Genomic DNA, 227,542 nt, shown 5'->3' with positions numbered 1-227,542 from the left:
TCATTCATAATTCAAAGGAGATCTTCAGAGTGCTAAAAATCTAGGTTTTCTGCTAATTATATAACCATGTAACTTCTTGGGGGTGGGGAGTGAGGCTGTTGGATACATTTATCTGAAAGTATTCTCCCTTTAAAATTATTCTAGGTTCTTAATTTGTGTGTCATCTATACCTGGAAATGATAATTTAATCAAAACCACAGATTGTCTTTAAGTACCTCACTATATGTAAAGCGTCATTAATAATCCCTGTATGTTAAAGGAATTGAGTAGTAAGAAATGGGATGCAGAACCAAGCACAGCACCTACATTTTTGCTATAATTATTGGATTCATCCTTGTTGTTGTGTATATCAGTAGTTTATTCCATTTATTGATGATTAGTGTTTCATTGTATGTTGTTAGGACTTGATCAAATGAACATTTGTTAAGTGGAGCATAGGGTGCTGGGTGATGAGTTGTGGCTCAACTACAGAGCACAGGAAAAATCAAAATAGAGACGTTTATTACTCACAGATCCTGAACAAGTACATAGCACACCTTGAAGGGCCACATTGGGAGGCTGAGGCAAGGTGCAGACAGAGAGAGTCAGGACCAGAGGTACATGACATTATTAGGGTCTGTGGGTGGGTGCTTTGGGGCCAAGGTTATATTGGTTAATTCAAATGAAAAAGAACAGGGTTTTGGTGAGCTCTATGGTGTGTGTGTCATGGGGTGGGGCATGTGGTCTTCTCTCTAAGAGGCACACAAGGAAAAGATCCTAGGAGGCAGGGGAGACTTGATCACAAGGGCTGTTGGGAAAGTCATATCAGGAACCTACATTTGCTTGTGATTCTGCAGGCCGTTTTCTAGGGCATGTGCTTGCATGAGGGAGCTAGGGTCAGTTTAAGTCACCCCTCCCCAAGGCTGCACAAAATGATGCTGAAATAGCAATACCATTGAGTAGTTTAGCTTAACTCTCAGCATGTTTATACTATGATTTGTTTATTCATCTGTTGATAGATATGTGGGTAATTTCAGTTTGGGGCTATTGCAAATGAACATTCATATACAAGTCCTTGTGTAAACCTGTGCTTTCTTTTCCCCTGAGTATGTACTTAGGAGAAGAATGGCTGAGCCATTTGGTAGGTATATGTTTAATTTTTTGAATTCCAAAACCATTTTCTAAAATGGCTATATAATTTTACATTCCAGCCAGCAGTGTATGAGAATTGTAGTTGTTCAACACCCTTGCCAAGACTTAGTATGTCTGGTCGTTTTAATTTTAGTCATTGTTTAAGTATGCAGTGGTATCTCGTGGTTTTAATTTGCACTTCCCTAATGACTGATGATACTTTTTTCTCTTTTTTGTATTTTTATTTATTTTTTCCTGAGGCTTTTATTTTTTTCTACTATAGTTAATTTACATGTTCTGTCAATTTCTGCTATACAGCAAACTGACCCAATCATACACACACACACACATATATATACATTCTTTTTCTCACATTATCCTCAATCATGTTTCATCACAAGTGGCTAGTTAGAGTTTCCTGTGCGGTACAGCAGGATCACATTGCTTATCCACTGCAGATGCAGTAGTTTGCATCTACTAACCCCAAACTCCCAGTCATCCCACTCCCTCCCCCTCCCCCTCAGCAACCAAAAGTCTATTATCCAAGTCCATAAGTTTCTCTTCTGTGGAAAGATTCATTTGTGCCATATATTAGACTCCAGATAATGTGATATCATATGGTATTTGTCTTTCTCTTTCTGATTTACTTCACTTAGTATGAGAGTCTCTAGTTCCCACCATGTTGCTGCAAATGGCATTATTTTGTTCTATTTTATGGCTGAGTAGTATTCCATTGTGTATATATACCACATCTTTTTTTTTTTTTTTTTTTGCACACTTTAATAATGATTTTTATGGGAGTTCCCATTGTGGTGCAGAGGAAACGAATCCAACTAGGAACCATGAGGTTGCAGTTTTGATCCCTGGCCTCCCTCAGTGTGTTATGGATCCAGAGTTGCCATGAGCTGTGGTGAAGGATGCAAATGCAGCTCGGATTCCATGTTGCTGTGGCTGTGGCATAGGCCGGCAGCTACAGCTCTCATTCAACCCCTAGCCTGGGAACCTCCATGTGCCATGGATGTGGCCCTAAAAAAAAGCAAAAAAAAAAAAAAGATTTTATTTTTCCATTATAGCTGGTTTACAGTGTTCTGTCAACTTTCTACTGTACAGCAAGTTAACCCAGTCACACAAAATGTATACATCCTTTTTTCTCACATTATCATGCCCCATCATAAGTTACTAGATATAGTTCCCAGTGCTATACAGCAGGATCTCATTGCTTATCCATTCCAAAGGCAATGGTTTGTATCTATTAACCCCAAACTCCCAATCCATCCCATTCCCTCCCTCTCCCCCTTTGGCAACCACAAGTCTGTTCTCCAAGCCCATGAGTTTCTTTTCTGTGGAAAGTTTCCTTTGTGCCATATGTTAGATTCCAGATATAAGTGATATCATATGGCATTTGTCTTTCTCTTTTTGACTTACCTCACTCAGTATGAGAGTCTCTAGTTCCCACCATGTTGGTGCAAATGGCATTATTTTGTTCTTTTTTAAGACTGAGTAGTATTCCATTGTATATAATATATATACCACGTCTTTTTAATCCATTCATCTGTCAGTGGACATTTAGGTTGTTTCCATGTCTTGGCCATTGTGAATAGTGCCACAGTGAATATATGGATAACTGTGTCTTTTTCAAGGAAAGTTTTGTCTGGATATATGCCCAAGAGTGGGATTGCTGAGTCATTTAGTAGTTCTATATTTAGTTTTCTGAGGTACCTCCATACTGTTTTCTATAGTGGTTATACCAATTTACGTTCCCACCAACAGTGTAAGAGGGTACCCTTTTCTCTACATCCTCTCCAGCATTTGTTACTTGTGGACTTATTAATGATGACCATTCTGACTGGTGTGAGGTGGTACCTCATAGTAATTTTGATTTGCATTTCTCTAATAATCAGTGATGTTGAGCACTTTTTTCATGTGTTTCTTGGCCATCTGTATATCTTCTTTGGAGAAATGTTTATTCAGGTCTTTTGCCCATTTTTCAATTGGATTGTTGGGTTTTTTTGCTGTTAAGTTGTATAAGTTGTTTGTATATTTTATAGATTAAAGCTTTGTCGGTTGAATCATTTGAAACTATTTTCTCCCTTTCTTTAGGCTGTCTTTTTTTTTTTTATGGTTTCCTTTGCTGTGCAAAAGCTTATTAGTTTGATAATGACAGATGATGTTGAATAACTAAGTAAATTTGGAAAAGAATGGAATCCATAAAACTAAAAGCAAAAGAAACTGCACATTAACACTGTACTCAGGTTGATAAAGTCATTCCTCATGAGTGTACAGGTTAGCAATTCTGATGCTACTGCACACGAATAATGGAATTGAACAATTAAGTAAATGGATGGCACAAAGTAAGAGCCAACTTTTTCACTGTTGGAATGGGATTCGGATAAGCAAGGGGTAGGAGTTGGGGAGAGGCTCGAATGATTCATTTGGTAATGGATTAGAATTGGAGACATTAGTAAGAACTCATGTTTAGCATATTATAGGTACATATGATTCCGTAAAGAAATACTTAGAGATACGTGTATATTCGTAAGTGATATGTGTATGTATATTTTTTTTTGCCCTGTCAGCTGAGAGGACTCAAAGAAACAACACCCCACGCATAATAACAAGTACACCTAATGCCCAGATCTGGGTTTCTGTTGCTACTTCCAGTAAAAATAACCAGGGTTCCTTGTGGTAATGGCTGATTTTAGGACTAGTGAAGAAATACACAGGATGAGCCTGGAACATCTTATAGTGTCAGAAAGTAAGGAAGTACAATTAAACAAAACAAAACATAATAAAACATCATATTCATGTGGTTCCATCAAAGGAGCACAAGAACTGACTGAAAGAGTTCCCAATGGCCAAAGCTGGAACAATTTGAGCAACAAAATAAAGTTATATTGGATTACCACAAATATAAAAGAAATATTTGTGAGTCCATATTGATATAAATAAATGATTGTGTAAATTAATAAATGAAGGAAGAGACAAGTCTCCCACGCAGAAGAATTCTAAATAATTTGTAGATACTCAACTCTCAAGGAGAGGGACCATAAGTCTTCATTCCGTAACAACAGGCTGCGCACACTTCCTCCCAGATGTACATTATGGAAATGGAGAGAAAAAGGTAACTTTATAGTGAGTGAACTTGACAAACTACCTTAGCCAGCTAATCAGTCAACATCAATAATGACAAGTTATGTTGATAGTATATATATATATATATATAGTCTAAATGTAGTGTGATGAAAATGATACTTTATCTCTATGATCTTCCTCCAAAAAGTAATGATTCCAGTTGAATCATAAGGAATACTTCAGGAAAATTCCAATAGAGGGATAACCTACAAAAGACCCAGCCAGTGCTTAAAACTGTCAAGGTCATCAAAAACATGAAAACTCTGAGAAACTCTCACAGCCAAGAGGAAACTAAGGAGACATGGCAGCTAAATGCAATGTGGTATCCTGAATGGGCCCCTGGAGATATAAAGGAATTAAGTAAAAACTAAGGAAATCTGAATAAACTGTATTAGTAATGAATGATATATCAGTGTTCATCAAGTGTAACATTGGACGATAGTGAGATAAATATTAACAATAGGGGAAAACTGAGTGTGGGGTATTTGTGAACCATCTGCCTAATTTTTCTGTAAATATAAAATTATTCTAAAAAATAGAGACTACTTTAATAAAATTAAAAAATCCTGATACCCTAAAACAAACACGTTTTTCTCTTGTGCTAAGTCCCCTGGTGCACACCATCCACTGAGCCTGCTCATTTAACAACAGGCAGATTCTGTTTACTCCAGGCATCTCAACTTAATTTCTTCTCCTTCATGTAAACTGTAGCCCTGCCCACTGATCAACTTGGTGTGAGGATGTCAATATTCTACTTCTTCTCACTGACATTCTCAGCCTGGCTTTCTGTGAACTTACACTGAACTCCCTGGGTGCTATTCCCCACTCCTCACTCTGCCCTCCTAATACCCAAGGTGGTGGTTGCATTCGGACTCTACCATAGGCTTAGACCTTAGACTGGTGGCCTGCTGAGCACTCCTTCCGGTGTTCCATTGTTCCCTAGCTCTGCTTTAGTAGTGAGCCAAATTTGGCACAACATTTCCAGCTTCACTGGTGTCCATGTGCCTTCTCCTTCTACTTGTCGTCTTCCTTCCATAATTAATTTCCTCATTATTCCTTTCTGGCAATCAAATAACATGTCCGGAACTAGAATTTTCAGCATATATTTCTGAGATCCTTTGAAGAAAAAAAATCTCACATCCAGTTTCTTCTGTAGCTATTAAACAGAGAGTTTCCTACAACAGTTGAAAAGACTTCCTGAGCAAGTGGTTTGTCAGCCTACCCTATCCTCCTGCAATTCTATTTATTACTGGGGCCACTGGTAGAGCTCCCACTAGTAGGAGTCCTTCACATGCTTTGAAGGGACATGTCACTGTGACACTTCTCCCCTGAGCAGCTAGCTGATTGAATAAAATGTTTTCTCCCTCTAAATAAGAGGGCCTCAGGCCTCTCTCCCTGACATCAGCTATTACACTCTTCCGTATTGTAAGGAGTGGAGACATAGTTGAGCTCCCTCAGTTAATGGGGTTTTATTCTAAAATGAGAGGAGAAAGGGAAATAGGCGGTGTTTTCATCAGCTGTACAACCAGGTTAATGAAGAAATAGCATCCCAAGGCTCCATAGAACAGAAGCTCACTTCTTTTCTGCTTTCTTTTCTCCTACTCCTGTCTCCACCAGCTAACTGACCAATTTTCCCACCAACCATCCAAGTGACAGGATCGAATTCAGTCTGCCAATCACAAGCCAATTTAGACTACTTTTAGTAAAAGTTCGGGTGCCAGGTTATCTTTTATGTTGCTGGCCAGCCTATAGTTGTTGGCTGCTGCCCTTGGGTCAGGTGCCCATGCAAATCTAGTCACCTACAACCAAGAGATGGGGTGGTATAGACTAAAGTACCACAGTTCATTCATTAGGAAGCACCTACAAGAAGGTTGTAAGTCAGGAAGAAACTCAGAATCACATACTCCTTTCTTATAAACCTGTTTTTCCCGTTCCTTCCTTTGGCAACACCAGTTCTTTGTAATGTCCATGTATGTATACTTTGTGAAAAAGGATCCCATGACAAATCTCATTCAACAAACTATTTGTAAGTGATTACCAAGTGTCAGGCACAGTTCCATGCACTTAAGTGTTTGGGAAATGCCGGCTTAAACAAAGCATATGTACTTAGATACTGCAAAACCCTTACTGTTTTTAGTATGACATTATAAACCCAAGAGAAGGGCTATTGTTTGCACTATCTCCCAAATTTATTAAATTGAGTGCTCTTTTTCTGAAAGACATTTTTTAAAATTGAGGTATACTTGATTTACAATGTTGTGTTAGCTTCCGGTGTACAGCAAAGTGATTCAGCATTATATATGTGTGTGTGTGTATTCTTTTTTTTTTTTTTTTTTCTTTTTCAGCTATACCTGTGGCATTTGGAAGTTCCCTGGCCAGGGATCAAACCAGATTGCACCTGCAGCCTATACCACAGCTTCAGCAACACCAGATCTTTAACCCACTGCGCCACAGTGAGAACTTCTATATGTATTCTTTTTCATATTCTTTTCCATTATGGTTTATTACAGGATATTGAATATAGTTCCCCGTGCTATGTAATAGGAACTTGTTGCTTGTGAAAGGCATTTCTTAGCCTCAGACAACACAAAAGATACACCAAGAGAAATATTCAGTTTTTACCCTTGAGGATCCAGGAAATGATGTGGTCAAGGAACACATGGACTGAAGCAGCTAAACTCCGCAAGGTACTCCCTCTTCCCTGATGAACCACTCATCCTAGTATTCATACCCTGTGTGTCCTCTCCCACAGTGAATCTAGGCTGACCCTGTGATTTTACTTTAGCCAACACAATGTGACAGACGTGACTGTGTGTTAGTTCCAGGCTTATACCTGACAACTTGAGGAGTCTGGCTACCTTGCCAGAAGAACTACATAGAGAGGCCACATGGAGAGAGGCTCTGATGCTATCTGGAGAAGACCAACGAGCCCAGCCAACAGGAGGAACCAAAGACTCAACGATCTGACCCCAAGAGAGTCAGTCCAGCCCAAGTGGAAGATGTGAGGGAAGCAGGCATCCTGGACATTCCAGTGAGTCCTAGTAATATGAAATCAAAAAGCCATTGCCAAATCCCAATCCACACATTGTGAGGCATAACAAAATTGTGAGGCACAACAAAATTGTGAGGCATAGCAAAATTGTGTTGTTTTAAGCCAACAAGTCTTGGAGTAATTTTTTAAACAACAGTAGTTAAATGAAAAATAAATTAACTGTTTTGGGAGTTCCCATTGTGGCTCAGTGGTAACAACTCAACTAGCATCCATGAGGACACAGGTTTAATCCCTGGCCTTGCTCAGTGGGTTAAGGATCTGGTGTTGAGCTGTGGTGTAGTTCACAGAAACAGCTTGGATCCTATGTTGCTGTGGCTGTGGTGCAGGCCAGCAGCTACACTCGCTCTGATTCCACCCTAGCCTAGGAACTTCCATGTGCCGCAGGTGCGACCCTAAAAAGAAAAAGCAAGAGAGAGAGAAAAATAGATTAACTGTTTTGAGAAAATACTGAATAAACTTAATATATTAAGTGCCTAAATCACGTTTATAAGCACATGTGTCTTCTCCAGAAATGACTCATTTTAGAGGAAATACATTTGATATTTATTTATAAATATTTAATTTTACTGTTTACCACAATCATTTGCCTCCATTTACTTTTGAGAATAACCACTTTATCAATAAAGATTATATATCAAAGGAAGTTATGAAATATGTAATCACAGAGAAGTCAATTTAATTGTGCATATTTCTTTCAGTAAACACAATTAAAATACTTTCATAAAATAAGGGTCTAAGAAAAAATTGAACTTGAGACATCCATTAGTTTATTATAGGCAAATCTAATTTAAAAACACATCTGCTTGTTTAGGCTGCAACAAATATCAATAGCAATTAGGAAATTATAAATTTATTTATAACATAAAGACAAGGTCCTAATTTCAGTGGGGAGCATTATCCTATTATTTACAAGCTTTGGAATACTCAGTATCTACCCTAAGAAGGTAAAATTTTAAATACAGTTCTCTTTCTTTCCTCCTCCTTCCCCCTTCCCTTCTGCCCAGGGAGAAGGGAACCACCCTCAAGTCTAAGCCTTTTCTCCCTGGATGTCCAAAATACTAGGTAAATCATACTGGTCTGAGTGCTGTGAGGTGGTTGTCTGAGAAACCCACACATTCATTTCACACAAGCCAGTCAGAAGCCTAGATGTGGTGTTATTGTAGTATCAAGAATTAATCTCCATTTTAGGATTTTCCCCTTTCTAGGTTAAGCAATCTAGCAACATAAGATACACAAAATCCTAAATCAAGCTCATCTCTCTTTATATAAAAGCTGTAGTCTTGCTTAACTTTATTGGACATGACTTCTAATCACACAAAATTATTCCATTGGATATTTTAGTATATGATATTCACTAAAGCAAGAATTATAAAACAAGAATTCAAATATTTAAGAGTAAGTTTTTGGAGTTCCCTGGTGGCTCAGCAAGTTTAGGATCCTGCGTTGTCACTCCTGTGGCTCTGGTTACAGTTGTGGCACAAGTTCAATCTCTGGCCTGGGAAGTTTCACATGCCACAGAAGTGGTCAAAAAGAAAAAAAGAGTAAGTTTTAATTTTGGAATTATAGGAACACATTTCCAAATGATATGAAAAGACACACTAATAACATTATGTCCAATAAAACACAAAGTTAATGTTGTTAAAAGAAGAGCTAGAAGAAAGGAGGGTACTTGCCTTTGCAGGGAAAAGGTGAGGGTTGGGAGGGGCTGTGGTAACTATGGAGGCTTCTCATTGGTTGGGCTGCTACAGCCTCAGATTGGGGTGGAGAGAAATTTTCTTCTTTCTGCTGGATAATTAAAAAAAGGCACCTTCCTGTTGGACATAGAGACTAAAGTCTTTTCCTGTTTGAAGTAGTTGATTATGTATGGCAGAGAGTGAGAGCTACCCCTACAGACTTGTCCTGGCTTTAATTTTAGCTGAGGTTATATAATTCCACAGCGTAGAATCCTCATGATTGGGTTTAGTGCCTTGTAAAAGAGATCCCAGAGAGATCCCTAGCTCTTTCAACCATGTGAAGACACAGTGGGAAGATACCAGCTATAAACTAGAAAGAGGGCTGTCACCAGAACTCAACCCTGCCGACACCCTGATTTTAGACTTCCCAGCCTCCAAAACTATGAGAAATAAATATCTGTTATTTATAAGTCTCCCAGTCTGAGGTATTTTGTTACAATCATCTGAACAGACTAAGGCAGTGCTTATGTCCATAATTTTTAAAGGATACTCATTTATGTCTTATTTTGTAATTGATGCAGAAACACAACTCTAGAGCTAGATGCTTGATATATTCAGTTACGGTGCCTTTGATGAACTATTTCTTCCAAGGCAAATTTGAATTTAAATGAGTGATACTCGGATAGAGAACCCAGAAATAAACCCGCACACTTATGATCAACAATCTGTGACAAAGGAGGCAAGAATATAGAATGGAGAAAAGACAGTCTCTTCAATAAGTTGGCCTTGGGAAAACTGGACAGCTGCATGTAAAAAAATGAAATTAAAACATTATTTAGCAGCATATACAAAAATAAACTCAAAATGGATTAAAGACTAAATGTAAAACTGGATAATATGAAACTCTTAGAAGAAAACATAGGCAGAGCAATTCTTTGACATAAATCATAGCAATAATTTCTTTTGGATTCATCTTCTAAAGAAAGTAAAATAAAGGCAAAAATAAACAAATGGAACCTAATTAAAGTTACAAACTTTGGCATAGCCAAGGAAACCATTGACAAAATGAAAAGACAACATCCTGAATGGGATAAAATATTTGCAAATGATATTTTATATCATGATATGCCCAATAAGGGGGTATATCCAACAGCTCATCAAAAGAACAAACAACCCAATTAAAAATGGGCAGAAGACCTGAATAGACATTTTTCTAAGGAAGACATACAGATGGCCAATAGGCATATAAAAAGATGTTTAATATCGCTAATCATCAGGGAAGTGCAAATCAAAACCACGATAAAGTATCACCTCACACCTGTCAGAATGGCTATCATCAAAAAGAACACAAATAACAAACATTGCCAAGGATGAAGAGAAAAGGGAACTCTTGAACCCTGTAGATAGGAATATAAATTGTGTATGGAAAACAGTATGGAATTTTCCCAAAAAGCTAAAAATAGAAATGTATGACTCAGCAATTCCACTTCTGCATATATATCCCCAAAAAACCCCCAAAACACTAATTTAAAAAGATATGTGCACCCCAGTGTTCACAGCAGCATTATTTACAGTAGCCAAGAGGAAGCAACCTGAGTGACCATAAACATATGAATGGATAAAGATATAATATATTCGTGGAATATATACAATGGAATACTACTCAGCCATAAAAAGAAGAAAATATTTCCAATTGAAGCAACATGGATGGATTTGGAAGGCATTATGTGTGCTAAGTGAAATAAATCAGATAAAGACCAATACTCTATGATATGACCTATATGTGGTATCTAACAAATACAGTAAACTAATGAATATAACAAAAAAGAAGCAGACTCAGAACAAACCAGTGGTTACCAGTGGGGGAGGGAGGGTAGTAGAGAGGTAGGGTATTAAGATGTGCAAACTGGAGTTCCTGTCATAGCTCAGCAGTAATGAACCCAACTAGTATCCATGAGGACATGGGTTCAATCCCTGGCTTTGCTCAGTGGGTTAACAATCCAGCATTGCTGTGAGCTGTGGTGTAGGTCGCAGACAAGGCTCATATTCCAAGTTGCTGCAGCTATGGTATAGGCCGGCCGCTATAGCTTCAATTCAGACCCTAAGCCTGGGAACTTCCATATGCCACAAGTGCAGCCCTAAAAAAAAAAAAAAAATGCAAACTATTAGGTATAGGTTATAAGGATATAGAGCATAGCATAATACAGGGAACACAGCCAATATTTTATAATAATTATAAATGAAGTATAACCTTTAAAAACTGTGGATCAATATATTGTATGCCTGTAACTTAGAGTGTATAGCAACCATACTTCGATTTAAAAATTAATTAACAGCTTAAAATAAATAAATATATAAATAAATAAGTGATACTGATCTTTTTCCTTCCTACAACAGATGCTCTTAAGCATAGTGGGATCTGATTTACGATAGAAGACAAAGGACAGTTAAAACTAGGCACTACAATCTAAAAGATGAAACAAAGTAGAGTACCATCGTTAGTTACTACCACTCATAAATTCTTACAGGGGACAGAAAGATTCACGTCTACCTGAACTTATATTACTCCTGTATTAAATGTGTTTACACGCCAGCATTTAACCTGGAATAGTCATATGTAGGAAAGAAACTGAAAGGTCAAATCTGAGGAAAGTGAAGCCACACATGTTAAAAAGAAACAAAATTAATGCAGCTAACCCTATGCTGACCTCCAAACATTAGGATGCAAGAAACATCAAAATAATTCCCTTTTGCACTCAAGAGCAAACCTGGATAAAATAAAAAAATACAGAAAAATATATGAAAGTATGTTTTAATCTCTCATCAAATCCTAAAAAGGTCATCTTTTCTAAAGAGAAGGAAACTAAGATGAATAAAATCTTCTTTTATTTACTCCATTTTTCCTTACTCTGTGTGTGTTTGCACGTGCATGTGTGTGTACATACATACTTGTGTAAAAACAAAGACAAATTTTTTTCATTCGGACATCAAATTAGAGGTAGAGTTAAGTGTTTATTAGAATTATTAAGGGAAAGTTTGTGCTTAGTAATTATTTTGTTTGACCAGTAATATTAGCCAAGAGTCTCTGGTTGCAAATGACTGAAGATATTCAAATGGATTTAAGCAGAAAGTGACTTTATTGTCCTAGGCAGTACACGCTTCAAGCACAGCTGGTTCTAAGCACTCAGTCTCTACTTTTCACTGTGTCAATTTTACCCTCAGCAAAGTTCTTATCAAGGAGTACCAGTTTGGTCAGCAGCAGCTCCAGGCTTATGTGCTAGCCTAGCCACCACAGCAGAAAGAGAGGAGGCAGGAGATGCAAGTCTGTGGTGCGGGAGTGAGTCTCACCAGTCTGTCCTGGACAGTGTTCCTGCCTATGTATAGAATTAATCAAAGGCTGGGAAGAAGGGGTGGTTTGTGTATGTTCTGACTGGCCAAACTGAGCCTAAGTCTTCTGGAACTTAGGCAGGAGTTGCAGAGTAAGGGATGGTCCCCATAGAAGCCATAGGGAAAGGCAAGAGAGAGAGAGATGATTCAGTGAGGAAAGTTGGGGGATTCTTTTACCAGCATAAAGAGTAATGACTTCTTGGCAGGCAACATCTTCATACCAACTTGCTTATTTTCTTTCTTTCTTTCTTTTTTGCTTTTTAGGGCCATACCTGTGGCACATGGGAGTTCCCAGGCTAAGGGTTGAATCCGAGCTACAGCTGCTGGCCTACACCACAGCCACAAAAATGCAGGATCTGAGCCACGTCTGTGACCTACACCACAGCTCACGGCAATACCAGATCATTAACCAGCTGAGCGAGGCCAGGGATTGAAACTGCAACCTCATGGTTCCTAGTCGGATTCGTTTCCGCTGCACCACAACGGGAACTCCTTTCTTTCTTATAAATGAAGACAACAAGGTGGGTGAGAGGTCCAGCTATTCGTGCTTGATACTCATTTGAATTCTAGAAAAGGGAGAGTTTTATCCAATGAGAATTAAAACAGATTCAAGAAAAGTTTAAGTGCTATGGAAATGACAATGAGGTCACAGAGAAATGTACCAGCAGAGCACCTGGTCAAAGAATAATTCTAATAAGGTTTTTCTTTTTTTCTTTTTTTTTTAATTCTTTTTAGGGCCACACCTGCAGCATATAGAAGTTCCCAGGCTAGGGGTAGAATGGAGCTGCAGTTGAGACCTGGGACACAGCCATAGGCAATGCCAAGTCTGAGCCGTATCTATGACATACACCACAGCTTGCAACAAAGCCGGATCCTTAACTCACTAAGAGGGGCCAGGGATGGAACCTGAATCCTCATGGATACTAGTCGGGTTTATTTCCACTGAGCCACAGTGGGAACTCCAAAGGTTTTAAAATTGACTCCCTGGAGTTCCCTGGTAGTTCAGTGGGTTGAGGATCCTGCATTGTCACTGCTGTGGCAAGGGCTCAATCTGTGGCCTGGAAACTTCCACATGCCACAGGCGTAGCCAAAAAAAGTTGATTCCCTTTATGTGCTTTTCCTGGTTTTCCACTACATTTGAGCACCCTTTCCCTGTCTAGACAATTTCCTGCCTTTTGATCCACCTCCACATGGCAGAGCCAGAAAACGCACTCTCCCAACCCACCCACAGCTAGGCTGCAGGCATGGAGCCTCGGCTCCCTCAACACACACTCATGCAGGATGTCAAACCGCAAATGAGCTACATGTAAGGCAGAGCTGCAGGAAACCCATCATGAAGGCAAATGTAGCCACTGAGATGTCACCGTTCACGGTCAGAAGTGGGAAGTCCTGGTGTCTCATGTCCACAGTGAGTGAAGTGCATTGCAGTGTCTGGTTTCATTGAAGACTTTACTGACACAGTCTCACAGTGAGGTTCTGGCACAATTTCTGACTGGATGGCCTTCAAACCTGGCTCTGTAGTTCTTCAGACATTCTCTGAGCTATTTAATACTTCTTAGGCAATGTCTTTTCTCCCTCTCTCTCTCCTCAAACTATCAAGTGTAGTTTGTTTGTTTTGTAAAAACCAAGAGCTTGAACAGTGCATTCATTCTACTTGGTTTGCTAGGGCTGCGATAGCAAAGTACCATGGACTAGGTGACTGAAACAAGAGAAATTTATTTTCTAGCATTTCTGGAAGCTAGACGTCTAAGAGCAAAGTTGTCAGGGATGGTTTCTTCTGAGGCTTCTCTCCTTGACTTGTAGAGAGGTGTCTTTTCCCTTTGTCCTCACATGCGCTTCCCTCTGTAACTCTCCACATCCAAATCGCCTCTTCTTTTAAGAACGCAAGTTGGGAGTTCCCACTTCGGTGCAGCGGAAATGAATCTGACTTGGAACAATGAGGTTGTGGGTTCAATTCCTGGCCTCGCTCAGCGGATTAAGGATCCGTTGTTGTTGTGAGCTGTGGTGTAGGTTGCAGATGCTGCTTGGATCTGGCGTTGCTGTGGCTGTGGTGTAGGCCGGCAGCTGTAGTTCGGATTCAACCCCTCCCCTGGGAACCTCCATATGCCACAGGTGTAGCCCTAAAAAGCAAAAAATAAAAACAAAAAAAAACACAAGTCATATTGGATTAGGGCCCAATCTAGTGAATTTATATTACCTTAATTACCTCTTTGAAGAGCTTCTCTCTAAATATAGTCACATTCTGAGATACTGGAAGTTAGGACTTCAAAATATAAATGAGAAAAGGGGTGGGAGACACAACTCAACCTATAATGGTGACCACCATTGAGCTGATGAGAGCAAAGATTACCAAGAGCTGACAGAAAAAAATGTACCCTTTCTCCCAAAAAAGAAGTTGACATTACACACTGTACAAATGAAAGTAGAGTGCTTGTAGTATTTTTATATGTAAGACATGTGTACTAAAGTTTATCTAGAACCTAGCACAGATGTAAAAGGGAAAACTGAGAAATTTTTAGGTTATTTTATCAGTTATCTAAACACCAGATCCAGATAATAAAAATAACAAAATTTGGCCAGAGTTATTTAGATGGTTGACTAAACTTTCTAATGTTATGCAATGACCCCAGGCCGAATTCTGTACTTATTTTAGAAGGAAGTTAATAGTATGTGGATTAAGAGGATGGAGTTGGAACCAGCCTCTTGCCTTAGACAAATCAGTTTTGCCACTTACTGGCGTTGTAAACTTTCTATACCTCAATTTTCTCATCTTTAAAATGAAGGTATAAGAGTAAATACAGAAGTCAAATATGTATTACATGCCAAACATTTAGAATATCTGGTACTCACTAACTACTCAACAAACAGTTACTTTTTATTATCTGAAGCAAAAATTCTTCAAAATTTGTAAACTATGTTGTATTTTTTAAATTTCCCATCCAATTCATTATTTTTCTACTGCTTCACAATCTGACCCTCAACCTCCTCACATTATTTATTCTCCCTAAAGGATCCTGTGCATTCACCATTTTCTCTTTTCATTGTCTAACCTTATTTATTGCTGTCCTCACATGTATGTACACGTAATTTAGTAACCTTCTCCTTTATTTACTTAATTTAAAAAATTTTCTCGTTACCTCAGGAAACTCTCTTGATCTCTGGCTCCAATTTCAAAGAGTCAAGATCTTAACTACATTTTGAAATTGTCTGTTGAGGTTACATTAATTCTGTGGGACCAGTTCTAAAAGTGAACACTAGATGGCAATGCTCCTAAATTGTGCTGTTTTCCCAAGACCATTTCAGTATTTCTGCAGTAACCGTGGAGATTTCTCCTTTTTCATTTCCTATTTTGTTTAAGTTCTTTCTCTCTTCTTCTTGGTGAGCTGGCCAGAGGTTTGTCAATTTTGTTTACTTTTTCAAAGAACTATCTCTTAGTTTTATTGATTTTTTTTCTATCGTTTTTTGAATGTCTATTCTATTGATTTCCTCTCTGATCTTTATGATTTCCCTCCTTCTGCGGACTTTGGGTTTTGTTTGTTCTTGTTTCTCTAATTTTTTTAGGTGGTAGGTTAAGCTGTTGATTTGAAATTTTTCTTCTTTTCTGAACAAGACTCATATTGCTATGAACTTCCCTCTAAACTCTGCTTTTGCAGCATCCCATATATTTTGAATGGTTGTGTTTTCATTATCATTTGTCTCGAGGTATTTAACTTCCCTTTTGATTTTCTCATTGACCCATTGGTTTTTTTGTAGCATGTTGTTTAGTCTCCATGTGGTCAGTTTTTTCTCATTTTCTTCTCCTGTGGTTGATTTCTAGTTTCATGCCATTGTAGTCAGATAAGATACTTGAAATAATTTCTATACTCCTAAATTTTCTGAGGTTATTAGTTTAGTGCCCCAGTATGTGGTCAATCCTTGGGAATGTTCCATGTACACTTGAAAAAAAATGTATATTCTGATTTTTTTTTATATAATATCCTAAAAATGGCAATTAAGTCTAACTTTTCTATTTTGTCATTTAGGATCTCTGTTGCCTTATTGATTTTCTGTATAGAGGATCTGTCCTTTGATGTGAGTGGGATGTTAAAGTGTCCTACTGTTATCGTATTACCATCAATTTCTCCTTCTATGTCTGTTAGTATTTGTTGTATGTATCTGGGTGCTCCTATATTAGGAGTATGTATATTGACAATTGTAATATCCTCTTCTTGAATGGATCCTGTACCATTAAATAGTGTCCTTCTTTGTCTTTCTTTATGGCCTTCGTTTTAAAATCTATTTTTTCTGATATGAGTATTGCAACTCCTGCTTTCCTGTCTTTTCCATTAGCACTAAATATCTTCTTCCATCCCCTCACTTTCAATTTATATGTGTCCTTGCCCTAAAGTAAGTCTCGTGTAGACAGCATATTGTAAGCTCTTGCTTTTTCATCCAGTCTGCCACTCTGTCTTTTGATTGGAGCATTTAGTCCATTGACATTTAAGGTAATTGATAAATATGTATTTAATGCCATTTTAAACCTTGTTTTCCAGTTGAGTCTATATTTCTCCTTTATTACTTTCTTTTTTTCTTTTCTTCTTCTTTTTTTTTTTTGGTTGGATGATTTCCTTTTATTTTATGCTTGTGTCCTTTTCTTTTAGTTTTTGTGAATGTTATGTTTGGTTTTGATTTCCAGTTGCCCTGTTTTTCAAGTATGTTAACCCCTTTCTATATCTGCTTGCTTTAGGCTGATAGTCACATAGGTTCAAATACATTCTGAAAAAAAAAGACTCTAGGTTTTATGACTTACCTTCCCCACATTTTATGATTTTGAAGTCCTTTTCTAACATCTTCTTGTTGCTGTTCTTTGTGTTTATCGTCATTTTTACAGTAGGCTTTTTTTTTATTCCCTTTCAGATCTGTATGCTGGTTTATTTAAGTGATTGCTTTCAATTGTGATTTCCTCCATCCTATTTCCTCTTACTTCTTTTTCATTTAGAGAAGCACTCTTAGTATTTCTTTTAGAATGTGCTTAGTGTGGCTGTACTCATTTAGTTTTTGTTTATTGGAGAAATTCTTTATTTTTCCTTCTATTTTAAAAGATATTCTTGCTAGGGAGAGTATTCTAGGCTGCAAATTTTTCCCTTTTAGAACTTTAAATATATCTTGCCATTCTCTTCTGGCTTGTAGTGTTTCTGTAGAGATATAAGCTGATAGCCTTATGGGGTTCCTTATAATTAATGCTTTGTGTTTCTCTTGCTGCCTTTGGAACCCTCTCTTTAACTTTTGCCATTGTTATTATAATATGTCTTGGTGTGGGCTCAACTTGTTTGTGGCCCTCTCTGTTTCCTGTATCTTAATATCTGTTTCCTTTAGATTAGGAAAGTTTTCAGACATAATCTCTTCAAATATATTTTCATCCTGCTTTTCTTTTTCTTCTTCTGGAATCCCTATATGCGTAGATTGGTCCACTTTATATTATCCCATAGAGCTCTTATATTGCTTTCATGTTTCTTCTTTTGGTTTCCTGTCCACTGTCCTGATTAGGTGATTTCCATTATTCTATCTTCCAAGTCACTAATTCATTCCTCTGCATTATTCATTCTACTCTTTAGTGCCTTTAACTCAGTTTGCATCTCTGCAAATGAATTTTCTAATTTTTCTTGGCTCCTCATATTTTCTAATTCCTTTCTAAAGTAATCTGCATTACTGTTTATATCCACTCTTAATTCCTTCATATTCACCCTTAATTCCTTCAGTATTTTCACTGTCTCCCTTTTGAACTCAGTGTCTATCAGACTGTAGATGTCTGTTTCATTGTTTGCTTCTTCAGTTGAATTCTCCTGTTCTTTTAACTGGGAATGGTTCCTGAGCTTCTTCATTTTGCTTATATTTTTCTTATTCTGTGAGTTTAGGGGAACCAACTACTGTAGTCTTGGACGGCTATTTCTAAGTAAGAGCTCCTTTTTGTGTTTTGTGGGGGGTTACTACTTATTTTTGGCATGGGAGTTTGGATATTTGCTCTCTCTTTCCTCAATGCAAGCAGCCTCTTATCCCCTTGATAGGATGCTGCATGTACTTCCAGGAAGAAGAAGGAAATGGGCAGGGCTAGTAATCAGTGCCTAGTTGCTGGGCTCTTGACAGTAGTGAGGAACCACTGGAAAGTAGTACAGGCTACTCCTAGTTGCAGAACCCTGGGAAGTGGTAATGAGCTTCAGACAGATTTAGGTGGTGCCCAGAGCATTTGGCAGTGGCAGTGGCAGGGTGTGTAAGTAGCCAGGGGTGTGAGAGCAACAATAGGTGGGGTTCAGTCACAATGCCCTCCTCTGTGGTCCCCTCTGAGGTGACTGGATCCCTGTTCACAGATCCCTAGTGATGGCAGGCCATGCCCACCTCTGGAGTCAGAGATAACTGTGGTGGTTTGCCCCCACTAGCTGTAGACCACAAGATGCACTCTGTCCTGCTTAGCCCACACAGGAGGTGCTGCACAGGCTTCTCCTAGTTGAAAGTTCCTGAGAAGTGACAGGGATCAGGCATATATGGGCACTGCCCAGAGCATTTGGCAGTGGTAGCAGCAGGGTGGATGTGTTCCCAGAGGAATGAGAGCAACAATAGGTGGTGCTCAGTTGCAGTGCCCCCTTTTTTGCTGACCTCTGAGATGACTGGGGCTGCAGGTGGAGCCTATTAACAGACCCCTAGTGGTGGTGGGCCATGCCCCCCTCTGGTTTCTGAGATGACTACTGTGGTTTATCCCTGCCACCTGTAGATTACACAAGAGATGCCATATCGTGCTTAACCCCCCGCTGCCCTTAATGCACACAGGAGGTGACCAGCCACCCACAGCCTGCACAAGAGGCACCCAGTCTCCTGTAGCCCGAGCAAGTGGTTTCTTACCACCTGTAGCCTGTGCCAGAGACACCCTGTCCTCTGAGAGTCCTTGCATGTGCAGGGAAAGAGATTCATATGGCGGTCCACCCCTCCTCCTCTTGCCCTCCCAATGGTGCCTTGCTTCTCCTGGGCCCAGACCTCCTCCCAGATTCCCTTGGCTGTGGTATTCCCCTCCCCAGTCCATGGCACACCACTCCCTAGCCCCTTGGGCTGTCTTCACACACCCAACCCCAGTCCTCTACCAAGAACTGACCTCCGGAGCCTGAGTCTCAGCTCTCAGCCTTCACCCAAGCATCTCAGACTGTGGTGCCTAGGGCAGTGGTGCAGATGATCTGTGCTACTCTCACTCTGCTTTGCCCTCCTCAATCCAGCTGTTGCATTTTTCTTGGTGACTTCAAGGTCACTCCATCTTTGCTGATCTCCCCATCAGTTAGGTGGCTTCCCAGGGTATGGGTTCCTTTCCTCTTTAACAGCTTCCTCTCAGGGGTGCTCTCTCTCTCTCTCTTTCTTTTTCTTTCTTTCTATCCAGTTATGTGGAAGGTTTCTTGTCCTTTTTAGAGGTTTAAGGTCTTCTGCCAGCTTTCAGTAGATGTTCTGTGTGAATCATTCTACATGTAGATTTTTTTTTTTTTGATGTGTTTGGGTGAGAAGGTGAGGATGACATCTTACTCCTCTGCCATCTTTATTCTTCTCCCCACCAAGACTCTTTCTGATGATGGCAAATATTGAGAGCTTCTAAAAGGGACTATATGTTTCTTTAATTTCTGAAACTTTTTTGTTTTGTTTTGTTTTGTTTTAAAAAAATCAAATAAGACTTTGTATCTCTCCATAAAGTATCCCTATTGTGGCTCATTCTTGAAAATGAAGTGTTTCTTTTTATATCTTGCAAAATCACTAATCTTTACCTTTAAAATTTTTTTTGAATTTTGTTTTTTCCTTAAAATAACACAAATGTAAATTGTGTCTCTATACTCATTATATTGTATTATGCTTATGGAATAGTCAGTATATTTAGTTCTTTGATATATCTAATATATTTTTATTTAGTTTTATAGAGATCCATAAATGATATTTTCCATAATATACATAACAGAAGAATATATACTTTTTTTTTTTCAAGTTTGCACCTATGGCATGTGAAAATTCCTAGGCTAGGGGTCGAAATGGGGTTGCACCTGCCAACCTAAGCTGCATCTGCAACCTATGCTGCTCTTTGTGGCAACACCAGAACCTTCACACACTGAGCAAGGCCAGGAATTGAACCAAATCCTCATGGATACTATGTCAGATTCTGAACCTGTTGAGCTACAACGCAATTTTGATCCCTAGCCTGAGAACGTCCTCCATAAAGTTATGCAGTGTGGCTATGTAAGTGCTGTACACTTAACAACTTGATTTCAAATCCCAGCTCAGAAATCTACCTAGCTATGTGATTATGACCACATTTTTTTTACCTCTCTCTATTGCAGTTTCCAGTTAATCAGTAAAATGTGAGTTGAATGAGCTAATGCTAGTAAAGTTCTTAAAAGAGTACCTCATTGAAATGATAACCTCATTAAAAGAGCACCTCATTTTGGATATACTAGGTTAAATAAAATACATTATTAAAGTTTTTAAAGAGAGTACCTAGAAAATATGTGTTTACCTAATGTGTGTAACAATTATGTTAGCATTCTATAAATATGTTAGCATTCTATAAGTGTTTCAGGTCTACTTATAGAATGGAGGATTGGGCATAGAATATTTACATAAATAAATGACGGAATTTTTTAAAAACTGTAATGAAATTAAAGATGAGCAGGTGAAATAAGACTAATAGGAATAACCTGATCTGAAAAAGAAACAAAAGGATTTTTTAAATCAATAAGGAGTTTAGGGAGTTCCTGTTGTGGCTCAGTGGAAACGAATCTGACTAGTAACCATGAGGTTTCAGGTTCAATCCCTGGCCTCACTCAGTGGGTTAAGGATCCGGTGTTGCTGTGAGCTGTGGTATAGGTCACAGATGTGGTTCAGATCTATCGTTGCTGTGCCTGTGGTGTAGGCTAGCAGCCGTAGCGCTGTTTCAACCACTAGCTTGGGAACCCCCAAATTCAGATATATCAATAATTATCATAAACATAAATGAATTAAGCTCACCAGTTAAATAACTGATTTGTAATTTTTTTTTTGGCCACACCCATGGCATGCTGCTATTCCCAGGCCAGGGATCAAACCTGAGCCACAGCAGCGACAATGCTGAGCCCTTAACCACTAGGCCATGAGGGAACTCTTAATTGTATTTTTAAAAATCCAGCTAAAGGAGTTCCCATCGTGGCTCAGTGGTTAACGAATCTAAGTAGGAACCATGAGATTGCGGGTTGGATCCCTGGCCTTGTTCAGTGGGTTAAGGATCCAGCATTGCTGTGAGCTGTGATGTAGGTCGCAGACGCCGCTCAGATCCCAAGTTGCCTTGGCTCTGGCATAGGCCGGGGGCTACAGCTCCGATTAGACCCCTAGCCTGGAAAACTCCATATGCCGTGGGAGTGGCCCTAGAAAAGGCAAAATGACCAAAAAAAAAAAAAAAAAATCCAGCTAAACACTGTTTAGAAGAAAGGAACATAAAACCTAAGGACATTTAAAGATTGAAAGTAAAAGTAAGTACAAAGATACTTGGCAGATACTAACCAAAAGAAAGCTTAGTGGCATGTTATTAATGAAACAGGTTTTTTTGTTTTGTTGGGGGAGGGGTTATTTGTTTTGCTGCAGAAAGCTTTATTGTTTCGTTTTGGTCCAAGGCTCGGGAGAGGATTCCAAAGTGGTTTAAAAGCTGCCTGGTAGCTGCAGAGAGAGGCTTCAGGCAAAAGCTCTAGCACAAGAGAGGCCGCTGGACTCCAGAGATTCTTTGTCCTGCTTGAGGGAGAGCCTTTTGAAGACATACTCTCCCTGCCCAGCCTGGGGACCAGCCAGCCTGTTGTTGCCTATCTTTTTGATGAGTTTCACCTCCTGCTGTACAAAATCACTCTCTAGGAAGTCACAGAGGTGGGGGTCTGCACGGGCCGAACCCAGTGCACGCAGATCCAAAAGGCCCTGGTTCAGGAGTTTCTGCTGTGGTTCAGCAGGTTAGGACCCAACATTGTCTCACTGAGGATGCGGATTGGATCCCTAGCCTTGCTCAGTGGGTTAAGGATCCAGTATTGCCACAAGCTGCAGCATAGGTTGCAGATTCGGCTCGGATCTTGTGTTTCCATGGCTGGGGCACAGCCCGGCAGCTGTAGCAATGATTCAACTCCTAGCCTGGGAACTTTCATATGCCACAGGTGCTGCTGTAAAAAGAAAAAAACAAAACAAAACAAAAAGGCCTGGTTCAGGTTCTTCTGCATGAGCAGGGTGGCCTCCACATTGCCCTGGGTTTTGGCTTCTGCATGTCCTGGAGGAGGGTGGGCCATCACATTGGTTTTGCATTTTCAAGAGAGATTCAGTGCCCTTGTGCTTCTCCTTGGCCAACTGGCAGAAAAAATGGCCCATGCCCTCCAGAGCCACATCATTGTGGTGGAAATAGGAGCCCAGGGAGAGGTAGGTGTGGGAGACCTTCAGATTCATGTTGACGAGGCAGTTGTTGGCAGCCTCTACTTCAGTGGGGTAATTCTGATGAACCTGCAAGCTCATGGTTGATTGAGAGTAAGAACTAAGCTTTAAAAATGGTGTTGGCTCCTCCTAGAGGCTGAGGATAGCTGAGTATCTGGTACCAACAGTTGTCACTGGAAAAAAAGGTTGGATGGTGGTCAGAGGCTGGAAGAAGGGGTGTCCCAGTTTCTCTTCCGTCCAAACACTAAACACTATTTTTTTTTTCTTTTCAGGGCCACATATGTGGCATATGGAAGTTCCCAACCTGGGGGTCAAATGGGAGGTGCACCTGCCAACCTACATACACCACAGCCACAGCAACACCAGGTCTGAGCCATGTCTGTGACCTATACCTCTGCTCACAGCAATGCTGGATCCTTAACCCACTGAGAAAGGCCAGGGTGGAACCCACATTCTCATGGATACAAGTCAGGTTCTTTACCACTGACCCACAATGGGAACTCCTGGTCCAAACACTATTGAAGCAAGACACTGATCCACAGGATGGCTTAGTGCAGTGCCTTGAAATTAGGTTTTTGACCAAATACGAAAACCCAAACCCAAAAAACTAAATTATTAAGGAAGACTGAGTTCATCAAAAGGCCACAACAATTTTAATTTTGTGTGCATCTAATAAAAATAAACCCTAAAAAATTTTTATGGCTGTACCTGTGACATATGAAAGTTCCTAGGCTAGGAGTCAAATCGGAGCTGCAGCTCCTGGCTTAGTCCACAGCCACTGCAACGCCAGATCCAGCGTGCATCTGCAGCCTATGCCGTATTTTGCAGCAATGCCAGATCCTTAACCCACTGAGCAAGGATCAAACCCACATCCTCGTAGATACTATGTTGGGCTCTTAACCCGTTGAACCACAATGGGAACTCCCAAAAGCCTTAAAAATTTAAAGCAGAGTTCCCTTGTGGCACAGCGGGTTAAAGATCCTGCATTGTCACTGCAGTGGCTTGAGGTGCTGCTGTGGCTTGGGTGCAGTCCCTTGCCCAGGATCTTCCACATGCCACAGGTGCTTAAAAAAGAAAACTTAAAGCAATAGTTGGTAGAATTACAGGAAGAAATTAACAAATCTACTGTGTAATGGAATATTTCAATATCCATTTGCTCATTTTATCCAATGAATGTTCTTGGGTGCCTGAATGCTAAGAAAATGTCTATTTATTCATTGGAAATATGGCTGTGAATGAAACATAAAAATCCTCAATCTTTTGTAGTTACTATTTTACTATAATGGAAGGAGAGAGAAAAATGCACAAATAAATACAGTAAAACCCTGTGAAACACACCCAGATGTCATGAATTCTGAGATTATAGAATGAATGATTTGCTCCCATCCACCACCTAACCTCACAGGTAGAACAGAGGAAGGAGAATAAAGTTGTTTTCCTGAGGACAGGGAATGGAATATGATAGGGGTAGGGGAGGAACTTAACATGAAAAAAGCACAAAACCCAAAGGGGAGGTAGAGTTTGAATCCTGCTTGTTCAGTGATCTCCCAATTCAATATTTCCAAACTGAGCCAACAAAACTGTTGCCATCTAGCCAAGAATTTCCTGGAATCACTGATACTTTTGTGATATCCAGTCGCTACAGACCCTGAATACTTCCCATCAATATGTAAACTGGAGTGAACAATCACCACTAGATGGTGCCAAACTGTAGTGGGGACCCAGCATGGATTTTGGATGGTGAAGCCCAGGACTGTGAGCCGTCTCCTACCCATTTTATTAATCTCACACTGAAAGACAAGAATGATAAATCAAAGCCAAAATGGTTGAAAAGGAAGACAAAGGACTGCATTATTTCACAAAAGTTATAAGTTTATGTAAAAAATCTAAAAGGTCTCTTTTGAGAAGTAATAAGAATTTACCATAGGGTCAATATGCAAAATTCAGTTGTATTTCTGTTAAATTTAACAAGTACTCAGAAAACATTTCTGTAACAACACATAAGTAGAAAACGTAATTTAGAAAGAGACTATATTAAAAATAACTCAAAAATAAGTTATCTAAAATTAAATCTAATAAAAGATGTATGTATAAGGCATGTACAGAAAAAAAAAAAACACAAAACATTTTTAAAATACACTCAAAATACCTAAGTAAATGGAGAAATATGCTATGTTCATGGAAAGAAAGGCTCAATTTTTTTAAAAAAAGTTATTGTCCCCAAATTGACCTACAGAGTTAATGTTATCCTAATCAAAATATCAACAGAAGTTTTGTGAAAAATGACAGTTGATTCTGATATTTGCATGGAAAAGGAAAAATATCCCAGGAACTCTTCAGTAAAAAGAGGAAACTTGGCCAATCAGACATTGAAACTAATGATGAAACCATATTACTTAATGCTGTTTTGGAACAGGAAAGGCCAAAGGATCATTGAACAAAAGAGAGCCCAGAAAGACTCACGAACATATGGAAACTTGACAAATGTCAGAGGCAGCAATGCTGATCAGTGAGGAAAGATTACACTGAGATTCAATAAATAGATGTGTTTCTTCTGATAATAAATAAATCGATAGGGAAGAAGGAAAAATTCTCTTGCAGGAGAATCTCGTGTAGAAGGAATTATGGAGATAGAAAATCACCGTTTGGCAACTACTACAATAATTGATTCAGAGAAAGTTGTCAATGGATGCCGAAACTATTGGGTTGAAAGTTAATGAAGAACAAGATAGCTACATAATTTCAAAGTAGCTTATTAATTACAAAAAGGAAAATAGTGCTTTTAGGGAGGATAAACATGGAAGACATCACTTTAACCAAGTAATCAAAGTTGACATTTTCAAAAATGTAAAATGCTGATACTGTATTTGTCCTGAATGTTACATTGACAAGCAAACAACCTCACTTATACAGTATTCCTGCCAGAAAGTCATCACCTAAGTCTAGTTATGAAGAAATATTCCATGAAGAAAACCCACATTGAGGGACATTCTACAAAATATTTGGCCTGAGCTATTAAAATATGTCACAATCAAGAGCAAAACATTTGTCTGAGGAACTGTTCCAGACTAAGTGTGACTGAAGAGACAATTCAGCTGAACTATAATATGAGATCCTGGACTGGATCCTGTGGTAGGGGGATGGGCATGAGGGTGGAGTAGGATGGCTATAAAGGTTATTTATTAGGATAACCAGTGAAATTTGAAAATGAACTATAGATTAGATATAATAATATATCAGTGTTAAATTTTCTGATTTTGATCATGAATATCCTTGTTTTTTAAAAAAACTTTTACCCAGGATTTTAGAGGCAAAGATATATAATATCTGCAACTTATCTTCAAATGATTCAAGAATAACCACAGCCGTATGCATACAGAAAGAGAACGAGAAGACAAATGTGGCAAAATGATAACAATTGTTGAATCTGGTGAAGAGTATATGGGAATTTCTTGTAATTTTTTTTTTTTTTTGTCTTTTGTCTTTTTATGGCCACACCCATGGCATATGGAGGTTCCCAGGCTAGGGGTCTAATGGGAGCTGTAGCCGCCAGCCTACACCACAGCCACAGCAATGCCAGATCTGAGCCACATCTGCAACCTACACCATAGCTAACAACAACACCGGATCTTTAACCCACTGAATAAGGCCAGGGATTGAACCCGCCACCTCATGATTCCTAGTCGGATTCGTTTCTCTGCGCCACCTCAGGAACTCCTCCTTAAACTCTTCCATGTTTTAAATGATTTTGAAATAAATGTTTAAAAATAGTAAAGGAATAATAAATATAAAACTAACTATATATATATGTGTGTGTGTGTGCATATATATTTTTTTTTTATTTTTTTACTTTTTATGCCCACACATATGGCATATGCAAGTTCCCAGGCTAGGGGTCCAAGCCAGCCCACACCACAGCCACAGCAAGACAGGATCTGAGCTGCATCTACGACCTACACTGCAGCTCATGCCAATGCCAAATCCTTAACCCACTGAGCAAGACCAGGGATGGAACCCACATCCTCATGGATATTAGTCAGGTTCATTACCATGAGCCACAACAGGAACTCCAACTTTATATATTTTTGTACATAAAATATCATCCTTTGTAAGATGTAGTTACTGCTGTTGCACAGTGGTTTAAGGATCTGGCATTGTCTCTGAGGGGTCCAGGTTCAATCTCAGCCTGGTGCACTGAGTTAAGGATCTGGCATTGCCACAGCTGTGGTGCAGGGCACAGCAGTGGCTCATATTCAATCCCTGGCCCAGGAACTTCCATAAGCCATGGGTGGGGCCATAAAAAAATTAAAATTAAAAAGTAACAAAGGGAAAAACAAAGAAAAAAGACATGAATCAGCTGTTATCTGATGAGCTGTGTGTATGTATGAGCTGTGTGCCATTGAGTATGTTTCTTCTTCTCTCTGAGGTTGTCCTGGCCTGCAAAAAGGGAATAAAAGATCTACTGTGCAGTTTTGTTGTAAAGCACTTGGCAATAAGTGCTCGTTAAGTGGCAGCTGCTGTTGTTATTTTCTCTGACAGAGCAGAGATAAGCAGAGTACACCTACAGCATCGGGCTGGATAAGTGATAGAAGTCTGGAATAGTCTTTATTGTTGATTGGTGAGGAAGTTATCCAGAGAGTGAAACTGAGCTATGTTGGAAATCATCAAGCAGTGATAGAGCCAATGAGCTTTGTGTATTTTTTCCAAGCTGCACTCCATGGTCAGGAAGTAAGACTTGGGAAAAAAGTCAGATATTTTTGTTGGAAGGTCTAGAGGAAGTTCAACAAAGCAGAAGGTCTACGAGAGTGAGGCAGATGTGACTGGTCAAGACATTCTGCCCAGGCAATGTGCTTTCTCTCATGTAAAACATGGAAAAAGGAGACATGATTTAGAAGTAGAAGATATAAAATAAGTTGATAATTTACTAGATTGACTGGAGACCATGAAAGAATGCCTAACGAAATAATGATTTTTCAGTCCAGACAGAATAAGGGAATCCATTCCTATCTGTTATGTATGAAGTAAAAAATAATTCTACCATGATACATCTATACCTGGACTGGATGAATTCCCTCATAGTTCACCTACACTTTATAAATCAAAGCCCTTAACAAGTTGTGAAAAAAACAAAAAGGCAACCAAATATGTATTGAGTAGTCACTTCATTCAAAGACAGCTCTGCTCCAAAGGTTATAATAGAGGATCTGGTATAAGCCAGTCCATGATGGAAATTTTAATTTTTCAGTCTTTCCGTGTATATATAAACACAGCTAATTTCAGCCCAATGTGCATGAAACAAAACTCAGAAAGTATGAGCAGTAGAGCATATTTGTTGACACTTATAGATTACTAACAATCAATTCAGTGAAGAAAATAAATAATATCAGTTGTCCGGCATCTCAAACCCCCAATGTTTTTCAAGTGGATAGAATATGGAGATAATCTCTCACCCAAAAGTACTAGAAATACTGCCGAAGAACCACTCTACTAGCTGTTGGTATATGGGAAATGCTTTTAGTTTCTTGCTTCAGTGTTTAATTTCTTAAATTTTAATTATTTATATATGCTAATATCATGTCATTTCATATCAATATGACATATATATAAACGCAATGCTATCCATTATTTATTCTTTTCTTGCTTCTTATATAAATGCACAGACAATTCTTATACTAAATGCACTCCAGAGATAAAGGCAGGTATATGCGGTATTAAATTAGGAATTTTAAAAGAACGTCATTATAAGAGTTCCCTGGTGGCTCAGTGGGTTAAGGATCTAGTATTATCACTGCTGTAGCTTGGGTTGCTACTGTGGCTCTGGTTTAATTCCTGGTTCAGAAACTTCTACATGCTGTGGTTCAGCGAAAAAAAAAAAAGTGGAAAAGAAGCATAATCATGGTACACTACTACAAGATTCAACAATAAAATATGTGCAGACAGTCAAAATAATGTCAATACCTAATAAAATTTAGCCAAACCTGTGATTTAATTATATTGGGAGGTTGGAGGGAAAGGAAGAGGGTGATTGTGTAAGAGAGCTAAATCCTCATTAACCAATGTGAAAAGACAATAGATCATGTATAAAATAGATGTAATAAGATATAGCAGCATAAATATGTATTTCTCATATATAAAGACAAATACCAGAAGACACAGGGAAAGGATTAAAAATTAGGGGTTGAGACTGGGCACAGGGAAAGAAGGGCCTTTTTTTATAATTGTAACTGTCTATTATATCCCATTATTTTAATTATATTAATGAAAAGTACCTTGTACAGGAGCTTATATTCTGCGTTTTTCAACAATTTTTAACACATGATTGCATTTGATAAACAAACAAAAACCACATATTGTTTTACTATTATCTGGAGATTGAAATGAAGTAAACTTTGTAACTAAAAACAACTTAAAGCAATGAGACAAAGTGCTATTTTGTTTTCAAACTAAACATTCTCCTTCTTGCCCCTATCCCAGAATTAGATAAGAACATACCTCCCCATTCTGGTAAAAATAGCAACTGTTCACTTTTTCTCATTTCCTGGCTAAGGATCTTAAAGTGTCTCCATATTTCAATCAATCCAATTTAATGCATTCAATCCAAACTCTTTCTGCTTGGCTTTCAAGGCCTGTCCTTTCCCCCAGCCTTCTACCTATATAACCTTACTTTCCCTTACATCACAACAGGCACTTTCTGTTCAAGTTATGTGTATCTCTCAGAACCCTATATATTCTGGGCCATGCCTGCTTTCATCTTTTGGGTCAAGCTATACTTGAACGCCTGGGCCCGTTTCCTCTGTACCTAGCCAAGACATTTTTATTTTTCCAAACCTGCCTCAGGATTGGCAAAGATATTTATTATCACAATTCTGCAATTTTATCATCCTTGTAACTTTGATTTTTATCATTACAATTGAAAATACCACTTATTGAAGAAAAAACATGAAAATCTCTTTTAGGACCTTCTCAAACAAAAGGAGAATTTAAACAAATGGACATTTGTCCAAATTCAGGAGACTCTGCTAATTGGGTTGGTGCCATACCAGTTATTTTCACAACATTATGTGCCAGCGATTTTTTTTTCAGCAATATAGCACTTGCTATTAGAGAAGGACCATCTCTTTAAAGAACCCAGTCACAACAACATCAATACACATGTAATTTTTCATTTTCTATTTGAAGGGACAAATGACAAATCAAGGCTAGATTTAGATACCAGTAAATGTGATAAGAATTAATTTTTATATTGATCTTTCCTGTTAATTATTTAAAGATTATCATGTTATTGTTTTATTGTAAGAACTACAAATAGCGTAATAATAGAAAACAAAAAAGACAGGAACAAAATTATCTCTACTTCTAGCACCCAAAGAACCTGTTTTTACTTTTTCCATGTAACTTTCATTTCTCATCCCTAGACACATATAGTTTTACATATAAAGCATTCTACTTTTAACCCTAGTATTGTATTATAAACATTTTCATGTTGTAAGACCTCCTTCATACTTATTTTAATATTTATAAAATAATCCAACTGTAAATATCTGTATAATAATTCATCTACTTTAGTACCATGTTATTTGTTTCTCTATCATTAGTAATTTATAATTCCTTCCAATTTTTTTTAGTAGGTTGTGGGCAAATAGGGACTCTCAAACATTGAGAATACTTATCAATTTTTTTTTTTTTTTTGTCTTTTTGCCATTTCTGGGGCCGCTCTCACGGCATATGGAGGTTCCCAGGCTAGGGGTCGAATCGGAGCTGTAGCTGCTGGCCTACTCCACAGCCACAGCAAGGCGGGATCCAAGCCGCATCTGCAACCTATACCACAGCTCATGGCAATGCCGGATCCTTAACCCACTGAGCAAGGCCAGGGATCGAACCCACAACCTCCTGGTTCCCAGTCGGATTCATTAACCACTGAGCCACAATGGGAACTCCAAGAATACTTATCAAATTTTAAATGCACACATCTTCTGACCTAGCAAATTCATCTCTTGAATTCTATCCTTGAGTGGAAATTACCTAAGTATGTAAGTATATATATGTTCTTTGCTGCATTATCTAGTAGTAAAAAATAGAAATGATCTAAATTTTCAGCCATAGGGTAATAGTTAAATAAATTTTGTTAGACACATATATTATATGGTCATTAAGAAATAAAAAATATTATATGGTCATTAACAATAAGCTAGGAGTTCCCACTGGGTCTCAATGGTAACGAACCCAATTAGGATCCGTGAGGTTGAGTGTTTAATCTCTGGCCTCGCTAAGTGGGTTAAGGATCTGGCATTTTTGTGGCTACAGCATAGGTCAGCAGCTGCAGCTCCCATTCAACCCCTAGCCTGGGAACTTCCACATGCCGTGGTGTGACCCTAAAAAGGAAAAAAAGAGAGAGAAAGAAAGAAAAATAATAATAAAATAAAACTAAAAATAAAAATAGTGCAGTTCCTGTCATGGTGCAGGGGAAATGAATCTGACTAGAAACCATGAGGTTGCGGTCAATCCCTGGCCTCTCTCAGTGGGTTAAGGATCCAGCGTTGCTGTGAGTTATGGTGTAGGTCACAGACACAGCTCGGGTCTGACATTGCTGTGGCTGTGGTGTAGGCCGGTGTCTATAGCTCCGATTAGACCCCTAGCCTGGGAACCTCCACATACTGCGGGTGTGGCACTAAAAAGACAGAAGACAAAAAAAATAAAATCGATATATCTGAGTTGACTTGGAGGATCTCCATGATAAACTGGTGAGTCGTGGTGGAGTGTGGGTGGGAAAATAATTTTTAGATAAACAGAGCTCATTACAATGGAAAATATGATATACATGTGCATTTATAATAAATATACTCATAGATGTTTACACAGGCATAAGAAATAAATCCAGAAGAATACATAACAAACTCTTGTTATTATCCTTAGAAAGTAAGATTAGTCAGGCAGTAAGAGAAACTTATTTTTAACTTCATATCCTTCAGTATTATTTGAATTACCACATGTATGTATGACTTTCAAAAGCTATAGAAAATATAAATTATCGAAATAAAACTCATTAGAGAATTGTTACTTATCTTCATAGATGTCCACTCTGGCAGCTTTTTTAAATGGCTCCAGAAGGAGCAAGAGACCAGGCCAGACTTCTCAGGCATCTCTACCTAAGGAGAAATGAAAAGAACACAGCTTCTCTGTTGTAGAACTCATTCTGGGTCCCAGAGAGTTCACTGGGCAAAAGAAAGTCAGCTTTGTATTTTGATGTGTTATCACTCCAAGTAAAGACTTAACCAGATCAATGAAAAAAAAAAAAATGATTTCAACTTTGGGCCTTTTCTGTCTTGACCTTCTCAGAATCCTTAAGTTTCTCTGAATCTTCAAATTCATCTGGAGTTGTCAATTTTAGATTTTTTTCTTTTATCTACTCTTTCATCTTAGGAAAAATAGAGTGCAAACGTGCACAATTAGATTTCTGATTGTGTGTATTTTTAGCTTACATTTCTTTTTCAAAAAATATGTAATGAGTTAAATGAAGGTATATCACAGAGCCTTTCAGTTTTAATACCATTGATATTTTGAGCAAGATTATTCTTTGTTATGAAGGGGTGTCCTTCAACTGTACCCAACACCCAGACTCCATTCCAGTTATAACAACCAAAAAATGTCCTTAGACATTGCCAAATGTCCCCAAGTTAGGAACTGATATAATGCAATAGTATTCAAAGAATGGACTAGTTCTATATGTATTGATAGAAGTGATTTACAAGATAAAGTGTTAAGTGAAAAATGAAAAGTATATACCAAAAAAAATGAAAGGTACAAAACAGTTTGTAGACTATGCAGATAATTTAGTGATTAAAAGACTAGGCTTTGGAGTCAAACTACCTGGAATGGAATCTCAGCTCATCCAATCTACTATGTGACATTAGACAAGTTAATTATTTCCAAAAAATACTATCATAAGGTTAAGTACCTCTAGTACAGCTAATGTGAAGATTAAATAAGTTGATTTATGTAAAATGCTTAGAACAGTATCTGGCATAAATGTCATTTTCCATCATCACCACCTATTTCGAAAATATATTCATAGACTTTCTCTGGAAAGATAAATAAGAAAACTGGTGACAGTGGTTTCCTCTGAGCAGAGGTGGAATCAGGGAAAACATACTTTATACTGTATACTATTTAAGGATTTTTGCATTTTTCTATTATTACCTATTCAAGAATTTTTAAAAAGATAGTTTTGTTTTAAAAGGGTTTATGACCAAATCTTATACTCCTACCTCATGTTTTTAAAAGATAAATTGAAACTTATGAATAGCTATTTTACTTCTGCTGCTAAATTAATCTGTTAGTAGATAACCAAATAACATCAAAATTGTGCCGTTTAGGAGTTCCCGTCATGGCTCAGTGGTTAATGAATCCGACTAGGAACCATGAGTTTCGGGTTTGATCCCTGGCTTTGCTCAGTGGGTTAAGGATGTGGCGTTGCCGTGAGCTGTGGTGTAGGTCACAGATGTGGCTTGGATCGCGAGTTGCTGTGGCTCAGACGTAGGCCAGCAGCTACAGCTCCAATTAGACCCCTAGCCTGGGAACCTCCATATGCCGAGGGAGTGGCCTCAGAAAAAAGCAAAAAAAAAGAAAAAAATTGTGCCCTTTAAAACAATTCCTGGAGTTCTCGTCCTGGCTCAGTGATTAACGTACCTGTCTAGGATCCATGAGGAGGCGGGTTCCATCTCTGGCCTCACTCAGCAGGTTAAGGATCTGACATTGCCGTAAGCTGTGGTATAGGTCTCAGATGTGTCTCGGATCTGGCATTGCTGTGGCTCTGGTGTAGGCCAGTAGCTATAGCTCTGATTGGACCCCTAGCCTCGGAACCTCCCTAGGCCGAGAGTGTGGCCCTAAAAAGCAAAATAAATAAATAAATAAATAAATAAATAAATAAATAATTCCTTGGAGGAGAAAATGCAGAGAAAGCTTCATTTGTTTCCAGTCACTTTAGAATAATAATAATTTTTCAGAGTAATAATAATTTTTCAGAATAATAATAATTTTATCTAATGTTACTAGTTAAGCATCTTATTCATAGTGAATTCAGTTTTTAATAGGACTAGGAGGGCAAAATGGCAGATAGTTCAAAATAATGTATAGCCTTACAATTGAATTTAATTTGAATATAAGTATGTTTCACTGGCACAAATATCTATACTAAAAATCACTCTAACAGTGGAGAGGCACTAGACTTGAATTTAATAAGTGGCAGCAATTTATTAGAAAATGTAGTTCCCATAGTGACAAGAATGCATTTATTTGAAAATGTTTACAGCTAAAAGCCCACACCAGTGGAATAAGAGACAGAACCAACTATTAAAAGGTAATAAGGGGAAAGCCTTGTATCAGTTGGTCTAAGCTTGTAAGAAGCTCCAGAAGTAACCACTGTCCTAACAACAAGAAGCTGAACAAACTAAAAAATCCACAACTCCTCTTGAATTCTTCAGAGAAGTGAAATCACAGGGCAAATTGCTGCCCTAAAAATTGAAGAGCTAGACAGGCAGATACAAAAAATCACTGTTTACCAGAGCAGAAACCCATGAGCAGAAAGCTTCATGGGAACAAGTGTTGGGATAATATTTGTCTATGTAAAATATCTGAAAGAAAACTGTTTTGGAACTAAGTGATTATAGCAAGGGTGCAAGATACAAGGTTAATATAGAAAAGTCAATCACTTTTCTTTATACCAGCAATGAACAACTAAAATTTTACATTTAAAACACATTACCATTTACATTAGAGCCCCCAAAATGAAATTCATGGAAATCTAATAAATATGTACAAGACCTATATGAGGAAAACTACAAAGCTCTGATGAAAGATATCAAAGAAGAACAACATAAATGGAGAGATATTCCATATGCCTCGATAAGAAAACAATATTGTTAAGATGTCAGTTCTTCCCAACCTAATCTATAGATCTAATGCATTTCCAATCAAAACCCTAGCAAATTATCATGTGGATGTCAAGAATCTGATTCTAGGAGTTCCCACTGTGGCTCAGCAGGTTAAGAACCCAACTAATATCTGTGAGGATGTGGGTTTGATCCATGGCTTCACTCAGTGGGTTAAGGACCCAGTGTTGAGGCCATGAGCTGTGGTGTAGGTCATAGATGCAGCTCAGATCAGGCATTGCTGTGGCTGTGGTATATGCCAGCAGCTGCAGCTCTGATTCAACCCCTAGCCTGGGAACCTCCATATGTCCCCACTTAGGAACTGATATAATGCAATAGTATTCAAAGAATGGACTAGTTCTATATGTATTGATAGAAGTGATTTACAAGATAAAATGTTAAGTAAAAAATGAAAAGTATATACAAAAAAAAATGAAAGGTACAAAACAGTTTGTAGACTATGCAGATAATTTAGTGATTAAAAGACTAGGCTTTGGAGTCAAATTACCTGGAGAAGAAGAAGAAGGAGGAAGAGGAGGAGGGGGGGAGGGGAGAAGAGGGGTGGGGGGGAAGGAAGGGAGGGGGAAGAGGAGGAGAAGAAGCAGCGGAAAGAGAAGGAGGATGAAAAGGAAGGAGGAGGAGGAAGGAGGAGGAAGGAGGAGGGAAGGAGGAGAAAGGGAGGAGGAAGAAGAAGGAAGAAGAAGAAAGAAGAAGAAGGAAAAAGAATCTGATTCTAAAGTTTGTATGGTTATATGGAGAGACAGAAGACCCAGAATAGCCAAATCGCTACTAAAGAACAAACTCAAAGGACTGACACTACCTGACTTCAAGATTTACTATAAAGCTGCAGTGATCAAGACAGCGTGTTATTGGTGGGAACATGAGGAGCAAGTCAATGGAACAGAATAGAGGCTCCAGAAACATATCCACAAAAATAAAGTCAGCTGATGTTTGACATTGGAGCAAAGATAATCTTTTCAATAAATGGTATGGGAACAACTGGTCATCCATCTATGAAAAAAAAGAGAAGAATCTAGACCCAGAGCTTACATCATTTCCAAAATGTAACTACAAATGGGTCACAGACCTAAATGTAAAATACAAAACTATTAAACTTCTAGGCGATAACATAGGAGAAAAGCTAACTGACCTTGGGTATAGAGATGACTTTTTAGATCTCACACCAAAGGCACAATCCATGAGGGAAATAACTGATAATCTGGACTTCTCTACAATTAAAAACTTGTGCTCTATGAGAGGCAATGTCAAGAGAATGAGAAGGCAAGCTACCAACCAAGAGAAAATATTTACAAAAGACACATCTGATGAAGAACTGTTATCCAAATATACAAAGAACTCTTTTTTTCTCCTTTAGGATTATTTGGCATATTTATATGTGAAAAAAATTACAAACCCCTTAATACATATAGCACACACATACACACACACACACACACGCACGAACGCGTGTGCGCACACACACACTATCTGAAGCATCTATCTTTAGAATCTGAAATATGAGCTTTTGGATAAGGCTGTAGCTGGAGATAGCACATCAGTTCCCAAACTGAAAGATTCCCTTGTTTATCTCACAATTGCCATGGGAAACATGAATTGTGCACATGAACTATCTTCTCCTGAGGGAACGAACACTCTACCACTGCTTAAACATGAAATTTAACTTCACTGCACATATATCCTCTGCCATACCCATTTGAAAAGCCATCAATTTGGAAAGTTTATTTGATCAATCTAGTTTGCAGCCAAAACACCTTCTAGTGCTGCAGTCAAAATTTGGAGCATAGTTTGAAGCAGAACTGGTTCCCATACATTAAATAATACATGTGAAAAAAACCTTAGTAAAATGACTCATATTAACCACCTAATCAAGATGAAAGGTTCACTACTAAGCAGGTCAAACCTATACTCATATAAAAGGTACAAAATATACATATATTTGAAATTTCTTCTGGTCCTAATAAACCAACCAAGCTGTTTAATTGACTCCTTTCTTGTCAGCCAAAGAATTTCTCCAGTGTGTAGTACAATTCATTGGTTAAGACTACAAGTTCTGTAGTCAGACTGCCTGCATTTTACTCACACTTCCCATTACTTACTACCTCTGCATCCCTGGCCAAATTATTTAACTTTCTCAGGTGCTTGCTTTCACTTTCTGCAGAAGAGGGAAAGCAATTCTACTGATTTCAGAGGGTTGCTGTGAGGATAAATTTTAAAATACCATTAACATGGTTAGAAAAGCATCCACAGAAAATGTTTGTTTATTATTATTATTATTTAACACTATTGTAATTTATTATTTTATTTCTTAATTAACCACCCAAGTCTCCCAACAGAATATAAAATTGCCATTAAGAGGAGATTAGGGGTACAACCATTTTGGAAAACTGGCATTTTCTTAAAATATTTGCCTATCTCCTGAAATCATATATCTACAAAAAATTGTATAAGAATGTTAGTTGTGGCTTTATTTCTAACAGGCTGACATTGGAAACAACATGAGTGATCAACAGTAAAAGAGTGGATATGCAAACGGAGGTTTATTCATAGAGTGGGATGTTGCCCAGCAATAAAAACTATTAATAAACTATCAATACAAGCAGCAAGATCCAGCCAAAAAATATACATAACACTGAGAGACTCCATTTATGAGAAGTCCAGGAACAGGCAAAACTGGTCTGTGGGAGTAAAAATCAGAATTACGGTTGCCTGGGGGTGGGGGGGGGCGGTTACCAGAAAGGAATGTAGGGAGATTTTCTGTGTGGTGGCAATTTTCTACATTTTGATTAAGCCATTAGATACACAGTTTGTCAAAACTCATCAAATTGAACACTTGAAGTCTGTGCATTTTACTGGATGTACTTATAATTAAATTTAAAATGAATTTAAGAAAAAGATGAAATTAAAAAAAAAGAGATTGGGTGTCTCATCTCCACATGTCTCCATAGATAAGACAATACTGGGTGCATAGCATGGACTCACTACATACTTTATGGAAGAAGGAAAGGAAGGAAAAAAGAAACAAAGCGGGGAGAGAAGGAAGGAGGGGAAAGGAGGATGGGAGGGGAGGACAGAAGAGAGAAAATGAAGGAATAAAATTGAGAATGTATAATCAGGGGTGGAAAACCAATAATACTATGGCATGATTTCATGTATGGGAACTCTCATTAATTTTATAAGTAACTTGATTATTCTTTTTCTAAATCTACTTATTTAATACTTTTGATGTATATGTACAGTCACAGCAGTTCAAATACATTACAGATGTACTTTCTAGTTAACTTTAAAAAATTGTAAAGCATTATATACACACATTGAAAAATATGAGGGAAAGCACAGAATGAAGTATAAATTCATGTACACAGGCTAATTCAAAGGTTAGCTTTTAGGTTTGTTTACCTCAAAACCCATTTCCATGGGTAAATATTGACCAAACCCTTAGGTAGTTTAATTTGCTAATTTAAAAGTGTTATAATCTTGGGGGTTCCTGTTGTGATCAGCGGTAATGGACCCGACTAGGATCCATGAGGATCTGGGTTTGATCCCTGGCCTTGCTCAGTGAGTTAAGGATCCAGCGTTGCTGTGTGCAGTGGTGTACGCTGGCAGCTGCAGATCCAGTTCAACCCCTAGCCTGGGAACTTCCATATGCCACAGGTATGGCCCTAAAAAGAAAAAAGAAAGAAAAAAAAGAGGAGTTATAATCTTAATAAGAAGTAATAACATTGTTATTCTATTTAAGATTTTAAAAATAAATTTTTAGAGTCAATTTTTACTAGTGAAATTATGATCATACATAGAAAATTAAAAAGAATGACAATAATGTAATAAAATATAAAAATAAATTCATAACTGGTAATTATCCTGCTGATTTAACTAAGTCTGATTATACACACACATTTGAAATGAATGAATTTAGGTAGTCTCAGTTATCTAATTTAGCTGACTAGATTTTTTTTAATAGTTGATTTTTCTCCTCACCTTGTACCTGATAAACTTAGTGTTTGTTTATAATTTGAAGTGACCTGTTTTTCATGATTTTCCAATAGTGTTAATTCCCATAGTACAAACATTTCCTCAAAATATTTCTCAAATATTTTCTCAAAATTTTGTGCTCTACTGATTGTGTATTTTTATCCACTAAATAAACATTTTCTTGCTTGTATTCATGTGTAGGATAGCTCTTTTTAAAAGCATTGTAATTATCCATCTACTTATCTTACAAGTGAAACACAGTTTTTGTGGCTGTTTCATTTACTTTGAAAGAAATACAATGTTTTACTCAAAAGGATGTCAAAAAGCCCTTTAATTCCGTTACTTCTTAGCCTCGAATCATAAAAACAGGCTAGGATTATGGAAGAAAAAAGATTAGAAGGCAGTGTTTATAAAAGTAAGCAAAACTATGCCCTAAACTAGCTACAAAAATAAATCTTTTGAAAACATCACACTCAGAACTATGATTTTAAACCCCTTAATTTAACTTTGCTTTGTCTTTGAAGGGAAAAAACTCCTTGAACTTTAAATAGCTTTTAAATTTTAACTCCACTCTCTCATTGAATTTTTCAAGTCCCCAAGCTACTATTTGTCAGATTACAAATAGTATTTGTGAGAAAGGCCCTTACTAACTATGCTCCTGTACTTGTCAACTACCATTTCTAGAGCTAATTTCCATACCAGTGACCAAAGGGTAAAGTGATAATAAACCCAGTGTGTAGAACAGTAGCCTAGAGAGCAAAACTCTGTAACCTATAAGATCTCTATCCTTTTCACACTGAATTTTTAAATATAATAAATAAAAGTAGGAAGGAGGAGAAGGTAAAGGAACAATTTTTTTCTTGGCTTAAAAAAGATCAGGCAGGAGTTCCCATCATGGCGCAGCAGAAACAAATCCAACTAGGAATCATGAGGTTGTGGGTTCGATTCCTGGCCTCACTCAGTGCCATGAGCTGTGGTGTAGGTCACAGACGTGGCTTGGATCCTGCGTTGCTGTGGCTCTGGCGTAGGCCAGCAGCTGTAGCTCCAATTCGATCCCCAGCCTGAGACACTCCATATGCCACGGGTGAGGCCCTAAAAGAAAAAAAAAAAAAAAAAAGATTAGGCAAATGCCTACATTAAATCTCATAACAAGTCTAAATCATAAAATACAAATGATTACAAAATGAAAAACTGTAATCAGGTAGACATTAAAATAAATTTCCAAAAAATTGCTAAGTCAGCTCTGAAAAGTGGAGTTGCCTGTGGTTTAGTGTCCTGTGTGCTGTTTCAGCTGCCTGCTTGAGGACAACTGTCTCACTTGCTTGGGTTGCTTCTCCTATTTTCCATAAAGATCCGAGACAGGTTCTCAGCTGCTCTGGTGTTGAGTGTAGACTTGAGATGGTGGTTGATCTTTGTTTTAATTGAGTATCTGTGGACCAAGTTGCTTTACCTGCTTTTTCTTATACATACACCCAAAGTGAAAGCTTTAGTTAAGACGAGCATGCTTAACCAGTAGTCAGAGACTAGACTGCAATGTGCAAATCCAGTGTGGTGTCATGAATTGTGACTTTAAATAAAGGTGCGGTTTTTATTTTTCTTCCCCAGAAAAAAAAAAATCTCATGTCTAAATCATTAAATATAAATGATTACAAAATGAAAACCTATAATCAGGTATACATTAAAATAAATTTCCAATTAAGTGATTCTCAACCCATGCATTAATTAGAATCACCTGGAAATCTTTTAAATAATACAAAATAAGGTACTGGTTCATCCTGCCATGGGGCCTGAGCATTAGCATTTAAAAAATCACCAGTATGGGAGTTCCCATCGTGGCTCAGTGGTTAACGAATCCGACTAGGAAACATGAGGTTGCAGGTTTGATCCCTGGCCTTGCTTGGTGGATTAAGGATCCAGCATTACCATGAGCTGTGGTGTAGGTCAGACGCAGCTCAGATCTGGCGTTGCTGTGTCTATGGCGAAGGCCGGCAGCTGTAGCTCCAATTAGACCCGTATCCTGGAAACCTCCATATGCTGCGGGTGCAGGCCTAGAAAAGACAGAAAGACCAAAAAAAAAAAAAAAAAAAAAATCACCGGTATGGTTTAATATGCAGGAGGGCTGATAACATATCCATACATTACCAAATAAATTGAGCAGATTTTTTTAACCAAAGAAACTGATGGCTTTAGCATAAATAAGCGCTCACCGAGGGCCTGTAAGGGCTAGGCACTGTTTTAAGCTCTGAGGATATAAAAGTATTTGAAAATTAAAGCCTTCATAACATACTTGCTGTTCAAATTCTTTTAAAGTTAATATTTTTAAAAATCTTCCATCAATTTTTCCTGTAAAAGGAATATACACCAATATATTTATCTAATGAAGTAAACTTTAAATATGCCAAGGTTGATTTGAAAATAAATTATAATTTGAAAAATAAGAACATAAATGGCAATAACAGTTAAAATATTTACTAATAATAAATGAGGTAATATGGCTCTAGGATTCTGGTCAACACTAGAGTCAGGATTTCAAAGTAAGTAGCCAAAAGACCCTTTTTCCTATTTATGCACAATACTAATGAAAATTCAGAGTATAACAATGTCCACCTCTTAACTATGAATAAGCTAACTTTTCATAATATGAAGGAGGTGGAAATCACAAACTCTGAAAAGCAAGAAAATACAAAGAAACCAGTTCAGTCTAGTGCTTTTTGATTGTTAGAGAAAGGAGGTTGCTTGTAGCCAGCAAAGAAGCAGAGATGCTAAGCTGATTTTGAATAACTAACATTAAGGAAGTTGACTCCCCATGTGCAACATCCCCCCACCACCAGTGTCCTTAGCGAGAAATTTAATTTGGCCTTTTTTCTCTTTATATGTGAATTCTAAGGAATCATAACAGTCTATATTCAACTGCGAAAACAAAAACATACTCCAAAGTCAAGTGAAATTGTCTGTAGATTATTAAAAGACAAATTAAAAACATTTAGAATTAGAGTTCCCAGTTGGATAGCTTTGGAGATTTGATCCATAAAGGGGAACTTACACAAAAACTGAGAGCTTGACCTTAAAAGAGCATAAGCAATATCTTGGACTCTACTTGAATACCCAAGTAATAACTAGGTGCTATAGCATCATGACCAGCCGTAGCATACACTGGTCTGATTTCAAAATTAGAGCTAATAATTATGTTTCACAAGGAAAATCTAGAGAGTGTATATCACCTGTTTTAAGATATTGATTAAAATATATAAAGCTTGAAGTTCCCTGTTGGTTCAGTGGGCTAAGGATCCAGCATTGTCACTTGCTATGGCTCAGGTTTGATCTCTGGCCTGGGAATTTCCTCATGCTGCAGGCAAGGCCAAAATAAAATAAAAATAAAATAAAATAGGAATTCCCGTTGTGGTGCAGTGGAAACAAATCCAACGAAGAACCATGAGGTCGATCCCTGGCCTCACTCAGTGGGTTAAGGATCTAGTGTTGCCGTGGGCTGTGGTGTAGGTCGCAGACGCAGCTCGGATCTGGCCTTGCTGTGGCTGTGGCGTAGGCTGGCAGCTATATCTCCAATTCAATCCCTAGCCTGGGAAACTCCATATGCCGCAGGTGAGGCCCTAAAAAGACAAAAGGCTAAATAAATAAATGAATACATAAATAATAAATGAAATAAATCTCTATTCAAAGGCCACCTTAAAAAAGGGTTGACTAAGAAAAAAAGTACAACCCTAAAGTTGAGAATTGCTTTATTAGGCAGACAAAACTGAGGCCTTAAGCCCAGAAGACAGCCTCTCAGACAGCTCTGAGGGACCACACTGAAGAGGTAAGAGAGAAGCCAGGATATATAGGAGTTTTGCAGTACACCCAGGGAGTCAGAATATCAAAAGATTACTGTTGGAATTCCTGTTGTGGCACGGGGGAAATGAATCCAACTAGGAACCATGAGGTTGCAGGTTTGATCCTGACCTCACTCAGTGAGTTAAGGATCTGGCATTGTGGTGAGCTGTGATATAGGTCGCTAGCACGGTTCAGATCTGGCATTGCTGTGGCTGTGGCATAGGCTGGCAGCTGTAGCTCTGATTAGATTCCTAGCCTGGGAACCTCCATATGCTGCGGGTGTGGCCCTAAAAAGCAAAAAAAAAAAAAAAAAAAAAAAAAAATTACTGTAAATTAAAGAAAACCAGACATCTCGAGTTAATAAATTTTTCTATGTATGGGAAGATGCAAAAGTCTGGGATCATTGAAATCACTCCTTTGATATGCACCTTAACTATCTAGGGCTGGAATCCTGCTTTTCTCTCCCCTGAATTCCCTCAGGGTGCATAGTTATGGGTGACTACAGTGGCTGCTGGCTTGCTGCAACATCCTTTGTTTACAAATATGGCAAGCAATATTTTTCATCCACAAAGCACTGTTTTTGAGAAGTGTGTAGCATTTATTTTCAGTCTCCTCATACTTGATTTCTTAAGAACTGTGATGCTTTTTCAATTATGCACTACCTGAAAAAGTTTTAATTTAATGTCTTTACAGTTCTAAAGACATTAAAGTTGTTACAACCATCTGGTTGTGATGATTGTTGTACACCTACAAATGTAATAAAATTCATTAAGTAATTAAAAAAAACTGCCTTTATTGACCAAAAAAATATAAAGTTGTTATAACCATCAACCATTAAGTTGTTACAACCATCACTCCTCCTATTAATAAAAGTGATTATGATGATGAGACAATTCACAGAGTCCTATTATATACCATATCCTTAATATATACTAAGCATTTGTATATATTAACTCATTAAATGCTCACAATTAACTTATTTATTCATATTTTAAGAATGAGGAGACTGAGGCTAAGCAAGATTTAAAATTTTACCCAAGGTCACAGAATTAGGAAGCAGCAGAACTAAAACCAAAGTTCTTTAGTTGTTTTTTTTTTTCCATTTGGTAATCTAATACATCCCAATAATATGTTCTCTATAGGAAAATTCTAAAATATAGGAAAGTCAAAAAGAGTAAAAAAGCTTAGCCCTGAAAGATAACTGTTGAAGAATTTTCAGTATTTTTCTTTTCACCTTTTTGTTGTAAGGTGAAAGTGAAGTTCATAGGCCAGGAATGTGAACACAGCAGTGACAACTAACCCCCTGCACCAAAAGAAGACTCCTTCTTGTAGTTTTTAAACCAATGCCTGCAATCTTTAGTACCAAGCTTAGCTAATCCCTCTATGCCTTTTTCCATGTATATTCAAAATTTGCCCTTTTAGAGATTCCCTGGTCATCCTCTGTCCCCCATATCTAAACTCTGGTTAGACATGCACACAAATGCACAAGAAGTTACACTTCCCTTCCTACCTCTCCCATGGATATCACTCCCTCTGCTCTGTCTATCCCTTATTAAAAAAACTGACAAAACCCAGATGAGTAGACAAACCAAGCACTTCTTCAAAACAAACCAAAGTAACATTGAATCACTGGAAGTGATGTCTTAGGTCTCAGAGTATAGCAGTAGGTGTCATCAACCCAGGTCTCTGGAGAATGAATAGCATACAAGATGAGATCTTTCAAGTTCAACAGGAAACTGATGAAGTATGCTTTAATCTCTAACACAAACACACACACACATATACAGCTTATAACTGTCTCCCTAATGACTGTAGTGGGGGTTTTTTGTTTGCTTGTTGTATTATTTGTTGTTTCTTTGGCTGAGCATATAGAATTTCCTGGACCAGGGATCAAACCCATGCCACAGCAGTGACCTGAACCATAGAAGTGACAATTCTGGATCCTTAATCACTAGGCCACCAGGGAACTCCAAGAAGATGTTCTAACTTAACTCTTTTACAGATAGCTGTTCAGTTTTCCCAGCACCATTATTGAAGAAACTGTCTTTTCTCCATTGTATATTCTTGCCTCCTTTGCCATAGATTAAAATTGACCATATGTGTATGGGTTTATTTCTGAACTCTATCCTTTTCCATTGATCTGTGTGTCTGTTTTTTTTTTTGTGCCAGTGCCATACTGTTTTGAGGACTCTAGCTTTGTGGTATAATCTGAAGTCAGGGAGCATGATGCATCCTTTGCTCTTTTTTTCTAGTGATATATTCTGGAGTTAATATTTCTGAAACACAAATTTCAGAAAGTATATATTACTGCAACTTCTTTGAAAGGCATTTTGGAAATAGCTATGGTAATGTAAAATATACTTACTCTTTAATCAGCAATTTCATTTCTAGAAATTCATTCTTCAGACCTACTCAAACAAGTACACAAAAATATGTACAAGGATATTAGTAGAGCACTGTTTGTAACTGAGAAAAATTGAAAGCACTTACATGTCCATCAATGCAGGACTATTGTAGGTACTGGGAACGCAGAAGTGCTACCTGACCTCCTGGAGTTTCATTCCAGCGGCTGTTCTGACTTATTCTGAAGTAACTATCTTAGTCTAAAGCACGCTCTGTGAATTTGCATTCTGGAACCTTTCCATTGATACCTCAGATGGTATCACTGGGTGCTCATAAGATTAGCTTTTTTTGTGAGAAGCCCCATACCCATGGCATATGGAAGTTCCCAAGCCAGCAATTGAACCTGCGTCACAACAGCAACCTGAGCTGCTGCAGTGACAATGCCAGATCTTTAACCCCACTGAGCCACAAGGGAAATCCAAAATTAGTTTTTCTTATGATGGCACAGCAGGAAGAACTAAATGGAGTGTCATTTGTTTCATTTAAATTAATCCACCTTTAAGGTTTTTTTCTATTGGAACTCTTAAAATACGCTTTTCTATCCTCCAAATGGCAAGGAATTCACATTCTCTGTTTGGCTTCCAGATCCTCTTGCAATGACAGTGGCAGCTTGGTGTCCAAATGAGTTTTAAAAGCACCAGAGCCATCACTAGCTCCTTCTAGAATATCCATGAAATTCAGAAATTGTGTAAGTATGAGGAAAAGAGTAAAATTCCTTCAGAGTCACTGTCCCCAAGCAGAGATTCAGGGAAAGACTTATAATGTGTGTGATACCCTGAGGTCAAATATTTCAAAATGGGAGCAAAATATATCTTTTGGAATGGGTCTGAGCAACAAATATTGTAAATCTTTAAATGGGATTGCAGCCAACCATTGTGTGTGTTTTCTAGAAACTGTTTACCCTTTTTCACTAATGCAGCTAGTTAGGGGACGACAGGAAAAATCAAGTCAAAATCAGTATCTATGCTATATATCTACTTTAAATAACTTTCATATAGTAACACACATGCAACTACAATAAGAATCATGCCAAACATTTTAACAAAAGATATAGAGTGTCCTTCCTTTAGATTAGGATATTAACTATATGAAAAGTGGACTTCCAGTGTTTGAAAATGATTTGTCTTAAACAGTCTTTAAAATCCATTATAAATTTCTATATCAAGCCATTTTGATAGGGTAGAGGGAAACTTTGGTATAACCAAATCCACTCTGTTATCACAAATTCAGAATAGTGAAATTGTAGAATTATAATGTTGAAAGGGATCTTAGAAGTTATCTGGTTGAACCATTCAGTACTCCCTATCAGTTAGTAAGTATATTTTTGTTGGGCACATACTATGCAACAAGCCCACAGTAGATGGCTTCTAGCCAATTTTGAAGAAAATCTCCAAAAGGAGGCACTCCCCACCTCCCAGAGCAGCTCATTCCTCCTCCGGCATCTCTAACAGTTAACTCTGAGCTGGCAGCAATGTATCCTCTGAAACTGCTCTTCCCCCATTTATCACTGACCACTCTATTACAAGACTCAAGGCTTTTTTTTTCCTTCCTTTCTTTCTTTTTTTGTCACCTGCAGCATATAGAGGTTGTCAGGCTAGAAGTCCAATCGGAGCTGTAGCTGCTGGCCTACACCACAGCTACAGCCACAGCGAGGCTGGATCCAAGCCGTGTCTGTAACCTACACCACAGCTCACAGCTTAACCCACTGAGCGAGGCCAGGAATCAAACCCACATCCTCATGGCTGCTAGTTGGGTTCGTTAACCACTGAGTCACAAAAGGAACCCCTCAAGGCCCTGTTTTTAATTTCACATTGCTTGAACTAGTTGGAGCACTTGACACAAATGACGGTATCATTTTTTGAACTTCTACTCTAATTTTATTTCTTCCCCAAACTAGGTCAAGATCCCCTTGTTAGAAGCTGTTATTGCACCTTATACTTTTCCTATAGAACACTGATGAGAGTTTCTAAGTGAATGCTTCAGAGCATGGCCCTCAGAGCCTGGATTCAAAACCTCCTCTAACACGCACTAGCTGTGCAGCTTTGGTCAAGTTTTCTCTATACATCTATAAAATACTGGTACCTACCTCACAGGCTGTTGTGAGTATTAAATAAGTTAATGTTTATAAAGTGCTTAGAATGATGTAGCTGGAGTTCCCTAACCCTAACCCTGATCCTAACCCTAACCCTAACCCTGATCTGACTTGTCTCTGTGGCGGCACTCTTTCAATCCCCAGCCCAGTGCAGTGAATTAAAAGATCCAGTGTTGCAGTAGCTGCTTCGCAGGTCTCAGCTGCAGCTCAGATTCAATCCCTGGTCAGGGAACTTCCATATGCCATAGGTGCAGCCATAAAAAACAAAACGATGTAGCTGGCAAATAGTAAGCACTATGTGTTTGTAGATTAAATAGATTTGATTAAAATCTAATCTGTGGTTTCTGCCTAAATTATAAAATTCAGGAATTCCTTGGTGGGACAGTATTTTGTTTGTCATTGCATTGGATCTGGGTCACTAATGTGGTACACGTTTGTTCCCTGACCCAGGAACTTCTACCTGCCACAGATGCAGCCAAAAAAAGAAAAAGTAAATTATAAATTTTATAGTCATTCCTGTCATGACTCAGCAAGTTAAGAACCCAACTAGTATTCGTGAGGACACAGATTCAGTCCCTGGCTTCTCTCAGTGGGTTAAGAATCCAGCATTGCTATGAGCTATAGCATAGGTCACAGATGGGGCTTGGATTTGACCCCTAGCCTGGGAACTTCCATATACCAGAGGTGCAGCCCTAAAAAAGTAAAAAATAAAAATTTGAATAAATAAATAAAAAGGATAAGATAAAATCATGTCTGTTGTGCTTACCATTTTATGCCCACTGCCTAGTTCTGTGCCTTTTACATCAAAGTGTTGGTAAAACAAGTAAAAGAAAAAAATGTACACCTGAAAGAAGAATCAAATGACATAAGTAATATACACAGGTTTTATTGTGTCAAATGAAGAGTGAATCCACTCAAGGATCAGGTCACATCTGGCCCATGATGGTTATTGGGAAGTATTTCTTCTACGGTGTTCTGGGAATGCTCCTTCCTCCTTGACAGCACTCAGCTGATGGCACTTGGTCTCTTCTCCTGACTTGCATGTTTCTGGTTCCATAAACCAAGCTTGAGAAATGCTCTGGCCCCTTCAATCCTGGCAACCTGAAAAGATAACACTTTCTAGCATGCCAAAGGCATCCTTAAGTTTTGCTCACTCTCTTGATTTTGGTGTTTCTGCGAAGACTTAAGTCAGGATGTGTTTAAGCTGACATTAAACCCAAGTATCAGCTTAGGATATATGATGTCATTTAAGCTCTAGAAGTCTGCAGTTATTGGATAGAAGATAAATAAATTTGGCAATCTACTACTCTGGACTTTTTATTTTCTTTATTTCTCTAAGGTAAGATCTTTCCACTTTGGCTGGATTGAAAGGTGTGGTTCCTATTCAAATTTTGCCTAGTATACATTTAATAAAATCTGCTTGGTATTTCGAACTTTACTCTGGTTTTTGTTTGTTTGTTTGCTTGTTTGTTTGTTTTTTGCTTTTTTAGGGATGCACCTGCAGCATATGAAGGTTCCCAGTCTAGGGGTCGAATGGGAGCTACAGCTGCCAGCCTACACCACAGCAACTCAGGATCCAAGCCTCATCTGCGACCTACACCACAGCTCACAGCAATACCGGATCCTTAACCCACTGAGCGAGGCCAGGGATCAAACCCGAAACCTCATGGATATTAGTCAGATTCATTTCCCCTGCACCGCGGATGAGAATTCCTGTTTTGTTTTTGTTGTTGGATCCTCTGTTATGCTTTAAAGGGAGTGCTGTGTAGCATTTAGATCTTCTAAAACACTGGGCCCATAGCAGAAATTATTTGAAAAAAGGGAAGATTACGGGGGTAAAAAATCAGCACTGCAGTAAAATGGTGGCAACAATCCTCATAGTTTTCAGGTTAAGAGATAATAATAGGATGTTGGAGGAAAAGGATAACAGCAGGAGTTCCCATCGTGGTACAGTGGAAACGAATCTGACTAGGAACCATGAGTTTGCAGGTTCAATCCCTGGCCTCGCTCAGTGGGTTAAGGATCTGGAATTGCCATAAGCTGTGGTGTAGGTTGTCCTTGCTATGGCTGCCTTGCTGTGGCTGTGGCGTAGGCTGGCACTGTAGTTCCCATTAGACCCCTAGCCTGGGAACCTCCATATGCAGCAAGTGCAGCCCTAAAAAGCAAAAGAGGAAAAAGAAAAAAGAAAAGGATAACAGCAGATATATTTTGTGTAAGAATCTTAGTTTCTTCACATAATATTTAGTCCTTAGGTTGTACATATATGCCTTCTGTAAAATATCTGGGCATAGAAACAAAATTTGAAAGCTATTACATAACAAATTCATGGATATCAAAATGAGTTAATCTGTCTCTGTTCATTTCTTTCAGGCAGAATTATTAGTAGAACATGGTTGAAAAGGTAGACATGTTGATCTTTGAAAGTCAAGAGAATTAATACAATAGGACCATAGGAAAACTAAGGTCAAAGATCACAAAAAGGACTCTTCAAATCATCTGTTTCTCAACATCTCATTTTCCCCTCTGGATAGTTATTAAGAAAATAAATTAGAAATATATAGATAGAGGTAGAGATATGTTCTATTTGCCCAGAAACAAGTCCTTCTAAGACCAGAAAAGTGGTAGTAAACTCCAAAGTTACATGGTTTTAAAAAAATAACTAAAATTGTTCAAACCCTTTCAAACATGCACATACATCACATTTCAAAGTTAATATTTGAGAATTTTGTATAAATGTTAATTTTGTTGTTGTTCCTATTAAAAATTTATCTGGTGATACTATTTTCTATTTACCTGATTTTAGAGGAAAATTTTTAAATTTGTGCATTCCCTGGTGGTACAGTGGGTTAAGGATCCAGCACCATCTTTACTGTGGCTTGGGTTCCATCCCTGGCCTGGGAACTCCCACATGCCAAGGGCATGGCCCCCCTGCCAAAAAATTTAAAAATTGTATCAGAGACTCAACACTTCAGTGGACTAAAAAATAATGAAGTCTCTTTTTCTCTCATTTGCTAGTCCTACAGGGTGCATAAGTGGGCTTCTCTGTTCCACATAGTCATTCAGGAATCCAAGTTCTCTTCATCTCCCTAACTACTTCACTTGCCCTTCAGGACATCACACTTACCTGGTGTGCCTCCTGTCTTTCTTATTGGTCCTTCTCAGTTTTGGGGTTTGTTTGTTTTGTTTTGTTTTTTGTGGGGGGTGGATAGGGAGGTTAATTCCTCCTCATCAGCCATACCTCTAAAGGTACAGGGTTCAGTCTTTGGACTATCTATTTTTTTTCTGTAGCATTCACTTTCTAGGTAATCTCATCCAGTCTCGCAGTATTAAATAACATCTATATTGATGACTTCCAAATGAATACTTATAGTCTGGATCTCTCTTCTGAATTGCAGGCCCATATTTTGCTGGTCATTTAATACCTCCATTGGAGTCTAGTGGATATCACAACTGTGACATCTACAGCTGAGTTATGGATATTTCTCTCCAAATTCTCAGTTGGTTTTCCCAATCTAGATTAACAGCAAAACTGTTTTTCAAGTTCCCCAAGCCAAAAGCTTGGTGTTATCCTTGACTCCTTTGCTTTTTGGGGCCCCACTCGAGGCATATGAAGGTTCCCAGGCCAGGGGTCAAATCAGAGCTGTAGCTGCCGGCCTATGCCACAGCCATAACAACACAGGATCCGAGCCTCATCTTCAAACTACACCACAGCTCTTGGCAATGCCAGATCCTTAACCCACTGAGCAAGGCCAGGGATCGAACCTTCATCTTCATAGAAGCTAGTCAGATTTGTTAACCACTGAGCCACGATGAGAACTCCCTTTTTTTTTTTAAATCTCTCCCACACCCCATTGCCAACACTTCAGAAAATGTCATTTGCTCTACCTTCAGCATGAGTTCAGAATGCAACTGCTTCTGTTATTGCCTTTGTCTATACCACTGTTTGGTCTCATTTAGTTTTCTTTAATGGCCTAATACCTGGTCAAGATTTCAAATCTCCCTTCTCTGCTCTATTTTTCTCCTTAGCATTTATTTCTAACAAACTGTGCATTATACTTACTTTTTTTTATTTGTTTGTTTGTTTGTTTTTGTTTGTTTTGTTCGGTTTTTGTTCATTTGAGCTCAAGGGGAGCAGATGTACTTTGGTCACTTTTGTTCACCGATGTGTCCCCAGAATTTAGGATGCTCCTGCATGGAATAGATTTTCAGTAAAAATTAGATGCAAGAATAAATGACTCTTTTTTCTGCTCCATAGTCTAGGGTGTTTTTTGTTTTTTGCTTTGGTTTTTGTTTTGAGCTACATGGTTGAGACCTCATCCCAGGATGGTCCATGTTTGACTCCTGGAGATGGGAAAGAGAACAGATGAGTTTACATGCAGTGCTTCATGGTCTGAACCAGGAAATAGCACACATCATTTCTATTTCTATTCTATTAGGGAGACCTTAGACTTGTGGCCATAACTAGCCGTAAGGGGTTTGAAATGGCACTTCTAGGCTGTAAATCATGGGCTCCCTTGCAACTCTATAATTTAGGAAGGTGGAACAGAATTCTAGTAGCCAGTTGGCTGTCTCCACCTTACCTGTTATTTGCACAGTTCATTTTATCCAGAACGACAACACAATCAAACAGCTTTGGCGTTCCAGAAGTAAATTACTGGCTGAAGGTAGACCATGTTGTTTAGTGGTATGCAAATAAAGAGTACTTTAAAAACCACTGATTACAAGTTTGTTCATTAAGGTTTGGCTGAGGCAAATTCCATTCGAAAGGCTCTACCAAATCTGAGTCTAATTGTTTTATATGTGAACTGTCTAGAACACATGGACCACATCTTGAGACTTCTATTATTTTATTGCTTAGTGCAATTTACAAAAGTTGTGCAGAAATAATATTGAGGACTAAGAGTAAAAAGAAATGTGGGTGAAAATCCTGAAATAGTGTAAGGAAAGAAACTTGTTACTGAGTTTTTATTCTTAGCGCACCTCAGTTAGTAGAATTCCTCTGAAATAACAAAACAGTGGACTAACTTTCCTCCTTCTAAGAGATTCTGGCAATCTATGAAATGACCTCCAGAGAACTGGACTTTTAAGAAAGAAGCATCAAGTGTGCAAAATCCACAATCCAAAGTCCAAGCATAGATCTTTTAAGGAAATATAATCTCAGGGGTTGGAATTAATCAATAGACTAAAAATTACATTTGTTGTTGTGCTTTATTTACCTAAAGTTTAAAATACTTAAGTCGTTTTGCAAATTAATTGAAGTTAATTCCCACAATTAGCAGATAAGAGTTTATATTCTTAAGCATCAGGATATAAACATAACACCATAAAGCATTTGTCAATAGGGCCTATTTCAGCAAATGTGTTAAGTACCTGAAAATAACCATAGTTCTCATCAAAAAGGTTTGTAATTGCCTCTTTTCAAGAATTTGTGATATTTTAGGCAATGAGTTTGTTCCTCTGCCAGAGAATCCAAAGAAATAATTTCAAATGACCATCCTTTTCTCTATATTTCACAGTGTCCCATTAAGAGTGTTCAGGTAAAGGCAGCCGGTGGGAGCAAGGCAGGGAGATGGGGCTTCTCAATGGTACACTTAAAATTAATATCTCAATTGCTGTAACTCTAAAATAGCTCAGGATCTAGATGTTCTCTCCCCTTTTAGAAATAACTAACAGAATTTTGGATCTCATCTGACTTACAATTTATTAACATATGCAAAGCATGCAGGATATGCAAAGTTAATTTTTGGTTACTATTTTAAAAGTTTCTTTTCTATGATTATAGCTATATCAGAAACTCAGTTTATTGAAGTTATCCAGCTTGTGCTCACGCATTTACTTTTTTTGCGGGGGGGAATTTAAATGATTTTTTTTCCCTTATAGCTGGTTTATAATGTTCTGTCAATTTTCTACTATACAGCAAGGTGACCCAGTCATATATACATTCTTTTTTCTTACATTATCATGCTCCTAGATATAGTTCTCAGAGCTATACAGCAGGATCTCATTGCTTATCCATTCCAAAGGCAGTTGTTTTTATTTTATCTTATTGTGGTACAGTTGCTATACAATATTATGTAAGTTGTGGGTATACACTACAGTGATCCATAATTTTTTAAAGGTTATACTTTATTTATAATTATTGTAAAATATTGGTTATAGTCCATGTATTTTATAATATATTATTATAGCTTATGTTTATTTATTGCAGCTTCGATCAGCTTTATTTATTTTACTTAATAAATAATAGCATACATATAGCAAAATGCATAAAGTGCACTCATTTTATTTATTTTTATTTTTATTTTTTTGTCTTTTTGCTATTTCTTGGGCCGCTCCCGCGGCATATGGAGGTTCCCAGGCTAGGGGTCGAATCAGAGCTGTAGCCACCAGCCTACGCCAGAGCCACAGCAACGCGGGATCCGAGCCGCGTCTGCAACCTACACCACAGCTCACGGCAACGCCGGATCGTTAACCCACTGAGCAAGGCCAGGGACTGTACCCGCAACCCCAGTCGGATTCGTTAACCACTGCGCCACGACGGGAACTCCAAGTGCACTCATTTTAAACATATAGTTCAAATTTTTACATATGTATACATCTGAATAACTACCATTGACACAAAACTATAGAATATTTCCTGTATCCTATGAGATTCTCTTGTGCACTTTTCATTCTTTCCTTTTTTCTTTCTTTTTTTTTTAAATTAATTTTATTGGGGCATAGTTGATTTACAATGTTGTATTCATTTCATGTGTACAGCAAAGTGAAAGTCATTCCTATAAATATATCCATTCTTTTTTATCATATAGGGGAAAACTATTGAGTAGATTTTCTTGTGTTATACAGTTGGTTCTCGTTAATCATCTGTTTTATGCAGTTGTATATATATATGTTTTTTCCACCCTCCCAATTCTTACCTCCCCATAAGGGTTTCACTTATGGTAATCATAAGATTGGTTTTAAAATCTATGAGTTTGTTTTCTTTTTTTTTTCTTTTTGTCTTTTTACCATTTCTAGGGCCACTCCCACGGCATATGGAGATTCCCAGGCTAGGGGTCTAATCGGAGCTGTAGCCACCGGCCCACGCCAGAGCCACAGCAACATGGGATCCGAGCCGCGTCTGCAACCTACACCACAGCTCCTGGCAACGCCGGATCCTTAACCCACTGAGCAAGGTCAGGGATGGAACCCACAACCTTATGGTTCCTAGTTGGATTCGTTAACCACTGAGCCATGATAGGAACTCCAAGTTTTCATTTTAAAAATAGATTATAGTGTATAATTTTTTATTAGATTTCACACATAGGTGATATATTTGTCTTCGACTTACTTCACTCTGTGATAATCTCTGGGTCACTCCATGTTGCTACAAATGTCATTATTTCATTCTTTTTTATGGCTGAGTAATATTCCATTGTATATATGTACCACATTGTCTTTATCCATTCCTCTATCAATGACCATTTATGTTGCTTCCATGTCTTAGCTATTGTAAATAGTGCTGCAATGAACATAGGGGTGCATGTATCTTTTTGAATTAGATTTTTCCATGGATATTTGCCCAGGAGTGGGATTGCTAAATCATATGGCAGTTCTTATAGGTTTTTAAGGAACTTCCATATTGTTCCCCATAGTGGCTGTACCAATTTACATTCCCACCAACAGTTCAGGAGGGTTCTGCTTTCTTCACACCCTCTCCAGCATTCACTGTTTGTAGATTTTTGATGATGGCCATTCTGACTGGTATGTGGAGATACCTCATTGTAGTTTTGATTTGCATTTCTGGGATCTGAGCTGCATCTGCAGCCTACACCACAGCTCACAGCAATGCTGGATCCTTAATTCACTGAGCAAGGTCAGGGATCAAACCTGAGCCCTTGTGGATACTAGTTTGGTTCTTAACCTGCTGAGCTACAATGGGAACTCCTATTCATAGACTTTTTGGTGATGGCCATTCTGATCAGTGTGAGGTGGTAACTCATTGTACCTCATTGTAGTTTTGATTTGCATTTCTCTAATAATTAGTGGAGCTAAGCATCTTTTCATGTGCTTTGGATCCTGCACCTTTACTGAATTCATGAATGAGCTCCAGTTGTTTTCTGGTGGCATCTTTGGAATAGTCTATGTATAGTATCATGTCATCTGCAGACATTGACAGTTCTTTCTTGATTTTAACTGTATAGGAAACTCCCAGTTTATTTAGAAGTTAATCATCTTTTGCTCTCAACATTTATTTGTTTTTATTTTTAAGGACTTCATGACTTGTTTTAAGGAGATTATAAAAATATTTAAGTGTGAGATAATAAAATAGAGAAACTACATAATATTTTCTATTTCAATAATTCTCTAGTGGGTGTAGAATCCAACTACAGACGTGCAGGTTGCTGAGGAGGCATAGGTTTGATCACTGGCCCAGTGTAGTGGGTTAAAGGATCCAGCCTTGTCCTACCTGTGGTGTAGGTTGCAACTGCAGCTCAGATTCAATACCGGGCCTGGGAATTTCCATATGCCAAGGGTGTGGTCATTTAAAAAAAAAAAGAAACTCTAATGTATTTTTGTATTTTAGCTGTAACTCCAACCAAAGCACCAACATGAGTTATAAAATCAGAAAACTTTCTATGCAATTCTAAAAAATATTGGTTAGCATAGTCAAACCCTTTCCTTCTTTATTAACACTTCCCAAATAGTAAAAAAAAAAAAAAATCCTAAATAAATAAATAAACCCTACTTTTAGAGTCAGTTCTTAAATATTAGCATGTTACCTAAACAGGTCCTTAAATTTCCTGAAAACTAAATAATTGCAAAAAATTAATTTCGAAGAGTTCCTGCAGCAGGTTAAGTATACAGCATTTCCACAGCTGTGGCATAGGTCCAGCTGTGGCTTAGATTTGATTCCTGGTCTGGGAACTTCTATATGCTGTGGGTACAGCTAAAAAGAAAAAAAAAATCATTAATTTTGAAACAATTAAAATATATGACCTAGGGAATTCCCGTTGTGGCTCGGTGGTAACAAACCCAACTACTTACTATTCATGAGGACACAAGTTCGATCCCTGGCCTTACTCAGTGGGTTAGGTTCCAGCATTCCCATGAGCTGTGGTATAGTTTACAGACACAGCTCAGATCCCATGTTGCTGTGGCTGTGGCCTAAGCCGGCAGCCGGAGCTCCAATTCAACCCCTAGCCTGTTAACTTCCATGTGCCCTGGGTGTAGCCCTAAAAAAGCAAAAAACAAATTTAAAAACCTACATGCAACCTATGCCACAGATTGCAACAACACTGGATTCTTTAACCCACTGTGCCAGGTTGGGGATCAAACCTGCATCTCCACAGCAACCCGAGCCACTGCAGTTGGATCCTTAACCCACTGCACCACAGCAGGAATTCCTTAAAAAAAAAAAAGCAGATCATTGTTATCTTCCCACTTTTCTTAAGATTAGACAAATGAAACAGAGGAAAGAAAAGCTATTTTTCAATGAGGCACGTAATGGGATAAGTATTCATTCAGATTTACTGCCTTAAGAATGGAGGCTGTTTGTCATCTACTGAGCAAAATTCATATACACTGTGCATTCCTACCATATTTTTGTTCTCATTCTGTCTTTTGAAACAATTAGTCCATTGCTTCTCCAACTCATTCAGATTCAATCTGGAGAGGTCATGGGTTTGATCTGTAATACTTACTTTTTTTTTTTTTTTTTGTCTTTTTAGGACTGCACCCACAGCATATGGAAGTTCCCAGGCTAGAGAGTCAATTGGAGCTTTAAATGCCAGTCTACACCACAGCCATAGCAACTCAGAATACGAGCCGCATCTGCTACCTACACCACAGCTCATGCAATGCCAGATCCTTAACCCACTGAGCAAGGCCAGGGATTGAACTTGTGTCCTCATGAATGCTAGTCAAATTTGTTTCTGCTGAGCCACAACGGGAACTCCTGTAGTATTTGCTTAAAGCCAAGAATTTACTACTTTTTTGACCTAATACGTATGCAGACAACAGATTATATATAATCCATCTGGTAGTCTATGAATAATGTTTTTAGATGACAAATTTTTAAATATTTGACAGTTGAACTCATAAAATCATAACTTGAAATGATAGCCCTTTCCTCTACTAATCCGTAAACTTTTTCCTGGTTCATTTGGGGTTACAGGTTTTAATACAAAACTGCATAGTCTTCCTATTCACCAAATTTAAAAGAAAAAGAAATCACTTCCCATGTGAAATGCAAAACATGTTGAATTACGTACTTACAACAAACATCTTATAAGGTACATGCTCCTGGGAAATATTGTTAGAATCTTAATCAAAAACAAAATCCCAGCCCAGGCTTTGCAAATGTGGGCAGCACCACAGGCATTTACTTGGAATGTCAAAGATTTTGCAGATTGGTATTTTTTAATTACCCTTTTCCAAGAAACATACAAGAAAAAAAATTGTTTTCAAGCTTAAGAGAAAGGTTCCGTGAGTGAGTTATTTAAACTCCCCTCCTATTTCCTAAGCTGACGGGCGAGGGGGAGCAGCTTACAAGGAGAGGTTCTAGGACAGAATGTCGAGTGAACAACTGCCCAGAGAGTCAGCTTTTAGCAAGGACCTTGTGTGCGCTGACCTTGTGTTCACTTTTGGATGTCTACACACGTGCTCGTGGCATTTGAGGTTTGGGGGGGTGGTGATCAAGTCAACATGAAGTATTTTCCTGCATGATTGCCTACCTTTCTCACAGCTTTGATAAACCACTATCGCCATCCTTGATAACCTATAAAATGTGTTATGATATGTGACCTTGCTTCACTGGCATTGCATCCAAGGTCACACTCCAATCCCGGTTCACTTTAGAGAACCACTGCTAAGAAGCATCATCATTCAGGTTAGTAGCTGAACCATCTTCCCACAATAGGTCACCAACAAACACATCCTATCCTTAGGATAAATCGCAAATGTTCCACATGGCTTGCAAAGCCCTGAGTGATGTGGCCCCTGACTACCTCCAGCTCCAACACATACCCATCGCTGCCTCACACACCACATTGACCATCCTGCCTTGCTTTCAGTTTCACCAAAGAACCAAGCTTCCCCCACAGGACCTTTGCTGTTCCTTCAGCCCAGGACAATTCCCACATTCCCAGGACTCATGTCGCACTCCTTACACACAGGCGTTTGTACACACGTGCACACGCTCTGCTAACTCTAACCCCAGCCTGTCATTTACTCAAAGTAGGCCTTCCCCAACCCCCAAATCAAGTAAATTGTCCTAAAACAATGCCTCACAAAGTAATCCTATACTTCTTTATAACATTTAGCACTGTTTGAAAATATGTATTTGGGAGTTCTCATTGTGGCACAGCAGAAACAAACCTGACTAGTATCCCTGGCCTCCATCTGTGGGTTAAGTACCCAGGGTTGCCATGAGCTGTGGTGTAGGTCAAAGAAGTGGCTCAGATCCTGAGTTGCTGTGGCTGTGGTGTAGGCCTGCAGCTGCAGCACCAATTCAACCCCTAGCCTATGAACTTCCATATGCCATGGTTGTGGCTCAGTGGAAATGAACCTGACAAGTATCCATGAGGATGTGGGTTTGATCCCTGGATCCACTCAGTGGGTTAAGGATCCAGTATTGACGTGACCTGTAGTGCAGTTCGCAGACAGAGCTCGGGTCTGGCATTGCTGTGGCTGTGGCGTAGACCGGCAGCTACAGCTCCTATTCGACCCCTAGCCTGGGAATTTCCATATGCTGCACCTGCAGCCCTAAAAAAAAAAAAAGAAAGAAAATACATTTATTTACTTTCGTGACTTAGGTTGAAAGTATTCCCCTTACTAGTCGAAAAGCAAATTCCATGAAGGTTGTCTGGGCTCCTCACCACTATATTCCTGGTAACTGGCCTGTAGCAAACAGTAAATGAATATTAGTTAAAAGAATGTACTTTACTTCTACATTACGTGCCAGAGGAAAAGGTCTCAGAACATTTAGCTAACCATTTTCTAGATTCTAGGTCCCTGCCCTATGATAAACTTTTTTTTTTAAAGGGCCGGAATGTGTCTTAATTGTCACAGAGCCAGCAACTGCCCAGAGATCGCTATCCAGCCCTGGCCACTTATCCATCCTGGAAAAACCACTAATTTATTCTCTTCTTGGTTCTATCAAGAGAAAGCTAAGTACAGGTGCCACAAAGTCCCTGTCCATTATAGGCAGAGGTTATTTGTACACTTCCCTCTGTTCTCCATTCAGATTTCATGCTTTCCCCACCTTCTTCCTCCACTTGCACAGCTAGAAGGCATTAAAGTACTCCTGATTACTGGACTTTAAAATTTGATTGGGGGAGTTCCCGTCGTGGCGCAGTGGTTAACGAATCCGACTAGGAACCATGAGGTTGTGGGTTCGGTCCCTGCACTTGCTCAATGGGTTAATGATCCAGCATTGCTGTGAGCTGTGGTGTAGGTTGCAGACTCGGCTCGGATCTCGCGTTGCTGTGGCTCTGGCATAGGCCGGAGACTACAGCTCCGATTTGACCCCTAGCCTGGGAACCTCCATATGCCGCGGGAGCGGCCCAAGAAATAGCAAAAAGACAAAAAAAAAATTAAAATTTGATTAGGGTATCATTGATTTGCAATGTTGTAGTAGCATCATGTTTACAGCAAAGTGGATCAGTTATACATATATCCATTCTTTTCCCCCATACGTTATTACAGAATATTGGGTAAACCTTCCTGAAATATACAGTAGGTTCTTATTAGTTGTCTATTTTATATATAGTAGCATTGTGCATGTTAATCCCATCCTCTCAATTTATCCCTCCCCTCCCCATTGTTTCCCCTTTGGTAATCCTAAATTTAATTTCAAAATCTTTAAATTTGTTGCTGTTTTATGTATAAGTTCTTTTGTATCATTTTTTATTAGATTCCACACAGAACTGGCATCTATCATATGGTGTTTGTCTTTCTCTCTTTGGCTTATTTCATTTAATATGATCATCTCTGCGCCCATCCATGTTGCTGAAAATGGCATTATTTTGTTCTTTTTTATGGCTCAATAGTATTCCATTGTATATATGTACCTCATCTTCTTTATCCAATCCTCTGTCGATGGACATTTAGATTGTTTCCATGTCTTGGCTACTGTAAATAGTGCTGCAGTGAACACTGGGGTGCATGTATCTTTTTGAATGATGGTTTTCTCTGGATATATGCCCAGAAGTGGGATTGCTGGATCATATGGTAGTTCTGTGTTTAGTTTTTTAAGGAACCTCCAAACTGTTTTCCATAGTGCTTGCACCAATTTGCATTCCCATCCTGACAACTGTTTTTATATCTTCAACTGTTATTAGGTAGAGCTAAGGAATGTTAAATCAAATAGTCACATATTGTTATGTCTAAACTTCAAGGAGACCACAACATAAAAGTGCCAAGTCCTATATCTACAGAATTCTATAGCTAGAATTATTATGCATGCTACTACTTTTTTTGCTGCATAGCTCTTGCCTCGAGATCTCCTTATGCTGCTATGGAACCAGCTATGGCTGAAGCACATACAAATTAGCAGTGCCCCTGACTCTGACATTGACCACGTGCAGCTTTATCTCATGCTTTTCTGAAATTTCTTTGCATACCATAACATGAGAAGAATGCTGCTATTATAAAGGACAGTCTCATGAGAGGAATTCAGGGGCCTTCTGCAGGCAGTCATCTGTGGAGAGGAGCATAGTTCTGGAGCCACTCACAAAAATAACCCCTAGTCATAGGCAGGCACTGGGTCATGTGTGCCCCCTCCACAGCTTGCATCTGACCCATGGCTGTAGCCACACCAGAGACACCCCATAGCATTTTCTGAGGCCAGGAGCATGACTAGTAGCCATTAGAAATAAATTATTGTTAGAAATTCTTACCCTAAGCCAGCTGACTTTACAGTTCTTGGGCCATTTATTTTAAGTGTAGTTGCTGTGCAGCTCCTAATAGGTCTTGGTTGTACATAATTTATGGCTTCTATTTTAAAAGTGCTATCAGAAATCAATAAGAATACAAACACACCCACTATTAAAAATGTCCTCAAAGCAACTGTCACCCGTGCCATGCTATTCTTCTCACAGAGGTTACTAGAACAATTGATCCCCCCCTTTATTTTGTCTTTTTAGGGCCTCACCGCAGCCACAGCAATACCAGATCTGAGCTACAACTGAGACCTACACCACAGCTCACGGCAACACCAGATCCTTAGCTCACTGAGTGGGTCCAGGGATCAAACCCACATCCTCATGGATACTTGTTGGATTTGTTACCATTGAGCCACAACAGGAATTCCTAATGCCCATTTTATGTCACTCATTTCACTCAGGTTGAGCCACAGCTGAATGAAATATTAGTATTAAGGATGAACATTCTACCCTCGGGCTTCTTACTCAGGATGAATCATTTAAAGCATAGTTAGAACTCAGTAGCACTGCAGCACAGTTGAGGTTTCAATATAGTAAAGAATGTATACTGTATAGATTATGTTGGAATATTTTTCCAACAACAAATCTCATTTAAATTACCACTATGTGGAGTTCCTGTTGTGGCTCAGCAGTAACGAACCCAATTAGGATCCATGAGGATGCAAGTTTGATCCCTGACCTTGCTCAGAGGGTTAAGTATCCAGAGTTGCCATGAGCTGTGGTGTAGAGCTCCAATTTGACCCCTAGTCTGGGAACTTCTGTATGCTGCATGTGCGGTCCTAAAAAAATTAATTAATTAATTAATTACCACCATGCAAGTCATTTTTTGGTATATTGAAGTCTTTGACTTTATTATCGGTATTTAATAGTTTAACACTACAATGTGATAATTGCTTTGCTAATGTATACCCAGTACCTTCATTGAGTCATTCAATAAACATTTATTAAATGCCTACCATATGCCAGTAACCATGCCAGGCATTGGTGTTACCATGATGAATAAGTCTCTATCCTGGCCTTTAAGGTGTTTTCAGTCTACTGCCCTTCCGGCTTTAAATTCCTCCCTAAACTCTGAAGGACAAGCAATAGCTTTCAATTACCTCTATATCCTCAGTGTCCTACCTAGTGCCTTGCACAAAGTAGGTACATAGTAAATGTTTACTGAATAAGTTAATGAAATAAACTAATAAATAAATAAAATTGAAACTACTAGATGTTTCCTTGTGGCATGGCAGATTAAGGATCTGGCATTGCCACAGCTGTGGCTTGGGTTCAATCCCTGGCCCATGAACTTCCACATGCCATGAATGTGGCCAAAAAGAGACCACCAGACCAAGAAGTAATATTAATTTTCCTCTTTCTTCTTTGAGTTTATAGAACAGATGAGATTAGTCCTTGCCACCATTGCTACTATTTGGCTTCTACCAAGCCTCCAGTACTTGCTGTTTTCTCATGAACGTTTTATTTTCCTCTGATTTTCCATTTGTTCCGTATGAGAAAATCATCTAAAGCATCACAAGGACCGCAGTATTCAGTTTAGTAAGCAGCTAACACCTAGGGCTTTCTCCCCTTCCATTTCCCAAAGCAGAGCACATTGTCCATTACTGGTAGATTTTGATTTGAGATTCTTCTAATATGTGCATGTCCTGTGAATTTATTAGATCAAGTCTATGGTCCAGGGGTTCCAAAAATCAGGCACCTCATAGGAAGTAGGAAGTAATGCAAAGGTGGGTCAATTCCTTGTGTTCCAAACTCCACTATGTAAATGAACTCCAGGTTTGAATGGGGCAACAGATTAGTCTGCAGTTCTCTACCAACAATGTCCGGGCATCGCCTTTGTCCTACCAGGTCTAGGAAGAGCCTGAGTGACCACTCAACAGGTTCTTAAAGATACCAAAACACCCAGCATTGAGAACCATGACCTGGACACTTTCATACAGAGACCGAGGAAGAACCTGGGCTTCCTCAATTTAAATGGTAGGAAAAGTTATAAATAATGTAAGAGACTAGGAGTTCCCATCGTGGCACAGTGGTTAATGAATCCGACTAGGAACCATGAGGTGGCGGGTTCGATTCCTGGCCTCGCTCGGTGGGTTGTGGATCTGGCGTTGCCCTGAGCTGTGGTGTAGGTTGCAGACGAGGCTCGGATCCCGCGTTGCTGTGGCTGTGGTGTAGGCTGGCGGCTGCAGCTCCGATTCGACCCCTAGCCTGGGAACCTCCATATGCCTCAGGAGCAGCCCAAGAAATGGCAAAAAGATAAATAAATAAATAAATAAGATTAGTCAATATACTGTCACCACTCTGAATTCAGATACAGAGTTAGCCTGGACATCTTTGTTTTGGGGTAGGAAGCAATCACAGTTCATGACTGTAATAACTGTGGATCAGAAAAATCTTCAAAGCGTTCTTTGGTAAAGAGTTATTTGTTGATTTAACTAAATACTTACCTCCTACAAAATGGCAGGCATCAAATTAGGTAATGAAAGTGAGTATGAGCCCATTCCTGTCCTGGAGGGGCTCACAATCAAGAAAAGGAATAATTCCAAATGTATCCAGTGCTTTGGAAGAATTTCTATAAACTGTTCTCAGGACAGGGAAGTAAGAGCAACCTCCTGTGTTTCATACAAAGGAGGCTGTGTAGCTCGGTGCTTAAGAATACACACCTGGAGACAGGACGCTGCCCCACAGCCCACCAGCATGCCCCGCGGTATATGGGGGTTCAACAAGCTCATACCAGTCAGGCACCTGGGAAACACTCAACGATTGTAGCTCCTCTCCCCAAACGGAGAAACCTGGCTTGTTCAACCCATTGCTACTTTGCCCTTCAGGTAACTCCATTTTTTCCCCCTCATTATGGAAGTTTCCATACTTCTTCATTTCCCATAGAGAGAAGGGGATATTTCTAAACTCCAGCCATAGGAGGAAATTTCTAAATTCCAGTCCCTTTTCCTCTGTTTTGGAGGGCCTGGTCTCAGGATGTTATGGGTTGCATTGTGCCCCCCTAAAAAAGTTGCAATCCTAAGCCCTAGTACCTCAGAATGTGACCCTGTCTTTCCAAAGGTAATCAAGGTAAAATGAGATCATAAGCAAATTACAAACTGGTGGCCCCTAGGAAAGATATGAATAACAGACTCTTGTTTGGCTGGCACAGTGCAACTGGTGTGTGTATGTATATATCTACATGTAGGTTTAACTTAATCCATGTACTCTTGGGTCCCACTATCACCCCTGTTTTACTCACCCTGTCTGGTCCCTGAAGGCAACTGAGTTTCTCTCTTCTAGGCTGGTGTAGACATGCCACAGCTAAAAGATGTGGTGTTTTTACTCACCTGTCAACATTTCTATACAACACTGTATCATAGAAAACATCGGGGAGTTAGGTCCTTGGTGGGGAATACTTATGAAATATCCATCTGGAAGTGGTTGGCTGATTCTTCCCAAGTTAGTGACCTCAACCTCCCTCCAAAATGAATTCCCACTCCAGGGCAGTGACATATATCTGTGCACTAGCCCTGCCTATAGCATTTGAATTTAGCAGTTTTTATAAAGGATTGTATTACATTAAATATGGCAGATCTGTCATCTTCTTAAATATGATGGAAAAGCAAACAAATAGGATGCCAAATAATTTAAAATAATCTCTAAAAGTAATTAGATAATGATCTTCAGGTAAGCTAAGTCATTTTCCTTAGGGGATTTTTATGATTGTTTTAAAATCTTGCATAGTTTTGGTTGTTCTTCTGTACTAGTATAGTTGTTTGATTAATGTTCAGAAAATAAACACTGTATGTTTATAATATATTATTACAATTATACACACTTGAATGCAATAAAATTTATCCCTACCTACATTACCCTCAGTGGAGATGTGGCCACAAGAACTATTCTATGTCCCTTTACAGTGATGATCATACTTATAACTCATATAAGTTCATGTAATTATGAACATACTAGCTGAAGAAAGATGCCAACAGAAAAACTTCCCTGAGTCTCTTTTCACCTTTCCTTCTCAATGGGGGCAAAGAGAGGACATCACTCTCTAGACTTCCTCAAATGGAATTTAAGCCTCACAGCTTTAAGCTATGCTACAAATAGTACTGGATTTTTCTTTCCTCTTTGCACAGGCATTTTCCTAATGAGGACATTGGGATTCTGAGAAATCACAGGATTCTGCAGAGCAGTGCCACACAAAAGCCCTAACTGCCTGCTTCCCAGCTTCCCCTCCGGGCTTTCATCTCTCTGCAACAGGCTGGGTGGTGGTAAGACATGGGCAGAGCAGTGTGCCAGTTGGCTTGCTCACAAGCTGGTAAGACACTGCTCTCTGCAGAAATCCTGCCTGTGCCCTCCTCTCGCAGGGCGGGAAACTGCATTCATGCTCCTGAGCTGAGAGAAGCCATACATTTAAAAGTTTATAAGCAAATGGAAAGCGATGTTTTGGAAAGGGGTTGGATGGGTGGCAGGAAACTTTGCTTTTCATTATAAGTTCTGCACTATTTGATTTGTTAACCAAATATTCTTACTTCAGTTTGATTTTTTTATTTATTTTTTATGATTTTTATTTTTTCCATTATAGCTGGTTTACAGTGTCCTGTCAACTTTCTACTGTACAGCAAGGTGGCCCAGCCACACATACATACATACATTCTTTTTCTCATATTATCATGCTCCATCATAAGTAACTAGATGTAGTTCCCAGTGCTGTACAGCAGGATCTCATTGCCTAGTCTTACTTCAGTTTTAAAAATGTTTATTTAGATCCGCCCTTGAATGTTTGAGCTGCTACCCCATCCCTTTCTTCTCTTTTGCCAGCAAAGCTTCCTGAAAGAGCCATCCATACGTCCTATCTTCCCCTTTTCAATTTCCCATACAATGTATTTTATGTATTTTTTTAATTTTTTCATTTTTAAGTGAGAATTGAAACGATTTTTTAAATTATTAATTAATTAATTAATTTTGCTTTTTAGGGCCGCACCCACAGCACATGGAGGTTCCCCAGGCTAGGGGTCCAATCGGAGCTACAGCTGTCAACCCACACCACAGCCACAGCAACACCTGCAAACTACACTACAGCTCATGGCAATGCCAGATCCTTAACCCACTGAGCGAGGCCAGGGATCGAACCTGCAATCTCATGATTCCTAGTCGGATTCGTTTCCGCTGCGCCATGACGGGAACTCCTGTATTTATTTTTTAAATTGTGTATAGTTGATTTACAATATTATGTAAGTTTCAGATGTACAGTACAGTGATTCACAATTGTTGTGTTATATTCTACTGATAGTTAGTATAAAATATTGGCTATATTCTCTGTGCTGTATAATATATCCTTGCAGTGTATTTTATACATTGTAGTTTATACTTCCTAATCCCTTCCCCTACTTTTTTTTTTTTTTTTTTGTCTTTTCTAGGGCCGCACCTGCGGCACATGGAGGTTCCCAGGTTAGGGGTCTAATAGGAGCTGCAGCCCCCAGTCTACACCAGAGCCACAGCAACGCAGGATCCAAGCCGCGTCTGCAACCTACACCACAGCTCACGGCAACGCCGGATCCTTAACCTGCTGAGCAAGGTCAGGGATCGAACCTGAAACCTCATGGTTCCCAGTCAGATTCATCAACCACTGAGCCATGACGGGAACTCCTCCCTTCCCCGACCTTGCCCTTCCCCACTCCCGTCTCCCCATTGATAAACATTAGTTTGTTCTCTATATCTGTGAGTGTGTTTTCTTATTTGTTATATTTGCTAGTTTTATTTTTTAGATTCCACATATAAATACAAATGACATCACTCAGTATTTGTCCCATACAATATATATTTTAGTTTGTTGTTGACGTATAAATACAATGTACTTGAAAATTATAATGTGCATCTGATTTTTTATCCAATATATGCATATAAACTTTAAATATTCAACCAGTGGAGCTCCTCTGTGGCTCAATAAGTTAAGGATCCAATGTTGTCACTGAAGTGGCTTGACTTGACGCTGTAGCATGTGTTCAGTCCCCGGCCCAGGAATTTCCACATACCCTGGGCACCACTAAAAAATGAAAACTAAAAAAAAATTATAAATTATAAATATGCAACATACTAAAAGGCTTTAGTGAAAAGCAATGCTCCTTTGCCCAGTCTACAATCTTGTTCCCCCATCCACTCCCCAGGGGAAACCACTGTCAACTTTTATGCTATTTCTTGTAGTAATTATTGGCATATTTTTATAGAATGATACTTTGCTTCTTGATCTATTTTAAACATTTTCTAAACCCCTCCTATTACAGAAGTTAAAGTATGTCATCTCATGCACACACATACATACAACACATGCCTTTCCTTCTTCGTCCCCTCCGTGTCGCCTTATTATAAATTTTGGCTAAGTCGTGGTCATTTGCATTACTATGACCAGTAAATATTCTCTGTTTCACCCAAATGGCATGTTACAGAATATTTCCTTTTCATACCACATTTTGTTTCTCCTGGAGTTGAAACTGCCTTTGCTTAGCTTCCCATGTGTTTACCATTTATTTTTTTCTAAATGTTTCAGTAAACTTGCTGAATTTTTACCAATAATTTTTGCCAAATGTTTGAACACATCAGTTCTATTTTTCATTTGGTGACCTCCCTCCAAAAGCCCTCTATTTTCTGTTCTGGGCAGGAGAGGGTGGTTGCCCTGTAAAAAAGGCTGGTGCATGGCTCTCCCTTCGCTGTCCTCTGTAGGATCCCCTTGTGTTGATCAAGGTGGGATAACTGTCACTATAGCCAGATCCTAAATGTATAAAAAGGCACACTCTTGATGTTTATTTCTTCTTCACATGTGGACTGAATTGTGTCCCCATGAAATTCATATGTTGGAGCGCTACCCCAAAGTGGCTGTATTTGGAGATAGGGCTTTTAGGAGGTAATTAAGATTAAACGAGGTGAGGAAGATGGGTCCTAATCCAGTAGGATCTGTGGCCTTATAAGAAGAGGAAAAGAGAGAGATCTCCTTCCACACAGCAAGGAAGTTGCTGTTTGCTTTTTTTTAGGGCTGCACCCGCAGCATATGGAGTTTCTCAGGCTAGGGATCAAATCAGAGCTGTAGCTGCAGGCCTATGCTGCAGCCGTAGCAATGCAGGATATGAGCCGAGTCTGCAGGATCCGAGCCGCAGCTCATGGCAATGCTGAATCTGTAACCCTCTGAGCGAGGCCAGGGATCAAATCCATGTCCTCATGGATGCTGATCAAATTTGTTAACCCCTGAGCCATGACGGGAACTCCAAGAAAGCTGCTGTTTGCACATCAGGAAGAGGGTGCTCATCAGACACTGTACCTTCTAGCACCTTGATCTTGGACTTCCAGGCCTTCAGAAGGGTGAGATACATATGTGTCTATTGTTTAAGCCACCCAGTCTATGATATTTTGTTATGGTAACCTAAGTAGGCCAAGACAGTACCTTTTATTGGATGATTCTGAAAATTCCAAAATTTGTCAGTCTTTTCTTTCTTTTCTTTATTTTTCCCCCTTTTATGGCTACACTTGCAGTATATGGAAGTTCCTGGGCTAGGGGTTGAATGAGAGCTGCAGCTGAGGCCTACACCACAGCCACAGTAATGCTGGATCCAAGCTGCCTCTGCAACCTACACGGCAGCTTGCAGCAACGCCGCATCTTTAACCCACTGATTGTGGCCAGGAATTAAACCTGCATCCTCACAGAGACAACATCGAGTCCTTTACCTGCTGTTCCCTAATAGGAACTCCCTGTCCATCTTTTCTCATGGGTCATTTAGATTCTCCAGAGAAGAATCCTCTAGTCTACTATCCAAACTATTGACAGAATTCTGGGAGTATAGCAGGGGAAGGGGATCTAAGAAATATAATTCAGTTTGTAAATTTTCCCTTAATCCCCATATTTATTACTCCATGCCTCATCCTACCCTTATCTGGAACCTGGTGTCTCAAAGTCAAGAACCTCCCTCTAATCCATTTTCTCCAGTAAATAAAATTCTTTGGGGAGTTCCTGCTGTGGTGTGGTGGGTTAAGAATCCGACTGCAGCAGCTCGGGTCACAGCAGAGGCAGGGTTCATTCCTCAGCCCATCACAGTGGGTTAAGGACCCAGCATTGCCACAGCTGCTGCATAGGTTGCAAGTGTGGCTCAGATTTGATCCCTGGCCTGGGAACTTCCATATACCTCAGGTACAGACATTCATAAATAAATAAATTAACAAACAAACTCTGTGCACACTGAAGGTACACGTAATTGTAGTCTTCTGGGTAGGTCACGTAAGGAAGGTGATCAGTGAGCACCACTATTCCATAAAAATTTTCAACCATCATCCCTGTTTTTATCCAGGCACAGTGCTTTTACCTGCGTAGTGCCCACAGGATCCAAGTGCAGAACATCTAAAGAGTTCTACATGGCACCCTGACTTGCTCATCAGCAGAACACCTCAATTATGCCCCCCAGGTAGGTAGTTGTATATTGCTCTGCTCTGCTAAGAAACTCAGCTTCTACTTCTTCATGTGCTTCCTGTCTTCCAAAAATGTACTGACATTGCTGATCTGCTGCTATCTTCTTTTCTGTTAGTTCTGACCCTGTGAGTTATTCTCTCTTATGATTTCTTTGTTCTTATTTGGTAGAGCTATATTAAAGTACAGTCCCTCAGTATATCCTCAAGTCATTTTGGCAAACTCCACCTCCATTTCCATCTTCCCAGAAGCTGTTTTTACCAAGGCTGGCAAAGATCGCCATTGTCGCCAGTACAGTGGAGGCTTTTCTAGCCTCATCTTACCCACCTGTACAGCTGGGGCTGACACTGCTGACCCCTCTCTCCTTCACATAACACTCCTCTCCAGGCATCTCCTGGTTTTTTCCTACATCACTAGTTCTAAGTATATGCCTCCTTTATTTGTTTCTCCATTTTTACCTGATGTTAAAATGTTGGCATGTCTCAGGTCTTAATATTGGAAACTTTCTTTCCTAGTCATGTTTTTACCTTGGGTAATTTCATCCGTTCTCGTAGTTTTAACCACTTTTCACTCATGGATGAGTATTTCCTAGTCTTACCTCTCCTCTGAGATCTAGACTCATCTGTCCAGCCATCTATTTGACATGTCCTAGAGATCCCATAATTCTTTTTACTCATTCAACCAATATTTGTTGAGTACTTCCTACGTTCCCCGAAATATTCTAGGTTCTTGGGATATATTTGTATCAAATTTCCTTAATGATGCTTACATTTCAGTGAGAGGAGACAAAGATTAAAAATTGACCTTATGAAAGAGTCATAGCATAATAGAAGGTGATGAAATAGAAGTGCTATGTAAAAAGCAAAAGTAGAGTGCTAGGGATGGAAGAGCAGTCGTGGTTTTAAATAGGGTGATCAGTGTAGATCTTCCCAAGATGCTGAAATCTGGGCAAAAGTTTGGAGGAGGTAAGGTCAGGGAGATATCCGTGAGTGAGTGTGTGTGTGTGTGTGTGTGTGTGTGTGTATGGCCAAGCCCATGGCATGTGGAAGTTCATGGCCCAGGGATTAAACCAGTGCCACAGCAATGACCTGAGCTGCTGCAATGACAATGCCAGATCTTTAACCCACTGCACCACATGGGAACTCCCAGGAAGATATCTAAGATATCTGTAGGAAGACCATTCCAGGAAAAAAGAGGAAACTCTGCAAAGATCCTGAGGTAGGAATGTACCTGGCGTTTTTAAGGGACAGAAGGAGAATAGTACAGCTGGAAGGGAATGAACAAAGAGGTGTGTAGAAGATGAGGTAATGACTTTGGCTTTTCCTCAGATCTAGATATGGAGTCAGTGAATAACTTACAATTTAAAAGGATCCTCTTGCTGCTATGCAGTGAATAGGTACTGCAATGGTGTATGAGTAAAACAAAGGAGGACCCTTGAGCAGAAATTTCAAAATTAACTTATACAAAATTAAATTTTAGGGGAGCTCTTGTGGCTCATCAGGTTACTGATCCCATGTAGTCACTGCTATGGCTCTGGTTACTGCTGTGGTGCAGGTTTGACTGCTGGCCCAGGAATTTTTGCATGCCATGGGCAGAGTCAAAAAAAATTGAATTTAAAAAGTTTCTCCCCTTAATCTATTCTTTCCCAAGTAGGTAACTGGCTCTACCCAGAAGCTAAAGCTACACACCTATGAGTTATGATGGTTTTCCCCTCTTCTATCACCTCCTTCTCCTTAAACCCATTAACAAATCCTATCCCTAATCTGTGGACTCCTTCCCATCACCAAGCCATCATCCCTGGTCAACCACCATTGCCTCTTGTCTCTAACAAAAGACAGCAGCCAAGTCAAATAAGGTTCTGGCCTTAACTTTGTGACAATTACTGGGGTCTCCTGTGCTGGGGCTTCCAACACCTTCTACTGATGGGGGAGTCCCTCACTCAGAGATCCTCTTTCCTTCATATCCCCAAAGCCATCATTCTCCCTCCATCCTCCAAAAAGTAAAAATTTTTCTGGAGAGCTGGGACACAGGTTCGATCCCTGGCCTGGCACAGTGGGTTAAGGATCTGGTGTTGCCACAGCAGCATTGGTCACAATTGCAGCTTGGATCTGGTCTCTGGCCCAGGAACTCCATAAGCCATAGAATGGCAAAAAAGAAAAAACAAAAAAACAGTAAACAAGTCATTGTTGTAGAAACCACTTAAAAAAATACAGAAATCAGAAGAAACAGCAATAAAATTTTCCATTGGGGGAAGGGAGAAAAACACAATTACAAAAGTATTCCTTTGCTCTTTTCTCTCTGCCACCCAAGTTCTATTTGTACTTAACAAGGCCAAACTAAACTTTTTTTTTTTTTTTTTGCCTTGTTAGGAACTGCAAGAATTTTTCCATTCTATTTTTTTTTTTCCCCCAGACTGCAGCAGTCCTCTTCCAGTAGAGCTGATTGGCTTCAACCCATAATCCCGTTGGATTTCTTTCCCTATTTTTTGCAGAGAATGTCATTTGAGTACATATTACAGTGCTAAAAAGGAAGTTTTAGTTGAATTTTTTTTTTCAATCACTGATTACTACTCAGTGAAGCTGGGGCACTCAAAGGTAAAACATGTATTTTTCTTTCAGACACGTTTTTGTTGGTGGAAACCCTGCATCTGCCCTGTGGGTACTGTGAAGACTTCGTAGGAGGCAGTCAGAAGGACTAACAAATTGCTTTATTAAAGGTGGTCTCGATTTGCTTTGCTTTATTGACTGTTTCATCTGTTCCCTTAACATTGCTGCAATTGGAAGCATTTCTGCTCCTGTAAAGGAACAACAGGGAGATAATTAAACAGCCTAAGAGATGTAATAATTTATGATAGGTGAAGTTTAGGGTGCTCTAAGTGCCCACTAGGATATCTAAACAGAGTCCTAAAAAATACGAAGGAATTAGCCAGCAAAAGGAGAGGAAGAGCAAGCCAGGTAGCTTCACCAGTTTAAACAACCCAGAAGTTTCATGTAGTGAAGTACTTGAAAGTGGGAGTGGCAGGTAGAAATCATGTCATTAACAGAACTTTTCTGCTATACTCAGAGGAGGCTTTATCCTGAGAAATAGAAATGAGAAGCCATGTAATGGGCTCAGATGGGGGTGATAAAACCAGAACCGTATTTTACTTGTTTTATTTTATATTCATTCAATTTGATTTAATCTAATTTAATGTCACACTCATAGCATGTGGAAGTTCCAGGCCAGGGATCGAACCCATACCACAGCAGCGACCCAAGCCACTGCAGTGGCAATGCTGGGTCCTTAACCCGCTCAGCCACGTGGGAACTCCCAGAATGGCATTTTATTTTATTTTATTTTATTTTATATAATTCTGGATTGTCTTTTATTTTTTTTTATTTTTTTTTTATTTTCCCACTGTACAGCAAGGGGGTCAGGTTATCCTTACATGTATACATTACAATTAGTTTTTCCCCCACCATTTCTTCCGTTGCAACATGAGTATCTAGACATAGTTCTCAATGCTATTCAGCGGGATCTCCTTGTAAATCTATTCTAGGTTGTGTCTGATAAGCCCAAGCTCCCGATCCCTCCCACTCCCTCCCCCTCCCATCAGGCAACCACAAGTCTCTTCTCCAAGTCCATGATTTTCTCTTCTGAGGACATGTTCATTTGTGCTGGATATTAGATTCCAGTTATAAGTGATATCATATGGTATTTGTCTTTGTCTTTCTGGCTCATTTCACTCAGGATGAGATTCTCTAGTTCCATCCATGTTGCTGCAAATGGCATGATGTCATCCTTTTTTATGGCTGAGTAGTATTCCATTGTGTATATATACCACATCTTCCGAATCCAATCATCTGTCGATGGACATTTGGGTTGTTTCCATGTCCTGGCTATTGTGAATAGGGCTGCAATGAACATGCGGGTGCATGTGTCTCTTTTAAGGAGAGTTTTGTCCGGATAGATGCCCAAGAGTGGGATTGCAGGGTCATATGGAAGTTCTATGTATAGATTTCTAAGGTATCTCCAAACTGTTCTCCATAGTGGCTGTACCAGTTTACATTCCCACCAGCAGTGCAGGAGGGTTCCCTTTTCTCCACAGCCCCTCCAGCACTTGTTATTTGTGGATTTATTAATGATGGCCACAGAATGGCATTTTAGAAAGAGCCTGATGGCTGCAGAATTCAGAATGGAATGGAGGGGGCCAAGACTGGAGGCAGGATGCTTGCTGGGAAGCTGCTGCAAGTTCTCCATTCTAAGTCTGGGCTGGGAGGTGGTCACAAGGGACAGGGTAGTGACAATGGGATGGAGAGACCTAGTGTCCTTCCTCAGTCCTACTGCTTTGGTGAGCACTCAGGTCTTCAGTTTGAAGTCTTCTACTTTCCTACGTAGATTCCACTGTGACTGTTTCTTCCACTCATCTCCTCTCACCTACTGCAGTGAAGGGTGTTATTTGTCCTCCTGAAACTTCCCAAAAGATCCTGTCACAGGAGCAGGCTCTGGAGGAGGGTTCACCAGCTTTGCTGGTTTGAGTGTTGATTGTCTCCTGCAAAAAGAACAATACTTCATCAAGTGTTGCTTGAGGCTCCGTATCATTTGTTTTACATGCTGCCATCTGGAGCTGCCCCCAGACATGTCCGTGACCACAGGGGCACCAAGATGCTTAGGACTGCAGTTTTCCATCTAGAAAGTTAATGTTTACCCCACCAGGGGGAGAAGTGCAAGTACTTCTTCCTAAAATAACATAATGAGTTACAGACTTCTTTACCACCTGACCATACTATATCCAACTATTTATAAATAATTCCTCGGAAATGACTTGGGTGTTGGGCAGTGGGGAGGGTAAATCAGCTCTCATGGGAGCCCAACCCACTGTAATCACCCAGTCCACCAGCAGAGTTCAATGTGACTGCCATAACATAGAGGTTGTGGGTTTTGATAAGATAAGTGAGCAGTAAATACCTAATAAAATGAAGAAGAAATGCCAATTTAGAGGTCATTGGCCTCGCTGTGTTTCTCCTAAACCATTATGGGATTTGGGTAGGACATTAGTTTTATGGTTTGTTTTTGTTTCTGTTGTCATCTTTGCTCTATAGAAGCCCTGACTGAAATAGCCTCAAGCTATTCACGGTTGGTGAATTTAGACACCATTTCCCACCTTTCACCACTCTGCTTTCCTCCACTTCGATGCCTTCACCTGATACTCTCTGGAAAGCAGGAACATGAATGAATTAATTCATAGTAAGACTTTAGGTGTGTCTTACTGTAAGGTGGACCCAGTCCCAGGGAGGCAAAGGTGACCTCAGACTCAGAGGGCCTGAGAAACTTGCTAAGAAACATGAATTTAGGTTCATGAAGATAACAGGAGGAAGTGCAAGTCAGAAGCAGTTCAGTAGAGATCAATGTCCACTGATCTGCCATGAACAGCAAGACTTCCTCCCCTCCTCCCCTCTGCAACTTTAATTTTTAACTTCTCAAACCCTGCAACACCCTCACTTGAGATCTTTAACTGCTATACCTAGCAAGCTTTACTCCATGGTATTTATTCAAAAAGTCCTTTGGCCAGAAATAGGTTAAAGCATATCACTCGAACTGTACCCACTCAAAACTACATTTCAGGCTCATGGAGATTTCAGTCTTTATCCCTTTTCCCAACCTCAGCCCTTCCTAGTTTTAGAGCCTGTCTAATCAAACCTGAATTTCACTCATTAAACTAAATTTATTGGGTTTCTACTTTATGCTAGACATTGTTCAAGACAAGTTCTCATCCTTGGCTGTAGCCTGGAATCATTCAGAGACATTTAAAAAAAAATACTGTGCCTGGGACCCACCCAGAGATTCTAATTTAATTGGTTCTAGATGCAGGTCAGGCACCAGAACGTCTAAAGTGCTCCAAGTGATTATAATTCACAAATAAGAGCCATCGCTCCAAGTACTGGAGATATGGCAATGAACAAGACAAATAAGGCAGAACTCTTATTCTAACAAGTTCGAATTCTACCCTTCCTGTTATTACCCACTGCCTCAATTCTCTTGCAGCTTATCTTCTCTACTTGCTATTCCAGGTCTTGGTCCTGGATAAGACCATCAAATCACTGTCTTGTCTCAAGCACTCAGGTGTCCTGGCACAGCTGTGTGAAGTGTATAACACTGCTGATTAGCTTCATTACAAATGTATGAGCTCCATCCTCGGTTTGACTCTCAACGTTGGCAAATTTTTCCTTATCTTTTGCCAGCTTCCTTTCTCATTTCTGATAGCAGATATTACAAATCTTTCTCTCTTAAAACCCCATATCAAGATCCTGTCTCTCTCACTCTCAGTGGATAACTCAACCTCTTTTTAACAAAGGAAATAGTGGAGTTCCCGTCGTGGCTCAGTGGTTAACGAATCCAACTAGGAACCAAGTGGTTGCAGGTTCGATCCTTGGCCTTGCTCAGTGGGTTGCAGATCAAGCGTTGCCATGAGCTGTGGTGTAGGTCGCAGACGCAGTTGCGGATCCCGTGTAACTGTGGCTACAGCTCCGATTACACCCCTACCCTGGGAACCTCCATATGCCACGGGAGCAGCCCTCAAAAGGCAAAAAGACAAAGTCAAAAAACAAACAAACAAAAAAACAAAGGAAATAGTAGCCAGAGTACTAAACTCTCTCAGCCCTTCTCTTTCCTGCCTTAACACTGCACACTTTTCCTCCCTTTATCTGTCAGTGCACCACGACCAGACCCTTTACTCTCTACAAACGTCCTCAAGCATCTGCCCATTAAACATGCTTGGAATCTGTCTGTTCACTCTATCTTTCACTATCATGTATCTGGAAAGAATTCTCTATACTCACAGCCTCCACCTCCATTTCTCCACTCAGTCCTCCTGAATTGCAATTTGACTTCCACTGCTATCACTCTGTAGCTGTGCTTTCCAAACTTTTCCACGTCATGGCAACCAGACAGAATTACTGTATTTATTTGGTATCCTGAGGACAACAATCAAGGTCACGTTAGGTGCCAACACCACCACCCCAACCACCATGCCAAGAACTTCAGGGCTTAGTTTTGAACACACCTGCAACCAGTCATAGCTCAACAGCCTACCTTGGCCTAACAGGTAGGAGGCTCTGCTCCACTGAAACTTCTCTGGCAAAGGACACCAGTGACCTCACTGACAAATACAATGACCGCTCCTCTGTCCTCTTCCGTTCTATAGCAGAGTTTTATTGATCATGGAGACTCTATTTAAAATAACCACAGTTTGGTCAAGATAATGTCGAATTGGAGGCCAGGAAATAGGTGGAGATGAGAAGAGTAGGCTTTCCTCTGTCTCCTTTAAAGCCCCGTTGTTTGGGAGAATCAACACGCAATGCCTGGGAATCCATGGTCATATTATGTGGCCAGAGAAGACCATTTGCTATAGGCTTAATCAACTCACCAGAGTCTTAACCTACTCTTAGTAAATTGTGACACACAAGAATCATTTTGAGTATACTGTACCCCCCAATGATTTCACAAATTAATTCTAATTAATTAAGACCTTGAACATGGACTATGTGTTTCTGAGAGGCCATTCAGGGAGCCTCTGCCTTTTTGTTGTGTGTGTGGTTTAATTTGGGATTGTCCAAGACATCTCTGAATAACTGCTTAACTTACCTTCATGTTGGCTTCATTTTCTCCCAGTTGTCCCTTACTAGAAGGGTAAAGTTTGGCCTGACAAAAGAGCGTTTTCCCACCAAAATAACAGAGGATGGAATGTTAACAATTCGGCTACATTTAGCCTGTGTAGTAGTTGGTGTGGTGGGAGGAGGTTTGGGAGACTGACTGGTTAAGTTAAATTCTAAGGTCATTGGCCACTTCAGTTTGCCCCACTATGCCTTTCCCCAATCGGGCTGAGGATGCTGGCGTTCACTGCCGTAGAAACACGTTATCATAAACCCACTGCGTGGACACCTGATACTCTGTAGGGATTTGTGGTGGTTATTTTCTATTTGCCCTTCCAGATCCATTCTCACCCATCTCAGCTCTGTCCTATACCCCTGAACACTGAGCCTTTAGAAATGGCATCATTTGGGCTTCCTCGCCCTTCAGCTTTAGGGTTAGGGTCAGTCATCAGCAGGAAATCTGAGGACAGGAGGAGAGGTCGGCATCATTATTTTCACTCTCCCTGCTCTTGCCACAGCTCTGAGTGGTTACACGCCTCCCCCTAAGGCCACAGCTTCTGTCCTACAGTCCCTTTTCACAGAGCAGGCTCTTATCCAGTGGAAGGATCATCCTTCCCTGTCTTCCTCCTTCAGGCCTAGAGTTGGTAATGATATCTCGGTGTCCCTGGGGGCCTCATCATTTCTTGTCGTATCTTTGTACTGACCCCTCAGACTATACCCTTTATAACTAGTCCCTTCATTAAACTCTTTGCAGTTATATCCTTTGGCTATGTCATCTTTTTCCTGCCAAGACCCTGACTGTATGGGGACCTGTATAGCCATATACTTACAGTTTAGCATTTCAGTAAATACAATTACTAATGTTATTCTATGTTTTCCTCATAACTTTTTCTATTAATTTGGTTATCTACCACCTTACCAATCATGTTCAAAAGGTGTTATCCTAGGAATGGAAGGACAGAAGCTGTTGGCACTAGTAGGCACAATTAATGTGGGTTCTAAGCAGAATGGCATGTCATCCATGAGCTAGGCTGAAAACCTTTGAAAACAAATGTGAAATTAGTAAATACATTTTAAGCTACTTCCAAGTAAAATATGATCACATTTTGATAAATGTAATTCTAATGTATTTATCTTATTTTTCCAATGTTATTGAGTCCACTTTGAAACCAGGGATTTATAGGCTGTACTTTTGTCTCCCTTATAAAACTCAGTATCTTAAGTAGTAAATACTATAGTACTACATGATTGACAGTTGGCTACATCTGCAAATTTGGAGGAACCAAGAATATGGAGGGCCAACAACCATTTAGACTTGGATTTTCAACTGTGTGGAGGGTTGGCCTCCTTAACCCTAGAATTGTTCAAGTGTCAACTATACAACAAAGGAAGCCAGAAAGAAATCAAAGGATGAGAGGGATAAAAGAAGGATATGATTAATTTATGAGACCTACTCAAAAAAGGGCAAGGGCAGCAGAGAATGAAGAACGTCAGGTTGAGTGGGTGGGGTGATATAATGCCAACAAATTAAATAGAAAACAATGTGGGGGTTGTTGTTTTTTTTTTTTTTACTGCACCCATGGCATACAGAAGTTCCTGGGCCAAGGATCAAACCCAAGCCACAACTATGACAATGCCAAATCCTTAACTGCTAGGCTACCAGGGAACTCCAAAAAACAATGAGTTTTAAAAACACAAAAGAAAACAGGAGATAGTTTTTCAATTATTAAAATTATTATTATGGGAGTTCCTGTTGTGGCACAGAGGAAATGAATCTGACTAGGAACCACGAGGTTGCAGGTTCGATCCCTGGCCTTGATCAGTGAGTTAAGGATCCGGCACTGCTGTGAGCTGTGGTGTAGGTCGAAGATGTGGCTCGGATCCCTCATTGCTGTGGCTGTGGCATAGGCCAGTGGCCGTAGCTCTGATTGGACCCCTAGACTAGGAATCTCCATATGCTACAGGTATGACCCTAAAAAGCAAAAAAAAAAAAAAAATTCTTTTAAATTATTATTATGACTTTCTTTTGAATCTTACAGCATTTGATATTAAATACTGAATGCAAACTAAGGAGTCATCAAAGTTTAAGAGAATGTTATAAAGATATAATAAATGAGTTAATGACTTGAAAGTACTCTGGATTCTTTTCAATAATAACATTAATATAAAAGCAAGATGTTATTTCATGTTAAATTTATAGATTGCATATATGATGTATATTCTAATGGCCACCGTCTGAAAACACACATAGGATTAGAAGGGTTGAAGAAACCGGGAAGTCAAAGATTTTCATCTATTATTACTCATCGTCTATGTATCTTTATCTGACAATATTTAACTACTAGAAAGTTGTAAACATGATTAGTATAGTATTTATTGCATGTCTGAGGTCACTGAATGCTTTCATGTGGAAAGCACAGCATGATGCAATTCTTACCTCCCCTTCATTATACAAAAGGCTTCAATAAACAGGCAGACTCTGTACCTTTCTCATTAGATATTTTAGTTTGACCTAATGGATGAAAAGTCAGGTCTGCATACAATTAGCATGTCCTTCAGCAGTATCATCTTCCTTCACTTTCAATCCATGAGCAGGGATGGCAGGGCAGGGCATCTGTTTCAATTTGCACTTCAAGTCCCAACCCTTTCTTTGTCTCTTGTCTTTTTAGGGCTGTGCCCATGGCATATGGAGGTTCCCAGGCTAGGGGTTGAATTGAAGCTGTAGCCACCGGCCTACGCCACAGCCACAGCAACATGGGATCCGAGCCATGTCTGCAACCTACACCACAGCTCATGGCAATGCCAGATCCTTAACCCACTGAGCGAGGCCAGGGATCGAACCCACAACCTCATGGTTCCTAGTCGGATTTGTTTCCACTACGCCACAATGGGAACTCCAAGTCCCAATCCTGTTAAGAAAGGCAAATTGCAGGAAGGTAACATAATCATATGCGATGCCCTAATAAAAGTGTGGAGGAGGATGTGTATATATGCACATTCTAATTGAAATACAACCGGGGGGGGGCGGGGGGGGGATAAAAGGGAGTTCCCGTCATGGCGCAGTGGTTAACGAATCTGACTAGGAACCATGAGGTTGCGCGTTCAATCCCTGCCCTTGCTCAGTGGGTTAAGGATCTGGCATTGCCATGAGCTGTGGTGTAAGTCACAGACACGGCTCGGATCCTGCATTGCTATGACTCTGGCGTAGACTGGCAGCTATAGCTCCGATTGGACCCCTGGCCTGGGAACCTCCATATGCCACGGGAGTGGCCCAAGAAATGGCAAAAAAAAAGAAAAGAAAAGAAATACAACCAGGGGAACAAATGGCGATCCAGCCAGTGAAGAAAGTGAGTGTCAGAGTTCCCACTGTGGTTCAGTGGTAACAAACCCAACTGGTATGCATGAGGACAAGGGTTTGATCCCTGGCCTATATCAGTGGGTTAAGGATCTGGCATTGCCATGACCTGTGGTGTAGGTCACAGACATGGCTTGGATCCTGAGTGTCTGTGGGTGAGGTGTAGGCTTCTACCTCCAGCTCTTAGCCCCTAACCTGGGAGCCTTCATATGCTGTTGGTGTGGCCCTAAAAAGACAGGAAAAAAGAAAGAAAGAAAGAAAGAAAGAAAGTGAATGTGGCCTGAAAGGCTGGCAGGCTCTCCAGAAGTGTTCTATAGAAAGTCTATGAAGTCCAGTCTTTAGTTTTATAGGCTTAAAATTCAACTTTGCTCGAAAAGCAAGGTGATTGGTTTTCTAGAGAGAGACTCACAAGAATTACGTCAAAGAACACTCTACACATCAGATTCCTCTTCCTTCTTACCCAACCCCAGACAGTCTTGTAATTCAGATAGCCCCTTCCAGAATGGCAGGGTCCTTGATTAAAAATTATGGCTAGTATTTCTTTTGGAAGAGTGAAATTTGCTCAACTATATAGAAAAAAAGTAGAGAATCATTGCCTTAGGCTTAAATTTTCCAAATTTTTCTCAGCATGAGAATCATCTCAAGGAGTTCCCAACATGGATCAGTGGTTAGTGAATCCAACTAGGAACCACAAGATTGTAGGTTCGATCCCTGGCCTAGCTCAGTGGATTAAGGATCTGGTGTTGCCATGAGCTGTGGTGTAGGTCGCAGACACAGCTCGGATCCCAAGTTGCTGTGGCTCTGGTGTAGGCCAGCAGCTATAGCTCCGATTAGACCCCTAGCCTGGGAACCTCCACATGCTGCGAGTGTGGCCCTAGAAAAGGCAAAAAGACCAAAAAAAAAAAAAAAAAAAAATCATCTCAGGCACTTGCTAAAAATGGTGTCAGCAACCCCTCCCCTGAAGTTTCATTAAGTTGTGGGTGGACCCCACCTAATAATGATTCTCATGCGAGTTTGGGCAATGCTGCTCCAGGCTAATCTATCTGGGAATTAAATCATTATCATACAGGCCTCCTTTTTGCTGCATGCAGCTGAATTTTCCAAGGCACCTGTTCCCACTACCCTCCAGGAGACTCTAGGAACTGTATCTGTCATTTCTCATGTGCTCCCAGCACTTACCCCTTTATGGTGGATGTGAGAATCAAACAGTAAAAACAAAGCAATCTCAACATTAGCCAGTCAAGTACAAACACAGACGCTGATATTAGACCAGCCCTTACTTCTGGCTCAAGTATTTCAACCAACCAGATTCCCCCGAATGATGGATATTTGGTACTATTCTCTCTAGCCCAGTTAATTTACTGCTCCATCCACGGCTATATACCATCTTGATTGGCTCATGGCTGCTCGGTACTTTTAAACTAATTTTCTCCTGCCTGTTTCCCAAATATAGGCATAATTTGTTGTTCAGTATAAGTATAAGGAAATGCAGGTGGATGGGGTAAGTTAGTGGGGTTTGGATCCTGAGGCAGGAAAAGGGGAGGTAGTAGTAGAGTAGTCTGGCCTCTGCATGGAACAGCCAATATAAAATGTGAATATTTGCACTAAGATTAATCTCCTCTTGACATCTCCTGAGCTTTATTGTGCTAAATAAGTATGTCTCCATTCCAGCCTTGAATTGTATTACACAAGACTACTTTCTGTTTACCCTGACTTTGGCAAAGAGTAAGGCTGTCAGCTCCAAAAGAGGTAGCAGTGGGTTTAGGAAGAAAAGAACTTCCCCATCCTACTCACATGCCTATTCCATCTTTATACACTTATTTTCATAATACTCTGTGATTTATTCCCCCTGATCTCCCTAACTCTACCCATCGCTCCCTAACCCTTCTCTTATACCCTCTGAAATTCCTACTTTGCAATCACAAACTCTGCTATTTGCTCAATTGCATTTCTAAATATTCCCTATATTTTTTTGGACTTAACTGAAATGTGGGGACACACTTTGTCTGCAGCCTATTGAGGATGACTATCTTCTCACACTCTATGTACCTTGGAGTTGAAAGGTAAATCTGTGGCCTTGTGATTTCTAGAAATCCTCTGGATCAAGATTATACCAGGCTTGGAGTTCCCATCATGGCACAGCAGAAATGAATCTGACTAGGAACCATGAAGTTGCAGGTTCAATTCCTGGCCTGGCTCAGTGGGTTAAGGATCTGGTGTTGTCGTGAGCTGTGATGTAGTTTGCAGACGAGGTTCAGATCTGATGTGGCTGTGGCTGTGGCGTAGGCCCGCAGCTGAAGCTTCGATTGGACCCCTAGCCTGGCAACCTCCATATGCTGCAGGTGCAGCCCTAAAAAGAAAAAAAAAATCAGGCTTTTGTGAAATGCCCCGCTCCTTTGAGGCATTCCTGTCTTCTATACCATCCTTTTCCTCTCCTCGTTCCAACTCATTGTTAATGGTTCAGCACCTGATTTAGTCTTCTTCCCTACCTCTAGTCTGGCCATCATTTTAGGTGACTTCAGCATCCATGAGAATTACTCTTCCCATGCTATGAACTCTGAAGTGAACTCTTCATCTTCTCCTCCTTCCCCCCACCTCACTCATCCACTCACAGCCACTTTCTAGGCCCTCCCATTGCCCAAGCTGTTCAGATATATGGTTCATAAATCTCACCACTGATCTCTGTGCTTCCAAAATCTTCCATTTATTAGCCCTAGTTCACAGGTTCTGCAATGTCTCCAAGAGCTCTGGGCCATTTATCCTTTTACTGTTCGCGCATGCATCAGTCACTCCTCTATTTGTTTGTCTCCCCAACCATCGTTTATTCCCTAGCCCATTGTTACTCTGACACTGTCCCAGATGCTCTCCCTCCTTTGCCTGTCTGTTCCATCACTACCCTGATTCTTTGTGCCATGACCAGGTGGCTGAGGGCTTCCAGAGAAAGCCACTCTTGGTATCTCTATGGCCCCAACTTCAATGCAGTCTTCACAGTTATCTGTCAAATTTACAAAGTTTCTCTAGTCAGTTTATGTACTTACTTCCCAAGAAGGCAACTTCAGACTATTTCTTTCGAAAGCCTCCCACCTCTTCCACTTCCTACTGTCAGCTGAGGATGTTACATTGTGGTTAGCAGAATGGGCCCCCCAAAGATGTCCACACCCTAATACCTGGAACTGGTAAATATGTTACATTACATGGCAAAAGGGATTTTGCAGATGTAATTAAGGTTATGGGCCATAAAATTGAAAGAGTATCCTGAAATGTCCAGGTGGGCCCAATTAATCACATGAGTCCTTAAAAACAGAGACTTTCTCCAACAGAGGCAAAGAGATGTGGCCAGTGGAGAAGTAAGAGAGATTCCAATTGGGAGAAGGATTCAACATGCTGCGGCTGGCTCTAGGACAGATGCCTCTGGTGCCAAAGGTGACCCCCAACCCCCAAAGTAACAGCCAGCAGGGAAACAGAAACCTTTGTTCTGCAACTGGAAAGAACTAGATTCTGCTAATGACCTGAAGAAGCTTGGCAGCACACCAGGGCCTACTGATAAGAGCCCAGCTAGCCACACCTTGATTTCAGCCTCATGAATGGATTTGGCCTGGAGAAACCAGCAGACCTGCTGTACTGTGCACTAATACATCTGTGTTATTTCAGGCAAGTTTGTGATCACTTGTTACAGCAACAATAGAAAACAAATACTCACTCTCCTAACTCGCCGAAAAATGGAAGCATCTAAAGGGGTGATTTCAACTTTCGACAAGCAACCTGCAAACAACTGTCACTCCCAGGCTTCTCTTTTTTCTTTTTTCCCTCTTGTGGTATTGGACTAGCTGTTTTTTCTCATCTCTTAGGCCGTTCCTTCCATCTGTGTTCTGGATACCATCTCCTCTTGACTTCTGAACTTTGATTATTGACTATCCTCCCCGGTGTCTCATCCCCTTTACGATTCCCTCCCATCAGCATTCAGTTACTTGTAGAACATTTTCCTCACCGAGAAAGAAACCTTGTACCTATTAGTTAGTCCTCATTTCCCGCTTGTACTTTATAAATGTATTCTGGTAATACTTTAGCACCCCTTTATAAGTCAGCCCTCCAGGAAGCCAACTTGCTGGCCAGCTGCTGAGCGCAGCTCTTCCTCACTCCCACTGAACCAGCATCCCACTCCACCACAGCAAACCCAGATTCTCTCTGGTTAAGGCTAACAAAGACTCTGTTACCAGATCCAATGGACTTTGACATCTTCATTTTATCTGCTCTCAAGAGCATTTCATAGAGATGGCCACTCCACCTTTCTCAAAAAGCCTTTTCCTTATTTTCCTAGATACTACACTCCCCTGGTTTTCTTCCTGTTGCTTGAGTTACATATTTACAGCATCATCTACAGTGTTCTTCTTTACCAAACCTGTAACATTGAGCTCTCTCTTGGATATCTCTTCTTATCACTCTGTACTCACTTTCCAGGCCATCTCATTTTATTTTTTCCCTACAGCTTGCTTTTTGTTATTGAGGAATAATGGATTTACAATATTGTATTAGTTTCAGGTGTACAACATAGTGATTCACTATTTTCATATATTATATTTCATTTATATTTATTATAAAATATTGGCTATATTCCCTGTGCTATATAATATATCACTGTTGCTTATTTATTTTATACATAGTAGTTTGTATCTCCTTTTTCTTTTTTTTTTTTTTTTTCCTGTCTTTTTGCCTTTTCTAGGGCCATTCCTGCCGCATATGGAGGTTCCCAGGCTAGGGGCCTAATTGGAGCTGTAGCTGCTGGCCTACACCAGAGCCACAGCAACGTGGGATCCGAGCCATATCTGTGACATACACCACAGCTCATGGCAACGCCAGATCCTTAACCCACTGAGCAAGGCCAGGAATCAAACCCGCAACCTCATCATTCCTAGTTGAATTCATTAACCACTGAGCCACGATGGGAACTCCAGTATCTCTTTAATCTCCTATTTCTATCTTGCCTTATCCCTTCCCCCTCCCCACTAATAACTACCACTTTGATCTCTATACCATTGAGATAACTGTTTCTGCCTTGTTATGTTCATTTTAATTTTTAGTTTTCACATATGTGATTATAATATAAAGTACTGATCTTTTTCTCTCTGACTTACTTTACTAAGCATAATGCCCTCCAGGTTCATCCGTGTCCTTTCAAATGCCAAAATTTCATTACTTTTTAAGTCTGAGTAGTATTCCACTGTATGTATATGTGTCTATGTATATATACATGTATACAAAGATATACATATATATGTGTGTGTATGTATATATATATCCTCACATCTTCTTTATCCATTCATCTGTTGATGGACATTTAGGTTGCTTCCATATCTAGGCTATTTTTTTAAATTTATTTTGCTTTTTAGGGCTACCTGCAGCATATGGAAGTTCCCAGGCTAGGAGTCAAATCAGAGCTACTGCTGCTGGCCTACACCACAGCCACAGCAGTGTGGGATCTGAGCAATGTTGGTGACCTACACCACAGCTCATGACAACACCAGATCTCCAACCCACTAAGAAAGGCCAGGAATCGAACTTGTATCCTTAAGGATACTAGTTGGATTTGTTTCTGCTGTGCCACAAAGGGAACTCCCAAATCTAGGATTTTTTTTTTTTTTTTTTTTTTTTGTCTACTTAGGGCTGCACTGTAGCATATGGAGGATCCAGGCTAGGGGTTGAATCAGAGCTGTAGCTACTGGCCTACACCACACCCACATCAACACCAGATCTGAGCCTTGTCTACAACCTATGCCATAGCTCACAACAATGCCAAATCCTTAACCCACTGAGCAAAGCCGGGGATCGAACCTGCGTCCTCATGGATACTAGTCAGATTAGTTTCTGCTGAGCCACAACGGAAACTCCTCTAGGCTATTTTAAATAATGCTGCTGTGAATACTGAGGTGCAGGGATCTTTTCAAACTAATGTTTTCATTTTCTTCAGATATATGCCCAGGAGTGGAATTGTTTGATCACATAGTAGTTCTATTTTTTAGTTTTTTGAGGAAACTCCATACTGTTTTCCATAGTGGCTACACCAATTTACATCCCCCACCAACGATGTCCAAGGGTAACCTTTCCTCCACATTCTTGTCAACATTTGCTATTTGTGGTCTTTTTGATAGTAGCCATTCTGACAACTGTGAGGTGATATCTCATAATGGTTTTAATTTGCATTTCTCTGATGATTACTCATTTTGAGAATTATTTGGCATATCTCTTCCTTGGGAAAATGTCTGTTTAGCTCTTCTGCCCATTTTAAATCAGAGGACTATGAGCTGCTTAGATATATTCAATATCAACCTCTTATTGGTCAGATCATTTGCAAATGTTCTCTCCCATTCAGTTTGTTTTCTTTTTATTGTCAATGGTTTCCTTTGCTGTGCAAAAGCTTTTAAGTTTATATGAGTTCCTGTTGTGACTCAGTGGAAACAAACCCAACTAGTATTCATGAAGTTGCAGGTTCAACCTCTGGCCCTGCTTAGTGAGTTAAGGATCTGGTGTTGCCCCAAGCTGTGGCTCAGATCTGGCATGGCTGTGGCTATAGTATAGGCCAGCAGCTGCAGCTCTGATTCTACCTCCAGCCTAGGAACTTGCATATGCTGTGGGTGTGGCCCTGAAAAGCAAAAAAAAAAAAAAAAAAAAAAAAAAAAATTGCTACAATTTATGACAAAGTGTGTTCTGCCTATGTTTTCTTCTAGAAGTGTTATGGTTTCCAGTCTTTTAATCTATTTTGAGTTTATTTTTGTATATAATGTAAGACAAATGTTCTAATATCAACTCTTACACATAGCTGTCCAGTTTTCCCAATGTCACTAAAGAAACTGTCTTTTATCCACTGTATATTCCTGCCTCCTTTGTTGTAGACTAATTGACCATAAGTCTATAGGGGTTTATTTCTCTGGCTCTCTTTTCTGTTCCATTGTTTTTGTGCCAATACCATACTATTTTGATGACTGTAGCTTTGTAGTATAGCCTGAAGTCATGGCACATGATACCTCCAGCTCTGTTCTTCTTTCTCAAGATTGTTTTGGCTATTTGAGGCTATTTGCTTCTATACACATTTTAAAGTTACTTGTTCTACATCTCTGAAAAATGGCATTGGTATTCTGATAGGGGTTGCAATGAATTTATAGATTGCCTTGGGTAGTATGATCATTTTAATAACTGTTAATTTTTATTTTATTTTATCCATGAATAAGTATATATTTCCCTGTATTTGGTTATCTTGAATTTCTTTCGTCAGTGTCCTACAGTTTTCTAAGTACAATTAGATTTATCCCGAGGTATTTCACACTTTTTGATGAGATTGTAAATGGGATTATTTCCTTAATTTCTCTTTCTGATAGTTTGTTGTTAGTTTAGAAATGCAACCAATTTCTGTATATTAATTTTGTACCCTACAACTTTACCAAATTCATTAATGAATAGTTTTTTGGTGGTATCTTGAGGATTTTCTATGTATAGTATCAGTCATTTGTAATGACAGTTTTACTTTTTCCTTCCTATTTTGGGTTCTCTTTAAAAAAAATTATAATTGCCTTTTTTTGCTATTTACTTTGACTATTCTGTCACTTAGCTATGCCTGCATAACAAGTGGCCCTAAATCAAATGGCTTAATATAATGTCTTTCAGAGTTCTCACTGTGGCTCAGCAGGATAAGAACCTGACTAGTATCTATGAGGATGCAGATTTGATCTCTGGCCTCACTCACAGTCAAGGATCCAGTATTGCCACAAGTTGCGGCATAGTATGCAGATGTAGCCTGGATCTGGCATGCCTGTGGCTGTGGTATAGGTGGCAGCTGCAGCTCCCATTTGACCCCTAGCCTGGGAACTTCCATATGCCACAGGTGTGACCCTAAAAAGAAAAAAAAAAGCCTTTATTATTATTATTTTTAAATTTTATTGAAATATAGTTGATTTACAATGTTTGTTTCAGGTGTACAGCAAAGTGATATGTATATATTCTTTTTTAGATTATTTTCCATTATAGGTTATTAAAAGTTATTGAGTATAGTTCCCTATGCTATAAAATAGGTCCTTGTTGGTTATCTATTTTATATATAGTAGTGTGTATATTTTCAATTTGGATTCCATTTATTTCTTTTTCTTGTCCCATTATTGTGGTTAGGATTTCCAGTATTACGTGGAAGAAAGTGATGAGAGTGGGTGAGCATCCCTTTCTTGTTCCCATTTATGGAGTAAAATTTTTCAGCTTTTCACTGTTGAGTGTAATGTTACCTGTTGGCTTATCATACATGGCCTTTATTATGTTAAGGTATGTTCCCTATATACCCACTTCATATAGAGTTTTATGGATGTAAAATTTTTTCAAAAGCTTTGTTTACATCTACTGAGATAACCATATGATTTTTATTCTTTAATTTGTTAACCCGATGTATCACACTGATTTATTTGCAGATATTGAATTATTCTTGAATCCCTGGGATAAATTCCACTTAAACATGGTGTATGATCCTTTTGATGTATTGTTGGATTTGATTTGCTAATATTTTGTTGAGAATTTTTGTGTCTATGTTTATCGGTGATATTGACCTATAATTTTCTTTTTTTGTGATATCTGTCTGATTTTGGTATCAGGATGATGCTGGCCTTATAGAATGGGTTTGGAAGTATTCCTTCCTCTGCATTTGTTTAGAATCATTTGAGGAAGGTAGGGTTAACTCTTCTGTAAATGCTTGGGAGAATTTACTTATGAAGTCATCTGGGCTTGGACTTTTGCTGGGAGTTTTTAAATTACTGATTTGATTTCCTTACTGGTAATTGGTCTTCTCATATTTCATGTTTCATCCTGGTTCATTCTTGGGAGATTGTATCTTTCTAAGAACTTGTCCCTTTCTTCTAGGTTGTCTATTTTATTGGCATATAGTTGTTCATAGTAATCTCTTATGATACTTTGTGTTTCTGTGGTGTTGTAATTTCTACTTTTTCTTTTCTCATTTTATTGATTTGGGCCCTCTTCATGAGTCTGGCTAAAGGTTTATTAATTTTATCTTTTCAAAGAAACAGCTCTTAGTTTTATTGATTTTTTTCTATTTTTTTTAAGAATCTGTATTTCATTTATTTCTGCTCTGATCTTTATGATTGCCATCCTTTTACTTACTCTGGGTTTTGTTTTTGTCTTTTTCGTTCCTTTAAGTGTAGGTTTAGGTTCTTTGAGATTTTTCTCGTTTCCTGAGGTAGGCTTGTATTGCCATAAACTTTCCTCTTAGAACTGCTTTTGCTGTGTGCCATAGACTAGATCTAGCATATGATCTGTCCTGCAGAGTGTTCCATGTGCATTTGAAAAGAATATGTATTCTGCTGCTTTGGGATGGATTGTATTATATGTCCATTTGGACAATGTTTTCTTACTGATTTTCTGTCTAGATGATCTATTGATGTAAGTGGGGTGTTAAATTCTCCTCTGATTACTGTGTTGCTGTCAGTTATTCCCTTTATATCTGTTAATATTTGCTTTGTGTATTTAGGTGCTCCTTTGTTGGGTACATATATATATTTGCTATATATTCTTCTTGGATTTATCCCTTGATTATTAGGTAATGTCTTTGTTTTTTATAATAGTCTTTGTTTAAAAGCCTATTTTGACTGATGTAAGTATTGCTACCCCAGCTTTCTTTTCATTTCCATTTCTATGATGTATCTCTTTTCATCCCCTCACTTTCAGTCTATGTATATGTTTAGATCTGAGGTATCTTGTAGGCAGCATGTAGGTAGCTCTTATTATTTTTAATCCATCAACCACCCTAAATCTTTTGTTTGTGGCATTTAATCTATTTACACTTAAAGTAATTATTGATAGGTTATACTTAATGCCATAGTTGTTTTCTGATTGCTTTTGTAGTTCTTTTTTTCTTCTTCTCTTGCTCTCTTTGTGAAATGATGTCTTTCTTTAGTATTATGTTTTAATTCCTCTCTATTTTTTTATGTTTCTATATTAGGTTTTGGTTCATGGTTACCATGAGGTGTGTGTGTATGTATGTGTATATATACATAATATATATTATATATATATAATCATTTTAGGTTGCTAATCTCTTAATTTCAAGTACATTTTAGCAACCCTGCATCTTTACTTTCCTCCCCCCATTACTACTGTTTTTGACATCATATTTGAGTTCTTTTTGTTTTGTGTATCCCTTAACTACTTACTGTGTATGTAAATAATTTTACTACTTTTGTCTTCTAACTTTCCTGCTAACTTTGTATGAGGTTGATTTACTACCTTTACTGTATATTTGGGCTCTACCAATGGGCTTTTTCTTTTTGTAACTTTCACATTTTTAGTTGAGACCTTTTGTTTTTTTGCTGAGAGACATCTCTTTAACATTCCTTATGAAGCTCGTTTGGTAGTGCTGAACTCTTATCTTTTGCTTATCTGTAAACTTTTGATCTCTCCATCAAATCGAAATCAAAGCCTTGCTTGGTGGATTATTCTTGGTTGTAGGTTTTCCCCTTTCATTACTTTAAACATATCATACCACTCCCTTCTGACCAACAGAGTTTCTGCTGAAAAGTCAGGTGATAGCCTGATGGGAGTTCCCTTGTACATAACTTATTGCTTTTCCCTTGCTGCTTTTAATATTCTCTCTTTATCTTTAATTTTCACCATCTTAATTACAATGTGTCTTTGTATGTTTCTCCTTGGGTTGATCCTGTGCTGTGCTCCTTGCTGGACTCTTTGTGCTTCCTTGACCTGAATATCTGTTTCCTAAGTTAGGGAAATATTCAGCTATTATGTTTTCAAATATGCTCTCAGCCCACTTGTCTGTCTCTCCTCTTTCTGGGACCCTGTAATGCAAATGTTAGTATGCTTGGTGTTCCACAAGTCTCTTAAACTCTACTCATTTCCTTTATTTCTTTTTTCTTTTTTTCTGCTCAGCTTCAGTGATTTCCATAACTCTGTCTTTCAGCTCACTGATCCATTCTCTGTATCATTTAATCTACTTTTAATTCCTTCTAGTATATTTTTCATTTCTAGTATATATTTTCATTTTATTGTATTCTTTATCTCTTGTTCTTGTTTATATTTTCTCTTTGTTAAAACCTCCTAATTTCTTACTCTGTTCATCCATTTTACTCCTGAGTTCTTTGGTCATCTTTACAATCACCACCTTTTACTCTTTCTCAAGTAGATTGCCTATCTCCACTTCACTTAGTTTCTTCTTTTAGGGCTTATCCTGTTCATTTGGAACATTGTCCTCTGTCACCTCATTTGCTCAAGTTGCTATTTTTATTTCTATGTATCTTATAGGTTTGTTACATTTCCAGACCTTGGATAAGTGGCCATTTGTAGGAGGTGTCCTATGGATCCCAGTGTTGCATTCCCCTCTGATTATCAGATCTATATACTTTAGGGGTGCTCCCTGTGTTGGGTTTCTATTATGGTCAGCTGATTACTGTGGGTGGTTTGGTAGCCATGGCTGGCTACCAATCCTGTTGGTGTCAGTCCCTGCCTTGTGTGGAAGTTGGCAGCCACTGGCTGGTGGGCCCAGGTCATGAGGTGGCTGGCTATAGAAACCAGGGAGATCCTAGGACTAGTGCTGGCTCATGGTTGGCAAAGCCAAGTTCTGTGGTGGGTGGCTGTGGGGCTGGGCTTCCCAGATACAGTATTAGCTGTTGGGTGGGGCCAGTTCCTGACATAGCTGGCTGCAGGTGCCCGGATTTCCCAAAGCTGGTGCTGGACCCCTGTAAGTGGGACTGGAGACCAGGGTGCTGACTGAAGAGTCCAAGTATCTCCAAGCCAGTGTTAGCCTGCTGATGGGTTGGGCCATGGGGAATCCCAGGACTAATGCTGTCTCACTGGTATGTAGAGGTGTGTGCTGCAGTCTTCAGCTTCAGGGCCCTGGGGGTTCCAAAGCTGGCTTCAGCCCATTGGTGGGCAGGGCTAGATCCTGGGACTGCTGGCTGAAAGGCCTAAGTTGTCCCACAGCTGTTGGGCATGGCCAGACCCTGGAAGTTCCCAGGGTTGGTACGAGGCTCCTAGTTTGCTGTCTGGGTCCTGACAAGGCAGACTGCAGGACTACATTGGTCCTGGGGCCAGTGTCTGCCTGCTTCTGTGTGAGGTCCAGGTCCAAGATATCCTAGGGCTGGTGGGCTGCCCACCCAGGTATGGGTCTTGACTATAATCTGATTTTACCCCTCCTACACATCCCATTGTCATTGTGGTTTCTTCTTTAGATATTTAGTTATAAAGGATCTTTTCTGGTGGATTCTGATCTTTCTCATCTATAGTTGCTCTCTAAATAGTTGTAATTTTGCTGTGCCCATGAGAGGAGGTGAGCTCAGAGTCTTCCTACTCCACCAACTTGGCCAAGCTTTCCTGTGGCTTTCTTATGTACATGATGATTATTCTTAAATTTATTTCTGCAGTTCATGGCTATTTATTTATTTATGTATTTGCTTTTTAGGGCTGCACTACAGCATATGGAAATTCCCAAGCTAGGGGTTGAATCAGAGCTGCAGCTGTGAGCCACAGCCACAGCCACAGCCACAGCCACAGCAAGGTGGAATCCTAGCCACATCTGCAACCTATGCCACAGCTTGTGGCAATGCTGGATCCTTAACCCACTGAGTGAGGCCAGGGATCAAATCCACATCCCTAGGCAGGTTTGTTACCACTGCGCCACGATGGGAACTCCCTGCAGTTCTTGGTTTTTTTCTGAGTTCCTGACTACTATCCTCAGCTGCCCACTTGACATCTCCAATTATACATCTCATATCTCAAAGTCATCATGTTTAAATAAAATTCATCATCTTCTTTCACAAACTTGTTCTTATCTTGGCATTCCTTGTCTTGGTAAGGGGCACTACAATCCATCCACCCAAGTGCTCAAAGAAGCAAAAAAGTAGGATACATCTTTGGCTCCATCCCCATATCCAATCGATCTGTGATCTGCAAGTTCTGTCCATCATACTTCAAATCTGCTCTACTTTCTACATTCCAATCAGCACTCTAATGCAGACCATTGCCATTTCACACACAAACTGCTGCAAACCTGTGTAATTGCTGTTGCTACATCCTCCCCATTTTCCACCAATTCAGAAATAGCATGGACAGTAATGTTAATAAAATGTGGCAAATAGTACATTTAACTTACTTTTCGGAATACCCCCAAACACTTTTATTTAATATAGAACATTTGTATACATAGCATAGTAGTACTAACTATAAATCAGATAGCCCAAGGCTTTTCATTAATAGCAAAATATTAAACTAAAAAAATTAAACTAAATTTCTCCCCAATTAAGAACCAGACTACTAGATTTCAATGCACACATATACAAGCACAAGCATATATATTTTTGGCACACCTTGCAGCCACTGAAACATTTTTTGTCTTTTTAGGGCCGCACCCACGGCATACGGAAGGCTAGGGGGTCCAATAGGAGCTCTAGCTGGCGGCCTACACCACAGCCAGAGCAACATCAGATCCGAGCCGTGTTTACAGCCTTCACCACAGCTCAGGGCAATGCCAGATCCTTAACTGAGCAAGGCCAGGGATCAAATCATGGATACTAGTCAGATTCATTTCTGCTGAGCCAGGACAGGAAGTCCAGAACTAAATTTTTTTTATTACTCAATGAATTTATTACATTTATAGTTGTACAATGATCATCACAATCCAATTTTACAGGATTTCCACCTCATAACCCCAGAGCATCCCCCCACCCCCCAGAACTAAATTAAAAAAAAAAAATCAGAATAAGACTTATTTGTATGATGTTACCGGAATTATTCTAAACAACAGAAATCTAAGAGAAGGAGACTGGACACCAAAATGTTAACTGTGTTTATATTTTTTCCTGTTACTCCATAATATAAATAAATACCTTGTATTTTTTTAAAATAAACATTTTAAAAACCAAAGTGAGATAGAGTTCCCTGATGATGCGGCAGGTTAAATTCCCAGTGTTGTCACTGTTGTGGCTTGGGTCATAGCTATGGCACAGGTTCAATTCTTAGCCCCAGAATTTCTGTGTGCTGCAGGTGCAGCCAAAAAAAAAAAAAAGTAAGAGTATTGTTACACTGAAAGAGTTGTATCAGTGCAGGGGCAGTTTAAAGATTAGAGGCTAAAAACATTAACTTTGGGGCCAGAAGTCCCTGGATTTATGCCCCAGTTGTGTGAATGTGATCTCTGGGAAATGAAAATCTCTCTTTATCTTTGGATAGCTCATGTAAGAGGAGGACATTTGATGTATCTATCTCAGATTGTTGCTGAAATTATTAAATGAGATACTACAAAGCAATTTGCCCAGTCCCTGGCATATAATAAATACTCAGTAAATGGTAGGTGGTTGCTCTTTGGATTGGCTTGGCAGAGTGAATATGTGAAAACCCAGATTCAGAAGGTAATCAGCCTTAATCTCTAGCTGTTCTGGGTATTACTGTCTCTCCAACCAGACAGTAGGCTCCTTTATGTCATGGACTCATATTTCTGCCTTCTCAATTCTAATATTGCTTGTGTTGTTGTTTTTCATTTAAAAAGTAATATAAGCTCATTGAAATTAGTCCAAAAATACTAGTTTCCCCCTCACATTCTTCCTTTTCTGTACAGTTGTCCTCAGTATCTGCAGGACCCTGGTGGATAACAAAATCCATGGGTGCTTAAATCCCTTATGTTATATGGCAAATAATTTATGTATAACCTATGCACATGCTCCCATATGCTTTAAAGCATCCCTCGATTACTTATACTATCTCATACAATATAAATGCTATCTAAATAATTGCTAATGCAGCAGATTCAGTTTTGCTTTTTGGAATTTTCTGGATTTTTTTCTGAATATGTTCTATCCACAACTGGTTGAATCTAAGGGTGCAGAACCTGCAGATACAGAGGGCTGACTGTATCTCATTGCAAGAGGTAATATACAGTTTGATTCTGGATTTGGGAAGGGGGAAAGTTGTGTTTGATTTATAAAAACTGTTTGTGTGTGTGTGAGAGAGAGAGAGAGGGAGAGAGAAAATGTGCTTCCCATCCGCTTATATGTTTCCCTTAACAAGGACAGTTTACTGAATAAGAGCCTACGGAATGATTTTATTATTATTATTATTGCCTATACGGTACTTCATAATGTAGAATTACTTCACTATTAGTTTGTTCTTTAAGGCTTGTTCATTCATTTATTTCATTCACTAAATAATTATATACCAGGCACTGAATCCTGGGAAAATTATAAATAGTGCCTCTATAAACATCTTTATGCAATTTTTTAAAAAAGCCAACTTTCCCATTGCTAAGACATATGTTTAGAAAATTCACATGGTGATTCTTAGCTAAACAACATGGGCACAAAATGGGAACTCAATAAACATTTGTTGCTTGAGTCAGTGCCTTCGTTTGTGCACAGCAGGAGTTATTATAAGAGGAGATAAGTACTACAGATATATATGTTTTCCTAACTTAATCAGTATGTTTTATCATACCAAAGGAATATCTGTAAAACTTGATTTACAGTATGTACTGGTTTAAAAAAGAAACGGACAGGAACACAACTGTCAGCCCTTTCTCTCTCTTAGAACATTCAGCATTATTATTTTTGGAAAGTGACTAATCGGGGACTTAGTAAACTTTGATATGTTGTAAGAACAAAAAGGTTCAGTTGAAAAAAAAAATCACCTCTCACTGTGAGACGGACAAGTCAGTCAGTGTTTTTCACAACATAGAAATAAGATGAATAATTTGCTTTCTCAGATGTTGATAACGAGTAGAATGGAACTCAATCATAATTAGCCTATTACATTTACTGGAGGATATTTAAATTACATAATAAAATCACCTAGTTATTTATTTCACAATATTTACACTGAGGCGCAATAGTAACCACAAATTCAAAACTAGTCATTAAGCAGCCCCCGTGCCAATGGAGACCTTCCTATGATGGAGTGCAGAATTTACATCTGCAACAAAGCATGTAGGTTGCCAGGCCTTCTTTTGAGCTTTCTGACTTCACCCATGTACATAGGCCCCAGAGCCCACAATATCATTTCTTTAAATCTATAGAAAATCTTATTTAAACACATCTCCATAATGTCTGAACATGTTGGTTGTAAAGTAGGGAGTACATGGAATATTCACTCAAACTTGCCTATGGCTACACATTTGAAATCTGGTCCTTCTGTGTTCATCAGCGGACTGGTGAACAGCAGACCCAAGTCTCTGATTAGATCTGTGATTGTCTATAAAAACTATTGTTTTGAATTTCCATTTACTTTGCATCCTACAAACAAATCCATTTGCTAGTGCCTTCTGGGCAAAATGCCTGGGCTTCGTAAAAAACGAACTCCTATTGAAAAGGAAAAATAAGCCCAAGGTAAGTAAATTTCAATTGTCAGTGTTCTCTTCTGGGTTCTTACCTTTCAGTAGCTTGAAATGACTGCATTTTCCAGGACAAAGATGTTGAACCTTTGGTTAATTTCAGGAGCATTTTCATTTAGGGGAAATTTCTGTGGTGACAACAGTTGTCAGTTTCAGGGTTTTTTCTGTATTTTTTTTTTCTATTACTATCCTGTTTAATTACCATAAACTGATGGTTGTTTACCTCCATGATTTCTGTACTGGGCACCTAGACACGCCTCTGGATTATTTTTGTTGATTATGTGTAATCACCCAAAAGCTAGTTCAAATCCTAAACAATTACCCTGTCCGAAAGTAGAAATTAACATAAAACATATCTCAATGTAATTCAATAAAGATTTGGGCAAATTCTCTCTGATTCATGCTAGTAAGAATCTGAGGCAGCCATCGTTTACTCTGAAAACTGCCTAGCAGGTGTATGAATAGCAACTCCAAGAAATGTAGAGCCTTGACCATTTTAAAGAAGGCAACACCCCTTCTAAAAACATAACTGCTGAGCTCATCAAAGAAACCACACAGGGCCGCCTTGTGGCTCCAAAAGCTGCGGAAAAGCGCAGTGTTGAGTTGAGCAAAGAACTATTTATTCTGGTGTTTATTTTGGTTACTGTTTTTTATCCTTAATGAGAAGCAAATCAATTAACAGGACAAATGGCATGGTTGATAGTCACCTAAGGGAAAGTATTATTAGTCTCATTAACTTGGAGCACCCTTCCAGCTCACACCTAGAATTACCACCGTGCGGACCCATGACTAACCCTGCCGGGCAGCCCTGTGAGGTTTGGAAACCCACCTCTTTGACCTAGGCCCAGGCAATACCCGGTGAGTAACCGCTGGTGCACAAGCCCACTCACACCGATGTCAGGAAGCAGGTCCCAAATAAGGCGAGGTGCGGGGGTGGGGGATCCCTTCCTGACCCCACCCTTGAAAGTTGCAGGGAGTGGCACCCAGAGAACTTTCCCAGATTGATCTCTGTCACTGCTCAAGGAAGGTCCGCTCCAGCCTTTCTGCCCGGAGCCAATCAGCCCTGCCTGCCAAGCCACTCCTTCCCTGCACCTTTAACGGTTGGGAGCCGGGAAACGTCGGCTGGGGTTTTCTTCTTAAGAAGTCGCACCGGTTTTTCGAGCTCCGCTCTGCGTCTGGAGGGCTACAGCAGCGGGAGCGGGTGCCGCCGGGTGAGTCACTGTTTGGAAATGGAGTGGGCGGGCGAGGGTGTGAGAGAATGAATGATGTCAGGAGCGCGCAGGGCGGCGGGCGGGGAGAGCGGGCAGCCGGGCCGCGGGGCCGCGGTAAACACCGAGCGCCGTGCCGCGGGCTGAGCTGGGCGGGGAGACCCCGCCCTCGGCCGCACGGAGCCGTCCGCGGCCGCCCGAGCCTGGCCGGTACTGCAGCGCCGCTGAAAGCGGCCTCGAAGGCGGCAGCCGCGGGAGGGACCCGGAGAGCAGCTTCCCTGGCGGGGCCGAGGCACGAGAGGGCGAGACCCCGAGTAAACTTTCCAGCGGCTTCGGCCGGGGGCATCTGCGGCGGCGGCGGCTGCGGGCTCCGTCCCCTGGCAGATCCCGGCGGGGGAGCGAGTGCCTTGCGCTGGGAAGGTCTGGAGCCCCAGCTGAGAGCGGGTAAGGAGCGCCCGAGAGGCTGGCGGGGGAGGATGGGCTGAAAAGCGGCGCGGCGGGCGTAGCGCGGGTGCGCGAGGGTGGACTGAGAACGCGGACGTGGCTCTAATTCGGCCCCCAAGCGCCCCGCCCCAGGGCATCCTTCCTTGATTTTGCCTGATTAAGGATGGACGGTGTAGCTTCGTCTCCTTCTCTGAGCATTAGCCTCATTCATTTGCAACCATTTCAGGTAACTAGGTCCTGGCGTTGGAAAGACACAGATTGAACCTAGATTGTCCAGAGCCACTCTGGAGGTCAGGGTTGAAGTTCAGGACGTGGAGGAGGGACTGTCTCTGAGCTTTTTTGAGAGGCACTTACTGATGATGTGTGAACCGTGATAGCCCAGCTCTGAGCTGCCACACTGAAATATTTCAGCGTTTGGCATTCTAGAGCTGCTCCCCTTAAGGGAAAGGAGCCTTGGTGTTTCAGCGCAAGTAGGTGGAAATGGATCTGTCTACCTCTCTGAGATATGGATAATGGTTAATAGCCCGTGGCTACGTCTTGAAACAATGCACATGTTATGGTCTGTAATTTTTTTATATCAGTCTGCCATTCTTCTATTTCATCTTGCCTGCTTTAATATGATCTTAACATCATTTTGACATGTATGTTACGTTTTTGAAGAGATTCAACTGTTTAGTGTCTCTAGGTGGGCGTGGATTTTGAACTTAACTTTTGAAATCCTTGGTTTCACTCCTAGTCTCATCTATAAACTGTGGGTTCTCAGTCAGTGACATTAAACCTCTGAACCAATAAAATGGGACTATAACTACTTCAGAGCACAGTAATGAGGATTAAAGGTCAGAGGACCTCTCATAATGTCAGGCACAAAGCAGACCTGAACAAATTTTAACAGTTTGTATATGAATAAACAGTGTGTTCAGCCGGCTTGGGTAATCACCAGTTAATTTTCACAAAATTTCCTACTTATAAACCTGGTGGGCTGAGGTTTAGCATGTGGAATCCTTTGGCAAGTTCCTCAGAGTCTGAAGTGATGTCTTCAGGAAGTTAAAGGCTTCTGTGTGAACACCTGAAAAGATTTTTGGTTTCCACTCCATATCAGGGGAACTGCCATTCACTGTTTAGACAGAGTTAGAGTAGTGGCAGAAATTGACAAAAGGGATTTGGAGGAAGATTGGAACTCTCTAACTTTACCCTTAATTTTTTTTTTTTCCTTTTTAAAAAATAAGCGGTCCTTGGTATGCTGCTGTTTTGGTTGAAGTGTTGTTTTGTTTTGTTTTGTTTTAAATGAGTTAATATTTAATTTGTTTTCGCTAGTTTCATTTTTAAGTAAAGCTGGTTGACTTCTGACCTTAGAGGGAAACACATGGACACCTTTGGGTTGCTGCCTCCTGTCAGTTTCTCTTTTCATGGAATCTTATAAAAGCCCCTAGGAAATATTTGGAGGGATAGGGAGCATTTGCCCAGGTATTATTGAAAACATTTGTTCTTACTGTACTTGCAACAACTTTTAGGGTTAAAGGTCACAGGGAAAAAAATTTTTTTTTTCACAGTGTAATTTAGAGATCTTGGGCATCAGAATCCAGAAGACCTCAGGCTATCTGAGTGGTAACTTGCTGGCTGTGTTACTTTGCGCAATTAAACCCTCTGGAATTCTTGTGGAACTTTAAACAAAATATAGGGAAGAAGCAGAAATAATCATACATCTATTAAAATAGACAGTGAGAACTTTTTAACGAAGCGATACTTTGAAGTGAGATATTGTTCTTTTAAGGAAGGATTACTGAGAATTCTAGACAGTTTCAGACTAGAGTAGCCTGTCCAACTTTATCTAATCTTATGGGGGATTTGAAGCCTCTATCCTGAATTACTGATATCATTTATTCAGTTGGTGAACATTTAGTGAGCACCTACTATATTCCAGCCACAATGCTAGGTACTAGCAATGCTAAGATGAAGGATGCACTGGGAACTGCACTGGCAGAAAAATCCCCTCATCTTTGATTATGGAGAGGAAAAAAAGAGTCAAAAAGAAGGACAGGGGTAGGGAGTTGGGAGGAAACTAGAAGTGGTTAGGCTGTGATTGGCTACCTCCCACTGATAATTTGAGATCTTCTGGCTTTGTAATGGGTATTGAATTGGAGCTTCTAAGTTCTGAGGCTGAACACTCCAAGTATGCCTTGCTTTACCCAATAAAAATATTATAGACAAATTTAGCCCTTAAGTTAAATAACTTTAAATTTAGAGCAAACTAGTTTCAGTGAAATCTAAAGGGTAAAATCAGTTTGGCTAAGATTTATGTACTGTGAGCAAAGAAAGCACTGTTGTAGATTTTTAAAAGAATAATCACTGTTAGTAGCATTTCATTTATTTTTCCCCATATTATAAGTAGTATGTTACTTGTAGAAGTTTAAAAGTACAAGGTAAACAAGTTCACCACCACCCAGAAAATCACTTAGTGTTACATCCACAGAGTCTTTCGCACCTCTAGAGAAGTACTGTATACGTATTGTGTTTACTGTGGTCCAGGCAACGTGCCACTATTTTACATATACACCAAATCTCCTGTTATCCTCACTCCAGCCCTATGAGGTAGATGCGATTATGGAGGAAAAGACTGATTTAGAGAAATTAAATAACTGTCCTGAAGTTACAAGCTAGAAAATTGTTCTCTACAAAACTAGGTTCGTTCTCCACATCCTGTTTTCTAACTTTTTTTCACCCACATATGGGCATCTCTATCACTAAAATACATTTAAACAACATCTTTTATAGTTTTCAATTGTATGGCTGTATCTCGATTTAATCAATCTCTTGTTGTTGGATAGTTTCCAGTTCTCTCTATTTTAAACAACTCTGCACTGAGTATCCTTCTAGCTATAGCGCACATCCATGATTATTGTAGTCTTTTTTTTTTTTTTTTTTTTTTAATGGTTGCACCAACTGCAAATGAAAGTTCCTGGGTCAGGGATCAAACCCAAGCCTCTGCACCTAGGGTCAGGTTCTTAGCCCACTGTGCCACAACGGGGACTCCTATTTTAGTCATTTCTTTGCATTGCATTTTAAAAAGTGAATTATTATGATCTTTAATTTACCTGCCTTTTTAAAAAGGCATATTCAGAATTAGAAAACTTTCTCTTTTCTCTCAAAGATTTGTTCTAATTTCTGTGTTCCTTTAGTGTTCCTCTTAAGATTTCAGCAATAGGATCAACATTCTCTGTGGGGCTGCACAATAGGTCAGTAGCTCGTTACTCAAGGGATTTATCTGATGAAAACCGGAACACGGAGACTTTCTTAAAGAACTATTTGTGTTTGTATTATTGTTATTGGCCATAAAGCTGAACTTCTTTTGTGGGGAAATACAGCAGAATGGAGCAGTGCTAACTTTACCAGGCAGAAGGGAAATTCTACTTCTACAGTTTGCCTCCTTAGTACCCAGTAGGATAGACAAGTTACATTTTGCAGATATTGCATTTAGCAGATTTATCGTTCAGGTTTAGAATAAATGCCATCACTTTTAAATAGGTTACCTTAAAAAAAAAATCTCTTGTTTGCACTCCTGAAAAGTGTATTATAGGTGAGACATTTTCCAGTTGATTTAATGAAAGGGCAAGAAATACCCATTAGCTAGTTTTCATTATAGGTATAAAGCATTTCTTCATTTAAGCATTTCTCAAGTTTTACTAAAATAGACCGTTTTTGCTATCCTGAGTCAAAATTTTACTTTTATTTTAGGTTTGTCTTTCCATTTCCAATACTAATTACTTTATTCTTAGGTTTGGTTTGTTTGTTTGGGGCTGCACCCTGGCTAGGGATCAAATTCACACCATAGCAGTGACCCAAGCCACTGCAGTGACAACGTAGACTCCTTAACCGGCTGTGCCACATGGGAACACCATCATGGTTTTGATGTTGGAATATGAGTGGTGTTCAGGTCAGCATCTTCCTACAGAAACCCAGATCAGGTCAATGTATTGATTCCTAACAATGACTTTTAATTCAAAACAGAATTTGAAGAAACAGGAAATAAAATTAAAGTATAGGGAGTTCCCACTGCAGCTCAGCTGGCTACAAACCCGACTGGTGTCCATGAGGATTTGGGTTTGATCCCTGGCCTCGCTCAGTGGGTTAAGGATCTGGTGTTGCCATGAGCTGTGGTATAGGTCGCAGATGCAGCTCAGATCCCATGTGGCTTTGGCTTGGCTGTGTCTGGCAGCTGCAGCTGCAATTCGATCCCTAGCCTGAGAATGTCCATATGCCACAGGTTTGGCCTAAAAAGAAAAAGAAAAAAAAGTATAAATAGTATGCACTGATTGGTTTTCTCTACTGCCAAACCCTAATTTGATGATTTGCTTACAATTTAAAATTTAGCCTTAGGGAGTTCCTTGATGGCTCAGTGGGGTAAAGATCGGTTATTGTCACTGCTGTAGCTCAGGTTGCTGCTGTGGTGCAGGTTTGATCCATGGCCCAGGAACTTTGGCATGCCAAGGGTATGGCCAAGAAAAAGACTAAAATTAAATTCACCTTTACAGTTTTGTGTCTTTAGTTTGATAGTGTCACTTAAAACTTTCAAACAAAAGTTTTAGATTTTTTTTTTAAAGCAGCAATAACTGGATTGAGTGTTTACCTTATATTTATAGCTTTTCTCGCAATATACCCCTTGTATTATTTAAAAAGAATAAAGCCACATACTGAAATTGCTAAAGAGGAAGGAATAAAAGGAGATGAAAGAGAACAAATTTGAAGCCAAAGTGTCAGAGAAGATAGCTAGCTACTAAAAGTCAAATCCATTGAAGGCACTGGAACGGCCTTTCAGGTAAGTGTCACTTCTCTGCCTCTTAGAACCTGTGCTAAGCTTCATTTCCTGTGGTACATTTGACTGTGGAAAGAGATGGCCAAATGTCAGGGCTGGCCTCAGGCAAAATGGAGAAGGAGCCTGAAATACCCACCTTAGGGCATTCTTAACTGAGTTTACCAGGCAGGACTTGCCTACATGGAAAAAGTGCTTGTTGAGTTATCTGTATAAGGGCAAGTTGCTAGCCAGTGGAAACCATGGACCTGGAGGCATCATATTTTTGGAAAACCAGGGTATGAGTATCTACCTCTGGAATTTAATTACCTCTTTTCAATGAAGATGATTAGCAATACAAAATACAGAGTTTCTCTTGTGGCTCTGCAGGTTAAGAACCTCATAGTGTCCATGAGGATTCGGGTTCAATCCCTGGCCTCGCTCAGTGGGTTAAGGATCCAGCATTGCTGTCAGCTGTGGCGTAGGTCACAGATGCGGCTCATATCTGGCATTGCTGTGTCTGTGGCATAGGGCAGCAGTTTTAGCTTTGATTTGATCCCTAGTCTGGGAACGTCCTTATGCCCCAGGTGTGGCTCTAACAAGGAAAAAGCAAGAAATACAAAATACATGATAAGAATTAAACTTTTGGAGCGATGCTTCGGGGCTCAACAGATTACGTTTCCGGTATTGTCGCTGCTGTGGTGCAGGTTCAGTCCCTGACTTGGGAACGTCCACATGCTGCGGGTATGGCCAAAAATAAATGAGTAAAGTTTAAAAAAAGAGACTTTTGAAAAGCTTTTCCACAGATGAGAGGAACTCAAGGGAGGAGTATCCCTGGAGGTGGAAAACAAGTGTAGAAAGAAAGATGCAGATGTGCCAAAGGCAGATTCTGTGTCCCTTTGAAGGTCATACCTAATTCCAAGGCCTGCTGGGCATTGGCTCCCACTGTTGGAACTGGGTCATGTGGGATCCTGGAGGCTCTGGCCTGGCGAGGGTGAAAATGGTGAAAATGTATGTTAGGGGCCTGCTCTGACCTGCTCTGCTGAGGAGGACCACCCTGGGAAGACCCCTCTTCACCACCACCCCACCCAGTGGGGTAAGCTTTCTTCACCTGCAAGTATTTTAAGTAGGTGGTCTGAGTTAAGAGGAAATGTGAAGGAGTGAGTTTTCATTTAGGGGTAGGAAAAAGGATTAAAGAGGAAGTGGTTTAGGATCAGGGGCCACTTAGCTAATTGAGATGCCAAGGAGGGATACCTTTAGATAGCAGCCCACCTCATGTGAGAAGTGGAGACCCTTCAGGAAGAGACTGGCAGCAGTGGTTGAAAATGAAGGTGAGCCCCCCACCCCCACTCCTCCCCGTGTAACCCCCGAGTGACCCGCCGCAGTGATAGGGAACACTTTTTTTTTTTTTTTTTTTGTCTTTTTGCCTTTTCTAGGGCTGCTCCCGCGGCATATGGAGGTTCCCAGGCTAGGGGTCCACGCGGGATCCAAGCCGTGTCTGCAATCTACACCACAGCTCACGGCAATGCTGGATCCTTAACCCACTGAGCAAGGGCAAGGATTGAACCCGCAACCTCTTGGTTCCTAGTTGGATTCGTTAACCACTGAGCTACAATGGGAACTCCTTTTTTTTTTTTTTTTTTTTTTTTTTTTTTTTTTTTTTTTTGAAGCTGCACCTTTTAACGAGAAAGACGCCAGATGTTGGAATTGGTTCTCCAAGCTTCACCAGACCCTGAAGCTGGAGATACTTTGGTAGCACAGTGATGGTTCAGTAATGGTAGATACTCTGAGATGGGTTCTAGAGGCAACTACATCAAATTCTCTATCCTCACACAGCCCTGCAAAATGGTGTTATTTTCACTGTGGAAATAGGGAAACAGTTTAGAAAAGTGAATGTCCTCGAGGGTGCAGAGCTGCTCGGAAGTGGAGCCGGGATTTGAAGCCCGGGCCAGCTGATCCTCGTGCCCACACCCTGCCCAGCATCCCCCTAGGCTTCCTGTAATCTCCCCACTAGCTTTGGAGGGATGGCAGGAGTGGGGGCTGTATTTTGATATGGGATTGTATGTCTCCCACTGCATCTCCTGAATGTCTCTCTGGTCTGCGTGGCCTTCAGGTCATGAAGTGAGGCCTGAGAAGTGAAGGTCCGCAGGCTTCGGCCAACTTGAACGTTGCAGCACCGCCCCACTCTGCTAGGGGACCACGAGCAACTTCGTCTGATGGACCTCCGTTTCCTGGCTGTGAAATGGGAATAAAATAGTATTTACTTCCTAAGGCGACTATGAATTATATTACTTTATGTGTGTAAAACACCGAGGATAATGCTGGGTTCATATTTGGTGGCTCAACGATCATTTTTTGCATGTAGGCTGTACCTCTAGTTTTTAAAACAAGAGTTCATTCCTATCATCTCACAGATCAAATTGTTATTCATTATTTCTCATGAAGGTAAGGCATTTTTCTTGTAATAGAATAGCTGTTTGTCACATCTTGCCTGTATTATAGGATCCTTTCTGACACCCTCCCCTCCTCCTTTCCTTCAGGGCTAAAATAGAGTTGTTATTATTTTCATTTTTTTGGTCGTGCCTGCAGCATGTGGAAGTTCCTGGGCCAGAGATTGAACCCATACCCCAGCAGTGACCTGAGCTGCTGCAGTGCCAGTGCCAGGTCCTTAACCGACTGTGCCAACAAGGGAACTCCAAAATAAAATTATTGAAATTGGTCGTCCACTGCCATTGAGTTCAAGAACTTTGGTAAGAAGTATATAACATCAGTTGTGAATGCTGAAAAGCTTTCCAAGCTGCCGTCACAATATGCCAGCCCTCTCAGCAGATGCTGGTAGCGTTAGGGAGTACAACCGCCACTGTCCCCACAGGGCTCAGCCTTCTGAGGAGTATTGTACCATGAGCAGCACTGTCCCAGAAAAGACCAGGGCCATTAAGAATCACAGACCCTACTGTCCTTCCCGGACAGTATGCTGCGCGTCTTTCTTTAGGAGGCCCCAAAGACGGTGTCTTTAACACAGCTGCTACTGTTCTCAGAGATTTGCATTTGATCTGCTAGTTATTTAACCATCCAGTTATTACCACCCCAGTAATTGCTACCAAACTTTAGTAGCAACAGTAGGCACTGTTTCTGTTAAATTCATATGTGTGTTATACATGATTTATTCTATATTCTGTGTCATATATCCTATATGATATGTATGTATATATATGCACAATTTATGTATATGGTATATCCTCTATGATGAGTTAGTGCTGAGAAGTACACTCCCTTGGTATATAGTTTGGTTGGCAGCTTATAAGCAGCAAGTGGGAACATTTACAATTTTACTTATCAAATACTTAAAGCGCTCATTGTGTGCCAGGGTTTGTTTTGAGCACTTAGAACTCCTTACTCATCTATTTCTCCTTAAACACTCTGCGGCAGATCGTATTATCCCCATTTTAAGAATCCTCATTTGATGGAAGTCCCCATGTAGTGCAGCTGGTTAAGGATCCAGTGTTGTCACAGCTGTGATGCAGGTTGCATCTGCAGTGCAGGTTCGATCCTTGGTGCAGGGACTTCCACATGCTGCAGGTGCAACCAAAAAATACATATATATATATATATATATATATGTCCTCATTTGAGACATGGAGAGGTTAAGTCACTTGCCTAAGGTCATGAAGCTAGAACGAGGCAGAATTCGGTTTCAAAAGCAGACAGTTTGGCTGCAAAGTCTAACCACCGCACTGTTGATTGTGGAATCTCTCATGCATCTCCGTTTGGGCCTCATTTGTGTCTTTGCACTTGCAGTTTTAGCAAAGGAAACATCACACCTGTTCAAACATGCTATCAACTCCTTATGGTTTACCATGTGGAGGATACAACTAGGTAATACATTTCCATGTTGCTATTGAAAGATGTTGATGCTTAATTTTCAATGTGGTACTGTCAGACATTTCTCTCTAAAATGCTTGTGAGGATTCAGTCAGGCCTGATGTTGAGTCTGGGAAAGGAGCAATGCATTCATCCCTCCAGTTTGCTGATCACTACACTCAGCTGCAATCTATTCCTGCTGCTCTAAGAGTTGTTTAAGTTTTAGGGCTTTCACCTATGGTAAATTAAAATGTTGAGAAGTCCTTATTGGAGAAGAATAGCTTGTACATGTGAGGTTTCTTTGAACGTTTCAAATTACTCCTGGAGACAGTAGTGGGCAGAATAATAGAGCCCCAAAGATGTTCACATCCTAATCCCCAGACGCTTGGAATCAGTTATGTTACTTGGAAGGGGAAATTAAGGTTGCTCATCAGCTGATTTAAGATATGGAGACTATCCTGGATTATCTGGGTGGACCCAGTATAATCACAAGAGTTGTTATATAGGTGGAAGAGTGAGGAAGAGTCAGAATCAGAGTCGGCACCATGAGAAAGATTCAAATATGGCCATGGTTGGTTTTGAAGATAAAAGGGGGCCACGAGCCTAGAAAAGCATGCAGTAATCTCTAAGATGCTATAGAGGCTGGAAAATAGATTTTCCCCTGGGCCTCTAGAAAGGAGAGCATAGCCCTACTGACATTTCAGTGTTAACCCCCTGAGACCTATTTTGGACTTTTGATTTCTAGAACTATAAGAAGAGAAATTTGTGTTGTGTTAAGCCACTACATTTACAGTGACTTATATAGCAGCAACAGGAAATTAATAGAGGGTTACTAGAATAGTCTGTGCTTTGATTTGTTCCTTATGCCAGTCCTGTGAAAGAGCTGCTTAATCTCATGATTTATTGTGTAGACATGTCACGTGTAGCAAGTGTTTACCTTTTGGGGGCTATTTTGCATGTAAACTGAACCACTTTGGGGCAGAGGGGGTTAACTTGATTATTCTATACATTTTTATACCTGGTAAATATTTAAAATGACAGTATCGGGGTTTTGGCAAAAAAGAAAAGAAGTCTTACTGATTCCTGCGCAAGCTGAACCACTCGAGCATCAGAGCTGCTCTGCTTGCCTAGCAATGTTACAACAAATTCTTTGAAAGAGCACTTCTATACAAGGGATTTCCAAATTGTCATGAATTACATAAATAAAAGGTGGTATCATTCATTGGGTCATCTGTACTATGTACCTAGAGGGTTGTAGATCCTTGAGTAGACAATATCTTGGAATCAACAGGTCATTTATGGAAATTAAAAATAGCAAGAATGATCGTAATAGATGCGGCTTTGTTGTTTATTTTTTAAAGGAATCCTCTAACAGCAGCCTTACATTGTGATTTGCAGACAGCTTGCATCCGTTAAGGGTCTCCCTTCTGTGTCATATAGAAATAGCACCGGTGTCAGAAATAAAATCTTGAGAATTTTTCTGCTTAAGAAGGAAATGTTGGTAATTTTAAAGAAATATGGCTGGCATACTAGCTGGTTGGTGTAAATATATAGAGCAGTTTCTAGAGGGAAGAATCTGTTTTGTATAGAAGTAGAAAAAATTGGAAATTCTTAAAACCATGGAGAAAGCATATTTGGAGTCACTTTTTAGGGCTACATGAATCTGAGGTTATCCTTAGAACTGTCCTTTACCAGTTGCCATCCAGTGGCTTTGGTGTGTTGGATTTTATAAACAACTACATCATGAAGTCACCTTAGCGAGCACAGGATAAAACTGGTTCTGATGCCTTTGCTGGAACAAGTGAACAGGCTGAATGGTACAGTGAAACAAATCTCTCTAAGGTTATCTGTAATGTAAATCTGTGAATTTCCATGCCAGGAGGTGTGTCTGGCCTATACACGATGTATTTGGATTATTAGATTCATGCGTGTAGGGAAGATGGCTACTCCTCTGCCTTTGTGAGTTCTGATACAGTGGGATGTGTTTAGTAGCATCTGCCCTGGGTCTCAGCTCCAGAGCCTGACCCAACTTGCTTCCACTCAGCGTCGCCTCACCGCGTGCCTGTTTATCCACCAGCCTCTTCCCCCTCTCCTTGCCCTGTTAATATACATGATGTTGCTTACTAATTAGTGCTTTTGTTCAGTTGTTTATTGTGACAAGGCCACTGTAAAACCTAGATGAGAGAAATCATTACTCGATATCAATTATCAGCCTGCTAGGAACAGGTAAGATTAGAACACAGGCACAGTGTGAGAGGGAGAGACGAGGGGGGAGGGGGCAGAGGGAGAGAGGGGAGGAGGGAGTACAGTTTTGTGTGGAAAAATAACTAAATGCAGAGGAAGGAAATCATAGTGGAGGATTTCATAGTAGAAATTCCCCCAGCCACTGTTCTCACCAGGTTCTCAAGATAGGTTGCTTTGGATTTCATAACAAGTCTTGACTATCCTCTGCTATACAGATAGCTGAGACTTGCCCAAGGCCTCCTCAGTTCCTCCTAAAATTGATTGATGCCTTCAACACAATCTTTGAACTCTTGCTAAGTGCTAGACTTTATTCTTGATTCTAGGGATTCAGTGAGCAAGAGATAGTTACAATTTTTACCCTTAACGGAGATTGAGTTTATGTATTGAGAGGAAAAAGTGCTGAAAAGGGAAGTTGAGCAGATGATGAGCAAGTGAAACTAATTAATGAGATCTTCTCAGATGTGGACCAGTTCTTCAAAGGAAACATTGGGAGTGACTGGGGAAGCCTGGCCTGGCAGAGTGAGAAAAAATTTCTCGAGGGGGGTTGGACTTGGACTGAGATGTGAAGGGTGAGAAGGCATCTGCAGAGGGAGCAGGGGAAGTGTCTGGAAGGAAGGGATGTCCATCTGGCCGCAGCATCTGAGCTGGAGAGGGCGGGGAAGGAGAAGGTGGCCAGGCAGGCAGGACTCGGTAGGGAGTGTGGGCTGCAAACTTTTTAAGGCCTATGAGTCTTCTTCCAAATGCAATGAGAAGGCATTGTGAAGTGATCTAAGGAGAGGCCCATGGTTTGATTTGTTTGGAACCGGCCCCTGTGTCTGCTAGGCAGAGTGGAGTAGAAGGGGGCACGTGTAGAAGCAAGGAGACCCATTAGGAAGCTGCTGACAACATTCTTCATGGAAAATGATGTGAGCTGGAGCAGGTGACAGTACCGCCGTGTGGAGAGCAGTGGATAGATGTCAGCGGTTTGGAGATAGCATAACGAACTTAATGGATAGACTTGGATGGATGACATGTCAGAGCAGGAGAAGACAAGCAGGACTCCGGGTTTTTAGTGGTGAGGAGGTTGTAGGGATTAGAGTTCTGTTTTGGCCATTGTTTGCTTTGAGTTGACTGTCAGTCGTCTTAGCGGTGATAGTTGTCAAATGGCCAGCCGTGATTCTGAGCACTTCACTCGGGGACAAGATCAGGGCTGGAGGGTATCAGCATAGAAGTGGAATATTAAAGTGATGGGAAATCTAGAATCACCTCGAGAGATTTTGTGGGCAGAGAAGAGGGAAAGACCAGGCCCTGAGGAATAACAGCGTTAATAAATAGATGAAGTAGGAGACCAGGGAGTAACCAGTGAGGTAGGAGGAGGACCAGCAGAGCAGGGTTCCACATGCTGACAAAATCAAGCATTTAAGGCAGGATGGAGCAGTCAGTTCTGCTGTAAGTTCTTGAGGAGTTAAGATGAGAACACCGTGTTCCTTGGGTTTTACAATGTGGAGGATTCATTTACATGGTGATCTTGTTGCACTTTTTAGAAGAATGATTTAAAGCACAACTGTAACTGATCTCCAGCATCCCCTTCAGGGAGCTTTCCCCACTCTCTCCCTTCTGTACTTCACCCCCATGGGCTAGGTGACCCCTCTTTGTTCCAGAATAGTAGTTAGGCCTTTCTCTGTCGCTAGACTACCATATTGTAATTTATACTTAAAAAAAAATTTTTTTTTTATTTCCTAGCATGAGTTAGGCACTCAACACATGTTTTCTAAATTAATGAGTATTCTCAAATCTTGCTTTTTCCACTTATTTACTCCTGTATTGTGTCTGGCAGAAGTGGATGAAGAGCCCAGGTTTTCTGATTTTCAGTCAGCTACCCTCTTCTTCAATAGCCACTGTCTGGCCTGGGCTGAGGGTATCTTTGGGCTGGGACTGCCCTCCCCCCTCCCACCAGTTGCCAATGATTGATTTGGAAGGCTTGCTCAGCTCTGGTGCCTTCTTAGACATTTTATGTGAACCATGTACCCTATACTTTCTTGGGAGCCATGTGTGAAAACATGTGAAAGTCCACTTCCTTTTTTTTTTTTTTTTTTTTTTTTTTTTTTTTTTAGAGCCGCTCTTGTGGCACATGGAGGTTCCCAGGCTAGGGCTCTAATTGGAGCTACAGCTGCCAGCCTATGCCACAGCCATAGCAACACAAGATCTGAGCCACATCTGCGACCTACACCACAGCTCACGGCAACGCCAGATCCTTAACCCATTGTGCGAGGCCAGGGGTTGAACATGCAACCTCATGGTTCCTAGTCAGATTCGTTTCCACTGCGCCACGACAGGAACTCCAGAAAGTCCACTTACCTATTTCAGAAACCTCATCTCTTTCCCACCTCAGGGTTCCTTGGGCGATGCCGTCTGCACGTGTTCTACCATACAGGTGATCGTTTTGGAAATTTTATTTGCCTCACTAAATAATTGAGTTACCATAAAGACTTAGTAGTGACTCAAACAACCTCAAAAGGGTTCTCTTTAGCAAGTTTTCTTTTTTCATCTTGGTAGTTATTTTCCTACCAAGGCTGTGTGGAAGTTGTTTTTTTTTTTTTTTTTTTTTCTCTACACTACTTCTCTCACTTTGTTTTCCACTTCATTATCCTCCTGTTGCAACACCCCAATTATACTAGTTGCTGTGGAGATATTAAGTGTATTGCTAATAATGGAGGATTATTCCTTTAGGTGGAAGAATAGAAGCAAGAGAAGGATATAAATTTTGTTATTGTGCAGATGTCTCCTAGTAACAGAAATAACTAAGCGGTACTAGAGACTGTGGTGCAGAGATGTCTATATGGGTTGGCTTATGTTCTTAGAGAGGATTGGATTTCTTAACTAAAGAAAATATTAATTTAAGCTTCTGGCCCTTGTAGAGATTAACGCCTTATATTAACACTTTACTATTCATTCTTTAATTTATATCTTTTATTTAATAAGATGTTGCTTCATATGGACAAAATATTTTGCAGACTTTAGCTTTTAAAATTCACTTCTTAAAACCTTTTTTTTTAACTTTATGAAAGTTACTATTCATTACTATTCATTCTTTACTATTCATTCTTTACTATTCATTCTTTAATTTATATCTTTTATTTAATAAGATGTTGCTTCATATGGACAAAATCTTTTGCAGACTTTAGCTTTTAAAATTCACTTCTTAAAACCTTTTTTTTTTTTTAACTTTATGAAAGGAGACACTTTTTTAGGGCTGTGCCCGTGGCATATGGAGGTTCCCAGGCTAGGGGTTGAATCAGAGCTGCAACTGCCAGCCTACGCCACAGCCAGAGCAACGCAAGATCTGAGCTGCGGCTGCCACCTACGCCACAGCTCACAGCAACACCAGATCCTTAACCCACTGAGTGAGGCCAGGGATAGAATCGGCAGCCTTATGCTTCATTCCTAGTCAGATTTGTTTCCACTGAGCCACGACGGGAACTCCAGGAGACACATTTTAATATTGTTCATCTGACTTGTAGTTCATGAAATCTTGCAGTTTTCCATGGACTTTATTATAAATCAGGTGATTGTGTGTCTTGACTTGCCCAGGACAGTCCCAGTATACATCTCGTCCTGGCGTGATTATTAGTAAGTCTCTCTTTCACTCACATCTGGCCTGGTTAGGATGTTAAAGTACATGGTCACCTTCATTAAAGACCACATTTAATAGAAAACTAAGGGAATCAAGTATTTTATATATTTTTGTTTTAATCCATATAACATGTATATAGATATGGATATATAGGTGGATTATATACACACATGCGTACGCATATACACATATATATCTGGTTTTTACTTTTTCCAACTAAACTTATAGTTTGGAACTTGCCACATGTCTTGATGCAGTCGACAGTTATTTGTTGTTGTTGTAAGCACATCAGAAGACTTTATCTTTCTGGTTTCCTCATGTAATATTTTTTTCTAAGATCCATTTGACTGTAATAACACCTGACCTGGCTCCTCCTAGATGGGCAGGCTCTATTTTCAGGGGGTGATATCATCCCAGTATTAGCTGTTGTGATTTGAAATGACTTCCCATATGTCAAGTTTTGTTTCCCTTTGCCCAATACATATGTCACCTCTTGTTCACATTAGAATTTGCATGTGGAATGGGTGTATGTCCTGGACTGTGCCATTGCCTCATCTCTGTTAGCAGTTCCATTATTGATACACCCAAAAGGAAAGCAATAAATGTGGAGTAAGCAACAAAAAATCTTTTAATATCTTGGACCCTTATATGAGTGAAAAGTGCTCTTTTGTTTTATGGTTTTGTTTTTTGGTGTTTTTTTGCATTTTAGGGCCACACCCATGGCATATGGAGGTTCTCAGGCTAGGGATCCAATTGGCCTATGCCACAGCCACAGCAGCATGAGACCTGAGTCGAGTCTGTGACCTACACCACAGTTCACCACAACGCCAGATCCTTAACCCACTGAGCAAGGCTAGGGATCGAACCTGCAACCTCATGGTTCCTAGTCGGATTCATTAACCACTGAACCACGACGGGAACTCCTTTTTGTTTTCTGGGGTTTTTTTAAAGTGCTATTTTGATAGTCAATCTTGCATTTAAGAAATACGTACATTTCTTTCCTAATCCTTAGTATCAAGTTTATTATTGAAAAAACTCTGAAAATCATAACTAAAGGTTTTTGTAATTGATCAAAAGTCCTTGGGGAGATTTCTGGCAGGTGTGCGCTGGAGCCAAGGGGACCTCAGAGTGGTTTTTTGAAAGAAAGTGAATTACGACTATTGAAGGCCATCTCTTGCAGTTAATCTCTAGGAAACAGCCCTGGCACACCCTTCAGTATGTCGAACGAATACACATTGGTCAAGGGGAAGGGCTTGGTAACAACCAGCAAGCACCTGTTTTGTGCCAGGCAGGGTGTACTGCTGAAAACAACGGTCCATCCCCTGGTGGAGCCTCCCACCCAGTGTGGGAGACGTCCAGCAAAACCAGGAAGTAAGTATACATTACAAATTGTGAAAGTGGATCAACAGTGCTGAGAGAGAATCAGAGGGAGACTTTTATTTTTTTTAATTTAATTTTTAATTTTATATTGGAGTATAGTTTTGTTTTGTTTTGTTTTTTCTTTTTTAGAAAGGCTGCACCCATGGCATGTGGAAGTTCCCAGGCTAGGGATCAAATTGGAGCTGCAGCTGCAGCTGCCAGCCTACACCACAGCCACAGCAATAGCAATGCCATATTTGTCTGCAATCTACACTACAGCTCACAGCAACAACAGATCCTTAACCCAGTGAGTGAGGCCAGGGCTCAAACCCTCATCCTCGTGGATACTGCCTGGTTTGTAACCCCTGAGCCACAATGGAAACTCATGTATTGGAGTATAGTTGATTTACAGTGTTGTTGATTTCAGGTGTACAGCCAGGTGATTGAATCCTACATATATATCCATTCTTTTTCTTTTTTTGCCATTTCTTGGGCCGCTCCCTCAGCATATGGATGTTCCCAGGCTAGGGGTCTAATCAGATGTAGCCACCGGCCTATGCCAGAGACACAGCAACGTAGGATCCAAGCTGCGTCTGCAACCTACAGCTCACGGCAATGCCGGATCCCCAACCCTCTGAGCAAGGCCAGGGATCGAACCCGCAACCTCATGGTTTCTAGTCAGATTCGTTAACCACTGCGCCACCATGGGAACTCGTATCCATTCTTTTTCAGATTCTTTTCTCACATAGGTCATTACAGAATATGAGTAAATTCCCTGTGCTATACAGCAGGTTGTGGTTGCTTATCTATTTTATATATAGTAGTATGTATATGTTAATTCCCAAACTCTTAATTTATTCCTCCCCCTACCTTTTCCCTGTGGTAATCATAAGTTTTTGAAGTCTGTGAGTCTGTTTCTGTTTTGTAAACACATTCATTTGTGTCATTTTTTTTAGATTCCACATATAAGTGAAATCATGTGGTATTTGTCTTTCTCTGTCTGACTTTCTTCATTTAACCCAATATCTGGGTCCATCCATCTTGCTGCAAATGGCATTATTTCATTCTTTTTTTATGGCTGAGTAAAATTCCATAGTATATGTGTACCTATGTTTATTCATTCTTCTGTTGATGGACGTTTAGTTTGCTTCCATGTCTTGGCTATTGTAAGTAATGCTTCAGTGAACATTGGGGGGTGCATGTATCTTTTCAAATTATGGGTTTTTTCTGGATATATGCCCAGGAGTGGGATTGCTGGATCATATGGTAACTCTGGTTTTTTAAGGAAACTCCATACTGTTTTCCATAGTGGCTGTGCCAATTTACATTCCCACTAAGAGTGTAGGAGGGTTCCGTTTTTGAAGGAGACTTACTTTAGAGAGTGGTCAGGAAAGGATTCCTTTGAGGAAGGAACATTAAAGTTGAGAAGTGAAGGTTGAAAAGATACTGATCATTTATAATTGTTAATCCAGGCAAAATCTATGATGTTGGTGGTACACCAAGGTGTGAATCGGGTTAAATAATTTGTTCAAGGTAATGTAGCCAATTAGGAAGCAGATACAGAGCAAATAAGAAGCTCTGTTGGAGTTCCCTTCATGGCTCAGTGGTTAACAAACCCTACTAGGATCCATGAGGATGCGGGTTCAATCCCTGGCCTCACTCAGTGGGTTAAGGATCCAGTGAAGCCATGAGCTGTGGTGTAGGTGACAAATGTGGCTCAGATCCTGTTTTGCTGTGGCTGTGGTGTCTGCCAGTAGCTGTAATTCCATTTCAGCCCCTATCCTGGGAATTTTCATATGCCATGGGTAGGTGGCAAATGTGGCTCAGATCCTGTGTTGCTGTGGCTGTGGTGTAAGCCAGTAGCTGTAATTCCATTTCAGCCCCTATCCTGGGAATTTTCATATGCCATGGGTTGCCCTAAATTAGAGGAAAAAAAAAAAAAAAGCTCTGTCTAGATTCCTCTATCAGTTTTCTCTACCTATTTCTTTTTTCAGTTATTGCCTTTTCAAAAAAAAAAAAAAAAAAAAATGGCTGTACTCACAGCATATGGAAGTTCCCAGGCAGCGATTGAATCTGGATCCTTTAACCCACTGCTCCAGGGCAGGTCTGCAGTGACCTAAGCTGCTGCAGTCCGATTCTTAACCTACCCTGCCACAACGGAAACTCCCAAATATTGCCTTTTTGACAGGTTTTTCTTAACCATTTCCTCCCCTTGAGAAATTTTAATGCCCTTCGGAGGACCACAAGCCATTTTTTCCGTCCTTAGAGCACTCACTTTCATCCTGAGAATGCACACCCTATCAGTTACTATCTGCAGACCTCATTTTAGGACTGTCCGAAGTAGGCTTTTATTGGGTTAGCATAGTATCCTTGGATCCTCAACTGGATTTTAAGTTCTTTGAAGCAGAGAACCATCTCTAGTAAGGACAACATGATAATAGATGGCACTTACCATGACACTTAAAAATCTTCCATGAGGTTGACAAGGGTGAAATAAAAATGTGGGAAGTAAAGCATGAAAAAAAAATCCTTAAGTGGTCTAGTTAGTCTAATTTTTTATTTAGCTGAAGAAACTAAGACTACTAGGAAGTTGCTAATCAGTCTCTAATCCAGTTAGATGCCATTTCTGGACGCTCTTGGTAAGGAGCAGATTCAGTAAGGTGGTGATTGTCGGAAGAATTCAGGTTTTATTGCACAGCCTGAAGATTTGGATATGCACAAAGCTGCAATCTTAGGAAGATTAATTTGACACACTCTTCTGTCTCATACTTTACTGCAGCATGATAATTATCATGACAAGGGTGCTTCTAATGGGGATAAAAAGAGAAAATCTGATTAATAATTGCTTCTGTGTTTCAGAGGCAGCACAACATTTGTCTACAAAGACAACTTTATAGGAATTCAGGAGAAAAGTGAACTAAAGATAGAGAATACAAATAACCTTTTACAAAGAAGGAAATTAAGCGAGTGATATAACTGTGCTTTATCAGTGAGATTCTTTTGTCGTTAAAGATGAGGTTATACATATCAGAAGGACATGAGCTTATCAAGGGTAATTCATGTGATTATTATGTTAGGAAGGCAGCGAATTGATTCGAATAGGAGAAGGAAGCCATACTCTGGATCTTTCTCTGTGTATCTGTCCATGTGTTAGTGTATGTGTGTGTGTATGAGAGAGAAATTTAGCTCAAGCTAGTTTTAGTTATCTTGCCATCATAGAAACTAGAGTAAGGTATACCTGTCTTAATGAACGGTCTTGGAATTTCCAGTTGTGCCTCCATGATTTTTGGAGGGAGTCTCAGTCTGTCAAACAAACTTAATACGTTTTGCAGTGACTGCTTCCTTTTAGTTTCTTCGTTGACCACTCATCACATATAGATCTCAGTTTTTCTTTAAGGATCTTGATCCAACAGTGGTATTTTCTGTTCTTTTGTAGAGAAGACAGAAGACTAAAGGTAATGTAGAGTATTAGACCCTAAGTTTCATTTCCGTTCTTTTTGCCCCTAAGTTTCATTTCTGTTCTTTCTGTTCAGTTGCCTTTAATGGGTAAGCAAGTAGCAGGAAAATTATAAACAACAGCCAAAAGATGTAATTGGTAAAAGTTCTTTCTAAATGGTTGTAGAGAAGACAGAAGACTAAAGGTAATGTGGAGTATTAGACCCTCAGTTTCATTTCCATTCTTTTTACTCCGTTTGCCAAGTACTTGAGCTCCTGCCCTGCACTGCCATCATTAAAAAAGATGAGGCTGAATTTTTTTTGTTTGTTTGTTCTGAGTGAGGTACTCGAACCTTGCTTCTAAAACACCGTTTTTAAAAATAGTCTTAAGGTTGGCTACATACACACTTTTTCATACAAGTAATTAACTAGCTATTTTTGAATTCTAAGACTCCTTTGATCCCATTCAACGTGAAACTTAAAAAGAAGGAAATGTTGACAAAATGCTTTTTTGGAATCACTTGTCCTCAAACACATTTTTATTCATTTAAATGAGATTATATTCCAATGCAGATTTGAATTGACTATTTAAACATAACCCATTTAACAAATATTGCTGTCTGATGAGCCAGCTTTATTATTAAGTATTTGTTTATAAACCACAAGTGTTACCAATAGTTTCTAAATATTGTGTCTGGAAAGGGAAGTAGTGTGATGTCAGCTGTGAGTTGCCATGGACACGGTTGTCCCTGAGAAGCTGAATGAGCAGAGGGTGTGACTGCACGGGAAATTGGAGGTGGAGCTCTGAGGTCGAGTCCTTAGGGTCTATCTCCATCCATTCCAAGGGTGCCTTCACCAGAAAAGGCTCAAAGGTCTTGCACCCTCTGGGTTAAAACTGAAAAGTAAGATTCCCAAAAAGTTCTTAGGGTAACCAACCAGGTCATTTGCACGTGGTTTTTTGTACAGTTCTGAACTGTAGATATAATTCAAATGCTGTTTGAAATCAAGATGTTTTAATTTAAAATCACAGTGTAAAAACTTACCTGGAAATTTGCAAATGGCTGAAAAAATGTCTTTTGAGTCTTGGCTGTTATCTTTGTAGTCGAATTTATGTCTTATTGGCAGATCCATCTCATATGAGCTGCATCTTTTTAGCTGATGGCCAGGCTCTTGGTACTAAGGTTCCTTGAGGCAGGCAGCTTGGGAACTCCCCACTTATGGAACTGCATTAAAGTGCGTCTTTGGCGATGAGACTGCTATTAAGGGATGTCCTAAAAATGTCATTTTGGAAGGAAAGCAAGTCTTAGGTATAGTTTCATCAGGGTACAAGTTTGCAAATGGCACGCTGCAGATTTGTGCTAAGTGCTGCACCCTGAATGAAGCCTTTAATTTCAGCAGGATAAAGTGTGCCCTGTCATTTGGTACACAAAGCATCATCTTCACATCTGTTGGAATGAATATGTACATAGACTATGAAAACTGTGGGGGCAGAGATGGAATTACAGGTCCAAATCCATCATACCACAAAATGGAGTGCTGCCCTGACCACAAATGTTGTTTCATCAACATTAAGCAGTGCTTAGAATGCTCTCTATGTTTAAAAGGCTTGAGTGCTTTTGAATTAGAAGGCAGATTTAGATCCATGGTTGTGTTTGAGCAAATTGTCATTGTCCTTAAAGAACATATTGGGGGGGGGTATTAATTTTCGATTGTCGCTTTACAGGTGAAATCACAATATTTGGAGTATTTCTTGTTTTTATTTTTGAAAAATTACCCTCAAATATATCTTTAAAATGAATGAGTTTACTATAGGTAATTCTGAGAAGTACTTTTTTGTAAATTAATAGCCTTTATTTTTTGGAGCAATTTTAGGTTTACAGAGCTATTAAACAGAAAGTACAGAGCTCTCATATGCCATCCCCCTTCTCACCCAGTCTCCCCTATTAATATTTTGCATTAATGGGGTATATTTGTTACAATTGATGAGCCAGTGTTGATACATTATTATTAAATAAAGTCCATAGTTTACATTAGGGTTCACTCTTGTATATTCCATATGTTTTGACAAATGTATGACATAGCCATTGTTTACAGTATTATATAGAATAGTTTCACCACCCTAAAAATCCCCTGTGTTTCACCTGTTTATCCCTCCTTTCCCTTTATCCAACCCCTGGCAACCATTGATCTTTTTTATTCTCTCTGTAGTTTTGCCTTTTCCAGAATGCCATGTAGTTGGAGTTATGTAGTATGTAGCCCTTTCAGATTGGCTCTTCTACTGAGCAGTTTGCATTTAAAATTCTTCCATGGTTTTTTGTAGCTTGAGATAGTTCATTACTTTTTATCCCTGAACTATATTGCATTGTATGGATGTGTCACAGTTTATCCTTTCACCTGTTGGAGGACGTCTTGGCTGCTTCCAGTCTGGGACAGTTATGAATAAACCACTGTAAACATTTGGGTACAGGTTGTTGTGTGGACACAAGTTTTTAGCTCCTTTGCATAAATTCCAGAGAGCACAATTGCTAGATCATATGGTAAAAAGTGTATTTAATTTTGTAAGAAATCACTAGACTGTCTTCCAAAGTGGTTGCACCGTTTTGCATTTCCACCATCAATTCATGAGAGTTCTTGCTGCTCCACATACTCCCCATCATTTGGTGTTGTCGGTGCTCCAGATTTTGGCCCTCCTGATGGGTGTGGTGGTATCTCGTTGCCATTTTAATTTGCATTTCCCTGTGACATATGATGTGAAGCATCTTTTCATATGCCTGTTTGTCATCTCTACATCTTCTTTTGGTGAGATCTGTTCAGATGTTAGACCCACTTATTAATTAAGTTGTTTGTGTTCTTAATGTTGAGATTTAAGAGTTTTGGGTATATTTTGGAGAATAGTCCTTTATCAGATGTGTCTCTTAGAAATATTTTTTCCTTGTCTGTTACTTTTCTTCTTATGCTCTTGACACTGCCTTTTTTGCAAAGCATAAGATTTTCATTTTAGTGAAGTCCAGCTTAAATCAATGATTTCTTTCAAGGATTGTACTTTTAACTGTTGTATCAAAAAAGTCATCTCCAGGGAGTTCCTGTCATGGCTCAGTGGTTAACGAATCCAACCAAGAACGATGAGGTTGCAGGTTCGGTCCCTGGCCTTGCTCAGTGGGTTAATGATCCAGCGTTGTGAGCTGTGGTGTAGATTGCAGACACGGCCCAGATCCCATGTTGCTGTGGCTCTGGCGTAGGCTGGCGGCTACAGCTCTGATTGGACCCCTGGCCTTGGAACCTCCATATGCCGCAGGAGTAGGCCAAGAAATGACAAAAAGACAAACACAACAACAACAAAAAACGTCATCTCCATACCCAGGGTCAACTGATTTTCTCCTATGCAATCTTCTAGGAATTGGATAGTTGTGCACTTTACACTTAGGCCTGTGATCCATTTTGAGTTTATTTTCTGTGAAGGATATAAGATCTGTGTCTAGATTCATTTTTCTCATGTCAATGACCAATTGTTCCAGTACCATTTATTGAAAAGACTGTCTTTGCTCCAAGATACTGCCCCTGCTCCTTTGCTAAAGATGTGTTGACTTTATTTATGTGGGTCTATATCTGTACTATCTATTCTGTCCCATTGACTTGTTTGTTTTTTTCACCAATGTGAGGCTGTCTTGATGCCTGTAGCTTCATAGTAAGGCTTGAAGTCAGGTCATGTCAGTCTTCTGGCTTTGTTCTTCTTCAAAATTGGCTCTTCAGGTCTTCTGTCTCTCCATGTAAAGTTAGAATCAGTTTGTCAGTGTCCACACAATAACTTATTAGGATTTTGATTGAGATTGCTTTGAATCTATGGTTCAAGTTAGGAAGAACTGACATCATAACAGCATTGAGTCTTTCTATTTGTAAACATGGACCGTCTCTCCATTTATTTAGTTCTTCTTTGATGTGTTTCATCAGTTTTGTAGTTTCCCTCATGTAGATCTTATATACATTTTGTTAGATTGATACCTAAGTGTTTCATTTTGGGGAGAGTGCTAATACACATAGTATTGAATTTTAAATTTCAAACTCCAGTTGTTCATTGCTGGCACATGAGAAAGTGGTTGATGTTCACTTATTAACCTTGTATCCTGCAGTCTTGCTAGCTTCACTTATTAGTTCTAGGAAGGTTTTTTTTTTTTTTTCAGTTCTTTCTGATTTTCTGCATAGATGATGTCTATGAAACAACGATAGTTTTATTTCCTCCTTCTCAATCTCTATATTTTTAATTTCCTTTTCTTATCTAATTGTATGAGCTTGGATTTCCAGTATGATGTTAAAAAGCAGTGGGGAGAAGGAACATCCTTACCTTGTTCCTGATCTTAGTGGTAAAGCTTTGAGCCTGTCACCATTAAGTATGATATTAGCTGTGGGCTTTTTGTAGATATTCTTTATCAAGTTGAGGAATTTTCCCTCTCTCCCTTGCTGACTGAGAGTTTTTTACCACAAATGGATGCTGGATTTTGCCAAATGCTTTTTCTGCATCTTTTGATATGATCATGTGATCTTTCTTCTTAAGCTACTGATGTGATGGATCCATGATAACCGATTTCACACATACCTTATATAAATCTCATTTTAGTGATGGTGTAGAATTATTTTTTTGTGTTGTTGGATTCAGTTTCTGATGTTTTGTTGGGGATTTTGCATCCATGTCCATAAAAAATGGTGGTGTGTAGTTTTCTAGTATTATGTTTGTCTGATTTTGTTAGATTAATGCTGGCCTCATAGAATGAATTAGGAAGTAGAAGCAGAGGGAATAAGAGGTTAGCGGGAATTGGAGTTCCCGTCTTGGTGCAGTGGTTAACAAATCTGACTAGGAACAATGAGGTTGCAGGTTCGATCCCTGGCCTTGCTCAGTGGGTTAAGGATCGAGCATTGCTGTGAGCTGTGGTATAGGTTGCAGACACGGCTCGGATCCCGTGTTGCTGTGGCTCTGGCATAGGCCGGCGGCTATAGCTCTGATTGGACCCCTAGCCTGGGAACCTCCATATGCTGATTAGACCTTTAGCCTGGGAACCTCCATATGCCGCAGGAGCAGCCCTAGAAAAAGACAAAAAGAAAAAAAAAAAGAGATTATAGGGAATTGGTATAATTTCTTCCTTAAATATTTGGTAGAATTCATCAGTGAACCCATCTGGGACTGGTGCTTTCTACTTTGTAAGGATATTATTTATTGGGTCAATTTCTTTAATAGGTATAGGCTTATGCAGATGACTTGTTTCTTGTGTGAGTTTTGGCAGATTTTGTCTTTGAAGTAATTGGTCCATTTTACCTATGTTATTAAATTCGTGGACATAGATACGTTCATAGTATCCCTTTATTATTCTTGTAATGTGTGAGATATGATCAGTGATGTCTTCTCTTTTATTTCTGTTACTAGTAGTTTATATTCTTTCTTATTTTTCTTAGCCTGTCTAGAGACCTGTTGATTTTATTGATCTTTTCAAAGAACCAGCTTTTGGTTTCATTAATTTTCTCTTGATTTCCTATATTCAATTCCATTGATTTATGCTCTAATTTTATATTATCTCTTTTCTTCTATTTACTTTGGGCTTAATTTGCTCTTCTTTTTCCAGTTTCTTTCCAGTATAAGCTTAGATTATGATTTTAGTTCTTTTCTAAAATGTGCTCATTGCTGTAAATTTCCCTTTGTTTTTGTTGTATCCACAAATTCTGATAAGTTGTATTTTCATTTTTATTTAGTTCAAAATATTTAAAAATTTATCTTTCAATTTCTTTATTGACTCATGTGTTAATTAGAAATGTGTCATTTAATCTCCAAGCATTTGGGGATTTTCCAACTACCTTTCATTGTTGACTTCTAATGTAATTCCCTTTTGATCTGAAAAGAGGCATTGTATAATTTTTATTCTTTTTAATTTATTGAGGCATGTTTTATGGCCCAGAATGTGATCTCTCTCGGTGAATACTCAAGTCAGCTTAAGAATGTATATTCTGCTGTTACTGGATGAAATTGTCTATAGATGTCAATTAGATCCAATAGATTGTGTTGTTGAGTTCAGCTATGTTCTTGCTGAATGTTCTTTTCTGCATGCTGGATCTATTAAAGTGACTTTTATTTATTTATTTATTTATTTGCTTTTTAGGGCCACACTTGTTGTGAATGGAGGTTCCAGGCTAGGGGTCAAATAGGAGCTGCAACTGCCAGCCTACACTATAGCCACAGCAGGATCTCAGCCACATCTGCGACCTACACCACAGCTCATGGCAACGCCCTATCCTTAACCCACTGAGTGAGGCTAGGGATCGAACCCACAACCTTATGGTTCCTAGTTGGACTCCTTTTCTCTGTGCCACAATGGGAGCTCTCTGTTAACGTGACTTTTACCGGTCACACTTAGCACTGTTAAAATGCAGATTAATACCAGGTCTCCTGATTGTAATAAAATATTCTTTTTTTCTTTATTTTTTGGCTCCCTTGTGGCATACGGCATTCCTGGGCCAGGAATAAGTTCTGAGCCACAGTTGTGACCTACACTTACAGCTCTGGCAATGCCAGATCCTTAACCCATTGTGCCGGGCTGGGGAATGAACCTGTATCCCAGCACTTCAGAGACACTGATCCTGTTATGCCACAGCAGGAACTCCTATAATAAAATATTCTTTGCTCATGTTCTGTCCCTCAGGAAGCCTCTTTGCTTTTTTGGTTTCGTCGTATTTCCCAATGCTCTCAATTAGAGTGACTCACCAACTAATGCATTATTATAGTTTTTTGTTTTGTTTTTCTTTTTTGACCACCCCATGGCATATGGGGATTGGCTCTGAGCCACAGTGTTGACATAAGCTGCAACTGCAGCAACACTGGTTCCTTAACCCGGTGTGCCTGGCTGGCCATTGAACCTGCATCCCAGGGCTCCAGCACTGCCACTCATCCCGTTGTGCCACTGTGGGAACTCCAAGAATACATTGTCACAGTTTAATCAAAGCACTGTGAAAAAGTGAAAAATGAATGTGTGTATTCTCACACATGCTTGCATTTCCTTGACATATGTTTGTTTGTTTAGAAATGTGATGCCACATCAGGATCATTTACTATCTATAAAGCTTTCTGCAAGGATGAATAAGAACTATTCTTTACTTTTCTCTAAAACAAGCTTTAGACACCTTCAGAGAGTTTGGGGAGGACCTCAGCGTTTCTTTCTCCATGCGCTAACACCTCATCCTTCGGCTGAAGGTGCCATATTCTGAAATTAAGGGGTGTCCAAAATCTCCTAAGCCCATGGGTTGTATTTTGGTAGCAAGAGAGATGGCAGGATGGTCGTTAGGAATGACATTCACAGTGTTTACTTGGACCTTTCCTTTCCTTCATGTACTCTGAGGGGTAGCCTCTGACCACGCATGAGCGGCTCCATGTAAAAACACGTGGGTGATTTATTTACTTGGCCAACATCACCATCCATTTTTGTGGCAGCCCATTAGAGCCTGGGTTCTACCTGCAGGACCTCCAGGTTACATCTCGACCCTCACCTCTGGCCCCTGCCCTCAGAAGGTGTTCATCATCCCTGGGCTCTGGGTGCTCCGCTTCATTTTCCTTTATTTTGCTCAAGATTTGTTGCAAAAACTACTAGCCTGCCCCTTATTTCACTTCCTTCTTTTTTCTTCCCTCTTTCCACTTATTCCTGGTACCCTAATTGTTCTTGTATTGACTAACTCTCCATGGTCCTAAGAGTTTACTTTCTTGACTTACATTTTGTTTTCTGAATATCATCCAAGCCTTAGAAGAAGACCTTGAAAAATGTTGCTTTGTGAAGTAGAGGACTGTGCCAGTATCTAGTTGGCTTGGAGATTGCTTAGAAGGAACGTGGGAAACCTCTTGAGTGAGGATGTCTGAGTTGGGTCATGAGCACAGGCAGACCAGGTAAACTCTGTATGCCAGTTGAAATAAGCACAAAGGATCCATTTTCTCCAACAGGAGAGATCAACTACTGATAACTAGTGAGGAGGCTGGAGTAAACAACCTCTTAGAAATCTTAAAAGCAGGAGTTCCCGTCGTGGCACAGTGGTTAACGAATCCGACTAGGAACCATGAGGTTGCGGGTTCGGTCCCTGCCCTTGCTCAGTGGGTTAACGATCCAGCGTTGCCGTGAGCTGTGGTGTAGGTTGCAGACGCGGCTCGGATCCTGCGTTGCTGTGGCTCTGGCGTAGGCCGGTGGCTACAGCTCCGATTAGACCCCTAGCCTGGGAACCTCCATATGCCGCGGAAGCGGCCCAAAGACATAGCAAAAAAGACAAAAAAAAAAAAAAAAAAAGAAAGAAATCTTAAAAGCAAAGACAACAGAAGATTAGAAAGGGAGAAAAATCACTAGAGGAACCAAGAGACTTGGGTGTGTAAAGGAGACTCCCAAGCAGGAGCTGGAAAGCGTGGGCAAGTTTAGCACTAGCTGAGCTCCTCAGGTTTAGGTAGTCTGCTCAGTCTGTTAACCTGCTCAGGTTATCTATACTAGAGACTGCTTGAGGATTGATCATAATGCTTCTATATCCTGAGAAGTTACTCTGCCTCCCAACAAATGTCCTCTCTCCCTGACCAGAGGTGGACTCTGTCTGTCTGACAGCCTCTTTTTCATACTATCCCCACCTCAATTTGTTTCTGTCTTAATTCATATTTATCTGTGTCTGGTTTCATTTCTACTTCTAGTTTCATTTTTATTTTCAAAGACAGGATTTTATTTGAGCAAGAGTAATAATCACAGTAAATATGTATATTTTATTCTAATTTTATGAACTATGTAATTATACTATATTTAGCTGGAGGGGCTGGTCTCTCTGCTGCCTGGTGGTACATTACCACAAATGGCATCTTGCTAAGAAGAAAACTTTTTTAAGTTTCCAAGACAGAATGCTTTTATTTGCCTGCCCCACGCAGAGTGACCAAAATGAAAAATGAGGCTTACTCGTTTTATCCTTGGTACGTGTTATTCAACAGACCGTGTGCTCATAATAAGCCTTTTAAAGAGACTATATGATATTTGGGAATTTAGGTTGCAAGTTTAAGACCTTTTCTCTTTAACTTTGAAATTATAATGATACCTCATGTTCATTTTAGAAAAATTTGAACCTTGATAAATAAAGGGAAATTTTAAGTCATCTGTAAATCAATTACCTGTTAAAAATTTGCATTCTTTTTCCAGTATTTACGTGTATATGTGCAGCTTTTATAAAACAAGATAAATAAGGTTATACACATATCACAGTTTTGTTCTCATGGATATATCATAAACCACCTGTCACTCCCCACTCAGCATGGTAGAGAAATTTCAGTTTCTATTGCATCCGTCTACCACAATTTAGTTAAGCAAGTCCATCTTGTTGAACATTTACTTCCAGTTTTTCACTGTTAATGTCAGAGACTCAGAGCTAAATCTTGTTCACATTATTAGGGTGTTTAAAAAAATGTAAGAAATGTACAGTAGTCCTAGAGAGCAGCCTGATATTTTGGTGGGTTTGGGTTTGTTTTTGTTTTTTGTTTTTTTTAGTTTTATGGCTGCACCTGCAGCATATGGAAGTTCCCAGGCCAGGGATTGAATCCAAGCCGAGGCTTCGGTCACTGGAGCCTTTTAACCCACTGTATTGAACCTGCACTCCTGCAGTAACTGGAGCCCCTGCAGTCAGGTTCTTAACCCACTGTGCCAGGGCAGAAACTCCTTTTTTTTTTTTTTTAAGCCAATTTAATATGTGAAACATTGTATCTCACTTTTTTGATTTGGGTTTTTTTGCTCACCAATGCATTTAAAACACTTTGTCACTTTCAGTGTTAAAGTATAAAGAAGTTGTTTTCTTTGGTTGGAAGAGGTCTGAAAGCATTTCTTAAACGTAAATAATTATTGATGTTGCACCTTTACGATACTGTATGACCTTGTCATTTCTTGAGACTTTTACTCTAAGGAGCTAAGGAGTTCTAGCATAACAACAGAGGAAAGAACTAGATTGTTGATTGTTTCTTCCTGGAAGACCTAACAGAAAAACTGTAGAGGCTGGGAGACACAGAGCTTTTTGGTCTGTTCCTTCAACCTTTCTCTCTGGGCTTTATTTAAAACAAACAAACAAACAAAACAACTCCTATTTCTGGGATGTTTGAGTGTTCTCTATATTGGGCAGAGTGAGGTACAGAGTGAACTTTCAAGATATTTCAAATTTAAGACTATGTAATTAGGAAACAATGTCTGAGTTCTCATCATACAGTTTTACTCAAGCATCCCTCTAAAATAGTGGGTTGTTCCCCCCACATACACACCCCGTTTCTCCTTCCCTCTCATTCATAACTGCCGTATGTTGTCCATGGATTTGGTGTCTGAAAATCTTCAAGGCATCAAACTTAATGCTTTCCTCCTTGATGCTTTCCTCCTCCCTCTCCCATTTATAAGATTACTTGAGTGGCTTTATTTTCCTACTTGCAAGGGGTTTAGGTGGGACTCATTCAGCACCCAGCTGGCTGTCTTTTAAGAGGGTGTTAGTCAGCAAACAAATAACATCACTCTGTGCCCCGAAGACACAGCAGACTGGCAGGTGGTCCCTTCCCTCATGGAGTTCACAGTCTGACAGAAAAGAGCCAGTGCATCTTTACCAGTGACTGACGAAATGACTACAATGAGAAAACGTTTATGATGGAGAAAAAGCATAGACTGATGGGGAGCAGATGAAAGAGGCCCTAATCCAGTCTGGAAGAGTTAAGAAAAGGCTTCTTTTCTTTGTTTAAGAGTGCGTGGGGATTTATTATGTAGTGCGCCCCTTGCTGCGTGCTGTTTAATATCTGTGAACTAATCTCTTTCTGCTTTCTTTGGTTAGCTTTAGCAATATCCAACAAGATTTTTTTTTTTTTTTTTTGCCATGCCCTAGGCATATGGAAATTCCTGGGGCAGGGATCCAACCCACACCACGGCAGCAACCTGAGCTGCTGCAGTGACAGTGCCAGATCCTTAACCTGCTGCGCCACAAGGGAACTCCTCCCACAAGAATTAAAATGAAAATACATTGCTAAAGTTGATGGACAACTTTAGTAGTAACAGTATTTCAGTCTAAAGGAAAATTCTTAAATAATTAGCCTAAAGAACAACATACTTGCCTGATGGAATGAAAAAAGCTGACAAATCGCCAGAACATCAGCTTACCCAAAGGACTTGTGGGGTAGCTGTGGAAGTTCACCCGTATCATGTCTTCCATATATGGTGTGGGAATATCTGAAGGAACAAAGGTCTTTTGCCAGCTAAGATTTGCTCTCTAGCAACTAGTATTTAAAATAAAAATTAATTTGTTTTCCAACTTACAGTGAAATGAGCCTTAACCGCAGTGACTTTCGTAATTTGGAAATGCTCCACGTTTAACTGTTAGGGAGAGCCCGAGGTGACTGTGACAGATAGGAAGATTCCTTTGGGTTGCTGAGTCCCCTGAGAGGATTATGGCTGTTCTTTTGCCAAACCATGACTCTCAAGTCCATTAGGAGGCTTAAAAACAGATGCTTCCCTGGAAAGTCACTTTCCAAGCATCAGGTTACTTAGGGTTTTTATGTGGCTGTATCTTAGCCATCTCCTGATGGTGGGGAATTTGTTCCACAAATCTGGAACCGTCTTCTCTTCAGCTCTTATCAGACACGTGGCTGAGGGAAATGGAAGGAAAAGATGGATTTCTGGTGCGGTTGTGTCCCTGAGATGAGCCAGACCATCCGAGCCGCTTATTTGTAGCACATTGCGCTGGCTTCCTACCAAAGAAGCTCTAGGGAGTTACACTTCAGAATTTCTCGAGGGTCATGATGAAGAACTATCCTATGACATCATATGATGGTCTCCCCGGGTCTGTGCTGTTGCTCCTTGTCTCCTGTGTACAGACCTGCAGTGAGCATGTTAGAGCTGAGTGTTAAGAAAAGCTTGTTTCCCCTGGGGAGCAAACCGTGGTTCCCCACTGCCCATCCTCCTAGCATGTGCAGATCTGGAGATACACAGAATCCGTCTCTGAGTTTGGAAGTTTGTTTCTTCTCTCTTTTGCACTAGTTGCAAAGGAACTGAGAGCCAAGTACGTAGCCCAGTTTTTTTGCCACGTTGTACAACTTAACTAGCATACCTATTATACCCCTGTTCTTCTCATTTTTATTTTAGTCATGGATGTGGCTAAACAACATTAACCAACAAATAATGGATGAGGCACACTATATGCCAGGTGCTGTTTCTTTTTTTTCTTTTTTTTTTTTTTTTTTGCTATTTCTTGGGCCTCTCCCTCGGCATATGGAGGTTCCCAGGCTAGGGGTCTAATCGGAGCTGTAGCCACCAGCCTACACCAGAGCTACAGCAATGCAGGATCCGAGTCGCGTCTGCAACCTACACCACAGCTCATGGCAACGCCGGATCATTAACCCACTGAGCAAGGGCAGGGACCGAACCCGCCACCTCATGGTTCCTAGTCGGATTCGTTAACCACTGCGCCACGACGGGAACTCCAGGTGCTGTTTCTAAACACTTTATAAATATTAACTCCTTCACCCCCTTAAGGACCCTATGAAGTTCGTGCTGTTGTTATCCTGATTTACAGGTGAGGAAACTGAGGCACAGGGAGGTTATGTATCATGTCTGGAGTCCCACAGGTGATAATGGTGGCGATTCTTTACTTGGAGCAGGTGAGACAATATTCAGTCACAGGAAATATTTCCCCACTCCTCCTACTATATCTTGTGATCAAGAATCCCTGGTCTTTATTTACCTGACTTTCTGATCCTATGTTACTCCTCTTACAGGAGTAATTTACTATGTAAGTTGTATCATATACTTTATTCCTTTATGAAGTGATGCATGATACATATACTTCAAATTAAAATTAATGAACTTCCGAGACACTCTGGCCGAGGTGTGCAGGGGCTTGATGTGGGATCTCAGTTCCCAGACCAGGGGTTGAACCCAGGCCACAGTGGTGAAAGCATCGAATCCTAACTGCTGCTAGACCACCAGGGAACTCCCCCATGACCCTCTTTTAAATGGGTCTTTTCTGAACTACTCTAGGACATGCAGAGTGTTTGGAGTAAGTATTAAGCATGAATTTGCATTCTGACGTCCATCTCCTTTACCCATTTCCTTTTTGACAAGGGCACACATTTTAGGTTTGACTAAATGAAAGGCACCGTGTTTAGCTATGTAATTGGAAAAAACCTATAAGCTGACGGTACTATCATTGTCATTAGTATCACGGTACAAGCAGCTACAGTTGTTCATAGACTTAGGCTGTGGCCCAGGAGCCACTTTGTCCGCAGACTTAGGTTATGGCCCAGGAGCCACTATCTGTCCTTCTTTAAATTTGTCTTGTCCTTGCTCCCTAAGAAATGAAATGTTGCCCTGTTTTATGAGCTACTCTGAGTTTCCGCCTCTCCCAGCTTGACACCCTGGGCTTGTTTCTACATATCGCTGTGTGTAGGTACATGAAAAGCATTGGAACCCTTCGGGAGGTGTGTCTTCTCAAGAAATCTCTTTGTTAGCCCAGTTCTTATTCTGTCAGATAGTTAGTTAAACTAACTTAACTCCTAACTTTATAAATAGGTAATTAAATCGATCCTTTTGATGGAGTAGCTCAGGTTGATAGTTTACAAAGATTAGCCCATGAGATTACTGGAGGGTGTTAACACTGCAGCCACTGTCGCTGACGCCAGGAACAGGCATGTGGGGGGATACTTGGAGGGTGTATCTGTAGGCGCCTTTGGTATAAAGAGACACATGACCCCTTTGATCCAGGTACTATCAGATTAAATCTGAATATACATTCCTTTCTTCTTGTAGTACCTCAGTGTTCTAGAAAAGTCTTAAATATGGGGAACCTCTGAAAGGTTTAAAGTGAGAGAGTTAATTTTTTTTTTCTTGTCTCTTTCTTTCTTTTTTTCTTTTTTTTTTTTTTTCTTTTTTTGTGTTTAGGGCCGCACCTGCAGCATATGAAAGTTCCCAGGCTAGGGGTCGAATCAGACCTGTAGCTACTGGCCTATGCCACAGCCACAGCCACTGCAACACAGAATCTGAGCCATGTCTGCGACCTGCACCAAGCTTACAGCAACGTGGGATCCCTAACCCACTGTGAGAGGCCAGGGATCGAACCCGCGTCCTCCTGGATACTGAGCCACGACAGGAACTCCTGAGAGAGTTAAATTTTTAAAAGGACCAGTGGGGGAAAACAGGGCAGGACGAGATTAATGTAATGCAGGGGAAACATCCTGGTGGCTGGAAGGAGGGTCGGTCAGTGGGGGTGGTGAGGACAGTCAAGAAAGAGGTAATAGCTAGAGTGAGGTCCCAAGTGAAATGAGAAAGCATCTTCTGAGGGTGGGATGTCTTTTCAGAGGAGTAAACACATCCCACTGAGAGAATTATGTGATAGCTGAAATGTAAATTAAGTTGCTTACCTCCTATTAGAGCCTTAGTGGAATGTAGCATTTTTGACCAGCTGAAGTTTATTTCATCTCTAAACAGCATTTCAGATGTATTTGTGTTCTTTAATTTTTATAACAAATTTATTGAGATAGATGTAATTCACATACCATAAAATTCATCCTTTTAGAGAGTACAGTTCAGCGATTTGTAGTTCGTTTACAGAGTTGTGGAACCATCACCACTGTCTGATTTTAGAATGTTTACATCATCCCCCAGAGAAACCCCAAATCCACTGATAGTCCCTGTCCATTCTCTGCCTCCAGCCCCTGGCAACCATTCATCTACTTTCTGTATGTACCGATTTGCCTCTTCTGCAGACTTCATATAAATGGAATCATTCAACATGTGATCTTTTGTAACTGGCTTCTTTATTTTTTTGTGTAATGTTGTCAAGGTTCATCCGTGTTACAGCATGCATCACTACTTCATCCTTTTTTATTGCCATATAATATTTTTCTTGTATGGACAGCATACATTTTGCTTATCTGTTCATCAGTCTTTGGGCATTTTCATCAGTTGATGGACATTTAGATTGTTTCCACTTTGGGGCTGTTATGAATAATGCACAGGAATATTTGTGTACAAGTTTTTTGTGGACTGGTATTTTCGTTTTTCTTGGGTATATAACGAGGAGTTCTTGAGTGTCTTCCAACAGTTGAGTATTTTTGGTGAAAGTGAGATCTCAGTTGAAATCCGTTTCTGGCAGTGGATAGGTGTATATCCTGTGATTGCTAAGCTTAGATCTTAGTGAAATTTGTTAGGCATTTGAAAGATAAATATACGTCAGCTACCAAATCCCGTGTGTGTGTCTGTGTATGTGTGTTGATCTCAGTTTATACTCTTACACAGCTTTCCAGAGGTTTCCAGCTTATAGGATATTCATATGGTAGTTCTGTGAACTAGAAACCTCTGGAAAGTGGTGTACATTTTACTTCCACCCACAAGTCAAGTTTCAGCTCACTTAACATCCATTGAAAGAGAGAGGAGAGTTCCCCTTGTGGCTCAGCATGTTACAAAGCCAACTAGGATCCATGAGGATGCAGGTTCCATCCCTGGCCTCGATCCGTGGGTTGAGGATCCAGCGTTGCCATGAGCTGTGGTGTAGATCGAAGACGCGGCTTGGATCTGGCATTGCTGTGGCTCTGGCATAGGCCGGCAGCTATAGCTCTGATTGGACCCCTAGCCTGTGAACCTCCATATGCATGGGTGCAGCCCTAAAAAGCAAAAAAAAAAAAAAAGGAAAGAAAAAGAAAGAAAGAAAAAAGAAAAAGAAGAAGAAAAGAAAAAAGAGAGAGGGAACAGATGGATTTTAGGGCAGTGAAACTACCCTGTGTGATACTTGGGTGGTAGATACATGTTGCTATACCCATGTCCAAACCCATAGAATGTCTGCCACCAAGAGTGAACTTAGCATAAACCGTGGACCCTGATAATTATGATATATCCAAGTAGGCTTATAGATTGTAACAAATGTACCACTTGGTGGGGAATGTTGAAAACAGAGGAGGCTGTGCATGTGAGGGGGCAAGGGAAATACGCGAAATCTCTATACTTCCTGATCAGTTTCACTGTGAATCTCAAACTACTCTAAAAATCAATCTAAAGAGTCCATGAAAGTGTTACAGCAGTTGTATGTATTTCACCATTTTGTTTGAAGGTGACAGATTGTGCATCACGCAGCAGCCTTGGTCTTGGTGACACTGAGTTTGTGTATAGGCAGTTCCTCAGACTGCTCTGCAAAGCCCTCGGTGGCCTGTGCCCTCCACTGCATTTCTCTACTCCTGGGTCGCGAGGCTCCTCTGCCTTTCCATTCTCTAATCCTTCCTGGCTCATTCCTGCCTCAGGGCCTTTGAACCAGCTGCTTCTTTGGCCTGGAGTGTTCTTCCATGCCCGCTCCCTGCTATTAGGAGCATCCCTTCAAAGAGGCTGCCTAACCACTTGCTCTAAGTCAGCCATGCCAGCCTTGCTCTGATTCTGACTTCTCTCAGTGGCATTTATCACAATCTTCTTATTTATTTATCTTCTTATTTATCTCCTTGTTAGAATGTGAGCATTGTGAGGGAAGGGAATCTGCCTGCCTTCCTTCCTCCATCTCTGAACAGGTCTATCAGGTATTTAGTACATGTTAGCTAGTGGAATGCATGGCCAAGGTGCATTTCTCCTCCTGAAATGCTGGTGCCTGTTAGAGCCAGTGTTCTCCTGGTGACTCTTCCAGGGGGCAGTGTATAGAGCGCACCCCTTCACCCTCTCCCCCAGAAAACCAGCAGAACACAGCAAAGCATCGTTCTTATTTACCCTCTCACTTTCTCTGCCTTTTAGTGCCACCCTCCTTTGCCCCTGCCACTCTTCGCAGAAAAGATCTGTTCCAGAACTGAGTGTTGACTGCTGCAGGGACTACGGTGGGGTTTGCTGTGCTCCCATCTGCAGACAGTGGGTTTCATGCTTCCTGGTGCTGGATCCTAAGAATGATTTGCATCTCCTGAAGGTTGGTTGTCCTGAAACTTCTCTGCTATCATCTCTTTTCTAGTTAAGACATTTCAAAAATGCCTTAACTCTGGGAATTTCTATTTTATCCTCAGGAGAGACTTAGATTTCAGACTGTTTCAGGTGAATAGATGTTTCCCCACTCATTGGATTGTTGTCCTAAATGACAGCCAAGGAAAGCGGTGACACCAAAAACTTCCCACCATCTTTGTGGTACTGCCAAAAGACGACACTCGGTAACTGCCTCGGCCATGCACTATGAAAAATTAGTGACACTAAAATCTAAGAAATATCAGGCACCAACATTACTGAAATGATTACTAGCAAAGCTAGTCTGATTCTATAGCTATTTAAACCAAGGTTAAAGAGTTGTAGTAGTTATAACCCATTCTCTGCCCACCGTAGAGGAAGGAAGGTTTTGCATTTATGATTGATATTGTTTGACTCAATTCACTGCCTAGACTAACTTGAATTTAATTCTGAGGATAACTTTATTCTTAAATATAAAAATAGCAGTTCATTTTTTTTTTTTTTGTCTTTTTGTCTTTTCTAGGGCTGCACCCGCAGCATATGGAGGTTCCCAGGCTAGGGGTCTAATCGGAGCTATAGCTGTCAGCCTACACCACAGCCACAGCAACGTGGAATCCAAGCCGCATCTTCGACCTACACCACAGCTCATGGCAACGCTGGATCCTTAGCCCACTGAGCAAGGGCAGGGATCGAACCGGCAACCTCTTAGTTCCTAGTCAGATTCGTTAACCACTTGAGCCACAACAGGAACTCCAAAAACAGCAGTTCACTTTTAATGCAAAAGATTTTTTGCTTCTTCTCTACAGCTATGATCACCTTATGACTGAGACTCAGTCGACTCTTTTGATGGACATTTTTTTTTATCATTACCAATTAATGCAGTACTGGAGCTCCCTTGTGGCCTAGCAGTTAAAGATTCAGCCTTGTCACTACTGTGGCGCAAGTTGGATCCCCAGCCCAGGAACTTCCACATGCCATGGGTGCAGCCAAAAAAAAAAAAAAAACAGTTAATGCAGTATTTGCCTGAAAAGACTTCAGCCTTAAGATGGGCCCTAGAGCCATGTAATCCCAAGTTAATTAAAAATAAGTTCTTATGAATATTTAAGAGTCATTGTTCAATACAGCATTCTGTAGGCTTATTTGTTTGTCTTTTGTAAAATTCAAAATAATTCTAAGAATGCTGCTAGGATTAGAAGGCCTGTAGTGGACCTGTAATAAGAATGATAACTATTTCTGACTATTTGACACAATGATCTCTCTCCCTTTGGCTGACGGTGGGATGGTGTCTGTCCTATTGAAGCATGATAGAGAAAAGAGTTCATTTATTCAACAAATACGTAACGACTGCTGTGTGCCAGGCTCTCGTTTCAGTGTTGCGAACGAGGCAGTGAACAAAAAGCAAACTCTCTGCTTTCATGGAGCTTGTAAAAACTCCCAAATAATCTCAGCAAACCAACGGGAGAAGAGAGGCGCAGAGAACTTGACTCACTGTCAGGTGTCCTGGGAAAACCTCCTTCAAGATGGCAGGCAAGATGAAAAGGAGGGAGCTGGAGCCTGATTTGGAAAATATGCTAAAGCTATCACAGTGCTGTAATCTAACCACTGCAAAAAATATAGACGCTTATCAAAACAATAAACCAAAAGCAGGTGCCAGGGTGGTCTAACCTAGGCTTAGAAAAAAAGAAGGATTACTTTTCAAGGATACCATTTTAATGCATTTTTTCCAGGTTCACAGAGTTTGCCCAAATTCTGCCTCCACCGCCCCCTCCCAGCCTCAGCTGTGTCTAAATGCAGCCTTCTTGACTTTCTCTGTGCATAAATATGAATTCATATTTGCCCCCTTAATAAAGTAAGAGATAATCACCAATGATGCTTTTGAGCAACGTATATTTCCTCCTAATATATGTAGAAGGTTTTAACAAATCAGTACTAAGAGAGTGTCCTCATTCTTTTTTTTTCCTCAGCAGCGACAGAGTAGCCCATTGTATGGATGTACCACAATTTAAATAGCGACCTATTGATGGATGTTTGGATTGTAGCCAACGCTTACTCTTAAACAATGCCACAGTTAGTAACTTTGTGTGTAGACTGTTCTGCATGCACAGAATTATATGTGTATACATTTGCAAAGTAGAATTATAGTTCATACAGTATGTGTATAATTTTGATAGTCAGATTGCTTCCCAGAAGTGCTTTATCTTCTCACCCCCCTGCTAGAAACATGTGAGAGTAGCCGTTATCTGGGTTTTTTGCCAATCTGGTAAGTTAAATGGTGTCTCAGAGATTCAATTTAGGAATACTGTTCATTCAGAATTTTCAGTGGTATTTTTTTTTTAAAGAAAATGCTCAGAAAACTAAATAAGACTAGAATTCAGCTCTTTTTATCATACAAAAAAATAAAAAGTCACTTGGAGTTCCCTTGTGGCTCAGTGGATTAAGGATCCAGCGTTATCAGTGCTGTGGCTGTGGTTATAGCTGTGATGTGGGTTTGATCTCTGGCCAAAAAAAAAAAAAAGGCATTAAAGGTCACATTAGATCTTCTGTTATGTAAGTTAAGACAGTGTTTGTCCATGTTAAAAATGCTGCATTTTATTTTATTTTATTTTATTTTTTTTTTGGCTGCATTTAGGGCATGCAGAAATTCCTGGGCCAGTGATTGAACCCAAACCACAGCAATAACCCAAGCCACAGCAGTGACAATTGCTGAGTTCTTAAGTGCTAGGCCACCAGGGAACTCCCCAAAATGCTACTTTTTGTTCTTTTCTTTTTTAGGGCCACACCCACAGCATATGGAAGTTCCCAGGGGTTGAACTGGTGCTGCAGCCACTGGCCTATATCACAGCAACAGCAACGCCAGATCTGAGTCGCGTCTGTGACCTATGCTGGAGCTTGCAGCACTGCTGGATCCTTAACCTACTGAGGGAGGCCAGGTATCAAAGCTGCATCATCATGGATACTCGTCAGGTTCTTAACCCACTGAGCCACAACAGGAACTCCAAAAATGCTACGTTTTAAATACTGAAAACATACAAAGTAAAAGTGCTTCTTAGGCTCACCATGTACTAGGAGACCTGCTAAGAGTAAGACCTTTTTTCTGTAATTTTGTCCTATGTGATATCTAATTGAAATAAGACAGCATATATAAAAATAAGTTAATACAATAGGCCCAAGACTGCTCTTCTTAGAAACACCTGCTTACAAGGCTGGCCCTTGACTGCTGGTGCCTGGTAACTTAGATCTGAGAAGAGTTCTCAGCATTTCCTGGTAAGAATGGCTCACGGTGCCTGAACCATTTGGGCAAACAGTATGGTTTCTGTTGAATATCTGCTCACGTTCCGGGAGTATAGAATTTGGGTACATGCCCAGCAGTAGGTTCCAATGTGACCAGCCCCAATAAAAAAACCCCAGACACTGAATCACTAATGAGCTTCCCTGGTAGGTGATATTTCACAGGTGGTGTCACAGCTCAGTGAAATTAAGCACAAGCTATGTGATTTTACTGGGAAAGGACCCTTGGAAGCTTGCTGCTGGTCTCCTCCAGACTTTATCCTGGGTGCCTTTTTCTTTGCGGATTTTGCTTGGTATCCTTTTTTTGCAACAAATAGCCATGAATTTGACTATATACTGGGTGCCTTTTTCTTTGCGGATTTTGCTTGGTATCCTTTTCTTGCAACAAATAGCCATGAATTTGACTATATACTGGGTCCCATGAGTCATCAAAATGAGAGTGGTCTTGGGGACCCTGACCCAATCAGCTTTGCAAAAACTTGAATATTCTGTCTGTTGTATTAGTGGTAAATGACACAGATATTTTTAGCATGCAATTAATTGACCTTTGGCTTCGTATCTTAACTTTTAGCCCATCTTGTAAAATGTAATGCTTCAGATTTCTAACAATGATCTAGCATTTACATCTAACAAATGGAGGCAACAAGAAGGCTGCTCTGCATTGGAGAGTTTTACATTTAGTGGTGAATCCACAACTGGTTCTTTGGTCTTCCCAATGTCTATACTTAGGCTTAAAAGCTTCTTGCTTTAATTTCCTATAATTTGGTTATTAGGCAAATGGATTTACTCAAATTCCCTTGGAATTCATAGCCACAGAATTTTAGCTAGACAGTCTCATTTCTAAGTATGCTCTGATTCTGAAGCTTAACTGCAAATCAATAGTCCTAGAAACTTCCCTTAGGACAGCAGACCTTTGCCCAAATAGGACATAAGGCCCAAAGATTGAAATGAAGCTTATTTTTGCATAATTGTGTTATAATAGCATTTTGTTTTAATTTTTGAATATTCAAATGGAAAACTGATAAAAGTGCTAAACATAAAGATTTATTTCTTAAAGCTGCATTTGAAAAAGGAAAATAGCTGGCTTCTGGAGAATAGTATTTATATGGTTTAAAAATATTAAATATACTCCAAAGTGGTGAGTCTTAAGGCTTATGGTTGACTAGTGTATTTTTGTTGATAATAACTAAGCTTGAATGACATTGTGGAAGCCACTGTTGTTAATGTTTTACGTATAGTGCCTCATTTAATTTCCATCGTAACTTTGTGAGGTAGCTGTTATTAACTCCACTTTGAGACAGAGTGGATTTAAACAATTAACTCCACTTTGAGACAGAGTGGATTTAAACAATTTGTCCAAAGTTAAATGGTTGGCTGGCCAGAACCTGGGAGAACTAGACTTTGAATTCTCTGTAGGCTAAGCTCTTAATCACTCTGCTTTCCTGATCACATGGTGGCATCTCAGCTGGCACTGCAGAACACTGGTTACATGAAGAACCTTACACATTTACCCTGAGGTATAGGGATGATCCGATCCTTTTATGCTAAGAGTGAGAAATGTTCATCTCCTTGGTTTCTAAGGGTCAGGAAGCATAAGTGGGATCCTTGCAAAACACAAAACTGAGCATGTCACTCCTCGATCCCACTATCTTGGGGGAAAAATCCAAATATCATAATAAGGGATTATGATTTTTTTTTCTTTTTTTTTTTTTTTTTTTGTCTTTTTGCCTTTTCTAGGGCCACTTCCGCGGCATATGGAGGTTCCCAGGCTAGGGGTCGAATCGGAGCCGTAGCCACCGGCCTATGCCAGAGCCACAGCAACGCAGGATCCGAGCCGCGTCTGCAACCTTCACCACAGCTCACAGCAACGCCGGGTCCTTAACTCACTGAGCAAGGCCAGGGATCGAACCCGCAACCTCATGGTTCCTAGTCGGATTCGTTAACCACTGTGCCACGACGGGAACTCCAAGGGATTATGATATTTAGGAGCCTCTTTAAGAGCCAGCCTTTCCCCATTTCAGCCAAGCTGACTTTTCTCTTGTTCACGTACATACAAACCTCGTTTTACTTTGCTCCTTAAGGCCTTTGCACATGCTATTCCTTCTGCTGTAAATAACCTCACCCCCACCTTGTCTGCCTTTTCTTCATCCTTCAGATCCGAATTGAGAAACCCTTCTTCCAGGAGGCCTTCCCTGATCTTCCTGAACCAGGGGATGAGGGTGGGGGTGTGCCTTGGCAATGTGTCCCTCTTGAGTCTTGATTTTAACTAGCCAGACATTTATCTCCCTGTGTTGTAGTTATTTGTGTGTTTCCCCAACTAGATGTGAGCTGTTTGAGAGCAGAGACAAGGTCTGTCTAGTTGGCTTGGTCACAGCAGAACCAGACATTCAAATAGCAGACATTCAAAAATCTAAACAAAGCTTCAAGTTTCAAAAGGTGAGGCAGAATTAACCATTGAGCTCTCAGAGTATATGAATAAACTGCTAGGTGTCATAGATGAGGCTCTACTCTCATGTAATAGTCAGAAATCGTCAGTTACAGCATGACGACGAATATTCTACTTTTGTTGTTGAAACCCACATTAAGCAGGTCATCAGTGACAAATTCATGAGCTTAAATACTAAGCTTTCTGCTGGTGGGTTCCTTTCCAAGACCAAACTCCATTTTGGAAATCTGAAGAAGGAAGTTTTCTATCCCCCAGTTGTATGCACAAGCCCAAGCGTTTCACTGGGCTGCAGTAGGTCCACATATCAACTACAAACCCCAACTTGGGAGAACCTGCTCAGACATGGTTAAAGATGTATCAGCACTTTGGAGAGCAGCTCACCCCGATATTACTTGCCCATAGTAAAAGTCACCTAGAATTAGCCAGCTCTAGGTAACAAGAGGACCCATTTCTTCAATCTACTATAGCGGTTGTCTGTGGACTTCAGTAATTTTTTAGATATGGAAAAAATGTCCTAAAAAATGCTTCATAAAGAAAATATGTTGGCAAAGACAACGTTTTAACATAAAATCTTTGCTAAGTAAACTTAGCCACCTCTTTTATAGCCGTTAAGAACAAAGTAAAATTTCTAGCTGTGTAGCAGAAGAAATTGGCACAACACTGTAAGTAAATTCTACTTTAATTTAAAAAATCAGAAATTCTATTATTCATTAACTTTTAATAGTATTTAAAATAGCAGGTATCCTGAAATCCCTATGTTAGGATGAATGTTATTTGATGAAGGGAAGAAGAAAGAAGACTTTCTAAATTATATTTGTCCCCTTCTGCCCATTAGCATTAAATAAATGTAGGATTCAGGATTTTCCCACTAAGATTAGAGGTGGCATTTAGACACATCTTTATGTCTTACTTTCTATGTCCATAGCAGGCATGGCTGAAAAGGACAAAACAATAAAAAAAAAAAAACCAGTATCTAGCATGTGTGCATGTACATGGCTCTTTAAAAACCACTCCCCCCCTTAAATATTTAATGCATAGGAATGACTAGGAAAAATAGTAGATCCATAAAATATTAGGGAACTAGAAATAACTGGAGGAAAGATAACATGAAATGCAAACCTAGAGTGTTTTCTTCTAGATTTTTGGCTTCTAGGGTGACCTAGGAATTCATTGTGAAGTTAAAGACCAAGGTCGGCAAGGTGACTTTAAGCTGACTGACATTTACTTATATTCATAGTGGTATTTCAGGGCAAACCCCTTCGATTCTAAAGCTACTTGTATTGTGATATCAATTCTTTCAGGTTAATGATGAGTATATGTAAAGTGTAACAGTTTTTCTGGCCAGGAATGTAGCTCACCAAAGAGTCAACTCTCTGGTTGCCTGAAAAAAAAAAAAAACTCTTGACTATGAGGTCAGAGCTAGTGACTCAGGGCTGTTTAGGAATGTATTATATTAACTATGAATTCATTAGAGAAATAATTCCTGGGGAGAAGGTAACTTCCATGACAGCATATAATGCCCACTCCCTTATATAAGAGTCCTGTAATTGCTTTTTGTGTGAAAGACTTTCTTCCGAACTCAATAGAAAAAAATAATGTAGCCTTTATTTCAGCTACGTGGGATCTACTGTTTCTCTGCACAGCCTAGTGCCTTTTGAATTCCCTAACTTGAAAAGAATGGAAGGAGCCTCCATACCCAGTGACGTGGGGAAGAGCAGTGTCAAGGTTAAACATGAAATCAACAGTCTGGAGCTGGGAGCGGTTCGAGCTGAATAAATGTCTGTCCTGTGTCTGACTGTACCTGTGCCTGAGTCACCTTCCTCCTGCCAAAGACAAACAGGTTACTAGGCAACCGGATTGATTCAGACACTCTAAACGTCTCACTGCAGTAAAATGTCCATCTGCAAGATTTCCAGGAAATGTCCCTCTTGCAGGTCACCAGGGAGCTGGACAAACATTCACACAGGCAATGAAAGCAGCAGATGACCCAGCTAGCAGCTATGTGTGAGAAAGTGGGGCCAGCTAATATCTGGAAGGAAGTCACCTTACGGGGTGAACACAGATTGTTGTCTGCATGGTAACTGTGAGGAGGAAGCACGCAGAAGGGAAAGGTGAAATCTCTCCCCAGAAGGACTCATGGGGAAGGAAGTCCATTGCTCTTAGGAAAAAAAAGCAACACAGCAAAACAACCCAGCACATTCCAAATTGTAAAAATAGACCAAGATCTCAGACCACTTGCTGAATTTCTAGGTTTCGCTTCCTCCTGTCTCCCAGGGAGGTGAGAATGGACCCTACCCTGGAAGGTGGTTTGTGCATTAGTACCGGGGACGCAGCCAGTGCCTGGTAGCCATGCTCTGCAGAAGTGTAATCATGTCCTCCACCCTCCGGGCAACTCCCGAAGTAAGGGGTGGGGACAGAATTGTGTAGGAAGGAAGGAAAACCCAGAGATAGGTGAGAACTTCTCAGGGATTTATCTATTCTTTAATCATTTGGAGGACTGCAATTACAGAAAGTATAGTTTTTGTTTTTTGATCAGGTTCAGGGTGGGATGTAGAAATCATAGTTATAGCATCATTTAAGAGACCTCTTCAAGGGTTTTTGGCATTAGCGACCTTGAAAATTATTTGCATATTGAAAAACTAAATCAGCATTATTCAAGGGGGGAGGGATTAATTAATCATGGAGATTGCTTGGTAACGTCCAAGTTACCTGTGTGTTCCAAAGCTCTAAGTGGGTTTTTGCTTTACTGTTTTTTATACTTTCTATCCCCTTCAAATATAAGATAAATTATAATTAAACATGCAGTCACACAAATAAGCCACTCTAAATTGGGTGAAATCTTGGGGTCTTATTTCCATATGGAAATTAGAATTATGCAGACACATATTATTGGCTCCATTAGAAAAAGAAAGGTGCCTTTGGTACTTTGGAGAAGGTGATACAGAGCTGGTGTCTTTGAGTGTGTGAGCTACACATTCTTTCACAGCCATTCTAGTGCCCCTGAGTGCCAGGCACTTGGCCAGTGGCCAGCAACATGGAGCCAAATCAGACATGGACTGTCCTTACACTTCCTCACCCTATATAGGCTGCAAACAACAAACCCAAATAGTGGACTAAAGAAATGGGAGGAACCAAGGCGAGAGGAGAAAGCCATGGCATTAAATCCCCATCTGATCTTTTAAGAGTTTTCATTTCCCCTGCGTGGATTTTTTGAAGGGAAAGAACGTTTGCAAGTTGGGTCGAGAATATGTTGCTGCACATTGGGCTAGTGACACAGCAGTGCCTGGGTGATGTGAGAGAGTTGTGAGATTAGGAACCATTCTTTTTCCTGAACCTGTAGAAGCTCTGGTTCTGTCAGTGGGGCTGTTTCCAGGGAAGGACCTTCAATAAAGTCAAGAGGAAGAAGGAGATTGGGGGAGTGGCTCTCAAGGTTGTCGCAAGAGCTAATCATAAGCTAACTTAATTTTAAGTTAGTTCCAAACCCTGGTCCATGGTACACTGTTATTGCCTGACACCATTTTATTCAGTAATTATGCAGATTTCTCTATTACCAAAATAACAGCCAAATGCTTTCAGGTTAACTTTAGGATTGCTATAAAAAGTAAGAGAAAAACCCATCTAAGTCTAAAATTTTCTGACTTTCTCTTAAGCCACAATACCTAGTGAGTTCGCTGAATTTAGCATTGAAAGTAGCACTGTTTTATATCAGTCTTACACTTTGAATAACTTTCTGAGTGTAGAATGTTGATTTGAGGAAAAGGCTAAGTGTGACTTGTTTTATAAAGAACTTGGTTTTCCCCTTAATTAGTTTTTGTTTTTATTAAAGTATAGTTAACATACAGTAATGTTATGTAAGTGACCTGTGTACAATATAATGAGTCACAATTTTTAAAGGTTATACTCCATTTATAGGTATTATAAAGTATTGGCTATATTCCCTGTGTTGTATAACATGTCATTATAGCATATTTTATAGCTAATAGTCTGTACCTCCCATTAATTTAGATTCTCAGTCTTTCACCAGGAATCTTTGTTATTTGGTGCAAAACTTTATTAACCATTATTACAATTTAAAAAAAAAAAAAGCTTACTGAACAAACATAACATTTCCAAAAACAGAGAAGACATAAAAAATGCTTCAAATGATTCAGATACATTTTGATGAAGTTCACTTACTTTGCTTATTTATTCCAAAAATATTTGTGGTAGGAATTTTTTTTTTTTTTTTTTTTAATGCCCTGGAAGTTCCCAGGCCAGGGATTGAATTCAAGCTGCAGCTGTGACCTATATGGGAGCTGTAGCAATACCGATCCTTTATATTTCAGAAGAGGCCTTTTTAAACACAGTTCACACTAGTTTGTATTATATTATTTCCTGATTTTGAATTTGCATCCACAGAAGGGTCAGTTGATCTCATAAAACGTGATACTCGAGTCTTCTATATTTATTCTCTGGTGTTGGTCCTTGAGCACATTCAATAACTTCTCTTTACCTTTCATCTTAATCAACCATCTCTTGTTCTGTGGGATGTGACCTTTCACTTCAACCTTATGAAATTATTTTCTTCAGTTTTAAGTCTTATTTCTTCTCTAGTTAATTAACCTGGACTCAGAAGCTCTTTGTTAATATCTTACTTAATTGACTTCGGTCATGGTCGGAAAGGGGGGTCTGCATTAGCGCCCCCCCCCCAAAGTCGTCTTGCTCCATCCAGATGCCTAAATAGCAAATGGAACTAAAGGATTATTCTTTCATTAATTAATTTTCCTTTTCACATGGCCTATTTAACAGTGTGGCTTTTGATCATGTGAAATAAAGACATAAATGACCTTTTTTAAAAATTTTCATATGCCAATGGCTAGTCATTTAACATAGACCCTTATTTGAGAATGTGAGAGAGATAAGGTAGAGGAGACTGAGGACCATGAGGTTGCTTTAATTCTCATCAAGTGGTAGAGTCGAGGTTAGAAGCCAGATACAAGGATTCTAAGATGTTCCCTTTGCAGGTTTGACCTGTATTTAATTTGCTTCTTATTTTATCAAGGGCATGTTGTAGGGGCCATGGTTGTTGAGTCAACTTTTGTTGTTCATGGTTTTAATAAACCATATGGACCTGTTACCCAGAAATTGCCTTCATCAAGCTAAATTAAAATGCCCCAAAAAATTTAAATCTTAGAGAGGAATCAATCTCTCACCCATAGGATGAAGGTCATGGTGGTGTTATGAGCACTAAGAGGAAACACCTAGAGCCTCTAATGGTCAGTACACTCTTCATCAGTAAGTTACCTTACACCTTTCTTTCTGTAAGAAGTGAGATTTTTGTTTGCCTTCTTTAACTGTCTTCGGTGAAATCACTAACATATGTTTACTTTTGATAGAATGATATTTTTATGTGCCTGAGAAATCTGAAAAATAATGGGGTTGTATTAATGAGAACTGAAAACCAAGATTGCTGTATTACCTACCCAGGATTGATCACGGCTGGTTTGTGGCCAAATGGAAATAAGAATTCTGGTCTCTTAATATCTGATCCAGGGCCTTGCCATGACACCATTCGTTTTTAAACTCTTAGCCATGGAACCCAGAATTCAAATGAGATTTTGGATAATCCCTCCAAATTAGAAGGAAAAGCAGAACTTCTCTCGTTGGAGACATGGAGATGTCTGCATGATCTTCCTGAGACTCTGCACCTCCTTCTTCTCAACATAGTTCTTAACACAGATAAAGGGTGTGGCCCTTCTCTTATTCCCCACCCCACCATGTCCTTAACACAACAAACTAAATCTGGCGTAGTCCTGCTTTTCTGGAGTGTATCTGTCCCCTGAATCTGAAAAGTAAATACACACGGGAAAGTTGGGAGGTACGTTGACCCAGGCCGTGTGTCATAGCTGTAAAGGAAATGTCAGGTCTGCCCTGTTGACTCTGGAACATTTTTACTGCGCGTCAAGAGGAAGCAGCGAGCGAGATCTGGCTCTGAGAGCCCACTAATCTCCAGGGTTGGTTCTGACTTAGCAGGGGCGTGCTATCCCATTTCTTCCTCTTTGCTGTAAGAATTCGTCCTGAAGCTGTCTGCTGATTTGTAGGTTTCCCCCCAGAGTGGTAGAATGACGTGCTGGATCAGAACCATCAAAGTACTAAATGCTGGCTCCACCATTTATTGGCTGGTGACCTTGGGCAATTTCATTTAACCACTTAAGCTTTCTGTGCTCATCTGTGAAATGTGGGTGCTAATAATAATAATAACTACCTCACAGTATTGTGTTGATTTTTTTTTTATTTTCTTAATTTTTGTTTTGTTTTGTTTTGTCTTTGTTTGTTTGTTTTTTTAGGGTCGCACCTGAGGCATATGGAGGTTCCCAGGTTAGGGGTCAAATTGGAGCTTCAGCCGCTGGCCTAGACCACAGCTACAGCAACTCGGGATCTTTAACCCACTGAGTGAGGCCAGGGATCGAACCCGCATCTTCATGGATACGTGTAGGGTTTGTTAAACCACTGAGCCACAATGGGAACTCCCAGAATTGTGTTAATTAAATAAGACCAGTAAAGCCTTTAGAACAATGTTTGAGCAATGGTAAGTCCTATATATAAGTGTTAGCTATCACTCTTAATTCTTAAGTCTAGGACATATTAAATTTAAGTCATTAATAGGACACAGATTCAAAACATTTTAAACACTTAAATATTCTAGCCTAGTGTTGTTAACTAAAACTATGTATTTCTTGGTGGAGAGAATATATCATAATAATGGTAAATCCCAATTAACTTTGCTGGATCACATGTTGATAAAATTCTTTAAATACTTTTTAAAAAAAAAAAAAAAAGCTTTCCTAAAATAACTAGAAAGCCAAAAATATAATCAATCATTGTTTGGCTTCACAGTATAAATTAGATTTGTTAAAGCCCCAGAGAAATTTTCTCTTCTACTTAGTTATTACACATGATTTTATTTTTGTAGATAAGGAAGGCCACATGAAGTGGTCAATGCACATTTCCTAGAAAACTTTCTGACAGTTGATTTTCAAATAAAGGTTTCTGTGATTGCACTTTGCTGAAAATCTCTGCAGAGAAAGTCTGTTTATTTAGCCAGCTATCTGTTGACGTACAGTAGTTTCCTTAATGAGTGCATTTTTGTTTTTAAGAGTTGGTGCCACTTTTAGAATAGAGTGAGGCAGTTACCTGCTCCAGTTAGCAACAGGATTCTGGAGCTAGCTTTAGAATTAGGGTCTTCTTTGGTCACCAGCCTTTTTGTCCTTGTTGCTGCCAGCACCCAGATACTTACCAAATACCTAATTCACATTTGAAAGCATCATGATTATTACATGTAATATTTAAGTAATTCTGTGGCTTTTCTTACTATTGAAATCTTTGCGCTAGTCTGATTTGCCCCTCTAGAACACCATTTATAAGAGGTTTGTATATAATTGGGCACAAATAGGCGTTCCTGTTGTGGCGAAGCAGAAATGAATCTGCCTAGCATCCCACGAGGACACGAGTCTGATCCCTGTCCTCCTTCAGTGGGTCAGAGATCCTGTGTTGCCCTGAGCTGTGGTGTAGGTCGCAGACACAGCTCCAATCCCACATTGCTGTGGGCTGTGGTGTAGGCCGGCAGCCCATAGCTCAGATTCAACCCCTAGCCTGGGAACATGAATATCTAGCCAAAAGGCAAAGTAAAGAATGGTGACCAGGAGTTCCCTGTGTGGCTCAGCGGTTAATGAACCCATTAGCATCCATGAGGATGCGTGTTGGATCCCTGGCCTCTCTCAGTGGGTTAAGAATCCAGTGTTGCTGTAAGCTGTGGTGTGGGTCACCACAGCTCGGATCCCATGTTGCTATGGTGTAGGCTGGAGGCTGCAGCTTCTGTTGGACCCCTAGCCTGGGAACCTCCATATGCTGTGAGCACAGCCTTAAAAAGACAAAAAGACCAAAAAAAAAAAAAAAAAAAAAAAGGTGACCATACCATGAAAATGTCAGAATGTCAGACATAAAGCACCCCAGAGAGAAGGTTTGGTTTCTCACAAGCTGAAAGTTATAAATCAGCATGTGGTTTTCAGTGGGGACTGGGGGAAGGGTACACTAGGTTTTGTAACCTCCCTGGGCAAGGCAGGCCAGTTTGACTATTCATTCCTGGGTCCAGGAGTCACAGCAGGAAAGGTTTCTTGGAGAAAGTGACCTCTAAGCTGGGGCCTGAAGCATGAGAGGCAGGTATGTAAGCAAGAGAGTTTGGGGTGTTGAAGAGTTATATGGAAAGGCCTGATAAGATGGGATATCTCATGTGAAGGGAGTAGAAATTAACTATGTTTGGAAGCACAGATTTAGGGAAGGAAAAATAAATAATTCTCAAACTGAGCCTGAAAAGGATGGCAGAGGCCAGCATATGAAGGTCCTTGTAAGCAGTGTCACCCATCAGGACATACCATCATGTAAGAAGCAGTCCAGGGGGAAAAAAAGATAATTGAGGAAAGGTGATCTAATTGTATATTTGTTATTAAGAAAATAGTATTAATTTTGGTATGCTATAATGGCGTGTGTGTGTGTGTGTGTGTGTGTGTGTTTTAAGAGCCTTACTGAGGCACAATGAAATATTTACAAGCGAATTATGTTTAGGATTGTTTCGCCAAAAAAACCCTGGGTTAGAGGGTAGATGAAATAGATTTCCCATGATGATTGCTGTAGCTGATGAGGTTTGCTGTACTCTACTTTCAGTGCAGCATTTGAAATTTTCTATTATAAGGTGGTGTTTTTGTTTTTGATTTTTTTTTTAAAGTCAAAATAAACCATGGACCATAGGGAGCCATTTAAGGGTTTTAAAGAAGCCAGTAAAGCAGGAAATGGACTGTGAACAAAACCAGAGGGGGAAGGAGTGCTACATCAAGTACTTGATCAGTCCTTTTCCCACAGTGACTGTGGCGTTTCAGTTTCTCCTTGTGCAAGATTCTTAAGACTTCATGTCTTCTTAGTAACCAGTTCTCTATTAGCCATTTCCTCTAAGACTTTCACTTTGTATTCAATGGTACAAAATCCTAGTGGTGTCTGATATTCCTAATACTATATCAGCTTCCTGTTTAATAAAAAAGTGATTCTATATGTCTTCCTGGTAGATGGATTTACTCCATTAAAAATTCATTGTGGCGGAGTTCCCTGGTGGCTCAGTGGGTTAAGGCTCCTGAGTTGTTACTGCTTGGCTCGAGTCACCACTGTGGTTCTAGTTCTGTGCCTGGCTTGTAAACGTCAGCGTGCCATGAGCATGGCCAAAAAAAAAAACAAAATTGTTGTAGCTATTGATATGTTTGGACTAATTCATGCCCTCTGTAAGGAAAGGTGTTTGTGAGTTGAACTAAGCTAGAGAGAGCAATTAGGTAGATACATGGAGGATTAAAATGAACAGGACCTGAGATGTGTGTCAGGGGAGCAGAGGAGGGAGTTTGAAGCTGAGTTGCTAGCTAAGATTTTATTTACCCTGTAAATAGACCTCCCCCCTCCACTGATGGAATTTACTCAGTTCCTTTAAAGATACCACCCCCCCCAAGCCATCATCCTTTTTGACATTCTTAAGACATGCCTCTACAGTATAAAAACATATTACTGAAATGCTAGTTTTGGTCTTATTCAGTACAAGCCTTGGAAAAGGGCTCACAATTTTCTCATATCTTTACTACTACAGATTGTGCTACCTGACATGTTAGAAAAAGAAAACGAACAACGCAAATCAGAAAACCAAAATACTTTTAGACTGTTACTTCATTGCTGTTTTTTAAAATATAGGTTTTTTGATAGCATGTTAAAAAAAATTTCGAGTATTTATAGTCAAATACATTTACTTATGTAGATTCATCAATGAAAATTGCATTTAATGGAAATAAGATTAAATATGGAATTACATCTTTTAGCTTCCTGATGCTAATTGAACATTGAGTTTATAGCATTTCCTGACTACCTCTTGGCAGGAGGTTCAGGTTTAGAGGTAGTGCTTTTAATCATCCTGTGTTTTTCTAAACCTGCTTCACTCTTTAGAAAATAGTCTGACCATAGTTTACTCCCAAGGAGAGACCAGTGATAAACTGAATCATATAACTATCTACTGATTTTCTACTCATTGCTGATTTGTGGAGCTCGGTGTTTTAAAAGGCTTTTTTTAAAAAAAAAAAAAAGACTATTCTATATTTTAAAATTTTTGTTTTCAGTTTTCATCTATATACCTTAGACTTAAAGTTTCTAAGTTTATATATATAAATGTCTCCCACTCCCTTTCATATTTTTGAATTTTCTTTTCTATCGGGAATATGGTTTTGCTAAACTTCAAATGTTATTTCAGACTCTTCTCTAATTTAAAAAAAAAAAGTTGTTTTTATTGCTCATTGGTCTTTTTTTAAAGTGACTTCTGGGTGGAAGGGGGAGAGTGAGAGATACTTAATCAAAAAAGCTCTCGAGGTCAGGAGCCAGCCGCCTCTTCTGCTACTGTCCTGAGCACTGAGAGCCAAATTCCACACCGGACGGAAGGCCAGAAATAATTCTCTTCTGGTTGGCCGGCTCTTCATTTGCTTCACCTTCCAGGCTTTCAGCAGTGTGTGCAAGAGTTGCTATATATTTAACCCTTTATTATTGCTTATCTTGAGTTTGGTCACTCTGTTTCCTTAAATTCAGGGTACAGCTTATTAAGTTTTCTGTATCGGTAGATGCTATCCTACCCATTTAGGAAAATTTCTGTGTCAGAAGTCAATGGAATTCTGAATCCTTGTTAGATATTTGATAGCTTTAACTTTTTTGTCCCCATAGAATATCTTTAATTTTATTCTTCCTGTGTTTATAATATTGCATCTTTAACCTTTTCTTAAAAGCCTCATGTGAGTTAAACATTGCTTAGCAGAGTGCACTGGGGCGATCAATTTTTTTAAAGTCCATTATGACCAATAAAATTAGAGTGCTGTACACATACATACATTATTTTCATCTGTTAGAAATGGAAAAGCACAAGGGCGGAATTCCCTCTGTGGCACAGTGGGTTAAGAATTCCACTGCAGCAGCTCAGGTCACAGATGCAGCTCAAATTCAATCCACAAATTGAGTAAGTATGGGAGCATTTTCAGTGTAGCCCTTTTTTAGTGTTATGTTATTTTGTTTGGCCACACCTGCTGCATGCAGAAGTACCTGGGCCAGGGATTGAACTCATGCCACAGCAGCAACCCAAGCCACAGCCGTGACAGTGCCAGGTCGTTAACCTGCTGAGCCACAGAGAACTCCCCTTTTTAGTTTTACAAAGTTTTATTTGTACAGGTTTCTGGGTGCTCTTTATCATAATTGGGTCTCGGGGGTTGGAATGTAGATGCTCTCGACATTCTTCGGACTTGATGGTATACTGCTTTTCTTTCTGATAATGAATATTCATTTTAAAATTTTAAAATGAGTGTTACCTCATAAGCCTGGTGATCCTACTTTGAATAACCCTTCTGTTTTATTTTTCTTCATAGCACTTTAAATCTTTTTTTGTTGCTGTTGTTGTAGTATGACATTAGCAGAATGTAAACTCCATGAGAGAAGTAACTTTTTAAAAACTGCTGTGTCCTGGAGTTCCCGGTGGCCTAGCGGTTAAGCATCCAGCATTGCCATTGCTGTGGTTCAGTCTGATGCCCTGCTCAGGAACTTTCACGTGCCTCCAGTGTGGCAAATAAATTAATTAATTAAAAAATTATGTCCTTACAACAGTCCCCAATAACAGAATATGAATTCACTAAATATTGTTGAATCAATAATCATCTTTTCTTTTCAGTAGTAAAATTAAAATATGCTGCTTATTTATTTTTTTTCAATTCCAAAAGGTAAAAAGTGAAATAAATATCCTATGTAACATCACCTTTCTAGTAACCATGTAATTTATTTATACATAACACAGTTTTCCCCCACACTAGAGAATTGTGCTTTTTACATCATTTTGTAACTTTCTTCACCTAACATTGTAGGATAGTATGGTATTTTACTGTACAAATAAGATTTATAAAGTAACTAGTCCTATCTGAAATCACTTACCTGCAATTTCAAAATCTAAATTTCTGCAAACAAAAGGCCCTTCCTCTCTCCTTCCCTCCGTCTCTTTACACATCCTCCCGTTTATAGCTCTTGGTGTCAGAACACTTCTTGAACTGACCAAAAGCTCTCTATAGTTTTTATTCACCTAACTTACTGTGGCTTTACCCACTGTCTGGTTCAGATATATTAATGTTTGAATATCTGGTGTTCCCAGATCCAGCAAGGTGAAAGTGTAAGCTGCATGAACTAATATATGATATATGTGCCTACAGTTTTTTGAAATGCAAAGTTCTGAATTGTATTTTATCTTTTTTTTTTTTTTTTTGGCCACAACTGTGGCATGTGGAAGTTTCTGGGCCAGGGGTTAAACCCGCACTGCAGGTGCCACAGCTGCAGCAATGCTGGATCCTTAACCCGCTGCATGAGAACTTCCCAAGGTTCTGAATTTTAAAATGCATCTGTTGGCAGAAAAAATTCTAATGGGTGGATTTAGAAAACAATGCAAAGATGCTTATGCAAGTATCTTTAGATAAATTGCTAGACATAATTCAAAGTGGATAACATACAGCTTTTGAAATTAGGGAAGAAAATACTAACAATATTTTCGAAAAGAAAATATGGAACTAAAATTTTGGAGTACTTGGGATTGTTATTCTTAATATTTTTATGGATTTTTGCATACTAGTTTAAATTATTGTATCCAATCATTCTTTCCATTTAAAAATGATTTTTTTGTATATAGTGTACATATACTTTTGAAAGCTATAATCTATTTAACTGATCATTTGGTGATTTTAGGCTACTTCTGAAGTTTTGTTGCCACAGAGAACAGAGGACAGAAACTCTGATAAAAAGTACAATAAAGCAAAAATCCACCAGAAATGAGAAAAAGGGTTTTCAAAAATGCTTAAATATACAAGCTTACTAAAACACCTGTGATGCACAAAAATTACCAATATTTTCAAAGGAGGGCTTGGAGATTTCTATTTTTTGACTGAACTGTTTTCGCCGTTAGAATCAGGTTTGGCCTCATTCTCTGCACTTCAGCAGCTGGTTTTGATCGTATGGAAATTTATAAAGCAGAAGAGTAAATCCGCCAGAAGATATCACTCTTTAGTACAGTAAAGTCTCTTTGTGAAAGCTGACACTAAGTAAAGACTAATTTAATTGTTTGTATACTTCAAGGTAGGGCTGTAAAGTCCAGGTGGTATAGGTTTACCAGGCTTTCTCAACAGCAGCAATGCTGCAGACTTGTCCAAAACACAACATTCTAAACATATAATTTTCATTACAGTTAAGTGATGCTGAGTGAAGACATGAAATAATGAGATTTCAGTAGATAAATATTTCTGTGAAGGCAACAGCAAGAACTATACATGGTTTCCAGTACTTTTAGCTATAAAGTAACACATTTGCAATGAAAATATTTTTAAATGTGGACTATACACAAATGTAGGAAGGGAAAAAATCTCATACTCCTACCACTTGGACAACCATTCTTAATATTTTAGTGTACTTGTGCTCTGACTTTTCTGTACATGCATTTTTTGCATGCTTGAAATTGTGCAAAACAAAATACCTTTTAAGAGAGGCACATTTCCTCTGTTAACTCTGTCCCTACTTTTACAGTAAAAATAGCCATTAGCATTGTCCTAATTATAAAAATGATTTACGTGAAAAATTACAAAATGCAGTCCAGAATAAAGAAAAAATTGGAAACCACTCTTAAATTCATCAAGCGGTGTTAATGTTCAGTGTATTTTCTTCAGACCTTAAAGAATGTATGTGTAGGAGTTCCCCTCATGGCGCACCAGAAAGGAATCCATCGAGGAACCACGAGGTTGCAGGTTCAATCCCTGGCCTCACACAGTGGGTTAGCGATTCAGCGTTGCTGTGAGCTGTGGTGTAGGTCACAGATGAGGCTTGGATCCAACGTTGCTGCAGCTGTTGTGTAGGCCAGCAGCTGCAGGTCCAATTGGATCCTTAGCCTGGGAACCTCCATATGCCTTGGGTACGGCCCTAAAAAGCAAAAAAAAAAAAAAATATATATATATATATGTAACATGCATCTTTACATTGTTGAAATCATACTGTAATTTCCTCATTAAAATCTTAAACACAATTTTTATAAACTATTTGAAAATACAGTTTTATCTAGATATATGGGTGAATCACAGAAAATTTAGAGAAAATAGGAAAGTACTAAAGAAAACAAAAATAATTGGTAAATCTCACCACTAACATTAGTTAATATCTTTTTTTTTTTTTTGGTTTTTTTACCTTTTCTAGGGCTGCTCCGGTGGCATATGGAGGTTCCCAGGCCAGGGGTCTAATCGGAGCTGTAGCCACCAGCCTAGCCGAGCCACAGCAACATGGGATCTGAGCTGCATCTTTGACCTACACTGCAGCTTACGGCAACACTGAATGCCCGACCCAATGAGCAAGGCCAGGGATTAAACCCACTACCTCATGGTTCCTAGTTGGATTCATTAACCACTGAGCCACAACAGGAACTCCCACATCTTACCTTCTTTTTGGTGTATTTAACTTTGTTTTTAATGTCATACATTTATATTTTTATGAAAATAAGAATATGGTGCTATTTTTTAAGCAGTGAATTTAATGTATCTCATGGATACTTCAAAACGTCTACTCTAGACATTTATATTGTTTCGTTTCACTTAAATGTATATTTGGATCGTGTTTTTTCTGTATTTAAAACTTGTTCCAAAATAAACCTCAGTAATAGAGTCAATACATTGAGTAAGCATTTTAAAAACTTACCATGTTGTTTCAAAGGAGATTTTCCCCCAAATTGTACCAATCAGCTATCCTCCCAGCAATTCATAGTAGTCTTTATGCTTCTTTCTGATTACAGCTTAAATTACAGTTTGATAGTCTTTGTTTCAAGGTAACTTTACAGTGTTCTTATCCACGGGTGACAAAAGGGTAGAAGCTTGTGTATTTAACCTGTCAGCGAGACTTGATGTAGGCATTTTTTTGTTGTTAGTAATTGGGAGACACTTAGTCACAGGAATTCGTAAGATTTGTCAGAGGCGGTGTAGGGAAACTCAGCTCCAAGTAGCCAGTCAGGAAGTGAGCTCTGCCTCTGGGACCGAAGCACAGCAATTTTATCCTCTCCTTCTGTTTCCTTTCCTGACCATTTTTCACTGACTGCCTGGTTATCTCAGCAACAATCATTGTCTTTTCTTCTTGTCTCTTTCTGTGTTTTTCTCCCAACAGCGTTTGAAGGTGGGCTTCAGGGCTTGAGTTCTTGAAATCACCTGCCCTTACTGCAAAGAATGTGAGCATGAACAATTGGCTTAGTGTGCAAAGAAAAATGACAGCCGAGGCCCCTCGTGAAAGCCTTGATCAAATAGATTATCATAATTATAATGTATTTTACATATGTGTATAGGACCTATTTATATCTGTAATAATTATATATCTTGTTTATTTGCATATATTAGCTAACCATTTCTGCCAAATAGAATATGACTTTTTCATATGTTAAATTAATTTTATTTATGGTTGTATTTATTGTTGCTAAGATAGGAATGTGTCATGAAGGTAGCTCCCAGACTTTCAAAACTATGTTGCTGTGTAGCAACAACACCCAGTCCCTACAGAGTTTTTTTGTTTTCTGTCCAAATCCTTGAAGCTCTCTCTTTGGGTGACAAGGATGGATGCTCACCTCAAGCGCCTCTCTGCCCTCCTGAAGCTGAAGGGCCCTCTGATAGAACGTGTCTTATTTTGGGCCCCATTTACTCTAATGTCTATACTTGTCCATATCATTTTCCTCTTTTAAGGCTTCCTTGTAAAAACTCTGACTCTGATCTGTTATCCCTTTTCTTTCCAAACTCTTCCCTCTTTTTCCAGTTATCTTCTGGAGGGACAGCTTGGGTGTATTGGAAATAAAGTCCTCATGTTGCAGTATTCCTAAAACAAAACCACGTAAGACCTGCATATCCTCTTCTAGATTTTTGCTGAGGGGAAGTGGGCAGTTGGCTAAGGGTCACTACAGAATCAGTGGTGTGCAGATGTTCACTCTGTGGTCCTTATTATACCAACAGCCACCTACGCTTTGTGGTGGAGTGTTCCAACTCCATACAGGGGACATGTAATAGAGTAGGCAACAAAAGACACAGTTGTCCATTAAACTTTGCAACTTTGTGAACCAGCACAGTTGGTCACAAAAGGAAATAAAACTCTAGAGTGAGTTATTCTCCCTGTTTCGAGCGAGAAATGCATCAAAACATTTTGACACAGCTCAAGGTTCCTGGATCATTTGCTTCTGCTAAAGAAATTGAGATATCTTTCTGAAGAGCCTCATTTTCCCTAGTAGACCATATGTCTGGTGGCCAATTGTCCTGAATATCCAGAGTTAGTTACTAGCATTTCCTAAAATAGTATTTAAATACTGGAGTTCCCGTTGTGGCTCAGTGGTGAACGAATCTGACTAGGAACCATGAAGTTACGGGTTTGATCCCTGGCCTTGCTCAGTGGGTTAAGGATCCGGTGTTGCTCTGAGCTGTGGTGTAGGTCGCAGACGCAGCTCAGATCCCTTGTTGCTGTGGCTCTGGCGTAGGCCGGTGGCTACAGCTCCGATTCGACCCCTAGCCTGGGAACCTCCATATGCCGCGGGAGTGACCCTAGAAAAGGCAAAAAGACAAAAAAAAAAAAAAAAATACTGTGGTGTATAAACCAAATTTCTTTATTTCCTTCAAATGAATTTGTTTTAAATATGCAAACTTCCTGGTGAAAATTATAATTATGGACACTTTGTGACAGTTTCTTCTTTGCCTTAATGTCTTAGGATAAGTGAAAATTCAATAGATAAATATTTTATAGATCTGTTTCAAGTACCAATAGTCACTTGTATTCATTAAAATTGTTAAAATGACATTCTCTTAGACTCAGAATTTTAATCTTTTAAGTTAACTCTTTTGCTGCCTCTTCCCCATGTGTGCCATTCCTTGGGCTGGAGTTATGTGCAGACACTCAAGCCTGGACTGGAAGCACTGGTCAAATAAGTGCTTTTGAGAAAGAAAGAATTTATTTAAGTACAACATTGTAGCTTAAGTTCTGGGAGCCAAACATAGTAACTTTAATGGCTTTGGAGAAGGTATTGCTTTTTATAGCCTCATACCATTTGAAAGCAATGGCTTGTTCCGGCAGTCATGTAAAAGAAGCTTTTTGTGGTTGGCATAAGAGGATGAGCAATGGAGACTTGACACAGACCTTTCTGGGTCTTCTCCGCTTGCGTTTCTTTCCTTACGTGAAACTGCTCTGCCTTGAGGATGCCAGGTGGGTTGCAACACAGGACTTCAGAACCCAAGGAGTTGTCTAGCCCTCTGGCTCCCCACCTGCCTTTGTCCTCTACCAAAGCCTGTAGAACATCATACCTACACTGTAGCAAGCAGGTGGAACTAACCTGCAGATTCTAGAACCTTCCTTTGTCTTTTTTCGGTAGCGTAATTCTTGCTAACAGGAAGTGCTCCTCTTAATCTCTTAGGCTATATTAAGCTATTTCTTGAATTTGTTGGCACGGAACACTAAGCAGAAATATCGTAACAAGTAACTCATTGTATTTTAAATACATACTGAAATATCTAATTCTAGACTTTAGATCTTTACAAGGAAACTGTATTGAAGTGTACCTGGTGCCATTTCTGCAGCAGCCTGGGGGGTTGAGTAAGCTTCCTGTTCTTAGGATCTGCCTCTGTGATTAGTACTATGAAATGTATGGATCGCAGGCTCCTGGTGAAATGTTTCTCCTAAAGTTTTGCCTTTGCCTCCACACTAGTGCAGGAACTAGAGTAGGATTATTTAACTCCTTCCTGTGGATTCATACTTAAAGGTGATTTCACTCAAATCTCAAAACAAAGTGTTAGTATTTTCTTCTATTGCATAAGCAAAGTTTCAAGATGTCATTTTTTTGAATGCTCATTTAAAGAGCCTGTTAATGTTATTTTTTGGAAAGTTTTGGAAACTGTATAAAATATACACAAAGTTTGGTCACCACATGATTAGAGGCAGAAATCAGTAGGAATATTTTAGAATAATCTGAAAGGCATACAGCTTTATTAAAGGAAAGAATTATGAAATTATTGTTAAGGAACTATTTTTTTTCCTTCTAATAGTTTTCCTGTAATAAGATACTTTGCTTTCCAAATCTAGAAAATTCGTTATTGATGATGAAGAAATATGCTGTTGACTTTGATTGTGATCTATTTATACTAAGAGTGAGATCTCTAATATAGTCTAGAAAATGTTTTGTGGTTGGGGGGACATAATGTTATATTAATGTTATATTAATATTAATCTATTACACCCAGTTTCTGCTTTTCTCTCTTTCTTAGACCAGCCACTGTTGTTAGGAGAAAATGTAAGATCCACTGACATTTAAAAATATAAAATGGAGTGTTTCGGTTTTTTTTTTTCATCGTTTTCAGAAACCTCTCTGATCAGTGGATATTAATCTGTGCAGACTCTTATTACAGAGTAATAAGTATTAACACCTACGGGAATCAGTTTCTAGGTATATAAATCTTTGGGGTATATAAGGAAAGCTCGGAATGGAGAAGTAGATAATTATCACTGTTTTTCAGTGAGGCCGTTAAGATTTAACCTTTCTGATAAAGTCCCCAGGGTGTTTCTACCAAGCAAGTGCTGGCGGCTTTTGTTTGACCATTAAACATGGAGCATGCAGTAGTGCCACTTAACTCTAATGATTCTCTGACCAAACATCTCTCTGGCTGGGTTGCTGATGAATTAACAGGATTAGTGCTCAGGTTGTTAAAAGTACACATGTCTGTTTAAATTTCAGGGGCTTCTTTTGCTTTGCCTGCTAGAGCAAATGTGAGCATTTTCACACAAACATAAGCCTTCAGCCCACCTTACACATTCTCCGAGGTCGTGGGTTTATCATACCGGCAGTACATTCATGATGGGGTAGGGAGTAGAAAATTCCTGCCTTGTTCTTTGTTATAAACACTAAAAGCACTGGGCAGGAGTTCACATTGTGGCTCAGCAGAAACGAACCCACCTAGGATCCATGAGGACTTAGGTTCAATCCCTGGCCTCGCTCTGTGGGTTAAGGATCCCTCGTTGCCGTGAGCTGTAGTTGTAGGTCACAGACGTGGCTCAGATCTCCAGTTGCTGTGGCTGTGGCCTAGGCTGGTGGCGACAGCTCTGATTCAACCCTTAGCCTGGGAACCTCCATATGCCACAGGTGTGGCCCTTAAAAAAAAAAAAAAAAAAAAAAAAAAAAAAAAGCTCTTGGGCCAAGGAGGAAAAAAACCACCTGGAAAGCCCACCCACTCCCACCCTCCAGAAATTCTCTAAGCTGCTGCGTGGTGTATCAGGGTGGAGGTGGGAAAGAAGTTTGGAGCATGCATAACCCAGTATGTGGGGAAAGTGTGATGTCCCGTACCCCTCCATTCTCCCCCTTAACTCTGAGAACCTCTGATTTAGAGTATATCTCAAAGAAATATAAAGGATTGTTTAAAATATTCCCTGGTTGTTGGGCTTGTCTTACAGTGTTTTCTATTTCTTTTTTTCCTTTTTTCTTTTTGGGGCCGTACCCGAGGCACATGGAAGTTCCCAGGCTAGGGGTTGAGTCTGAGCTGCAGCTGCCAGCCTATGCTAGAGCCACAGCAACTCAGGATCCTTTAAGCCACTGAGCGAAGCCAGAGATCAAATCTGCATCCTCATGGATACCAGTCAGGTTCATTTCCGCTGAGCCACAAAGGGAAACTCCTTACAGCCCTTTTCAATCCTCAGGGTCCCATCTGTCCATCTACTTACTTATCTAATCTGATCTATCCATTCATTTGTTCATTCCTTCTCCTTACCACAGGTTCCACCAGGGATTGTTACATTGTCTTTCCCTGTCACTCCACCTCTCTTTCAGATTCCTCTTCCTGCTGGAGGACTTTTACCCTTTAAGCCCAGGGCTGCAGTCAGATCTGATCTTAGGAATTCTCCAGCCACCGATACAAAGATTAAAAGGAAAGGAGAAGCCACAATTGAAAACATCCTATGGAACATTTTACACATCACATTTTAGTGACATTAGTGACATTAGTGATGACTGGCTGGCCCAGTACCAATCCGCCCTTTCATGCTGCCTTGTGCGTGGACTGCAGGTTGTCTCTTCTTGTGAAATGCTCCCAGTCCCACGGTATATTGTTTTCCAATTTGCACAGCTAATATTTGCTCCGTGTAAATAAGTATTCATTTCAACAAGTATTAAAATTTTACCTTGCCAGTTAAAGTGATCAATTTGGGGTTTTTTTAAGTGAGAGAGAAAACAGACTGTCTTTCTTTCCCTATATGCCAACTCGTAGTAAATTTTGATGAATTCTGTTAGAAAGATCCATCTGTTTTTTGTCACTTCATATTATTTAGTTACAAGTTTATTTTTGGAGCACAGTTTACACAAATTTTGTTAAACAGTTTGCATTTTATTGGCTGGTTCTTGATCCTGTCTGTAGGAAATTTTAAAATGTGTCTTATTTCAGAGTCTCTGCTAAAGAAGCGCTCAGCTGGTTAAGTACAACACTTGAAAGACATAAGTGAGCCTGGAATATAATAATAGAGACGAGTTAGTCCTTGGTTTTCTAATTCTTTAAAAACTATCTTCATGGGCTGTAGCTTTAAAAAAAAAAAAAACCTTAAGTTATAACTTATATCCTATAAAATGCATATATATTAAGGGTGCAATTAAATGACTTTCAGTAAATTTACAGAATTGTGCAACCATCATCATGATCTAATTTTTTAGGACATTTCCATCACTCCCAAAAGTAACTTCCAGCTGACTTACAGTCACTCTTCATACTCCCCACCACCACCACCACCAGCACTATAATAGGCCTTATCTTGCTCTGATAACAACTGAATACAGAACTAAAGTTGTTTAATCTACCCTGGCATGAGATAATAAGTTAGTACCAGAAATCAAAACATCTGTTCTCTCCCCAAGCATATCTCTCCCAGAGTTCAGAATTACAGTCCTTGGTGGCTGCTTTTTCAGTTCTACCTTTTAAACTTTTTTATGGATTTCCCACTGTGGCTTAGCAGGTTAAGAACCCAACTAATATCCATGAAGATGCGGATTCAATCCCTGGCCTCACTCCATGGGTTCAGGATCCGGCATTGCCACGAGTTGCGGCATAGGTAGCAGATGCAGCTCGGATCCCATGTTGCTGTGGCTGTGGTGTAGGCCAGCAGCTACAGCTCCAATTCAACTCTCAGCCTGGGAACTTCCATATGCCACAGGTACGGCCATAAAAAGAAAAATACATTTTTTTTTTAAGTTTCTTCCTAATCTGTTCTCAGAATAGATTCACAAAACTACCTTCCAAGCCTGCCCACTTCCCTAATGTAAATCTATCACACTTTTACAGATGCGGGACCCAGTGGCAGATGTGGGACTCGAACGGTCTGACAAGGACTCTATTCCATGTTACTTTGGTTGGGAAAGCGTTTCACAAATACACATGATAATTTTTTTTCGTCAACAGTAGACCTTCTTTTCAGTTTTCAGGAACTTGTTAGTAAAAATATTTAAATTTTATGGGTGTTTCTGAAATAGAATGCCATGACTCACAAGACACCCTTGTTTCTGTAAGCATATTAATGCCTATCCATTTTAGGCAGAAGGATTTTTACAAGTTAAGCTCTAAGAATGTTAATAAGGGAAAGCTAAGATGTCTTGGGCTCTGAAAAAACTTTTTTTTTTTTGCCTTTTCCAGGGCCGCTCCGGCAGCATATGGAGATTCCCAGGATAGGGGTCTAATCGGAGATGTAGTCACTGGCCCACGCCAGAGACACAGCAACATGGGATCCAAGCCGAGTCTGCAGCCTACACTACAGTTCACGGCAATTCCAGATCCTCAACCCACTCAGCAAGGTCAGGGATTGAACCCACAATCTCATGGTTCCTAGTTGGATTTGTTAATCACTGCGCCATGAGGGGAACTCCTGAAAAAACTTTTAAAGGAGTAAAATTTCTTAGCTAAACTGGCTCCTGTTAACATAGCACTATACCTATATTATAAATTTAATATGGTAGTTAATTACAGTAATTATAACTAAATGGCAAATATGGGTAGCAGAATATTAATACTCAATAGGCCTCTTCCCCCTCCCCCCCCCGAGAGGTGATTTCTAAATTTATATTAATTTTTTAAAAATTACGAAGATTTAAACATGCCTATAGGGTTATCTGGAGACTTCCCTATGTATGTACATATCTCTTTTTTTAAAAAGAGCTTGTAATTGATTGTCTCTTCATCTTATTCACTGATTATATTCTTGACTCTCAAGAAATGGCACTAGTAGCATTAAGAACAGAAACTCCTGGCGTTCCCTGGGGGCTCAGCAGATTAAGGATCCTGAACTGTCCCTGCAGTGGCTCCGGTGGCTGCTAGGGCATGGGTTTGATCCCTGGCCTGTGAACTTGCGCATGCCCCAGATGCAGCCAAAAAAAGAACTGGTTTGAATCTGAGATCCTCCGCTTCCTTACCTGTCTGACCTTGAGCATCTCACTTGATCTCAATTTCTTCTTTTCTTTAAAATAGTTCCTAGTGTTGTTACGAGGATCAATTAGATAATACACCTAACACAGAACCTGGCACATACATAACATTTGCTGAGAGCTATCATATTATGGCTATTTTATTCTGCCTTTTTAATGACTTTATGGTGACAACGGAGTTTTCTTTTTTAAGGGCTGAAAAAGCTTTTTTAATGTCTGTTAAATTCATCAGTCTTTTATTTCCATTGATCTTCAATTCTGTTTTAGGACCTAGTTTTTCTTAAGCCTTTGAATACTTTCAAGTAAATCTCTTTCACTCATCATTACAGGGGGTTTGGGGGGTTTTTTGTTTGTTTTGGGGGGGTTGTTTTGTTCCGTTTTGTTTTTTGTCTTTTTAGGGCTGTACCCATGGCATATGGAAGTTCCTAGGCTAGGTATCCAATTGGAGCTACAGCTGCCAGCTTACACCACAGCCACAGCAATGCCAGACACCAGCCACATCTTCGACCTATGCCACAGCTTGTGCGATGCTGGATCCTTAACCCACTGAGCAAGGTCAGATCAAACTCTGATCCTCATGGATACTAGTCAGGTTGGTAATCTGCTGTGCCACTGTGGGAACTGCCTGCAATTTTTTTTTTTCTTTTTACAGCTGTACCTGGGGCATATGGAATTTCCCAGTCTAGGGGTCGAATTGGAGCTGTAGCTGCTGGTCTGCACCACAGCCGCAGCCACAGCAACACCAGATCTGAGCCACATCTGCGACCTACACCACAGCTGGTGGCAACACTGGATCCTTAACCCACTGAGTGAAGCCAGAGTTCGAACCTGCATCCTCATACCCCTATGTCCAGTTCTTTAATCTGCGGAGCCTCAATGGGAACCTCTGTAATTGCAATTTGTAAATGTTAGCAACACATTTTCTTTGATCAATGTTTAACCTCCATCTTCAATAGATTACATCTTTTAAACGTTAGAACCATATATAAACTTAGATATGTTTTCTTAATTTTTAAACTATATTACACATTTACTATATCTTATCTTCTTGACTACTCCAAATGCACAAGCAGGCCAACCGACTAATTTAGCAATCAAAGCACTCCTTTTTTCTTTTTTTTTTCCCCTTTACAGCCACACCCAGGGCTTATGGAAGTTCTCATAATATCCGAATTGCATCTGAGGCCTATGCCCCAGTTGGCAATGCCAGATCATTAACCCACTGCACCACAGCAGGAACTCCAGCAAGCAAAGCATTTCTAAACCAGCTGGCTGGAGTTCATGTCTGTGCATAGGATGCTATCCGTAGCCTCACATCGGAACTGCTGGGAAACCTGGGAGTGGGTCGTGAGCGTCACACTTGCACCTTTTCTCTGAGCCTTGAGTCTCTGTTGCAGGGCCTCTTCCCCACTTTTTGTAAATCTTAACCTCTGATATGAATTACTGAGGTCCTACCTCTTCCATTCAGATCTAATTTTGTACTTAATTGGATACTGACTGCATCCTTCTTATACAGTTTTTGTATACTTGTCTCACAGTTTTGTAGTTACTGTATCAAAATACAGTATTTTAAGTATATTAAGAGAGCTGTAATTTATTTAATCACTGGTGGATATCAGGCTGTTTCCAATTTGCTCTTCTAACTGTTGAAAGCTTACTGTAGAAATATTTTGTGCACATCCTTATTTCCTTGGAATGAATTCCCAAAATAGAATAACTGGGTACCATTACCCCAATATTGGTTGTATAAATGTTATCTAATATCTACTGCCACAGCCCTTCTGTTGCTGCTCCCATTTTTACTCCCTGATGAACCTTAGAATCACTGTCAAATTTTAGAAAAGAATACTTCATGGATTATTAAGAAAAAAATGACTAATGTATATGAATAGGGGAAGTTCAAGCCCTTTGTTATAATAGAAGTGATAGAAATAAAGTATAGAAGCAAAATTATGAATTTTCTTGGAATTTGATTCTGAAGTTCCCTTAAGGGTGAAAAGAGTGGCACTGTGGGAGTTCCCATCGTGGCTCAGTGGGTAACAACCCAACTAGCATCCATGAGGACGTGGATTTGGTCCTTGGCCTTGCTCAGTGGGTTAAGGATCCGGTGTTGCTGTGAGCTATGGTGTAGGTTGCAGATGCAGCTCCGATCTGGCGTTGCTGTGACTGTAGGCCCGGTGGCTACAGCTCCGATTTGACCCCTAGCCTGGGAATATCTATATGCCGCAGGTGCGGCCCTAAAAACAAAAAAAGGAAAAAGAAAGAGTGGCACTGTAAGATTTATTTCCACTGGCTATTAGAACACAGATTACATGGCTAAAATGAATGATTTTGGCATTGAAAGAGCATCATTATATATACTTCTTTTCTTGTATTTCATCAAATGCCTTTTTGGCTCCACTCAAGATGATCTTATCTTTTCTGTTTAACATATGTTTATATTTTATCGCAGTTATTTCCTAATTTGAAACCTTTCTTGCATTTCTGGAGTAAATCATACTTACATCTTTTTCTTTTCTTTTGAAGTTTTGTAGTCGCACTTGTGACATACAGGAATTCCCAGGCCAGGGATCAAATCTGAGCCACAGCTGCAACCTGTGCCACAGCTGTGGCAACACTAGATCCTTTAACCCACTGCTCTGGGCCAGGGATCAAACCCACACTTCTGCAGTGACCTGAGCCACTGCAGTTGGATTCTTTTTTTTTTTTTTTTTTTTTTTGTCTTTTATTTTAGGGCCACACCTGTGGCATATGGAGGTTCCCAGGCTAGGGGTCAAATCAGAGCTATAGCTGCCAGCCTATGCCACAGCCACAGCCACACCAGATCTAAGCTGTGTCTGAGACCTACACCACAGCTCAACGGCAATGCCAGATTCTCAACATACACTGAGTGAGGCCAGGGATCAAACCTGCATCTTCATGGATACTAGTCAGATTTGTTTCCACTGACCCACGACGGGAACTCCTGCAGTTAGATTCTTAACCTACTGCACCCTCTATACTTACTTCTTAAAAAATGAAGACAACCTAACATATCACTGTACTAAAAGTTTCAGAGTTTTGCACTTGCCTTCAAAAGGAAGATTGGGCTATAGAGATCTTAAACTTTCAAAATATTGTCTAGACTAACTTCCATATTGTGTAACGTAGAAGGACTTGGAGAGCTTTTCATGTGCTTTGTGCCCTGGCACAGTACCCTAAACAAATGACATAATGGGATTGCCATCTCTCGAGAGGAACTGTCGTGGCTTTTATCACTTTCTAGACACTTACTGGTAGGAAAGTATCACCATCGGAATGAGTATGTTGTAATCACCCTCTTGATGACAAACGTTGTGTCCCAAGATGGGTTGACACATGATGAATCCTTAATCTTCTTAACAAAACCCCAAGGAAAACATCAGTCTCACCACTAATGACGACAACTGGCCTTTGTACTCACAGAGTGCTCTTATTCCCAGGGGCATAAAGCTTTTCATGATTAATTATTTCAGTCATTGTCTCAGTTGTCCCAGGAGGTGGGTGACTGAATGCTTCCTCTTTAAAAAAAAAAAAAAGTAACTGTTTTCTTCTGTTTTACATTCTATGTTCTAGAACTGGGTAGCTACCTTTTCAAAACCACCTGTATGTCCACTGGTGGACCTGGGTTTCAAAATCACAAGCTTCTTTTCACCTACGAACACCAGGCTTGGAGCAGATGTGGAGTAGTAAAAGTGGGTGGAATTCAGGTGAAAGTTAGGCAAGCTGTCATGAGTGGTGTAGCCTGAAGTCGGTAGAAAGAGACAGGCAATGGCTGAGTTAATGCTTTGGTACCTCCGCTCGCAGTGGTACTCCCTGGTGTTGAAGGTTTGTTTTTGAAAATACCTTCGTGGTACTTCCTCTTCCTACAGCATTGTGCTCAGACACGACAGCAGAGAATGTCTGTCAGCCCTGTTTTACAGAGAGGGGCACCTGCCCTTCCTCACCCTGCTCTGATGTGTGAGTAGCCGAGAGCTTTTCTCGGGTACAAGGGAAAGGTGAGAGGTCCTTTCAGGAACACCTCTTAGCCAATCTCCATCCTCCGGTCACCCCCCATTTCCCTGCCAGGCTAACCTTCCCCCTGCTTTAGCTTCCTCAGAAATGGACTGTGCCTCTCTGTGGCCACATCTTTAGAGACACATCTAAAGCTACATTTTAGTCTAGTGAGCCACCTCATTCTCCTTCTTACATTATGCCCATCAGCCTTCTCCAAAGTTTTGTCCTTTTGTTCTGCCTCTTCAGTTAGACTTTGAGCTCTTTGGGTGAGTGTTTGGCTTGGAGGGGGGGTGGTTTTTTAATTGCCCCCACACCTCTCAGCAGCCAGGACACTTATATGCACAGTAAACACTGCAGCTGATCCCCTTGCCATCCATAACCGTCAACAAATACTGCCTGTCCATACTGACTGTGCCCTTTTAACTTATTCCCTTTTTCTTCCCTTAAATAAAAGCTGAGCTGTCACCACTTTGAGTTTTTCATCCTCCCTTTTTTTTTTTTTTTTTTTTTTTTTGCCTGATGTTAACCCCAAAAGGGAGGTCTTTGAAATAAAGGATTGTGCTTAAGTTGTACAGTGTGCTCTGGGTGGGGACTAATTATGGGGTTTGAAAACCTCTTCAGGTGGCTGGGTTCTGGAGCAGGACTAAAATAAGGCTTTCCTAAATTGAGAACAGCTGGGGCTGTGTTGCTAGCACGTATAAAAGAGTTGGTGCTGGTGCTCTGTGTCGTGGAGAAGTCATTGCTCTTTGGAGCCTGTGGTGCTTTAAGCAGACGGCACCTTTCTTCACCCGTGTTCTGGTGGTAAGTGCCCCAAGCTGGTCCTCTGGGTGCCCGTTTCTGTTGTTTGGTAGAAATGTGGTGGCTGCATCAAAATGTTGTTAGCGACTAATGTACCAGGTTAGTTGTAGTCAATTATTTTATCCTTCCAGTAACAAGTAGAATTTGTTCCCTAAATAGGACAGAGCTAAGAGCCTCATGGATCTTTTCACTGCATTGTTTTGAAGGCCCTTGGTTTTCTTTCTGTATGGCGTGCGTGTCTGGATGTAAAAGGATAAATGGAAATAGTGCCATTTAAAATACCTTGAATGTACAGTTCTTGAATATGTTCTGAAAAGTAGTCACTTAGAAAGATGCCATGTTTCATAAGAAAACAGAAACTTGACTGTTTTGACAAATGCAGAGAAGAACAATTACTCCATGTACCTAAGCAACTCATCATCAGTTTTGTATTCTTTCTCTAAGGTTCATAGAAAACATGCAATCTTAGGAAGGAATGATGTGGTCTCTGGGGAGGTTCTAGCTTATTATGACTTCATAGTTAGCACAGGTGATACTGCCTGGTGAAGGGCTTGCAATGCTGGGTCTGGACTTAAAGAAATTTAACAGGCATTGATTATTAAAATGTTCCTGTTTATACTGACATCAGCTGCAAAAGAGAAGAATTCCAAGATAAAACAACTCAATGTTTTATAAATAAACTCCATCTCAGCAGCTTTGACTCTGTTCTGGCGATGTATTTATAAAGCAAATGGCTTTGGTATTTGTTTCCTTATTTTGATAATGTTGTTGCCTTGGAGGGGTTGACAACTGGACAGGCACAGTTTCTGAACAGAGTGCTGTTTTATTTTCACAGGTGGGATTATAACATCTTTGGAGAACAGAAAATTGGCTTCCATCCCCGAAAGTGGTGAAGGTACAGCAGATGGTAGCATGGGCGGCACAGTAGTCAGGTGGCCACCTTCTGCGTCCTGTCCTAGGGAACAGAACCCGTTGTGAGGGTCCATGTTGAGCTCGGCAATAGAAGGATCCAAAAGAGTTGAGTTTCCACAAAGAACAAGACCTTTACCCTCTCATTTTTGACCTGAACACCGGGGGACGATGGATATCATAGAGACAGCAAAACTTGAAGAACATATGGAAAATCAGACCAGTGAGCCTGCAAACACGTACGCCAGACCTGCTGAACCGATTGAAGAAGAAAACAAAAATGGCAACGGGAAACCCAAGAGCTTATCCAACGGGTTGCGAAAGGGCACCAAAAAGTACCCGGACTATATCCAAATTGCTATGCCCACTGACTCAAGGAACAAATTTCCCCTAGAGTGGTGGAAAACGGGCATTGCCTTCGTGTACGCTCTTTTCAACCTCGTCCTGACAACCGTCATGATCACGGTTGTGCATGAGCGGGTCCCTCCCAAGGAACTGAGCCCTCCACTCCCAGACAAGTTCTTTGATTACATAGACCGGGTGAAATGGGCATTTTCTGTATCAGAAATAAATGGGATTATATTAGTTGGATTATGGATTACCCAGTGGCTGTTTCTGAGATACAAGTAAGTAAGGTCTCATGTTTTGGGGTGTTGGGGGGGTGGTTTTTGAGTATGCTGTTAGTTTCTACTTGACCAGGTGGGTAATTGAAATTCTATTTCTTGGGTCTATCTGATCAATTCAGTCTTATCCAGGCACTTGATGAAAGGAAGTGCTAGATCTACAACACTGAATAAATGCAGCCATTATTCAATAAGCATTTATTGAGCAACTGTGTGACAGTGGCAGCTGTGTATGAAAAGTGCAGAAGTGCTGTGCTGGATGATTGAGTTTATAAATGTAAGGTGCAGTTCTGATTTCAGGCCACTTGGCACTATGGTATTTGCATGATAATTAAGAGGCTTGGAGAGGAATAACATTCGCTTCATCATGCTTGTGTTATTTCAGGCTCTTGACAGGTGGGGAAAGTAGTGGGCTGGGAAGCTTTTTTCTCCATTACTCATGATGTGATGACTTTATCGGTCTGTAGTCAATAGCAGGCTTTGAGGTTTGCTTCTCTTCAAGAGTTCCCAGATTTTACATTTCTTTTCCTTTTGCCTATTGGCAGTCGAAGCACTAGCAGTTTGTTTAATAAGCTGCATTTATTTAGAACTGGGCCCATGCAGCTTGGGTTTTAGATTTCTAAAGTAAACGTGCCTTCCAGTTTCCTCACACCATCACAAAGGAGCATTTAGTTCACTGGTTTCAGTCTTCTTGTTTTAGAACAGCAGCAATCAGGAAATAGTAAGCCAGGTACTTTTACTTTGAAGACGCTTAAAAATAGGACATAGTTCTGAAGTGGTTATTATTTCTGCTTCCCTGTGAAGTCTGACAACCAGTCCATTAAAAAAAAAGAAAAAGAAAAAGTCTCCTCAGTTTCCCTTTTCTTCTCAGTCATCATTCAGATGTTTGTTCTCTACTAAGATTCTAGTAATTAAATTACAAATATAAATTTGTTCAAAACGTCACCCACAAACAAGCTTTTGAAAATGTAATAGATGCTAACATGGCCAATACAGTTCAAAGTCAAACAGGATTTCAGTGTCAATGCCAAAAGATCATTTTTTGAAGAAGGAATATAAGCTCTGTTGTTCTTTCCATTGGTGGTTGCTTTGAGATTTGAAGAATTCGGTCGTTGCCAAAGAGTTCCCCACCTGTGAGTTGGCAGTTTTGAAAACTTACTCCACACACTGAAGTCATTCCTATGCACTTTCTTCAAAATACCTCTCTTGATGTGTTTTCTTAATATGCGTAAGTGTAAGACACAGCAAAAGATCAACTGTCTTTTATTTAGTAGGAGAACTTTTTGCTGAAGCTGCGATGACATGCTTTACGCTAAAAGCAAACAGTATATTTGTTAAACTTGGGCATTTGTCTTTTTCGTGTCTGGAATTGACACTGAATATAAGGGACAGAGCTTGTGCCAAAAATATTTGCTTTCTCCTTTATTTTAGAGCAAAGTTTTACACATATATGTGTGAAAAGAGAAGTTTTCCCAGGGTGCAATAAGTAGCTGGCTTCCAAGCTGCTGAACAGTCTCAGAGTCTCTGAATCTTTACCCAGAGAATTGTCGTTACCTGCCTCTCCAGGGCCGTCACCTTAGGATTTGTCACATCAAAACTTGTGGTCACACAGGCCAGCCACACAACCTGATGATATCCACTGTTTTGGTCACAACCCATCGGTTAAAACTTGAGGAAATCACACTAATGTTGCTTTTTTACTTTGCAGGTAGAATTGGACTTTAAATTTTTAGTAATTAGTGGAGTAATTTGTATAACCTGATTTGAACAGCTGAACAAGAAATTCTGCTTGTTCAGTCTCTCTCTCTTCTGCCCTCTGTCTCTCTCTCTCTCAAAAGCACCTTCAAGGCTTTGGGGAAAAATAATCACGGGCAGTAGTTCTTTCTCTAAATAAGGCTGCAGAGTGCATATTGCAGCTGTAAGTTAATGTGCTCTTCTGAATACAGCTGAACTCTGAATACTGGAATCAATATAATTGACTCATAATAATTCCTGCTTCTAACTTCCCCTTGTCTAACAGTGTGGAGCACAGTTCAGCATTCTTTTTGAACCTGGGGTTGAATCAAAGGGTGAATAGTTTTTTTCACTTAACCAAATGGAGAGACTCAGCAATGTTTATCACCTGTTCCTTTTCCGTATTGGAAAAGGCAGAGCTAGAATAGCAAGGCTTTGAAAGAAATGGCCTTGCAATAAATAAATACTTTTATCAGCCATTCAAGGTGGCATTTCTCCTACATTTTGACCCCAGAAATACTAGAGTATACTTAAAATAGCTGTTGGAAACAGGCAGCTGAAATTATGTTTGTACATAATTCTTTAAATTAGAAGTCCCAACAGTTACCTGAATTAGACCTTGATCCATGGCAGACCACAGGCTTGGAGAAAAGTTAAAATAGGCCACTTGCCTGAAGCTATGTGTTTTTCTAGAGGTCTTATATCAGGACTGGTTTTGGAAGTTTGAGAGCTCTGAAAATAGGAGATCTGGAGTAACACAGTTTATGTACTAGGGAAGTTACTTCTCGTAATTCTAGGGGCTTTGTGGACCCCACCCATCTCTTAATCCCCAGAGCCCAGAATTATAGACCCACCTCCAATTCACAACAGAAGAGACGTTGTCATCTTCAGAGCTTTTGATGCCCAGTCAGTACCCATGAGGCAGTGATGCCAGCGGGCAGAGCCCTTCCCTTTGAAGGGCAGTGTGCTCAAAGCCATCCTTTGGGAGCCACTGCCTTAGATGAGGATTGAGGTGATGAAGAGAGGGACTAATATTCGTCAAGACAGCTGTCTCCACCATGGCATGTAAAGTGAAAGCAAACTTTTGGGATTTTTTTCTTTTTTTTGCCTTTTTTGATTAGAAGAGCATAAAATAAGGATAAACAATCAGTTCACAGCTTCGCTCTTTTTTTTTTTTTTTTTGGTCTTTTTAGGGCCACACCCACGGCATATGGAGGTTCCCAGGCTAGGGGTCTGACTGGAGCTGTAGCCACTGGCCTACACCAGAGCCACAGCAACGTGGGATCTGAGCCGCATCTGCAACCTACACTACAGCTCACGGCAACGCCGGATCCTTAACCCACTGAGCAAGGCCAGGGATCGAACCCGCAACCTCATGGTTCCTAGTTGGATTCGTGAACCACTGAGCCACGACGGGAACTCCCCACAGCTTCATTCTTAAACATCCTGAAATACTCACGGACACTTTGAACATCTTCAAAATAGGATTCTCTGAAACTTTCTCGAGTCAAAGACAAAACAGTTCATACCCAAGTTGTCAAAATTTTTTTTTTTTTTTTTTTTTTTTTTTTTTGGCTGCACCTGTGGCCTGTGGACATTCCCCAGCCGGAGAGCGAACCTAAGCCACAGCAACAACCCAAGGTGCTGCAGTGACAACGCCGAATCCTTAACCCTCCTTAACCCGCTTCGCCCCAAGAGACCTCTTGCTGGAATATTTTTGGATGGCTCCTTAAATGAACCTTGCTTATATAACTTAGGTTAAATGAGTTGTCCCACTTCCCTATGTGCCCAATTATGTAGTATCACCCTAGCTCATTAGTCAATTCCTCTGTGACCCCGGCTCGCTTAGACCTCTGCTGTGTTCTCAAGAGAGCGTTTATTAACACGGTGAGTTGACTGGCAGCGAGAGAGGTTCATTGAATTCTCCGGCAAAGGGTGCCTCTTTTCAGAGGGGTGGTTGGTTGGCCAGAACCTTTAGTCCACTTTCCCTCCCCCGCTCGCCACAGACCCCTTCCCCACAGACCTAGATTTCTTACGCAGTGTGAGTCTTCGGTTCTGAAGACTGCAATCGTTCTTTATTCTGCTAAGCATTATTTTGTATTGCCTTAGGAACAACAACAACACCCAGTCAACCTATGTTTCCTGATCCCTGTTTTTCTTTTAGGTCAATAGTGGGGCGCAGATTCTTTTTTATCATTGGAACTTTATACCTGTATCGCTGTATCACGATGTACGTCACTACTCTCCCTGTGCCCGGAATGCATTTCCAATGTGCTCCCAAGGTAAGCCCCTCAGGACGGCCGTCCGAACGACAGGACTTGAAGAAAACAGTGATCAAGCCCCGTCTCTCTGCTAGACATTCTTCTAGACACGTTCATCTGCGTTAGCTGAAATTAGCTTGTTTTCTTTTTTCTTTAGATTTGGGGAAGAGAAATGAAAATGTTTTCGTAAAATTAGCATTTCCGTACATTAAAAAAATTCACTTTCTGCTCACTGGAAGCTACTGTTGGATCTTTTGACCCTTTGCTTTTTTGCCTTCTCACGTATTCATTCATGCATGCATTTGTTTTGAAAGCATTAAGCTCCTGTAAATACACCAGGCTCTGGGTAACAGCAAAGACCAACACAAAGTTCTTCTCCTCCAAGAACTCGTATTCTTACTGAAGGATGGCAATGGGTAAATAGAGCCGTAACTTGTTACATGGTAGGAAGTCGAGGGCTCTCAGATGGAAAACAGTATAGATGCGAAAGGGTGAACTATGAGGGTAGGTACCGTTTTATAAAGTGGTCAGGAAAAGCTTCTTCAGTAAGACGAGGGAGTGAGCCACTTGGATGGGGTGAGAAGCCCAGGACAAGGCCGTAACTTAGTCTTGGTGCGTTCAGGGAAGAACTGGGAGACCCAGTCAGGGAAGAGCTGCGTGAAGTGTGAAAGAGTTGAGGTGATGCAGGCACAGTTCCCACAGGGCCTTTGTGGCCCACTGTAGGAACTTGAACCTTGAGGCTGGCAGCGAAAGTGAGACGTCTTTCACTTCAGGACACATCTTGAAGTAGGGCCAACAGGATATGCTAACAAGTTGGATATGGGTTTATGAGAAGGAAGTCAAGGATGACCTCAGAGTTTTTAGAAACTGGAAAGATAGAGCGGCCTTTTGCTGAGATACTGTGAGACTGGATACTGAAACTGGGTTCAGCAGGATTTATAGTTTCTCCAGGTAGAGTCATTTCTCAAGAGAGCTCTTAATCAACTCAGACCCCAGTGTGCCCTGGTTTATAAAAAAGGAAACTTACAAATCATGTGCTTTCTGGACAAGGGCATGGAGTCCAGCATATTTTACTGAACACTAAGCAGATGTCCAAGGTGGAAGGAAAAATAGAGTTGTTCTGAAGAAGTGAACAGTCTCCTTCACCAAATATAGGTGTGGTTTCGAGAGGCTATAATTTTCCAAAGCCATCAAAGCAAAAAATGTCTGTAATTAAAACAGTGTACATATTGAATGTAAACATTGGTTGATTTTTTTGTGACGCTAACTTAAGGCATGGGAGAAGTTCAGAAGCATAATAAACCCTTCTGAGGGGTTAGAGCAGTAGGTTAAATGAAGAAATGACCACAAGAAATAAGGCAAACCCTTCCTAGTAACGGGTGAGGTTTGCAGGGATGAATTGCTATGATTACAGAAAGAAAGTAAATTAAAAGATTGTCTTCTGAGGAAAAGTTGCAATTGTCAGAAGCCACAGAAGCAAATATACTGCTGAATAACCAAACGGTAAATACAGTGGAAGCTCTGGGAACCTTCTTACTAATCAGCTCCCATGTTCAGTTGTCAAGACCTAAAGACCTTTTCCTGGAGCATCAGCAGGCTCTTGGCAGCTGGATCATGGTTCAGCAAAGCAAACACGGATCACTTTGTTTGATTGCAGATGATGGAGTGTTCTAGAACAGGAGTCAGAACTGCATTCTAAATGTGGTTCGGCCGCTGGCTTTGAGGGCTCCTTAGGTTTTTGCAATTACGAAACTCTTAGATAACTGCCTGTCTCCTTTGTTGCTGACTCTATAGAATGCCCTCAGTGACTACGAGCAACAACAGAACTGTGTATCCTGGAACCACTTGCTATGGGAGGATGTTTGATCTAGTGTTTGATGCCTCATACTACTTATTACTCACTGGATGTGATCACAGAAGCCATCACAGTGACAGGCTTAGTAAAATCTTCAGCTTCACATTTTCCAGTTGCCTTCTCCCTTTGAAGGCCTTGGCTATACAATTTGCTCTATCCCAGCCACCCAGGTTCTGGTTTGCAGTCACCAAATGTTTGTTCTAAAATTTTTGTTTAGATAAAATATTGACCTGGTTATTAGGAATCACATGAAATGATTTACCTTTTCAAACCCTCTTTGCCATAGGAATGTTGGGCTGGCACAGCTACATTCCTTTGCCTGAGAAAGCTTCCCCCTCATCCTGGCCACAGAGGTCCAAAGGGCTTCTCTTCCAAATTGAAGGGATGGCGTGGATGGCTAGGCTTCTGGTTTGGCAGCAGCTGGGTTGAGCTTTCTTGTTATTTACTTTTGTGGGGAATGGTGTGTGGGGGTCTCGGTTTGAAGATCCCTTGAGAGCCCTGAGCCCTGTCTGCGTTGGCTGTTAGGATCCGTGCTTCTCCTCTTCGTTTCCTACGTCTTCCATTCCATATCCAGCAATGGCAAAGAAATGGTCTGAAAAAATGAGGAAACGAAGAGGGAACTTGAATCTTAAGCAGTGGGTGACAGTGGGATGGGGGTGCCTCAATGAAATAGAACAGAACTAGAAGAAAATCCATTAATCCCAACTCTTACTGTTACCCTCCCCTCCCCAGTTTTCTTTCAGTCTTTTTTAAAATTGTTCTTCCTTGAGGTTCTAGTTAGCATTTCTGCTGAGCGTGATCTGACATTGGAAGATAGCAGTGACAGGCTTGAGGAATTAAGAACAGAGAAAGTACAGAAAGTGCAAGAGAGCCCTTCCTCTGTTCTGTAAAGGCATGTTGATTGAATCAAATGCTCTTGGAAATCTCCATCCACCAGCGCTGCTGAAAGAAAGGGGAGGAATGCGTGCGTGGCCGTCCTTAGCTCTTCTTTGTTTACACCTTTGGATCCACCTAATCCCGAGTAAAGAAGTCGAAGTGTTTTCTGCCCTTAGAAAACTCAAGTCCTGAGTTGGGATGGGTGCGTGGATAAAAAAAAATTATTGTGGTTTTGAAATGAAGAATAATGTGTCCTATTAAACTGGGAACACAATGATCAGGTCGAGTGTTTGTACCTTTTTATTTGTTCTCAGTGTGGACAGTTGTTTGTACCAATTGCATGGCCAGAAATTCCTGCAGGTCTGTGGCTGATGTGATAAAGCACATGATAGATTCTATCCTCCACATCAAGGGTTTTCACAAGCTTTTATGGGGTTTGCAGTTCGCCTTTCCTCAGGGAGGGCCCCTGAACTGAGCCCTGCAATTCTGTGCACAGAAAGTTAAGTTTCTTCGAAACCTCCGGTTTCTCTCCCTGCCCTCCAGTCCTGTTTCACATCGTTTTCTGCTACAGAGCCTTATTGTCAACTCTCACCCAGTCCTGGGGTTGTCTGTCTTTTAAGAAGGGCCTCCTTGGAGTTCCTGTCGTGCCTCAGTGGTTAACAAATCCAACTAGGAACCATGAGGTTGCAAGTTCGATCTCTGGCCTCGCTCAGTGGGTTTAGGATCTGGCGTTGCCGTGAGCTGTGGTGTAGGCGGCTACAGCTCCGATTCGACTCCTAGCCGGGGAACCTCCATGTGCTGTGGGAGTGGCCCTAGGAAAGGCAAAAAGACCAAAAAAAAAAAAAAAAAAAAAAGAGTAAAAAAAGTCACCTTAATACCAGAGCTTTCCAGATCCATACAATTTTTTTTTAATCGGGAAAGGCTTAGGCAAAGAATCCTGCCCTAACTCCTATTGTACCAGATAGGGTGGTTTTCTACCTGCTTTGGAGGCCGACTCAATTTCCCTGCTCCTAGCCTGTCTACGCATCCATCTTACACATCTTACCCTCCTCCCTCGCTGTGTGTCCATTTGAACTAGACACTATCGGTCTACACCACCAGACAGGTTAACCACCATCATAGTTTGCCTGGCCATGTGTCAGGGCCCGTTTGAGTATGAAAGGCCCCATGTCATACACCTGTCCCCCCCAGGTCCCAAATGAGTACAATGTTATTGTCTTCCTGTATTTCTCTTCCCGTGTATACTCTAACTCCATTTTATTTCTGAGTATCATTCTTTAACTTCCCAAACCTATTTACTTGATATTAGACTGATCTGAACCTCTGTCTGGCCCCCCAGTTTTTCACGTACTCCAGTGTAGTCCACTACTCTTTCCTTTATGCTTAAGGTTTGGCGGGGGTGGGGAGTGTGTTGGTTTGTTTATTTCATGCAGTTTTTAAAGGTTGAGCTCTGTGTTCCCTGTGCTGTACAATACATCCTTTAGCCTTTCTTCTGCCCAGTAGTTTGTACCTCCTGCTCCCCCACCTGTGTCTTGCCCCTCCCCCCTCCCCCCACTAGTAACCACTAGCTTGTTCTCTGTATCCATAAGTCTGCTTCTCTTTTGTTATATTCACTTGTATTTTTTAGATTCCACATATAAGTGATATCTGTATGCCAGAGTTGTAATGGGATAGAAACTTGTTTTTTGGTTTTTTTTTTGGTCTTTTTGTCTTTTTAGGGCTGCACCTGCGGCATATGGAGGTTCCCAGGCTAAGAGTTGAATCGGAGCTACAGCTGCCGGCCTCCACCACAGCCACAGCAACGCCAGATCCGAGCCGCGTCTTCGACCTACACCACAGCTCACAGCAATGCCGGATCCTTAACCCACTGATCGAGGCCAGGGATCGAACCCGCAATCTCATGGTTCCTAGTCGGATTCATTTGCACTGCGCCACGATGCAATAATTGTTGCCTCAGACTCCTGCCCTAGACATCATGGTTTCCCCGAGCTTCTTGGGGCTTCTGCACCTTTGCCCAAGGGTGTGCTCTCCTGACCTCCCTGCCACATCTGAGGATGTTTTTCCTGATCAGAGATACTCATTTTAAGGTTGCCGGTACATCCCTCATCCATCATATTCAAACCTATTTAAAGCATTGAACCTATTGACACTCCTCTTTTTAACTATTAATCTTTTGATCAGATGTTGATACAGCTATATGCACACTTGAGGCTACCAGGGAACTCCTTTTTTTTTAAAATCACTTAACACAAGGCATGAATACACTGTAGGATATTAGTAATGTCGAGTGCAGCCGAATCAAATATTAACCATCTGAAACCCTGACTTCCTCCTGCAAAGAGGAAAGAAGGGAGCTTTGATCTTTTTAATGCATACCTGTGGTGAAGTCATTGGTTATTAATATTTTTGAAAGCTTTGCCCAAGGACACACCACCTCCAAAACATATTATTAGTAACACATTGAATAATTTAAAACGTGTTGCCAAAACTGGCCAATACAATGACTACACCCAGTTGAGGCGCTTCCCTCTTGGATTCTGATTGCCATGAGTTAAAAAAAAACAAAAACAAAAACAAAAACTTGGTGGCCTTTCTAAATATCAGACAAATTTGGCTAAAACATGATTTTATCAGCTTGTGAATTTTTTCCCTGATCTTCTTGTGTCATTCAGCTCAATGGAGACTCTCAGGCAAAAGTACAGCGGATTCTACGGTTGATTTCTGGTGGAGGATTGTCCATAACTGGATCACATATCTTGTGCGGAGACTTCCTCTTCAGTGGTCACACCGTCGTGCTGACACTAACTTACTTGTTCATCAAAGAATGTAAGTAATGCCTCATTCCCACCTCATCGATTGCTGTGGGGGAGGGTCCCCCTGCCCTGAAACTGATGGGAGCCCCCATTCTATTGGAATTGACAGCTATGGAAAGAGAGGGGCGTGTGCTTTTTGGTTTTTGTTTTTTGGCTGTGCTCCCAGAGTACACAAGTTCCCAAGCCAGGAATCAGACCCTCACCATGGTAGTGACAACATGGGCTCCTTGATCTCGAGGCCACTGGGGAACTCCTTTTTTCTTTTCTTTTCTTTTTTGTTTTCTGTGTTTTAAGGCCACACTCGTGGCATATGGAGGTTCCCAGGCTAGGGTCCAATGGGAACCGTGGCTGCTGGCTACATGGATACTAGTCAGATCTGTTTCCGCTGAGCCACAACAGGAACTCTAAGATTAGTTATTAAGTTTATTGCAGAAAGAACCAGTGTGTTCCAGAACCAAATGACATTTGAATGACATCTCCATTGTGTGGGACATCTATGCCATCATTCCAAATACTTCGGTTAATCTTTCCCCTTTTGAACAGATTCCTTGTCCCCGTTTATCCTAATTTCATCATTTTCCAATAGCCTTCATGCTTTAATCAGCATCTTCATGGAACATTTTGCCAATACCGACCATTTTCTTCTTAAAAAGCAACATGGAGATGAGAATTGTGAAGTCTCTTTCCCTGTTTATATACTTAATTCTCATTATACAGAATTCTTAGAATTTTTTTCTCAGAACTTTTTTTTTTTTTTTTTTTTTGGGCTGCAGTAATCTTGTCCATTTATTTGGTTGTATTTGGGTTTAGTGGCCTGGCACATCCCCTTCTTGTAGATTTTCTGAGGTTTTGTATAGTTAGGCTCATGATCTCAAAATCCTTTTGAAGAAGTGATGCATCTCCCTCCATTTTTACCACTCTGGTCAGTACTAACCTGCATCTTTAATTCCAAGATACCCCGTGCCAGTGTTTGCTTGGTGGCTTCTCTGAGTTCTCTTTACTCGCATGGCACGTGCTGAAGGTCTTTGGCAGAGACCAAGGCAAGGTGCCTCCCTCTCTGTCCTGCTTTTCCCGCCTTTCTTCCTTCCTCTCTGGGCCTGTCATTGATCCAGCAGGTTGAGGCTCATCGAGGTGGATCTTCCAGTGGCGCAGACGTGGATTCTTGCCCCCTAGATTTTCCAGGACTCTAGGTTTTAATTCTGCCTTAAAAGCACAGGAAAAAAAGAGATGAGCATCTCTGTAGTAGATGAAGTAAGACTTTTTGGGGGTGAGAATTGTGTATCTTCTTGAATTGTTTTCTTCCTAATGCTACATACAAACTTTGAGGAGGGAGGACAGCATGTTAAGTGCCTTTATCCTACTGTCTGACTTCAAGGCAGAGGACCTTCTGCACCTTTCTCCCTTAGGTCTGCTCTCCCACGACTGAGGAGGCAGTGGAGGGGAGGACCCTTGTTCTGTCTGTGCCCCCATATCTCCTCAAACTTCAGTCTTCTGAAATTCCTCATTTCTGGTACCTAGTTAATGATTCTGGGCGGCAGGCAGAGTGATTGATGTTGCCTGTGGTTCTCACTCTAACATTTGCTCTGGGAAGTTCCATCTGTGTGAAGATGAGTCATTTTCCAGGCCAGGGGTGCCCTTGGGTTATAGGATCCTCTCTCTGACTTGTAGATCCTATAAAGCTTATAGAAGAAGATGAGGATGAGGGCAGGAAGGAGTTGCATGTTAAGAGGGAAGCTACTGTGGGTGGGGAACAAGGAAGGAAGGGAAAATACCCCAGGAAACTAAGAGTCCGTTTTAAACAAATAACTGAAGACCAAATGGTGTTACCAGTAATAGCGAGTAGACATGGTACTTATTCTGTACTGGGTCTCTATTCTAAGCCCTCGATGGAAATTAACTCCTTTAATCCTTGTAGCCACTGGGGGGAGGGAGTGGGATGGACTGGGAGTTTGGGATTAGTAGATGTAAATTATGACATCTTGCTAGCTTAGAATGTGTAAGCAGTGAAGTCCTACTGTATAGCCTGGGGAACTATATCCAGTCTCTTGGGATAGAACATGATGGGAGATAATGTTAAAAAAAAGAATGTATATATATTTATGACAGGGTCACTTTGCTGTATAGCAGAAATTGGCATAACACTGCAAATCAACTGTATGCTAATAAAAAATTTAAAAATTGGGGTAGAAGAATCCTTGTAGCCACCCCATGAGGGAAGCACTATTTTCCTCCATTTTTCAAAGAGGAAACTTAAGCATGGAGAAAGCGAATGAATTAGCCACGGTCCACAGTTAGTAATTGGAGGATGGGGTATGCAAACTCAAGCAGGCTGAGTGCAGATGTTGCATTATCAGTTTCTTGGCTCTGTTCAGAATAGTTGGAAACCCAAGTTGTTTGATCTTAGAGAATTGCCAAAGAAGAGTCTGGGTGTGTTGCTCATTGTTATTGTTTTACCTCAGAGCAGTAGCAGGGAAACTGTGCAGTTATTTTTGTACTTGAATAAAGGCTAATGCAATATGTAGAATTGTCCTCCCAATGTTATGATTTAGCTTGAGGTTTTAAAAATCATGTAAGTTTACATACAGCAAGGAAAGAATTATATTCTGCTTTTTCCAGGTTTGAGTGAGAAACAAAATGGCCAATCTGCAATGCTTGATATGAACCTAACTTTAGAACCTGTGCTGTATGTAAACAGGGCATTCCATGTTTACACCTATTTCCTTTGCAATTAAGAGAAACAGTCACCCTCTAAATTATACCATGTGTTATTCTGAGTAAGCGGTGGTTCCAATGGTTTCTTTCAGCAGTCTGCTTCTAGAATTAGATGCATCATTTATATATATGTATTTTTTGGCTTTCCTGCCCTTTGATCATTTTGGACTCTCCTTGTTTACTCTTTCGTCAGGAGCTGATCTGAATTTAGTCATAAGAGTACTTGAAAACGTGGGACCAAGATCATTTTTTGGACTAACAAGAGTAGAGCTTTACACTGTTGCGCAGATAGTATCATTGGGACCCAGGTTCCTTATAAAATTAGCCTGGATAGGAGTTCCTGTCGTGGCTCAGTGGTTAATGAATCCGACTAGTATCCATGAGGACGTGGGTTCGATCCCTGGCCTCGCTCAGTGAGTGGGTTAAGGATCTGGCGTTGCCATGAGCTGTGGTGTAGGTCACAGATGCAGCTCGGATTCCAAGTTGCTGTGGCTGTGCCGTAGGCCAGCAGCTGTAGCTCCATTTCCACCCCTAACCTGGGAACCTCCATGTGCCTCGGGTGTGGCTCTAAAAAAAGACAAAATAATAATTAATAAATAAATAAATAAATAAATAATAAATAAACTTAGCCTGGATAAATCAGTCTAGCTCTTAGTACCACCAAAAGTCTTGCTAGTTGAGAAAACTTCTCCTCCTCCCCCTCCTCTACCCTTCCTCCACCCCCCCCACCCCTGCTTCCACTTCCTTCTCCCTCCCTCCCTCTTCCTCTTCTCTCTCTGACGGCTAGGCCTGGGATGCCACCGGGGCAGTGGAGCTCATCAGTAACTGCGTCATCATCTCGTGGCTCAGTGGTATCCCTGTGGGTAGAATGAGAGAGCAGAGAGGATAGCCATTTTGCCACTTCTCTTTCCAAATAGTTTATATTAAATCTTTTCTTGGGGACAGCCAGTGTTCTCAATTAATCAGCAGTGGCCCCAGTGTGGCAGTTTACGGAAAATACTTTTTTTTTTTTTTTTTTTGGTTTTTAGGGCCACACCTGAGGCATATGGAGGTTCCCAGTCTAGAGGGCAAATTGGAGCTACAGCTGCCGGCCTACTCCACAGCTCACAGCAATTCTGGATCCTTAACCCACTGAGCAAGGCCAGGGATCGAACCGGCAACCTCATGGTTCCTAGTCGGATTCGTTTCCGCTGCGCCACAATGGGAACTCCGAGAATACATCTTTATGGGAGAGGAGTGGCTGGTCCTAAACCTCATTCTCAATTTCGCAAGTAGTAAAATGACCGTTCGCGCCACCTCCATACTCCCTGCCTACTTCAGCTTTGCTTCTTGCAGATCAACAAAAATAAACGCATCTGGTTCGCTCAGACATTTTGAACTTTTAGAATAAATACCAGATGACCTGTAAGGAAGGGAAGCAGGGCTGGTGAGAGACTTCAGGGAGGCGTGGGGTCTGTGGCCCTGGAGAATGCATCATTAGTGAAATCTCCAGATTTCTGAATGTTCCTTCCATTTCTAACATTCTGAGCTAACAGAACAATTGTGGGGACTGGAGCTAGCCCCCCAGGCTACAGGAGTAAGGTGTCTTCCAGCTATAAAATTCTTGTATTCTATGAGTTTTATCTGTCAGAACCTAGTGAAATGCAACTACAGGTTTATCCCCTTACTGCCCCACTTAGGATTAGAAGAAAAACAACTTTTTTTTCATGTATTTCCTTATTTTTTTCCCCCTTTTTGGCTGCTCCACGTCATATGGAGCTGGGCCAGGATCAGATCCGAGCTGCAGTTCCAAATGCGACAACACCGGATCCTTAACCCAGGTCCTGGGCCAGGGTTAAGTGTCCCAGCACTGTTGTGCCGCAGCAGGAACTCCTATTTTATGTTTTGGAATGATAACCTGGTTTGATATGTCATCTAAAGTTCCGGAAGTAGATCTTCTTTTTGCTCTTCAACCACTCTTCCACACTTTTAAAGTAAATATCACTGTAAATATAAACATGAAATATCAAATTATTAAATGTAAATTCCAGTATACTAGGTTATTAATCTTGTGAGCCAATAAAATTTTAAAATAGAAAAAAGAAACCATCATTCAAGAAAACAAAAAGGTAGAAGTCAGGTCTGGTTCCATACACACCTGTGTCCTTCCCTCTTGTGTGCGAAGGCGAGCAGGCAGGGGGCAGGGGGTGGGGTGGGGGGCTTTCGTTCTTGCTTATAGCTGACCCATGTGGTAAACTTCTTAGTGGCCTCACTGAGTAAGCCTCAAATCCCTAAGTGAATGGGCAAGAATCCTAAGCATTACGCAGAGGGTGTCTTATAGTTGCTATTGGCAAGGCAATAACAGTATGAAATTGCTGAGACGCAAAATTTTGCTAGCCGCAATGCCCTTTCGCTCATGGAGAAACCACATTAAGTTCATATAAGACCTGAAATCACTCTTGCTTTATCATCCCTTCCCCCGTTTTCATGGACAGCTGCCTTTTCTTTTGACCTCTCCTTTTTTCTTTCTGGTAGGGCCCCTCTGTGAGCCAGGATGAGCCGATTCCAACATGACATGAAACATTTCTGTTCTCTTCCTTATTAGGAAACAGGGTAGGCAAGGCCTGGAGTATCTCGTGTCACCACCCTCCCCAGGCATGACTGTCAGACCTGCTACCAACAGTCCCCTCTTCTCCCCGCCCCCCCCACCACCACCTGAGCAAATCCTGGCCTCTTCGGTGACTCATTTTGGGTTCCCCGTTTCCTCCTTCCGTGACTCCTCGGCCTTAGATTTTTCTCAGGTGGTTAGCAGAGAGGCTCATCGGTAAATCCGTCTCTGGGCATCCTGTTAACTCTGATTTCTCTGCCGTCCAGATTCACCTCGCCACTTCTGGTGGTACCACTTAATCTGCTGGCTGCTGAGCGCCGCTGGGATCATCTGCATTCTTGTGGCGCACGAACACTACACTGTCGATGTGATCGTTGCCTATTACATCACCACACGGCTCTTTTGGTGGTACCATTCCATGGCCAATGAAAAGGTGAGAGCAGTGACATTATCCTTGGACAATTCCCTTCCTTGCCATGCGGTGGACTCCTTTTCATATTAATAGCTTCCTGGGAATAACTGCTGTTGCAGCCGAAATGGGTGGTTTAGGTCAAAATTCGCTTAAACTTCTAGTAGTGATTGCCTCTTGATACAAAGAATGTCACATATAAATGATATTTAAGGATAAAAATGTTGTATAATTATAGAGCATGGTGGTTTGCTAATTCAACTAATTAATAGGAGTTCAGAATTAAGTAAAACTTTCAAGGTCTTCTCTGTAGAGGCACTGTGGTGCAGCTAGGTGAGACACTCTGCCCTCAAATAACCTAATTTGAGGGAAAGACAGAAACTGTTTTTAAAAGTTGGGCAAAACAAGCAGCTTACGCATAGCTGGACTTGGTACATCTCTTGGTGATACTGTGCGCTCTGGCTTCCCTTCTTATCATTCCTAATTTGTTTCTGCTGCCTCCTCTTCTCAGCTAACCTTTTTTTCTTCTCCCTCCATTCATTCTGAAAGAGCTTGTTCAGATGCCCGCTCTTGTGCTAAGCCTTTCATAACTCCCCGTCTCTGCCTCTGGTCCCAAGACGAAATGATCCCTTCTCTGTGTCTTGCCAGCCTCCGTGTATGCCCTCGGTGTTGATAGAGTTCGTCTGTGTGCCATGACTGACTCATCTTGGGACAGTCTGGTCAGGCCATCTTATCTGATGTATGTAATGTTTGGAGACTTTGTGGGCAACTAAAACATGGCATTCCCCAAGGATTTAGATCCTTAGAGTCTTCATTACTGGTGCCCACTAAGAAATTCCCTCTCTGTGGATTGCTTTCTTTACCTTTGGGGCTCTCTTTCCATCTTCCTTCTTGTACTTCCATCTAGATGTCAGCTGACACCCCTGAACCAGAATCTTCATCTTCTGCCTTAGATGTGCTCAAGCTTGTGATTCTTCCTTTAACTCTTGTGTCTTCCTTGACCCATAGACCTGAGCACTCACACGCCCTGAAAATTGTTCCCTCCAGAGAGCTCTCGCATCCATTCCTGAGGCTCCGGTCTTCCTGGAATCCCAGGCAGAAGATGTGCCTGAGCCACAGAGGGAAATCGGCAAGGGGATGGGGGCTGGGGTCAGAGTCGTGTGAGGGCCAGGGTGCAAAGACAGTCCCTGCCTCATAATCCCAGTTCCGCTGCTTTCCCTGTTAAGTTGCAGCAATGAACAATTTAATTAAGAAAAAAATCAGGGTGCAAATCATGAAAAATGTCTCATTTTACTTTTCCCCTACTTTTTACAGAACTTGAAGGTCTCCTCACAGACTAATTTCCTGTCTCGAGCATGGTGGTTCCCCATCTTTTATTTTTTCGAGAAAAACGTGCAAGGCTCAATTCCTTGCTGCTTCTCCTGGCCACTCTCCTGGCCTCCTGGCTGCTTTAAATCATCTTGCAAGAAGTATTCACGGGTGCAGAAGATCGGTGAAGATAACGAGAAATCTACCTGAGGAGCAAAAACAAAGGCATCAGCTCTTATACCAAAAGAGTTATCGCTGTAACCAAAGGTATAGTTTTGTGGTTTTTTTGGTTTTGTTTTTTTTTTTTTTTTTTTTTTTTTTTTTACTTTAAGGAGAACTGCCTGGTACATGAAGAAGCGGACCAAATTTTGTGCAAATGATTAGAAAGATGAACGAAGTATTTCCCTTTGACTGGTTTTGTATTATCCTGAGAAAGTTATATTTTCCTGCGGCTCTTCATTCATTGGTGACAAGCCCTCCAACTGGGATTTTACTAATGAGCTTGTTAAAGAGGTGCCAAAGAACATATTACTCCTTTCCTCAGTCTCTCTCCACTAAAGCTCTCTACTTCAGAGTTTTTTCAGGATTTTTTTTTTCTTTCCCTCCAAGGTCAAAAGAATTTGTTAATGTTTTAAATAAAAATATCTGGATGTATACAGCTACTGTGTAAATAGAATCACCTAATGTGGAGCGTGGTTTTTAGCAGTCGGCTGATCAGCGAGGGCCGAGACCCACGGGCTGACTGAACGTGGGGTGAACCTTGTTTCTGCCCTGTCGCGGGAAGGTCAGGGTCAGGTCTGGGAACGTGCACTGCTGCTACCACCCAATGTACTACGTATCACTTTGACTTTATTTTTTTTTAACTGATAATTGTATAATTTAAAAAAAGAAGGTGAACTAATATAAAAGTGTTTGACACACCCCACAGATTTTACACATGTGTAAATATCTCATTTTAAGGTCTCTATGACAGATACACAGGAACCATGGGGCTGCTTCTAACTAGGGGTCCTGGGGCACACCCTTCTCTGCTCTCTGCCTCGTCAGTTTGCACCTGTACCCCCAGGGCAGTCGACAGTATGGCACAGGCTGAAAATACATGTGTGTGTGTGAACTGACGCTCGTGCCCTTTGGGCAACAAGCCTATGTTTGGCTCCCAGGTCACTCCCTGTGTAAAGTCTGTTTTCATGCTTCTAATTGGAACTCAGAAATACAATTGATCACATTTCACCAAAAACCATTTTTTCCTAGTTACATTCTGCTTTATGGAAAAACCAAGACGGAGTCTAAAAGTTTAATACACCCTTGCCTTTTAGCAAGAGCCTCAGCTTCTTATACACTGGTCCTAAGGACACATACTGCAATTGGGTAAGTTTACGTTGACCCTGAAATTTCACCACGGTGCTGCACTATAATCTGGGGTTGGAATCAGTCTGTTAGGTGGTTATAGCTGCTCAGTAAAGGGAGATAATTGTTTCTAAAGTTCTTTCAGGTGATGCAAAAAAAAAAGATGGATTTTTAAAAATCCGATCAGATTTAGTGCATTGTTTAATGCTGTTGAATCTTTTGGATAATTCTTGGCTTAATTTCTTTGGACTTCTAGTAACCTTAGAAAACTTTTAAGGTTACGAAACCATCAACACTATAGTCTGAGGGTGGAGACGCCAGTGAGGGTGGAAGGGAAGCAGTTATGTTTATACTGAAGGTGAAAATTTCCCTCTACTTCGAATGAAAAAAAATCCCCAAATTTGTCATTATAAACGAGTCAGCCTTAGTTTGGTACACAAAATTGACCTTTAAATTGTTTGAGAGAAGCACAATACAAATCTGTTCAGAAGGGTCATTATCCTCTGGTGCTAAAATTCTCCGTCTATGTTTTCAGTGTGGCTCTTTGTGTGTAAAAGAAACACTAAAGCTTGAATTCAAAGGCAGGGGAAAAGACGCTAATCTGGTTATTTAAAACAAGGATTGAAGCCCTAAGTATCCTTGGCAGGCTTTGAAATGCAAGAAGTTTTTCCAGTATTTATTATTAAGTAAACCAATAAGATATGTTTCCTATTGGTTTATATAGCTTGCCTGATGGGTTTAGCTATAATTCTACCTATTTTTTGCTTATTTTCATTTATTAAATATCGACACGTGATAGAACAATGTGTTCTGCTTAACAACATTGATTTTTAAATTCGGCTGCTTCTGAGGCAAAGTATCTGACCCTGAAACCTGGGTTTTGCTCTCCTAACAGTGGCATTTTCCTTGAGCCTCTAATGCAAATAAAACAACCTGATATACCTTATCCCACTGCATCTTGAATAACTTATCTTCTTCAAATTAAGTAAGAAAAGGGGTTCAAGATTTTAGAGTCACGGTGTATTGATTGTTGGAGATCCTTGAAAGCAGTATAAATCTTGCATTTTAGTCAAGTAATTAAGTTGTGTTTTATAAATAATACCATCACCTTTTAAAGAACTTTAAAAACATCTATGACCCCATGTGTGGATACTACTGCTCCGATGTTCTTTATACATACATGTCTAACAAATGCTGTGGAAGCATGTGGTATGAAAATAAGGGTGGAAATATCAAAGTTTCAAATGAGGAAATAAGAGAAATAAGGAAACCTATTTATATTTAGGAAAGCAAACTTGAGGTTCAACCCATCGTGCCACTTGGGATATAAAACATAAATAATTACTAGACTTACTGTGATGATCATTTCACAATATATGAAAATAATAAATCATTATGTTGTACACCTAAAATTAATAGAATGCTATCTGTCAATTATACCTTGATTTAAAAAAACAACAAACAATTACAAGCTTGCCTTCTGAAGGAGTAAATGTTTGGAGCTCCTTTGCTTTGCTAATTAGGATACTAGACCTTCTCCATTCCCCTTGTTTTTGTAAACCAGTGCTCCTGTTCAAAGCTTTTTCTATGATTTACTTCTCTGTGCAATATCTATAATACATAATTTCTATAATTGATGCCACATTTTTTTCTAAATTCTTTCGAATGGAAATGAATTCCTTTCAGATTCCAATTTTTGAGCTCTTCTGCTAGCTCTGAAAATAGAAAGCATTCTTCCTCACCTAAATCCATCCAATGTAATTTTGAATTTGCTGTTTAATTGACTGGCATCTTGGGAAACAAGTTTTGCTATGGCAGGAGGGCTGTGGTGGATGAGTGAACCGGAGTTTCTTCTCTAGGTTTATGGGTGACATTGCATAAGGGTCTTTGCTGTAGAGCAGTGCCCCCTTGTGGAAATATGCTATATGACTTAGAATGCAAACTTGGCACTTTTTAAAGTGTATTTGCAAGTTTTTAAAAGGCATTTGTGTTTGTATTATTTTTGCCAATAACCTGAAAGCATCACACAAAAGAAATTATTTCAAATGTATTTTAAACTTTTCCCAGAGGGAAGATGTGCTTAGATCACAAGAGGTCGCACTTCTACTCTTTAATCCACTTGATGAAAGAAAATTTGCAGACCCTTTTTTACCTCTCACTATCACAATCATTAATGTCTCCTTTTGTAACTACCTATACTTTGTTTACTTTGAAACGCCAAGTTGGCTGTCTTTCTTATGTTTCTGTTTTTTTTTTTTTAACATGGCAGAACTCATACGGTTTCTTTTTAAATTGAAGGTTCACATCTTGTTCCTTGAATATTTTGAACATTTCTTTTAAAATTCTTTTATATTATTGTTTTTGTTTTGCACTGTAAAACTAATTAAAAATTTAAGCCGGTCTTAACACACTCACTTCTGTAGTGTAAGGAAGTGTAAGAAGGAATTCTTAATAAATGAGTTTACATGTTTAAATCAAGCATATTATAAATTAATATGTCATGTGTTGAAGGCTTTTCTATTTGTATGTATAAAGGGTCCTGTTTTGTTTTTTAATGTTTATCGTGTTGCAATAATTTAATTCCTTTGACTTACTTGCTTAAAAATATTTCTTCTATTAAGAAGTGCTCTTTGGAGTTCCCGTTGTGGCTCGGTGGTTAATGAACCCTACTAGTATCCATAAGGATGTGGGTTCGATTCCCTGGCCTTGCTCAGCGGGTTGAGGATCCGGCGTTGCCATGAGCTGTGGTGTAGGTCGCAGATGTGGCTCGGATCTGGCATCGCTGTGGCTGTGGTGTGGACCAGTGGCTATAGCTCCGATTCGACCCCAACCTGGGAACCTCCGTGTGCCGCGGGTGCGGCCCTAAAAAGACAAAAGACAAAAAAAAAAAAAAAAGTGCTCTTGACGTCAGTACCTAAACACTGAAAATCATGTCAAAAGGTACCCAAAGATAAATTTTTGTACAGATACATACCTTATAAGTTCTGGTTTATTTTATTGCTCATTAATCTAACTATGCTGTGTTCCAAATAAATCATAAATGAGAATAGTTCTTTATTATAGAATTATTTAAAACTATCCTTTAAAAGAAAAGGAAGAAACTATAAACATATAAGCTAATCTAGTTGCCAAGTTGGAGTTAATTATTTAATTTACCTCCTATGCAATGATTAATGCTGCAAAATGTATGGCTATGTTATAGTATATTCACAAAAGAAATATTATAAGGTTTGAGAGGTAGCCAATTGCATTCTTTGGGAAATTTACTGTACTGTTTCAATGTGTTAAGTGCCTTGTTGTAAAGGAAAATTTTAAGTCTAGAATTCATTATTTTCTTGACATATATTTTTCATTATGATATATACTGTATATTATTATAGTCGTTTTATTAAATGCTTCGTTTTAATTACATATGTAAATTTCAGAAGCTCTTTTCTCCTACCCACCAGTACCTTAATCATTGGTCTATCATATGGGATTCGAATTCAGGTTCTTTTTTTACAAAGAGGAAATTCTCTTAGTTTAGAAATATGCTGTCCATGTTTGTGCTTTTGTGTTTGTAAAAACATTTCTGGAGGAATTTAGGAGTGAAACTATAGTTTGTACTTCAAAAATGCCATTTTACATTTACATTTTAAGTGCCTAATTGTTAGTTAAAACTGATTTATGTTTCTATTCTAAAGAGTATGTCAACATGGTTTCTAATCTTTGTCTTTGCTTTAAAAAAAGATAAAAAGCAAGAGCCTATACTTTGTATTTACCCAATAAACCACCATGACATCAAGTCTTTTCAAAGTTAGTATTACTGTTTCTTTCCATTTAAAAAATTGTTTTCTTGAAAGACTTTTTTTTTTTTTTTTTTGTCTTTTTAAGGCCACACCCGAGGCATATGGAGGTTCCCTGCCAGGCTGGGGTCGAATCAGAGCTGTAGCCGCTGGCCTACGCCACAGGCACAGCAACGCAGGATCCAGGATTCAAGCCGCGTTTGCAACCTCCTCCACCACAGCTCACAGCAATGCCAGATCCTTAAGCCACAGAGCGAGGTCAGGGATTGAACTTTCATCCTCATAGATGCCAGTCAGACTTGTTTCTGCTGAGCCATGATGGGAACTCCATGAAAGACTTTTTAAAATTAGTTTTAAGTAGTTATTAAAACCACAAGAGGGTTATTCTTCAAGCACTAGTTTTTAAATAAGCTGAGAACCTTCAATTGATGGAACCTTAAATAAGCTGCAGCATGTTATTTTTCCTGCCTTTGGATTTAAGGTGTAGGATGGACTAGGAGTCTGGGGTTAATAGATGCAACCTATTGCATTTGGTGTTGATAAGCAATGAGATCCTGCTGTATAGCACAGGGAACTATATCTAGTCACTTGTGATAGAACATGATGGAGGATAATGTGAGAAAAAGAATGTATATATATGTGTGACTGGATCACTTTGCTGTACAGTAGAAAACTGACAGAACACTGTAAACCAACTCTAATGGAAAAAAATAAAAATCACTAAAAAAAAATTTTTTTTAAATTCACAATATGAGGTCGTTCATGGAGAACGATAAAATCAGTCACACGTTCCATGATTCTCTCATTGTTCACAGAAAGACGAGAATCATTACATCAAGGAAAGCAGAGTCCCTTAGTTCTGAAAGAAGTATCATCTTTCTCCTTCACAAAGGGGGCACCAGGGTAATGCCCACAATAAGACTTTAGGAGACTTTAGTAGTCACGCAACAGACAATGGCAGTAAGCTGTTCTTGGACCCCTGATACAAGGCTAAGGCATGATCTTCAAAGACAAGTTTAGTGAAAGCAACTCAGTGGAATGAAGAGACAAGGATAAGATAATATGGTTCCAAGATCAAGTGGTAGAGAACCCACTTGGATTATCTGGAAATGATAGAGTATAGTTCACAGTAGTCTTTCTGCTACCTCTACCCAGGCCTTGGACAAAAAGCTTGTCCCATCCTACTGTCTGAAATGTTGGCAAGATGATTCTGCTGACCAGAGCCTCAGGGACCACCCATGGTTATACAAGGAACTGATGTGATGCTTCACAAACCTTAATGTCTAACATTTCCTTTCCTTCTCATAAAATACATAAGAGTATCAGAAGCGTAAGACCAGATTAGTCACTGATACAAGTTACAACAGTAGTGGATTTTGCACCACTGTGTTCCTATCAATGCGTATTTAATTCATACCTGGCAGGTGTAATGAGGCATCACATTTTACCGTGTGTATGCTTGACATGCACTCTTGAATCTTCACAAAACCCCACCAGGTAGACAAGGAAAGAGTCGGTGACCTGTTTTTGTGAGATGAAAGAGCTCAAAAGTGTTAGAGCTGGAACCTGAATTTCTTCTCTGTTTTGCTGTCTCCCTGTCATAGTTTTGTTGTTGTTGTCGTTTCTTGTTTTTTAGGGGAGTTTATTCCCTTATCAGACAATTGATTTGTTAAGAGAGAAACTGGCCCTTGGAACAGGTCCTTTGTCACATGCTGCTGATTTTTCTTGTTGAAACAATACATTGTAGGGAAAGAAGAGTCAGTGCTTCTAGTGCAAAATGGCTTTGAAAGTAAAAGAATCCCTAAGCATTTGAGCACAAATTTGTTAGAATAAAGCGAACTCATTGCAAGTATCATTTGCAATTATGCACTTCAGCCTAACATGGATTAACAAGGGGGACACCAAAATGCATGAGGCTTTCCCTCTAAATGCGACTCCCTCCCACGGGGATTATTCTCAAGGGAATGTCAAAAGGAGGAGAGAAACAATGGCTTGCTTTCAGGGCACAGCAAAGCTCTGAGGAAATGGAACAGAGTCTTGGGAGCCATTATAGTCTGGGTTGATTCTGAGCTCCCCAAAGGACCAAAGTGTAGCCACAGGATTTTGGGGTCCTAGCATGACCTGGCGAGTTCTCTGTGCTAAAAATCCATCCAGCATGTGTGCTTGCTTCTGGCCAAGTTTCAGCGCACACTTTACTTCAGTTTTTATATCCAAGCATTTCGTCTCTTTTTCTTCTCAAGTTCCTTAAATGATGTGTTTATTGGGGTTTAAAAAAAAAAAAAAGCCACTCCCTTTAAGAAGTGACTGTGGATTAGGCACTGCTGGTTGGCTTCCTTTTGTTTAACAGCAAGTGGATCTCAAGTGCCCTTTTCACAACTGAAGGAACTCAGACTTGGAGGGGTAAATATGGGGCAAGGAGCCCAACTGATCAGCACACCGACCACAACCCCAGAAGTGCCAGAGCCCACGCTTTTGCCAGGGCCCCAGTGTGGTGGAAGAATCACCCCACGTGCGAGGATTGAAGGAGAGGAAGAATCGCCTCTTCCAGAAATCTTTTGACAGCCAGGTTTTGTGTTGAGAGCAAAGTTAAGGAGTGCTTGAGTTTGAGCCTGTAAGACGCAGTGCCCCCCATTCAGCAGATTTCCTGTCTCCACGTTAACTCTGGTCCCTTCGTCTATAAATCCATTCTTACCCGATTTCTAGCCTCATGCTCTGTAACCCATGTGTGGTGAAGGGCCAAACCCAGTTGCCCCATAACCCCTCTCCTTTCTTGACACCCCTGCCTTTGACCAAAGGCAAGGCCCCTGGGCCTGCGAGGAGCCCCCACAGCACACACCCCAGGTCCCCAGGCACGTGGGTCTGTGCAGGGAGGAAATGATGCTTTCGAACGTATTTTGTACGACATCCAGTCAGCTCCCCAGTCCCTGGTTTGAAGGCAATGTTTACATTTGACACCGGGGGAAAGACATTTCCACGCTGTCCTATTCGGTTGAGGCTGCTGTGACAAAACATCATTAGGGAGATGGCTTCAGCAGCAAACACTTACTTCTCAGAGTTCTGGAGGGTGGGAAGTCCGAGACCAGGTGCCCGCGTGGTGGGGTCTCAGGTGAGGGCCCTCTGCCTGCTTTCCTCCTCTGGGCAACATTCTGGGCGTAAGAGCTCTAGAGTCTTTCTCGTCTTCTAAGGACACTGGTCTCATCACCCTGGTGACCTCATCGAGACCTGATTACCTCCCAAAGGTCACACCTTCTAGTACCATCCTATTGCGGGTTAGGGTTTCAACATGGATTTATGGGGGTGGGGGCATAGAGTCCATAACACCTGGCTTTTTTGGTTTTCTACACATAACATCTTTTTAAAGCAACGTGCACTTCACAGTGTGAAGACTCAAGCTGTTGTTGCTGAAACTCCACCTCTGCCACCAGTGCCGAGTAGAAACACGGAGACAGAGTTTTGGGTGAAGAAGAAAAAAATAGCCTTATTGCTTTGCCAGGTCAAGGAGGCCACAGCAGGCTAATGCCTTAAAGACTGTGCCTTGCTAACCGCCCCCCCACCCCCCGCAGCCATAACATTGGGAAGAACTGCAGAGTTTTATAGAAAAAAGGAACAAAACAGGTTTTCAGATAGGAATCAGGCTTGGGGCAGACATGCATTCTTCTTTCTTGAGGGGAATCTTAGTCATCAAAGCTGGAGTCAGGTGGTCTTGGCAGGATCCTGGTGGTGGTCTTCTGGGTTGTTGCCTAGAATAATAGTACTTGCGAAAAGTGCATGCTGATCAGAGATTAGAACAAACCAGGAAAGTTCCTGAAAAACATCATCTGCTAATCATTTTTAACCCACAGGCAATTGTGCTCAGAGTGCCTAATCCTTAGCTATGGGTGATGTGTTTAGGGTGCAGTTAAGGCAGGGAGAAGGACAGGAAGGACTCTGAGCTGTTCAGTTTGAAAGTGTTCATTTCTCCAAGGAATATAACTTTTGAGTGTATAAGATGCCTGTATTACTATGTGTATCCCTTGAGAGGGAACCAGAATCCTGCCCCAAGCCTGTACTTTTGTTCCTTGACTATTTGTTTTCCTCCTCCCTTGTCTTTGCATCCCCTCTCTTCCCTGATCAGCAACTGTCAGAACCTGTTCCTTGGAACTCAGGGAAGGCTATGGAGGCTGAATGAGGCCCATTTCCTAAGAACAGGAATGGGGGACACGGAAAGGTTTTTGTACCCCCCAATGGGGCCCGACTCGGTTTAACTCTCTTGCTGATCTGTGAGCACTGTCTGTGCAGGGCCCTTTCCCACTGCTTCAGCAAATGGCACCCTCTGTCCTGGTCAGGCTGTGCTCACCCCTGTCCTCTGTACTGCACCGATGTCTTACCACAGATGCCGGGGCCGTACAGGGGACAGCCTCCCAGCCTACCTCGTGTCTACTGCGTCCACTGAAGGAGGTCATGTAGCATGGTGGCCCTGCGCCCTCTGGGTTTGAAGCTGTTCTTCCAGTACTGGCTGATGTGGAAGCCTTGAAACAAGGTGCCTAATTTCTGTTTGCCTCCGTTTCCATCTGGAAATAATGGTGCAAATGATAATGGCCCAGGTCTCACAGAAGTGTTGGGAAGACTAAATGAAAGACGTTGTTATAAGATACACATTCAATAAGTATTAGCCAAATTCAGCTACCAAATATTTTAGGTACCATAGTTCTAGCTCTGAAGTTATTCATGGGTATCCAGATCTTGCTTGTTCTCAAAGTTCAGCTGACGTCTCCCCTCCTGAAATCCTTGCCATCCTTCTCTGAATCTGAATTCCTCCCCAAAAGACACATACAAACCAATTGTCAAAATGTGAGATACACTCACTGCTTTAAGGTTTTAAAAATATGTCTCATTTCCATACCCAATTAAAGCTCCTTAAGAGAAAGAATTGTGTTGTTACTCATTCCAGTGCTTAATAAAGTTACCACATACAGCAAATATTTGTTGAGTGAGTTTTTTTAAAATACTGTTTTGTTTGAAATATTAACAGAATTTGAGGGTTCAATAAAAAGGAAATTGCCCATCATGCCACCAAATAATTTGCCTTAAAATACTTGAAGCACTGGAGTTCCCACTGTGGCTCCGCAGGTTAAGAATCTGACTAGTGGGAGTTCCCATCCTGGAGCAGTGGTTAACGAATCCGACTAGGAACCATGAGGTTGCGGGTTCGGTCCCTGCCCTTGCTTAGGGGGTTAACGATCCGGCGTTGCCGTGAGCTGTGGTGTAGGTTGCAGACGAGGCTCGGATCCCGCGTTACTGTGGCTCTGGTGTAGGCCTGTGGCTACAGCTCCGATTCGACCCCTAGCCAGGGAACCTCCATATGCCCCGAGAGCGGCCCAAGCAATAGCAAAAAGACAAAAAAAAAAAAAAAAAAAAAAAGAATCTGACTAGTATCCATGAGGTTGTAGGTTCAATCCCTGGTCTCACTTGCTGGGTTAGAGGATCCAGCATTGTGGCAAGCTGCGGTGTAGGTCACAGACATGGCTCAGACCAGGTGGTGTTGTAGCTGTGGCATAGGCTGGCAGCTGCAGCTCTGATTCAATCCCTGGCCTGAGAACTTCCATATGCCACAGGTTCAGCCCTAAAAAGAGAAAAATAAATAAATAAATAAAAATTTAAGGATAAATAATAAAATAATTGAAGCACTTACCAAACAATCAGATGTTTATAACTTGAAAGTATTTCAGTAGCTATCCTATTATATGTATTTCATGGAGTTCCCATCGTGGCTCAGTGGTTAACAAATCCAACTAGGAACCATGAGGTTGCGGGTTTGATCCCTGGCCTTGCTCAGTGGGTTAAGGATCAGGTGTTGCCATGAGCTGTGGTGTAGGTTGCAGACACGGCTCCGATCCCGCGTTGCTGTGGCTGTGGGATAGGCTGGCAGCTACAGCTCCCATTAGACCCTAGCCTGGGAACCTCCATATGCCACGGGTGTGGCCCTAGAAAAGACAAAAGACGAATGAAATAAATATATGTATTTTGTGATATTCTGGACAAAAATATGGATTGAAAAATAATAGCTGAAGTGGAAAATCAAACCAAGTTCCTTTACCCTTTATTTTACTAAATCATTATGTGTGTCCTTTTTTTTCTTTTTCCGGCCACACCTGTGGCATGCAGAAGTTCCCAGGCCAGGGATCGAGCCTGAGCCACAGCAGTAACAATGCCAAGTCCTTAACTGCTGGGCCACTAGGGAACTCCTGTCTGTTCTTTCTATAGAATGAGAGTCAAGAAAGCTACTGCCAGTGTCATGGTGAGGATTACAGTGTGTAGTAAAGCACTTAATACTACCTGACTTGTTAATAGGCAATAAAGTTGAATCATAAAGTCATGGGGTTTTGTAACTTTATAATTTTATTACCAGGAATTTTAGAATTTTTAAACTGTAAAAAAATGTAAGAACTTTCTATTTAATACAAGATACATGGGTTTGTCCTGCTGTACAAGATTCTGGATTTCAGTTAAAAACAATGTCAGGTATTTAAGCTTGTGTTTCCAAAAGTTCACATGCTGCCTTTCTTCCCCACGTTAATTGTTTAGCTGTATCTTTCCAGAAACATGCAGAAAAGTGAGTGATGAGTTGCTAGTGTGGAAATACGTTTTCCTAATGAAAAAGGACAATTCGTTCAATAAGGTAAACTCACCCTGACCCTACTGTCCTTGACCTTGGGACTAAGAGTGATTATTTTATCCCAGTCATAAGTAGCTGTAGCTGGACAGTGAGGTTATATGTCTATTACAATGTTGAACTATCAACAGTGGTACTAGATTTCACCAGTAACTAATCTAGTGAACTGATTTTTAAATAACCTGCCTGTATATTGGGGTGAACACCAGAGTTTGGGCAAGCCCCAAAGGGTCTTGACATTAAATTATGTCAAAGAGAGTTAAAATCCAAAGCAGAAAAAGTTATTAAAGCCTGTTGTTTCACTACACAACAGCCTTCCCAGAGAAATGATGAGAAATCTGTTGTGAGAGTTATTTAAAATGAATTGTCCAGACAGAAAAATTCACAAAAATATGGGGATTAGCCCATACACTCTTAACCAATGGGCCAGGGAAGAAGTCACAAGGGGATTTCTAGCCAGAATATAGGCAAGAAAAAGAAGGAAACAGCATCCAGATTGGAAAGGGAGAAGTATAATTAGCTCTTTTCAAAAATGATACGACCTTGTATGTAGAAAACCCCAGGGTTCCACGAACTGTTGGTTCACATAAATGAATTCAGCAAATTTGCAGAACACAAAGTCAGCAGGCAAGAATCAGTCTCATCTTGATGGCCAATGGGCACATGAAAAAAATGCTCAACATCACTATTAGAGAATTGCAAATCAAAACCACAGTGAGGTACCAGAGTTCCTGTTGTGGCTCAACTAGTATCCATGAGGATGCGGGTTCAGTCCCTGGCATCACTCAGTGGGTTAAGGATCCAGAGTTGCTGGTGTAGGTCACAAACTTGGCTCAGATCTGGTGTTGCTGTGGCTGTGGCTATGGCATAGGCTGGCAGCTGTAGCTCTGATTTGACCCCTAGCCTGGGAACTTCCACATGATGCAGGTGCAGCCAGGTAGGAAGGAGGGAGGGAAGAAAGAAAAAAAAAAAAGGAGAAAGACAAATACTGTGTGATATCACTTCTATGTGGAATCCAAAATATGGCACAGATGAACCTACCTACAAAACAGAAACAGACTCACAGACATGGACAGCAGATTTGTTGGGAGAGGGGGAGGGAGTGGGATGGACTAGGAGTTTGGGGTTAATAGATGCAAACTATTACAATATAGCCAAATAGTCCAGAAGAGCCAAAACAAATAGTTTGGCTAATGATTTGCTATTGTTTTGGTCCCTTGGGATTTCATTTGCCCTTTTGGGTGAGCTTTTCTATTTCTGTAAAAAAAAAAAAAAAACGTCATTGGGATTTTTTCTTTTTTCTTTTTTTTTTTTTTTTTTTTTTGTCTTTTTTGTCTTTTTTGCATTTTCTAGAGCTTTTCCCATGGCATATGGAAGTTCCCAGGCTAGGGGTCTAATCAGAGCTGTAGCCACCAGCCTACGCCACAGCCACAGCCACACCAGATCTGAGCTGCGTCTGCAACCCACACCACAGCTCACGGCAATGCCAGATCCTTAACCCACTGAGCAAGGCCAGGGATTGAACCTGCAACCTAGTCGGATTCATTAACCACTGAGCCGCGACGGAAAATCCACACCATTGGGATTTTAATAGGGATTGCATTGAATCTGTAGACTGCTCTGGGTAGTATTACCACTTATGCCACAGCCACAGCAACACAGGATCCGAGCCACGTCTGCGACCTACACCACAGCTCATGACAACACCTGATCCTTAACCCACTGAGCAAGACCAGGGATGGAGCTGGAAACCTCATGGTTCCTAGTCAAATTGTTTCCTCTGCACCACGACGAGAACTCCTCACCTGATTTTTGACAAAGATGCCAAGACCGTTTACCTTTCGCCATTCACCTGGGGGAAAAGACAGTGTTTTCAAAAACCAGTGCTGGGAAAACTGGGTCTTCACCTGCAGAAGAATAAAACTGGACCTTTAGCATATACCACACACAAAAATGAACTTGAAAAATAAGCCTAAATTTAAGGACTAAAATTACAAAACTCTTGAACAGAACATAAGTGAAAGTATTCGCGACCTTTGATTTAGACGATGGCTGTTGCTTCAGCATGACACCAAAAGCACAGGCAATAAAAGAAAAAATAGATAAATTGGACTTAAATTAAAAAACCATTGTGCATCAGAGAATATCAAGCGAGTGCGGAGTTCCCGTCGTGGCGCAGCAGAAACGAATCCAACTAGGAACCATGAGGTTTCGAGTTCGATCCCTGGCCTCGCTCAGTGGGTTAAGGATCTGGCATTGCCGTGAGCTGTGGTGTAGGCTGCAGATGCAGCTCAGATCCTGCGTTGCTGTTGCTGTGGCTGTGGTGTAGGCCAGCAGCTGTAGCTCCCTCCAATTTGACCCCTAGTCTGGGAACCTCCATATGCCGCAGGTGGGGCCCTAAAAAGACAAAAAAAAAAAAAAAAAACAAGAATATCAAGAGAGTGAAAAGATAATGACAAAATGGGAGAGAATATCTGCAAATTGTATATCTGATAAGGAATTAGTATCCAGAATATAAAAAATTATACAAGTCAGGAGTTCCTGTCTTGGCGCAGTGGTTAACGAATCCGACTAGGAACCATGAGGTTGCGGGTTCAATCCCTGGCCTTGCTCAGTGAGTTAAGGATCTGGTGTTGCTGTGAGCTGTAGTGTAGGTCACAGACACAGCTCGGATCCCGCGTTGCTGTGGCTCTGGCATAGGCCAGTGGCTACAGCTCCGATTAGACCCCTAGCCTGGGAACCTCCACATGCCATGCGGGAGCGGCCCTAGAAAAGGCAAAAAGACAAAAAAAAAAAAAAAAAAAAAAAAATCTACAAGTCGAAAACAACAGAACAAGCCAGTTCACAAATAGGCAAAGGATTTAAACAGACCTTTCTCTAAAGAATATATACAAATGGCACATGTATACAATGTGCCCATGAAAAGAAGCTCAAGAGTCATTAGATAAATATAAATCAAAACCACAAAGAGACACCACTTCATACCCACTAGGATAGTGATTATGAAAAGAATTAACAATTGTCAGTGAGGATATAGAGAAATTGGAACCCTCATTGTTTGTAGGAATGTAAAAACTGGTACAGCTCCTACAGAAAAATTTGATAGCTCCTCACAAAGTTGAACCTGGGGTTAGTATATGATTTGGCAATTCCACCCCTCGACATGCACCTGTAAGTATTGAAAGCAGGGACTCGATCAGATATTTGTACACCAGTGTTCCTCACAGCCCTATTCACAATAGCCCAAAGTGGAAACAACCCAAGTGTCCATCAATGGAAGAATGGATAAACAAAACCTAGTACGTATATTCAAATGGCCCCCGAATTATGTTGGTTCCGTTTAAGATTTTTTTTGACTTTATGGTGGTACAAAGTGATACGCTTTCAGCATAAACTGTACATTGAATTTTGATCTTTTCCTGGTTCTAGCGACATGCATCATGATACTTGTGGTGAAGCTGGGCCGCAACAGCCACAGCCCCCAGTCAGCCCACACCATCACAGGGGTAAACTGTGGATACGCTTACATTCAAGATCCAGACGACTGTTCTGTTTCTCACCTGCAGTCAGTATTCAACAGATTATATGAGATATTCAACACCTTATTATAAAGCAGGCTTTGTGCTAGATGGCTTCACCAACATGTTCTGAGCATGTTTCACCTAGGTTAAGCCGAGCTAAGAAATTTGGCAGGTAAAGTGGATTAAGTGCATCTTCAACTTAGGATATTTTCAATTTAGGATGACTATATCGAGATGAAACTCCACCATAAATACAGGAAGATCTATACAATAGAGTATTACTCAGCCATGAAAAGGAAGGAAATTCTGACATGTGCTACGACAAGGATGAATCTTTTAAACATTATGCTAAGTAACATAAGCCAGACACGAAAGAACAAATGTTGTATGGCTCTGCTCACATGAGGTATCTAGAATAGGCAATTCAGAGAGAAAGTAGAACAGAAGTTACCCAGGGGTGGGGGAGGTAGGGAGTTATTGTGTAATGGGTACAGAGTTTCCAACTGGAATGATGAAAAATTCTGTTTGGAATGATGAGAAAATTCTGATAATAGTGGTCATACAACATTGTGAATGTACTTAGTGCCACCAAATTGTACACTGAAAATGGTTAAAATAGTTAATTTTATTTTTGTAAAGTTTACCGAAATAAATAAAACATGAGCTCCCCATATTTATTCCTACACGATTTTAATAGAAAGGAACTGTAAATACCTAGATCCTTATTAACTGAGGGTTTGGAAAATAAATTGTGACATATCTGTATGGATTTTTTAATAGTCTGGGTTTCACTTCTGCCCCTCTACAGAGTAGCCAAAATGATTCTAATAAAACACAAGCCAGATGATACTTCGTTAAATGAAAAGAGCCGGTTAGTGAACCAAAAGCATCATATGATGCCACCAGCAGGGTGGGGTGGTGTACAGAGATCTGTGTAAATATATAAGAAACCCCAGAGGAGATAACACCACTCTTTTAACAGAAGTTATCTCCAAAAGATAGAAAAACAAAATATGTGTGTGCGCGTGTGTGTGTGTGTGTGTGTGTGTGTCTGAGTGTGAGGGCATGGGAGTGTATCTTGCCCTATGGAGCAATAACCTAATACCAATTCTATTTCTTGATCTCATCCTACTGAAAAAATCGAAGATGTCTATATCACATACATACCTAGTAGAAAAATAATTGAAAATAGCCTGTGTTAACAACAGGATGTTGGTCAGCTGAATTTTGACACATTCCTAAACACTGGACTAGATTTTTAAAAATTCAGGAAGTCAGCAAATAATGCCCTGTAGAATAAGTCCAGCTGCTTATCTTTTTTTATATAAATATAATTTTATTGACATATAGCCATGCCCACTTATTTACATGTTGTCTACAGCTACTCTTCTGCTCCCATGACGCAGCTGAATAGTTGTGACAGAGACCTCATTGCCTGCAAAGCTGAAAATATTTACTGTTTGGCCCTTCATAGAAAAATATTGCTAACCCCCGGACTACAACGTAGTAATTAAAAATGACTTTGGGGATAATAACATGGAAAATGTTAATATCTATTTATTTGCCTATTTATTAAACATGCAAGCATTATAAATAAAAATATTTATAAAGATCTAAAATGCCATAGATATATAGAGAAAAAGACCGGAAGGATACATACAGAAATACTATAAATTACCTCTGAGCAAGTTCTCACTGTGGCTCAGTGGAAACAAATCTGACTAGTATCCTTGAGGACGCAGGTTTGATCCCTGGCCTCGCTCAGTGGGTTAAGGTTCCAGCATTGCCGTGAGCTATGGTGTCGATGGAAGATGCAGCTGGGATCTGGTGTGGCTGTGGCCTAGGCCAGCAGCTACAGCTCCTATTCGACCCCTAGCCTGGGACCTTCCACAAGACAAAAAAATTTAAAAAATTAATTACCTTTGAGTGGAAAAAATTAAAAAGGGGATTAATATTTCTTCCTTTGTAGTTTCTTGCACTTTCAAATTTTCTATAAAAACTATCTACGATATGCTATTTTTAGAATTAGAATAAAAAATTAACTTTTGAGTATCTGGTTTGCTTTGAGTATGTTCTTGCTTAAAGGGAGCAGGGTAGGTAACAGTCCAATGTCTTTCCTAAGACATGTTTCTTCATGAGACTTAGAAGGAGGCTTTGTTATTAGGCAAAAGGCCAACCATGTTTACTGGCACCAGGAATTCTGTTCCAGCTCCTACGTTTTGTTGAGGAAACGGGCCTATACTTGACCTCGTAAGTGTACTTTATTTTTGCAAAGTGTATTGACTAGACATGTTAATCAGAGGCACGTTCAAGGTCCTAACAATCTCTTAAGGAGGTGAATCGGGGTGTGGAGGAATTTCAGAGTCCCCGTGTCTAGCTCCCTCATTCTACCACCATGGAGAAAAAAGTCAGAGAGGTTAACAGCTTGTGCGTGGCAGGCCACTTAGATCTGGGCAGACTCCCAAATGATTTCCACACTGACTTTGCAAAATAAATGGCAGCAAATAAGGGAGAAGAAAGGGGCACGGATTTCAGCAATGATTCAGGTCACATAAAAATCACAGTCAGGCACTGGTAACCCTTAGGGCCCGGCTAACGAAAGTAAGCGTGTGTTTATTTTCTAAGAGGAATGGGACTCTTTAACCTTTTTCTCATCTATCCCTCTGTATTTACTGAGCCCTGCTGATGTAATAACGATATATCACACAACTGCTATTGTGGGCATACAGTTCACAAGTAATTAAGTAACTAAATCTTCCCATGTCTTTTCCTTCCAGAATATTGGATTTACTTTCCTCATCTGTTCTACTGAGATCCACCTTACTGAGAGTGACATGCATCGTTCAGTTTTGATGAATGTGTTTGCCCAAGTAACCACCATTCCCACCACCCCAGAAAAATGGCTCGTGTCCCTCCCCAGGCAATCCTGCCCTCAGTCCTGTATTTGTCACCATGAGTAGCTGTGCATTTCTAGAACTTCTAAATGTACTTCTTCAGTATGCACTCTTTTGTGTCAAGCTTTTTCACTCAGCATACTGTTTTTTTGATAATCATGATGCTGTGGGTTTATCATAACTTATTCCCTTTGTTTTTTTTGTTTGTTTGTTTTTGTTTTTTGGTGGTTTTTTTTTTTTTTTTTTTTTTTTTTTTTTTTTTTTTTGTGCTGCACCCACAACATATGGAGGGTCCCAGGCTAGGGGTCCAATCGGAGCTACAGCTGCCGGCCTACACCACTGCCACAGCAACTCAGGATCTGAGCTGAGTCTGCAACCTACACCACAGCTCACAGCAATGCCGGATCCTTAACCCCCCAAGCGAGGCCAGGGATCGAACCCACAACCTCATGGTTCCTAGTCAGATATGTTTCCACTGCACCATGACGGGAACTCCATAACTGATTCCTTTTTATTGCTGAATAGTAGTCCACTTTACGACCAGGTCACAGTTTCCTCCTCTTTTCTTGAAGGATACATGGACCATCTCTAGTTTGGGTAGCAAACAAAAAATTTGTTCTGCTCCTGACACCACTTTGTCCAAATCAAAATTTTGAGAATTGGATTTTGTTACTTTTGAGAGTCGGCCTTCCAGGAGAATCTTCCACGGGTCCTCCCTTCCTTCATTGCCTCTCCAGGAAAATCATACTACATTCAAGCAGAGCAGAATGAAATAGGTCATATTGACGATGGGCAAGTTTTATTCATCATACAAGGCCTACAGGCTGACCGTGGAAAACAAGGTAATGGCCTGGCCAGTCTCACACTCTAATTTTGGAAAGGGCAGGTAAAGCCACAAGAGAAAAGGGGGGGCAACTGTGTCGACCCTTAGAGTTTAAAGCATTATCAGGGCCCCACTAATCCTTATGCATGATGCAAGTACATTTGTTATCTCAATTTCATGGAGGGAATAGGGGTGCTCAGAGGGCACGTTCAGAATTACCTTAACCCACCTATATGTAGAAGAAATGGAAAGGAATATATGTGAAGCAAATCATTGGAACATCAAAGAAATGAAGGGTTTAATTTTTAAATGGCCAGTGGGGTTGTGCAACCAAATGGTGGACACGTTCCTTTCATTAGCATTTTGCAAACTCTTCTTAAGCCATAAGCCCTCTCTGCTCGTGCTCGCTGACTCTGGATGGGTGCAGTGTGTAGCATTCACCTCCCAGGGAATTATGAGCCAGCTGGACAATTGTAGTCTTACAAATAGAGTAATGTAACACCAACACCACTCTTGATAACAAAATAGTAAGTACTTAGATATTTTGGATATACTGTTACCAACAATTCTGGCTGAAATCCATATACCGCAACAAGGATTTCAGCGGGAAAGTGAGTGCTTTGAAATGATCATTGCGGATCCAATTTTTTTCCTTAGTGTTTTTCTTGTTTTCCTTTCTCTCCCCACCCCAAAGATCTTTTAGCATTCTCTTTCTTTATGGCTACTGACTATGATAGTGTTCACCTATTTAAAATAGGAAGGATAGGTGTTCTCTGTGGCTCAGCAGGTTAAGGATCCAGCGTAGTCTCTGCAGTGGTTCTGGTTGCTGCCGTGGCACAGGTGCGATCCCTGGCCCAGGAATTTCCGAGGACAAAAGAGAGGAAAAGAAAGAAAATAAAGGAAAATAGAAAGCATAGAGCACAAAGTATTTCTTTTCTCTGGCAAGATAGTCCGGAATACTGTTTTCAGGAAATTCATCCCTACAAAGCACTGGATGAACTGTGGTTTCATGTTTAAAATAGTTTACCCAGAGCTCCTGCTGGGGTGCAATGGGACCAACAGTGTCTTGGGAGCCGGCCCAGTTAAGGATCTGGCTGCAGCATATGTTGCAACTATGGCTTGGATCTGATCCCTGGATGCCCTGGAGTGGCCCAAAATGGAAAAGAAAAAAAAAAATTTTACCCTAGTATGTATTGTGGACATTGTAGCTTCCTATATTAGTTTCAAGGGCTGTCATGACAAAGTACTACAGACTTACTTGCTCACAGTTCTGCAGGCTAGAAATCTAAGATCTGGTTGTTGGTGGGGCTCATCTCTTCTGAGGCCTCTCTCCTTGTTTGTCGATGTCCATTGTCGCCCTGTGTTTCCACTTGATCTTCCCTCCAGGTCTGTCCGTGTCCCGATCTCTTTCTAAAACAACACCAGTCAGGAGTCCCAATCTCTGACCGGAGCACTGGGATGAAGCTTCCATCCCCAGCCCAGCACAGTGGGTTAAGGATCCCACATTACCACAGCTGCAGTATAGCTCGGATCGGATCCCTGGCCCAGGGAACTCCATATGCCACAGGGAGGCCAAAAAAGGGGGAAAAAAGAAAAGAAAAAAAAGGGGAGGGGAACCCCGCCAGTCACATTGGATTAGGATCCACTTATGTGACCTCATTTTACGTTACCACTTTAAAAGACCCTGTCTCCACAGACAGTCACATTCTGAGGTACTGGGAGTTAGGCCTTAACATACAAACTTGGGAGGGAACACGGCTTGGCCCATAGTACTTCTTGTGTGCATCACAGAGCTATAAGCCTAAAGAAGAGAATTGCTTAGGAAAACAATGTGAATGCAGTTATATCCTGTGTGTCTGTTAGGGTCGTTAGTCACATCTTCAAGTATTTTTATTTTTTTATTTTTTATTTTATTTTTCGTCTTTTTTTCGGGCCACACCTGTGGCATAAGGAAGTTCCCAGGCTACAGGTCAACTAGGAGCTGCAGCTGCTGGCCTGTACCACAGCCACAGCAATGCAGGAACCAAGCTGCGTCTACAACCTACACCACAGCTCACAGCAACAGCGGATCCTTAACCCCCTGGTAGAAGGCCAGGGATCAAAACCACGTCCTCATGGATACTAGTCGGATTCCTTACCGCTGAGCCACAACAGGAATTCCTAAGTATTTTTAAATTATTTGTGAATTTAAGTTCCTTGTAAGGGAAGATGATAATGGCTACTACTTTGAAGAACAGGCTATGAAGACACTCAGATGATATATTGATCATATCTGCAAATAACTGGTTTAAGTGTTAAAAATTCTCCAATTTCAAAAAAAAATGAGAAAACTAATCTAACAACGAATGGTTAATTATGGAAGATATGAAGTTTGTTTGGGGGTAAAACAGTTTATGAAGAGCTTGACAAAAATAGTATTTGAACAGACTAACTGTGAAATAAAAAGAATCAGAAAACAGAAGCAGATTCGTTCATTATGATCCATTAAGTTGGTTTATAGGAGACTGCCATTTTAGTAGATTAAAAAATGGTCTAATATTGGCAGTTCTTTGTGTCAGTCTAACATAAGAACAACCAGAGCATTTAGTCTGTAGATGACAGAAAAGAGGAGTGCCTAGGAGCCATAATTATAGAAGATTAAAGAAAGACTTTGTATTGTATCTCAACCTCGGCATTTCAGGTATGGTCTCACTGCTATAATAATACTGTCACCTCTCCTCACCCAACTGATTTCCTTTTTATATTATTAGCTACTTAAATCCTCCAAGCAAAGTTCTGGATTAGGCCTTCTGCTTGACCTGGGCCACAAACTGAAATGGGCGTTGAGCTTTCACTCTTCGCATAGAGAGCGATACTCCAGTCTATGGCAAGTTCTAGGAGCTTAATTCCATCACCCCACCCACCCCGTGGTCCCCCTCGCATCCTTTCCAGAGCGTCGGCCACCTACATCTACAAATTCTACACGTCGCATTTCCACTATCCTGCTGTCTCTGAGTGGAAGAAAGGGCCATTTCTTCCTCCGAATCCCAATTTGGATAAAGCAGTAACCCCCTCTATTTGCTACCAGAGGATGGGGCGGGACCTCTCTCCCCCAGCTCAGGGTAGAAGTGCTGGTGTTGAAGCGGAGTCTTGTGAGGGGCCTGTGGAGAAGGCATGGTTTACACGCTCAACGGACCCACGACACTGGAAATCCGACAACCAATCAGAGCGTAAGGATGTGTAGCGAGCATCTTTTTTTCAGGCTCGGTCAACGCCATGCCTGACCCAGTGGAATTGTTCAACGGGGCTTTGGAGGCGAACTTTCAGATAGGGAGCTCAGCTTGGTTAGCGGACCCCAGCTGCCGGGTTCCGAAAGCGGCCCCGTTTCCGCTCGGGCGTCGCTGATTGGAGGGCTCGGGAGAAGGAGGTGGGCGCAGCCAATCCGGACCGGCCTCCGCCGCTTTCCTTCCCGCCCCCGGGCTTCCAGGGGAGTTGGCATCCGAGCCGGGCACCGCTGTCAGCCTGAGCTCTCCTGGGGCCAGAGGCAGGAGGCCGAGGCTGCAGTCGCCAGCGCACAGGCCATGGCCTCCTCGGGGCTGGCCCAGCCCCCCTCCGAGGACTCTCCCTGGCCTCTGAGCCTACTGCACGCGTCCCCGGGGCTGCTGCGGCTGGACCCCACCGGCGGCGCGCTGCTGCTGCTCGTCCTCGCCGCGCTGCTGGGCTGGAACTGGCTGTGGCGGCGCCCAGAGCCGGGCATCCCCCCGGGGCCCACGCCCTGGCCGGTGGTGGGTAACTTCGGTTTCGTGCTGCTGCCGCCTTTCCTCCGACGGAAGAGCTGGCCGTATGGCCGGGCGAAGACCAATCCCTTAAATACCTCGGGCCTGAGCGCACAGTTGCTCCTGGCTGAGCTGGCCCACGTGTATGGCAACATTTACAGCTTCTTCATCGGCCACTACCTGGTGGTGGTCCTCAACGACTTCCACAGCGTGCGCGAGGCGCTGGTGCAGCAGGCCGAGGTCTTCAGCGACCGTCCGCGGATGCCGCTCAGCTACATCCTGACCAAGGGGAAGGGTGAGCTGGGCCGCGGCTGCGGGAACCTTAGGGGTCAGGGGCCGTGGGAACGCGCGGGTGGAGCTGCAGGTGCTCCAGGGCTGCGGGTCCTGTGCCTCCTGAGGCCGCGCACCCAGCCTGCCTCACACCTGCCCTGCGCCGGAGCGGAAGGGCAAGGGCAAGGGCGAGGGCGGTGCCGCCTCCCTCTCCTGGGGCCTTTGAGGTCCCCTGGAGGTGTGAGAGATTCCATCTTTTCAGGGGCATTCACTCCTGCCCAGAACAAAGCCCTACTCTCCAGCCTGTGTGCCCGGGAGAAACTTTGGCCCTGTTGGAAGGAGAGAAGAAGGGTATTTTCACCTTCTGCGTTTGGAGTGCAAAAGTTCAAGAAGATTGTGTTCCCGCTGTGGCACAGCGGGTTAAGGATCTGGCATTGTCTGTGGCAGCGCTGTTTCAATCCTTACAGGACCAGGCGCAATGCTTTAGGAATCCCGCAAAACTTTCCCATAAGAAACTCCAGAAAACAGGATAGGAGCCAATTGTCAAACCTAATGCACTAGGTTTGTAGCCTCTGTCTAATCTGCGCAGTTTTTTTACTCGTTTTGTTTGCTTTTTAGGGCCGCGCCTGTGGTACAGGGCACCTGCAGCACACTGCCACAGCCACATCTCAGCAATGGCTGGATCCATAACCCACTGAGCAGAGCCAGGGATCCAACCTGGGTCCTCATGGATACTAGTCAGATTCCTACCGCTGAGCCATAGCGGGAACTCCCTAAGCTGCAAGGTTTTGAGGGATAGTAAATATGTTATCCGCTCAGTAGAATATCACCTTTGACCTTTGTTTGTCAAACTTCCCTTTTGTCCTTTTGGCTGGCACAGGTGCCAGACTTTTTAGGGGGGGGGGTATCACTCTTAAGCTTCAGTGAGGTGTTCATTTAAATCTTTAAATCTTTCCTCAAGGAACTTTTTTTTCTCACTTCCCCTCCAGGTAAGTTAGGCTTCCTTGTTAGACCCAGTCTCAAAGCACGAGTACTTTTCCTTCTCTGCACTTATCAGTACTGAGCCTTCATAATTTTGCAACCTTGGGCCTGAATGTGAGTCTTCAGCCCTCGACCAACATCTAGGAGGCCAGGGTAATTCTTTGTGGTCCTTCTTGGTGGGTGTATAGTTTGGTCAAGAATCTATAATAAGGCAACTTCTAAGTATTTGTTGGATCACAGCTAATTATTAGATCCCTCTTTATTTAGAAAGGACTGAGAGCCTGGGGTAATTTAGTGCTTCAGTATCTCACCTAAAGCATGAATTCCCCCAAGGGACAGTTAGGATTTTTTAGGCAATGCTGCTCTGGTATTGTTGTGGCTGTGTATTGGGCAAATGTGCTGTAAGTCATTTCTGTCCCTGGTGAAGATGATTGACAGGAGAAAGTAAAGCAAGAACCATCTATCACAAGGAACATGCTTGTGGACTTAACTGGGAGTAAAGAACAGACCATCTGAAATAGGAAAATGTAGATGGTCAAGGAGTTTTTAAATGGACTATTTTAGGGGTGAAGAATAAAAGGGGAGAATGTGAGTTTATTTCAGGATGCCCATCAAAGGATGAAGGAGCAGAGGAGTTCTGAGTAGGCTTCATAGATCAAGAAATGGATGGTATGATCAGCCTGAAGAAGACAGACCAGGGAGCAAAAGGCTGAGGGCTCCACTCAGCTAGACTTGAGGAGTGCCTGAGCTGCCTTTGGTGCTGTTTCTTTTTTTTTTTTTTTTTTTTTTTTTTTCTTTTTAGGGCCACGCTCGCAGCATATGGAAGTTCCCCGGCTAGAGGCCAAATCAGATCTTCAGCCACAGCAACTGATCTGAGCCACAGCTGCATCCTATACCACAACTCACAGCAACGCCAGATTTTTAACCCACTGTGAGGCCAGGGATTGAACCTGTGTCTTCGTGGATACCAGTTGGGTTCGTTACCACTGAGCCACGGGGGAAATCTTTTGGGTGCTGTATCTTAGAGCAGGATTATAAAGTGTGAAGCTGTCCAGAAACTTGCTGTGCAGACTCTAAGAGAAAGAAAAGTGATATTAGCAATTAGAGGCCAATAACATTATTCAATGTTTATTACAAGATTACTTCTCTAGAGTTTTGCTGCTAAAGTGGGTGAGACTAGCAGAGAAGGAGTATCTCATGAACAGTGATGTGCAGGAGTAGTTCACTTAACACATTGCCAACAAGTTCTAGAATGTAGGGAAGTTATTTATTATATTTGAGTTTTTCAAATGATCGTGCTTAGACAAGTTGATGACTTTTTTAAACTAGAGAGACCACGAAGATATTTGACATTAGCCATATCTGTCATATTCATCCCTCTGATTCTGTTCCTGAGCAAGAATAATTAATAAAGGCACAAAGTCAGATTCAGAGGTACAAACTATGTTGTATAAAGTAAATAAAAACAAGGATTTATTGTACATCACAAGGAATATAGCCAATATTTTATAATAATGCAATAGGCGTATAACTGAAAAATTTCGAATCATAATCTCAAATATCTGAAACTAATATGATATGGTAAATCAAGTATACTTCAATAAAAAGAAAGTTACAAAAAATCAGAGCCTAGGCTACCAGTAAAGCATGTAGGGTACTTTAAGTGCGGTCTACTTCTTCTAAAAGGTTTGTGCACATCACATCTTTATTATAAAATATTTCAGATGTAAAGTTCAGAGAGCAATACAATTTATTTATGCACCATTTGCATTTGCCTAAATTCACAAATAATACATGCCTCTATTTGGTAGGTTTTTTAAAAACTTACATATGTCCTGTATTAAAGTATCTTCCTACTTCTAGCTTTTGTCATTTGATTTATTTGTTTCCCTGTTGACAGATATTAGATTGTTTCTGAGTTTGAAAGATTGCTGGAAATTTGGAGAAAGAGTCAAAGCAAATTGCTGAGACATAAAAATGGGAGGTGAAAGGAAATTTTGAAGAAGTTTCAAAGTACAGAATAGACCAGTCAGTACTGTTGACCTCAAGGAAGCGACAAGATGCAAAATGAAATTAGGACATAAAGATAGAAAATGAAAGTCCATTTGAGGAATTTGAATGAGGAAAACAAGATAACCAAGTCTTAAAAACACATAAAGTATGTATGTGAAGTAGTTATGTGCTCACTTCAAGAAGGCCTGAATTCCCACTGAGAAGACCCTCTGGAAGGAAAGGCAAATATAATCAGTGTGTGACACTTCCTCTGCTTTGAGAGGAAGAAAACTTATATGTGATCAATGTAGAATTGCATCAAATGTAATTTATTTTAGCCATTTTTATTTTAGTAATATATACGTTGCTGATTGTAACATAAAACATGGAAAAGGAATAAAAGAGTTCCATTTCTTTTCAAACAGAATTGAAAATCATCCATCATCAGTCTTGAGATAGCCATTATTGACATTTTAATGTACCACTTTTGTTTTAGTCTATTTGAGCCACTGTAACAGAGTAGCACAGGCTGCATAGAAACAACAGAATTTATTTCTGGAGGCGGGAAGGTCCAAGAGCAAGGTGCTGGCTGATTTGGTGTCTGGTGAGGGCCAGCTTCCTGATTCACAGTCTGCAACCTTACAGGGTAGAAGGGAGCAAGGGAGCTCTCTGGGGCCTCTTTTATGAAGGCACTAATTCCATTCATGAGGTCTTCACCCTTATAACTTAATCACATCCCCCAAAGCATTTCCAGATACCCTCACATTGGGCATTAGGATTTTTTTTTAATGGCCACACCTAGACGTATGGAAGTTCCTGGGCCAGGGACTGAATCTGATCCTTAACCCACTGCTGCTGGGCTGAGGATTGAACCCATACCTCAGCAGCAACCTGAGCTGCTGCAGAGACATGGGATCCTTAACTCCTTGCACCACAGCAGGAACTCCTGGTATTAGGATTTAATACATGCATTTTGAAGGAACATTCAGTCTGTGGCCACCTTCTAGGATTTTTTTCCTATATGTACAGATATTTTTGAAAATATTTGCTTCCTTAAAATATTGTACAGCAAATAAGCTGTACAATATTCTTTTGTTAGAATGTATCAGTCCATTTAACCTATCCCTTTTTTTTTTTTTTTTTTTTTTGGTTTGAGGTAGATTTTTGGTTCAACTGTCTTCTATTCTCCTAAGAAGGACACACCCTTCTCCAGAGAAACTCTTTGTCCCCACCGTCCTTTTGTATCCATTAACTGTGGTTGGAACGGAAGATGTATTCTTTATATGTCTGCCCCTCTCTAGCCACAGTGATTAGTGAAGAGATAGACCCCTGATCAAAGGTTGATCAGCATCTCACCTCTTTGTGATAGTGGTTCACCTGTGGGCTGGGCACAGACCATGACTAAAGATTGATCCTCACATGGTTTGAGGGTAAGGATGGATCCTTGTGCCAGTGTTTGTAAAGTGTTCCATATGGGTATCACCATGGAATAGCTGACTGCAGCCCTTGAATCCTTCCCCAGCAGGTTTCAGGTTGGCACTAGAGGGCATTAGAAGGCTTTTCTCTCCCATGATGAAAATGGGAGAATGGGCATCACACAACAGCTCTTGATTCTTGGAAAAGCTGGTGCACCGAGGGAAAGAATGAAGTCAGAAAGAAAGAAGTGACAATTACGTGCAGAGAGAAGGAATTCTGTGTCTCCTCTGAGGAGGTAACACCCAGCCTCTCCTATTTTTTGGTTCCACCCACAGCCTTATTGGCCTTTTTGCCAATGTAGCTTCACGGTATGCTTTTGTCATTGTTGACAGTCTGGATTTTTGCTTTGGAGCCATTTTTATTTTTCAGCATTATTATCTTCCATGAAATGAAGTTTTTATACATCCATGGTGTCCATTCAGGGCTAAGAAGGGAGATGTCAGTAACTGCTGGATGTGCATGAACCTCTTCCAAACACCCACTCGAAGACTGTAAGCCATTCTAGCTTCACAACATAGGTGTTTTGTAGTCTTTGAAACCCAGAGGCTGTTGACTCTGTCCATGCCTTTCATCCCTGGCATTCTCAGGCACTGTCTCCTTGGTCACCTCGTGTATCTTGCACTTCATAACTGCTCACTTTTTGTCAAATACCCAGCGCTTAAGTATTAGACTCTCCTGAGAAATTCCCCTCCACTTCCCTGTCTTATCTAAACCTGATTTTTCCCTGAAGATAATTCAGCCCTTCTTGAATACCCTCTCTAACTTTGCCCAAGTTCTTTATTTTTCTAAAATCTGCCTTCATACACATCCTTATTTACAAATGAAGTTTCGCTCAGATGTCCTCTCTTCTGAGACGTACTGCTTTCCCTCAGCTGACATGCTGCTCCTTCTACACTGCAACTTCACTGCACCGCCAACACAACATTTAATGCAATGCATCCCAACCACGCAACATTCAATATAGTCCAACAAATCATCATTCGGTACATCTCAACAATGCAACTTTAATACAATCCAGCATATCACATTTGATACCACACAATCCTGCAATGCAACATGCAATGCCATGAATTCCAGTCGTGCAACTTGGGTGCAATCCACCATACAACATTCAATATAACCTGCAACTAGCTTCAGGACAGGCCAACATACAACAGTGTATTAGGGTTGTTGGTTTATCCAGTTACTCGCAAAACTGTATCTTTAGAATAGGAACTGTATCTTTTAAATCGGTATGCCCTTAGTGTAAGGCACATAGGGGACTCCAAATAAGTATTGGGGAAAAAAAACTGATCAAAAAAGGGCATTTTTCCAGATAAAATATTTCTAAAATCCAAATATATGATTTAAAAGATGAATAGATTTCACAGATTGAAGACATAATTAAAGAATAAAGTTTTTTTCAGAAAAAGGACAGAGCAGAGATGTCATATGTCATATCTTAAACTAGACAGCTGTTAAAATTAGTATCAAATCCTGAAGTTAGAGCGAGAGACCATATCTCTGTGCAAGGAGAAGGAAGGGGGCCCAACAACACTTAACCTCTTAATGCTAAAAGCAGCCAAAGCTTGGCCATGGTTAAAGACAGGAAGAGTGACTAAGCCGTGGTTACCTGGAAAATACTTTATGGGTCTTTATTAAACAAAGAGAGAGTTCTAGTTTCAGGAATGTTTAATATTCTTTTATTCCTTCTTTGTCTTGACAATCACACACTAAACCAGAGGGACTTTTAAGAGAAGTGCTCACTCCATCTATGATGAAATGTATCTACAATCATGTGCCACAGCATCTGAAGACAAAAAGTGACATAGGATTGGAAAATGACCTCAAAGAGTGGTGGGTAACCACTCTTAAGTTTCTACGAGAGAGAGAGGTGCTAATGAGGTGTGGGACAGTATACTCTGAAGAATCTCAGAAAGGCTCAGAAAGACTTCATATAGAAGTTCCCAGATCAGGGATCAAACCCATGCCACAGCAGTGACAACACTGGATCCTTAACCTGGTGGGCCACCAGGGGACTCCAACAAAATACTTTTTTTTTTTTTTCTTTTTAGGGCTGTACCTGCCATATATGGAAGTTCCCAGGCTAGGGATCAAACCAGAGCTTCAGCTGCCAGCCTACACCACAGCTACAGCAATGCCAGATCTTTAACCCACTGATCGAGGCCAGGGATTGAACCTGCATCCTCATGGATGCTAGTCAGATTCCTTTCTGCTGAGTCACAATGGAAACTCCCTAGAACAAAATATTTTAATGTAAGTATTTGAATAGTTGAGAGACAGATACAAATTTGATAAGGATAAAGAAGATTTGATTCCAACAGTTACCAAGTTTTCTCTGATGGAAAGTGAACCCTATACCCAACGATTGCTTATATAAAATTTTATCCCAAACTTATCTGGAAGTTGTAATAAAATTGATCACAATTTAGGCTAAAAAGCTAGCCTCACCAATGTCAAAAATCAGTATAAGCCAAAATAACCTAGGTGGTAAAAGAATCATAATAGAAAAGAAATTTTCTACGTAAAATGTAGTGAAAATACATGCAAACAGTGCTTGTGGATTGCAGCCCAAAGGGTACCCAGAGGCAATTGTAGAGCCTTAAATTGTTTATTAGGATAAAGTTCTGAAAATTAACCAATTTTATATATCTGAAAAAGAACAAAAGTTTAAACTTAAAGGAAAAAAGAAAAAATAAGTCATTATAATTTTAGAAATTCTTCCAGAGAGAAAGAGTGCACCATGCCTCATTTCAGAAGAATAGTATATCCAAAGAAAGACATTATTAGAGCCCATTTTCATATATGAATATGAATTAAAAAAAAAACTTACTGTATAAAGAAACCAATGGTTTTGTTTGTTTGTTTTTGGCTTTTTAGGGCTGCACCCATGGCATGTGGAGGTTCCTCATGGATATTAGTCAGATTTGTTACCGCTGAGCCATGATAGGGACTCCTGAATCCCGCAATGTTTTTAAAAAAGCATAAAACATATAACCAAAGTTGGATTTATTCTTGGATTGCAAGTAAATCCAATTATCATAAAGAAGGCAATTTTCAAAATTACAAGTTAAATGCAATTCCAATCAAAATCTCAAAGCTGCTTTTAGGAGTTCCCGTCGTGTTGTAGTGGTTAACAAATCCAACTGGGAACCACGAGGTTGCGGGTTCGATCCCTGCCCTTGCTCAGTGGGTTAAGGATCTGGCGTTGCTGTGAGCTGTGGTGTAGGTCGCAGACATGGCTCAGATCCCGCATTGCTGTGTGGCGTAGGCTGGTGGCTACAACTCCAATTAGACTCATGTGCCACGGGAAGCGGCCCTAGAAAAGGCAAAAAGACAAAACAAACAAACAAATAAACAACAAAAAAAAAACCATCCTTTTTTAAAAATCAAACTTGTTAAGCTGATTAAAAGTTTTATAAATATCCGAGTTCCTGCTATGGCACAAGAGGATCGACAGTCTCTCTGGAGCACTGAGACCCAGGTTTGATCCCCAGCCCAGCACAGTGGGTTAAGGATCCAGCTTTGCTACAGCTGCGGCTTAGGTCCCAACTGCAGCTCAGATCTGATCCCTGGCCAAGGAACTCCATATGCCAAGAAACAAAAACAAAAACAAACCAAATAAAAACCTTCTGGAGTTCTGGTTGTGGCTCAGTGGTAATAATATTGAAGATATATGTCAATCTAGTCAGCAATTTCTACAAAATCCTGAGGGAGCGAACAAGTTATAATAAGTACATTTTCTAAACATCTTTAGAAATTTGCCTCGGATGCATCCTTTCCCAGGAAACTACTAGAGAATGTTCTTCAGCAAAATAAGAGAGTAAAATGAGAAAGAGGAAGACATAGAATCCAGGAAATGGGTTCAACACAGGAGTGTCAACAAAAATTTCTAAACGATAACAGATGGAAGTAAAAGAACACCTGAACAAAAGGCCTAGAAAGCAACGTTAAATTTGAGCAGATGTGTGGAAGATTCTGGGCAGGAAAATGGAAGTGATTAATCATCCAGTACGTTGACCTTGTGAGAAGACTTACCCACAGAGAGAGGTCTTTATTTCATTCTCAGCTGTCTTCACAGCATCCCAATGTCTGGCACATAGTAGGCATTCAGAAATATTTATTAAATGAATGAAGCATGTCCTTGAAGGTAGGAGGAATGAAGTAAATGAAAAATGGGAAGGAAGGAGGGGAGCTGGCTGAAAAAATAAAGCACGCTGCGGAAAAGAGGGGGATAGAGGGAGTGACCGGAAACAAGGAATCTTTGAGAACAATGTGATACACCATCTGGGAGCAATTGTATTGGGTTTGCTGGTGGAAGATGTTTAAGAGACGTGGGAAATAAGACGTAGTTGTGAATGACCTTGAGTCCAGATATGTTTAAATCAGGGCTGTGTGCAACTACAGACCTTTTAGATTACCTGCCAGTTATTCAAAGTTCGGATCCAGTAAATAGATCCAGTGTTCTAACCCAGTTGGGCTATTGATCTATTATGGCGTTTCACAAGCTCCTCGTTTATACATAGAACTGTGCCAGAAGCTGAGAGGTTAATGGTGAGCGAAATCAGATACTGTCCCTGCCCTCATGTGCAATCTGTTTCTCTGGTTAGCCTTCTATTCGGAATGTTTCAAATATAAGTATATCCAGCCTAGATGTTTCCTAAGCCTGGATTCACTCTTAGGAAAATAAGGTTTTGAAATTTATCCTAAACTCCAGAAAGTGAAACTCACTGCTTTTTATTTCACCAGGAATTATTATCTATAATGATAAGCTTTTTAGCAAATTTTCCTAATCAAATTGGATATGATTTTTATTATATCCATATATATACTCTCTTTGATAACTAAATTTTCCTAGTCACCATTCCAGCTGGTGATCTTTATCTGTATACATATGACCTTGGCATAAGTGACTTGAGTAATACGAATACACTTCCTGGTTGGTCCTGCTCAGTACTATCAAGCGTTGCTCGCTCTCACCTTCTTTCCTCGGTATCCTTTTGCAGGGATTGTATTCGCCCATTATGGTCCAGTCTGGAGACAACAGAGGAAGTTCTCTCATTCAACTCTTCGTCATTTTGGCTTGGGAAAGCTTAGCTTGGAGCCCAAGATCATTGAAGAGTTCAGATTTGTGAAAGAGGAAATGCAAAAGCATGGAGAGGACCCCTTCAATCCTTTCCCCATTGTCAACAATGCCGTCTCCAACATCATTTGCTCTCTGTGCTTTGGCCAGCGCTTTGATTACACCAATAGCGAGTTTAAGAAAATGCTGAATTTCATGTCACGAGCCTTAGAAATCTGTCTGAACACCCAGCTCCTCCTGGTCAACATATGCTCCTGGCTTTATTACCTTCCTTTTGGACCCTTTAAGGAACTAAGACAGATTGAAAAGGATATAACCACTTTCCTTAAAAAAATCATCAAAGACCATCGAGAGTCTCTGGATGTAGCGAACCCTCAGGATTTCATAGACATGTATCTTCTCCACGTGGAGGAGGAGAGGAAAAATAATGGCAATAGTAGTTTTGATGAAGATTACTTATTTTATATCATTGGAGATCTCTTCATTGCTGGGACTGATACCACAACCAACTCTTTGCTTTGGTGCCTTCTGTATATGTCACTCAACCCTGACGTACAAGGTAATAAATATAATTTTTTTTTAAGATTTTTATTTTTTCTACTATAGTTGATTTACAATGTTCTGTCAATTTTTGCTGTACAGCAAAGTGACCCAGCTATACATACACACACACACACACACACACACACACACACACACACATACATTTTTTTCTCAGATTATCCTCCATCATGTTCCATCATAAGTGACTAGATATAGTTCCCTGTGCTCTACAGAAGGATCTCATTGCTTCTCCACTCCAGTGCAATAGTTTGCATCTACTAGCCCCAAATCCTCAGTCCATCCCACTCCCTCCCCCTCCCTAAACAGATGTTTCTTTATTCATGGCAAAGCCAGGTTATTTAAATTCGGATCAGCAACCTTGGGGATCCTTTGGCTCCTATCAATCATCAGTGTCTTCAGGCTGGAAGACACCATGGAAACACTCGCATCTCACAGGGAACTGGTAAGTTGTTAGTGCAACTCCGGGTTTCTAGACAGTGGCACTAAAGTCGCAGCTTGCTTGTGGTGGCTCCAGATCTCTACAGGTCTGATTCTCTGTGAAATCTCTGATGGAGAAAGAACTTTCGGGAAGACTCTTTTAGAACTGAAGAGAATCACGGTGATCATCGGAACCCATTCATCTGTTTTGAAAATGGAGACCAGCGGCTCAGAGACATTCTGTGATTTTCACAAAGTCACACAGCTAGTTCCCCATCAGTACCAGGAGGGAGTGTCTATCAGTGGAAGTTCATTGTGGGAGAAAACAGGAGAACAATGTACTGATGTTTCCATTGCTCCTACAACACATAACCACACACTTAGTGACTTAAAACAACCCAAGTGTATCTTACGGTTGTATACATTAGAAGTCTGACACCTGCCTCGCTGGGCTAAAATCGATATGTTGGCAGGGCTGCATTCCTTTCTGGAGGCCCTGGAGGAGAATCCATCGCCTTGCCGTTTCCAGCTTCCTTGGCTTGAGGAATTCCTCCCTTGCTCCATCTTTGAAGCCAGCAGTGTTGCATCTTTCTTACCATTCTTTCATAGTCACAGCTCCCTCTGACTCTAAACTCAACTGGGAAAAGGTCTCCCATTACAACCCCATGTAATTAGATTGGGCACACCCCCAAAATCTAGGATAATCTCCCTATTTCAAGTTCTTGAATTTAAGCACGTCTGCAAAGTCCCTTTTACCATGTAAGGTAGCATATTCACAGGTCCCAGGGGATTATGGTATGGACATCTTTGAAGGACTGTTTTAGCCTACCATAGATGGATTGTGCCTACCTATATTCTTTGACCATTGCTGAGTTGCAAATTATCCCAAAATTTAGCATCTTAAAACAACCATCATTTATTATCTCACATAGTTTCTGAGGATCAGGAATCCAAGGGCAGCTTAGCCTGGATGGTCTGGCTTAGGATTTCTCAGGAAGTTATTACCAGGATGCTGGGCGGGCGCTAGGAACATCTATAGACTGGACTGCAACTGCTGAGGGATCCACTTCCAGGATGTCTCCTCCACATGACTGCTGGCTGCAGGCCTTGCCCCTTAGACATTTCTGTAGGGCTGCTTGACTCGGCAGCTGCCTTACCCCAGGGTGAATGACAAGAGAGTGAGAGCAAGAGTGCTCGAGAGAGGTCAAGACAAAAGCCACAGTGTCTTTTATAACCTAAGCTCAGAACGGTCATACCATTACTTCTCCCTTATTGTGTTGGTGACATAGACCCATCTGTATACAGCGGGAGGCAGCACAAAGATGTGAACACCAAGAGGTAGGGGTTCCTGGGGGTCATGTTGGGCTGCCACGTTTGTCACACATCAAAGCTTAGAGAGTTGATCCGATGTTCATATGAGAATGATCTGGAGTGCTCCTGAATCCAGAGTGCCTCCCCCTCTGTCTGTTCTGCTGATCTCCTTCAGAGCCCCGGGGTGGTACAGGGTCCCTGGGACTGGCTGCCGCCCCTGGGGTATCTCGCCAGTGCATCACTTCTCTGGGGCCGAGACAGGCCTGTGCTTGTGACTTGCCCATCCTATGTATGTGTGATGGGAAGTGTGCACGGGAGGGCAGCCTCAGCTCTCTCCTGGCTCATCTTTTGGATTTGGCTGTCTCTTTTTTTTTTTCGGTACAGAAAAGGTTCATGAAGAAATCGAAAGGGTCATTGGTGCTGACCGCGCCCCGTCCCTCACTGACAAGGCGCAGATGCCTTACACAGAAGCCACCCTCATGGAGGTGCAGAGGCTGAGCGTGGTGGTGCCGCTGTCTATTCCTCACATGACCTCAGAGAAAACAGGCAAGTCCAGGGGCTTCCTCCTCTGAACGCCCTTGAAGGAAGCCCAGCCCCTTCATCCAGAGGGCTTGGGGTGGAGGGGTAGGGACTGTCCCCTAGCTCGATCCTTCTGAGGACTTGGCATGGTCACGGATAATCAAATGTCCCGCCTCAGTTGTCCCTTAGTGGCTGTACTGGCATTCCAGCACTGCCTGTTTGGCCAAATGTCTCCCTAGCCCTCAGAGCACGTCTACATAACACCGATCAGACCAGGGTGCCATTTAAGGTGACAGAAACCTACCCCCCCCCCCCGGAATTAACAAAGGCTCCTCTCAGTCCTTCTGTTCATGGAGGTTTGAGAGCTGGCCTTAAATATGGAATTAGGAGTTTCACTGGGAATTATCCTACATCATTTTTTACAGTTCTGCAATTGAAGGATAAAGATTAAAGAATCAGGAGTTCCTGTCGTGGTGCAGTGGTTAACAAATCCGACTAGGAACCATGAGGTTGTGGGTTCAATCTCTGGCCTTGCTCAGTGGGTTACGGATCCAGCGTTGCCATGAGCTGTGGTGTAGGTTGCAGACGCGGCTTGGATCCCGCATTGGCTCTGGCTCTGGTGTAGGCCAGGGCTACAGCTCCGATTAGGCCCCTAGCCTGGGAACCTCCATATGCAGCGGGAGCGGCCCTAGAAAAGACAAAAAAAAAAAAAAAAGATTAAAGAATCAAAAGAGCCCATCTGATGCTGAAGGCACGTTTCAGTCTCTCACCTTGACATATAGGCACTCAGCCGCTCTGTAAACATCCCTCATAACAAGGAACTTTGTTCCTCTGGAGGCAGCCTGTGGCGAAATGGGCCTCAGTCTAGCTTTTAGACAATTGTAGGAGGCAATCATTTATAAAGGACATTGGATCACTTAGTTTCCTTGGCATAAACTAGGTCCAAGGTGTGTGTAGTATCTTTGAGGCATTGTTTACAGTACATGTGCATTTACCAGGTGGTGAGAGCCAGCCCCGATTTCCCTGTGCATCCTTTCACCTTAGTCTGCCTTCCTCTTCGTATCACTGTGTGGGCATGAAAAATGAAACCGTAAAACCATGTATGAGTATCTGGAATTTGTAACTCTTTGGAAACACTTCACTGGGAGGCCCTATGCGTTCTGTTATTAATATTTCTTCTTAATTGTACTGTCTTTATGGTTTGATTTCATTCCTTAACTCAACATGCACCAGAGCCAGCTCCTGTGCCCTGCCTCAGGCTGGGTCCTGGGAGGGGGTGGAGAGGAGAGGATGCCCCTTGATAAAGTCTTGTCTCCGTCCTCAAGTACCTCGAAGCTTAGTCTCAGCAAATTACAAAGGTAGATGAGGAACTAGCTTTTTTTTTCAGACGGTGATGTTGACAGAGAATGATCAGGAAAAGCACGTTGACTGATACTGTGGTTTGGTTTTGCTTTGTTTTAGTGCTCCAAGGGTATACCATCCCGAAAGGCACGATAATATTACCCAACTTGTGGTCAGTACACAGAGACCCAGCCATTTGGGAGAAACCAGATGATTTCTATCCTAATCGATTTCTGGATGATCAAGGACAGCTTATTAAAAAGGAATCATTTATTCCTTTTGGGATAGGTCAGTTAAACTTTTATTTTCTTCATGGCATACTGATTTTTTATAATGATTTTTATTTTTTCCATTAGAGCTGATTTACAGTGTTCTTAATGGCATAATTAAAACAGAAGTAGAACCAAAAGAATCTTTTATTATTTCGTGATACTTTTAAAAAATGTTTCTTTTGGAGTTCCCTTTGTGGCACAGTGGAAACGAATCTTAACAGGAACCATGAGCTCGCGGGTTCGATCCCTGGCCTCACTCAGTGGGTTAAGGATCTGGCGTGCCATGAGCTGTGGTGTAGGTCCCAGACTCGGCTTGGATCTGACGTTGCTGTGGCTGTGGTGTAGGCCAGCAGCTACGGATCCAATTGGACCCCTAGCCTGGGAAACTCTACATGCCATGGGTGCGTCCTTAGAAAGACAGAAAGGCAAAAAATAAATAAATTAAAAAAAAATTTTAAGGCTGTACCTGTGGCATGTGGAATTTCCTGGGCTAGGGGTTGAATCAGAGATGCAGCTGCTGGCCTCTGCCATAGCCACAGCAACACTGGATCGGAGCCACATCTCTGACCTACACCACAGCCTACAGCAATGCCAGATCCTTAATCCACTGAGCAAGGCCAGGGATGGAACTCGCATCCTCATAAAGACAACTTAGATTCCTTAATCGACTGAGCCACAACGGAAGCTCCAAAATGTTTCTTTCTTGGCAAGCTCATATGAGAGATAAATAATTTACTAGTGTATCTCCATTATATTCATTTCTGATTTTATTTTGTTTTTTATTTAATTTAAAAAAAATTTTGGCCGCCCTGTGGCATATGGAGTTCCCAGGCCAGGGATCAGATCTGAGCCACAGTTGTGACCTACACTGTCCCTGGCCGGGGATCAAACCTGCATCCCAGTGCTTCCAAGATGCCGCAGATCCCTTTGCACCACAGCGGGAACTCCTCATTACAGATTTTAAAAAGAAAGCGAAGGTAATCAGTTTTAAATTTTTAAATAGGACTGCAAGTGTTCCTTTCTGAGTTGCCCAGGTGATTGTTTAAGGCCCAAGGAACTGCTGGAGTTAAGGGCAGCTTTCGACCTGCGGGGCTGGTGAGATGAGAGGATGCCTTCTCTCATCTCACCAGCCCCTCCTCTGAGTTCCTAGATTCAGGCATACAGGCTTCTTTCTATAGAGAAGGAATGCTCCAGGAGTTCTCTAGTGGCCAATCGGTAAGGATTCACTTTGTCACTGCTTTGGTGAGGGTTTGGGTTTGATCCCAGGTCGGGGAACTTCTCCATGCCAGGGGCAAGGCCAAAAAAAATAGGCGGGGTTGGGGAATGCTCCAGAGATTCTTATTTGATGTATTTTCTCCTTAATCTTCCAGGTAAGAGCGAGCAAAGAGATAAGTAGGTATGGAGGAGACAAGGTAGCCCGCCTCATGGATCCGCCTCTAGCTCCTGTCTAGGATGAGGATAGCTTTTTATGAGTAGGAGTTAAAATATGAACTTGGTATGTAACAATTCTGACCAGCGTAGATTGTGGGGAGCCATGGGGTGTATGTGGCAATTTTATTTCAGAACTCTCTACGTCTGCGTTTAAAACACCAGTTTAGAGATTTCATATAAATCTGTCCTTTTTGAGATAGGAAAAGGGATGGTGTGATCAACCTTACCTTTTGCCGATCTCATTTTCTAGGGAAACGGGTGTGTATGGGAGAGCAGCTGGCGAAGATGGAGATATTCCTGATGTTCGTGAGCCTGATGCAGAGTTTCACGTTTGCTTTGCCCAAGGACTCCAAGCCGAACCTGACCGGAAAATATGGTCTCACCTTAGCCCCACATCCATTTAATATCATCGCTTCAAAGAGATAAAGAACATCTCCTTGAAGAGATGGTGCCCAGAATGTAAATACATGTCCTTCTAAACAGATTTTCCTCCTGGAATTGACAGCGGATCCAGCAGCACTGTGGGTCCAGCTTAGGCTCAGAGCAGAGAAAGGTTGGAAAGAGGGCAGAGCGCAGGGACCTTGCATCGTCATGGAGGCTCCTCAGCAGGACCCTTAGGCCATCTCAGTAATGCACGTGACCTTGGGGATGGGGACCAAGGCACGGGATGGGGAAGCAGGGGATCTGGATGCTATTCCCCGTGGCCTCCAGCCGTGAGCATCTCTTCTCATCCCTCAGTGCCTCAATCATTCCACATGTAAAGTAAGGGTAACAAAACGTGCCTTCTCTATCTCAGCACGAACGAAGGTCGAATGCCCCATATCGTTACTGACATCCCCAAAACACCGTCACATTCTGGAGGACAAATTCAGGAGGAGAAGGAAGACCTACCTGTGTAAGACCCATGACAACGCGAAAATGGTGTTCAGACTCGAATGCTTCATCAGAGAGGGATGCGGGTTTAGTTGACAGTGAGCAAGAGCTTTTATTGGTACAGACCTTATGTCCATTCTGGGTGGGAGGGCTCGTTTTCTTATCAGTATCTTTTTGTTAAAGATAACATTTTAGTTTGCACTTTTTGTAGACAACGGAATGAAGCGGACCCTTGTTCAGTATGTTGAGGACAGATTATCCTCTGAATTTACATGTCTGCCTTCCATTTCAACTATATGAAAACAGCGAGAGTGTCTTCATGGCTGCAGAAGTGTCTTCATGGCTGAATTCCTTTCTGCTGAGTTTACGTCTAAGGATTGTAGCTCTAGCCTTTGACTTGAGCCCTGAGTAGTGAGCTCGGGAATTTTGATACTGGGATTCATCAGGAAAGGATTCAAACTGTACTGAACCTTCCTTTCCTGTTCCTCCTGCCACCAGGCCTAATGTGTCTCATCCTTGAAGACCCTCAAAGACAGAAGGGCATTCTTATGAAGATTACGAAATTGTTTCTTCTCTTGTTCTTCTTCTTTCTTATGTCCTATCTGGTTTCGTAATGTTTTTCTTGCTCTATCATAATCTTGAGGTCTTTTGCCAGTTTTTTTTGCAAATGTTCTGTGCAAATAGTTCCACATGTAGTTGTATTTTCAATGTATTTGTGGGAGTAGATGAGCCTTACATCCTGCTACTCCACCATCTCAGCCCTGTCCCTAAATTGTTTCTTAATAAATAAGTTCCCTCTAAAGAGCAGGTCTCAAAAAAGAAAATAAGCTCTTTCAGGGGATGTTTGGAAAGATGCAGTAATAATATAAGCAACTGTACTTAATGGTGCCGGTATGAAGAAGGAAGGGCTTCGGAAAGGATGCCCTTTGGTAGCCGATGAAGCTCAGGCTTAGAGAAGTTAAGGTTCAGTTAAAAAGTACCAAACCTACCAGTCTTTGCAACTGGAGAGCTTTTCCTGGACCACTTCTCTGTACTGTCACCACTTGATTGCCTCGCAGTCTGTCCCTAGGTATTTTCAATACAGCGAAATGAAATCCAGGCTAATCTTTAGGGGCCTTGAGGATTTTTGTTAACCAAAGAAAGGAAAACTAATGAACGAAACACTTGGATTTTGTGAGTGAACAGAGAGGTTCTTGTGTAGATTTTAGATGGATGATGCATGTGTGGGCTGCCTGCACTTTGTTCCTGATCTGGAATTTCATATGCTTTAGACTTGCCCCTGGTAACTTAACCAGTGCAATACACCTTAATTTATCCATGCATTTTCAATACCCCTAACTGAACAGTTTGTAACTAACTTGAGAGAAAAAAACTCTTCTGCAAGATTATGTTGAAATCAGAGGTTTATTAAACTTTACAATATAACGCCTTAAACTGTAGCACTTTAAAAACATCTGTTTCCGGCAAATCACCGAAAGGATGGTTAATGCTTTCCTCGCACGTGTTGATGTTTTACAATTTTGTACTTAATGATTTATTTGAAGTTTAAAAATAGTAGTACTTGGCTTTATAAGTCTGCCTAACATCTACTTTTTAGTCTCATCTTTAGCATAATTTTGATGCTTTTATTAAACTTTGAATATTAACTGAGATGGTGTCATGTCTGGTTTGGGGGGCTTTGTTTTATTTTAATTGCTAAACAAAATTCTTTTTTTTTTTTTTTTTTTTTACCAGATGTCAGATCAGGAAATGAAAGGTGGACTAGACCTCCAAAAAGAGAGAGAGAGCCACGTGTTATCCAGACAGGAGCGTAGTTCTTTTAAAATATCCTCTCTGGGAGTTCCCGTTGTGGCGCAGTGGTTAACGAATCCAACTAGGAACCTTGAGGTTGTGGGTTTGATCCCTGGCCTTGCTCAGTGGGTTAAGGAGCTGACGTTGCCATGAGCTGTGGTGTAGGTCACAGATGCGGCTCAGATTCCACGTTGCTATGGCTCTGGTGTAGGCCAGTGGCTACAGCTCTGATTCGACCCCTAGCCTGGGATCCTCCATATGCTGCGGGAGCAGCCCAAGAAATGGCAAAAAGACAAACAAAAAAAAAAAAAATTCCTCTCTGAGCACAGTTACTCTCAGGACTGCATCACAGCCCAAGATTCTTATTTCCCACATCAGAGACCCAGCACTGTTTGAGGGAGGGATGAATCCATATGAGCCCATTGTGGCCAAATAGTGAGTGTTTGTCTCCGTGACGTTCACTGGCTCAGGAAGAAGGGTGTTTTAAAAAACCTGAACGTATGCATTTTTCCTAGAGATGAGCCCACTGTGGCTTTTCCCATGGCCCAGTCTTCCTCCTGCAGGTCACAGCGCAGAGATCACCTCAGGAGGGCTTGCACAAAA

At 40.7% G+C, this 227,542-nt stretch overlaps 2 protein-coding genes, 1 long non-coding RNA gene and 1 other non-coding gene across 15 annotated transcripts; 3 read left to right on the top strand and 1 right to left on the bottom strand.

Annotated features, from left to right (window-relative positions):
• Positions 73,424-97,678, bottom strand: LOC106504747. Its single transcript, XR_002346838.1, has 4 exons — positions 97,569-97,678; positions 96,778-96,867; positions 76,206-76,595; positions 73,424-73,918 (listed from the first exon to the last, which is right to left on the bottom strand). It is a non-coding gene; the product is annotated as an uncharacterized LOC106504747 (long non-coding RNA).
• On the top strand, positions 97,767-190,987 carry SGMS2 (sphingomyelin synthase 2). Of its 8 annotated transcripts, none has more exons than XM_013978971.2 (7): positions 97,767-97,950; positions 134,450-134,615; positions 168,590-169,289; positions 173,185-173,302; positions 178,685-178,838; positions 184,391-184,557; positions 185,848-190,983. In XM_013978971.2, the coding sequence occupies exons 3-7, from the start codon at positions 168,835-168,837 to the stop codon at positions 186,049-186,051; spliced, it is 1,098 nt and encodes a 365-aa protein (XP_013834425.1). In that variant the 5' UTR covers positions 97,767-97,950; positions 134,450-134,615; positions 168,590-168,834; the 3' UTR covers positions 186,052-190,983. The 8 variants fall into 8 exon arrangements, with proteins under 8 accessions (XP_013834425.1, XP_013834428.1, XP_013834426.1 ...); XM_013978972.2 differs by lacking the exon at positions 97,767-97,950 and adding an exon at positions 98,158-98,391; XM_021101689.1 differs by lacking the exon at positions 97,767-97,950 and adding an exon at positions 98,430-98,617 and having other exon boundaries at positions 185,848-190,987.
• On the top strand, positions 132,973-133,053 carry MIR9843 (microRNA 9843). Its single transcript, NR_128530.1, has one exon. It is a non-coding gene; the product is annotated as a microRNA 9843 (primary transcript).
• On the top strand, positions 207,808-226,798 carry LOC100518620 (cytochrome P450 2U1). Of its 5 annotated transcripts, XR_002346837.1 has the most exons (7): positions 207,810-208,913; positions 218,344-218,979; positions 219,314-219,426; positions 221,097-221,258; positions 222,693-222,860; positions 224,215-224,339; positions 224,526-226,798. XR_002346837.1 is itself a non-coding variant. In XM_013978970.2 (5 exons), exons 1-4 carry the CDS (start codon positions 208,424-208,426, stop codon positions 221,208-221,210), a joined length of 1,353 nt encoding a protein of 450 aa, XP_013834424.1. In that variant the 5' UTR covers positions 207,808-208,423; the 3' UTR covers positions 221,211-221,258; positions 224,526-224,650. The 5 variants fall into 5 exon arrangements, 3 of the variants coding, with proteins under 3 accessions (XP_013834424.1, XP_013834422.1, XP_003129312.1); XR_001298485.2 differs by lacking the exon at positions 219,314-219,426 and having other exon boundaries at positions 207,818-208,913; XM_013978970.2 differs by lacking the exons at positions 222,693-222,860; positions 224,215-224,339 and having other exon boundaries at positions 207,808-208,913; positions 224,526-224,650.

This window comes from Sus scrofa, chromosome 8 (genome assembly GCF_000003025.6).
Source record: "Sus scrofa isolate TJ Tabasco breed Duroc chromosome 8, Sscrofa11.1, whole genome shotgun sequence".
NCBI lineage: Eukaryota > Metazoa > Chordata > Mammalia > Artiodactyla > Suidae > Sus > Sus scrofa.
Note: the sequence above shows the minus strand (reverse complement) of the source record. Positions and strands in the feature narration are given on the sequence as shown.

Bases quoted from the DNA above. Each gene is read 5' to 3' on its own strand.
- SGMS2 (XM_021101691.1), top strand. From the start codon at position 168,835: ATGGATATCATAGAGACAGCAAAACTTGAAGAACATATGGAAAATCAG. The intron at 173,303-178,684 runs GTAAGCCCCTCA...TGTGTCATTCAG, and splicing joins ATTTCCAATGTGCTCCCAAG to CTCAATGGAGACTCTCAGGC. The intron at 184,558-185,847 runs GTGAGAGCAGTG...TACTTTTTACAG, and splicing joins ATTCCATGGCCAATGAAAAG to AACTTGAAGGTCTCCTCACA.
- LOC100518620 (XM_003129264.4), top strand. From the start codon at position 208,424: ATGGCCTCCTCGGGGCTGGCCCAGCCCCCCTCCGAGGACTCTCCCTGG. The intron at 208,914-218,343 runs GTGAGCTGGGCC...ATCCTTTTGCAG, and splicing joins CATCCTGACCAAGGGGAAGG to GGATTGTATTCGCCCATTAT. The intron at 218,980-221,096 runs GTAATAAATATA...TTTTCGGTACAG, and splicing joins ACTCAACCCTGACGTACAAG to AAAAGGTTCATGAAGAAATC.